At 38.8% G+C, this 288,358-nt stretch overlaps 1 protein-coding gene and 3 long non-coding RNA genes across 5 annotated transcripts; 2 read left to right on the plus strand and 2 right to left on the minus strand.

Annotated features, from left to right (window-relative positions):
* Positions 1-9,773: 9,773 nt before the first annotated feature.
* On the plus strand, positions 9,774-155,328 carry LY86 (lymphocyte antigen 86). Of its 2 annotated transcripts, none has more exons than XM_056823391.1 (5): positions 9,774-10,001; positions 98,992-99,078; positions 104,093-104,221; positions 145,638-145,690; positions 151,468-155,328. In XM_056823391.1, the coding sequence occupies exons 1-5, from the start codon at positions 9,881-9,883 to the stop codon at positions 151,549-151,551; spliced, it is 474 nt and encodes a 157-aa protein (XP_056679369.1). In that variant the 5' UTR covers positions 9,774-9,880; the 3' UTR covers positions 151,552-155,328. The 2 variants fall into 2 exon arrangements, with proteins under 2 accessions (XP_056679369.1, XP_056679368.1); XM_056823390.1 differs by lacking the exon at positions 9,774-10,001 and adding an exon at positions 79,720-79,914.
* Positions 67,357-197,238, minus strand: LOC103105363 (uncharacterized). The gene is made up of 4 exons (XR_008917600.1): positions 196,967-197,238; positions 185,702-193,519; positions 68,828-68,937; positions 67,357-68,518 (listed from the first exon to the last, which is right to left on the minus strand). It is a non-coding gene; the product is annotated as an uncharacterized LOC103105363 (long non-coding RNA).
* A 17,111-nt stretch (positions 197,239-214,349) lies between these two features.
* On the minus strand, positions 214,350-234,082 carry LOC107651851 (uncharacterized). Its single transcript, XR_001629019.2, has 3 exons — positions 233,857-234,082; positions 220,152-220,236; positions 214,350-214,514 (listed from the first exon to the last, which is right to left on the minus strand). It is a non-coding gene; the product is annotated as an uncharacterized LOC107651851 (long non-coding RNA).
* Positions 233,936-238,130, plus strand: LOC103104611 (uncharacterized). Its single transcript, XR_465106.3, has 3 exons — positions 233,936-234,128; positions 235,073-235,239; positions 237,671-238,130. It is a non-coding gene; the product is annotated as an uncharacterized LOC103104611 (long non-coding RNA).
* The last annotated feature ends 50,228 nt before the right edge of the window (positions 238,131-288,358 follow it).

Consider the following 288,358-nt stretch of genomic DNA (forward strand, 5'->3'; position numbering starts at 1 on the left):
GAAAACTAATGAAATCTTAAGATTCTCTAAGAAAAGTATAAAATCAAAGATTAGGAAGATGATGATACCCACTGTATTCTGCCCCTGTCAAACCACATCTGAATTAATATGTTCGATTTAAGGTGTCATGTTTTAGGAATGACATTAATAGTGTAGAGTGCATCCTGAGGAGATCAACCAGGATGATAAAGGTCTCAAATTCAAGACTGCACAAAGGGACTAGAGAGGTTTAGCTTGGAAAAGAATATACGATGGGTATATTCTTTTATATATATATATATATATATATATATATATATATATATATGTCTAAAATCTTTCCCTTCCCAAAGGTCTGACATATATACTATTCTGTGTTCGCCGAATTTTCTTATAGATTCCTTCTTTATGTTCAAGTCAATCACCCATTCTGATTTTATCTTGGTGTAGGGTGTGAGGTGTTGATCTAAACCTAATCTTTCCCACACTGTCCTCCAATTTTTCCAGCAGTTTTTATGAAATAGTGTATTTTTATCCCAAAAGCTGGGTTCTCTGGGTGTGCCATATACTGTCCTGCTGAGGTCACTTACCCCAAGTCTATTCCACTGATCCTCCTTTTTGTCTCTTAGCCAGTACCAAATTGTTTTGATGACCACTGCTTTATAATATAGTCTGAGATCTGGGACTGCAAGGCCCCCTTCCTTTGTATTTTTTTTCATTGTTTCCCTGGATATCCTTGATCTTTTGTTCTTCCAAATGAACTTTGTTATGGTTTTTTCTAAATCAGTAAAAAAAAATTTTGGAAGTTCAATGGGTATGGCATTAAATAGATAAATGAGTTTGGGTAGAATGGTCATTTTTATTAAATTGCCTCGTCCTACCCATGAACAGTTAATGTTCTTCCAATTGTTCAAGTCTAGTTTTAGTTGTGTGGAGAGTGTTTTGTAGTTGTGTTCATATAGTTCCTGTGTTTGTTTCGGGAGATAGATTCCTAAGTATTTTATTTTGTCTAGGGTAATTTTGAATGGGATTTCTCTTTCTAGTTCTTGCTGCTGAGCTGTGTTGGAAATATATAGAAATGCTGATGACTTATGTGGGTTTATTTTGTATCCTGCAACTTTGTTAAAGTTGTTGATTATTTCGATTAGCTTTTTGGTTGAATCTCTAGGATTCTTTAAGTAGACCATCATGTCATCTGCAAAGAGTGATAACTTGGTCTCCTCCTTGCCTATTTTGATGCCTTCAATTTCTTTTTCTTCTCTAATTGCTACTGCTAGTGTTTCTAGTACAATGTCAAATAATAGAGGTGATAATGGGCATCCTTGTTTCACTCCTGATCTTATTGGGAATGCATCTAGTTTATCCCCATTGCAGATGATATTAGTTGGTGGTTTTAGATATATACTGTTTATTATTTTTAGGAACGACTGTTCTACTCCTATGCTTTCTAGTGTTTTTAATAGGAATGGGTGTTGTATTTTATCAAAGGCTTTTCCTGTGTCTATTAAAATAATCATGTGATTTTTGTTGGTTTGCTTGTTGATGTGGTCAATTATGTGGATGGTTTTCCTAATATTGAACCAGCCCTGCATCCCTGTTATAAATCCTACTTGATCATGGTGAATGACTCTTCTGATCACTTCCTGGAGTCTTTTTGCTAGCATTCTATTTAAGATTTTTGCATCTATATTCATTAGGGAGATTGGTCTATAGTTTTCTTTCTCTGTTTTTGGCCTGCCTGGCTTTGGGATCAGAACCATGTTTGTGTCATAAAAGGAATTTGGTAGAACTCCCTCTTTGCTTATTATGTCAAATAGTTTGTATAGTATTGGGGTTAGCTGTTCTTTGAATGTTTGATAGAATTCACTGGTGAATCCGGGGTGTATGGGGTGCTCAGGGAGGGGTAGTATCTCTGGTATGGAGGGCTTGTCGTGCCCTCTTAGGGCAGCTCTCCAGCCTCTGACCCTCACTTGACACCGAGCTCTCACTTGTGGCTCCCAGTAGCTGCTAGCATGCAGCAGTGGCCACACCCTGGGCAAAGGCTTTGACAGGCCAGCTAAACCTTGTGAGGGTAGCCATTGGGTCATTGACCCCTGGTGAACCAGGGCTTTGCTCACCCAACATGTGAAGACTGCTTCGGCTGAACAGATGGAAGAAACCAATAAGAAGGTTCAACGGCTGAGATGGCGACGCAGCAAAGCACTGTGGCGTGCTTAGGGCATGTTGGAGCACAAAGGACAACATGGCCATCCAATGCAGCTGAGGAAGTCTCCAGGTGTAATGATTTTTCATGCCACTGGACCTAGGCTTCCAAAGCTGAGAGAGTGGGACTGTCTCTGCACAACAACTTTTCCACTTAAATCTCCATGTACAAGTGTCTTTGTGCACACACATCTATACACCATAGATGAAAACGCACAAAGACAATCTTCATCCTCCGTTACCGAGAGACTACTACTAACTAACTGGTGAATCCATCAGGCCCTGGGGATTTTTTCTTAGGAAATTTTTGATGGCCTGTTGGATTTCTTTTTCTGATATAGGATTATTTAAGAAATCTATTTCTTCTTCTGTTAGTCTAGGCAATTTATATTTTTTTAAATATTCAATCATATCACCTTGGTTGGTATATTTATTGCCATATAGTTGGGCAAAGTAGTTTTTAATGATTGCCTTAATTTCCTCTTCATTGGAGGTGAGGTCATTTTTTTTCATCCTTGATGCTGTTAATTTGCCTTTCTTCTTTCCTTTTTTTAATTAGATTGATCAGTACTTTGTCTATTTTGTCTGTTTTTTCAAAGTACGAGCTTCTAGTCTTGTTTATTAGTGCAATAGTTCTATCACTTTTGATTTTATTAATTTCTCCCTTAATTTTTAGGAACTCTAGTTTGGTTTTCTTCTGGGGGGTTTTAATTTGTTCTTCTCAAGTTTTTTAATTTGCATTTCTAATTCATTGATCTCTGCCCTCCCTAATTTGTTAATATATGCATTCAGGGATATGAATTTTCCTCTAAGTACTGCTTTGGCTGCATCCCATAAGGTTTGAAAGGATGTCTTACCATTGTCATTTTCCTCAATGAAATTATTAATTGTTTCTATAATTTCTTCTTTAACTAACCAATTTTGGAGTATCATATTATTTAATTTCCAATTAATTTTTGATTTGGCTCTCCATGTACCCATACTGATCAATATTTTTATTGCTTTATGATCTGAAAAGGTTGCATTTATTATTTCTGCTTTTCTGCATTTGAGTGCTATGTTTCTGTGACCTAGTGTATGATCTATTTTTGTGAATGTGCCATGTGGTGCTGAGAAGAAGGTGTATTCCTTTTTGTCCCTATTTATTTTCTCCATATGTCTATTAACTCTATTTTTTCTAAGATTTCATTTACCTCTTTTACCTCTTTCTTATTTATTTTTTGGTTTGATTTATCTAAATTTGATAGTGGTTGGTTCAAGTCTCCCACTAATATGATTTTTCTATTTCCTCCTTCAATTCTCCTAGTTTCTACATTAGAAATTTGGATGCTATTCTGTTTGGTGCATACATGTTGATTAGTGATATTTCCTCATTGTCTATATTCCCTTTTAACAGAATATATTTACCTTCCCTATCCCTTTTGATCAGGTCTATTTGTGCTTTGGCTTTGTCAGATATCATGATTGCAACTCCTGCCTTCTTTCTATCAGTTGAGGCCCAAAAGGTCTTACTCCAACCTTTAATTCTAACCTTGTGAGTGTCAACCCGCCTCATATGTGTTTCTTGAAGACAACAAATGGTAGGGTTTGGGGTTCTAATCCAATCTGCTATTTGTCTACGTTTTATGGGTGAGTTCATCCCATTCACGTTCAAAGTTATGATTGTCATTTGTGGATTCGCTTGCATTTTGATATCTTCTCCTAGTTCTGACCTTTCTTTCCTAGCTATATCCTTTTGAACCAGTGATTTACTTTAAGTCAGTCCCCCTAGTCCCCTCCCTTGATATGCTTCCCTTTCTAGCCCTTCCATTTTTATGCTCCCTTCCCCTCCGCCCTCTCCTTCCCTCCCTTTTTATACTCCCTCCCCCCTCCCCCTCCTTAATTTTCCTTTCTTTCTTGCCCCAATGGATAAGATAGAATTCAGGATCCCACTGGATCTAGATGTTCTTCCCTCTCAGAGTTGATTTCACTGAGAGTAAGGTTTAAGTAATACCACTTCACACTCTCTTCCTCTCCTTCTCATATGAGAGGTCTTCCCCTCCCCTTCCCATGTGTATCTTTGTATGGGAAAGGTTATTCTATTTAGTCCCCCCCCCATTTCTTGAAGTAAGTCTTAGTATTGTCAACGCTTCCCCCCCCTTTTCCTTTCTTTGCCCCCCCTTTCACCAAATCGTCTTGATGCCCCAATCTTTCCCTATACATGATTCTTCTAACTACTCTTATGGTGCATACAATTTTTGAGAGTTACACAATACATTTTCCCCACATATTAATATATATAATTTGATGTAAAAGTAGTCCTTATAGAAGAGAATTTGACTTAAAGAAAAAGATAAGATTTATCTCCTTTTTCCTTTCTTTCATATTTACCTTTTCATGTTTCTCTTGCTTTCTGTGATTGGATATCAAATTTTCCACTAAGTTCTGGTCTTTTCTTAGCAAATGCTGGAAATATTCTATTTTGTTGAATGCCCATACTTTCCCCTGGAAGTATATAGTCAGTTTTTCTGGGTAGTTGATTCTTGGTTGGAGACTCAGCTCTCTTGTCTTTCTAAATATCGTGTTCCATGATTTGCAGTCTCTTAGTATGTTAGCCGCTAAGTCATGTGTGATCCTTATGGGAGCCCCCCCTTTATCTGAAGCTCCTCTTCTTGGCTTCTTGTAGGATTTTCTCCTTTTCTTGGAAGCTCTTGAATTTGGCGATTACATTCCTGGGGGTTGTCTTTTGGGGATTTAGTATAGAGGGTGTTCTATGAACCCTTTCTATTTCTATTTTGCCCCCTTGCTCCAGAACATGTGGGCAATTTTCTTCTATAATCTCCTGTAGTATAGCATCGATGATTTTGTTTATCTCTGGTTTTTCGGGCAGACCAATAATTCTCATGTTGTCTCTTCTTCCCATCTTTTCCAGGTCTGTGACCTTTTCAGTGAGATATTTTGTGTTTTCTTCTAACTCATTAATTTTTTGGTTTTGCTTTATTAATTCTTGCTGTTTTGAATGCTCACTGTCTTCCAGTTGCTTAATTCTGGTCATTAGGGACTGGTTTTGCTTTTCAGCTTTGTCTGCCCTTCTATTAGATGATTCCAGCTCTTTCTCCAATTGTGAAGTCTTTTCTATCAGACTGCTGATCTCTTTCTCCCATTTTTCTTTCCAGAAGGTTTCCATCTTTAGAGTAAACTCCAATTTGAGTTCTTCCAGAGCTTGTGGATAATTTCCATTTTGTGAGGCATGTTTTGATTTTGTTTGGGTTTCATCCTCTTTCTCTTCTTTTCCTTGGGTACTCCCGCCATAAAAGTTTTCAATAGTCACCTTTTTTCCCTTTCTTCCTGGAGGCTTGATTTTGGGCCATGTGAGCCATCCCTTTGGTGGTTTTATTCCCCTTTCCTTTTTGATCTGGGATCTGGGTGATATGGGCGGGTTTTCTGTGAATTTAGGTTGTCTCAGACTAGTTCGTCCCAGCCTCCTAGGTTTCTTAGAGCGCAGGCCCCTTTGCTTAGCACGGCCGTCCCTTTGCTTAGCACAGCCGCCCCTTTGCTCAGCGCAGCCTCTCAGCACAGCCACCCCTTTGCTCAGCGCAGCCTCTCAGCATGGCCTCCCCTTTGATCAGCACAGGATTTTCCTGTGAAACCGCCCTGAGAGGTTGTTTCCTTGCAGTCGTTAGATCCCAAGGACCCTGGTGTGCTCCCCCAGACAGAGACTCTCCTCACTCAATCGCTGTCCCAGTGAGCGCTCTGATACCTTACTCTGGTTTGGTGGGGGATGGGGGGAGAGGGGTGGCTCAGTTCACATTTTTGTGCAAGCTTTTCCTCCTCCTTATAGTGTGGAAATGTTCCAGCCCCACATACCTTCATTTCTGTGGGGTACTGGAGAGTCCCTCTGTTCTTCCAAAGGTGATTTTTATGCTCTTTTGAGGTAGTCTATTTCGTTTGGTGCTGGGGAGAGGAAGCGATTCACATCTAGATTGCAGCCATGTTAACCTGGAAGTCCTCTGGAGGATCAGGGTTTTGTTTTTTTTTTTTTAAGAGAGAGAGAGAGAGAGAGAGAGAGAGAGAGAGAGAGAGAGAGAGAGAGAGAGAGAGTAAAAGAGAAAGAGAGATAATGATGATGATATGAAAACTTAAACCAAAGTGGTAGATGTTTAAGTAGAGAGAATGGGATATATGCCAGAGATCTTGAGGAGATAGAAATGACATTCATTCACAACTGATTAGATATGTAGGAAAAGGAAATAAGAGGAATGGAGTTTGTGAACCTTGGTGACTAGAAGGATGGTTGTGACCTTAATAGTAATAAGGAAATTTGGAAGGAAATTGGGTTTGGGAGGAAAGCTAACAAATTTTGTTTTGGACATGTTTACCTCCATCACATCATTTGAAATTGTTCAATTAGCAGTTCATTATATGGAATTGTAGCTGTGAGAAATAAGGCATAGATAGATAGATAGATAGATAAATAGATAGATAGATAGATAGATAGATTTGGGGATCATCAATATAGAGAAGAACAATTGAATCTTTAGGATTAGATGAAGTCACAAAGGGAAAATTGTAGGAAAGGGAGGGAAATGGGATTCTATTGTTCTCAGCCCTAGTAGGAAAAACAAGCTTCTAAGAACAGAGGTTAAGAAGAGGCTTATTTAGGATTGATGTCATGAAACAATTATGTTTACAGTTATTTGAAAGGGTAACTGGATGTATTCAGAGATAATGTGTTCCCCTTGACTTGAGGTCCTCAAGTAAAAGCTAGATGATCACTCATCAGGTATATGGTAGAGGTGTTTTTTTTGTTTTTTTTTTTTCAGGAATAGATTGGCTTGTGAGTTCTCCTCCAAGTCCAGAGAATTCTTCAAAGAGTTCCTCTTGGTTCACAGCCTCAGAGGATTAGCTCTTTAACAGACCCCTGGGTCTAGCCCCCACTACAGGAAGTACAGAAGCAAGGGAGTTCACAAGGACCAGCTTTAATGAATGAGTGAACTATTTTAAATCCACTTCAAACAAGCCAGGACTCTAGCAGAGTCTACATGTTCATTTCAAGTAGAAGATGACATTCATCCCTGGGTGGAGAATTCAAGATCAGAACCAACAAACTAGGTTCCACCTTCTCACTTTGTATAAAAATTGTTTCAGTTCTTTGCTACCACACACTCCTAAATTGAACTCCTCAAGATCTTTCTTTCAGCCTATTACTGCTTCACTGAGAGAGAATCTCCATAATTTGTTTTTCTTCTATAGAGGAGGATCAAAGGGTGAAGCATAACCATTTGTGTTTCTATTCCTGTCATTTCACTGTAGGAAATTTATTGTCAATATATTCCAGTCCTCTCAAACCAGACATGCCCTTCCATTCCTCAAGAAATGTCTTTTACTTTAATCTAATAATTCTAGTATCTTGACTTTAAAGGGAAATTAGAAGCAGCCTTAATGATCTTTACAGTGCCAAGAATAATTCAACCAGCAGAGATGAAAAGGGCCACACACACCTGGACCATTCTGCTAAAATCAAACTAAGGATTGGAGCTCACCCAGGACACTACAGTTGGTTGTTCATATTGTCACTGGGAAATTGATCAGATAGATTCATAGCCCCCACTTTTTTCCTTTACTTGGTATATATTTCATATTTCATAGCCAAGTGTAACCATCTTTCTCTTTTTCTGTACCTGTATTCAGTAAAACTGAAGCAGAAAACTGCCCTGTTAAGATTCAGGCCAGATATTATAGACCTGGGTTAAATTATTAAGTGATGATAGTTATTAGACAGCAGCAATCAAATCCAAAGAAGCAAATTCATACTTCTAGTGGACATTAGTTTGTCTACTGATGCAAAACTTGGAGGACTCCTTTGTAAGCTGGTGGTTCTGCTGAAAATTAAAACAAAAATTCTTGAAGACCATATGCCCATAATTTGATTTAATGGTTGGATGCAAGCATGTCCCAAAGATCACCCAGCCAAACTGCAAAGCAGGATGGACAGAAATCAGGTTTAGAGGTGGAAGAAAAAATAAAGTCTGAGCATTCCCAACTGACTATGGGATGCCATCAATTATTGCCAGCTCTGCCCTATGTCCTAGAATTTTTTTTTAATTTTAAACATTATTTTATTTGGTCATTTCCAAACATTATTCACTGGAAACAAAGATCATTTTCTTTTCCTCCCTTCCCCCCCTCCCACCACCTTTCCCTCTCCCATAGCCGACGCACGATTCCACTGGTTATCACATGTGTTCTTGACTCAAACCCATTTTCCTGTTGTTGGTATTTGCATTAGAGTGTTCATTTAGAGTCTCTCCTCAGTCATATCCCCTCCAACCCTGAAGTCAAGCAGTTGCTTTTCATCGGTGTTTTTACTCCCACAGTTTATCCTCTGCTTGTGGATAGTATTTTTTAGATCCCTGCAGATTGTTCAGGGACACTGCATTGATACTAATGGAGAAGTCCATCACCTTCGATTCTACCACAGTGTATCAGTCTCTGTGTATAATGTTTTCCTGGTTCTGGTCCTTTCGCTCTGCATCACTTCCTGGAGGTTGTTCCAGTCTCCATGGAATTCCTCCACTTTATTATTCCTTTTTGCACAATAATATTCCATCACCAACATATACCACAATTTGTTCAGCCATTCCCCAATTGATGGGCATCCTATGTCCTAGAAATTTCTACATGGAAACTTGGACTGGAGAAGCCCAAATCATCTTTTAAAAGATAAAATATTTTCATTTTTCTATTGCCTTCATTATAAGATATGTGACTATATTTCTCTTCTGTGCTGGAGAAAACATTTAGGTACTGAGTAAATGAATCACATTCCAGGGTTATGCATTTTTATAGGTTTGTGGATAGAAGAAAAGATTTTAGTATCTTGGCTTTGAAGAGAAATTAGAAGTAGCCTTAATGATCTTTATAGAGCCAAGAATAATTCAACCAGTAGGGTTGAGGATGGCCACACACACCTGGACCATTCTACTAAAGCCAAAATAAGTGATGGAACTCACCCAGGACTCTATCTAGGTTCAGCCACCCAGGGACCAAAGCACAAGGCTCTATTCTTGCAGCCAGACTATTCACTGCTGAAATAATAATACTAAGTGGGAAACTGAAACCCTAAGGAGAGCAACATGCTAACAGAGCCACAGTCTGACTCCAGATCCCAAATGCCAGTCTGCCGCCAGGGGATGCAGTGCCAAGGGGCAGTATGCCAAATTATAACCAGATCTTAGCCCTATGGTCCAAGTATTAAAGATGCCCTGAGATTTGGATGAACCTAACTAATGGAAAACATATGGCAAGTTTTGAGGGTTTTTTTTTTCTTTTTACTCCAGAGTTTCCATTTTTACTTCAGTCAGAGAAGGAGCTCCTGGAGTACAGGATATGAGGCTGCCTGAGGCATGAGATCATGTAGCACTGAATGATGCTTCAAATGTGAACCAAAAAGTAATATTCCAGCTTCTCTAGGTCCAAATGAGGCATCGTCCTGTTGTCTTAAACTGCAAAGTCTGCTCTAGGGTTCAATATTTAAATTCTCTAGCTAACTGATCTGCTTCTTCCTGCTGCCTCTGTGAGCTTAAAATTTGAGAAGTGAAACCTAACATTTCACCTCTGCAGGGAAGGGAAGGAAAGAACAGTTCTCTTTTTGTCTGGTTTGTAGGAGGGTGTTGGAGGGTCTCTGAGACACACACATACCTAGCCTACCATCGCCATCATGAAGATTTTTATGGCTGCTTTCTTTGCTTCGGTACTGTTATGCCCTGGCTGCAGCAGCAAATGGACCACACACACTGCTTGCAAGAATGACAAATTGGAATTGCTTTATCAGAGTTGTGGTGAGGACTTTAAAATCATTCATTTGTGTTTATGGTAAAATTAAGGCTGCTGATAGAGAAGAGAAAATTCTTAGTGGGAGGAGGGGGCAAATATTACCACCGAAACTTCTTTTCCTACTGTCTTATATGGGCCTGGAAAGATGGGAAGGAGAGGAAAAATGAGAGAGAAGGAGGGTTAGGGTTAATGAGAAGGGATGGGGATTTGAACAAAATGAGAGTAGAGGAATAAAAGAAAAGGGAAGAGGAGAGCCAAAGAGCATATAAAGGAAGAATGGAGAGAAAGGAAAAAAAAAACAGAAAGAGAAGAAGAAAAGAGATCCATTTCTTCTTCCAAAGAGGGTAAAAACAGGAGCCTGTAAATTCCTTCCCTATTCACTAACAATTCAAGGACTTAAGTTAGGGCAAGATCTTACCAGATATCAGATCTGGTACTTTCCCCCTGCCTTTGTTGGGAACTCTGAAAAGGTGGAAGGAAATCTCCTCCAGCTTGGCCAGGGTAGAAGGTAGATGAAGAGCCTTTCATTAAATCATTGAAACTTGGTCCTGCCTAAGATGAGAGAATGTATACACAGAGAGCAGGCTGTGAAGGTTTTCTTGGCTCCCTTTAAATTCCTGGTGGAATTTGATTCAAGTAATAAAATTCTAGTGATTCCACCATCCAAAAGACCATGAAGTTGAATCATTTGCAGGATACACAAGACATAGTTAAATCTACCTGGATTTCTTTTCTTTTCTTCTCCTTTTACTCCTCCTCCAAAGAAAAGTAACATTCGGTTGGCTCCAACTCAAGAAAGAAACTATACATGTTAGAATGCTGAAATAATGCTTTCTTTGCTGTCCAACTTCATTGTGGTGTTGTTACTTTGGACTCTTTCACTAGGAAGACAGATGAAACAGGCCCCTGGGTATTTCTTTCTTCTCGTGTACATGAAGGGACAACAAGGCTGAAAACAAATGAGCAAGCCAGAGATTCTTTCTCTAATTTATCCTCATAAAAGAGGTTCTTCTCAGCTTCCTCATCTATAAAATTATATTTTACATATAATTATAGCACCTACCTCGTAAAGTTGTTCTGGGGCCTAAATGAGATAGACAGACACACACAAACAGATAGGTGGAGAGAGAGAGAGAGAGAGAGAGAGAGAGAGAGAGAGAGAGAGAGAGAGAGAGAGAGAGAGAGAGAGAGAGAGAGAGAGAGAGAGAGAAAGAGAGAGAGAGAGAGAGAGAGAGAGAGAGAGAGAGACATAGATAGATAGATGGATAGAAAATATTATCTTAATGTTAACTATCATGATTATTAATCCCGTGATTGTCCTCTCTCCTAGTCTTTGCCTTTTTACTCTCCCCTATGGATTCCAATAAATGCCTTGAAGTATTAGTGGAGAAAGCAATGCCAGCTTCAAACCTCCAACCATAGACAACTACACTTACCAGAATAAATACTTCCTGGCCAACAACAAGATGCAATTGGGAAGCTTCCCCTTGTGTCAGTCAGGATCTTGGCCAGAATATGAGAGCTAAGAGAAAGGAATTCCTTTGGAAAGATGCTTCTTAAGAAACAGGAGGTTTTGCCCAAGTTAATAGATCTGATTTAGTCAGATTTGGCATTGAGGCACAAATTATACTACCCTAATTGACTAGAGTTCCTATAAAGCAAGTAGGGCAAAAGCAAAGAGGATTTGATCATCAAGGCAGATGCCTTGGATTAGGAAGCAAAGGGATTAGGTTTGTTTCCCAGCTTGACTAAATGATACTGTGCTGATTCGTGACCATTTTATCTGGGCTTTTCCATCTTTCTGGTGCTAGAGGCAGTGGCATGGTGAATAGAGCATTGGTGTCAGAATCAGGAAGGTCTGTGTTCCAGACCTCCTCTGATACTGGCTGTGTGACTATTGGTAAGAACCTCTCCGAGAGCCATTTTTCTAAGGCTATAGATTAAAGAATGATTGCAGAGATTGTAATTCCAGTGGTTTTACCACATGATTTGAATGCTGAGGCATGCTTACCCAAAAGACTATTTTATGGAGAACTTTAAAAAGGCAAGCTTTCCCATAATGATCAGAAGAAGCAGTGTAAGGACACTATCAAAGAATATCTCTAAAGAACTTTAGTATTGACTGTGAGACATGGGAAACATCGGCACAGGACTGCCCAGCATGGCATTGTCCACATCAAAGAAGTCACTTTTCTCCATGAGCAAAGCAGAATTGTTGAAGCACAAAGGAAACATAAGCTGCTCAAGTCTAGAGCCACTTCTACTCTAAATGTTCAAAAGGATCATTTGTGCCTGATATGTGGTACTGTCTTCCATTCTCACATTGGTCTGATCAGCTACAGCCGAACACATCCTACCCTGACTCCAAACATTGGAATGTCATTGATTTTCATCAAAAAACAAATGACTACCAACACCACCAAACTGAAGAAAGGATGCTGACTCATATTGATAGAGAGATGTGCAACTCTTCATGACCCATATTTGGGGTTTTCTTGGCAAAAAAGTGGAGTGGCTTGCTATTTCCTTCTCCAGTACATTTTCAGTTGAGGAAATTGGAACAAATAGGTGACTTGGCCAGGGTCACACACAGCTAGTGTCTGAGGCTGGATTTGAATTTAGATCTTCTGACTCCAGGCTTGGAATTTTATCCACTGTGCCTTAGAAAGATACTGTTAAAGTTCACAAAGGTAAGGCAACCAATATTCATTAAGTGCTTGTTATGTGCTGAGGACTAAGGACACTAACACAAGCAGAAATAAAAGCCTTCCCTACCCTAAAGAAGTTTATATTCTAATTGAGGAATAAATCAATAAAAGAGGGCTAAAAGAAGGGGAGGGAAGAGAAGGGACCCAAGAAGGGACTAGGGACAAAGTCTAGAGAAGAAATACACATCAGAGAAGGTATGAATTGTGACCAGTCTGGGCCCATTTCCAAAATGAAGTCCTCAAAGGAACTTACCAATGGTAGAAGAGGATCCTCATTGGTGGATAGATGTTCCAGGATAAAAAGTACCCAGGCACCAAGGGAAGACCCTAGATCTTTTTTTTTTTTTTGGATAAAAAACTTTATAGGTAATACTTCCTCAATCTTATGCTTGCCAAACAAAAATTTTAAAACACCAATATAAGAATTATATTTATGAAGATTAAATTTCATCTTATTAGCTTCTAGAAGCAGTTTGGTATGTTGAATAAGAGTTAGCCTCAGAGTCAGGAAGATGGGTTCAAGCCTCACTTCTTGTGTATTCTGGAAAAGTTGTTTAACCCTGGTGTCAGAGAGATACCATACTGCCTACAACATTTCCTAGTGAAACCTGAACCAGATTAAAATGTAATTGGGAAATATTTAACAAAATTAATAAAAATCCAATAAAACATAGTACATTTTAAAATTAGTCAATATGGAGTCAGCAGGAATCCTTATGTATGGATTAGTGGTCCCTGTTTTAATTTGACTTTGACACCATTGCTCTAGCAACTCTCTAAGATTTTAAGTTACAGAGAGGGTGTTCATTCTGTATTAATAAAAGAAATTTCCTCACCTTGTCTAGGTCCCTATACCACTGAATCACTGGTCTGGTTCTTATTTCTTTTTTATTTTAAATCTTATTTTTCTCTAATTACATATAACAACTATTTTTAACATTCATTTTAAATTTTTTTAGTCCAAATTCTCTTCTTCCTGCTCTTCCTTCTCCATCCCTGACCAGTTCCTCTTTTTTTTTTTAACCCCTACCTTCTGTCTTAGAATAGAAGACAGAAGAGAGGTAAGGGCTAGGCAATAGAAGTTAAGTGGCTTGCCCAGGGTCACACAGCTATTAGGTAGTGTCTGTGATCAGATTTGAACCCAGATTCTACTTCTAATAAATCCTGCAGGGTGTCAGAGTCCTGCTCAGCTATTCTCAACAAACTATCTCAGGATATCTGAATTAAAAGGTTAACTTGAAGGTTTTATTTCCCAGTATTTAGCAAAAAACAAACAAAAAAAAACAATCATAAGTATAGAATCCTAGGTTTAAGGATTGTAACACCACTCCTGAAGAAACTGTTTTGGAGCTGTGACTGTGATTGTGTTTCTCAAAGTTTAGATGATGGCATGCTCTGGCAGCTGGGGCCAGCTGAATGGACTCAGGAAAACTGATTGCTAAATGTTGGTATGAGTATTTATACCTTAGAGGTTAATAAATGCTATAAATCAGCACTTAATTTATTGTTTTGTCGAGTTCTAAATTTAAGGAAGTGATAGGAAAATGTCCAAATAATGCAGATTTAAACTCTACCTAGGTAACAATGTTATAAAATCATAGTTTTAGAACTGGAAAGAACCTCACAGCCAATCCAGTCCAATCCTCTCATTTTACAAATGAGATAGAAACCAAATGAGGTTAAGTGAGTTGCTGGAAGCCACACAGGTTGTGTCTGAGGCAGATTTTTGAACCCAGGTCTTCTGACTCTCAAGCTATTGCAGCATGTTCCACTACAGATATCAGAATCTACTTACAGGTTCCGCATAGATTCCCCAATTCTACCTTCTCCAATTCAGCTCTGTCACTGACTGACTCACTGCATAACCTTGAGAAAGGGATTTCACTTCTCACAGCTCATTTCTTCATTATTAAAAAGGTCCTTTTTTAAGCTTGTTAATCCATAATGAATGTTATGGTGGTTAATGCTACGATGTCATAAAGATCCAGCATGGGAGATAGTCCCCAATAATAGAATTTCCAGGGACAAGAGGAAAAGGTTGTGAGAAATATCAAGACAAAATGGAAATAGGGGCCCAAATCGATTTGGGCTAGACAACAAAGTTATATTAATCTAAGAAGCTTCTAGAAGAAAGGAAGAATCACAGTGTATATTTATATATCACTTTGTGATTACAAAACACATTGAAAACTATAATCTCATTTGATTTGCCTAATTATTCTAGGAGAATAGGAATTGCTACTATTATTGTCACCATTTTACCTCCCTAAGAACCAAAACCCCACAGAGGACAGGACTTTCTGGAACTACTAAAAGAGCTTGTTGCAGAGACAGTTAGGTGGCTCAGTGAATAGAGAGTCAGACTTGGAGATAGAAGGTTCTAGGTTGAAATCTGGACTCAAACACTTCCTAGCTCTGTGACCGTAGGCAAGTGACCCACCCCCCATTGCCTAATCTTTACCATGCATTGGAATTGGCATCTATTCTAAGACAGAAGTAAGAATCTTACAATTTTCTTCATAAAAAGAGAGAGCTTCTAAAAAAATGGCAATAATTATCAGGGATGTATTTGGGGAGTGAAAGTGGGGAGAGGGAGAGTAAAACAGTGACCATGGTTGTTGATAAGGCTAATATGATTGGTAGAGCCATAGTATGGGGCATGGAGTCAGAGAATAAGTCATGAGTAATCAATAAAGGGCAGGAAGAATTTGACAAACTTCCTGATCATGTGTGTATAGCTAATTAACGACTAAGAGCAAAGCATGATTACAGTATTTTTATCTGATCAAAATGTAGGATAGGATAGCATGGGAAAGGGTTTTGTGAAGTTTTAGTGGAAAGTATGGATTTTGAATGCCGTTCACTTCTGTTCCCAAGAGATAAGAAACAAAGGTGAGTGTAAGGTGCCTGCTCTGTATCCCAGGTACTGCTCACAGGGGAAGTTTCCCAACCAATGCAATAGGAAAGAGACCATAACAAGAGTTTTCTGAGGCATCAGACATCTTCTGGTCTGGTTAAAACATTTCCTCTTAAAACCTTAGTTACAACCTACAAAGGGGTTTCACCTTGCAAGAACCTACCATGTGTTACTAGAGTGGGCATCTCCAAGAACACTCACCATAAGTACATGTTGATACAGGGTGAACACTCGAACATTCAGATGAGTCTGTGATCTCTTCAACTGAGGAATTCTCTCCAACTATGCAGACTATAACCATTCATGCTTGCCAATACTGTGCCGTTCTTGTCAGTGGTCTCAAACATTCCCCACTTCGAATCCACCCAATATGTAAATGGTTTTCTTCACTTTCTTCTGATGTTAGGAGGCTATCCATGGAGCTTCCAGGCTATTCTCTTGTCATAGGATCACCTCATCTTCTCTTCCAATTACATAATTCCTTGATGATATCTTTTACTCCTATTCTGTTATTTATATGCTGTAGCCTGCCCACACCTACCATGTACCTTCCATTTTCCTCTGGGTGATATTCATTGTTACTTTTGCAAAAACAATTATATTCAATTTGTCAGAGTAATTTTAGTATTGAAATGTCTTTTTTTTTCTTTCATGGGATGCTCAAGATAACTGAAAAGGCTTTGCAATTTACCTAAAGCAACCCATAATTCTTCCTCCTGTCCAAGTCTGGAACTAACTAACTGTCCTTCTATACTATTTGTCCCAGATGCAGAGACTGATGAGCAAGTTCTATTTTGTAAATGGGTCTGTATCCAAATTCATATCAAAATGTGGGCGAAGGACATTCTTCCTTTACTTGCTCTTTCCTGTGCAGATGGACAGGCCAAACTCCTTTGAATGTTTACAGATACCTCTCAGTTTGCAATGAGTGTTCTGTGACTAGATGAAATCACCACAAAGTCATTCACTAACAAGAACATGTAAAATGCCATCCCATACACAGGGAATTTCTCCTCAACGAGATTTTGGGCTGAATCTCCCCCATCACAATTGCATGTATGCATGATGCATATATATGCATGATGTGATGAATATATATGTATACATATGTGCACATATTGTCTGTCTTTATTTTATGTCTGACCTGATGTTCATTATCAGTGTCATTGAACAGGTTATTTCTATTATATCTATTATATCTTTTAAGAAATCTTTAATGATTTGTTGTGGAAATGGAAACTCCTTGTAGACACACACACACACTACTTTAAGGGTAATACTTGTTCTACTGAATAAATGTGTTTTAATATAATTAAGAAATAATAATCTTTTATTCTCTATAGATTTCAATTAATTATGAAATGGCAAAGATGTGATTCATTGTCAAATATCACCTATAAAGTCTGGCTTCTCCCTTGCTAATACCTTCATTGAATATACACTCGATTCCAGTATAAATGACTTATAAATAGAAGAGTAGGCATATAAGAAGGTATTTTGGCACTGTCTTGGTTTTTGTCATTATTAATAAGATCTGAGATTTCCCCCCCCCCATGCTTTTGGTCTCTTCTACTTCTAATACATTGATTATTGGTCCCTAAATACACTAGTAATTGTACTACCTCAGATTTTCTCCATATATCTTTGGTTTTATACAGCTGCTTTTCCCCAAAGCATTTCTATATCCTCTAAAAGTATATCTGGGACTATGATGTTAGAGAACAAGTGTGGTGATTCCAGCACTCCTAATGTAGAAGGAATTTTAAGATAGCTTTTGCAGATCTTTTTCATTTTTCTTCTATTTGTAATCCTCTTTCTGTGTTTATCCTTGAATTACTTTGGGATGACTTTGCCTTGTTGGATATCTTGCTATGTAATTTTTCTTTAAACTCATTTTACTCTCCACTGCTCCTCTCTGCTTTAGGAGAGAATAGTACTCCTAATCATTTATCAATATTTTTGCATGAGTTTACATTCTAACTCAGTATTGCTTTGGCAATATCTCACTCCATCTACCAAGAGTCAGATATTTATTAATATAAGATGCTTTCTCGGCTATTTAAGTCTCCTTGCTGTGGCTATTAATTTCTATTGAATTTATAAAACCCCAGACAAAATTATTCTAATTCATATGAGTATCATTTCTGTTCACTGTTTCTTTTTCAAAACATTTTAAATTATTTGTTTAAATAGTCCAGGGTTAAGTTGTTTCAATTATATGCTACATATTTTTCTAATTATTCTGGTTTTACTAATTCTGATCTGTATTACAGGGTTGGTTTGGGTATAATGGAGAAAGAGTAGATGATCCCAGAAAGTAGAAGGAGGGTGAGATGGATTCCCTCCTTCACTCTTCTTCAAATATGTCTCTCCACTAACCCTGCCTTTACTCTCCTCTAATAACTGATTAATGGGTGAACCTTTTCCCTTGGGGAAAGAGAGAGAAATCTGCTCTCTCCCCCTTCAATATGACAAGGAAGTCAGTTTAAGAGAACTGACACTTTATTCTAAAAAATGGTGGTTAAGATAAACAAGATGTCTGCCAGTTGGAGTTTATAGGAAAGAGGGTAAGGAAAGTCCCTGTCTGTCTAAAAATATCTTTCTTGTCAGCCTGGTCTCTAAGAGGCTCAGGATTTGGTGACCCCTGGCTATAGCACAGCAGACCCAATGTCCAGTCTCAGGGTATCGCAGGAGCTGTGTGAGATCTTCGGATGCTGTTCTTCTTCTCAGGGTTTGCCACAACTCTTGGTGTCTTGGGGGGGGGGGGGGATGATGGTTAGTATCAACGAGGGATTTTGTATGGCTCAGGAGAGAAATCTCTGATCAGCCCATCTCCCTTGCTGTCTCAAGAAAGATCAACTGTCTCCCCTGGAATCTCCTCTTCCCTCAAGAGTCCAAACCTCCTCCACCATCCTCTGCTGTGGATGCAAACCTTGGCATATCCTCCAGGCTCTGCCCCTCAAAGTCTCTGGATCAGTCCTCTATCACAGATCATGGCTTTGATGAGTTGCTGGCCTGATTCTATGCAAAAAGCTATATAGTTGATTCAGGGATGTCTCACACATAAAGAGCAAGTCTTTTCCTGCCTGTTAAAATGTAACCTACTTCATTCTTTACTGTGTCATTTAGTTTTCTTAATGTCCAGAGCCTACCATTTTTTCCCAGAGAAACCCTCAAATTTTAGAGGCCCCAGGCTTCTTTGTAATCTACAAAGTCTCAGTCTCTCACTTTCCTTCCTCCTGAACCACAGTTTCTCATATGTTTCTCTCCACCCCATGTTTTCCTACCTTCACATTGAAACAACCAAGTATCAGAATATAAATTGATTCATTTTGTTTTGGTAATTCGTAGAATTACCTACTTCTTTGTCCTCAGCAACAACTATTTATATGTAAGCTAAAATTATTTTCACAGAGGAATTTTGAAGATACTTTGCAATGCCAGGTGACTAAATATCCCATGAAATAATGTTTCTGGTTGCCTCTGAGCATAGAGTAAAACCCACTCTACCAACTCCTTTATTTGCCTTTCTAAGAGGTACTTGCTAGCCATCCAACTATTCAGCTTCAACCTTCTTTCTAATTTAATAAAAAACAAATTGACATGATTGATGATAATTTATTTTCTCCAACAATATGTCCTCTCATTTGTTATTGGACAAAGATTTCATTTAAAATTTTTTTTAAACCTTTACCTTCTGTCTTAGAATCAACACTGGATATTGGGTCCAAGACAGAAGAGCAGTAAGGGCTAGGCAATGAGGGTTATATGACTTGCCCAGGGTCACACAGCTAGGAAGTGTCTGAAGTCAAATTTGAACCAAGGACCTCCAGTCTCCAGGCCTAGCTTTTAAGCTCCCGAACCACCTAGCTGCCCCTCATTTTTAAAGCACTGACAGTCAAATTATTGTTTTTGACAATCTAGAAATTTTGTGATTCTTAGCATCCTTTTCCCCTTATTTTTCCACCCTGCCACCATCACTACAGAAAAGAAAGCAGCCTCATAGAACTGAGGGTCATTTATTCTTATTAAATTTCATCTTATAAGTCAGCTCAACATTATAGTCTGACATCAGAGATGTTCCTAGCTTTTTGTCTTCTGAAAATACGATAAGCATGCCATCTATCCCTTCATCCAGATCATTGATAAAAATGATAAAGCAACAGATGGTCAAGGGCATCTTTCTCTATGGGGGATTCTACTAGGGAGCTCCTTCCAAGCCAACATAAAGACAGTTTGGCATCGTACATAGACAGTGGACTCAGAGTAAGGAAAAATTTGTGTGGTTGTAAATAAATCAACTCTGTCAAAAAAAAAAGGAAATGAAATTAGTTTGATGTGATTTGCTCCTGATAAAGATATATATACTGATTCTTGCCTCTTCTCTAAAATGGGGACAACAAAATGGGATCTGCTGTAGTCAACTTTCTGGTCTTAGTGAAGTTCAGATAAGATCACAATGATATAACAAATGTTAAGGTGCTTTATACAAGTACCAATCATTATTTCTCAGTGGAACATAGGCTCTTTAAAGGCACAGTTTGGTATTTTTATTTTTATATCCCCATCATCCAGCACAATGTCTTGTAATTTATTTGGAGGCAGGGAGAAAAGGTTAGGATGTGGTTTGAACCAAGGAACTCATCAGTGTGGGGAACTCTCAGTCTGAAAAGCTCCTCCAGTGATGCATATCTCAATTTGTCTATAATTTGCAGTCTTGGAGAGTGTCTTTGGTCACAAAGAGGTGATTTCCCCAGTCATATGGCTAGTATATATTAGAGGCAGGACTTCTATTTCTTCCCAATTCAAAAACCTGTCCTCTTTCCATCATGCTATGCTATCACCTGCCTTGCACATAAGAGCTGTTTAATATATACATGCTGTACAAAACTCAACCCAAATATTAGGAAATGTTTGTTGGGTTTGAACCTTTCAAATACTTCTGAATCCATCTCATTGTACTATCACCTAATCTAATAATTCTCAAATGGTTTCACAAGTGGTAGAGCCCTTCAGTTTATGTGGTTTTTACTTAAAAGGATATTTTATTTTTACCTATTACATACAATAACAAATTTCCACATAAGTTTTCTGAAGTTCTACAATCCAAATTATCTCCCTCCTTCTGTTCCCTCCCCCATCTCAGAGCTGGCAAGCAATTCGATCTGGGTTACACATGCATTATCACAAAGTCCTTTAATTTAATTTGGTAGAATGCTTATAGTAAAATCTTATAAAATTATTTTTATATATCTATTAACAAACAATATAAATTCCACTTAGCAGCAAACTAATTAATTTGTAGTGTTTTAGGATTCCTTTGTAATGTTTGAGAAACATTGAACTAGATCATTTTGTCCACAAGAAAAGCACGAGAGGGCAAGAAATTCACCAGCCTCAGCCTCCCTTAGGAGAAGGGGTTACTGGCATGCCCTAGTGCACTTGGCTGCAAAAATTCTCTTTAACTTTGGAGAATCATTACCCCAAGTCATCTTTCCCATTTTCCCTCTTCTCACTCTCTCCCCTTTCCAGGAGAGTGTTTCATTTAATTCAATTCTCCAACCAGAGGCAGCACAGAACCCTACCCACTCTTTCTTTCCTTCATTATTGAATTCAGATCTACTCCCATGATGTTCTCTGCCAATAATTACCACAAAATTAATTGCAAAGGAAACTGGTACCTTGTGGAACTTTGTGCTTATGTAAGGGCATTCCTATGTAAGGTATTCAATCTCTCAGGGACCATCTATATTTCAATAGAAATTCCCAGGTGGTAGGATCTGTCAGGGAGAAAAAGAATGAGTGTTTTTTGTTGGCACTCTATCACTGGATTTTTTTTTCCTCTCATCCATTTTTTTTTCCATCTTACTGTGCTAATTTTTGGACCAGAATCTGTCTTGAATTATCCAAAAGGTATTTTGGAGAATGAAACAGCCCTCTATCTAGTATCAACTCATCTAGATGTCTAAAAAGAACACCCCAAACCTAGTCTGACTCCCTTGTCAGTTGTAGGAGGGCCTAACATACTTCTTAATTTCTGGTGAATAACAGGTAGAGACAAAAGATGTGATACTGTACAGAACAGAGATAAGACCTAGCCCCACCCACAGCATCTCTCTAACCATCCCCTCCTCTTCATTCATACATCTACAATTCTAGATCAGGCTTTCATGTCTTGCACAGATGGTTGGGCAAAAATGCCTCGGTTTTGCTCTCCCTTTCTTTAGTCTCTCCTGGGAAAGTCACTCAACCCCATTTGCCTAGCCCTAGACCTTCTGTCTTAGAGTTGTTACTAAGAGAGAAAGCAAAGGTTTAAAAAAACTGGATGGGTAAATTTCAGTTTGTAGAAATATATAACACATGATCCCAGAAATATTGGGTGGGAGTAGAGGAAGAAGAAATCCTGGGGATAGCTTAGATGGCTCAGTGAATTGAAGGCCAGACTTAAAGATAGGATGTCCTGGATTCAAATTTGACCTCAGACACTTCCTAGCTGTGTGACTCTGAGCAAGTCACTTAACCCGTATGGTCTAGTCACTGCTCTTCTGCCTTGGAACCAATACACACTATTAATTCCAGGATGGAAGGTAAGGGTTTAAAAAAGAGAGAATAAATCCTACACTTTTATTAGTCTTCTTTGTGCTTTTAATATAAAATTCTAAAGATTTCTGAAATTCTAAAGAATTTGGAACTAAACAGAGTAGCAGAATGACCAAATCTCTTACTATTTAGTAAAAAAATTGTTTTCTCTTTTTTTCCCAGAGAGATCCTTTGCACCTGTGCCTTGGATCTCTATAATTCAGAGTTCTTCCTCTCTCTCAGCATACACTTAACACTGGGACAGTCCTGATCTTTTCAGAAAGGCAAGGGAGAAAAGATGCCCTGCCTACATATCTCTTTGGTTTTAAGGATATTGGAATGGTTACATCCCAAGTTAAGGAGGCAAAGTGGGAAAATGAGAGAGGAAAGCCCATCATATGGCGAGCCCTCCCATTGAGGTCCTTACTGAGAGTTGAGTTCAGGTGGTGGGTGAAGGGAAGGGAAGACAGTATGCTACCTAGGGAAATGGGGATTACGGGTATTGTTACTCAGAACTGCCCACTTTTGCCAACACAATGGGGTTCTGTGAGTGGATTAATGATATATCTTTGCCTTCCCTTAAAGGTCTAGTTCTAGAAAGGCCCCACACATTAGAAATTCAGTTCAGTACCTGGCATGAATCCCTCCACAATGAACACTTCCTAACAGAAGCCCATTCTCTCCTTTAGTGAAGACAACTAGTTACATGATTTTCTATGTCTCCCTTGTTTTTGACTCAATGGTCAGAGCCATATTTTAACCACAGGTGATATACAGACTAAACCAGGTCAAATTGTCCAGAACAATAGTAAAGTATGAGAATCAAGACAGGTTCCCAAAATGCAAAGCAATGTTGCCAACTGTCTTCTTCAACCCAAAATAGAGAATGAGTCACAAATGACAGAGCAACATAGCACATTGAATGAGTTATGATCAAACATTTATAGCAACATAAAAAAATGATAGGGGGAGGGGAGGAGAAGGGAGGGGAAATGTCTTTCCCTATACCCTACTAATTCTAAAGTAAATGGAGCAAGAAAACCTAAGCCAAGAAGCCCCGTGATAATCATTTCAAACATTGTGTACACAAAGCTTTTTCCCTCTTAGTCCATGTTCCAAATCCACAGTGATATAAATACCAAACAGAGAACAGTGCCACAAATACCTAGGGATGAGGCAATGCAGTTCCACAATGATATAATTATGTGTGTGGAGCTAAATGACCCTCCCAAAGACAGCCAAGCAGTCTTCCTTCTCTATAGATCTCAAAGTAGAGAACTGAGCAAAGAATACTATATTGTAGCCATTAAAATCTGAACATTTGTCTACATTTCAAAAAGGGCAAATTGAGGATAGCATAAGAAGCTACTTTAGATCTACTCAAACCACCAAACCACTGGGATTTCTCCCAGTTTCCCTCTGATTATGCAAAATACAATTTTATAGTCCTTGTCCATTGTGATTTTCCCATAGACTTTTAACTCTCAGGAAGGCCTTTTAAACAGGGCCATTAAGGGGCTTAGTTAAACAAGAGCTGGGAAGGGAGGTGAGTGGGACACTGAAGGAGGCTTCTCCAAACTAGTTATAGGAATGTCTTCTCAAATATTATTCCCATCTTCTTTTGCATCCTGAAGAGAAGTCACGAAGCTCTCATTTGTTCATGTTTATTCATTTTCCCAACCAGGCAGTGGAAGGAGAGTCTACTGAGGGTTTGGGGGTGGTGGAGGGCCGTCTTCCAGCCCAGCAGTTATTTTTGCAGAAACTTCAGAACAGACAAGACATCCCCCATTTCCCTCCCACCCTCAAGGCAGCCAAGCAAGTCTGCTCCTCACACCCAAGTTAAGCAAATAGTGGGTGAGAGTTCAGACTCGGAGGCTAGATGCACCAGCCTCTCAAGGGAGGTGGGAGAACAGAAATAGTAGCTCCTGCCCTCAGTGTCTAAGAAATCCCAGATGAGAAGAAAACCCTTTTTCCCAGAAGGTAGTCATGTCTTGCTGGAGGAACCTGGGCCCTAGAGAAACCAAGGCAGCTGGGAGCCAATATTAAATGGAGGGTTTGGAAGCCAAAGGAGAAGGAGAAAGTCTGATGAAAACAGGGGGAATCATGTGTTTCTCATTTAGAATCATAGACAAGTGGGCCAGCATATGCTCCTGGGAGAGAGTGGGTACTTCTTTGAAATTGAGGCCAATCTTAGTCTTTGTTCAGGGATATCTTTTTTTTAAACCCTTACCTTCTGTCTTAGAATCAATACTAAGTATTCCAGGTTCCAAGGCAGAAGAGCAGTAAAGTCTAGGCAATGGGGGTTAAGGGACTTGCCCAGGGTCCCATAACTAGGAAGTGTCTGTGGCCATATTTAATCCCAGGACCTCCCATCTCCAGACCTGGTTCTCATTCAGTGAGCCACCTAGCTGCCCAACCAAAGATATATATTATGGTGATGACATTATAGGTTATTTCTAGACTTTGTTACAGTTAAAAGAGTGATTGCCTTAAACTGTGACCGCAAAAATATGGGTTCAAGACTTTGAATTGCCAAAACTTTAAAGATAATTTTTTGTGTCTTGATTTTATATCAAAAATAAAGTGGTCGCCATGGGAAAATTCCCAAATATTAAATATACCCAAGTCAGCTGGGTTTTATAGAGATTTTAATTAATACAAATTAAGGAATTAATGAAAGGGAGAGAGAGAGTAAGAGGAAATAATGAGAAAAAGGCTAGGCCAGCCTAGGCTTAAGCCTTAAGAGAGAGATCAGTCAGTTTTTAATCCACTCACCACAAGATTTGTCCCAAGCAAGATTCTAGTGTTCAGAGAGACCCACCAGTTCAGCTCAGGAAGCTCCACTTCAGCTTCCAAGGCTGCATTCTCTCCCCTTCAGAGGCCTTTCTGACCTCCTTTTAAAGAGAATTTTCTCCTATGTCACCTCCCTTAAGTTTTCACATCTACCAATCACAGTAGACATTTTCCAAAGGACTGACCATTCTTAATTCACACCTTCTTTAGTTCTCAACTTCTCTGGGTAGACTAAAACTTCACACCTCTTTTGTTAAGCTTGTCCCTTGCAAGTTTGTAAGTTGCCTGACCTTTTAGTGATTAATTTGACCTTCATAGGTACTTAGCACCTTTTTGTATTAGATCTAAAAATAGACTTAGCTTAAGGGCTTTCGTCTCACTATAAGTATGGGTTAAGTACTTTTCATTGTTCAGAAAGGAGTTTACAACTTTATCTTCCCCTAAAGTATGCTTAAGTATGGGTGGAGTAATGTTAGAGTTCTCACATTCCTGATCAAGTACCTTCATTGTTTTAAATGGAGAATGGTCTTAACCAAATGTTCTAAGGTAGAGTCTGAGAATTTTTAACATTCACAAGTCTGAGAATTTTTAAGATTCACAATCCCCCCTGATGATCCTTGGGAGACTAGTCTCCCCATTGATCATTTAACATAATCATCTTGTAGTCCTAAACATACTTCTAACTACACATGCATACAATATTCAATTTTCTAAGAGGAAATTAGAGCAGTGAGGGAGGAATAGAAAAGAAAGAAAGCAAAACCAATGTTTTGCTAGGTGCATTGACAGAAAGCCAAATTAGGGGCTGTCCCTTTTGGCATAAAAGTGTACATTTACAATAAATGTTCAATCAAACTTCAGTTCAATCAACCATATCCAAAGTTCATTCTTGATCTTCTTGATGTAGTGTGGATTTCTGGCATCTTTCTGCAATCCTTCATTCTCTGGATTTAGGAGTTAGCAAGCTTCTTCCTTGAAGATCTTTCTCGAACAAAAAATCAAAATCTTGGATTTTTTATAAAAATATAATCTCAAACAAAAAATCAAAAATCTTGGATTTTAAATTAAAATATAACTTTTAGGGGAAAAAAAGATTGGTATATAGGAGGGTTCTTTGAATGCATTCAATCCTGGTCCTACTATATGTAATCACAATCATAATGATAACTAACATTTATATAGTGCTTACTGTGTGCCAGGCACTGTGCTAAGTGTTTTACAATTACTGTCTCATTTGATCTTCAAAATTCTCCTGGGAAGTAGATGATATTATTATCCACTATTAGCCAATAAGGAAACTGAGGCCAAGAGCAGTTAAATGACTTGCCCAGTATCTCACACATAGTTAGTGCCTGAGGCCAGATTTTTATTCAGGTGTTCTTAATTCCAGTCCCAATGCTCTATTTATTGTTATTTACTTGTTTTTATAGGTGATGTATTGGTTTTAGTTCTGAACCTCACAGTTTAGGAAGAACATCAATAAGCTGGAGAATGTCCAGCCAAATAGTCAACGAATATATATTGGGAACACCTAGGTGGCTCAGTGGATAGAGAGCCAGGTCTGGGTTCAAATGTGGCCTCAGATACTTCCTAGCTATGTGACCCTGGCCAAGTCACTTAACCCCCATTGCCTAGCCCTAACCATACTTCTGCCTTGAAACGCACACTTAGTATTAAATCTAAGCCAGTAGGTAAGGGTTTTTAAATTAAACATTTAAATTAAAACATTATATACAACTACTATATGCCAACCACTGGACCAAGCACTAACAAAAGGATATTTAGGATGGTGAAGGGTCTCAAGTTCATGCCATATAAAAAACTTGTTGGAGAAATTTAGTATTCTTAGCCAGGAAATGAGAATATTCTGACAGAACATGAGAGCAGGCTAAAAATATTTGAACAACTATCCTGAGGAAGAGGGATTAAACTTATCCTAGGAGGAATGATTGCAAGGAATCAAATTTAGCCTTAAAGTAAGGAAATACTTTCTAATAACTAGAGTAATCCAGAAATATAATGAGCTACCTTGGGAAATAGTGGATCTCCCCTCCCACTCTTCCCTCCAGTCTTGGAAACATAACAGTGCTCTTCAGACAGAGGTAGGATGACCATGTCTCAGGTTTGTTGTCATGGGGGACGGGGGTCTTGTTCGGGCCCAGGTGAGACTAGGGAGCCTCTGAGGCTCCTTCTAGCTTGGAGATTTGGTGGTTTTAATATTCTCTGTCTCCCATGTTGAGGGGAAAGGGTTTCTGTTTGAATGTTGTCTAGTTAAGGCTGATGGGTAGCTCAAGTAGTTTATGTTGAGTCACTCCAATGTGTAAATAAACAGCTGTCACCATTCTGTGGTGGCTGTGTATTTAAAGAAGGCAGCATTGGGCTCCTCTTTAAGCCTCATTGGTATCTTCCTCTAGTGTTTCTCCCCATTTGAAAGAGAAGATGCTGGAGGCTGGGGGTGAGGAATGTGTAGAGAAGTGGGAAAACGATAGGTGGAAGTAAGGAACCCAGGGTAAATATATCAGTGGCTCAGAACCTCCTCTTACCCTCTTACAACACAGTTTGCTCTTGGAGATTCACACAGTTGGCTAGCTCAGTTAAATATCACTCAATGAGCTCCTTTATTTGAAAGACTAACATAAATAACCCCATCTTTTGGCTAGTTAAAAATAATAACAACCAAATATAGATTTATGATAACTAAATATATATAACATAGTGCCAGACACTGTTAATAATTTTAGAATTTTTAAAAACCCCAATCTTCTGTCTTAGAATCAACACTGTATATTGGTTTTAACAGGTGGCCAACAGATGAAAGAAATAAGACAAATAGAGGTTAAGTGACTCACCCGAAGTTTAAAAAGCTAGTAAGTGTCTGAAGCTATATTTGAACTCAGGTGTTCTGGAGTCCAGACCCAGTTCTCTACCCACTGTGACACTCAGCTGGAAAGTTTAGTCTGGGGCATCGAGAATAGGAATCACCATAACTCCTTTTGCCCGCCTTAATTGTGAGGATGTTCTCCAAGCCTGCCAGTGAAAGGGACACACTGGAGGGAGAACATGATAGAGACAAGCTCATAATCTGATCTCCGATGGCCAAGGATGAGACTAGCAGCTGCAGAATTCCTGGCTCATGGCTGGGATATGACCCAGTTTCCTTTTTGCTCTTGGTAAACCTGCATCACCCAGACACCCTCCTGAAGTCACTCTTTAAAGCGAATTCACCCGAGACAAGGAACAGGCTCTTAAGAAAGAGCTCTGGGCTTCAGCTGCTGCCAGCCAGGCATGCTTGGAATCCTTAATGCCATTCTCCCCGCCTCACAGAAGAGGGCCAGCAGTAATTGGCAGGCTTCCCCTGCCCTCACAGCCCACCCTTCTCCCTTCCCAAAGAGATGAAAATAACAGACTACTCCAAAGAGTGGCCAACTCTCTCTGAGCTATTCAGGAACAAAAGCCTTTGGTCTCCTCAATTAGGGCACACAAAGGCCCCACACACTAGAGAAGGAGAAGGGGAAGGAGAGAGGGAGGGGAAGGGGAAAGGAGCAGGCAGCGGGAGGCTCTGGTTAAGTGCCCCTGAGCTACTCAAGTATCCCCTTTGTATTCTGTGAGTGCCGGCTCTCAGGGCTGAAGGAGCCCGCTCCCTGACACTTTGCCTAACTGTTGCCTGCAAAATGTTTATATGCCTGTAATTGTGTCGATTTCTGTTAATTAGCACTGAAACTGAGCTGGCAAGCTAGAGCAGTCACAATAGTCCCGTTATTCAGAAAGCTTGCCTGGGTGTCGTGCTCCAGAATTGCAGGCAGGAGACTTGCAGGGGAGCTCAGCGAGCTTCTGCCCAACAGGCGTTGCTGGCATGGAGCAAAGAGCAGAGGGGGCCATGCTGTTCGTTTGCCCTTTGAATGCTGGAGGTCATCCACTCATGACGCTAGGTGAGCTCTATGTAGAGAAAGAGCGGTTCTGGGCAGAATGAGGAAGGCAACAGTATCCCTGCACTCCCCACGGATCAGGCTATGGATACAGTAATAGTCTACTCTGTCACAATGGAAGAAGAACCATAAGAGTGTCCAAAGGGTGCACCCACGAGACTGTTATGGAAGCCAGGTCTTATAAGGAAGAATAGAAGGACCTAACCCTAACCCTAACTCAGCGAAATGAAGGATTTAAGTGAGATGAGATCATTCTCTTCAAAATATTTGCAGGAAGTCACTTGACCCCCATTGCCTAGCCCTTCCCACTCTTCTGCCCTGGAACCAATACATAGTATTGATTCTAAGACTGAAGGTAATCGTGTAATCCCAGAGGACAGAAGAAGGGCCAGTGGAGAGAAGCTATAAATGGCAGAATTTTGTCTAATAGAAGGAAAAGGTTTTTTATTAGAGATGTTCGAATATGAAGCAGGCCATCTTGTGAGGCAAAAAGTTTCCTTTTTTTAAAAAAGGAAACATATTGATTTTATTTTCTAAAATAGTTTTCCATGTTTACATGATTCATTTTCTTTCCCTCCCCACTCCCAGAACCAATAAGCAATTCCGCTGGGTTGTACAAATGTTATCACTTGATACCTATTTCCATATTATTCATTTTTACCATAGAACTGAAACCCCAAATCATATATCCATATAAACAAGTGATAAGTCATAAGTTTTTCTTTTACATTTCTACCCCCAAGTTCTCAGAAAGTTTCCTTTTGATAGACATGTTTCAGCTGTAGAGAATATTGTATAGAGGAATTCTGTACTGGATGGGAAGTTGGAACAGATGACCTCTAATGTCCATTCTGATGCCAAGATGCTATGATTCTATCATTCTAGTGCAACAGTCTCATTTGACAGATGAGGAAACTGTTGTTCCTTCTTCTGGAAATGCATAAAAAGCCCAGGTTATGCATGGCACAAACTACTAGGCAGATGCCCAAATGCACTGTAGGGTAATGTCACTCTCGCTTGGAATAGCTCTGAGGGGAGCTTTGTCCAATAGGAGAGCAATAAGGGAATATCAAACCTCAGGGTAGTCTCCAGGTTTAGCCTGACCTATACCTAGCTCTATGGAGTCTAACTTGTTGAAGGTCTGGGAAGGAAAGCAGTTTTTCTTGGGGGGGAAACAGATTTTACACCTCATACTTAGCTTCGATGGGATTAAGAGCCAAGTTTTATTTGTGTTTCCAAAAAATGTCTGAAGAAAAAATTGCTAACTGCTCTCAGGTTTATTTTAATTGGTGGTTGAGCACATATTCCAGATCTGCTCACAGGGATTGAGTTTCATGAGAGAAATTCATCTGAGGTTTTAAGAGTCAGTAACCAGAATATGAGAGTAGATGACTCCTAGTATATGTCGCCAGTCATTTTCTGTTCTACTCAACTCTTGGTGACTCTATTTGGGGTTTTCTTGGCAAAGATACTAGAGAGATTTGCCATTTCCTTCTCCAGCTCTTTTTTTCAGATGAGGAAACTGAAGCCAGCAGGGTTAAGTGACTTGCCTAGGGTCACATAGCTAGTAATTTTCTGAAGCCAAATTTGAACTCAGCAAGATGAGACTTTCTGACTCCAGGCTACATGCCCCTAGTATATATACTACTTGAGTGACCATGCAAACATTAACATACTGTAGTAACACCATCAAGCTCAAAGATAGAGATACCCTAAGTTCACAAGGGAAGAAGGAAAGAGAGATGTGACCACTGTTCCCTTTCTCCAGAACTTCCAAAAAAAACCTCTCTCTCTCTCTCTCTCTCTCTCTCTCTCTCTCTCTCTCTCTCTCTCTCTCTCTCTCTCTCTCTCTCTCTCTCTTTTCCTCTCTCTCTTTCTTTCTCTCTCAGCAATAAATACTCTCTCTACTTGCTAACTTCATATATTTACTAGAAGTTGCAGAATTTCCTCCCAATATGCCTGTATTTCATTAGTTTACTTATGACAAGAACATGCTTGAGTCAACTCATACCAACCAGAGAGCCAGTTGTTAAATTTTCAACACAAATGTTTATACCTTGGAAACTGTCTGCAAATCAGGGCTTGATTCTTTTTCTGTTGATTGTCTAAATTTAAGAAAGAAATGAAAAAATACTAATTATGCAACCTAATTAGAAAAGTGTTATGGATTTTTTTCCATAAAACTAGTCATTCAATATTTACTAGAATACCACTGGATAAACACTACTTAAGAAAAAAGCTAGTGGAGGCAGCTAGGTATTGTGGAGGAGGCATGCATCCTCCGCAGTATCTCAATAGATAGAGAACCAGGCCTAGAGATGGGAGGTCCTGGGTTCAAATGTGATCTCAGGCACCTCCTATCTGTGTGACTCTGGGCATGTCACTTAATGCCAAATGCCTAGCCCTTATAGAACTAATACTTAGTATTGATTTTAAGATGGAAGGCAAGGATTTAAGAAATGAGAAAAAGGATAAAGCAACTAAATAAATAAATAAAGCAACTGTGGCTACTGTAGTCTTTGACAGGTTTATATTCAGTCAAAAACCCACTTACTATCTTGAACTTGGTTTTACAAAATGGTGACTTGGTGAAACAACATTTCTGGAAACAGTTCCACAGCAACAATCAATCAAATGGCAAGAATTTATTAAGTGCCTGCTATATGCTAAGTAAGCATTGTGTTAGGTACTAGGGAGCAACATAGTTAAAATTAGGCTTTAGAAATATCCCTTTGCTAGCTGTGTGGAGTATAGATTGGAGAGGGAAGAGATTTAAGCTAAGTAGACCAATTAAAACTCCATCATGATAGTATAAGGTGTTGTCCATGTAAATGAGGAAAAAATAAAACAGATGTGAGATGGTGTGGAAATATAATCAGCAAGATATGGCACCTGATTGGATAGAGGAGTATGGTAGGCTTGCCCTGATTTGGTTCACTGGTAGTGTAAGTCTGATTGGGACAAAATATGACACTTGAAAATCATAGTGCCCTTAAGAAAGAAGCTTCATCTCATTTTAGCCATAGAATAGAAAGGATATTGAACAAGGGTGCATTTAGCCCCACTCCTCATCCCAGCCTCCACACATCTGGTCAGTAAGGGAGGGTATAGTGGCTTCATCCTTAGAACAACTACCAAAACTGAAGAGCCCTTACTACACAAGGATGGCACTTTTTATGCCCTTATCTAAATAGAAAGCAATATCCACGTGGCCTAAATTCCTAGGGAAAAAAAAACACTTATGGTGTTTGAATCCTATCTTACAATCTGATCAATTCTTTAAGAGTTTTCTTGGAAGTTTTGGGAAGTGTTTTTTTTTTTCCTGGAGAACTACATGGTGGGCACAAAAAAAAGGGGAATGTGTTACCTATCACAAAGGATGATGGAGATTGAGGAATCAATGATGATTTCAGTGTAGTGTAAATCTTGAAATTTCTCAGACTTGTGAATGTTAAAAATTTCCACATTGAGGAATCCTCCATTGGAACAAATTCCCTACTGGAAACATTCCCCATTTTGATGTGAGAACTCGCCAGGATCAGAAATGGGAGGACCTCTACTCCACCCGTGCTTAAGACTGCTTTAGAGGAGAAAACTCCTTGCTAAACAATGAAAGTACTTGGACCCATGCTTATAATAAGACAAGGAGTTCTTTGAGCCATGCCTGTTTTTTAGAATTGATACAAAGGGATGCTAGGAACCTAAAAGGGTCGGGCAAGTTTTCTCTTAATGAGATTAGTCGACTCAGCTGTGTTTTCTCTGGTTCAGACTTACTGAGGAGGTTAGTCAACTTAGCAGGAATTCAAATGGGCTGTATTTTAGAAAACATCTACGGTGATTGGTAGATGTAAGAACTTAGGGGAGGTGACATAGGAAAAAAACCTCCTATATAAGAAAAGGAATCTCTTGAGCAAGGGATCCTTGGAGGCTTGGAGAGGCTTGGAGATCCTTGGATCCTTGGAGATAGATCCTTGGAAGATCTCTTGAGAAGAAGCCCCTTGGGAAGCTGACTCTGGCTGGAACTCCCTCTGGGGAGATTCTGTTCCCCAGACATCCTTGCTTAAGACAAATCTTATGGTGAGTGATAACTGACTGGTTTCTCTCTTAAGGCTTAGGCCTGGGTTGGCCAGGCCTGCCCTGGCCAACCTATTTTTTCTCATTAATTCCTTTTCTCTCTCCTTCTCCTTTTCTTTAATTCCTCATTGTATTATTAATTAAATTTTCTAAAAAACCCAGTTGACTTGGGCATATTCATAATTTGGGAATATATTCCCTGGCGACCACCTTATATTTGATTTAAAAACCAAGACACTGTAGTGAAACATATTTTCTGCGGTCACAATTTACTCACCCTCTCTTATATATATCACAATTTATATCTTCCACCATTTTAACTCTTTTAATCACCACATTTTATGACCATAACTATTTTAATTATTACAGTTTAAGCCAGACAACTACTTTTAATTGCTACAGTAGCAAACCTGAATGACAAAAAGATGGTGGTGCTCTCAAAAAGAAAAATGGGAAAATTCACAAGAGCAAAAGTTTAGAGGAAAGAAGTAATAAGTTCTATTGCAGATATGTTGCTTTGAGATGTCTATAAACATTCAGTTAAGCATGTCCAATATATAGTTAGTGATGTAGTAGTGAATCAAGAGAATATATAGGACTAGATACTTGGGAGTGATTAGCAGGGCAATGATAAATAAATCTATAGAAATTGATAAGGGCATCTGGACAGTGTAAAAAGGGTCCAGAACAGAGCATTGGGGTAGACTCACATTTGTTGTTGTTGTTATTCAGTCATTTCAATCACGTCCAACTCTTCATGACCCCATTTTGGGGTTTTCTTGCCAAAAAAAGATACAGAAGTGCTTTGCCATTTCCTTCTCCAGCTCATTTTTATAGATGAAGAAGTGAGGCAAACAGGGTTAAGTGACATACTCAAGGTCACACAGCTAATAAGTGTCTAGGGGAAGATTTGAACTCAGGAAGATGACCCTGAATTCAGCACTGTACCACCTAGTTAGGGATTGTGATATGAACCATATTCCAGTAAAGGCGACTGATGAAGAATGGTCAGAAAGGTAGGGAAAGAACCCAGAGAGTGATGGTACAAACCAGAGTTACCAGAGTATCTGAGGGTTAGGGTGGTTTTCAACAGAGTCCAATACTACCAAGAGGTCAAAAAGGATGAACATTAAGGAGGACCATTGAACTTGGAATTTAAAAGGTCATTGATAACTGAGGAATTTCAGTTGATTAGTAAGACTGGAAGCTAGATTTCTATACATGTAATCCAAAGGGGCCAAAATCTAGGCTCTAATTGCTTCATATCCATCTGTACAGACATATGAGATTCTAAGATGGCAAGACTGGACTGCCTAAATAATAAAATCCCCCCAATCATTGTATGTAAGAAGCATGGAGGGGGACGTATTGGTAGGGAAGTAGATGGCTGAAGAGCAAAAAACAAGAACCCTGTAATATAGCTGAGGAGTAAACAGGAACAAAGGTTAATGCTTACTTCTCAGGAAACCTAGTACTTAACTAATCTTATGAATTAATTAGCAAGCATTTATTAAACACCTAGTATAGATCAAGGGCTACAAAAGAGAGAAAAAAAGTCCCTGTACTCAAAAAGCTTACAATCTACAAGGGAGAGGGCAGTAGGGAAGGGGAGATAACTAACGTGCAAATATTGCAAATATTACACACATATATTTTTACAATAAGATAAATACAAAATAATTTTCTAGGGGTAGACATTAGTTTGGTGGGGAAGGGGGAAAAGATCAAGAAAGGGTTAGTTTAAGGCCTAGCTAGAGATAACTATCTTCAGGTGATTTTTTTTAAAAACCCTTCCCTTCCATCTTAGAATCAATATTGTGTGTTGGTTCTAAGACTGAAGAGCAGTAAGGCTTTGGCAATGGGGGTTAAATGACTTGCCCATGGTCACACATCTAGGAAGAGTCTGAGGCCAGATTTGATAAATTTCCACATAAGTTTTCCAAAGTTATCTGATCCATATTATCTCCCTGCTTTCTTCCCTCCCCTCTCCCAGAGCTGACAAGCAATTCAGCCTGGGTTATAAATGTGTTATCATGCAAAATACATCTCCATATTATGCATTTTTGTAAGTGAATAATCTTATAGAACCAAAACCCCAAAACATATGCCCAAATAAACAAGTGATAAATCATATGTTTTCACTGCATTTCTACACCAACAGTTCTTTCTCTGGAGGTGGATGACATTCTTTTTCATAAATCTTTTTCATAAGTCTGAGGTAAGATTTGATTCCAGGACCTCCTATCTCTAGGTCTGGCTCACTATCCACTGAGCCACCTAGCTGTCTCCCTCAGATGATTTTTAAACATTGCATCTACAAAAAAACGGTATTTGTTGTTCACATCTAGGGATTGTACAATTAGTCTCTCCAGAAAAACTGGGAAATATAAAAACACTGGGCTATATATAGTTCAACATGTTAGAAAGGGGAAGGAGGATTTATTAGAGATGAAACCATAAGGATCAGAATCCAAATCTCTCTGATTCCCTTCTTCAAGAAGCTGGACGAATAGGACAATTAATAGGAAAGGCACTTTTAACTAGCAGAAATGGAACTTCAAAGTCTTTACTTCCCTCCCCCCCCCCCATTTTTATCTTCTCTACATTCTAGAAGCATCTGCCTCCTTGTAGTAAATATGGTTGCAAAGGATAAGAGAGACAGTGCCCTGACTCTATAGTCAGAATTTGAGGTCTAATCATACCTCTGATTCCCACTGCCTACATGATCTCAGATAAGTCACTTAATAAAACCTACATCTAAGTTTCTTGATCCAAGTGTTGGGGCAGTTAGATGGCTTAGAATCAGGAAGACTTGTCTTCATGAGTTTGAATCCTGCCTCAGACACTTCCTAGGTGTGTGACCCTGAGTAAGTCACATAACCCTGTTTCCCTCAATTTCCTCACCTATAAAATGAGCTGGAGAAGGTAATGGAAAACCACACTGGTATCTTTGCCATGAAAACCCCAAATGGGGTCATGAAGAGTCTACAGATACTGAACAAGAACAAAATGAGAGGTTTGGAAGAGATAGCCTCTGAGATCTCTTCCAATCCTAGACCTGTAATTCTATAAAATGTTCAACATCTCTGTGAGATTTAATAATCCAAAAATAAAGTTTCAAATGTTCTGAGAAGCCAGCTTCAAGTTCTAATGTTTTAATGGCATCATGAACTAAGTCATAGATCAATGGAAATGAGCTTTAAGGATCTTTTAAATGGCCTTCATTGGATCCTTTAGGGATCATGTAAATGAATCCTTTTGTTTTACCAAGGAGGAAATTGAGACCCCAGAAGGTAAAATAAATTGCTTCAGGTTATGCATTTGGAAAATGGCAGAACCAGAACTCAAAACAGGGACCTCTGACAAGGAAGTTCAGCACTCCTTCCATTACAGCTTATTGATTCAGGTTAGGGTAATTTTATGGAGACAGTCATCATTTATTCATTCACTTAATAATGATTTATCAATCACTTGCTATTTAATTAGCACAACCATCTGCTCTACCCACTGCTATTATCTCTAGTGGACTTCGCAACAGTGGGAACACTGTAGTCGGCCCGGTGTCAGGTTCCCCCCCCCCAAGAAAAGGAATGATGTCCTTTTTTTTTTGCAATTACATGTAATAATAAATTTCCATATAAGTTTTCCAAAGCTCTATGATCCAAATTATCTCCCTCCCTCTTCTCCCCACTCATGGAACTGGCAAGCAATTCAATTTGGGTGATACATGTATTATAGCATGTAAAACATATTGCTATAGTGTTCATTTTTATAAGCGAATAATCTTACTCCAAAGCATATACCCCCCAAAAAGTGAAAGATCTTATGCTTTCATTTGCATCCCTACTTCAAGGTTCTTTCTCTGGAGGTGCACAGCATTCTTTGTCAGAAGTCCCTCAGAATTGCCCCAGATCATTGTATTGCTGAGAGTACCTATAGTGTACTTTCTTCAAAACTTAAGACTACCCTCCCTTCTTCATGATCTTACCCAAATTTCTCTCCCCACTTCTCTGATGGCTCCTGGCAAGAATACACTTACCTAGGGAAATGGGGAAAGGTGTCAACTTTGAATAGCTCTTGTGCCCTTCCAATTCAGCAATTGTGTTAGTGGTACCTTCCATATATGAATGAAATCCTCCACAACAAATAGAATGGAAGGTACAGCTAATTAAATACTATTATGAACCAGGTCCTCCTCCTCCTCTTCTCCCACAGGGTGGTTGCCATGTAATGGCTGCACAATGACTATTTGTTGATTGATTGAAAGTAGCATCACCTTTTCCTAAAGGAGTTTAACCTATATGAATTAGTCATCATAATGATATGACCAAAAGTATCTAGAAACAAGTTTCAGCCAACAAGCACTTGATTTCTTGGCCAAAGGAAGACATGGCAGCTCACAGCAACACAGGTTTGTAAAATCTTACAAAGAGTGTTGGAACAATAGAACAGTATCATATTATAAAATGATGAGAAATGGTGGATAGAAATATAGGTTTACAGGAAGCTTGATTAGAGAGATCCAACTAGACAAATTCATCCTGAGTGCATAAAAGGAGGAAATTGAAAGGGGGAAAAAGAGGGGAAAAAAATAAAGAGGATCCATAAAAAGCTTTTTTTCACCATCCATGATAATAGAACTACCACACTTGGATTCAAATATCACAGACTCAGAAGTGGATATGTCCCTGAAGAAAACAAAGATGGAAAAAGGAATTGAACTAGACTAAGTATACACAGAGGACTGTGCTAAAAGTGACATCATTTTGAGAGCATGGAAGGGTCAATTTTCACAACCTCTGAAAAGGGGGAAGGTACTTGGTATCCTTGGTAAAGGAGAGAGGGTAATCTTGGACTTTATCATTGCCCAAAAAAGCAATTAAGAGATTATCAATAACTGTTCATCCATATACCTACTTCCTTGAAGATACTTTTAAGTCTTCAAGATCCTTATGAGAATAATCTACAGATGCTTACACAAAATCCTTTCTGATGGAATGGTTTAGAAATGCTATTCTATAGCAGATTGCAACTGTGCAGTAACAAACACAATTGATAGAAGCACAGAAAATACATGATCCCACTGCTTATTATTTATTGACTACAAAAAATTATTAGATTTGGTTGAGCAAAATATTATCATAAAGGTTCTTTCCAACAAACTGTCTCCTATGCATATATCAAAAATCATACAAGATTCCTTGAAAGATATAGCAGCAGAGATATCAAGTGATATATAAAATGGGAAAGATATACACTTAACAAATCTGCTCACTTGTCATGAAGAATATCCAATACAAAGGCCAAATCAAAGAGAGTTTTCTAGAAATTATGGCATTATATTGGTTTTATCAAGTCTTGAAATATTGTAGAGCCTCTTTAACAAAATTTATAGCTGTTCAAAAGATTTCATCTGAAGGAAAAACCAAGTTCATGAAGAATATATTTGCTCAAGCTAGATGACTCAGTGAATAAAGCCTAGAGAGGAGTTTCTGGGTTCAAATCTGCTTTAGACACTTCCTAGCTATGTGACCCTGGGTAAGTCACTTAACCTCCTTTGCCTAGACCTTACAGTTTATCTGCCTTAGAACCAATACTTAGTATCAGTACTAAGACAAGGTAAGAGTTTAAAAATATATATATATTACTCAGACTGTGATATGCAGTTGGATGAATAATGTATAAAATTTGCACACCAATTTATGTGTGTATATATATGTGTGTATGTGTGAGTGTGTGTGTGTGTGTGTGTGTGTGTGTGTGTATACACAGATACCTCTATATATACACAGGCATGGTAAATGAACAATGAGCTCTAGACAGAAAAGGGAGAACAGAGTGGCTTTTCTTTAGTAAACTAAATGTTTTTAATAGCCATAGGTGAGGGAAGTGGTGGGGAAGGTCTATATTTTCAAAAGCAACATCTTTCTAGTGATGCTGTGACATTGAATCATAGAATACTTCACTATCCAAAGAATTGCATTTAAGAAGCATTCCAAGGGCCATGGAGAGGCTTTTGGTCAACATGAGCAAGCTGTAAAAGGTTAAGCAAAGCATTGTACAGGAGAAGTGGCATAAAGGATGTCATCCAAAAAATATATGACTAGAAAAAATACCAACAGCAGGATAGCCACAGAACAAGAGAAAGATAGAAAACACGGACAGTTTCATGCGTTCTACTGATGACCAATGACAATTAATCTAAAGGAAAGTTTTCAATACTTTGGATGGAACCACTGTGGAGGATACCTGGGTGAATTTGGACAGAGGTCACATAAGATGGAGCAGGAATGAATAGTTTGGGATCTGCATTATAGAATGGAGTACTAATATTAATACATTCATAGATTCAAGGTTTTGAGGTAGTAAGAGCTGAACATTGTTGGAATAGTAGATTTGAAAGCCCATTTTGCTGAATAAATTGTGGGTTTTAAAAATTATCTTACTTTTGTTGATATTTCTTTGTCTCTAAACATAACTTTTCCTGCTACTCTATCCTAAAATCTATTCTTTGTAGCAAAGATTTTAAAATAAAGCAGAAAAAACAATTCAAAAAACCTAATTGATACATTCTGAAACTTTGCAATATTCCACATCCATAGTAACTTGTCACTGCAGAAGAGAGAGAGTGGTTTGTTTTCTCAATTCTTTTTCAAGGTCAAGTTTGACCATTCTAATTAGAGAATTCTGAGTTTTATGGGATTTTGCTGCTCTTCTTAATACTTAAATGGTTCTAGTTATTATATCAACTGCTTTCCCATTTCTACCTACTTCACTCATTGTTATTGTTCAGTTATGCCCAAATCTTCATGACCCCATTTGGGGTTTCCTTGACAAGATGCTGGAGTGATTTGCCATTTCATTCTCCAGTTCATTTTACAGGTGAGGAAACTGAGGGCAATTTGCCAAGGGTAAGTGACATGCCTATGACCACACAGCTAGTAAGTGTCTGAGGCAAATTTGGATTCTGGTATTCCTAACTCCAGGTCAGTCTGTCACTCTTAACTACTGTACCAGCAATCTGCCCTCACTCTACATCTGTTCATATAAACATTCTCATGCATCTCTAAGTTTTCCATATCCATTATTTCTTCCTATGAAATAATAAGCCTTTACATTCATAAAACAAAACATGTTTAGCAATTCAATAATTTGGGAGCATCTCAATGTTCCCAGTTCTATCCTGCCACACATAGTGCTTTTATGAACATTTTTGGGTATATAGGGACCTTCCTTTCTGCCTTTGACTTCCTTGGAGAAAATGCCTGGCAGAGGGCTCCAGTTTAAAGGGTATAGACTCTTTTCTTAGCATAATTCCAAATTGCCTTTTAGAATTTTCTGAATACACAGTTCCTCCACTGGTGTGTTGGTGTGCCTAGATTCTGCAGATTCTCCAACATTGATTATTTCCATCTTTTTTTCATCTTTGCAAATTTTCTGGATGCAAAATGAAATTTCAGCTTATGGCAGTATGTCAAGTAAAAAGCCTAAGAGATGAAATTCCTAAAAGAGGTGTGGAGACAAACTTTAAAATTGGCCTTTTATTTGTACTCTATTCTTGACCTGATGGAAAAATAGAAAGCAATTAGCAGGAAAATATCTAAATATTTGTAAAGTATTTTTATTTTTAAAGCAAAAATCACTATGCAAACATAAAATACTGTCACCCAACACAATATGGTGCACCCTTCCGGTATAACATTTACTAATATATAAATACTTACTAAATGCTTGTTGGATTGGATCAGATTCAACTGAAATTGGAAATCGTAAGTAATAGCTGGAGTTCCAATTTTTGCTCTTCCTATAATGTTTTTAAAATATTATATTCTGGAATCACATCAATGTATCATAAGGAAAAACTAAACACTATTTGAAGGCTTACTAAATATTCTCTTAGAATTAGCCAGAGGAAAAATGATCTAAGTTTTCCCTTGAGTTTAGGCTAATATAGCAGGGATTATATTCACACAAATGCATGTATGTATAGCACATATATGTCACCTTTGAATAGCTTGTGTGTATTATATGTTATATATATTATAACATGTATATATATCGTAACATGTATATGGACATTCTATAGATATCTCTATATAATATATGGGTCTTATATAGATGAATGTAGTTAGAAAGAGAGAAGGCTCTAATTTATATAATCTATATGTTTTCTATATATATGTGAGCACTATAGAGAGGGTTCATATACAAATATATGTTATATTTATATGCATCATATATAAATATATAAAATGGGGGAGAGATAGAAATAGAGATGGATATTATATATATATATATAAAAAGATCTATGATACTACCAACATGGGTATTCCTTCCACCAAAGTAGATTATGACCCCTCCAGACCTTAGCAGACAGTTTTATGAGCTGCTGAGACCAAAAAATTTATCACGTTGTGAACAAACTCCTAGTTATGAGTCTCTCTGACCTTAGCTGGACAGGTGCTCAGATGACACACATATTCTCTCACCGGATTTAAACTTGAACTTTCTAACTTAGAAATACCTGGTACAGCTTGTCCTCTGCTGCCTTAGCCTTCAAGAACAAAGAGTAAGCCCTTGCCCCCATGAGACATCAAGGTAGGACTTGAACAGATAATGTACCCTTATATAAGTCTTTGAATGTCTGTACAGATATGAAAGTATACCAATTCATCATTAAACAATCACTAATCACCTACTGCGATGTGCCAGGCATTGAGGATATAGGCATATACATGCTGTATGAATGAATGTATGTATCTGTATAAATGCATACATGTCTTTGGAGGGTTGGATTAGAGCCCATTTGTGGATGGGTCTGCAGGGTGCCAACCAGTGGAGCACCCATAGTGCCACACCTGCGTCCTCATGGCTCCTAATGAGACATATGCTTTCGCCTCTTGTGAAACCAGACCCTTCTGGTAGGTCACCACGTGCCTTTTCTCTTTCCCTCTCACCTCCACCATCACAGGAGGCTGTACTGAAGAGGTCTGGCCACTGATCTGTAAGAGCTGTCCACACCATAGTCTTTAAAGGTAAAAGGAATTTCCACTCTTGATTTCTTCCTGTCTACTGAGCTTGAGAGTTTTCAAGCCTCTTCTTAAACTTCTGACACAGAAGAGGAAATTCCAGCTATGTCACTGTAGGAGTCAGGAACAATGACATCTGCCCAGTGAGTAAATAGGCTGGCTTAGATGAGCCTCAGACTGGACCTCATTCTGAGAAATATGCATCATGAACCCAACTCCAAGTCCATTTCTCATAACTGCTACTCAGCCACCTATATTCAGGAAAGAAAAACATAACAGAAGGGATAAGTAGAGATTGGCAATCCAGTCACTGGTTTCTCTAGGCCAGCACACACAACTACTGCCATGAGCGAGGTCTCCTTTCCCAGGAAGTCCCAAGAGAGAAATCTGAGGGTTTCCAAAATGCTCAGCAGACAGAAAAAGTGTCTCTCCCTTTAAAGAATGGGCAGGTCTTGCTGATCATTGGCCACCCCCTCCCCTTTGACATGGCTTCTCATCATGGTGGAAAAGAGCAGAGATGACTCTAGAGCACTCAGAAGTTCTCAGAGAAAAAGGCAGACTAGGCAATGATGACAAAAGCAACAGACTTTTATTCAGTACATTTTAACTGACAAAAAAAGAAGACTTGTTGTTTAACTTGAGGCACTTTGGAGAGTGAGGTTGGGGGCAATGGCAGAAGGGACCAGATCTCCAAAAAGGAACTCATAATCCAACGAGCAGTCAGGGACCCAGACCTTGGGATTCATTTCAGGCTATGGCAAGATGGGTAAGGGGATATTCTGAGAATCAGATCTCCTGACTTGGCACTCAGGCTCAGAGAGCCAGTTCAGTGAGGAAATAGCTAGGTCAGCCCAAGCAATGAAGCTATTCTGAACATGGACAAAATCTAGGGATTTTAATGGAAGGGGATGGAGTCTTATTGAGTTATATCTAATTGATTTGTCATCTCTGATATCAGAGACTCAGAAGCATCAATTATTGAAGTTGTATAGACCAGATATAGGAGAGGGAAGTGCCTCAAAAAGAACTGAAGAGGGGTGTCAGGCAGGAAGAAACTGTGTTAAAAACAGAGAGGGGGCAGCTGGGTAGCTCAGTGAATTGAGAGCCAGGACTAGAGGCAGGAGGTCCTAGGTTCAAATTTGGCCTCAGACACTCCCTAGCTATGTGTCCCTGGGCAAGTCACTTAACCCCCATTGCCTAACCCTTACCACTCTTCTGCCTTGGAACCAATACACAGATTCTAAGACGGAAGGAAAGGGTTTAAAAAATAACAATAAAATAAATAAAACAAAGAGAGACAGTCACAAGAAAGGCCAGGCTCAGAAACCCAGAGGTTTTTGGACTACAAATGAATATATACATACACACACACACACACACACACACACACACACACACACACACACACACACACGCACACACACATATATATATATACATACATACATACATACAAATGGTAAATATATGGAAAGGGATGAACTTTAGCAGGACCAACATAACTACATCTACATATCTATTTTCTATCAGTATATATACCCATATGTATTTCTGGGTGAGGCATGGTTAGACAGCAGTTGTTCTGGAAAATATCTAAGGATTTTAGTAGATTGCAAGCTCAATATAAGTCTGCAGTGTAATGTAGAAGCCAAGAAAAGCTAATTCGATCTTGGGCTGTGTTAAAGAGGCAGAGCTTCCAGGAATAGGGATGTGATACTTTGTACTCAGCCTTCATCAGATCTCATTGGAAGATTGTGCTCAGTTCTGAGCACCATGGTTTAAGCAAGGCATTGGGAACATCGAGACTATGCAAAGGAAAACAACCAAGATGATGAAGGACTTTGAGTCCATGAGGACCAGTTGAAGAAACTCACAATTTTATCCCAGAAGAGAGAAGATCTAGGGGGATGCAATATTAAATATTTGAAAGGCTGCCATATGAAAGAATGATTGAATCTCATTTATTTGGCCCCAGAGAATAGAACCAAGAACAGTAGATGGAAGATGAAAAAATTTAGGCTTCATGTCAAGAAAACTTTACCAAAACTCTAAGCTGTATGTAAAATGGGCCACATCAGAAGGTAGTGGCTTCCACCTCCTTGGGAGACTTCAAGTAGAGACTGGAAAATCACTTATCACCATCCTAAAGTGAGAATAACTTTCATGTGTTTATTTTACTAGGTAATCACTGAGGTCCTTTTCAATTCTAAAACTCTGTGATTATATATGGATTGATATGGACACTAATGAGGTATGGATTTATATAGAGATATATTTATAGCCATAATTATTATTTTGAATATAGATATAGATTCATTTTATAGATACTCCTGCTACATTTCCTTATTAATTCTGTATCCAGGATTTAAGGCAATTAAGGAAGACACTCTGATACTTCCTTGTAAATTAACATAAATGCAAAATTTCTCTTATTAATTAACCAATCAGCTCTAAGCCCTCCCAATTTTTATAAGTAAGCTAGAGGAAAATCTTTCTCATAAGCTTTCACTGAACTCTCTCAATAGCAAATTCTCATCTCAAAGTCTTGAATAAACATCTCGCAGTTATTGCCTGTATAACTTATTATCATGTAACAAACAATACAAAAATCATCTTTAAATATTTTAACAATGATTCTGCCGTGCAAAAGACCATAGCCAAAGTCAACTCTTACTATCAAATGCAATTATTGACTTTTCTTCAGAACCAGAGTCCCTCCATTCAATTCTCTCAGGATGGCAAAGTCTCTCAAGAATTGTCTTCAATACATATTATCTATACAGCATATCTTCCCTCCAGGCTAAGAATCAGTCTCACTTCTCACTTTTTCAAAAATAAAATTTCATTTTTCCCAATTGCATATAAAAACAATTTTAACATTCATTTTGTTTAAATTTTGAGTTTTAAATTCTCTTCCTCCCTTCAACCCCTTCCCCCTCCCCGAGAGAGTAAGGAATTGATATAGGTTATATATATGCAATCATGCAAAACACATTTCCATATTTAGACTCAGTTCTCTCAAAACATCGCTTCAGCTTTTCTCAAAGATGACAATTAATTCATTCAGTCTCTCAGGAAATAAATTTTCTTAGTCTTTTCTTCCTATGACTCAAATAACTTCTATCTGCCATAACAATGAACTTTCTTCAGAAGGACAGTTAAACCTATTTATCCCAAGAGTGCATTTCTTCTTAAACAGAGCATAGATACTGTAACAGTTATCTATAGTCTCTATGGAGGGAAACTATTGAAGCTAGTGTGACAAATAGATATGAATATAGATTTGGATAGATGTATCCTACTCAGTTTCATCCCTTTCCCCTCTCTTGAGAGCCCTTTTCACATCTACAAAACTGCATTGAAAAATATAAACAAAATATGTGTTCATCTCTTCCTTCCGACCCACTCTACATTGCAATGTGTACAACAGTGGGCATCTTGAATCAGTATAATATATTAAAACAATGTCAAAATCAAATAGAAACAGGAGCCACTAACACAAATGTCCCTGCAAGCCACATATTGACTTAATTTTAAAATACAAGAATAACAACAACAATAATAAGAGATGACATGTAGTACCTATGTGCCAGGTACTGTGCTAAATGCTTCACAAATATTCTCTCAACTGATTCTCACAGCCACCTTGGGAGATAGGCTCTATTATTATATCCATTTTACAGATGAGGATAATTTGATTTCCCTCATACATGTTCAGTGCTTTCCCACCTCCATGCTTTTGTTTATATTCTGCATTGAATCTATCTAATCATAGGCAATTTGTTTAACCTGTCTGCTTCAGTTTCCTCTACCACTGTAATAAAGAAATCTACTATAATAAAGCCTACCTGTCAGAATAGTTTTGAGGCTCAAATGACGAAGGATCATAGAAGTAGAGCTGAAAGAGACCTTAGAGGTAGCTTCTTCAATTCCCTTAATTTACAGAGGTCCAAGATGATGCCTAGAGAATTTTAATAATTTTCCCAAGTTTATATATGGTAGTAAGTGGCAAAACTAGGGCCTGACCCTAGATCCTCTGGCTCCAAATCCCTTTCTTTCTCCAATATTGCATATTATATGTCAGTGGTTATGATGATGATGATGATGATGATGATGATTTTATGTAGGAGGATGAGGACTACTCATTTAACTTTGATTACTCTTCCTATTATCCTTACCAAGACTTTAAATACTTTGTTATGTATAATACTTCCAAGCTACTTATACTGAGTTAAGTTAGATTTGTCCTATAATTGACCTAAATCAGCTAAATTGACTTCTAGAATCTCTAGGCATCAAACCTATTTCAGATGTTCCATGGATGCTACAAGAAGACCATGGATACATTATTATGTATTCTTTACTTTAAAAATTAATTCCCATACCATGATTCAGAGAATGTTCAACAGAAAAGATACAGGTAAATGAGATGCTGAAGGAAACTCAATTTTCCAGGTCTTTACTCTCAAGGGATACTCTTTGGAGTAGTAAAATACTACTGAAAATTATAGGATTCTAAAATTTTTAGGGTACTTTTGGAGAACTTTGGTAAAAAAATGACTTTGTGCCTCTTTATGGCATCATTTCATAAGAAAGAGACAAAGAATATGAAGCTGAACTTAGTGAGTTCTCCATCACAAGAAGTGTTTAAGCAAAGGATTAGGGAGAACATGTGGAAGGAGCATAGAATTTGGAATCAGGTTCCCAGGCTGATTTGGTTCTGCCATATGTATAAGGTGTGACTTTGGACAAGATAGTTCATCTTGTGACCTCAGTTTCCTTATCAATAAAATTAGGACAGAGTTGGACTAGATATCTAGATGTCCAAGGTCATTTTCAGTTACATTTTTTCCTTCTAGATGACCACCTCAGAGATGCTGCAGAGACATTTCCTCCATCGAGGTTGGAGGTTAGGCTGGGAGACCTGTAGAGTTCTTGTCAACTCTAAGATTTTGCATGAGCATCTCCTTTCTATGATTCTTTTAAACATAATTCTTGAGAGAAATGTTTAAAAAGTAACTGCTATACTCCCAGTTTGGCCTTGCAATGTTTCTATATATACCAACAAAATTTCAATATGAGACTGTGAAACTACATCAAAGAAAGTCTCAACATCCAAAGGTTTACTGTGATGATGTTTATGGGTAAGATGGTGGAGTGATTCTCTTTCAGCTTCTGAAAGCTGAGGACAGGATTTTTAAATGTCATTTAACTCCCTGCTTTGCTAGCCTTATCTCATGATATTCTCCTCCAGCCAAGTAGATTACTTCATTTCCCTCATCCATATTTTCACTGCCTTTGTTTCAGCCTTGCTTCAAATACTCCCCTGCAGCTCTTTCTTCACCTCAACATGTTGAAATCCTACTGATCCTTCAAGACCCAGATCAATGTCCCCTCCTCCAAGAAGCTTTCCCCTGTTCTTTCTAAGGTAGAAGGTTCTTTTATTTCTCCAATCTCATCTAGGATTAATTCTTTTATATCAGGTTTTGTTTCCTACATTATGGAGAGTTGTTGTAGTTTGGAGAATCTTGGAGTCGAGAGATCTGAATTCTAATCCTACTCCAACACTGCTGTTGACTACTACAGCAAATGACTTTATATCTTTCTGAAACTCAGTTTTCTCATCTTTAAAATGGGGATTACAATGCTTGCTTTGACTACTCACAAGAATGTTGTAAAGAAAGCACTAAACTTTCATGTGTTAGATAGATGTGTTATTACTGTATTCTATTATAGAATATTTCTTTTGTATGTGCAAATGTTACTTCTTCCCTGCTATTATGCAAAATCCATGTATGCAGGGACTGTGTTTTAACTGTTTTTCTAACCAGAATAGGGTTTTGTATGCAGCATAAAATTTAATTCATAATACATTAAATATATGCACATAAGTATAGTAAATATGTGTCTCTAATACATGACTGTTGACTAGCAGAAAGAAATTATTCAGTGTAGTCAAGAATAGGGTTATTGGTCACTTTACCCTTCCTGGTAAGAAGTCTGAGTCCACTTTCTCTCATTAACACTGATTTCACATCATATTTCCATTTTCCCTAAAGCAAAGATGCTTAATGTAGAATCCCTGGACTCAGTCAGTGAAGATATTTCAGATAGTCTCTGAACACAAATGGCAAAAATTTTCACTCATCTCTAACTGAAATTTAGCATTTCCCTCAGGTATTTAAAAACATGATTCTGAGAGAGGATCTGTAGGCTTCTCTGGACGGTCCATGGGTCCATTACGCACAAAAAGGTTAAGGACCTCTGCTCGAAAGCTAATTTTTGGTTATGTTTTTGTTTTAAATGGGCTAAAAAGCCCCGCCTTCCAGCCAAGAGGAAAAAGATTGGGCTTCTCAGATTCAGGATTTGCTCAGTCGAGGAGGGCATTTCCTTAGAAGATAGTTATTTTGTTGGCAGCTAGACTCTGCCAGATGCTCCTGGTTCTTTCCCCCTCTGGCATTCTCTAGCAATTGCTCTTAGTCCTAAATTATTCAAGCCCACATGACCCCACTCCCTAATGATCTTATGTTGCACAAATTCCAGCAGCATAAACAAGAGTGAGAGAGTTTCCCATGGAAACATTTTCCTTCCTCTTTCCTTCAGGGAGAGCTTCATTACAGAGTTGGAACAGCTACCTCATCCATTCTGGCTTCATCTCATGTGAGAGGAAAAAGAAGTAGGGGGTGGAGGAGTGGGGACAGTAGGGGACAGGAATAAGAGGGGGAAACGGCCTGTTTGGGGGACAAAGCTCTAGGTCCTCATTTTCCACAGCAAACAAAATGTCCAGCAAGAGTTATTTAGAACTATTTAGCTGTATGAAGGAAGCTTCCTCAGTTTTCTCCATGTAGAGTTTGTCCACGGTCCTAAAAACGATTCTGTCTCACACTGCACCCTGAAGGGCAATTCCTTCTCATCATCATGATCATTCTCAAATATTTATGCTTCCTCCAAGTGCTCCTGCGTGGAGGCACCACTCCTACTCATTTTGTAGCTTTGTTGGCCAAGTTTCAGAAACAGCACAACTGTCTGGTCCCACTGCTGAGAGGCTAACAGGAAAGATGGGGCCTCTTTTCTTGTCAGCTCTTTCAACAGGATTTCTCCCTGTGAAATGTGTAAATTGAATGCTTTTTTTTTTCATCTGATTTTGGCAAAGGAAAGGAGATGATGGGCTATAATTCATTACCACTCTACATGTCTGTCTAAACAGCCATGTTGGGACAGACAGCACTATTTAGGGCATTTTCACCTCAATGGAATTTGTATTTGGTTGATCTTGGAGCAGAGAACATCTGTAGAACAATCTTAGGAAGAAAGAATTGTCCTTTAGACCACTCTGACTCTGGTAATGAGTGCACAACCCAATCAAGCGACCAGCATTTATTAAGCTCTTAATATGTGCCAGACACTGGGACACCAAAGTGGCTCAATGGAACCACACTAGGGAAAATTTTTCTTCATCTTCGTTTTCACTAACTTCTAACTGAAATTTAACGTTTCCTTCAAATATTGAAAAACATTATTCCAAGAGGGGAACTATAAGCATCCCTTGACTACCAAGGGGCCCATTACATATAAAAAGGGTAACAACCTCAGCCCTAGAACTATTTTTGGTTTGGGTTTTGGTTTAAATTGAGTAAAAAGCCCCACCTTTAACTGGCATAAAAAAAAATAAAGTTAGACCTAGAAATGGGAGGTCTTGGGTTCAAATATGGCCTCAGACACTTCCTAGCTGTGGGACCCTGGGCACATCACTTAACCCCCATTGTCTAACTGTTTCTGTTCTTCTGCTTTGGAACAGATAATTAGTATGGATTCTAAGACAAGAGAAAATTTTAAAATATGTGTCTATGTATGTGTGAATACATATATGTGTATATATGCATACATATTTGTGTGTGAATATATGTATGATTATACATACACATTTAGGTATTGATGTGTGTGTAAATATACATGTATGACTATATACACATTTGTGTGGGTATGTGTGTGAATATAAACATGTATATGTGTGAATATATGTATATACACATTAATATATACACCTATATGTGTGTGAATATATGTGTATGCCTATATACATGTGTGAAAATATGCATGTGTATACATATGTTTGTGTGTGAGCATAGGTATACACATGTATGCGGATATATGTGAACATGTTTGGGAATGTGTATATATATGAGTGTGATTATATATACACATATTTATATGTGACTATGTGTGTATGAATATATATGTGTGTGAATATCGGTTTATATATGCACATATTTGTGTATTGTGTGAACATATGCATATATACATATTTTGGGTGTGAATGTGTGAATGTATGTATATGTATATAAATACATATCTATTTGGAGGGGGAATATGTGTGTATAAATGTGTAAATATGTGTGTATATCTACACATGTTTCTGTGTGAATATGTATGTGTGTCTATGTGCACATGTGCCCGGCACTGTGCTATTCACTTGGGATAGAAAGAAAAGCCAAAAACTGTCTTTCCTCTCAAGGAACTCCCATTTCGATGAGGGAGACAACATGCAAACAACTAGGTATGTACAAGGTATACAGAGTCAGTTAGAAGGAGTTTCCCCGGGAAGACACTAGAATTAAGAGCTACCAGAAGAAGCTTCTTCTGGAAAGTAGGATTTTAGCTGACACTTGGAGGTAGCCAACAAGCCAAACCAAGAGACACTATATTATTGGCATGAGAGAAAGCTAGTATTAAAAAAAATAGAAAGCTAGTACAGAGTCGGGAAATTTGGCATATTGTATGAGAAAGAACAAAGTGGTCAATATCACTGGCTGACAGAATATGTGGAGATAAATAAAGTAGAAGGAGGGGCAGATGGGTGGTTCAGTGGATTGAGAGCCACAGGAGGTCCTGGGTTCAAATCTGGCCTCAGACACTTCCTAGCTGTGTGACCCTGGGCAAGTCACTTAACCCCCATTACCTAGCCCTTACCACTCTTCTACCTTGGAACCAATACATAGTATTGATTCCAAGACAGAAGGTAAGAGAAAGAAAGAAAGAAAGAAAGAAAGAAAGAAAGAAAGAAAGAAAGAAAGAAAGAAAGAAAGAAAGAAAGAAAGAAAGAAAGAAAGAAAGAAAGAAAGAAAGAAAGAAAGAAAGAAAGAAAGAAAGAAAGAAAGAAAGAAAGAAAGAAAGAAAGAAAGAAAGAAAGAAAGAAAGAAAGAAAGAAAGAAAGAAAGAAAGAAAGGAAGAAAGGAAGGAAGGAAGGAAGGAAGGAAGGAAGGAAGGAAGGAAGGAAGGAAGGAAGGAAGGAAGGAAGGAAGGAAGGAAGGAAGGAAGGAAGGAAGGAAGGAAGGAAGGAAGGAAGGAAGGAAGGAAGGAAGGAAGGAAGGAAGGAAGGAAGGAAGGAAGGGAGGAAGGGAGGAAGGAAGGGAGGAAGGGAGGAAGGAAGGAAAGGAGGAAGGAAAGGAGGAAGGAAAGGAGGAAGGGAGGAAGGGAGGAAGGAAAGGAGGAAGGGAGGAAGGAAAGGAGGAAGGGAGGAAGGGAGGAAGGGAGGAAGGGAGGAAGGGAGGAAGGGAGGAAGGAAGGGAGGGAGGGAGGGAGGGAGGAAGGAAGGAAGGAAGGAAGGAAGGAAGGAAGGAAGGAAGGAAGGAAGGAAGGGAGGGAGGGAGGGAGGAAGGAAGGAAGGAACGAAGGAAGGAAGGAAGGAAGGAAGGAAGGAAGGAAGGAAGGAAGGAAGGAAGGAAGGAAGGAAGGAAGGAAGGAAGGAAGGAAGGAAGGAAGGAAGGAAGGAAGGAAGGAAGGAAGGAAGGAAGGAAGGAAGGAAGGAAGGAAGGAAAAAAGGAAGGAAGGAAGGGAGGAAGGAAGGAAGGAAGGAAGGGAGGGAGGGAGGGAGGGAGGAAGGAAAGATCCTTGATGTCTAGGAACATATATGCTATTAGGGAAGATTTACATATATTGAAATTCCTTTCTCTACATATAGGAACTGAGGAGGAGAGAAAGACTATGAGCTTAGTGGCTATTAAAGTCATTGAAAAAGGAAGAGTATCCTGGAAATTGGTAGATTGCAGTCATCAGAATCTTGATTGGATGATAACTATAAAATGAATGAACCTCACAACAGGAGGAGTTAGTGAGTTATGATGGTTGAAAGTGGAAATGGTGCCAATATAATTAAAGTGGCAATCCTACCTAAACTAATCTATTTGATGCTATCCCAATTAAATTACAAAAAAAAAATTATTGAGCTAGAAAAAATAATAACAAAATTCATTTGGAAGAACAAATTATCAAGACTATCCAAAGAAGTAATGAAAAAACTAAAAAGGAAAGAAGTCTAACTGTACCAGATTTTAAATTGTATTATTAAGCAGTAATTACTATTTTGTATTGGCTAAGAAAAAGAAAGATAGATCAGTGGAGAAGGATCGACATAAGACAAGAAGCTGTAAATAATTATAGCAAACTTATATTCGACAAACATAGACCCAAGTTTGGGGGAAAGAGATCACAACTTGGTAAAAAAATGTTGGGACAAATGGAAACTAGTTTGATAGAAACAAGGTATAGACCAATAACATAAAATATTCACTAAGATAAGTTCAAAATGGATACATATTCTAGACATAAAAGGAGGTATCATAAGAAAATTAGAAGAATACAAAACATTACCTTTCAGATTTATGGACAGTTGAAGAATTTATGAGTCAATAAAAGATGGAAAGGATTGTGAAGTGTAAAATGGATAATACTGAATGCATTAAATTGAACATTTTTGTACAAATACAACAAATATTGCCAGTATTAGAAGAAAAATAGAAAATGGGGAGTAGGGTGGGGAGTGGCTATAGACAGTTTTATTTAATTTTTTTAATTTATTTATTTAGTCAATTTAGAACATTATTCCTTGGTTACAAGAATCATACCTGCCTCTCCTCCCCCCACCCCTCCCATAGCTGACTACTGATGGGCAATTTCACTGGGTATTACATGTGTCCTTGATCAGAACCTATTTCCATGCTGTTGTTGTTTGCACTAGGATGTTCATTTAGAGTCTACATCCCCAACCATATCCCCTTGACCCATGTATTGAAGCAGTTGTTTTTCTACTTTGTTTCTACTCCCACAGTTTTCCTCTGAATGTGGATAGTGTTTTTTCTCATAGATCCCTCCAAGTTGATCAGAATCACTGCATTGATACTAATGGAGGAGTCCATTACATTCAATTGTACCACAGTGTATCAGTCTCTGTGTACAATGTTCTTCTGGTTCTGCCCCATTCGCTCTGCATCAATTCCTGGAGGTCATTCCAGTTCCCATGGAATTCCTCCACCTTATTATTCCTTTGAGCACAATAGTATTCCATCACCAACATATGCCACAATTTGTTCAGCCATTCCCCAATTGAAGGGCATCCCCTCATTTTCCAATTTTTTGCCACCACAAAGAGCGCAGCTGTGAATATTCTTGTACAAGTCTTTTTCCTTATTATCTCTTTGGGGTACAAACCCAGCAGTGCTGTGGCTGGATCAAAGGGCAGACAGTCTTTTATCATCCTTTGGGCATAGTTCCAAATTGCCCTCCAGAATGGTTAGATCAATTCACAACTCCACCAGCAATGCATTAATGTCCCTACTTTGCCACATCGCCTCCAGCATTCATTACTTTCCATTGCTATCATGTTAGCCAATCTGCTAGGTGTGAGGTGATACCTCAGAGTTGTTTTGATTTACATGTCTCTGATTATCAGAGATATAGAACACTTTTTCATGTGCTTATTAATAGTTTTGATTTCTTTGGCTGAAAATTGCCTATTCATGTTCCTTGCCCATTTATCAATTGGAGAATGGCTTGATTTTTGGTACAATTGATTGAACTCTTTAAAAATTTGAGTAATTTGACCTTTGTCAGAGGTTTTGGTTATGAAGATTGTTTCCCAATTTGTTACTTCCCTTCTAATTTTGGTTGCATTGGTTTTGTTTGTATAAAAACTTTTAATTTGATGTAATCCAAATTATTTATTTTACATTTAGTAATTTTTTTCTAGCTCTTGCTTGGTGTTAAAGTCTTTCCTTTCCCAAAGATCTGACATGTATGCTATTCTGTGTTCACTTAATTTGCTTATAGTTTCCTTCTTTATATTCAAGTCATTCACCTATTCTGAGTTTATCTTGGTGTAGGGTGTGAGATGTTGATGCAAACCTAATCTCTCCCATACTGTCTTCCAATTTTCCCAACAGTTTTTATCAAATAGTGGGTTTTGGTCAAAAGCTGGGGCTTATCATAGAGTATCTTAATGAGGTCACTTACCCCAAGTCTATTTCACTGATCCGCCTTTCTGTATCTTAGCCAGTACCAAATTGTTTTGATGACCACTGCTTTATAGTAAAGTTTGAGATCTGGGACTGCAAGGTCTCATTGATTTCTCTGGATATTCTTGTTCTTTTGTTTTTCCAAATGAACTTTGTTATGGTTTCTTCTAATTCAGTAAAAAAGTTTTTTTGGTAGTTCAATGGTAGTTCAATATGACACTAAATAGTAAATTAATTTGGGTAGGATTGTCATTTTTATTATGTTAGCTCGTCCTACCCAAGAGCAATAGATGTTTTTTTTTCCCATTGTTTAGATCTAGTTTTAATTGTGTGGAAAGTGTTTTGTAGTTGTGTTCATATAGTTCCTGTGTTTGTCTAGGCAGAAAGATTCCTAAGTATTTTATATTGTCTAGGTTGGTTTTAAATGGAATTTCTCTTTCTAATTCTTGCTGCTGAAATGGATTGGAGATATATAGAAATGCTGATGACTTATGCAGTTTATTTTGTATCCTACAACTTTGCTAAAGTTGATTATTTTGACTAGCTTTTTGGTTGATTCTCTAGGATTCTTTAAGTGGACCATCATATCATCCACAAAGTATGATAGCTTGGTCTCCTTATTGCCTATTTTAATACATTCAATTTCTTTTTCTTCTCTAATTGCTACTGCTAGTGTTTCTAGTACAATGTCAAATAGTAGAGGTGATAATGGGCATCCTTGTTTCACTCCTGATCTTATTGGGAATGCATCTAGTTTATCCCCATTGCAGATGATATTAGCTGATGGTTTTAGATATATACTGTTTATTATTTTTAGGAACGACCCTTCTATACCTATGCTTTCTGGTGTCTTCAATAGGAATGAGTGTTGTATTTTGTCAAAGGCTTTTTCTGCATCTATTGAGATAATCATGTGATTTTTGTCAGTTTGCTTGTTAATATGGTCAATTATGTAGATGGTTTTCTTAATATTGAACCATCCTTGCATTCCTTGTATGAATCCTACCTGGTCATAGTGAAAAACCCTCATGATCACTTGATGAAGTCTTTTTGCTAGTATCCTGTGCATCTATATTCATTAAGGAAATTGGTCTATAGTTTTCTTTCTCTGTTTTTGACCTGCCTGGCTTTGGAATCAATACCATATTTGTGTCATAAAAGGAGTTCAGTAGAACTCCTTCTTTGCTTATTCTGTCAAATAGTTTGTATAATATTGGGATTAGTTGTTCTTTGAATGTTTGATAGAATTTATTTGTGAATCCATCTGGACATGGGGATTTTTTCTTAAGGAGTTCTTTGATGGCTTGTTCAATTTCTTTTTCTGATATGGGGTTGTTTAGGTAGTCTATTTCTTCCTCTCTTAGTCTAGGCAATTTATATTTTTGTAAATATTCATTCATATCACCTAATTGCCATATTTATTGCCATATAATTGAGCATAATAGGTTTTAATGATTGCCTTAATTTCCTCTTTAGAGGTGAGGTCTCCCTTTTCACCTTGGATACTGTCAATTTGGTTTTCTTCTTTCCTTTTTTAAACTAGATTGACCAGTACTTTGTCTATTTGATTTGTTTTTTCAAAGTACCAGCTTCTAGTCTTATTTATTAAATCAATAGTTCTTTGGCTTTTGATTTTATTAATTTCTCCTTTGATTTTTAGGATCTCTAATTTAGTCTTCATCTGAGGGTTTTTAATTTGTGCACTTTCTAGTTTTTTAATTTGCATGCCCAATTCATTGACCTCTGCCCTCTCTAATTTGTTAATATATGAACTCAAGGATATAAATTTCCCCCTGAGTACTGCTTTGGCTGCATCCCATAGATTTTGAAAGGATGTTTCATCATTGTCATTTTCTTCAATGAAATTATTGTTTATATGATTTGTTCTTTAACTAACCAGTTCTGGAGAATTGTATTGTTTAATTTCCAATTAATTTTTGATTTGCCTCTCCATGTGCCCTTACTAATCATTATTTTCATTGCATTGTGATCTGAGAAGGTTGCATTTATTATCTCTGCTCTTTTGCACTTGTTTGCAATGTTTTTATGCCCTAGTACATGGTCAATCTTTGTGAATGTACCATGTGCTGCTGAAACAAAGGTGTATTCCTTTTTGTCCCTATTTATTTTTCTCCACATATTTACTAATTCTAATTTTCCTAATATTTCATTCACTTCTCTTACCTCTTTCTTATTTATTTTTTGGTTTGATTTATCTAGTTCTGATGGAGGAAGGTTCAGGTCTCCCACTAGTATAGTTTTTCTATCCATTTCATCCTTGAGCCCCACTAATTTCTCCTTTAGAAATTTGGATGCTATGCCATTTGGTGCATACATGTTGAGTACTGATATTTCCTCATTGTCTATACTGCCTTTTATCAGGTTGTAATTACCTTCCCTATTTCTTTTAACTAGATTTATTTTTACTTTGACTTTGTCAGATATCATGATTGTGACTCCTACCTTTTTTAATCAGTTGATGCCCAATAGATTTGGCTCCATCCTCTTACTTTTACCCTATGCATATCTACCTTCCTCATGTGTGTTTCTTGTAGACAGCATATGGTAGGTTTTTGGATTCTAATCCATTCTGCTATTCACTTGCGCTTTATGGGTGAGTTCATTCCATTCACATTCAGAATTATGATTACCAGCTGTGTATTTCCCAGCATTTTGATTTCCACTCCTAGTCCTGCCTTTTCTTCTTTCACTATTTCCTTCTACACCAATGTTTTGTTTTTAATCAGTCCCCCTAATTCCCACACTTATTTTATTTCCCTTTCTTCCCCCCTCCCTTCTTACTCCCCTCTTATTTTCTTTACAGCCTTTTAAAACTACCCCCTCACCCTCTCCCTCTGTTGTAGTTTTTCCCTCCCCACCAATCCATTTGTTACCCTTCTACTTCCCAATGAGGCACAAATCAATTCTCTGCCCCAATGTATTTGATTGTTCTTCCCTCTTTGAGTCAATTTTAATGCACATAAGAGTTGAGTATTTCCTATCTCCAACCTCTTTACCCTTCCACTGTATTGATGTTCTCCTTCCTCCCTCCTTGTGCTTCTTTATGACATATAAATTTATCCCCTTTTGTTTCTTTTCCCACTTCTTTTAGCATTAACCTCCTTTTTAGCTCTAGTTATATATATATACATATATATATATGTATTTATGCATACATATTTATATATATTCTATATACATATTTATGTCTTGGCATTTCATCCTATACAGTTTGTCACTGTTCCCTCTAGGTGTAATTCTTCTAGCTGCCCAGGTGATAATAACAATTTTTAAGAGTTACCAGTGTCCTCTTTTCTTATAGGGATACATATCATTTTAACTTCTTGGATCTCTTTTAAAAAGTGTTTTGGTTTTTTTTTTTTGTTTTGTTTATCTTTTTACCCTCTTTCTTAATTAAATTTTGATGATTCTCTTGAATTCTGTGCTTGGGCATCAAATTTTCTGTTCAGGTCTGGTCTTTTCTTTACAAATGCTTGGAATTCATCTATTTTGCTAAATGACCATAGTTTCCACTGTAAGAATATAGTCAGTTTTGCTGGGTAGTTGATTCTTGGTTGTAGACCTAGTTCCCTTACTTTCTAGAATATCATATTCCATGCCTTTTGGTCCTTCAGTATAGATGCAGCCAGATCCTGTGTTATCCTCACTGTGGTTCCATGGTATCTGAGTGACTTCTTCTTAGCAGCTTGTAATATTTTTTCCTTGGTCTAATAATTCTTGAATTTGGCTATAACATTCCTGGGTATTGTCAGTTGGGGATTAAGTATGGGAGGTGATCTGTGAATTCTTTCAATCTTCACTTTTCCCTCTTGTTCTAGAATATCGGGGCACCTTTCTTGGATAATTTCCTGTAGTATGACGTTCTTTTGTCATGGTCTTCTGATAGACCAAGGATTCTTAAATGGTCTCTCCTCAAACGATTTTCTAAATCTTCCATTTTGTGAATGAGGTGCTTTATATTTTCCTCAACTTTTTCATTCTTTTGATTTTGTTTTATAGTGTCCTGCTGCCTTCTGAAGTTGCTTGATTTTAATTGTTGTATTCTGGTTTTTAAAGACTGGATTTCATCCCTGGCTTTTTGGTCATCCTTCTCCTTCTGATCTTTCATCTTCTTTGTCTCATTTTCAAGCTGATTAATTTTGGCTTTCAAGACACCATTTTCTTGTTTTAGTTTAAGTGCCTCTCTTTCCAAATGACTTATCTTGCTTTATAAGTTTTTCCCAGTTGTCTTCAGTCTCTCTTAATTGTGTTTTGAATTGTATTTTGAGTTCTTCCAGAGGCTGTATCTGGTTTGCTGGGTTTTTTGTTTTTTTGCTTGGTGTTCCCTCATCCTTCTCTGTTCTGTTTGCTCTTTGTTCATTGCCTATAGACAGTCTAGAAGCTGTCGATTTTAATTTATTTTTCCTTTTTCTGTTGTTTGCTCATATTTACCCTCTTCTTTATTCCCTGCAGTTGCCTGCACTCTTGCTCCTCTCATTTTTTTGTTTGGTCTGGGGTTTGGGGCTTTTCTGTCAGCCTTCACCCTTGTAGCTTTGTCAGCAAATCTCTCAGCGCAGTCTTTGGGGGTGGGGTGTTGGAGCTTGAGCTTCCCTGCCCTCTGAAGGCTTTGATGGGATTAAGTCCAGCTGGGCTGATCTGGATGTGCCTTGAGGCCAAAACCTCAGGAAGGGGGGGCGGCAATATTGAGTGTCTCCGCTGCTGCAACTAGGCTGCCTGCTCTGAGCTCTGAACTTCTTCTCCAACTGCTTCCCTACCACCTGTGTTCGATGCTCTGAGCCTGGCACAGCTTTACCTGCAAGGTACTGCCTCCAGACCAGCACCCTTGTTTACCCAGAGGTTCCAGCTGCCTCTGGAGGCTTAGAGCTCTAGGTGGGAGAGGGGCCTGGGACCTTCCTGCTTCCTTCCCCCTTAAACCCGAGTGTTCTTGAATTCAGGCTTTTGGTGGGGGGGAGGCGTACCTTTTCACTTGAATCCAGTAGGAGGTTCCTTGACTCTGTCTTGTTGTTAGATTTGATTTTCAGTCCCCAAGGAGCATTTAGTTTGTAATCGGTAAGGAAGGGTTTTCAGAGGTCTGAACTTCCGCTGCCTCTACATCATCATCTTGACTCTGCCTCTATCAATAGTTTTTTTTTTTAAGTGGCAATGGCAGTGATGAAAATCATCCACGGCAAGGGCAGCCTGCCAAGATGGGAGATGGGAAATGGGAGGTCCTGGGTTCAATGGCCTTGCCCTTTCCATTCTTCTGCCTTGGAACCAATATTTAGTATTGATTCTAAGATGGAGGTAAGGGTTGTTTTCTTTTTTAATCACCAGTGACACCCTGAATATAGCTTAGGGTAGAAGAGTTTGTTGGCTAAAAGTGGCATCTAGCTGTCAATTATATCATACACACACACACACACACACACACACACACACACACACACACACACACACATACACACACTCTCTCACCACCACCACCGTCATCACTACCCTGATCTTGGAATTTAAAAAATAGTAGTAAATGAAAACAATCCTAAAATCATAGAAAATTAATATTGTGAAATTAAACAAGATTATGCATTTATACAATTATATAAGTTTCTTCACAAAGAAGAGATATAAAAAGATAACACCATCCCACCTCTTCTTCTGAGGTTGGAATGTTTCCAGGTATAGATATGAGGGCTTTTTTTTAATGTATTCATCTAGTTTGCTGAATTTTTTTTCTTCCTTTCTGCCCCTTTCTCTTGTTCCTTTTTGTCAAAAGGAATAGTTCTCTGGAAGAAGATTATTGGGGAGAATCTGGATAATACAAAAAAATTTAAATATCAATAGTATCTATTTTTTACAAGCAGAGGTATCGGTTATAACCTCCATGCATCTTACAGGCATAATTTCACAAATCATTCCCTACCAAAATATCCCTTTGCATTCTGTGACCCTTTTAGCATTGCAAAGACCAAAGGTTGAACCAGTAAAAGAAAAACACCACCATTCACCTTGAATTTTACCCCATCAGGAGTCTAGCCTACCATTTCACTATGTGTCTATTCAGATTTCTCCACAGGGAATAAGTTTCATTGACAAAGGGATATATTGTGTAAGCCCAAAGTCAAACGGTCAGAAGAGTTAGGCCATAGCTTCCTGAATAGAGCTTCATGGAATCCAGCTGGGATTCCGTGTGGCCAAAACCTTCCCTCTGGGGAAGACTGCCCAGTGCCCAACATGTGTTCACTGAGGCTGGTGTGTTTTATTACAGATCCAATACTAAATGAGCATATGCTTTTCTGGGCACCTCTAGAAAGAGGAAACTAGAGTAATTAGATTGTGGGGAACTAAAAAAAAAAAGACAGGATGATTTAATGCTGGAAAACAAACAAAAAGACATTTAAAAATTTCTACCTCCTTCTTAGAATACTGTGTACTGGTTCTAAGGAAGAAGAGCACTAAAGGCTAGGCAATTCGGGTTAAATGATTTGTCCAGGGTCACACAGCTAAGAAATATTGGAGGCCAGATTTGAACCCAGGGCATCCTGCCTGGCTCTCAATCCACTGAGCCAACTACTTGCCCTCTAAGACTTTCTTTAATGCTTAAAACTGGATGGCTAATTTCATGGAAGAGACAAGTCACCAAATTTCAGATTTGTTTTTATGAACAAGACAAGAAGAAATAGGCTTGAATGGCCACAGGGGATTTTTATTAGACAGCAAGTTTTCCCCATATGTAAGAGTTAGTTATGAGCACAGGTATCTGTAGATCAAAAAAAATTTGCTGTGCATCCTTCTTTAGAAATACTTTTTTAAAATGCAGAAAATTACTTTTCCAGGCTACTTTTAAGTACAGTGCTAGTCAGGGAAACTGGTTAATACAAACACTCTTTAATTAAGTTCAAACCAACAAACATTTATTAGGAATCTATTAAATGCAAAGCATTAATGCTAGACAGCAGAAATACAAAGACAATAAGACAATGCTCCCACCCTACCTTTGACTCAGAGAATAAAACATAAAGCTGATACAGTAAAGAAGTAATTTGAAATAAAAGAATACTAATGCCTGGGGCAATCAGGGAAGATTTCATAGAAGAAGAAGCACCTGACCTCAACTTTGAAGGAATATAAGTATCCTCAGATTGCAGGAGAAAGTGTATCACAAGCATGTGAATGAATGGTTTCTACAAACATTCAAAGGATGCTGGGTTTGGAGAACTAGGGAACAATTTGGCTAGAACCAATAGTGTTGGTGAAAAAAAGCAATATGAAATAAGGCCCAAGTATACTTTAAGGACCCTTCCATGCCTATGATTCTATGGATTTGTATTCTGATGCCCAGGGGTAAAAAAGCACTTGCATGCACATACACTGCTAGCTCCAGATGACTTGACCATTTATCTTGCAGTTTTAATGATGAGCAACTGAGTTTGTAAGTCATGCCATCTCTATTAGGAGAGTGAATCTTTCAGACCCTTCCCTCTGTATCCAGCAATAATAATAAGGCATCATATGCATGATCCAATTTGATATCTTCTTTGATATCAAGAGAAACTTCCAAATAGCATGTAATCAGAGGGAGAAAAAATAGATGCCATGTTCTGAGGACTGAGAGTAGCACCAAGACTTTGCTTTGCCTTCAGCCTTTCTAGGACAAACAGGAGAAAATAGGCATAGAATCCGCAAGGCTTGATACCTAGATGGTTAGTATTTTCCCCTTCACTGATGCTACTGGAGAAGAACTTCTTGAGGGGAGGAGTATGACTTCCATTACCAAATCCAGTTTAATTATTACTGCTAACTCACATTAATTTACTTTAATTATCGTGTTCGTGCATTCCTAACAATTATTCTATAATGTGGGCATTATTGTACTCATTTTACAGTTGAAAAAACTTAGGTTCAGATCAGTACAGGAATTTACTAAGGATCATACAGCTAGTTAGCATCAAATAGCACTCTAATTCAATTTTCTCATCTCCAAATGCAGTGCCTTTTCATTCTCTACCCAAGCTTTTATTCCTTCCTTCCTTCCTTCCTTCCCTCTTTCCTTCCTTTCATTCTTCCTTCATTCCTTCCTTATTTCCTTCCTTCCCTCCTTCATCCCCTCCCTCACTCCTTCCTCTCCTTTCTTTCCTTCCTTATCTTTCTTTTTTCCTTCCTTCTTTCCTTCCTCCCACAATTACTTGTTATGACAGCTATATGGCACAGTAGATAGAGATTTGGATCTGGAGTCAGAAAGAACTGTGTTCAAATCCTACCTTAGAACAAGCTATATAACTCTAGGAAAATTCCTTAATCCCTGTCTGCTTCAGTTTCCTCAACTATAAAGTACAGATAATAATAGCACGTACTTCCCAGGGTTGTTGTGAAAATCAAACAGAATAATACTTGTAAAATGCTTAGCACAATGACTGTCCTATGGTGAGCATTAATAAGTACTTCCTTCATTCCATTTTATTTTTTAAAAGTATAAACTAATATGAATCTAATCTAATTAGATCCTACATCAAAGGAAAAATATTATGAGGAAAATAATTTGCATTACAGTATATAAAAGTTAGTTATCATAACTACGTTCAAGCTATTTTACTAGAGATTATCTTAGTGGTAAATTCAATAAGCATTTATTAAATGGCTACTATATACAAATTTCTAGATTATGTACCAGATTCAGAAAAATATAGGAGGAGAGACTAGGGCAGGTACAGGGAAAGAGGCATCGTAGAGGCAAATAATAAGATCTGATAAATGATTTGATATGAGGGGATATGAAGGTTGAGAGAAAAGCAGAGAAAGGGGATCTTTTGTCCTCTCCCAAATTCTCACAGATTTTGCTGATTATTGACAACTCAGAACCTTTCTCCTTCCCATCTTGAAAAAACAAACTTTATATCTGGCCTATATATCTGCCTGTGATCTAGTAACAACCATAATCTCTCTCCAATAAACAATACTCAGGGTCCCAGACAAGTGGGTTACATGTCAAAGAGAAAAAAGAAAACCTTAATCAGTCAATATATTGTTGACAGACAGCTAGGTTTATAGTTTGACATCAAATTTTCTTCAATAGAACTATTACCACAAAAAAAAACAATACCAAGAAAGCCCTAAAGTGTGACCCTGTCTCCTTTAAAAATGAATCCAAGAACAGCTAGGTGGCTCAGTGGACCAGGAGTCAGGTCTAAGATGAGAGACCCTGGGTTCAATTCTAGTCTAAGATATTTCCTAGCTGAGTGATGCAAGTCATTTGATCCCAACTGTCTACCCTTACCACTCTTCTGCCTTGGAACCAATATTTAGTATAAATTCTAAAACAAAAAGATAAGTATTTTTAAAATAAAGATAAACAAATCTAAGAACCACACAAAAGGAAAAATAATTTTTCCCCACGGGGAAATGATAGAGCCTCAAGATGAGAACTCCTCTGATGTACTATAGGAGCCAGTCTGCATCCTGACAAAATTCAGCACAATGTGTTTTGGGACCTTCCTCACTTTCTCATGCCTGAGAATGTACTTGTGAAGACATCTCCTGGTTATTCCTCACTCTTCACTCATGGCCAATCCCTATTCTTCACTCCTATATTTGCTTGATAACATCTTTTACTTTCTTTCTTCTTTGCCATTCCTTGGATAATCTATAGCATAAAACAAGTGAATTTCATTTTTATTCTCCATCTGTTTTGGATAAAAAGTAGAGTTTCTTCAAAATCCACCTAGATTCTGTGGTTCTCTGAGTTATGACATGACATCACTGTATCCAACCAAATGGTATTTGCCACATTTCTTAAAATAAGGTTTTATTTTTCTAAATTTAACTGCCCTGAGAATAGTGAGTGTGACCTGTTAATGAAAGTGAGTCACCTTTTGTCTCTATCTCCCCCCCCCCCTTTTATAGGAAATTTTCTGGCTTCAATAAACATCCAGTCTTTGTTCAAAATACAAATGACCATTAAGCTTAAATTAACTTGTAAAGAGTACAGTATTTGACACTTCCTAGCTGTGTGACCCTACACAAGTCATTTACTTCCTATTGCCTAGCTCTTATTGCCCTTCTGCCTTGGAACCAATACATGGTATTGATTCTAAGACAGAAGGAAAGTGCTAAAAATAGTACTGTTTGTCTTTGAGGCTTCAAGTTTTTCTTTCTTATCCATCTATCTCCATTTATTAATTCTACAAGTAGTCAATAAGTAACTACCTTGTTCCCAGTACTGTGTTGGGCACGAAGGACACAAAGGTAGAAAAGACAAACTTTCTGCACTTAAGAAATATCTCTTCTATCATAGGGTATAGGGGTCCATCCAGCAGCCCCTCTGAGAGTCCAAGGTCTCTCTGCCCAGATATGATGTCACGGTCGGAATAAGGAGGAGATGAGACACACTGTGTATTCAACCCACGTAGGCAGGCATCACACACAGTGCTCTGCCGTAGTACCATGGTTTATTTATTATATAGGTTTTTTGGTACATGCTTCTTTGACAAACAATCAATCTTCTATTTATGTGAAATTCTACAATTTGATTGGATATTATCAAATCACCTAAACAACACTCTTGTGATGTTACTACAACAAAGAATTCTGTGATCATTTACTAGGTTTATACAACACTCTGTGATATATATGATTAATATGAATAACGCCATTTGTAGGTTGGTACCCCTTGACCTGCTGAGAGGACCATTGTGCTTTTGGTCAGCTTTCACTATCAATCATAATTGCTTGTGAGATGAACAACAAAACATTTTCATATCTAGTTGTGAGGACTTAAAGCAGACCAATTTGGGGGTTTTCCTCAATTTACAAGTTCTGTTTTTCTAGTGTTACTTTGAAGTGCCTAGCAATGCTACTTGGCTTCTGTTTCAACAAATTCATTGGAGTGTGGTAACTGTAGGAAAAGATTCATTATAGTACTCAAGCTTTTGGTCAGTGTTTATTGTAGGGCCTTCGAGTGTGTCTTGTGCTTGAGAAAGGAGGGGTCATGAGCAGTAATCTTTGGGCTTTAATTCTGTAATTGCAATCTTTTCAGGGTACTAATCTAGGGGGCTTAAAATAGGGTACATATTTATTGATCCTATAAGTATTTGCTCTCATATTATTTCTCCTATATTGGGGAGAAATAATAATCATAACAAGTCCATTAATGGGGAAAATTTGGGGAGAAAAGTCACAGAGGGGGATGGGAGGGGCTCATTCTGGGGTGTGCTTTGCAGACCTCCTTTCCTCAGACCATGATCTTGTCAGCCAGTTGGGGTATGATGGCCTCCGGCATCGAGGAAACAAATAATTCACAGATAAGAAAATTTTAAATGTATATAAAATAAATAAAAGTATCCAGAAGAGAGTTCACTAAAAGCTGGTATGGATTAGGAAAAACTATCAGAAGCAGAGGTGAGATAGTATATTTAAGATAATAAGGAAGCTAGGTTGCACAGTGGTTAGAGTACTAAGTCTGGAGACAGGAAGACTCATCTTCCTGTGTTCAAATCTGACCTCAGATACTTACTAGATGTGTTACCCTGGGCAAGCCACTTAATCCTGTTTGTTTCCATTTCCTCATCTGCAAATTGAGCTGAAGAAGGAAAGAACAAACCAACCTGTTCAGTATCTTGGCTGAGAAAAACCCCAAAATCAGACACTACTGAAATGAATAAATGACAAAATTAAGGCATTGGTGACAGCATGTTCAAAAGCATGAAGATAAGTGACAGAGTAACATTTACCAGGAATAGTAGGGAGTGGTTTGACAGAATCAGAGGGCATGTGGGGGTGATTAATATACCATAGGCCTGCAAAGGTAGGCTAAAAGCAGCTTCTGAAGCACCTTAAATGCCAAACAGATGAATTTGCATTTTATCCTAGAGGCAGAAGGGAGCTACACAAGATTGTTGATCAAAGTAGTGGTTTGGATTGACCTATACTTTAGGAACATCAAATTGACATTAGTATGAAGGATGGATTGGAGAGGAGAGAGAATAGAGGCAGAGAGACAGACAAGAAGTAATTAAAACCCAAATAGAATAGTGACCATTTGAGTAGAGAGAATAGGACCAAAAAGGGGGTGTTACAGAAAGAATTAATAAGACTTGCACTAATTGGATAGGATGCTATAAGAAAGGTGAGGGGGAAAAAAGAAATGGCAAGCCAAGAATGACTCTAAAGTTGATTCTAAGTACATTCCATAATCAGAACACTGAGTATTTTTTTCATCCACTTGATTTTCCCTTTATGGATTGCTAGCAAGATATCTTTTGAATGATGTAATACTATGCTGGAGTGTGGTGAGATCAGCTACCATGTTATCAGCCTTTACTACTTATATGACCTTCAGCAAATCATTTACTTTCTCTGGATTTCAGTTTCTTCCTCTGTAATGAGGGGATTGAACTAGATGACCTCTAAGATCCCTCTCAGCTCTAAATCTATGTTTCAATGATCTGCAAGCAGAAACATTTGGAGAAACTTGATATCTCTAAGGAATACTTCCATTTTGGGGTCCCAAGTAAAGCATATAGAATTCCACTTCAATGCCTCCTGGCATTATTTGAGTGTTTGAGTGAATCTATGGCTCTTATTTTATGCCTTGTTTAATCTGGATAATGGGCAGTTCCTTTAACAAAGTTTTTGTTGTTGTTGTTGTTGTTATATCTATCAAGGAATCTCATACATATGACAGACACCTTGTTGGAAGAGAGCCTTTCAGAAAAAGTTCTGTTCTCCTGGGTTAACTATGGTTTTGTAACCAAAAACAAGCAAACGAGCAATAAACAAAACAAGTCTTCTATTCCCCTAACCAGCCAGTCATTTATTTCTTTGACCATAAATAGTTGTTGCAGAAAATCATCTTCCAAAGCTAGTTATTTCTCTTCTTATAGTTTAATCAAGGACACTCTCAAAACAGAAATGGACTATTTTCATAAAAATTTTAGAACTAGAAGATTATGAGTTATATACTATATAAGAAAGAAAAAAGTGACTGAGGAGATATCAGCAACTTGCTGATATCTCCTCAGTCACTTTTTTCTTTCTTCTTTTTTTTTTTGGTAATATGCCATCTGTGATCTTTTCCTTTAAAAAAATAATTTCCCTCTTTGAGATAGTTTGGAAAATGATCACTTTAAAATTAAGTCACCTTTAGTATGGATTTCTCCTGTACATATCTGATGAGGTATCGCCACTCTTCTTGACTTCATCTTCTTCCATACATTTTCTAATTCTTCACTTAACACTTCAAGTATTGTAGTGTTACAATCTATATAGGACATTTCCTCTGTCAAAAACCAACCAGTCCATTAGCCAAGCATTTATTATGTGCCCACTATGTACCTGACACTGTGCTAAGCACAAAGATACAAAGTCAAAAAATAAAAGTGCCCCCCCTCAAGAAGTTTTCATTCTTTTAGTTAATTTGTTTATTACGTTAAAATTCCCAGATAACTCCCTCTCTCCTCTTCCCTACACTAGAAAAGTCATCATTTGACAAAAATATACATGTATATATAAAACTATGTATTGCTTATTTCTGTTTATCAATTCTTTCTCTGGAGGTGGTCAAACACAAGTCATTCTTCAAACAATATTTCTGTTGCTGTATATAAAGTTCTCTTGGTTCTTTAACTCTTTTTACTCTTCATAATTTCATGTGGGTCTTTCCATGTCTTTTTTTTAATTACGCTGCTTGCCAATTCTAAAGGCATGGTAGAAGTTCATCATAATCATATGCCACAACTTGTGTAGCCATTACCTAATTGATGGGCATCTCCTCAATTTCCAGTTCTTTGTGTTACTAAAAACATTAATCTGAAGACTTATTACCTGATTTATAAGCATGTATAAGTAAAGAGAGAGGAATAGATAGGGGGGAGAGAGAGATCTCAGCCTTTCTAACTTTATGGGTAAATCTGATTCCCCATTTAGCTAAATGGCTGAGGGCCCCAATTGCCAGAAATGGCCAGTTTAGATAAGAAAAAGCTCAGAGAGAAATGCCAGCCTAGAGAGACAGGTACTGAAGCCAAGAGAGCCACTTGCCTTCCCACCCTTGATTTTCAAACCTCCCTTTCCTTGGCTGATGGCTCTCAAATGTCATGCTGTCTGCCCTTCTGGATGATGTTATGCTGACTCTAGTACACTGACGCCGGGGACGTTCATGCCAATGCTAGCTGCTCTGGGATACAGGGTCAGAGCATCAGACGTGATTCTGTGACACCTATGATGGGTCAAAAGGTATACACAGTTTTATAACTCTTCAGACATAATTACAAAGAAGAAACTTACATTCTAATGGGGGAAGATGACAAATCTGTTCCACTTAACTTAGAATTGTCTCCTTCCACTTTTATCTATAAATGCTCTCGGGGTGATATTGCTTAGCTGAACCATGTGCTAAGTTTCCTACCAGCTCATTTTCTCTCGGCACTGCTATTCATGCTTTGTGAAACAACCCTGTTGATAATGTTTTTGGTTATTCTCCTCTATAATGTATTGCAAATGAGTTCGTATTCCAAATTAATCTTACCTTTGCCATCTTTTCCTGCTTGGCAAACAGCATTAATGTTTGCTGGCTGAGGCAGTTTTCAGATTCTTGGTCTCTTCATGGGGCCCACAGTTTCATATTAATTAAATATCCTTATGAAAGAATAGAGTAATCAAAGTCATTATCTTTACAGCACTTTTGTCCATTTCCCATTTTTCAGAGTCAATAACTTGTTTAAATAAATCAGGCTGCAACTATTATAATTTCACACAGTATCTTCTTTTATTTGTTCTTTAGCCTATCTTCTAATTTAGAATGGATTTTGACCTTTTATTTCAGCACTTGATGATTTGACAGAATATAGACAACTGGTTCTAAAATGACTGCCAAGTCAATATACCATCATTTCCAATCAATTTAGATGAATTCAATTTCATATCTGGGGTATTACTTGCTGCCTTCCAACTATCTCTTTGAAGAATTTATTTAGGATACATGTAAAAAAGTTTCTGAGTGTAGTGAATCCCCTCTGGACTCACTCTCCCAACTGGTACTTGGACTAGCAGGTCAGGTTACTAGAAAATGGCTTCTACTTCTCTCCTTAGGGCTCTTCTAGGAATAACTCTGAGTATAACTTCTATTACCTTGGTTAATGAGCCCCCACCAATGTGCTCCCAATATCACTTCTCCAGTTGATATCTCTGCAATTGAAACTAACCAAAGCATATCAATTAGCTTTTACATATAAAGGGATATTTACTGAGAAAGTATAGTAAAGAAGTGCAACTCCTCCTGACAAAAAAAAAATTTTTTTAGAACATTGACCACTCTGTACCGATGTAGTCTAGAAAGAGTGGGCTCAAACCTAAAATGATTGGTGTACAACATATCCCATTCTTCTACTCACCTGCCCCCATATTAGGATATATTTTCTTTTTTGTTTGTTTTTATTAATTTTTATCTTTTTTCTTAATGTATAAACACTTTTTGAAAGTTGTTTTTTGTTTTTTTAAAATTCAGATTTTTCTCCCTTCCTCCCTTCTCCAAAGCAGTGAATAGTCAGATATAGGTTATACTCATACTTTCATGTAATACACATTTCTATATTACCCATCTCATGATAGAAGATACCTATCATATATACAATAGGAAGAGAAATCTCATGAAGGGAAGATAGTGGAAGATGTCATGCTTTGATTAGGACTTGTATACCAACAGTTCCATCTTTAGCTGCAGATAGCATTTTCCTCATGAATCCCTTGTGGTTTTCTTAGAGTCTTGCTTTGCTGACAATGGTTTAGTCCTTCACAGTTGATTATTGTATAATATTTCTGTTACTGTATACATTGTTCTCTTGCTTCTGCTCATTTCACTTTGCATCAGTTCATGTAAGATCTTTCTAGCTTTTACTGCACTCATCCTGTTCATCATTTCTTATGGTACAGAACACATTTTCTTTCCTGCACATACTTAAGGTCTCTAGGGAAATAATCATGATCAAAGGACAGGCAGTAGTTTCTGGCCACAGGAATATTTTTCTCCTTTTTTTCAGAACCCCAACCAAGTTCCCTTCTAAATATGCAAACATATGTGTGTGTGTGTGTGTGTCTGTGTGTGTGTGTGTGTAACTAGCTATACAAAAAATAAATAAGAAATGATCAACAGAGGAAAGGCACTAAAATTCAGGGATTAAGGAAGGCTTCCTATAGGAGGTGGAGTTTTATTTGGGACTTAAAGTCAGAAAGTTCAGTAGACAGAGATGAAGGAGAGCATGGGGGACAGATACAGAAAATACCAGGACTCAGAGATGAAGTGTCTTGTTCATGGAATAGATAGGAGACCAGCATCACTGATACAAAGTATATATATTAGGGAATAAGGTGGAAGAAGATTGGAAGATTCTATATTAGAAAGGGATATGAATACCAAATAGAGACTTTTGCATTTGATCCTGGAGGCAATAGAGAGCCACTGAACATATCTAGCTAAAATGGGACCTATTTTCTTTGGAAGTTTCAAAAAAATCAAATTGACTTGGGGATTCAAAATGTGACAGAGAGAAGGAGATTGAGGAATTTAATACCATTATTATTTAATATTAATCATATCAACACTATTCTTGGCAATTGTTTTGACCCTTGTACCATCTGTGTTATTTCTGATTTCTTTTTATAGTAAATGTAATTCATTTGTAACATACATGTTTTGTTTTATTTAAAGTCTCCTTGTTTTCAAACAAAAAAAATTGGGGGTGGGGGGTGAAGAGAGGGCAGTGACTGAACTGTGCTCTAGGAAGAACATTTTAGTGACCGAATGGATTAGAATGAGAAGCAACTTGAGGCAGGCAAGAGAAAGGAATAATCCAGGTTTGAGGAGATGAGCACCTACACCAGAGTGGTAGTAGTATCAGAAGAGAGAAGAGGGTGTATTTTAGAGATATTGCAAAGGTAAAATTGACAAGTCTTGGCAAGAACTTGAATATGGGAAGTGAGAGACAGTGAGGATGACTCCTAGTTTTGAACCAGAGACACTAGGAAGATAGTCATGCCCTCTACAAAGATAGGGAAGGTAGATGGGTGAGAAGGTCTAGGGGAAAGGATAATGAGTTCAGTCTGGGAACTATTGTGTTTAAGATGTCTATTGGACATCCAGTTCTAGAAGTCTGAAAGGCAGTTGTAGATGTGAGATTGAAGATCAACAGAGAAATTGGGGCAAGATCAGTAGATGTGAGAATCATTAGCATATAAATAGTAATGAAATCCAGAGGAACTGAAGAGAGATCACTAAATGAAATAGTAATAGAGAGACAGGAGGACCTGCAACAGAAGGTTTTGGGACCCAGAGGATTAGAGAGTAAGATCTGGAAGAGAATTCAGCAAAGATAGAGGAGAGATTAGGTAGGACAAAAACCAGAAGAGAAAATTATCAATGAGGTGGGAGGTCAGTATCAAAGACTGCAGAGAGGTCAAATAGATTGAAGATCCATAAAAGACAATTGGATTTAATAACAAGAGATCATTAGTAACTTTGGAGAGAGCAATTTTGCTGGAATGATAATGTTGGAAGCTAGATTGTAAGGGGTCAAAAAGAAAATGGAGGCACTTATTGACCCTTCTCAAGGAGTTTAGCCACAAAGGCCTGTAAAGGACAAGAGTTAACAGGAATGAAAGGACCAATTGATGGTTTTTAGAGGATGGTGAAGACATGGATATTTTTTTTAAACCCTTACCATCCATCTTGGAGTCAATACTGTGTATTGGCTTCAAGGCAGAAGAGTGGTAAGGGCTAGGCAATGGGGGTTAAGTGACTTGCCCAGGGTCACACAGCTAGGAAGTGTCTGAGGCCAGATTTGAACCTAGGACCTCCTGTCTCTAGGCCTGCCTCTCAATCCACTGAGCCACCCAGATGCCCCTGTGGACATATTTTTAAGCAGAAGAAAACGTGCTGTTACACAGGGAAAGATTGAAATTAAGTCAAAGAATGGGTATGACAGAGGAAATAATCTGTTCAAAGAGACCCAATGGAATAAGAAAACATGAACAAGTTGAGCAGTTAGCCTTAATAAGGCCATTTCACCCTTTACTCTATTTAACCCAGGGTAAAGGAGTAGAAAATGGAAGGAGATATCTAATATAAGAAAGAGAAAAAAGGGAGTTCATGATGAATGGCCTCAATTTTCTCTGTAAATATTAGACAAGGTTCTCAGATGAGAGAGCAGGGAGAGGGGAGCCATGGGATATTTGAAGAAAGATGGGAAGGTTTGGAAAAGTCTCTGTGGAGAGTGAGATAATGAAATTATAAGAGAGGTAAAGTGGGATTGCCTAGCAGCAGTGAGGGTTCAGTTAAAGTTGTTTAACAAAACTGTAGTGGATTCAGTCAAAATGATTACATGATTTTCTCTACTTTTGTTCAATAGTACATGCTTAGGGACAAAGATAATGAATATTGGTAGGGATCCAAGACAAGTTTGGCTAGGCATAATCTAGAATACAATAATAAGGAGGCTAGACATTCAAGAAGAATATAATATATAGTTGAATTAGTTCACCAAGGGATCAAAAGAAGAAAGAGTGGTTTGTATAGGAGAGATGGCCTGGGGTCAGGAGATTGGAGGTTATAATGTGGACAAAGTCAAGTTTGGAAGGGAAGACAGAAAAGTTGGCCATCTTTGTGTCTGGCTAAGGCAAAATAGAGGAGTAGTTAATGGAAAATGAACAGTCTGAGGGACTGAGTAACTAGGATATTAAGGGAGTTGATGTCACATAGTGTAAAGGCAGGAGTTGGAGAGAAAAAGTGTGAGCCAGATAAACTAAGTCAGATTTTTAAGACCTTCCACAATCTGGCTTTATTCTCCCAATAAACTGTAAGATGAAGGCAGGAACTATTTTAACTTTGTCTTTGTATTCCCAACACTTAATATAGTCCCTGGCATATAGTGGGAGTTCAATAAATTCCTCTAAAGTTGAATTGAATTGTGATCATTCACACATCCTCTAGTCTCTCTTTTACCACCCTGCAGCCATCACAGTAGAAACAGCAATGGAGCTACACAGGACTTAGAAACTGTATTTTTATCTCTTTCATGAGTTGCCCAGCCAAAGGAATCCATTGACCATTCTGCTGGTTTTGAGCCTTTCCATACTTAGCTAAGCTAGTATTAAATCATTCTGAATGCTTACTATGTACCAAGCACTGTGCTAAGCTCTGGTTGACATGAAGAAATGCAAAAACACTCTTTAGACTCAATTTCATTCTAATGAAGTAGATAACATAAAATCCACTGTGTAGACATAAAATACATATGGTGTAAATGGAGGTGATCCCAGAAGCAGAGTATGGAGGGGAGGTAGATGAAAAAAGATTTCTTACAAGTGAACTGAGTCTTGAGAGAAGGCAGGAAAGCCAAGAGGTGAGTGTGAAACAGGAGAGGATTCCAAGCATGGGAGTGAGGAGATGAGAGTGCTACATGTGGGGACACAAAAGGCCAGTGTCACTTGCTGGCCACAAAGACAGTCTTGTAGAAGGTAGTCCATAAACATATGTGCAGCTCTAAAAGTTGTTACCACTGGTGATCACAGTGTTCATTGGTGTCCCTGAATTTTGTAAGGCAATAGCTATAGCCATGATGAGACTGATGACCAGAGAAGGAGAAGACCTGTCCAATGTCTTACTACAGTTAGCCAACACAGTTCACCACTTGAATAAAGTTTTCAGTCTTTCCAGCTTAGCAACAGCAGATGAGTGTGAATTCCATTAGTATAGACTGCCTGAAACCAAGATATCCTATATGCCATAAGGAATTGCCAAGTAGGACCTTGGTGGAGATTTTTAAGACCAAGAAGTAAATTTGGTCTCAAGATTTGACTGGGGGCTGGGAGGCATCTAGATGGCTCAGTGGATTGAGAATCAGTCCTAGAGATGGTAGGTCCTAGGTTCAAATTGAGCTGCATGTATTTCCTAGGTGTTTAACCCTGGGTAAATTACCTAACCCCCACTGCCTAGCCCCGGATGCTCCTTTACCTTGAAACCATTACGCAGTATTGGTTCCAAGTCAGAAGATAAGGGTTTTAAAAAATAGATCTGAAGGGATGATACACTCTACAAATTGAAGATGCCAGCACAAAGAATTCTTCAGTCTTGGAGTCACCTGGAGAGTTTTTTCCTCCCATTTACCTATTCAGTATTCAGTTATTTCAACTTCACCCACAGAGTAAGTATCATACAGCCACAGTAGGAGAAGCACTGACATTAAAGTTCTGTGCACCATGACAAGTTGAACTTTTTACGTAGCACTCCCTAAAATATACAAAGAAGCTATTGAAGCTCTTTCTAGTCACTTTCAATAAGCTTTCTTCTAAACAAAAATTATTTAAGGAAGCTTTTACATTGTTTGCCATTACTTAAGAGTTGTAAAAGGAGTTGGAAGATGGAACTAGAACACACAAGCATATTTCAGTGACTCCCAAGAATTTTGGTTCAAGTCCAGTTAAAAAAATTCCCAGCAAAGACCAGGCTGATTTCAGATGTTCTCTAAGCTAGTCTGACAACCTTGCTCATCCTTCATTTTCCTCAACACTCACTGTGCCCAGACTGATGCCAAGAACAAACGTCTCTTCTAAGTCTTGTAAATCATCCCCTTGCACGCAAGCAGCCTAACCACCGCTGTTGTTTTTCATACGCAGAAGCAATCTCATCCAAAGAAATGGCCTCCTCATCAGCTTTCATCTTCACATACTGCACAGACAAGCAAGCCAGTCACCCTATGACATCCCTGTCCCTGTGCCTTGCTATGCATGGCATTCTCCTGTCAGAAGCTGTGTGGATTTGAGGAAAACAGAGAAATGCAATCTGACAGATGTATGCTGGTTGTACCTCAGTGTCACTGATCACTGTCGTTGCTCCATCTGTTCTTAAGTCAGGGAATAGTCAGGGGAATAGCTTAAGTTCCCTTTCACCAGAAGAAACCTCCTATGAGAAAGGGACAGAATACAAGCAGTCGCAAAGTCACTTATTTCCCTCAAACTAAAGTGGAAAAGCACATTTAGCAACATGTGGTCCCATTTTTTTTAGGAAGAACGAACCCTACCAAGCTTTTCCATCTCAAATTCTGGCTCTAGAACAGGAGTTCTTAACCTTTTTTGTATCATGGATCCTTTTGGCAGTCTGGTGAAACATAATGGACCCTTTACAGAATGATGTTTTTTAAATGCATAAAATAAAATGTCGGGGGTTACAAAAGAAAGCAATTAGTAGAGTTTCTGAAATTCAAGTCCATTATAAAATCATATTTTAAATTATTATTAAATCATTGTTATATTGAGTTATATTAGAATATTATATTTTATATTAAATTATTATGTTATATTATATAATAATATAAATCATAAAATAGTTGTATAAAAATAAGATCATGGACACCAATTTAAAAACCTCTGCATTTAGACAGTGACAGAGAATTAGAAAATCTTCACCAAATAGAACAACTAAGAAGAACCTGTTATCAGGAAGACATCAGGCAGAGCTTCTAAGAAAAGGCTCCACTTGCCAATAGATTCACAAGATGGAGAAGACTTCATAAACACCACAACCAAGTAATTCCATCCCTAGGGTCATTTTCTAATATAAATAGAGCACCCTGACTAATTAGTTACTCAAAAATTCAGTGAAATTTGAGGAGGAAGGAAATAACTCCCCAAATCATAGCTCAAGCCCCCATTCTATGTCTCACTCAATTGCTATATATACCAAAGACATAAATACAACTGCAAAAGAATCTGAGTAAAACATGAAATCATACAGATAATGAGGTCAGTTAAGTAGGAAAGCATTCTCTATATCTACACACAAAGGGGTTCTTGGCTTCAAGTGAATTATAGTCTCATAGATAGAGAGCAGAAAGAAGCTAAGAGGTTCTTTATCAAAATACCTCATTTGTCATTAGGAAACTGAAGCCAAAGAGATCAAGTGACTTGCCCAAAGTCAACAAGTAATAGGTAGCAAAACCAGGATTCGAGGTCCTGGGACTCTTAACTTCAACCCTCTTTCCAATGTACCAAGAAACCTTAAATCTATCCTATGAGGGGGAGCTAAAATCTAATTATCTTTTCATCTCTCTAACTCCTCAACATAGTTGAAGGACATAATCATTTATTCATAGTCATTTTGTACACTGCCTAAGGGAGGCTAAGAGAGGATTTAGCACATAGTGAAGTCTCCTCTCTCCTCAGTTCTACTGTCATCAAGGTCATAGTCCAGATGGAACACCAGGATTCAGAATGCCAGACCACCAACCCAGGTGATCATCCTTTCTCCTTCTTTCCCAGTCATAGTTCTACATCTTGCCACTGCCATTTGCTTGAACCTTTGAACCTCTTTCTAATTAGGTCTCCCACTTTCTAGAATTTCTGTACCAGAAAAAAAAAAAAGTCTATAGGAAAGATACATCAAATGCAATGTGCCATAAGATGAAAGAGAAAACTAGATTTGCCTTACTGCAAATCTCATGGGTGAAATGCTTTGCTTATAGGAAAAGTTCAATAAACTTTTACTGAAGGATGGGAAGGAAGGAAAAAGGAAGAGTCATAGGAAAGAAATGGGAGGGGGAAGGGAAAAAAAAGAAAGTAAGAAAGAAGGGAGGAATGAAAGGCTACCAGCATTCATTAAGTGAGGACAAATGCCAAACTACTTTACAAATATCATCTCAAGATCCTCAGAACAACCCCAGAAAGAAGTACTATTATTATCTCCATTTTAGAGTTGAAGACACTCAGACAAACTTAGGTTCTGTGACTTGCCCAGGGTCACACAGCTGATAAGAATCTGAAGCTGCATTTGAACTCAAGTCTTCCTGAACCCAGGCCCAATACCCTGACTACAGACTCACTTAGCATCTATAAGGAATAAAGAAATGAACAAATAAAGGAAAGAAGGAAAGGAAGGAAAAGAAAGAAAATGAAGGAGAAAATAAAAGGAGAGAAATTTGAACTTAAACCTAAGGAAGCCTGTATTACAATCTTTCCCAAAATTGAGTGATGAGTGAGGATTGGAATCATCAGTTCTTCTTTTTACTCTTTTTTCATACTTTCTGGTCACCAAGGCCAGCCTTTATAATTCTATGATTTTTGTTGGTGAACCTATTGCACATGAGCCAGAGGGGGCTGCTCTCTTCCCCCTCTCTCCCTCGCCAGAGGACATTTTTTTCACATCACCAACCCCTCTGCCCAGTAGCCTGAAGGGAGTGCTTCTTCCTCTCTTCTCTGCCTGAGGTAAGGAGGTAGCTCATATGTGGCATGAGGGTACAATTTGGGCACTGTCTCCAAAAGGTTTGCCATCACTCTTCTTTGATGTCATGACATAAAACTCAGCTCTCGTTTTTAATCTCTTCCTAAGAGAGTATATATAAAAGATCAAGAAACTAAAAAATAGTTTTGAACAATCCGTTTTTCTGAGCTCTGGAAGAATTGTTTGCAAGTTCTCTTAAAAGTGCTACAAAATATCTAAGTTCGTTGCCATCCACATCTTTATGGCTTCCTTTTTTTAAAATATGTAAGATAAAAAGCACATCACCTCCACAGTTGATTAAATGCATATTCAGGTTACTTCCAGAGGATTCTGAATCCAAAGGGGCTTTATGGATCAAATTCCATTCCAATGAACTTTGAAGATTTCAAAAATTTCACTGGTAATTTTTTTTTGCAGCCTGGAGCTGACAGCTGGGGATCCATTCTTCTGGTTTGCAGCCAAAGCTTATCTTAACTCAGCCCCCCAAAATATACCTACCAAGACCATTTCGCAGTCTGCAAAAACCTCCTAGCCACAGTACAGAATGTATTTCCTTCTGACATCACCGGTTCAATTCTTTTTAAATGAGAGCAAACACATTTAGGCATTTTCATTAACTGCTAAATCTTGTGGACTTTATCCAGTCCCCATTCTCCCACTCCTCAATTTTTCTAAAGTTTTTGAAACTATTAACCATGTCCTCCCTTTGTATATCATATATATAAAGTTAGTCATTGCTAGTGGGCTCAAACTGGAGTCAAGAAAACATTAGACTGAATCCAGCCTTGGACATTTACTGGCTATGTGACCCTTGACAAATCACTTAATTGCTATCTCCCTCAGTTTCCTTATCTATAAAATGAGGATAATAATAACATCTACTTCCCAGAGGTGTTATAAGGATAAAAGGAGATAGCATTTTTAGAGCACTTTGGGTTTTTGTTTGGTTTTTACATTTCATTTTCACTTTATCTTTCTTCTCGATTACATGCAAATAAAATTTTTATATTGATTTTTTTTAATTTATGATTCCAAGTTTTCTCCATTCTTCCTTTTTCTTTCTCAAGGAGGCAAGTCTTTTGATATGGATTATACATGTACAACCATGCAAAAAAAAATTCCATGTTTGCCATGTTGCAAAAAAAACACAGACCTAAAATAATAAAGTAAAAAAATGTAAAACATTTTATAAACCTTAAAGTGCTCTACAAATTCTAATTCTTCTTATCATCATCATCATCATCATCATCATCGTTATTATCCAGAAGAGTTACCCTTGTCTTTTATGACAGTGCTTTCTCCTAGTTCTCCCTCTACATGTCTGATCACTCTTGCTCATTGTCCTTTGCTGGTTCCTGATCCCTTCTTTCCCTCTAACTTTACCAAATCTCTGTCCTGGACCTTCTTTTTTTCTCTACATAGTTCCATGAATTCAAAGATCTTCCATTTGCAGATGATTTAAAATTCTAGATATTGACCTCAATCTCTCCCCTAAATTCTAGTCTACATCACCAATTCCTGTTGGACACCTTTACCTAGATGCATTATAGTCATCTATAACTCAACAAGTCTGAAACTGGACTCATAGTCTTCCCTATTAACATGCTCACCCCATAATCCCCCCAAAAAAACCTGATTCCCTTGCTGGGGGGTGGGGTTCCATGACACTGTCAATGACCCAAGTTTACAACTTCTGTCATCCTTGACTCTTCCTTCTTCATCATGCCCCATATGTAAGTAGTTTCTTTCTCCACAACAAATCTCACATCCCTGCCCTTCTCTCCATTAATATGACCACTAACCAAAAGCAAGAGAAAAAAAAAAAGCATGAAAGTAGCCCTGAAAACAAGTTGGCAAGCCCTCTATCAGAAGAACCCCTGCCACTCAGCTCCAAGAAGCCGTCGCACACAAAGTGGCCACATCCCCAAGAAAACCTCAAATGAGGTCACAGAGTCAGACAAAATTGAAACAACTGAACAGCAGTTTGACCCTGTCACTTCCCTGATCAGAAACCTTTAGTAGCTTTATGGTTGCTGAGCAGAAAAGTCAGTCTTTAGTTTAATATTTAGCCCTTTCCACAATCTGATTCCCATGTGTTTTCTTTTGTTTTAGTCCCCTTCAGAAGCTCTATTTCCATCCAATAAGGACTAATAACTAGACTCAACATTCCATTCCTGTTTCCATGGAGTCTCGTAAGCCATTGTCCTATGCAGAGAATATAATACTCTCCTCATCTCTGTATCCCAGAATCCTTACCTTCAGTCAAGGTCATCTCACTTGCCATCTTCTCTGTGAAGTCTTCCAGGCTCCCCCAACTATTAGTCTTCTCTCTCTCCTCAAATTACTTGGTATTTTTTATCAGTACATTCTAATTCCTACCCTCACCCCTGCTTTAAGGTAGTACAAGAGGTTGTTTCTTTTTTGTGTTTGTGTCCCCAGGGCCTTCCCAGTATGGTGTCCTAGCAGATATTAAGTACTTAAGTGTTTGTTGAATCAAATTTAATGTACATAAACAAAGAATTTGAGAAACACTAAGCCAGGCCACAAACCCAGCTCTGAATTCATGTGAAAATGACCCATCCTCCTTGCATTCTTTTGTTGTAGGGGAATCTGGTTGTAGCAGAATTTGTTTATACTGTCACTTGAAACAAGCAGGCTGTAGGCTGGCACTTGGATATATTTTTGCTACCAAAGAACTTTGTGCCATCACAGGTTTTGTTGTGGGATACGATCTGCACATGGAAGGTAAAATAGTGAAAAATCATGAGGACAGAATTGGAATATGCTTACATTATTCTCCATCCAAGTCTGAGTGTAAGGGTAGAGAATTACAACAGAAATAAAGAGGACAAAAATTAAAACTGGATTGATGAGAGACAGGTAGCTCATGGATAGAGAGCCAGGTCTAGAGATAGGAGGTCCTGGATTCAAATCTGGCCTCATATACTTTGTAGATATGATCCCTTGAGAAAGTCATTTAACCCCAATTGCTTAGCCCTTACCACTCTTCTGCCTTGAAACCTACATTTAGTATCACTTCTAAGACAGAAGGTAAGGGTTTTTAAAAAATGAATTTATGAATGACCACTGGTAACCTCTATGTACCTCAGTTTCCTCAACTGTAAAATGGGGATAATAATAGTACCTACCTCCCATGGTTATTGTGAGGATATAATGAAATAACATTTTTAAAGCACTTGGGACAGTGTCTGACACTTAATAGGTATAATATATGTACTAGTGGCTATTATTATTATTTCCATAAAAGAGCATTTTCTCTTGCCCCTCAGCTATCACCATTATAATTCAGTTAATATCTCCACTAAACTACAACATCGCGAAATCACAAATTCTCAGAGTTCCGGGATTCTTTCATAAGTTCTTTATGAGTATGTGCTGGTAAATGTTTAACTACCAACTCTGGCATGGCAGAGAAAAGTGGGAGAGGGAAACCTATTTATACAATCTCTTTAAGAAAAAAAAAATTCTTACCTTCTCTCTTAAGATCAATATTGATTTTAAGGGAGAAGAGTGGTAAGGGCTATGCAATGGGGATTAAGTGACTTGCCCAGGGTCACACAGCAAGGAAGCGTCTGATGCCAGTTCAGGTCTTCCTGACTCCAGGATCAGTACTCTATCCACTGAGTCATCTAGCAGCTCCATTAATAGTTTAAAGTCTTCCAAAGAAGACCTTCAAGAGAGTGGAAAGATAAAGATCACTAATTTCATCACTGGGCAATCACTCACAAGACTGGGAATAAGACTTTAGAGTAATAGCATTTTCCGATGGAAGTGACTGTAGAGATGCCCTTACTTTGTAGATGAGGAGCCTGGGGGAAACTGAGGAAGATGAAATGATTCCTAGAAATACACAACAGGTCCTAAATTTTCTTGCCTCCTAAACAGTGTTGAAATGAAGGGTTTATTTTTAATTCAGACTTTCCAGCCATTGATCAGTCAATTAAATGATTATCGAGCATCTAATGTGTTCAATATATTGCATTAAGTATAATAGAGGTTGCAAAGAAGTGTAAGACATGGACTCCTGCCTTCAAGGAGATTATAATCTGTGTGGAAAATTAGGAAATACCCATATAGTGAGATACCAAACAAGAAATTAGGAAGTAAATAATGCTATGGGGTGGCTAGGTGGTACAGCTCATAGAGTGATCTTAGATACTTACTAGCTGCATGGCCCTGAGCAAGTCACTTTACTCTGTTTGGCTCAGTTTCCTCCTGTGTAAAATGGACTGGAGAAGGAAATGGCAAACCACTTTAGTATCTTTGCCAAGAAAACCCCTAATGAGGTCATGAAGAGTCAGACACAACTGAAATGGCTGGACACAAACAACAAATAATGCCACATTCACTCTATGAACAAATGCCAAGAAACAAACAAAAACAAAACAGATCACTTTGGGACATTGAGATTCAAATCAGGCATTTATGACCATGGGAGTATTGTAGTGGAAAGAGCATTGGACTTGAAGCTCCAGAGTTCTAATCTTGATTCTCTCATTTCCTGTCCAAGTGACCTTGGGCAAATTATTCCTTCACACTGGATCTCAGTTTTCTCAGCCTTAAAGTTAGGGATTTAGACTAGATGACTTCTTATGTCTGTTCCAGCTCTCAAGCTGGGATCTGACAAGGGCTTTGGAAAGGATATTGCAGTTGAACTAACCCTGGAAGGGTGGGTAAGATTTGGACAAGCTGTGATAGTAAGCAAAGACCAAAGAGAGGCAAATTACAGCATGCTAAGAGATAGTGAACAGAACAATATGATTTAGAGCAGAGGAGCCATAATGGGAGATGTGGAGAGGCGAGGAAGGGAGGCTGATCCAGCCAAATACCTGGGTTTATCTAAGGGTTCTAGATTGATTGCTGGAAAGAAAACCATTGAGTTCATTCCCCTCATTTAACAGAGGAGAAAACTGAGTCACAAGAAATGAAGTGACTTGACCAGGGTACAGAGCTAATATGAATCTGAGGCAAAATTTGAACCCTGGTCATCTAAGTCCAGTGACCTACCCACTTCTACCATGAAGCACGATACAACTCAAAACTCCTCTGAAAAGCAACTACTTTTAGCTAAGTATGGGATAACCCAAGAGAAAATATAACTTGGAGCCTGATACCCGCTGATGTCTATTAGAGTAAGAAGGAAAAAGAAAACACAGACCTAGATGGAAGGACAGGGGCTCCTGCACTCAGTGGATTTGAATAAGATTTCACAAAGTTCCCCTTTTACAAAAGGGCAAAGAATGAGGCCTCTTAAGCTTGTGTTAACAAGTAAAAGACCAACTTTCAACACTCTGGTTTTCTCCTGTGGCACCCCTTCCCTCCACAAGCTGAGGCTAGCCAGAGCCTCCCCCTCCCCCCTTGTTTCAACTGATAAAGCCTTCTTTGCCTGCCTGCCTGCCTGCCTGCCTGCCTGCCTTTCCCCATCCCACTCCCACCCCCATCCCTTCGTGGAGTTCCTTTTATAATCACTCAACATTCTACCAGAATCAACTTGTGTTATGCCAACAGCAGGCAGCTTACAGGGGGAGGAGGGAGCCTTTGAGTGCTAGCAATGTCAGGAGAGGAATGCTTGTATTCTGCAACTCGTGACTCTGCCAGATGCTAAATACAGAAGTGAGAAAGAGAAGTAATGCCTTGCTGTCTGTCTAGTGTGCCAAAAAAGATATGGGCCACTGAATGTGTGTGTGTGTGTGTGTGTGTGTGTGTGTGAGAGAGAGAGAGACAGAGAGAGACAGAGACAGAGACAGAGACAGAGACAGAGACAGAGAGACAGAGAGAGAGACAGAGACAGAGAGACAGAGAGAGAGACAGAGACAGAGACAGAGAGACAGAGACAGAGACAGAGACAGAGACAGAGACAGAGACAGAGACAGAGACAGAGACAGGGACAGACAGACAGACGGAGACGGACAGAGACAGAGAGAAAGACAGAGACGGAGACAGAGACAGAGAAGACAGAGAGACAGAGAGAGACAGAGAGACAGACAGAGATGGAGACAGAGACAGAGAGATACAGAGACAGAGAAAAAGAGAGAGAGAGAGACAGAGACAGAGAGAGACAGAGAGAGAGAAAGAGGAGAGAGGGCAAGAGAGAGAGAGAGAGAGAGAGAGAGAGAGAGAGAGAGAGAGAGAGAGAGAGAGAGAGAGAGAGAGGAGGGAGGGGGAAAGAGAAAAATGGGGGGAGACAGAGACAAAGAGAGACAGAGGGAGGGAGGGAAAGAAGGAGGGAGAAGAAGAAGAAGAGGGAGAGAGAGAGAGAGAGAGGGAGAGGGAGAGAGGATGGAAGCATAGAAAATATGTTCATGGGGGAAAAGACATTGCTTTCTAACAAAGAAATAACAAATATAACCCTACCACAAGAGTAGGAGCCCTACATTTTTACTTAGTTGGAAATAGTTTTGAAAACTGAAATTAGATTAGAATATATAATATATAGGGGGCAGCTAGGTAGCTCAGTGGATTGAGAGCCAGGACTAAAAATGGGAGGTCCTGGGTTCAAATTTGTACTCGGACACTTCCCAACTATGTAACCCAGGGCAAGTCACTTAACCCCCATTGCTCTTACTATTTTTCTGCCTTGGAACCAATACATAGTATCAATTCTAAGAAGATAGGGGTTAAAAAAAAAATACAAAATGTATAAAACTAAGCATCTACTCATAGCTGTTAACCATACTACCCAAAACATGATAGGGATAATCTTTCTGTCTAGGTTAAAGTAGGCACCAGAAGACTTTGGGTTTAAATTGTGGCTCTGCTACTTTCTCCCCATGTAAGATTGGTCAGGCCAGCTTAATCTTTCTGAGCCTTAATTTCCTAATCTACAAAATGGGAAGCATAGGGAGTGTGGGCTAGATGATCTTCAGGGTATCTTCCAACTCTTAAGTTATGAATCTATGATCCTGTGGACCAAGAAAATCAGGCTCAGGAAACCCAGGACTTCTCAGAAGCAAGCTTATATCCTGATGGCACCTTAGGGTTCATCAGACCTTGATTTACTTTTCACTTTGTTTTCAATCGAGTTACAGTTTCAGGGACTGTTCTACAGCTTCAGGATAGTGAAAATAAAGAGACAAAACACAGATTTCTACTCTAGATCTCTTACTTACCTTGGACAAATCACCAAATTCTCCGTGTTTCCATTTTTCTCCTCCATAAAATGAGGGTAATAATATTTGCACTACCTATTTCTCAAGGTAAATTGGGAGTTAAACACTATAAACCTAAAAGTACTTCCTAAATGTAAACTATTATTATAATTGATTTTCTTTTCCTGGCTCCTGCTGGATGTCTGAATAGAAGAGAAAATATCTGAACACCGAGTAACAATCCTGAATAGAAAATACCAAGACTAATGTCAATTCAGTTGGGGCCTCCTTCTCTCCTCTCTCAGTTAAAAGTCCAGCTGCAACCTCTTCCAGAGGTATAGGTTCCTGTTTCAGCCAAACAGGATGCAAGAACATTACTAGGTGCTGCTTGTGTTGTCTACCACAGACCTACTAAGTATAATGGAAACACAATTCTATAATCTAGTCATATATTGTTTTCTTTTGTATTCAAAGCGGATGCTGCTAGCATTTCCAGTAGCATTTTTCTCACTGTCAGCAGAATTTTCATTGTTTATGGTGTGGACCATATTACAGATGCATATAAAATCCCTGGGTGGCAGGAGCAGAGGGCCAGCAGATTAAGAATTCAATCTGAATTCACAGATGATAACTACCATCCCATTCTTAAGAGGAAGCATTAAGGCTTGAGAAGACTTGAAGAAGTAAAGAGGTCACCAAAATGGAGATGGGAATTAAATTATTAATTATAATAAAAATTTAAATTTAATTTAAATTTAATTTGTTAGCTTTAATTAAATTATTATAATAATTCATTTAAAATATTAAATTAGTATTGTTTAAAATAGATTTCTTATTAGTATGCTCAAAAAGCCAAAAGTTAATGGACTTAAAGCTGGAAGGAATCTCAGAAGTTAAAGTCAAATCAAGTCAACAATCATTAAGTGCCTACTATGTGCCCTTGTGCTAAGTGATGGAATACAAAGAAATGAAAAATAGTCCTTTCCCCTAGAATCTCATGATTTTGATCAGGGAAAAAAAAACAGGCAAACAACGATGTATAAACAAAATATACACATGTATATAATGAACTGGAAATAATCATAGAAGGGAAGGCTCTAGTATTGAAGGGAATGAGAAAGGCTAGCTGTAGAGGATAGGGTTTTTGTTAAGAGTTGAAAGAAGCCAGGGAAGCCCAGAGGAAGAGATGAAGGAGGAGAGAATTCCAGGCATAGGAGACAACCAGTGAAAATGCTCTGAGTTGGAGCTGGGGCATCTTGTTCAGGAGGAGCCAATGTAACTAGATAGTAGAGTCCTTGGAGGAGGGGAATAAGGTATAAAAAGACTGAAAAGCCATGAAGGAGCCAAGTTATGAAGAACATTAAAAGTGACTCATTCGTAAATAAAGTATCTCATCTACAGCTTCCCTTAATAGATGGTTACTCTCTCTGCTTAAAGACATCCATTTGGTGAGGAATGCATTATACCCAAAGGTTTGCCATTAGGAGTTGGCTCTAACTTTTGGCAAATATTCCTTGATGTTGAGCCAAAAATGCTTCCCTAGAACTTCTATCAGTTGGTCCTCTTTCTGGCCTCCAGGGCCTCAGTTCTTCTCTCAAGACTAAACCTGCAGGGCAGCTAGGTAGAACAGTGAATAAAGCACAAAGCCTGGAACAAGAAGTCCTAGGTTCAAATTTGACCTGAGGCACATCCTAGCTCTGTGATCCTGGGGAAGTCACTTAACTCCAACAGCCCAGCCCTTGTTGCTCTTAGAACTGATAATAAGCCAAAAGGTACAGGTTTAAAAAAATTTTTAAAAAGACTAAATCTTCTTGGTTCCTTCATCAGATCTTGATATGACAATGTTGCAAGTCTCTTCTCTATCCAGGTTACCCTCCTCCAGATAGATTCCATGTTGTTAATGTACCTTTAAAATAGAACTCCCGGGACTAATTGTAAATATAATATAAATATAAAGTACAGAGAAACCAGCATTCCCTCACTTTGGCTACCATACTTAGAACCTAAGAATTCCAGTATTCTAATCTGTAATCTCATTAACATGGATGTACCTAACACTGTATAGAGAGCAACCAATCCCATACAATTCCTGCCCATACTCTACCATAAATTCATTACAAGGTACCCATCCAAAGAGCTAAACGTCTTCCTTGAGTTCTTTTGATTTCTCTTGGATACTAGCAAACACACAGAATATCCACTAATTATCCCTTGCTCTTGCCACATGTCCAGCTTCTTTCTTTTTAATCATACATTTCTTTGATGACAGCCTTTACATCACTTCTCCATTATAATTACACTTCATTCCCCTCCATATACTCTATGTTTCAGTGGCACTGGCCTTCTTGCTGTTCTTCTAACATAATACTCCATCTCCTGAGTCCATGCTTTTTCACTCCCTGTCCTTCATCCCTTCTTATCTCTACCTCCTAGCTTCCCAGATTTTCTTTAAGACTCAGTTAAAATCCAACCTTCTATAAGAAACCATGTCCTTCTCCACCCTGCCTCTACTGCTAGTGCCTTCCCCCTGGGATTACCTCCCATTTATGCTAACTAAATCTTGTAGGCATGTAGTAATTTGCATGTTATCCCACCAGACCTATTTTCTCCTAGCTTCTCTAGTGCTATAGAGGGCACTACCCTCTCCCAAGGCCTTCAGTCTCATAACTTAGGAGCCATCTTTGCCTTCTCCTTCTTTCTTACCCTTCCTCCTCATATCCAAGGTGTTTGTCAAGGCTTGTCAATTTTACCTTTGCAAAATCTCTGAACACCCCCCCTTTCTTTCCCCTGACACTGCCACCACTTTGATATAGAACATCAACACGTCACATCTAGACAACCCACCACATCCTGCTTCAAGTCTCTTCCCCACTCCAATCTATCTTCCATTCAGCCACTAAAGATGTCCAACTACGTCAGCCAGTGGTTCCCTATTACCTTCAAGATCAAATACAAAAATCCTTTGTTTGGCATTCAAAGTTTTTCATAATCTAGTCTTCTCCTATCTTTCTGGTCTTTTCATACCCTACTCCTCACCATGGAGCCTTTAATAGCCTTTTGGCTATTCTGTGAATAAGACACTCCATTTCTCATTTGGGGGCATTTTCTCTGACTATCAACCATGTCTGGAATGCTCTCCTTCCTCATCTTCATCCAATTATCTTCCTGGCTTCCTTTAAGTTCTAACCAAACTCCCAAGTTCTACAGGAAGCTTTATCCAACCTCTCTTAATTCTAGTGCCTTCCCTCTATTAATTATTTCCCATTTATCCTGTATATAGCTTGTTTGTATATATTTATTTATTTATTTATTTATTTATTTATTTATTTATTTTCTCCCCCATTAGATTATTAGCTCCTTCAGGGCAAGGACTGCCTCTTCTCTCTTTGTATTCCCAGAGTTTAGTAGAGTACCTGGCACATGGTAAGGTCTTAATAAATGTTTACTGATTCATTGATTCATGTTTTTTATGTAAATTAAGTTAAATCATTTTGAATAATTATGGATCTCATTTAGGAGACTCAGCAATGCTTCCAAGATTATTATTAGTTTTTATTGTTGTTTATTTTTTAGCTGACACAAACCCAATATTGTAGTTCATTAACACCTCCCCAAGCCTTTTTCAAATTAACCCCTTTCAAGCCACATCTTCCATATCTTCTCCTTGCATGGTTCCTTTTTTAAGTTAAGCTACAAGACTTTTCATGTTTCTCCATTAAAGTTCATTTTATTAGCTTAAGTCTATCATTCTGGCTTCTAAGGATATTTTTTGGATCTCAATTCTATCATCCAATGTAACAACTCTCCTTGTTTTGTGTTAACTGAAATTTTATAAGTACGTCAATAATATCTTCTCTCAAATGATTAACTGCTAACCAGACAGGGATAAAAGTAGAATCTGTCAACATTCCACTGCAGGGTGGGAGGAGAGGGAAGGAAGGAAGGAAGGAAGGAAGGAAGGAAGGAAGGAAGGAAGGAAGGAAGGAAGGAAGGAAGGAAGGAAGGAAGGAAGGAAGGAAGGAAGGAAGGAAGGAAGGAAAGATCCTTGATGTCTAGGAACATATATGCTATTAGGGAAGATTTACATATATGAATTTATATATGTATTTATGTATGTATCTGAAATAAATATTATATAAATAGTAATTAAATATAAGGTAGTTGAAAGTGGGGTTACTGGCAATTGGGGGATCAAAAAAAAGCTTCATGGACAAGATAGTACTTTAGCTATATTTTGAAGGAAGTGAGAGATTCTATAAAGTAGAGATGAATAGGAAGTGCATTCCAGGCATGGGAGATGGCCTCTACAAAGGCTTGGAGTCAGGAAATAGAATGCTAAGTGTGAAAATTGTTATAGTGGGATTTGTTAGGGGAAAGAACAAGAAGGGAACATAAAAAATCAGGTTTATTTTTGGGAAGGTTAAGATGGAAAGAGGGTAAAAGGGTAAGGGAAAATTATAATAATTAATCCCAAAATCTAATTCCTATAAATCTATTTTAAACCTAACTTATCTAAGCTAAATACATTAAGTTCCCCAACACAAATATCACAAATGCAGTCCAGTATATGAGCCAAGATCTTCAGAAGAAACTGTCCAAAGCAGGTCCAGTAGAGAAGTGGTTCTTTAGTCCTCTATCTAGCTGCCAGCAGCCAGTCCAAGCAGGATCCCTCTCACTTAAGCTGGTAACTCCAAAAGGCCAGAAACCTGATAGACAGATGGAAAAACCTCCAACTTCTCCAAAACCTTCTTCAGGAGAGAGTTTTTCTTCAATTGGAAACTTGGGATCTTCACCCAGATCTTGACCCAGGCTCCCATGTCACATGTCCCTGTTAATCACTTGGAAGTTCACATTGCAAAGCTCTTTTGCAATCTTTTCTCATTCCCCCCTTTTGCATGAAGCAAAAATCCTGTTGGAAACACAAGTTTTGCATTTGTACACAATCTAAAATACTTACCAATTACCTAAGCTAAGATATCTACCCAAAATAACAAACAACCTACACTCAACTATCTTACTCTAACTAATACTAACCTATTCTAGGGAATTTAACAAGGAAAAAGAAAAAGGAATTAAATAATGAACAAGTACAAATGTCAAACAGAAGCAAAAGTAAAACAGCAAATAACATCAAACAAAAGTTGAACATAACTTCCATGCAAACATCAAACTCAAAATATTCTTATCAGCTAATACAGAACATTGTAGTACTACTATTGCAGTACATTAACATTAAACTTAGAGAAAAAAATTTGAAAATTACAATAAACACAACATTCCATAAGTCTTACACCGAAAAATCAAACCAAATATTAAACTCACTTATGCAAATACATGTAACAATAAATATAAGTGATTTATGTACATAATTTACATGTACACATATAGTATATACATACAATATATACATGTATGCTATAAACATGCACACATATACACTTATGTACACTTCGTGTTTATATATGTTACATATATACATACACTATAATACAATTAATTTACAATCCTATTATACACACTATTTACATACATTTATATATTTATTTGTAAGTTTGTTTGATATGTGATGTCATATGTTATTTATGTTATGGGAATATATACCATATGGTATATTTGTAAGTTTCCCAAACTTTTGTCACCTTGTATTTGAATTGGAATGTATAAAATTTGTGATGGATATTAAGTTAATTGATGTAATGGCCTATGTTCCCATTACTGTAATCTGTGGGTTTGTGTTGTACAAGTTTCATGCTTCTTGTGTGTTTTTGGAAATCAGCTAATGGTACTAATTGCTTGGTTTAAAAAGGATTCTGAATTGAAGATTATGGTAATACACATGAAACAACAACTTGATACAATGGAACACTTTATGAACAACATAATTGTAAACCTGGGATATGGAAACATTGCTGATAATGATAACAGCAATGTTAGCAATAATGGTAAAAGGCTAAATAGGTTGGAACAGGAAGAAGCAACTGGAATAGTGAATCTATGTCCCCTTAGAGATTTGCTGGTGGTAACAAAGAATGAGGTACATAAAATGAGAACTCATAAAAGATTTTCCCCAGAGGACCTTGAATCTATTAAAAGGAGAACCCCAAATTTTAGTGATGAACCCAATAAAGTTATCAAGGAGATTCAAAGGGCAATTGAATTGTATGACAGAGATTTTAATGATTCTGCTCTCCTGATGAAAGACATCCTAAGAGAGAAAGAAATAAGTTCATAATCTTTCTCTTCCTATTACAGAACCTAGAAAAGTAACAAGGGATGGCTTACTAGATTGGGGAGGGGGCAGAGAGTAAAGGTATCTATTTAAAAACAAAGGAAAAGCAAAGCTAAAATTTATAAATAAAAAATAAAATTTTAAGAAAACATCAAGTTTTGCAGGTTCACAGGTCATTGAACTGCTCTTTTTAAAAAATTTTATATCTATTTTTTTAATATCACCTTCAGTTCCAAATAAATTGTTTCTCTCTTCTCTACCCGGAGAGCCAGACCTTATAACACAGTGTTAAAATGAAAAAGGGGCAAACAAAGCAGCTTGTTGAAACTAATGAACACATCAGAGAAATCTGACCATGTATGCAATGTTCCCAACCCCAGCCCCCCCACCTCTCCTAAGAGAAAGATTTGCATTCTCTCATCTCTCTCTTTGCAGACAAGTTCAGCAGGTCATTCTTAAAATTCATTACAGAAATTATAAGAGACAAAGACCCTTTCAGGGAAATTCTTTTGACTGCTCCACCATTCAGACCGAGGAAAATATTTTCTAGCAATCTATCGCATGTGTTTGTTTGTTTGATTTGGTTTTTGGTTTTCTTTTTCTGGAAACTATCCAATGTTTCCTTTATGATACTGCTCTCAAATTTACCATTTGCCTGATATCAAAATAGATGCTTTTCTTTCATTTCTTCCCTACCTGTTCTTAATATTTTATTCCTTTCTTCTTTTCTAAACCTTTTAAATATTTATCAACATGAAGAATCACGCTGTAACTATCATTTAACCAAGCAATATATACTTAGTTTCTTTTATCTTTCTTCAAAAGTGAATTTACATTCACCTAAGTTTTTAAGTTGCTCTTCCATCAAGGCCTCCTCATCAGGTTGTTGTTGTTGTTGTTGTTGTTGTTGTTGTTGTTGTTGTTGTTGTTGTTGTTGTTGTTGTTGTTTGTGGCCTTGTTTCATTCATTCATTAAAACTCCATCCACCAATGCAAATCAGTAACTTTTTTACAGGTTTTAGTCCTAGCTGCTAAGAGTGCTTCTGAGTTAAGGGATTTGTTCAGGGTTATATGAAGAGTATGTGCTAGAAAAAGGACTTGAACACCCAGGTCTTCCTGACTTCATGGCTGACTTTCTGTGAACTATACCACATTGTTATTATAGGTCTATGTCTTTTTTTTTTAAATATTGTGTTACCTAATTTGTAGCCAATATGGTACAGAATAAAAAGATACCAAAGTAGATAATATTCTACCAGGGAAATCTTGCAAGTCAAAGCAGCAGTAACACTATGGCAATTCCCTTAACATTTCCCCTACTGTTGCTGCTGCTGCTGTTTTCCAGGGTGTGAAACTGGATTCAGAGAAGTCTGGAAAGTGATATGTGAAGGAATAAAACTAGAATATTCAGAATTTAAATGGTATACCCAATGAAAATTAATGTGGAGTCACATGAGATCTAAGATCACTGTGAAATCTCAGACTTATAAGTGGAAGGGAGCTGAAAGGTTACCTAGACTAACACCTCATCTTACAGGTGAGAGAACTGAGGCCCAGAGAGGTTAAATGATTTCCTGCATGGTTAGACTCAATACCAAGTATTGGTTCCAAGGCAGAATTGCAGTAAGGACTAGGAAATCGGGGTTAAGTTGCCCAGGATCACACAATCAGGACGTCTGAGGTCACATTTGAACCCAGGTTCTCCTACCTTTAGGCCTAGCTCTTTAAACACTATGACACCTAGCTGCCCTACATCCACATGACTTTGTTTTGTTTTGTTTTTTTAATGAAGTTTTGTGTGGTATTGCCACTTAGGAGAGTCAAAATTACAGGATAATTTTCCAAAAGCAAATCATACTTTCTCTTTTTCTTTTCTTTTTTCTTTTTTTTTTTTACTTAAACCCTTACCTTCCATCTTGGAATCAATACTGTGTAGTGGTTCCAAGGCAGAAGAGTGGTAAGGGCTAGGCAATGGGGGTTAAGTGACTTGCCCAGGGCCACACAGCTAGGAGGTGCCTGAGACCACATTTGAACCTAGGACCTCCTGTCTCTAGGCCTGGCTCTCAATCCACTGAGCTACCCAAATACCCCCCATACTTTCTCTTTTTCAATACTGAACCCAGCTCATCAATTAATTTTGTACATGCATTGTCTGTCTCATATAGATACAGATACAAATAAAGATTTAAAAAAATAAGAATAGAGAGATATAGAAGACATCCAGAAAATATACACTTATATACTCATTCAATAGACTGGCCACTCATGTGCATATCATAATATGGACATGGCATTTTTCTTCCATTCAGTTTTTCTAATATAGAACAATTTCTTTTGAGTTATCATCAGTCTTACCAAAGAGGCCCTAAAATATTCTGAAGATTGGCAACCTTAACACAAGGGCATATGCAAACAGGGAAAGAAAGAAGCATTTATTAAGCACCCACCATGTGTCAAGTGTGGGTACAATTGTTGGTAGTGCAACAAATCACTGACAGAACCAAAACCAAAGCCATAACCAAACACGATATCATAAATTTTGGAAAAAAAGAAGGGTTTATTGAGTTTGCCAGTAAGGGATCTCCACCTGCACCATCAAACTTCCCAAGAATCAAAAGGAAAAAGCTTTTCTAGGCTTCAATTTAGGCAGGAGGTGAATGGGGTATGGGGTGCCTTGGGACTGAACAGGGCTGTTGCTGGGGGCTTAAAGGGTAGGAATAAGGAATGTAGTATCCTGTAATTGGACAGGTCTGTTGCTGGGCACTAGTAATGGGAAAATCTCTTCTTCAGTTTAGTAATCTCTTGCAACCCTTCCCTAATAGGACAATCCTTGCTGTTTCAGCAGTAAAGAAGGTCTCAGACAAGGGAAGCAGGGAAAAGAGATGATTGCAATACAAATGTACAGCGACAAGATAGAGAAACAGAAGACTGGATTTCTGTTCCCCACTCAGGTGCTGTACTAAGCACATAAATATTTTTCAGGAGCATTTGAGGGATTTACCTGCCATAAGTAATTCCAATTCCAACAAAACCTTGCACAACATCTCCTCTATAACAATAGTGATCACCTTTATTGAGTACATGTCTTCCTGTTTTAGACCTTCAAGTCTCAACTCAGGTGCTACTTCCTTTAAGAAGCCTCTTCTATTTCTCTAATCTTTAGTGGCCTTCCATCACTTCCATTGCTTCCATCATCCATATTTGATGGGGTGCAAGGGTGGCAGGGGTGGAGGGAGGGGATATATATTCTATAGTTCATTATCTGTGAATGTCATCTCACGTTGGTATAATAAAGGTTCCTTGGGGACAAGAACTATCTCATTTTTCCACTTTTACTTCTAGAACCTGGAATGATGCATAGTGCATAGTTGACATTTCACTTCACAGGCAGGTAGTTGGTGAAATGGATAGAGTGCCAAGCCTAGAGTCAGAAAGACCTGAATTCAAATTTGGACTCAGAAACTTATTAGCTATGTGACTCTGGAAAAGTCATTTAATCTTTACCTTTCTCTGCTACCTACACTGTTCACCTCAATTACCTCAGTTGGAAAAAAGCAGCACCTGTCTCACAGGATTGTTGTAAGAATCAAATGAGATCCTATTTCTAAAGCAGTTGGTAGTAGACCCTAGTGTTCTTCAGTCATGTCCAACTCTTTGTGACCCCATTTGGGGTCTCTTTGGAAAAGATACTGGAGTGGTTTGCCGTTTCCTTCTCCAGTTCATTTTACAGATGAAGCAAGTGAGGCAAATAGGGTAAAGTAGCTTGCCAAGGGACACAAAGCTAATAAGCATCTCAAGCTAGATTTGAACTCATGAAGATGAGTCTTCCTGACTCAAGACCCAGAGCTCTGTCCACTGCACCACTTAGCATGTTTAATACTTCACTTGATGTTAACTGAACAGTTACCTGGGTTGCATTTATCAAGAAATCTATTATGATCTTAACATATAAATGAGATAGTCTTCATTTTAGAAGATTAAAGAAGCTTTTTGTTGTACCAAGCCAAATATTTGGAAGTGGATTGTTTTGGGAAATCAACAAACTATTAAACAAATTGGAATACTGTATTCCCTGCATCTTTCAGTGCAACCATAAGGATATGATATAGCATAGAAAGTCATTGGTGAAAGGCTATCTGTATGATTTTTCATCTCTCTTTTGTCCTTTCCATTTTATCTTCCAATTCATTTGATAGTGTATGTCTGTTGGATCCTATGCCAGTCTTTCCATAGAATTGTTTTCACTTTCATTGCTTTGGTTTTTATGAGGTGATTTTGTTTGTAACTTTACAATAGTTTCCTCTATCGTGTTGTACAAATGAGTTTATATTCTAAGCCAGCCCTTGACTGCTCTCTCTCTCTCTCCATCTGGCAGAGATATCAAGTATTGGCTGGCTGAGGCAATTTCTGGTCTATTTTGGCCTTTTAAAAAATTGTGATGGCTCTTTCATACAAGTTAACCTTTTGTTTTTCATTCTAATGGTAAAAATAAAATCAAAGCATGCAAAAAAATTAAATAGTAATTCAAAACATGCTCCAAACAAGAAGTCTATAATGGAAATTCTATAAGGATTCAAAAAAGGAAGAATATACTCATAAGTAGTCTAAGAAGAAAGAGTGTGGAAGCATTTACTCTTTACTTAAGTAGTCCAAAAAGGCTTCAGTAAAGAGTGTATCCTTCCTTCTTTTACTTAAGCAATCCAAGAAGATAGGAGTGGATGGATGTTCAAGGAAGCCTAAAACCTCTGCTGTGAGGGCTTGCTGAGTCCTTCTCAGGGCTATTCATCTTTCTTTACTATCCAGCTACATTCAGCTCTCATCTGTGGCTCCAAAAAGCCATATGCACAATGGCCACACCCGGGTGAAACCATCTCAACAGATGAGCTAAACCAGGTTGAAAGGAACTGATGAACCAGAAACCCATCAGTGAGTTGGGAGTGGAAATGGGGGAAGAGTCTGCTTAAGCATGTGAAGACTTCTCCCTGGCTGAATGAACAGATAAGAATTATTTGTCACAATGACCATGAAGATGACTGAAGCAGGCACTAAAGAGTGCTTAGAGTTTGGTCAGATACTAAAGAACCCAAGATTATCCTCTGCATCCTGGGCCATTGCTAGTCATTCTGACATGTCTTGCCAAGGATTTTAATGACTCTGGAAGAAAGAGTAAGTGAAGCTGACAAATTAATGCAACTCTGCCTCACTGAAACCCAATTCATGAACAAATTGAACAAATCAAGATAGCATCTCATGATATCATTGGTCTTCTTCAAAAACAAAAGACAGGAGATGGTTAGGTAGCTTAGTGGATTGAGAGCTAAACCTAGAGACAGGAGGTCCTGGGTTCAAATCTAGCCTCAGATACTTCTTGGATGTGTGGCCCTGGACAAGTCACTTAACCTCCATTGCCTAACCCATACCATTCTTCTGCCTTATAAGCAATACTCAGTATTAATCCTAAGGTAAGGTGTTTTTGTTTTTTTTAAAGGGACAAAGAATAGCCAAAAGGATCATAGAGAAAATTATACTGAAGCTAAGCTTTTAAAAATCAGGATTCTGAAATACAGGGATGAGAAAGAATGCATATATTCCAGGCACAAGGAAGAGACTGAGTAAATTCCTAGAGGTGAAAGATATTTGCAAAATGGTTTAGGACAATCTGCCTTATGAGAACTAGTTTACAAACTCAGAATCTAAAATAATGTAGGCAAGGAAGAAGTTTAATAATAAAATTACAATAACAACCCACAATACTGATACAATATTTCTTTCAAAGCAAGAGTGAGTGCAAGAACCTTGGTTTGAGAGACACAATTTTGCCATCCAATCATTATGGGATCTTGGGGTATTTATTTAAATTAGTCATTTAAATAGATTCTCTGAGCCTCAGTTTCTTAATCTACAAAATGGAGATAATACCTATCCCTTTCCACTAAGACCCTATTTACCATGTTGTGTCTCATCCTGGCATAGAACTGACCTTGGGTTTTTAAGGGGCATGGCAATAGAATATATGTTCTGGAAGGTTCTACCTAGAAGGCTTCTAGTACTGACCTATCAGTGTGCACTGTATCTATTATCTGTACACTGCCCTGGTTAAGTTTTGGATAAGCAGATCATCAGAAGGTGGAACACGAGGCATGTTAATTTAGGGTCCACAACAACTCATGAAACCATCAATGAAGGCTTGGAGAAGCTGTGATCTATATCAATGAGTGAAGGAGGCATCTTCATTCCTCTCCAAGATATACTCCTGACTGAATTTTCCTTGCAGACCCTTTACCTCCCTCTCCAATCCTCTACTATTCAGCCTCCATTTTATATATTGGCTGTCTCCATTAGAATGTTAGCTCTTTGAGGGCAGGAACTCTTTTTTCTTTATGACTATATTTGTATTTCTAGCACTTAGCTTACTACCTAACATAGTAAGCTTTAGTAATTACTTGTTGACTTTACTAATTGTCAAGACCTTTTGAACTACAATCATTTCTGCTCTAAGGAGAAGTACACATTCCTAACATTCACCACTATAATAATCTAGCAGTAGAAAACATTAAAAAGGTACTTAATAAAAAGAGTGAGATGGTTTAGAGTGAAATGTTTTTTATTTGTTAGATGGTTAAGAAATATACAAATACTACAACAAATAGAGGTGTGTCCTTGGCTTCAGCCCACTGCTTAGGCTGTGTCCTCTCACCCATAGCCTTGGGCTAGCAAAATTGAAGGTTACAGGAGAGAGGGTGGCCTCCACAGGCTGCAATTCCAGGACTCGTTCAACTTGGAATGTTGAAAGAATGCTTTTTAATATAAAAAAGTTCTCAAATTGGAAAGAATAGCAAAATACAGCTTTGGAAGATAATATTCTCAGGGAGCTGAGGTAAGCTAGCAGGTTTTTGAGGCAGGTGTATATTTGTGTTTTGTTTATTCCTTTGGGACTGTTCAACTGAGGGTCGTTTTCTGCATTCTTAACTGTTTCTCTCAAGTGAAACTATGGATAAACAAATTAGAATTCATGCTATACTCAAATTGTTTCTTTATACAGCATCATATTGGAATAAACCTGAGTTTCAAAACAAGCATTAGCAGCACTGATTGTACAAAAGTAATATTTACCCTGCCTATGTCGCAGAGTTTGGGAGAGTATCTAATGAGGCATAATGTATATGAAAGTGCTTAGTAAATTCAATAGATCCATAAGCACTTATTAAGTGCCTATTATATATGAAGAACTGGCTCCCCAATCTAATGCTAGAGATACAAAACCAGAAATGAAACTATTGCCTGCCTTAAGCAAATGTCAATAAATAATCAGTATGTATATGAAACAGAAAAATATTTAAAGAGTTGTAATAATGTCATGGGACAATAAAAGAAATGGAATGTGGACTGATTTTTTTTTAAGATGGAGATTTAGGAAAGGGAAGGTTAATCAAAGATAAAAGCATATTTATGGTGTCTACTATGTACCAGGTATTAACCTTAACCTCTCTTAAGTTTCTTCATCTATAAAAAGGGGTTAAAACTAACATCTACCTCAAAGAATTATTGTACTAAATGCACTTTACATTTTTCTCATTTGAGCCTCACAATAACCCTGTGAAGTAGGTGATGTTATTATACCCATTTTAAGTTCAGGAAACTGAGGCAAACAGATTAAGGAGTTTGCCCAAAGTCACATAGCTATTAAGAATCTGAGTTTGAATTGCACTTGGGTCTTCTTGATTCCCAGCCCACCTTGTGCCAAAACAAACAAACAAAACCCTATGAGCAAGAATTATGGGCATTGCTCATTAATAATTATAATAATAATAATGGATATACAATACTTTAAGGTTTGCAAATCACTTGATCTTTGTAACAACTCTTTGGGGCCTGTGCTAGTTTTTGCGCCTTTTTATGGATAAGGAAACTGAGAAAGGTTAAGTGGGTTGCCCAGAGTCAAATCAGCTGAGTAAATGTCTAAAGCTGAGCTTTCTAATTCTAAATCCAAAGTCTTACCTATTACATCACCTAGCTATATAATATAGGATTTAGTCCACTGTACTATGTAATGGAAATAAAGCCAATCTATTGTTTTTCTATCAACAGATCCATTGCAAGACCTTGGCTTCTCCATGGACCACTGTAACAATCCCATAAGTAAAAATCTCAAAATTCGATTTGGAGTTATTCTAAGTAAGTAAAAAATTGTTCTAAGTAAAAATTACCAGCTTAGACATTAAAAGTAAGCACTTATATAGCTTCCAGTTGCCAGAAAGACTTGTATTCACCATAGAGGCTGTCTATCCCTGGGTTCTCCACAATGCACTATATTTCCTTCCCATCTCTTATTTGTCTATTTAAATGATAAACTCTTTGAGAAGAAATCACATTTAATAATCTGTTCAGATACCATAAGCTTTAGCTACTCATTTATAAATGTAATAATAGAAATAACTAGAATCAGTAGACAACAATAAGTTGAGTATTTAGAGCTTACTGCATCTGGTAAATTATGAGTGTCAATCTTCAATAATTTGGTGTGAGCAATTATTTCAGCAACATGTAAATCCTCCACCATCAGCATGTTTTGCACCTCTCCCTTACAAGGAAAGTCTTAAATGTTGGCATGACCCCTCATGAGGAGTGACCCCTAGATGGTGTGGGTGGAATTAGATTTCTGCTTTTTTAACTTCTTTGTAATCATGTCTCTGAAATTAGTCTGACCCTATGATTGCTTTAATTAATCAAATGTTTTCCTTGAAACATTTTCATCAAACTTCAAGTGGAAGGATTCTTGCACATGAGATCATTCTATGTATCAAACAATAATTTAACAAGCATTTATTAATCAGTTACCATGTGCTAAGTGAGAGGAAGCAGGAGTCAGTAAGGAAGACCTGAATCTAATTCATGCCTCCAACATACACACAAAATACCTGTATGATCCTGGCAAGTCAATCTCTTAGAGCTCCCAGGCAATTCGCTAAGACTATGATACATATACACATATATAGGCAGATGGATAGGTGGGCAGGTAGACAAACAAATAGGTAGGTGGATAGTATGTGAAAACTGAAATTTTGAAAGAGTATTAAATTAATTTCTTAACTTACAGGGCAAGAAATATTAATTTGTTCAAATGGTTCTCTTGGTAAAGACTCCAAAGTCCTTTTGCCACGGTTCATAAATGTGATTTGGGGAGGTCGTTATTCAACCCCTCACTTGGACATCCCAAGACATCTCTAATTAGTAAATAGTTAATTAGAAGGTAGTCCATACAAATTCTCATCCCCATAGGTTATGTTGAGTAGTCACACATTTTCCAGGAAAGCTTCATTATCTCCCTTATCTATTAATGAGGTTTTACAGGGAAAACATTCTTTAGAGTTCCTAAGAACAAAGGAAATGTATACATAGGTCAACAAACTGATTGGATCCTCTAATTCAAAACCCATATTATACTGATAATTCAGTGTATATTAAAAATAAATTATCTTAGATTGATAGATCTAGACAGAGAAAGATATAGACACAGAGAGATAGATGGATATAAATGGATAGATAGATGGATGGATGGGTAGATGAATGAATGGATGGTTGGTTGGTTGGATAGATAGGTAGATAGATGGATATAGATGGATAGATGATGAATGGATGGATGGATGGAGAGAGAGAGGGAGAGGGAGATGGATAGATGGATGGATAGATAGATAGATACAACATTTGTTAAATGTTTACTATGTATCAGTTATTGTACTAAATGTTACAGATAACAATACAGACAAAAAAGATAGTCCATGCCTCCAAGGAGCTTATATTATAATATGGGAAGAAAACACACAAAACAGAGCTATAAAAGAGGAGACATGAAATGATAGCTATACATAAGAGCAAGGCTGTTAGTAAGAAAGTAGAAAAGTTCAGAAAACCAGAAGTGGAGCTCGAAGAAAAGTAAATATCAATGTCCTGGGTATTACATAAGCCAATGGTGCTGGCCAACAAGAAGAGAGGACCAGATCAATCAATCAGTATTGATTAAGTGCCTATTGTATTCCAGGTACTGTGTTAGTTAATTGATCAACTAACATCTATTAAACATTTTCTATGCGCCAAACAGCATCCTAAGTGCTGAGGACACAAAGAAGCTAAAAACATAGAGGTTTTGCCCTCAAGGAACTCTCAGTCTCATGAGAGACATGTATAGAACTACCATATACAGCATAAATGGAAGGTAATCTCAGAGGGAAGGCACTAGATGAAGACACAAAAATTAAAATTACAGAGCAGTGACTGATTTACAATATTAGGAAGTTTCTTTATCAAAACAGATTAAATTAGAGCAAATCTAGGTAGCACAGAAGTTAAAGCACCACTGCTGGAAACCAGAGGACCTGGGATCAAATTTGGCTTCAGATACTTCCTAGCAGTGTGACCCTGGGCAAGTCACTGAATCCCCATTGCCCAGCCCTTACCATTCTTCTGCCTCAAAACCAATACACAGTATTGATTCTAAGATGGAAGGTAAGGGTTCAAAAAAAAAAAACTGATGAAAGCACAGGTTCAGGTTTTTTTTTAAACAGCAGGCTGGGTCCTAAGGATACAAAGACAAAAAATGAAGAGTCTGTACCTTCAGGAAGTTTTTGTTTTGTTGGAAAAGACAACATGTACATGTATAAGTACAGACACAATTAGTTAGGGGAGCTACATAGATCACGCTCTCCCTGTTTTCATGATTCTCACTGACATAATCATGACTTTCCTCCCTCCTAAAGCTAACTACAAAATGGCTTCAGTTTTCTTCCTTCCTCTCAATATCTCTATATCTAACTACTCAGAGGTACATGTGTATATATGGTAGTGATGTGTGTAGATAGGTGGGAGGGGAGTTACATAATGGAAAAAGACATGAATTCAAATAACAATTTTGCTACTTAACTACCTATGTAACCTTGGCTAGTCATTTAACCACTGTAGACATAGTTCTCATCATTTACAAATCAAGGGGTTTGACCTATCGAGGGGTCTTAAACTATGTGACTTGAAAAATATTTTGATAATTATATTTTATTTTACACATTTAAAAGCATTGTTCTTAGAAGGGGTCCATAGGTTTCACTGGACTATCAAACAGGTCCATGACACAAACAAGGTCAAGAACTAGACTAGATGTCCTCTAAAGTCTCTTCCAGCTAAGCCATTCTGTGATTCTAGAATTTTCTCCATTGCCTTTTTCTTTTGTTGTTCAGGCATCTATCAGTCTTGACTGATTATTCATGAACCCATTTGGGATTGTCTTAGCAAAGATACTGGAGTGGTTTCATCTCCAGTTCATTTTACAGAGAAGAAAACCAAAGCAAACAGAATTAAGTGACTTGCCCAGGATCACACAACTAGTAAGTGTCTGAGGCCAGATTTGAACTCAGGAAGAATCCTCCTGATTCCAGGCTCAAATAAATGTTAAACATGGCAACTAGAGAAGTTTGAACATACCTTTCTTAAAAGGCTCTCCTGTGACTTTACTAACATTACCAGGATTTCTGGAAGTAGTGACAATAATGCCACACTTCCATCACCATCTGAAGATTCTATAACCATGATATTGGTCAATACATAAAGTATGTATTGTTTGAATGTAAAAACAGGTAGACAAAATAAATGTTGCTTGGAATGTTTGGGTTCATTCCTAATGTCTGGAATTTAACAAATCTCACCAAAAGTTTTGAGGTTTTTCTTTTTCTCTTTTTCACACTCTTGTATGTCTTCATTCTTGAAGGCTTGCAAAAATGTTATCTGCAAGTTTCTTGATTTATGACCTCATCTTATAGGTATGATGTAGTAAGAGACTCATAAAATTCTAGACCTTACTACCCTTCTACCTTGAAACCAATACTTGGTATTGATATTTTTTTAAAACCTTACCTTCTCTACCTTCTGTTTTGAATAAGACTAGGCAATGCAGGTTGAATGACTTGCCCATGGTCACACTGCTAGAAAGTATCTGAGGCCAGATTTGAACCTAGCACCTCCCATCTCTTGGCCTGGCTCTAAATCCACTGAGCCACCCAACTGCCCCCTTGGTATTGATTCTAAGACAGAAGGTAAGGGTTAAAAAAAAAACAGTTGGAAGACTGTACTGCCAAGTTACAGAAATCTAGGGGATTGGGCAAAAATTCAAAGCCATCAAGGTCTCTTTTTTATGCCATGAGCTTTTATCAATCTCAATTACTCTACAATGCTACCAAAACTTTGTAGATACATTTTGGTTCTTTTTTTTTTTATTTTAACTAAAAAATAATGCTTTTAAATTGGGACACTAATACACTGCTGGTGGAGTTGTGAACTGATCCAACCATTCTAGAAGGAAATTTGGAATTATGCCCAAAGGGCTTTAATAGAATGTATGCCCTTTGATCCAGCCATACCACTACTAGGTTCAATCCTCAAAGAGATAATAAAGAAAAATACTTGTTCAAAAATATCCGTAGCCATGCCCTATTTGTGATGGCAAAAAATTGGAAAATGAAGGGGTGTCCCTTAATTGGGGAATGGCTGAACAAATTGTGATATGTAATGATGATAAAATACTATAGTGTTAAAAGAAATGATAAACTGCTTGATTTCCAGACGATCTGGAAAGGCCTCCACAAACTGATGTGGAATGAAATGAGCAAAACCAGGAGAACATTGCACAAAGAGACTGAAACATTGGGGGATGATCTTATGTAATCGACTTTGCTACTGATAGCAATGCAATAATCAAGGACAATCCTGAGGGACTTATGAGAAAGAATACTATCCACATCCAGAGAAAGAACTGTGGGAGTAGAAACCAGAAGAAAACACATGATTTATCACTTATTTATATAGGTATTGGATGTGGGGTTTTAGTTCTTAAAAAGATTATTACAAAAATGATTAATATGGAAATGGGCATTGAGTGATAATATATGTATAACCCAATGGAACTGCATGTTGGCTCAGGGTAGGGGGAGGGAAAAAGAGGAGGGAAATAACATGATTCATGGAACCATGGAAAAATACTTAAATAAAAATTTAAAATTAAATAAAAATTAAAAATAAAAGACTTGGAAAGAAAAAAGAAAACTAATACTTTTCTGGTTCATATTTAGATTTTTAGATAACATAAAATTAGATCTTCTTTTGCCTCTATAAATTTGGTAAAACTATTCTTCTCTTTGCTATTTAGGACATGACATCCAAGAGCTATTTCTTGACATCAATCTCTTCTCAATGGGAAAGTCCATCTTGTCCTATTCATACCCAGTATGTGAAGTAGACTTTCCAAAGTTTTCATTCTGTGGAAAAAAGAAAGGAGGTAAGTTCCTTATGCCGACTACCTAATGGAGTGTATTGGTGTTCAAGAAAGACTAGCACTTCTGTTGTTAGGACTTGCTGAGCCCGTTTCGGGGCTGCTCATTCATCATCTTGTTGACCACCTTTCACTCAACACTTACCTGGCACTCACTAGTGAAACTACAGAAAGCTAAGGGGCCACACCCTGGTAAAACTGTCTCAGCAGTCCAGATATGTCAAGATAACCAACAAGCCTCAAACCCATTGGTGAGTTAGGAGAATGTCTACCCCAAACATGTGAAAACTGCCTTGGTGGAATGAGCAAATGAGAATAATTTGTTCCAATAGTCATGAAAGTAGCTGAAGCAGGCATTGTGGAGTGCTTAGAGCTTGGTCAGACTTCTAAGATGCCTGGATCATCTTACTAATTCTCAGACCATTACCAGTCCTGACTTTTGCCTTGCCACTGGACCTCAATGGCTCTGGAAGGGAGAGTGAGGTTGATGGCTTTGTAAATACAACTCTGTCTCAAATTCAAATGCAAATGCAAGTCAAGATATCATCCTCATGATGTCATTGCACCTCTTCAAAGAATGAAGAAATGCACAACTGCCTAGTAAGTGATGCTGAAAAAGGCAGTAAATGGAAGCTAGCAGCAATACCACGATGAGACATAAAGTTGGGTTTGTCCAAGAAGAAAGAGTAGTATGAGAGATTCATGTAGAACAGAGTGAACTAATAGGAACCTTGTGGACTGAGGTAAGCAGTTATGCTAGGATAAGAAAAGTAACTAAACTGGCAAATGAATTTGTTAAACTAGAGAACTGTGTGCTTTACCTATAATTTCTCCAGCTTCCTTTGAGCTTCTGCTATGGAAATAATCTTTGTTTCTATTATTCAGAACAACTTTTCAACAATCAATCATGTTTTCTACCTACATAACAATGAGTTGTTAATATTTAAAATTCTAATTCTTACTCAAAAGCTCTGCCTGGCTCGTCACAATACTTATTTCAAAGTGAGCTGGTTTCTCTTAATCCCTCGTTCTAACATTACTTTCCTCATTGAGATGAGCTCTGGTTATTCTCCAAAGGCTAACCAAGAAGTATTTTCTAAAATATCATTTTTTATCCCTAAGTTCCTATTAGTTAGTAAATGGGCTCTTACCTACTTTCTTTTCTCAATTTATCTCACTGAAGTCCAGGTAATCTTGTTTTTATTGCTTTCTGCCCATGCTAGTTGCTATTGTCCAAGGACCAGCAGGATATCTCCCAACATTCTCCAATGACTCATCCCTATCCTGCATTATGTTAATGACCCATCTAACAACCAAATTGACAGTGTTATTCTTCAACTTCCTCAAATCCAAAAACTTTCTTCTCTGCCCTATTTTAGCCAAAACAGTGACTGAGTAGCACCTCAGAAATTATCATACCAAGAGTAATAGAAAGATGGTAAGAATACAAAGTTATCCTTAATAAATATGTCACTGAGCCCAGATAAACTGTATCCTAGACTACTGAAAGTATTTTGTTCCTTTGTTTTTCATTCCTGTTTGATTCTTTGGGACTCCATTTGAAGTTTTCTTGGCAAAGATACTGGAGTAATCTGCCATTTTCTTCTCCAGTTCATTTTATAGATGAGGGACTGAAGCAAACAAAGTGAAGTGACTTGCCCAAGGTCATACAGCTAAAAAGTGTTTGACACTGGATTTGAACTCAGGAAACTAAATCTTCCTGTTTCCAGGCTAGGCATTCTATTTAATGCACTATCTACCTTCTCTGCTAAAAGAATTTCTGAAAAAATACTCTTTGAAAGATTATTAAGACGACCACAGGACTAGGAAAAAATATCCCAATTTTCTTAAAAAAAATGAAAGAAAAAGGACTCTGCAAACTATAGGCTATTGTGTTTGACTTGAGTTCCAAGAAAAATTCTAGAAATGTATTATTAAAGGGTGAAGAAATTTTCAAAAGGAAGCAGTGGCCCCACTGAGACAACATGGCCTCATCAAAAACAGGTCATCCCTGTACTTTTTTTTTTTAAACCCTTACCTTCCATCTTGGAGTCCTTACTGTGTATTGGCTCCAAGGCAGAAGAGTGGTAAGGGCTAGCCAATGGGGGTCAAGTGACTTGCCCAGGGTCACACAGCCAGGAAGTGTCTGAGGCCATATTTGAACCCAGGACCTCCCATCTCTAGGCCTGGCTCTCAATCCACTGAGCTACCCAGCTGTCCCCCATCCCTGTACTTTTATGATATAATGAGAGCAAAGAAAATTGAAGCCAAAAGAATGTACATACTGCCTACAACAATGTAAATAAAGTCAACTAAGAAAAGAGTAAAACTTTAGTCAAATACAATGGTCAAGTTTTACAATCCATAGAAAGTTAAAATAGTCAGTTAGTATATTTCCAGAATTAAAGATTATAACTTCCTATTCTGTTAATAATTGATATTAAAATTGTTTTCTTGAGGATCCTATGCTGTAAAAGTGTTTGCTGGATTTAGTGGGGGGTATGGAGGAGGAAGGGGCAAGAGAGAATAAAATAAAGGTTACAAGGTCCACAGTTCATGGAAGATCAGCAGCTTTATTAACTCCACCCAGTTCCTCCCAGTCTTGTTCTCAAAGTGATTTACAAGGACCCAGGCTGGTCCCCAGTGATATGATGAAAATTCAAAGGAATTTCCTGATCGTATTTCAAATAAGAGTTCAGAATGACAAAGATTGAGGGGCAACAGAAAAACTCGGTTCAAAAGATAAGATATAAAAACTAAGGATTCAGTCTTTCAATGACCTGGCTGTGGATCACAAACCAAAAAAATAAAACAAAATACTAAAATAGCCCTAGGCTACCCTTTCTTCAATGGAAGAAGAGGCTTCCAGGCTACGGAAGACCAGCAGAACAACCGTAAATAGTTCCAGGCCGATACCAGCAGAGAGCAGCACATCAAAGAGGATAGAGCAACAGGAGATTTCCTTCTACACTCACACCCCACCCCCAACTCAGAAGAAAAAGCATCTTGCAGCCTAGAAGCATAACCAGAGGAAATCTACAGCTCTCTGAAGGAAACGAAAGCTGTGCATTCCGTGTGTGCAGACACTATGACCTAAGAGTTAATAAAGAGCAATATGTCCAGTAGTAGAAAAGCTGAAGAAAGGCTCCATGTAGGTAGAAATTAGAAACAGGAATTGCTGAGTATGCGTTTTCTGACCATGTGACCCTACCTGTGTACCCCACCCCCACCCCCACCCCCTCCCACACACACACACACACACACACACACACACACACACACACACACACACACACACACGTTTCCTGGGACGGGCGTGTTCCTTGATTTTCTTTGAGCGTCGTTATGATCTTGTCACTTCCCTTTTCCATCAAGTCTGTGGACTTACTGTTGTCTCTAGGATCAATTATAAACTCAAGCCCTTTCGCAACCTTGTTCAATTTCTCTTTCCGAGGTCCTGCTCAGTGATCTAGCCTTACTGGCTCTCTGGGTTCCTCAAGCATAAAACGGCATCTCCCATTTCCATTTCTTTGTCATTGTCTTCTCCCATACCCAGAATGCACTTTTTCCTCTTCTCTGCCACCTTGAATCCCTCTCTTCCTTTGAGATATACCTGTAATGCTACCTTGAAGCTTTCCTAATCATTTCAGATACTAGTGCCTTCCCTCTCAAATTACCTTGTATTTAACTTACTTTGCATTGATTTGTCTTTATTCTTTTTATATTTATTCCCTATGTATTTCAATAGAAAATATATTATACATATATATCATAGATAGCATGTTAAGCATATTATATTTAAGAAGAAATCTATTATATACATAATATATGCATACATAATAGCATGCTAGGTGTACTATACTTAATATCAAATATTATACATGTATGTATATATAACATATAGCATGCAAAGTATATTCTACTTAATATAAAATGTACCATACACATATATGCATATATAATACCACATTTAGTATATTATACTTATTATAAAATCCATTATTCATATATATGTATATACAATCGCATGTTAAATATATATAAAATATACACATAATATATGTAATACATAGCATGTTATGTGTATTATATTTAATATTAAGTATATTATACACATGTTAATCTAAATTATATTATACATATATGCATATATAATAGCATATTGGGTATATTATACTTACTATAAAATACATTATTCACATATATGTATATACAATAGCATGTTGAGTATATTATACTTAATATTAAGTATATTATACACATATTAATCTAAAATATACATATATGCCTATATAATAGCATATTGGATATATTATACTTAATATAAAATATATTGTACACATAATATATGTATATGTAATATGCAACATATGTATATTATTGTTAAATATAAAATACACATATAATACATAGCATGTTAAGTACATTATACTTAATATTAAATATATTATATACATAAATGATGTATATGTAATATATAGCATAGTATGTGATCTACTTAATATAAAATATAGTATACATATATAACATATTGTATATACTACATTTAAATATTAAATGTACACATGTAATATATGTATATAGCATGATTACATATTTTATATTTAAATATATGTTTTATTTTACACATATATGTATATAAAACATAGGAGGCATATTATATATGACATGTTACATTTAAGTATATATAGAATAAATGTAAAAATGAATAAACATGAATTATGTATATCTATATACATAGAGATAGAGATACCTTTGGTGTCTCACTTGCAATTAGGAATTATTTCATTTGTTGTATTTGTATCCCTAGAGTCTAGTACAGGACTAGCACATAGGTTTTTAATCAATGCTTATTGATTGATTAGGCCTCAGTTTCCTCATTTGTAAAATGAAGGTATTAGACTTTCTCTAAGGCCTCTTTTAACTCTAAGAGTGTGATTCTATCTATTTTTCAAATGATGCCTTCACTAGTGTGGGGAGGGGAGGTGGGAAGAGGAGTGTGGGAGTTACCTAGGGATTTTAATGTAACAAAAAGGCGAATTCACTTTTTTTTTAATAACTTAGATGCTCTCATCATCCCCATTTTACAGGAGTTAAGTTGTCAGTGGGCTTTCAAAGTTATGCTGTTTAAACGCATTATAGTATAGTCAATAGAACTGGGCTTAGAATCAGAAAGACATGGGTTCAAATGCAGCTACAGGAACTTATTAGTGATCTTGGGCAAATCATTCAGACAGCCCCACCTTGTTCTAAGGCCCAGATCACTCACTGGTCTCTGACCTCTTTTTTGTATGCTAGAAACTTTGTTGCATTGTAAGCTTCCCTAGTAATGTGTTTTTTTTTTCATTTGATATAATATATTGTGGTTGAATCCAAAACACCCTGAGCCTGGGACAAGAGATGAGGGAGTCTTGGGAAATATGTGTTCAAAGGCACTGGTGACATTCCTAAGGCTATTGTTTATCTCCAGCTTCTCAGGTCCCATCCTCTGGTCCTAAGCCTCTCTTCCTGTCTACCCCCACCCCTAGGAAACATCCTGACTCTTAGATTTGCAAATAAAAAGAACTGAAAGCACTACCAGATCAACAGAATAGAGGGGGCTTTCCTCTGTGCATAGAAATAGAAACCGTCTGATTATGGGCCATTCATTCAACAAGTATTTATTGAGTATCTGCTCTGCAAAAGGCACAGTTCCAGGAACTCTGGAGGACACAAAGATGAGTCAAATTTGGACCTAATCTTCATGGAATTTATAATCTAGTGCAGAAGTTATAGCAAGTTACCATAACAAGGTGGATTGTATTCTGTGGTTTTATATAGTCAATGATACCATTTCCTCAATAATATGTGCAATATGGACTTACACCAAAGTGGGTATCCACTGGCACAAATGAAAAAAGCAGGAAGTCTTGTCCTGGCTATCCCAAACACTGGCCTTGACTTGACTTTCTCAATAATGAATGAGTATTTATTAACTAGGTAGGTAGCTGGAATCAAGAATACTCCTCTTCCTGAGTTCATATTTGGTCTCAAACACTTCCTAGCTGTGCAAACCTGGGCACCTCACTTAATCCTGTTTGCCTCAGTTTCCTCATCTGTCACATGAGCTGGAGAAGGAAATGGCAAACCATTTTCTGCCAAGAAAACTCCAAATGGGGTCATGAAGAATAAGACACAACAGAAACAACCAAAGTATTCATTAAATAAATACTATAGGAGGCAACTAGGTGGCTCAGTGGATTGAGAGCCCAGGCTGGGTTCAAATCTGGTTTCAGACACTTCCTAGCTGTGTGAACCAGGGCAAGACACTAAACTCCAATTGCCTAAACCTTTCTGCTCTTCTGCCTTAGAACCAATATACAATATTAATTCTATGAGGGTAGGTAAATGGTTTTTTGTTGTTGTTCAATGAATACTACATGCCAGGCACTGTATTGGACTCTGAGGAATACAAATACAAGGTAGCTTGAGAGGAAGGGTTACTCACAGCATTTGAGGGATGGAGAAAGGCTTCATGTAGTGAGAGATTCTTGAGCAAAGTCTTAAAGAAAGTGAGGGATTCTACCAAGCAGACGCGAGGAGGGAATATATCCCAGATGTAGGTGGCAGCCAGCTTAAAGGCATAGAGATGAGAGATAGACAGTTATGGCCCCTTTGTCTGAATCACAGAGTGAGGGGGAGATAATAATTAACATGGGGCTCCTGATTGCAAATATTTGGAATCATTTTTTAAAATTGGGAAAAACACAGTACCAGAAAAAAAAGAAAAGCTTAAGGAGAGGTGAAAAGATTTGGACTAGAAAAACAAGATCGTCCTTGTTCTCATTACAATTGGGAAAGAATATTAATTAGAGGGTGTATCTAAACTGATGAGATCCTTTGGCATATTTAAATTGAGCCCAATAAAATATACTCACATCCATAATCCTAAGTAGAGTCTCACAATGAGAAATAAGGTGACATTGAATTTTTCTCTAGTGTAAACAGTATGTCTTCTTTCACAACAAGGCAGAAACTGATATATGTATTATGAGATAACTCATGTACAATCTATATCATATTAGCTGTCAGCTTGGGGAGGGAGAAAGGGAAAGTGACAACATGGATCTCAAAATGTCAGAAAACAATTATTAAAAATTGTATCAACATGTAATTTGGAATTTTTTTTAGTTTATAAAATAAATAATGTGGCATTAAAAAAAAAACCCACAGGGCTCCTGAACTCTAAATATGAGTTCTATTCAATTTGTGATAACAGGGTAGGTAGGTCTAGTCCTGATCATTTGGGCTGGAAAGCTCAGCACTCTGGATTTTGCCTTGTGTGAATGGCTGGGCATCTGCATTTATTGCTAGTGGTGTTCCTTCATCTGCTCTATTGCTCAGGGGTGGGGGGTCAGGATAACTGCAGGCAGTCCTGCTGATAAGATGGCACCCAAGGAATTGCCAGCAAATTTCCTGTAGCATAGAGTTATCAGAAAAGTGATATACAAATGCTGCACGAGCAAACAATTATGTAAATTTTGTAAGCAGGGAAATAGAAATCTTCAATTCAGAGGCTTCTTAGGGGATTTAAAAAAAGAGCCCACCCACCAGCATCCTGAAGGTCTGACTCAATTCCAAAGAAGTGATTAATAAGAAGACCCTGGGAAGAAAAAACATGACACCAAAGAGAATGAAAGTCAATCCCAAACCAGGCACAAGCTGCTGTTTACATATTAAGCCACAAATCCAGAGCCTCTGGGGTTTGCAGGTCCTGAGGCTTAGAGCAGTCAAAAGATTTTGTTTTCACTGAATGTGGTACATTATGATGTCAATTGCAGATGATTTGTTTGGATATTTTTTTCAGAGCATTAGTATGCATGTCATTTCAGCCAGAGTACCACTTAGTGTTTCCCAAGCTGCATAAAACTGGGAAATTACTTAGAGCTACAAAGCATGTAGAGTTAAAATTTATTTTCCTTTTGCTCTCATTTTAGCCCATTTGTGATAAGGCAATAAACAAATCAGACCGAATGTACCCACCTGATGAATCGTATCTATGTGACCTTGGGCAAGTCAATTAAATTCCCTGGGCCTCAGATTCCCATCAATCAATTAATTAACAAGTATTTGATTAGTACCTAGACTGTGCCAGGCAATATCTTAAGTGGTAGGGATATAAAGACAATGAATGAAACAATCTTTGTTCTTTTTGTTGTCATTACCATTTCTTTTCATTTTCTTTAGATTTTACTTTTTTCCTATTTTACCACTTATTTATATTTTTACCATTTATTTTATTTACTATATGACAACCACTATTCTTAAAGAACTTACATTCTAATAAGAAGACATTCATATAGAATATTTCCTTCTTAAAAAAAAAAAAACTTTTTTAACCCTAACTTTCTGTTTTAGTATGAATTCAAAGTGGCAAGAGGTAGGCAGTTAAGGTTAAGTGACTTGTCCAGGGACACACAGCTAAGAAGGATCTCAGGTAATATTTGAACTCAGGATAACACCCCTCCCCCCAAGCCTGGCTCTCAATCTAGCTGCCTCTCCCCCTCCCCTCACTCCCTTCCCCCGATAAACTGCATCTTGAAGAAAAGAAGGATTCTATGAGATAGGGGGGAAGAGAGATATTTCAGGCATGGAGAATAGCCATTGCAAAAGCATGGAGAGAAGTGATAGAGGTTCAGGAGCAGAGAAAAAGACCAACTAGGCTGAATTGCTTCTGAAAAGGGGGTTTGGATTAGACAGCAGCTAAAATCCCTTCTGGCTCTAAAACTCTGATCAAGGCAGAGGTATCCTTCAAAGACCCATCCTATGACCAGATGATGCCGTTTGAGCATTGCTCCATAATCATGGAATGTTCGATTCAGAAGAGAGACTTCAATTTGATCTAGTTCAAGACATTTCAAGTATGGGCCCCTCTCAGCCCGTTCCCCCAAATAGCACTGCCACTGAGAGGTTGGATCCCTGGAGGGGCAGCTATACTCCAGGGGTAACCCTATCAGTGACCATCTTTATAACATTTTTATACTTTTATTTATATTCATAATTTATAGCATTAGCTCGCAAACCCAGCTACTTTAGGAAGCAAACTTTACGTTTTTAAAACTTGAATAAATGGCATGCAAATGATTTTTATGAATTAGAATAACAATTCAATGTTGAGGTTCTGCACACTAAATAAAATGAGAAAAAAAATAATTTTATACAAAAAGGAAAACTCTTCCTAAGATGGCTCACAGTAGTAAACCCTTTGAGCACAAATGTTGCACGAACACTACTTTGTTATAAGAAACCTACCTGATTAGCCCTATTAACATTGTTATCTACTTTGTGTTTAAAAATCAACTGGTGGTTATGAAATGTTGTAGAATGGAGAAAAATTATTTTGTGGTCATATCTCTGTTGAACTAGAGGATGTTCACCTCATTCCTTGTCATGGCTAAAATTTAAAACTAAAGGCAGCAGAACACTAGCTTGTAAAAGTTATCCAAGAAGAGAGCAGGTATGACTGTCTTGGGGAAATAAATATTAATTTTTTTTAATTGTGGGCAAGAACAAGTCACTTATCCTCTAACTGCCTCCATTTCCTCAACTTCAAATGGAAATTATTATAGCGCTTACTTTGTTGTTAGCATCAAATGACCTTAATATTTGTAAAGCACTTAGTGGTTTAGCACAAAGTGGTATAGCACAAAGTAGGAGCTTAATAAATATCTTAATAAATATCTCCCCACCTTCCCCAACCCTTTCTCAGCTTCATTTTACTCATCTGTAAAATGGGGATATTAATAGCACTTCCCATAAGGTTTGTTGTCAGGATCAAATGAAATAAATAATACATGTAACTATATGAAAGCAGATGACAACTACTATTATTCCCATTATTATTATTCATTGATTCTCTTTCTTTTATGAAGCAATACTACTCATAATCTCTTGCTATCCTTTTCAGTCAAGTTTTACTAATGAGTTAATTTTCTAAATTGGTGCTGCCCCTGGCTGCCATATCTCTCAGCTTAGCAAGTAATCAAGTGTTTGCTTAGGTGCTATCTCAGCTCTTTCATCAGAGCAACTGAGATATATTATTTGAACTTCAGTTCAGTGAAATTATTATCATCTGTATCTATAGAATTTCTTCTAGCCATAGCTCATTTTTCATCATCAAGAACTCATTTAAATAGGTCAAGTTACAGTTGTTTTTATTAGACACTATATATTTTTCTAAGTTTTATTAATTTTTTTCTAACTTTCTCCTGATTTTGATCTTTGCTCAAAAATATTAGTAACAATCTAAACACAAGATATATGATTCAGGAATGATTCCTATAGAAATAATTCATTAACATATAATTGATATCCTTTTTATGATTTTATTTGGTGCCCATCATGTCTACCATCTTTTGATTTTTTTCTTGAAGATAATACTCATGTTGCTGAATTTCTGATAGGCTATGGTATAATCTATAAGTCTTTGAGCTTTATCTATTGACATGTTGGTCAGTGTTTAATAGTCAACTCTGGAAAAAAGTTCTCAGGATATAATATATTATTATATAATAAACATATATTAATAAATAATAAATTAAACCCTAATGTGTAACCTTTATCAATTTCCAAGGTATTAATGCTCACAGTGAAAATTTAAAAATTTCCCCTTATGAGCTGACTAGCCCAAAAGAACATAACAGTAGTTAATATTACCGCTTCTTGAGTTTTTCTGTCAATATGCACGAGTGAGAGGCTTTTGTGCTAAGTACTTTTTATTTTTTGCATAAAGGAAATAAACACCTGTCCTATCCCTGGTTTCTGTTGTTTATCAACTACCTTTCTGCTCCCTGCTTTGAGGAGACCCTAGACAAGTGACAACCCTCAGTTTTAAGTAAATAGTCCCTAGAGCCTGGGTTGAGGGCTTAATGTGGCAAAATTCAAGAAAAGGAGTCAGATACTTCTTTTAAGTAATCAGCTCCATGAAGACTGAATCTGGTCACCATATGCATGGGTCCAGAGCAGATGGACCCCTTCAGGAAGAAAAGGATATTTTGTCTCAGTCCCTTAATCCCAGCAGTAGTTTCTAATGATCGGTAAATAATAAATTAATGACTAATACATCTCCATTACCTTTCCCTGGGATAGTCAAAGGCTCATTCTTAAAGGAGTGGGATCATTCTGAAAAGATTGACATGGGCCATCTCTGACTCATTCTTTTTTCATGATGGCCTCATCACTTTTAATTCTTGTGTTGGCATCATATCAAATGGATTAAATTGTCTTAGGCTTCATCAAATTTCTGTCATGTTTTCAAATGCCTGTCATCTCAAATAGTGCTGCCTCATCAGTTTCACTGTCATTTTTAATTTAGTTTAATTTTTAAACAACTTTAAGCCATAGAGAAAAAGAGCTTTACTTGGTACTGAGCCTATAAACAAAAGAAAGTATAGATGTTAGAATGTGAATAAATTCAATATGATCCTTGTATGGACTAGTTAATGTTGATCTACTCTCTAGATACCCCTAGTCCAAGAATTCTTGGTTATTGAGGACTCCAAACTGGAGCACATACATGACTTCGTGCAAACCATCACCACTATTCAAAAAGTAATTTTTTTAAAAAATGGTACACGCTGCTGACCATGAATCAGTACACTGATCTTCATACTCAATGGGAAACCCATTATTATATGATATTTTTACACATCATTTTATTTTTATTGCATGGAATTTGAAATGTAGCTTTTTAGAATCTTTGAGCATCTATACTCCATGGGTATCACTATAATAAATTACCCGTATTTCAAACTAGTGAATAGAGCACTAAAATAGAAGCCAGAAAGACATGGGCTCAAATCCTGCCTCAGATTAAGTACTCTTGAGTGCAAGTGTACTTGCAAGTGATTTAACCTCCCTGTTGACTCATTGGAAACATCCCTGGTACAATTCTAGTAACATCCAGGGCAACAGACATGATATACACCTTTTTTCTGTTTCCACATGGTTTTTATTTCCCATGATAGGTTTTTATATTTTAAATATTTTTCATATGATACAACTTGGAGATAATGAGTATTTACATTGGAGATATCTATTTAACATATTTCTCTTAAGATTTTATAGATCAATGTTATGTCTAAGAAATTATGTTCAACAGTTTAGTCTGTGACGATATTCTAGTTATAATACAGCTTGTAGATTGAGTTCTCCAATGTTGTTTGAAAACTGTATTTGTGGCATGAGGAGTCGTTTTCTTTCAGTTGGTGAAAAAAGTTCAAGTTTTTGATGCATAAGTCTAGCCATTCAGTCATATCTTACTAGATATTCAGTGGGGGTTAAATTGTTATAGCCTTCAGCGATATTCTATACAGTTTCTACCATTTTATAATTTGTGTTGACCACTAATAAGGACTTCTGAAAATTAATCCTTCTGTAATTTCTGGTTGCAATGACCTGATCCTAAATTACCATCCTAAAAACCTTTCTATTTCCAAAAACTTCATTACTCAACCATTTGTTCAATGCTTCTTTGCTGATTTGTTTATTGACTGAATTCATGCAGATGTCACCTAAAGGTGGTCTTTTGATTCCATTCTTGGTTTTTGCCATTTCAAAAGTTCCCTGTGGAAGCAAAATCCCTTTCAATTGCTTTTTAACAAATCCAATTGCATCTGTCTATTAATAACCTTTCCTTTTGCTCAGGGATGTGATATGTCTGTTTCTTTCAAAAGTATTTCCATAGGTCACTGGTCTTTTTTTTCTCATATTCTCTAAGGAAGTTTATCAATCCTCTTCTTTTTTTTATGAGAAAGTGTTAATGTTTTTATCACTACTTTAAAGTGATAGAACCAATTGATTCTAAAGATTTTTGTTAGGATACTTTCCAAATCTGCTATGGTTTTTTAAACACATCTTCTGCCTTAAAATCAATCATAAGTATAGGTCACAAGGCAGAAGAACAATAAGGGCTAGGCAATTGGGATTAAGAGGCTTGCCCAGGGTCACACAGCTAGAAAGCATTTGAAGTCACATTTGAACCCAGGATCTCTTATCTCTATGTCTGGCCCTCTATTCATTGAGCCACCTATTTGCCCCTATGGTCCATTTTTATTGTTCCAAAAGTGTAAATTATGACTGGTATTATATAGTTATTCATTATATAATACTTCCTCCAGGAACATGCCTAACTTGCACTTATAGCTTGGGTTATCCAAAGGACACAAGGTTCAAGGTACTCTGTGAGGCCACACTCCTAAAACTATAGCTCACAAGCCCCCACTGGTGGCTTACTTATTGGACAGGTCAGCCAAAGGATAAAATGACTTCAAAGTAAAGGCATTTAGTGAGATGGCATCATAAGAACAGTAGTTAAAAAAACATTCTCCCCAAAATCCTGTCCCAAATCTTCTTCCCTAACTTTATGAAATATCAGTGCATGGAATAGGAATACACAGAGTACCCCAGTAAAGAGAACAATATGGGCACACATATAGGAAACACTAGTGACTGAGGCAATTTATACAGTAATACCACTAGTAAGTCTGCCTCCCAAAGAACTCAGAGGTAAGGGGACCTGTCTGTACCAAAATATTTTTAGCAGTTTGGGGGAGGGGTTTTTTTTGTGGTGGCAAAGAAATGGAAACTGAGGGGTTGTCCATCTCTTGGAGAATGGATGAATAAGTTGTGATATATGGTTGTAATGGAGTACTATTGTACCATAAGAAATGATGAACAGGATGAGTTCAGAAAAACTTGAAAAGATTTGTACAAACTGATGCAAAATGAAATGAGCAAACTAGGAGAATACATAACAAAAATACTATGTGGTGATTAATTGTGAAGGACTGAACTGTTATCAGCAAAGCAAATCTTTAAGATAACCACAAAGGACTAATGATGAAAATGCTATCCATGGCCAAAGAAGGAGCTTTTAGATTCTGAGCACAGTATGCCATCTTCCTCTGTATTTCCTTTATGAGATTTCTATTGTATGTGTGATATGTGACTTCTACCATGACATGAGCAATAAGGAAATATGTGTTACATGAAAATAAGGATATAACCTATAATAGACTATTCAATTGCCTTGGGGAATAGGGGAGGAGAAAAAGGGAACAAATTGAATTTTAAGACATCAAAAAGCAATTGTCAAAAATTATTTTTCTATGTAACTGAAAAATAAAAAAATTAAAATTTATTTTTTAAAAAAGAATGCAGCATCTCTGATGGGAAGGAATCTGCATTTGTATTTTAGAAGCCTTTTTTTTTTCTAGGCAGCATCAATTCCTGAGCATGTCATTCTGCAGCATAACTCTGGTTGCCACTGTTACTGCTTCTGTCAGAGGTAGAAGATAAGAGAAAAATATCTTTGATTTCAATTTTCGAGTTTCAACTAATTTCAATTCAGGTTTCAATTAACAAGCATTTTTTTTTCTTTTCTTCCTTTCCTACCCCCCTGGAAAAAGGAAAATAAAACCTTTTTAACAAAAATGTACAGTCAAACAAAATAAACCCCCCATTTTGGCTAGGTCCAATATCGAATATCTCATTCTGCATTTTGAGTCTAACATATCTCTATCAGAAAGTGGAGATCATTATATTTGGTTGTTTCAGTAATCAAAGTTCATAAGTCTTTCCAAGTTATTTGCCCTTTACAGTGTTGTTGTTGTTATTGTAGAAATTGTTTTCCTTTTCTGCTCACTTCACTTTGCATCACTTCATCCTGTTTTGATTTTATAATGTGTGTAAATTTCTTAACATATTCCTCCTCTGCCTTCTCTTTGTTAACTTTATGCTCAATATATTTTGTTTTAAGACCAAAGTATTCATGGGTATTATTGACTTCCTCCATAAGTTAATATAAACAGATTCAAGCTGGAAGCCATTAGTTTCTTTCCTTGGCATAGATGAAGACTTATTCAATCCAAATTACATTCAGATAGCTTAATATTGTCTCTATACATAAAGTGATTAACAAAGCATCTTGGGGACAGCTAGGTGGCTCAGTATATTAAAAGTAAGGTCTAGAGACAGTAAATCCTGGGTTCAAATTTAGTCTCAGACACTTCCTAGCTCTTTGATCCTGGGCAAGTGATTTAACCTACTTTGCCTACCCCTTACTGCTCTTCTGACTTGGAATCATTACATTGACTATAAGATAGAAGGTAGGACTTGGGTTTGTCTTTTTCTTAATAAAATAAAACGAAAAACCAAAATGCCTGGATACAATTCTCTTTTAGAAGCCATATTTAGTTCTAGTTCAATGAGATGATAATGCACTTAAGGATGGGTGGAGCCATAATGGGCTTAAACCATCTCCTTGAAAATATGCTATAGTATATAGAATTGTTCTTGACATTAATGTTTTAGCGGCACATTTGAACTAGAAAAGATTTTCCATGTGGGCCAAAATACGTTAGCATTTTTGTTATAGTTGAGCCTATTCTATATATTTGCAAAACACAAATAAGCCATGAGTGTGGAACTGAATCACAGGCTTTAAAATCATTGAAAAGGCAATATAAATGTTAAGTCACTTCTGGGTCACTGGTTCAATAATCTTTTTTTTAAAAAACCTTTACTTTCTATCTTACAATCAATACTAAGTACCAGGTCCAAAGCAGAAGAGTAATACGAGCTAGGCAATGGGGCTTAAGTGACTTGTCCAGGGTCACACAGCTAGGAAATGTCTGAGACCAGAATTGAACCCAGGACTTCCCATCTCCAGACCTGGCTCAATGTCCAATGAACCACTTATCTGCCCCTCAATAACTATTTAATCAATGATAAATAACTCTCCAGGACCCCCTAACACTTTTTGGCACATCCTTTTTGCTCCTCAGATGATACACTATTTTTAGGTGCTTATAGATTGTTTTAAGTGATACAAGCTATAAATACTTTGTATAAAGTACATAAACATATAAGTGGTCCATATTTGGTGATACCACTGGTGTTCTCACCATTTGGCAATAAATATATGCCTCCTTTTGTCAAGAAAGGTGTAGGGGGCAGCTAGGTGGCTCAACAGAGAAAGAACCAGGTCTAGAGAGGTCCTAGATTCAAATATGACCTTGGGTACTAGCTGTGTGATCCTGAGCAAAGTCTCATAAGCCCCATTGCCTAGCCTTACCACTCTTCTGCCTTGGGACCCATATATAGTACCATGACAGAAGGTAAGAGTTTAAAAAATAAAGGAAAAGGAAAAGTAGAATCAGGACAGTATCCAATAAGCAGCTGTTAAAATGTTTTTTAAACGAATCATATGCCATAATTACACATCTAGACCAATAATTATTGATTTTATCAAGCCCACAGCTTTCCAGTTTTACATGGAAGCTAGAGTTCTAGTCACTTCCTTTGATATAACTATTCTATCACTTATTGTAATGAAGATAAATTTTCTATTTCTTAGGTGATTGGACTTGCATTTTCCCAGTTATGTACAGTATTTATATAGATGACCACAAGGATGACTAGAACTTTCCCAATTCCTTCTTCCCTCAGGGTTTTGTCCCATTACCAATTTCCTTACTGCTCAAGCCTTTATACAAAAAGTTTTGATTGGTATCAAACTAGCTATTTTGTTCTTTGCCTATTATTTCCTTAAACTTTTAGCTTTTGCTTTCGATAACTAATTAATGGAATCTAGAATTTCGGATATATTTTTGTTTCCAGATGCCTTTCTTCATGATTCTTTTGTTGTTGTTGCTTTTAATTTGTACAAAATGACACCTGAATTTTCCACTTCCGATACTTGCGAGATAATGATGCAGATCTTGCAGTGATTTTGTGTAGATTTTCTCTAGTTCTATCAAGTTCCTTTCACAGTGGTCATTTTTGATGCCTGCTCTTTGGGGTATCTCTTAATAGATGCATTTTCCCTCGGTGATCATTATTGTAAGGGCAGAAGCTGCATACTCTGCTCTGTGCTGATCCCAAAGTAGGTTTATATTGCCTTTTAGTCATTTCAATCATGTCTGACTCTTTGCATCCTCATTTGGGGTTTTTTGGCAAAGGTATGGGAGTGGTTTACTATTTCCCTCTCCAGCTCATTTTACTGATGAGAAAACTAAAGCAAACAGGGTGAAGTGACTTGCCCATGGTCACACAGCTAGTGTCCAAGGCCTGTGCTGGAAAAATAGCTCCTTTTTAGAGAAAACCCTATTTTTCTCCATGTGGTGAGGAAGAGAGAAAAAGGAAGCAGAAGGGAAAATGGGAAATGAAAAGAACAATGGACTTTAATTCAGAAGACATTGGTTCTGCCACTACCAAGTAAGTCATTCTCAGCTTCAGTGTCTTCATCTGTAAAATCAGGTACCAAGAATTTATAAATTTAGAGGTGGAAGGGACCTTAGAGGCCATTAAGTCCAACCCACTCCCCTCCCCTTATTTTGAAGATAAAGAAACTAAGGCACAGAGAAATTTAGTGACTGTCTTGAAATTGTACAAATAGTTACTGTTGGAATGAGTTCTTGAACATATTGACAGGATTGTATGAAGATCAAATGAGGAAACGTATGTAAGAAGCTTTGCATATCTTAAAATACTATATAAATGTCAAGAGTATGGGTTGGGGTATAGGGAGAAGATCATTTCTAGCTCTAGAGACCATAAATTCTATCAGCTCAAAGAATCCTTAGACAAACTCTTCTTATCATTCTCATTGTGCCATTCAGCTTATCTAACTGTTCAGAGACAAAACATCAAGTAAAAAGTGCTCCATGTCATAGAGAGGACATTCTTTCTTGCCACTTGGAATGTCTAGACTTTAGTCTGACAAAAAAAAAAAAAACGGGCAATTTTGGCCAGATGGTAATTCTGCTGGGTGTGTACGAATAATACCACCAGCACTCCTTGGCCCTGACTCTTCTGAGTTAAGATACTTCTTGGAGGTCTGGTTCCTTATTATAAAAGAATCTGGATGTTTCCTAAACTATCCCATCTGAGAAAGATAAGAATTTAGAGAAGAATTTGCCAAAGGCACCAATTAATTGGCCTTCTGTCTAGCAGGAATGAAATTAGATAGATGATGCCTAACTGGAGAACTAGGTAAGAAGTTGGATAAAAATGAAATGAAGTATAAATTAAGGTAATGAGGTGAAAATGAAGTAAAAATGAAATGGTCAGTGTTTGGAACTGGAATGAATATCATTGAAAGAGATTGCAGAGATGGAGCAAAATTTCTAATTAGGAATGAACTCAGAGAAGATTTGAACAGAGACTCTGATTGAGGCCAGAGAATAAACAGGATACAAGATCCACACCACAGGTCCTAGAGAGAAATATTTATCTTGGACATTCAACCTGCCAAAATGGTTCCGGTTATGTCACCATTTGCATTATTCCAAGCAGAGCTTCCAAGGTAAAGGGAAACTGGTTTTTCATTTTGGGCCACCTAAGGTCTCAAAAAATCCTTGTTGATTGATTGGTAATAGTGTAGACATTCACACCCAACTTGGTGTCAGAACCGTATGAAAATTAAATGAAAACTATGGCACTAATTCTCCTGCATTCCAAGCTCTAAAAACCTGGAAGACCTATAAAATGGTTTATCAGCTGTCATTGATATGTTGCCTCAAAAAGTAAGCTGAATGGGGTTAGCTAGGTGGCCTAGGGATGAGAACTCATGGATTCAAATCTCATGTCCTACTTGTGTAACCCTGAACAAGTCACTTAACCCCATTGCCCAACCCTAATCACTCTTCTGCCTTGGAAGCATATATACAAATCAAGATAATACACAGTATTGATTCTAAGAAGGAATGGAAGGGTTTTTTTAAAAAGTAAGCTGAGGGTCCTTGTTTATTGCCCCTAAAGCTTATGTGAGTTTCTTAAAAGGAACAGGATGCAAATACTCTCATATTTAAAAATAAGACATAAAAACAAAATTAGCCATGAGATTAGAGGACTTACAGCATAGTCCATGTATAAAAATATGATATAATTCCCTTCCAAAAAGGTCAGGAAGAGGTTGAATGACCGTGGTCAAGAATATAGAAATTCAGAATAATACAAATCCACTTCTTTTGTTTTATAGATGAAGAAACTGAGACCAAGAGATATGATATGTCTTGCTTAAGGGAGACCAAATTGACCTCTCTCATTTTACAGATGAGGAAACTGAAATCAAGAGATGGTCAAATGAGACCAAATTCATCTACTCATTTTTTAGATGGAGAGACTGAGGCCAAGTGGGAGAAATTACTTGATCAAGGGCATAGTGAGAGTAGATAAAGGCAGTGCGGTATAATAGGAAGTGCATTAAGGCTAGAGGCAGAGTGCCTGACTCTAAATTTGCTCTGTAGAATAAGAAATCTGAGGTCCCTTTTATTTCCAATATGATCTTTTGTATGATCTCTAAGTTGGTTTTGCTGTTCATTTGTGTCCAACTCTTTGGGGCCCCATTTGGGATTTTTTTTATTAAAGATAATAGAATGGTGTGCCATTTCCTTCTTCAGTTCTTTTTATAGATAAGGAGACTGAGGAAAACAGGGTTAAGTGACATACCTAGGATCATACAGCTAAGTACAGGTCTGAGGCCAGATTTGAACTCAGGAAGATGAGTTTTCCTGACATTATGTGCCACCTAGCTGCCCATAAAGGAAGGCAATGGGACGAATTTGGTACTTTACCCCCCAGCCTGCCAATCAGAGGGAAGAGGAAGCCAAGGGAGATAGTGTCTATAAGATTTGAGTTAACAAAACAGATGATAAGATTAGAAATGATGAGTATGACCTGGGAAGGGCATCTTGCTCCTTCAAGTAGTCTAGCAGAGCAGCAAATTTAGAGAGGAATGTTGCTGTTCAGTCCTGTCGAATGCTCTGTGACCTCATTTGGAGTTTTCTTGGCAAAGATCCTAGAATGCTTTGCAATTGAGGAAACTGAAGCCCGGCTTCAGTGATTTGCCCAAGGTCATACAGCTAGGAAGGGTCTAGAACCAGATTTGAACTCAGGAAGATGAGTCTTGCTGACTCTAGACCTAGTACTTTATCCACTGTACCATCTAGCTGCCGCTAAAATAGACATTTTTGTTGTTGCTCAGTTGTTTTCAAGCAGGGCTGAACCTTCATGACACCATTTGGGTTATTCTTGACAAAGATACTGGAGGAGTTTGCCATTTCCTTCTCCAGATCATTTGACTGATGAGGAAACTGAAAAAGGAAGAGGAAATTCACTGATCTACGTTAAGACCAATCCAAAAAGTGTTAAAGTAAATGATGCTCACCAGAATATAACCTTGTATTTCCCCTGACAACTATGGTTCAGTGTTCACTAATTCACTATGACTACATAAAACATAGTAACTGTGAATGATGAGAATCAACTGCATATAAAGTTCTAAAAGGCTTAATGCCATGTTAAGATATTAAGCCTTTAATATCTTAAAATGACTTAATATTAAATCTATTTAATATTAATGTTAACTAATATATATCTTAATATTAAAGCTTTAATATCTTAAAATACCATTAAGACTTTTGGAACATACTTTATATATCCTTTACGTCTCTCCTCCTTTCAATCCATTTTTCACACTACTATCAAAGTAATCTTTCTAATGTATCTGCTTTGTTGCTCAAAAAGTATTAATGATTCTCTACTACCTATCTACTAGATAAAATATAAATTACTTAGTGTAGCATCCAAGGCCTTCCACAATCTAGTACCTCAGTTCTTTTCTATTCTCATTTCCTAAACCCTATTTCCCAGGAATCCCTTCATATACTCTACATGCCAACCAAACTGTAATGAACTGTTTCCATAGATCACTGCATCATCTCTCAATTATATGTGTTTGCTTAAAATATTTCCCTTGCCTGGAACAAATTCCCTTGGTCCTCTAACTTAGCATTTTTAAAAATTTTCAAGGGTCAACTCACTATCAAAACTTTTCCTTATTGCCCCAATCATAGGAGATCCCTCAAATGCCACCACTCTGAATTTATTTATCACATTTTAATATTATGATTAGAGACAGTTGGATTGCTCAGGAGATCTCTGGGTCTGGAGTCAAGAAAACCTGAGTTCAAATCTGGTCTTGGGCACTTCCTGGCTATGTAACCCTGGACAAGTCACTTAATCTCTCTTTGCCTTAATCCACTGAAGAAGGAAATGACAAATCACCCCAGTAGCTTTACCAAGAAGACCGCAAGAACAGCATTGGTGTGTCTACTTGGTGTGGTCCACCAAGTCACAAGAACTGGACACAACCGAACAACAAATATTATGGCTATTTGTCCCCCTTCACTCCCCATACATGCACCATATTGTAAGTTTCTCAGGTATAAGGACTGCATGATTTTTCGTTTTGGAATCTCTAGGTTCACCACTTAATACATTTTTGTTGAATTGAAGTGCAGATGTAACATTCTCTCCAGGTTCATTCCCTCAATTCACACTGACATTGACTAGTTGAGCTCTCAGAGGAGCAATTGGTACCTGGGGTCCCGGGGATACACCTGAGGGTGTCTATCCCCCTAATATCATAGTTAATAAGAATAATAAGAAAAACTAGCTAGTACCTGGGGCGGGGGGAAGAAGAAGAGGAAGAAGGAGGAGGAGGAGGAAGAGGAGAAAAGCTAGCTAGTAACACTGGACTTAGCACTTTACTTATTCCTATTTTACAACTGAGGAAACTAAGGTCACACAGTTATGAAGTATCTAAGGCAAGATTTGAACTCAGGTCTTTCCATCTCAAGACCTAGTATGCCATCCACTGTACCTCCTACTTACTTCATGAGCCCTCATTGGTGTGCTTCCCTCTAACAGTCTGCTGATAGACTCAATTCATGTTTTTTTTGGTTTTTTTTTTAGTATTTACTCAAATAACAAGAACAGCAATTACAAAGCATCTCCCTTCATAACCTAGAGGGAATTCACTGGAAGAGAGTCAGCACAAGCTCAGTTTATAATGACAGTGAAGCAGAATTATGGGAACACATGGGCCAAGACAGCCAACTATTCAATAACATCAATGCCCTTTATGTTTTTATCCAGAGAGTCTTCCAGAGGTTCATGGAGAGACAGGGCATCAGTGTTCATGATGAATGAATTATTCTGTTGAAAGGATAAACTGGCTCCTCACAGGACACAGCATCTCTTCCAGACAGGTGGCTCAGCTGGTCCTGCTCCTCATGGGTGTAGCATTTTAACTGAAGGAGTTGATCTGCTACTGGGCTGAGCTAAGCAGATTAGGTAGTGATTGGGCTGGCTCCTCATTGGGTTCAGGGGCTTCTAAACTGACCTAGGCAGGTTGCTTAACCACTCTTCTCTTCATAGGGTGAAGCATCTCTGCTGGACAGGTTGATCTGGGGATGTGCTGGAGTCAATTCTAACTAGTTCAGGACAGCCAATTTTTATTAAATTCCACTGTGAGAATTTACAACTTAAAAACTGGGCTGTTTTTAATTTTTTATGATTTTCTAAACCAGAGGTATCCAACATATGCCTAAAGTCCTACCCAGATAAAAATATAATTGGGAAATGTTTAACAAAATAAAAATACAATATAGAATATTAATTTGTGGTTTTCTAGGTCAATATGTTGTCCTCAGGAATATTTCTATTTGAGTCAGACACCACTGGTTATCTGCCCTTCACTTAAAGATATCTAGGGAGATACCTGCTGACTCAGTGGATAGAGAGCCAGTGGTTTGGGAGGTCCTGGGTTCAAAATAGGCTTCGGACACTTCCTAGCTGTGTGACCCTGGGCAAATCACCTAACCTCCATTGCCTAGCCCTTGCTGCTCTTCTGCCTTAGAACCAATACTTTGTCTTCAGTCTAAGACAGAAGATAAGGGTTTAAAAAAAAATAGATCTCTAAGGAGGGGAGCCTATATCTCTTACATTAACAAGTCTTTCTTTACATCAAGCCTGTATTTGCCTCTTTATAACTTTAAAGCAGTGTTCCTGGTGCTGTTCTGGCTTTAACCTACAGCTCCATCTTGGAACATCACTAATTTGTGCAATTTCCTGGATCCTGAATCACTTTCTTGTCTTAATCCTATATTTCCTTCTCAATCCCCCACTTCGACTCATTTGGTTCTGGTTTCTAGACTTATACCAAGCATTCCACAGCATTAATCATTACCCAAAACTTAATCTACAGCTTTGGTTTCAGTAATATCACAAACTGAGTGGGTTTACCAACCAATCCAATAGGACAAGGGAAAAACAGATTGATTAGTTTAAGAGGTTTATTTAATTTGATTCAATCAAAACATTTATTAAGCATCTATTATGTGCCTCGCACTGTGCTAGGACTAGAGGATTGAAATATTCTTCTTTCCTATCTTCATCTACAGAGTTATTATTGTTTACTTGTTAATTATTATTACACTTCTGATTTCATTAACAGAGGAATTACTAATGAGGAACTTCTTGATCAGTGGAGATTGGTACCTTATTTTTAAGTAACAGTATTAATTGCCTACATACTGAAATGTTAAGTGACTTGCCCAGGGACAGATAGCCATTATGTGTCAAAGGCAGGACTTAAACTCAGATTTTTCTTATTCTGTGGACAGGTAGCTTTCTACTCACTATGGCATATTGCTTCTTTGAATTCTTAACCAAACTCTAAAGCTCAAATGTCACAAAGTCTTTTCTGTTCCTTATTTTACGTACCTTTTTTATGTACCTTATTTTACAAATCTCTAATGCATTTAGCATATATTATTCTTTATTACAAGGAGCTGTTTGTCATCCTGTGAGGTTTTAAGCTACATGAGGGTGGGGAACACATCTTTTCAAATCTTTTTCTCTTTTCTAGGACATGGGACAGGGCTCTACTTTCCCTGTGCTGGGCATCTCCAATTTATCCTGTACTTATCTTGTTTGTACCTGATTTTTTTTTTAAGCCTGAGCTAAAGAGACTGTCTTTCATCTTTCTTTGTATTCTCAATACTAAGCATAATTCCTAATAGAGGAAGTGATTAATAAATGTTTATTGACTAATGGGATACAAAGAGAAGGAACTTAATAAAGGCTTGGTGAATGGAATTAAATAAAAAGATGAAAACACTCACGGTTCTAATAGCAACATGGCATAAAATTAAACTATCTCCTAATTGAAAGGAACCTTGGAAATACTCTGGTGCCACCCCCTTTCTGTACGTTGGCTCCTTTCTGTTCCAAGACCAAGACACTTGATCTCTTGGCTCAGGGTATTTTCTCTAGCCTTCTCCCATCCCTGAAATGTTCTCTGTCCTTATATTTACCTCCTGGCTTTCTTGAAGGCCCAGCTAAAGTCCTATCTTCTACAGGGAGCCATTCAGAACTCCTTTTAATTCTATGCCTTCTTTCTTTTAATTATTTTCTACTTATCCGGTCATAGCTTGTTTGTACATATATTCATTTGTTCGTTGTTTCCCCCAGGAGATTGTGAATGTGAAGGCAGGTATTGTCTTTTGAATCCTAGGTGGGTGCTTAATAAATACTTATTAACCGACTGACCTATTGAACCACTCTCAGCCTCAGTTTCTTCATCTGTAAAATGAGGATAGTAATAGCACCGATCTTACAGGGTTGCTCAACTGTGAAAACATATATACGGCACTTTACAAATCTAAAAGTACTACAGAAATACTGACTTAAACACCCCTAGTTCCTTTAATCAGTTCTTATATGTCATGAACCTGAAGTCCTTCATCATTCTGCTTGCTCTCCTTCATATAATGCCCTTCCTAAAATGTGCCCAGAACTTGCCAAAGAATCTGAGGTGTAATTTGAACAACAAGGGGATGATCCCCTCCTTATCAATGGAAACTATTCCTTCTGTATGTAGCCCAGGAGTGAATTAACCCTTTTTGGCTACAGTATCACAATGTTGTTTCTTATTGAGCTTATATTTTATTAATACTCCAGATCTTTGATTTTTCTAATTCCTACTAAATTTCATCTTCTTAGAGTTGGTCTAATGTTCTAATACTTCATTGGTAAACAAGCTTTAAAGAAAAAAATCATGGAAGCAGGGAAAATCCTTGGGATACTCCCCCTGGAGATCTTCTTACAAATAGAGATTGACATTGAACCATTAATGACCACTCTGAGAATCTATCCATTCAATCTGTACTAAATCCAACTACCTGTACTGTTTTCTAGACTACATTCCTCCATCTTTTCCAAAAGACTAGCACAAGTTACTTTATCAATGTTGTGCAAAAGTCTAGGTAAATTATATAATGACATTTCCATGATCTATCAGTTTGATAATCCTGTTTAAAAAAGAATTAGTCTGTCATAACCTCTTCTTGATAAATCAGTTTGACTTTATAATTACTTCATTTCTTTCTTTTCCTGGCATTTACTAGTCATCCCTTTAATGATAGGCTCCAGAATTTTGTCATCAAGCTCACAGCATAGAGTGCATAGAATCCATACTCTGCATTTCATTCTGGTTTGTTGTTGTTGTTTGCCTGTGTGTTTAAAATCCTTGCCTCCTGTCTTAGAATCAATACTGTGTATTGATTCCAGGGTAGAAGAGTAGTAAGGGCCAGGTGATAGAGGGGAAGTGACTTACCCAGGATCACACAGATAGGAAGTATCTGAGGCCAGATTTAAACCCAGGACCTGCCATCTTTGGGCCCGGCTCTCAATCCACTGAGTCACCTAACTGTCCTTGCTTTTTTTTTTAATCAGAACATTTGCTATTCTTCAGTTCAGTGTTATTTCTCTTCTTCTCTAGAGTCTTTCAAAAATTATTAACAGTAACTAGTCATATCAGCTAGTTCTTGCAGTGCCCTAGAATATCCATTCTTTGGGGTCAGATAAGCTGACCACATAAAGAGAAACCATCTCTTACTTTGTCCCTCATTACATATTTTTGTTCCATTCTTTCCAGTTCAAAGAATATTCTCTGTAGAAAAAAAAATTTAAAAATATAGGAAGAGCTGAGTAGTTCTACCTTCTCTCCACCATTGGTTATTATTGTTCCTTCTACCCTGAGCAGTGGTCTTGCTCCATCTTTAATTTTCCTATTTCTTGTGGTTATTTAAGGATTTTCAATCTGTTAATTCTTTATCTTTTTCTACCATGTATTCTGTAGGGGATGCTGTATTATGCCATGATAATAGCATTCTCTCCAAGTTCCTTAGAGTTTTTGTACTTTTAGAGGTTCCAAGATTGTTGCTGTAGTTATTTCCATGGCAGCTCTCCATTTATAAAGTTCAGGTAGGTTTTCCTCCTATTTACTTCCTCTTTTTCAAATTTTCTTATCACCACCCTCTCCTGTTTTTCCTACACCCTATCTTATTGATTATTTCCCATTCACCTTTTCTGGTTCTTCATCTGGGTCAAGACGACTAAATATGGGTGTCCCCGGTGTTGTACTAGTAAATATTTAACAATGAGCTTCCTCACAAAAAAAATGCACAAAAAAATGTATAGACAACACAACTTTAAGTTTAATTTGTTAATATTTCTTCCATAACCTTATTAGGTCTAAACAATCAACAAAACAACAAATTAAACCTCAAGTTTAGGGGGCAGCTAGGTGGCACAGTAGATTGAGAGCCAGGCCCAGAGACAAGGAGGTCCAGGGTTCAAATCTGGCCTCAGGCATTTCCTAGCTATGTGACCCTGGGCAAGTCACTTGACCCCCATTGCCTAGCCCTTACCACTCTTCTGCCTATTGCTTCCAAGATGGAAGGTAAGGATTTAAAAAGAAACAACCCTCAAGTTTTCTGATTTCTGAGGTTGAGATGCTCACGTTAAAAATATACCAATAAGCATGAAAGCACTGACATAACCTACTAACAAAACATTAACACCTCAGGGAAGGAAAGAACGGAAGGAAGGAGAGAATCTTAATAAAAAAAATGTCAGATAAAGTGAATGGAAATGGGAGGTATATATGTATCTCTCCTAGTTATCTCCCCACTAAGAGAGAGTCAGCTATTTTTCAAGGGCTTAGTCCCCTAAGATTGATTGGTTAGTGTCTATGAAGCACTTGCATGTTGCCATCATCTATCACATCTCACAACTTCTGCAAAACAGAAGAATTTCCACCCCATGCTGCTCTTCATGAGCAACTGATGGATGGTATACTCTCAAAATAAAATATCACAAACAAACAAAGCTATTAGAAAACAATTGAAAAAAAATTCTACATGTAATCGAAAAATAAAGTTTTTAAAAACTTATAATGAATGTTTAAAAAAAGAAAGAAAATTCAACAATAAACCCTCAGCAGAACCAGGAGAACATTATACACAGAGACTGATATACTGTGATACAATTGAATGCAATGGACTTCTCTACTAGTAGCAATGCAATGATCCAGGACAATTCTGAAGGACTTATGAGAAAGAACACTATCCACATCCAGAGAAAGAACTGTGGGAGTAGAAACGCAGAAAAAAAAACAACTGCCCGATCACATGGGTCAATGGGGATATGATTGGGGATATAGACTCTAAATGATCAATCACCCTGGTGCAACTACTAATAATATGGAAATGGGTCTTGACCAAAGACACAAGTAAAACCCAGTGGAATTGTGCATTGGCCATAGGAAGGGTGGGGGGGAGGGGAGGGAAAGAACATGATTCTTGTAACCAAAGAAAAATATTCTAAATTGACTAATTAAATAAAATTTTCAAAAAATAAATAAATAAACCCTCAGGAGTCTGGACTGAATTGGCTCTACCACACAATTGGGTGTCCTCCAAAGCTCTATCCTGTGCTTTCTTCTCCCTCTATACTATTTCATTGGGTGATCTCATCTGCATTCATGGGTTTAATGATCATTTTTATATAATATAATTTTTATATATGATTACCAGTCATAGTCTCTCTCCTGCTTTCTAATACCACATCACCAAATGTCTTTTGGATATTCCAAACTAGATATCTCATAGGCTTCTTCAACTTAATATGTACAGAAACAAACTCATTATCTTTCACCAAAAAATGCTTCCCTCTTAAAAAATTCCCCATTATTGTCAGAGACTCCCAATCATCCAGGCTTGAAACATTGCTGTCTTCTTTGACTCCTCACCTATGTTCTTTCCACAGATCAAATCCATCGCCAAATCTTATGGTTTCTTTCTACTTGTAAAATTATCATAAATTCCAAAGTTTAAGATCTTTTAAAGCAATTTTAGGAAAAGAAAATAACCAACACCAGAATCAGGAAAGTGGATCTTTTGGAGAAGGTGCCATAAGAATGCCTACAGAAACCATACATTACATCAAAAGATCCAAAGTAATCTTTGGGATATGATGAACTGAACTGAAGGAGGTTGAACATATTTATTCTGAATGTATTTGACAAAGGGTAGTGCCCCCTAATTGACTTTTTGTCAATGTATCTATCAATAATTTTTTGTTTTCTTTCTCTTTTTTCTTTTCTTTCCTTCTTATCCCCAAATTATTGTTATTCCTTCTATGTAAAGTACAATATTTTTATACACCACCAGTAAGAGAATCTTTAGATGTATAAGCGTGATGTGTGGAATGATTCTCTAGGGAGACTTGGCATGTTAATCTCGCAGAAACCTAAAGTGGGGGGGGGTGATTTTAACACACTTGTCTCCTAATAGAATCACAGGGGGGCATTGTTGGAAGCAAATTTCTCTCCAGTGTCATCTCTCAATGACCTGGAGGTCAAAGACCACTGAGTAAATTCAGGTATAGACAAGCCCTCAGAGAAAGGAAGTTAAAGAACCAAGGAACCAACAAGATGGGAAACTGATTCCACAGGCACTTCCCCTGGGCAGCCCAGGCAAATTTAGAAACTATGATTGGTTCCTGAGATATGACAGGTGAGAGTTAGTGGGTGGAGCTTATAAAGAGAAACCCAGCAGGGAGTTGAGGTCTTTGGTATGAGCCTGGAGAGAAGAATGGACCCTTGTCAGAGTTTAACTAGAGGCCCATAAATGAACACCATATATTAAAAAGTTAATTATCTCTCTATCTCTCTCCTACTTTACCCTCTCTACTACTACTACTACTACTACTTTTATTTAATAAAGTTATTAATCTGCAACCAGCCTCATAATTTTAGATATTACATACTCCCATAACATTCCTCATATACACCCCTTTTCTCCATTCATACAACCACCATCTTGGTACAGACCCTCATCACCACTCTTAGAGGACTGCATTAACCTTCTAACTAGCCTCCCTGCCTCATCTCTCCCTTCTTCAATCCATCGCTCCAATCCACATCACAGTGATTTTCCTTTTAAGATAGATCTGATCTTCCTCCTACAAGCACACACTCAGTAAATGTCAGTAGCACTTTATTACTTCCAACATCTAGGATAGGGATGACTTCAGACTGACAGTTTCCTTGACAATTTCTAAATGAAGAGTTCCCTTAGACTTAGATGATCATCTCATTGGTGGTTCAAATCTGTCAATGTTCAGAGACCCATAAACACTTCCCAGCACCACTCTCAACAGTAAAAAAAAAGCTCTACTCTAAAGTTCTCTGCTTGGTATTTGAAACTCATCCTATCCTCATCCTACTTTTTCAGTCTTTTGACACCTTTCTCCCCTCTAAGTCAGCTTATATAAGGTTAGCTTACTTAAACTTCCTTGAACATATCACTCAATCTCCATTCTCCATCCCTGTCCCACAAATGTCCCTTATATCTCTAGTCTTTCACTTTTATGTCTCAGCTTGCCTGACTTCCTTTAAGACAGCTCAAATCTCATCTTCTGCAGGAGGCTTTTCTTGGTCTTCCCATCTGCTAATGGCTTCCCCTCTCAGATTATCTGCATCTTCTCTGTTTGGGAAGGGAAAAGGAATAAGTATTTGTACAGCATCTATTATGTGGAAGGCATTGTACTAAACACTTTACATATATTATCTCATTTGAACCTTATAATCCTGGGAGGTAGGTACTATTCTTATTCCCATTTTACAGTTGAAGAAACTGAAGTAGGCAGTGGTTAAGTGATTTGCCCAGGGTCACAAAACTACTAAGTGTCTGAGGCTACATTTGAACTCACTCCAGACCCAGAGTTTTATCCACTGAACCATTTAGCCATATGTATCTAGTTATTTACCTATCATCTACCATTGTAATATAAACTCTTAGATGGAAGGGGTTATTTTCATTTTATTTTGTCTTTTGTAGTATCCTCAGCAATTATCCAAGTACCTGGAATATAGGAAATCCTTATTAAATGCTTTTTTACTAGATCAGTTAGTTCAGTGAATAGACTCTCAAGCCTGGAGACAGGAGGTCCTAGGTTCAAATCTGGCCTCAATCACTTTGTAGTTGCAAGACCATAGGCAAGACACTTAACCCCCAGGTGCCCAGCCCTTACCACTCTTCTGCCTTGGATACTCAGCATAGACTCTAAGACAGAAAGTAGAGTTGTTATTTTTTAAATGCTTATTGATCAACTAACTAGTAAGGGTATATGCCATGCCACCATAATCATTCATAATATTATTTGGTAGCTATGGGAGACATGCTCAGGGAGGAAAAAAATAACACTACCTAACAGTTCTCCCTTATAATTCTTATCACAGCTGTGGTGCTTCCATTACTCTCCAGCTTACGCCTATGAAGTTTACACTGCCTACACTCAACCTGGTAAATAAAGCTGATTAGGGATTTTTCAAAAATGAACTCCAAGCTCCCAGAGTGATCCATCTCAGAAACATAAGCCTATATTAACAAGGTCCCTGGGGCAGTGCTAAAGCATTGGCAGATTTAGAAGGTCATGATATTTCATTTCTTACACTGCTGGGAGAATGACCTGAGCCCCAACCACTCTGTTTCTAACAGTAGACAATGGCAGCCTTCTTCTTGGCATTCCTTCAGGAGAGAGAGCCTTGTTATCATTCCTAATAGCGACAAAGATTCAGGTACCCAAATGACAAGCTCCATTTCCCTAGGACTTCTGCCCCTTCGTTTCCTTTATGTTTTATTCTTTGACATATGAGTTTCAATCCCCTGTGTATACATAGCTTAGGAACTACTTTAAAATTCACTCAGAACCAGTTAGTGGTGATGTAATCATTGTAGTAGTAGAATTCTCTTGCATCTTCCTTAAAATTGTTTGGAGTCCAAGAAATAGGATGGGACTGCAGAAGGAGATAAGAATGGCCATTCTCTTAAGGGAAAGCTTTTCCTTCAAAAGCAAAATCAAAAGAAACCAAGTTAATTGATAAGCATTTATAAAAGCATCTACTATGTGACAGTCACAGGGCTAGGCACTTCTGGAGAAGCAAAGACCAAAAAAAAATGGTCTCTCAAGAGGCTTACTAGTCAGGATCTATAGACTTGGTCACTTTACACTTAGATCTGTTGATGGATGGGTGATCTCCTCCTGAGCCTTCCCACTCCCAAGATGATGTACAATCTCTCCTTGCCTTCTCATTTTGTGAGGCTATCTACCTGTCTTTCCATAAATCTGCCAGAGGGTCTATCCTGTCTGTCCTCTTAAAGCCCTTGAGTTTCTATTATCGCTCATTCTTATTAAATAACAAGGTGGCCCTCTTTCCAGTCACTTATGGTCTGAATGATGTCTTTTATGCTACTTATCACATTTAAATCATCCTTGATGATATTTTAGAGTCTTGTGGTACCCACCATAAAGCATTACTTTGACCTTCAAAGTATCTGAAATTTGGGATCCTGCTTTGACCTCCTTTTGATTATTATTCTTCCATATTGGACAACTACATAGCATTGCTAAAGACAGACAAACAGATAGATGGATGGATGAATGGATGGATGGATAGATAGATAGATCTATATTTAGATAGAAAACATAGATCTATATTTAGACAGAAAAAATAGATCTCTAGCTAGATAGAAAGACAAAAAGATAGAAAATAGACAGACAGACAGACAGACAGATAGATAGATAGATAGATAGATAGATAGATAGATAGATAAATGGATGAATGGATGAATGGATGGATGGATGGATAGATGGATGGATGGATGGATGGATGGAAAAAGAGAAAGAGAGATAAACAGACACAGAAACATAACATGAATATATAAAGAGAGATCTATTTAGAGAGAGGGAAATAGTATAGTATGTTGCATAGAGCACTGAACAAGGTATTAGGAGGTCTGGATTTAAAATTCCATTTCAGGCTTAATAGTTACATGATCATGGACAACCTCTCAGCCTCAGTTTCCTCCATGTAAAATAGAGATACTAATAGTACCTCCTCTACAGTGTTGTTGTGAAGATCAAATGCAATAGCGAAAGCAGGGGCAGTTGGGTGGCTCAGTAGATTGAGAGTCAGGCCCAGAGACAGGAGGTCCTAGGTTCAAATCTGGCCTCAGACACTTCCCAACTGTGTGACCCTAGGCAAGTCACTTAACCCCCATTGCCTAGCCCTTACCACTCTTCTGCCTTGGAACCAATACAAACCAAAAAAACAAAAAAAAAGAATGTATGACAATTTGCAAAATTTAAATTTACTCTCTAATTGTGGGAGATTGTAATTGTGATTATATACCTTCCCAAATGTAGATCCATTTATGTATATGTTAAAAGTGTATCAAAATGAGCAGTTAGCATTGTTTTGCCCTTTGGGCTGAGGCCCAAATTTCTCTTCTTCCTTCTCTAAGGAATAAGAAGTACCCAGAGAGCATGAAAACAGAACACTTCCCAAGCAGCTGTAAAATTGTTCTGCTTCCTTCTTTGAGCTAGGTCAAGGCCAGATTAATACTGCCCTTACATAGTATTAAAGTAATTAATGGAGGTCAACTCAACCTTCAACTTACACATTTATAGACTACCTGCTCTGTATGTGTGTATGTGTATATTTATACCTACATAATGTAATGTAATGTAACGTGTGTGTGTGTGTGTGTGTGTGGCCACCTCAGTTTGGGATTTCAGGTGTAGTAAACTCCTGATGTGAAAACTACCTTCACTGATACAGATGGACCAGCGGTAAGTGACTTTTAGTCTTAGAGATAGCCTTTTTTTTTTTATGGAAAGTGTGCTGAATTTGGAGTTAGAGCACCTTGACTCAAATCTTGTTTTTTGCTGCTTACAGCCTGTGTAACCTTGGAAAAGTCACTTAATTTCTTTTAAAAACCTGAGTTTCCTTATCTATAAAATGAGGAAATTGGACTAAATGACCTCCAGGACCCCTTGCAGCTCTTAACCTATATTCCTCAATAATTAACAATAGTTATATCAGTTAGTATTTATATGACACTTTAAGGTTTACAAAGCACTTACCATGTTATTTCAGTTTACCTTCACAACAACAACCCTGGTGGCAAGTGCTATTATTATCCCCAATTTGCAGATGAGAAAACTGAATGCAGAACTCTGGATATAAGCTAAAGTCTCAACAGGGCAAAGGAGAAATTCAAACAAAGCACTGTTAAGGAAATTGGGTGGGCAGGGGGGTCTTACTTTCAGCTGAAGGGATTGGGGACTCAAAGAAGAAGTGTTGGGGGCAGCTGGGTAGCTCAGTGGATTGAGAGCCAGGCCTAGAGACGGGAGGTCCTAGGTTCAAATCTGGCCTCAGACACTTCCCAGCTGTGTGACCCTGGGCAAGTCACTTGACCCCCATTGCCTAGCCCTTACCACTCTTCTGCCTTGGAGCCAATACACAGTATGGACTCCAAGATGGAAGGTAAGGGTTTAAAAAAAAAAAAGAAGAAGAAATGGTACCTGGAATGGGGATAGAGGGATAGAGGGAATTCAGGGGGTGGCAAGGAAAAGGGAGTGCCTTCTAGGAATTGCCATGACAGAGAGGTGAGAGAGAACAGAAGGAGGTGGGTGGTTGGAGTACAGAATGGTAAAAGAGAACAGGGTGAGATCAGACTGGCAAGGTTAGCTTCAGCCAGAATGTGGTGAGGTTCAAATGCCAGCCTGAGGAGTTGGCATTTTATCTTCACGGCAATGGGCAGCCACTGGAAGAATCTGTTGGAATTGTTGACTTTGGGAATCACACAAATAAAGGCTCTCAACAGACAGACCTTTCCTTTCTATATAAGTCCTGGACTATGTGTATGGGTCCAATATTTGTGGTTGTTCAGTCATTTTCAGCAGGGTCTGCCTCTTCGTGATCCATTTGGGGAGTTTTTCTTGTCGCAGATACTGGATTGGTTTGCCATTTCCTACTCTGACTCATTTTACCGATGAGGGAACTAAGGCAAAACAAGGTTATTGATTTGTACAGGGTCCCACAGTTTACTTGTATGTGAGGCTAGATTTGAACTCTAGAAGTTGAGTCTTCCTGATTCCAGGCTGGGTATTCCAGTTGCTGTGCCACCTAACTGCCGCATAGTACAATTTAGAAAAACAAAATATTACAACTAAAAACCTTAGGGTTCACCAAGTCTACCTTCCTCATTTTAGAATCAAGAAAACTATATCTGAGAAAGTTTCAGTGACTTGCCCAAGGTAAAACAGACAACTTCAGAGGCAAGATAAAAAGTCCACCCTCCTCCTAGGCCAATGGTCTTTCCCCAAACCAAAATCTTCTAGAGACATAAAACTAATTAATGAAAGATCTGGTACTAAAATCCAGGTCTCCTGTCTTCTTCTCTTTCACTTTCCACTGGATCTCCCCTGTAGGGAGGGGAAACCTACAGGAATAAGAATTTAAGAGGAATTGTACTAAACTCAAGAATTTCTTTTGCTCAGATTACAAAGATTCTTCTCTTCTGTTGAGCATTACATATTAAGAGCAGATTTTCTCCCAATACCCTTAAATAGAAAAGGAATTTTCTTTGCCAGGCACGCCTAAATAGAAAAGGACCATTCTTTGCCTCATCTTCTAAATATAACTCAAATATAAATTGTGCAGATTTTAATGTCATGTAATGAAAACTCAAACACCATAAACATGTTTTTTTGTTTGTTTTTTACTGAAATGGCTTTAAAGGAGTCAAATCTCTGAGAAATTCTCTCATTTTATTACATTCTATAATATGTCATAGGTGGAATGTAAGTGGACATTGGTTTATAAAACTGATTAGATCAATACTATGATTTTATTTTTTCACCCCGCCCCTCATGCTAAAAATTAGGATCTCCTCAGATGAGCAAATGTATTGGGCAGTTGTTCAGTTGTATTGAATCTTTGTGACCCCTTTTAGGTTTTTCTTGGCAAAGATACTAGAGTGGTTTGCCATTTCATTCTCCAGTTAGTTTCACAGATGAGAAAATAGAGGCAAACAGGGTTAAGTGACTTGCTCAGGGTCACACAACTATTATGTGTCTAAAGGCCAACAAGACTCATCTTCCTGACTCCAGGCTAAGTGCTCTATCCCCTGTGTTACCCAGCTGCCCATATTTGGTCGCACTGGTGTCATTGTGTACATTTTAGAACCAGGCTCAACAGAGAAAGTGGATACAGGGCCATTGGAATTCATGGAAACTACCTTAGAAGTCATTGAGTAGAGGCAGCCTAGGTCTTACCACTCTTCTCCCTTGGAACCAATACTCTACATCAATTCTAAGACAAAAGGTAAGAGAAGAAGTTAGAAGAAGTCATTGAGACCATTCTTTTTTTTTTTAAACCCTCACCTTCCATCTTGGAGTCCATACTGTGTATTGGCTCCAAGGCAGAAGAGTGGTAAGGGCTAGGCAATGGGGGTCAAGTGACTTGTCCAGGGTCACATAGCAGGGAAGTGTCTGAGGCCAGATTTAAACCCAGGGCCTCCCATCTCTAGGTCTGGCTCTCAATCCACTGAGCCACCCAGTTGCCCCCTGAGACCAATCTTTTAATTTTTTTCAGATGATTAAAAAACGGCAGTCAAAAGAGATTTAAGCAACAGAGGAAGTGAAGGATTGAGTTAGTATCTGGAACACAAATTCTCTCATTTATATCTACTATTATTTCCATTATACCAACTATAGATACAACTCACTGGGGAGGAATTGTTTTCTTATAGATCCAACTTAGTTTAAACAAAGAGTGTAAACAAATGGGCACGTGGATGGATAGAGAAAAGTAAACAGGCATTTGTCTTCATATCAGGTTTATCTAATAATTTTATTAACAATCTGAAAGAGTGAATAGTGAATTCTCCAGATCTGTTTTACTGCCCCCAAGTAGTAAAATATCAAGGCAAAAGGGAGATGAAGATCTTAAGTATCTGCATAAGGGGATGGAAAAAAAGGCCAATACAAGTCAGCGGGAGTATAAAGTAATACATAAAGGGAGAAATAAACCAGACTACACTTATAAGATTAAAGGCTCTGAGATATAGTTATGATTCAAGAAACAGATCTTAGAGTCAACATAGACTAACTCTTCCCAGAAGACAACATCCCAAGAAACAAGAATGGGCCAACAAACTGATGAGCATCTAAGGAAAGGTTTTAGAAACAAAAAATAAATTATGACCCTTTGTTGTTGAGTTGTTTCAGTCATGGAGTTTTCTTGGCAAAGATACTGGAATGGTTGGCCATTTCCTTCTCTGGCTTATTTTGTGGATGAGGAAACTGAGGCCAACCAGGGTTAAGTGACTTCCCCAGCTTTACACAGCTAGTAAATTTCAGAAGCCAGATTTAAACTCTGGAAGATAAGGCTTATGAAACATATTATATGCACTATCTTATTTGTTGCTCACAATAACACAATGGGGGTAGGGGGGACAGCTAGGTGGCTCAGTAGATAGAGCAACAGACCTAAAATCAGGAGTTTCTGGGCCCAAATCTGGCCTCTGATACTTCCTAGCTATGTGACCTTGGACACGTGTTAAGCAGTGGGTATATAAAAAGAAACAAAAGATAGTCTTTGCTTTCCAGTAGCTAACAATCTAAAATTGAAAGTTGCAAAGCAAGTGCTTCTCTGAATCAGGGAGAGTTTAAAATGTAGAGAAAAACATGGATCTGAACCACCAACTTCTCCCCAAAAAAGGAAAATCTCTGAGGCTATCCTAGGGTCAATTATGGTGCAATACTAAGAAATACTAGGAAGTTTTTTAAAAATATCCCCTAATGTAATCATATTGCTCTGAGATGAAAAGCTTCTGGAACTCCTAATTCAGCCATTTCCCTTTAAGATGAGGTTATGCCTTACCCCAGTGAAGTCTCCAAGGAAAAAAAATCAAGCCACAAGAAACTTATTTATGTTTTCATGACTAGGGTAAAAAAAAAAGAATGGAAGGAAATTAAACGTCACCACCAAAAACCCAAAATCCAACAAAACATCATATCCAATTAAAAATTAATAAAGGTTTCCAATGAAGAAAACAAAGAAGTGGGTGCAGATGTACGGGGGGGGAGGGGGGGCCAGGGGGGACTCTTTTTATAGTAATAGAGTGTGAGAATGTTAATTAAAAGAATCTCACCAGGAGAGAAGATCTGAGAAGGGAAGGAGCGAAAAGTTTATTTTTGGTGTTGCTTCATGGGGGAGGATGGGACTCAGGAAGGAGGCGAGGAAGCTTCATAAGTTACTTGTAGCGATTCTCAGGCTCCCCCAAAAAAACTTGATTTAAAATTGGAAACTGCCAGAGACCTACTTAATGAAAATCTCTCACCTCAGTTAAGAACCTGTTAATAGTGAGGAGCACAGACTAGCTGATGTGGGGGGCCCTAAGTGAGCATCCAAGGATAGTTAGCTGACATGTTAGCTGTCAGGGTATTCTTCAGAGCTGGATCCTGCTGAACTGGAGTGAGCAAGCAATGAATGGTGCACATTGCAAGGGAGCAGTAGCCCAGAGGATACTCACAAAAGAAAGATGGAATCAATGATCAGAACTCTGTATTGACCAAATGGCGTGTGGCTTTAGGCTAGTTGAGATTCTATCCACAACACCCAGAGGAGACAAGAAATCTCTTATAGCACAGAAAATGAAAGCATAGTTAGATTGTGGAACTCTTCTAAGAGCACACAGACAGCCAGGACCTAGAATCCAATTCTCCATAGGTCTTTCAGATCAGTTTCTACACCACTCTGACTCCCACACCCAGCTTTTAGGCGCCTGCCAGACTTGTGTTTATCTCAAAGGAATCTGTCAGACCTGTAGATGAACCTACTTCCTAAGTGCCAATCAAACACTGCAGCAAATGAATTAGCAATAAATTGGGTCTTTCATCCAATATCAAGGTCTACTCAAATTCCACCCCTTCTGTGCAGCCTTCTGAACCACTATCATTCACTCTCCCTTTTCTAACCTTAGACATTATCCAATCCAATTCACCAGTTTTCTAGATGAAAAAACAGAGGTTTGGAGTTGAAGGAGAGTGGCATGAAATGATTTGCCCTAGAACACTCAGCAGGGTCAGGAATAGCATTATTTTCTATACTAGAAACATAAGACAACAGATTTAGGGCAGGAAAGGATCTTAAAGGTTCTCTAGTCTAACCCCCCCCCCCCCCCATTGTGCAAATGAAGGACTGAAGCCTGTCAAGGGAAAGAAAGGGAGCAAGAAAGGGAGCAAGGAAGGAAGAAAGAAAGGAGGAGAAAGAAAAGAAAGGAGGAGAAAGAAAGAGAGAGAGAGAGAAAGAGAGAGAAAGAGAGAGAAAGAGAGAGAGAGGAGAGAGAAAGAGAGAGAAAGAGAGAGAAAGAGAGAGAAAGAGAGAGAAAGAGAGAGAAAGAGAGAGAAAGAGAGAGAAAGAGAGAAAGAGAGAAGAAGAGAGAAAGAGAGAAAGAGAGAAAGAGAGAAAGAGAGAAAGAGAGAAAGAGAGAAAGAGAGAAAGAGAGAAAGAGAGAAAGAGAGAAAGAAAGAAGAGAGAGAAAGAAAGAAAGAAAGAAAGGAAAGAAAGAAAGAAAGAAAGAAAGAAAGAAAGAAAGAAAGAAAGAAAGAAAGAAAGAAAGAAAGAAAGAAAGAAAGAAAGAAAGAAAGAAAGAAAGAAAGAAAGAAAGAAAGAAAGAAAGAAAGAAAGAAAGAAAGAAAGAAAGAAAGAAAGAAAGAAAGGAGAAGGAGGGGAAGGAAGGACACTAGAGACTTCACACACAGTCATCAGACAAGGAAAAAAAAACCTGTGGCTTTTCTTCCAGTAAAGAGTGGGTTGAGTAGTAAGTCCTGTCTGTCTTTCTGAACCCTGACTAAAATGGGCATTTCCTCTCTAGAAGCTCATTCTTCTCCCTAAAGGCCAAGGTTTTTCAGAATATAGAATTGTTTCAACTAACTAATGCCTCCAGGCTTACAGGGGCAGTTACAGTTATTTTTCACCCTTGCCTTCCTGGCCCTTAAGGACATCATCTTTGACAGAGGCCGCACTCTAACTTAAATTGTGAAAATCCCAAATGGTTCCCTGCTTAATTCCAACTGCTAAACCACATCCAGTAAGTCTCAGAGAGGTTGCCCTGCCAACAAACTGCCAAGGGCTTCTTTGGGCTCAGGGTGCCTTAGTTTCTCCTGTACCTTAGGTGTGTCTATACCAGAAGACAGGAATGTTCTTCTGCATTGGCTCAGCCCTAGACAAAATAGTAAAGGAAATCAGTCTTGTCTTTAACAGCTCAGGTTCCCCTTGTTGCCTGGAGGCATCATGTGAAATGGGAAAAGATGCTTATCAGGAAAGAGAGAACCTAGAGTCCTGTCTCTAACACTATCCTTGACTTGCTGAGTGATCTAGAGCAAATCATTTCATGACACCCCTTTCCCCCCTCCCCCCCCAAAAAACCCATCTGTTTCCTCATCTATAAAACTGGTGAATTGGATTGAATAATCTCTAAAATCCTTTCAAAATCAGACATTCTATGGCATTTTTCCCTTGCAAGCATTCTTCTTCACAATAATCTCACAACCTTCCTCCCCTTTCCTTCTATCAAAACCAAACTGAAAGAAAGGATTTGATGATCTTTCACACAAAAGTTTAAAACTGACACTAATGCTTACCCTGATATCCTTTAAACAAAGAGTCTTACATGAAGAAAGGACTGGCACTTTAAGCATCAGCAAGGCAGTGGGGAAAGTGATTTTAGGGAGAATGCGCCCCTGAAACCAGATCATGGTGTCAATTATCTGCTCAAAAAGCAATTCCAACTTATTCTTGACACAGAAAGATATTTTAGCAGCTTGAATCTAATCAGTCAATAAATATTAAGTGTCTACCATGTGCCAGGCATTGTATATACTAGGGGCACTATAAATACTTGGTCCTGGGAATACTTGCTCCAAGGGACTTCTATCCCATCAGACAATCCTTTATTTAATCAATAGATACACAAGGTGTCCACTGCAGGTTTTTTTTTTTCATTTTTACCTTTTTTTATTTATTTTTAAAATTTTGAGTTCTAAATTCTCTTCCCAAAAAGGTAAGCAGTCTGATATAGATTTTGTATGTGTAATTGTGAAAAACATTTTTCCCTATTTGTTATTTTGTGGAAGAGATCTCAAGACAAAAAAAAGGAAGAAAAAAAGTGAGGTTTTTTTTCTGCATTCTCTCTATGGAGGCAGTTGGAATTTTTAATCATGAGTCTCTGGGATTATCTTAGATCACTGTATTGCTGAGAATAACTAGGTCACTCACAGTGGTTCATCAAAAAGTATTGCTATTACTGTATACAGTGTTTTTCTCATTCTGCTCACTTCACTCTGCGTCAGTTTCTGAAAGTTTTCCCAGTTTTTTCTGAAATCAATCTGCTTATTCTTATTGCACAATAGTGTTCCATCATAATCACATACCACAACTTGTTCAGCCATTTCCCCAACTGCTAGAAAAACCTCTCAATTTCCAATTCTTTGCTACCACAAAAAGAAGAGTAAATATTTTTGCACAAATAGGCCCTTTCTCCTTTTTTAAAATCTCTTTGATACCAATCTAGTAGTGATATCTAATGCACTTTTAAGTTTTGATACTTTGGATTATAAATGTCACAAACATAAAAAGAACAGTTGAAAGTTTAAATATTTATATTTTTAAATTATTTATTTCTTATAAAAATTTAACACAGCTAGCATCCTATGCTATATATCATGGCTTTAGTCAATTTTGAACTTTGTAAAAACTTTCATTACCTGCTACTTATTCCCTAAATAAATAATTGTAATACTAGTCTTGGGTTCAACCAGAGAATGAGGTTTTGATCAAATATGATAAAATTTGTAAAGAATGCTTAGCATGGTACCTGGAACATAGTAGACACTATATAAAAAGTGCTTATTCTGGGGGCAACTAGGTGGCTCAGTGGATTGAGAGATGGTCCTCATTTCTGCTTATATATTCTTTCATATCACCATTCTTAACTCGTACCCTGCTGTAAGCAGGAGCAGCTTCGGGAGCTCCAGACCATTCTACCTCACCACTATACATACACACAAAATACCATTCCTTGAATATTTCAGTCTCTGGCTTTTGGCCCATGAGATATACACAAAAGGTATTAATGGAAAGAACAAAGGCAGGTCACTATGGCATTCGTATCCTGGCCCTGCTCAGCTCTCATATTGCACCTCATAGCCACTGCTACCATTATTCTAATACAGAAAGAAAATTGGCACACTGTGACTCTAATAGATTCAAATGACTAATTTTTTCTTTCATTATATTGAATAATGCCTCTCTGTCTTTTACCTATTTTTTCAGAAAAGATCTACTATGCTGGAGACATCAATAACCAAGCCTTTCCAATTGGCAAGGTAAGTTAATTTATTTCCTAGTAGCTTAGAGTTCCCCCAAGTACTCAAATGCTTACCTTGAGTCAGCTCTGCCTTCATCTATATCCTTCAATGCTGTTCAATATTTCATGTTTCTCTCATGCCTGCATTCCCTTCTTCTCTAGAAGTCCTCCAATTCTTCTTTGTGAAATGGAGATAAATTTGGATTCTTAAAGGCTATAACAATGAGCCCATAGCTTTGGAGAATAAGCCAGAAGGGGCTAGGATCGAGGGAAAAAGAACAACCATTTATTTTGTTATTGCCGTTCAGTTGTTTCAGTCTGACTTTTTGTGACCCTTCTGGGAGGTCTTCTTGGCAAAGTTACTGGAGTGGTTTGCCATTTCCTTCTCTACCTCGTTTTTAAAGATGAGGAAACTAAGGCAGGCAGAGGTTCCATGACTCGCACAGGTCACACAGGTTGTGTCTGAGGCCAGATTTAAATTGATTTAATTGATTTAAATTGATTTAAGATGAGTCTCCTTCATTCTATCTTACCAACTTCCTCAGTCTATCCACTGTGCCACCTAGCTCCTTGAACTAATTAATACGCACTTATAATATGCCAGGCATTATGCTAAACACTTATAAGAATAATTTCATTTCATTTCAAGTATCATCATTCACAACATTCTGAATTTAGCCCCATTTCATAGTTGAGGAAACTGAGGTGGACAGAGGTTCATAAAGCTAGGATGTGAGGAAGTTGGATTCGAACTCAGGTCAGTTCATCTTTACTCTCAGGAGCATATTTTAAAGATGATGCTCTTTAGAAAAGGACTGAATATCATTTTGTGTTTTATCTGTTTCATGTGTCACCATGGATACTAGGGTATCCCTTCCTCATTGGTTTGGGTGCAAGTACTCCTTAGAGGAACAAGAAACAAAAATATACATATTGTTATCTAAAACAAACAACAACTATTTTTAACTTGCAATTTCGATAAATCACAGGTTGGCAAAAGAAATTAAATGGAAATTTGGGGGGAGTTTTATGGAAGCTGTAGACAGCATGCAAAGGCTGGCAGACAACAGAAGAAAGTTTAGAAACTTAAAAATGCATACTTAACCCAAAATTTACAAGGTACTATAAACACCCCATAAAAGAAAAAAAGAAAAAAGTCAGATTTCTTCTCTGGTACAAAAAGGGGACCAAAAAATTGTACTTGAGTTTTCCAGATCACAGGAGCTTAGAGCCCCTACCCCCACCTCACAGTGTAGAAGGGACACCTGTATATTGTTAGAAACATGACAATCTCAAGAGATTAAGAAATGCTAGTGGTCCAGAGGACTACAAACCTACTCATAGTGAGTCTAAGCGACTTGTTCCTAATGATAATTTCTGTGTTCAACGTGCAATAAAAGACATAATTTGGGACCTGTATGACTTAAAAATATGGGCTGGGTCAAGCTGGGCTGGGTTGGACTTAGAGTGAGAGCAGAGAATGAGAGGAGCAAGTCTAGTGCTTTCTTGGTATACACAAAAATCAGGAGGACCAGAGGAAGACCTCTAGTGTGTTGGATAAATCCATCAGGGAATGGATAACAATTGCCCAAGTCGAGAAACCATGGTTTGGGCACAAGTACTCCTTAGAGGAACAAGCAACAAAAATATACACATTGTTACCTAAAACAAACAACGACTATTTTTAACTTCATTCACCCTTTCATCCCTCTCAAACCTGTCCCAGACTCTAGGGAAGCATCTCTTATAAAAACGTCTATCCTTTGTTCAGTCTCAATTTTTTCTTTTATATATCTTCTTTTCATTTTCTATCTCTGAGTTTCTTTTCCTTAGAGAATCATCTCACTGAAGGCCCCTGGCTTTCATTTTCCTTCTTTCTTGGGTAGCAATTTCCAATTTCTCCCCTTCTAGGTCTTCTCACCAGCTTTTTCTTCTCTCTCTTTTCATCTAATCTGATAGAACCATAAAACAAAGAAAACACTGAGTCTCTTCACCCCTGGGAATCTATAAGCCTATAGAAAACTTTCCCTGATCACAAGGGAGTTTTCTACTTAACAGCACCTTTGCCAGTTTCCCTAATAAAAACTCTGAGGCAGAGAGCTATTTTTAAATATATATATAAATCCTCAAAACAGAAAATTAATAAATTTTAAATATTCTAATCCAATATTTATATAGGCAGATCATTGTGCCATTCCTTTAATCAATAAAGACATATTTTGAAAGATTTTGACCAAGATTAAGTTCAAGAAGGTGGTAAATATTTCATGATAGCAGCCCAGGAGATTTTATGTTCCTAAAGCTCCTCCCTTAATCCCCAAATTTCCCCCATTCCCAGAAACTCAGATAATATCCTGAATTATCAGAAAGAAACCCAAGACCCATGACCCAGCCAGAGATTTCTTCATCTCTGGTTGAAGAGGCTTACTGAGAAAGAAAACACAGCCAAAGCCTCCCTCCAGGCCTCTTTGTTTGAATCAGTTCTTGATGTCCCTTTAAAGTTCCATATTGCTTCTGGAGGGCAATTTGGGACTATGCCCAAAGAGTGCTAAAAGACTGTCTGCCCTTTGACCCAGCCATAGCACTGCTGGGTTTGTATCCCAAAGAGATAATAAGGGAAAAGACTTGTACAATAGCTGCGCTCTTTGTGGTGGCAAAAAATTGGAAAATGAGGGGATGCCCATCAATTGGGGAATGGCTGAGCAAATTGTGGTATATGTTGGTGATGGAATACTATTGCGCTCAAAGGAATAATAAAGTGGAGGAGTTCCATGGAGACTGGAATGACCTCCAGGAATTGATGCAGACTGAGAGGAGCTGAACCAGGAGAACATTGTACACAGAGACTGATACACTGTGGTACAATCGAATGTAATGGACTTCTCTAGTATTAGCAATGCAATGATCCAAGACAATTCCGGGGGAATTATGAGAAAGAATACTATCCATATTCAGAGAAAGAACTGTGGGAGCAGAAACACAGAAGAACAACTGCTTGATCACATGGTTTGAGGGGGATATGATTGGGGATGTAAACTCTAAATGATCACCCTAGTGCAAATATCAATAATATGGAAATAGGTCTTGATCAATGACACATGTAAAACCCAATGGAATTGTGTTTCAGCTACAGGGGGTGGGGGGTGGGGAAGGGGAGGGAAGGAAAGAATATGATTCTTGTAACCAGGGGAAAATGTTCTAAATTGACTAAATAAAAATTAAAAAAAAATAATAGACATTGCTACTAAAAGCAATGCAAGGGGGGGGGGGCAGCTAGGTAGCTCAGTGGATTGAGAGTGAGGCCCAGAGATGGAAGGTCCTGGGTTCAAATCTGGCCTCAGGCACTTCCCAGCTGTGTGACCCTGAGCAAGTCACTTGACCCCCATTGCTTAGCCCTTACCACTCTTCTGCCTTGGAGCCAATACACGGTATGGACTCCAAGATGGAAGGTAAGGGTTTAAAAAAAAACTAAATAATAAAAACAATGCAATGATCCAGGACAACTGAGGGACTTATGAGAAAGAATGCTAAAGAAAGAACTGTGGGAATAGAAATCTAGAAGAAAATATATGATTTATCACTTTGTTTGAATGGATATATAATTTGGGGTTTTAGTTTTTAAAGATTACTCTTTTAGAAAAATGAATAATATGGAAATAGGATGAATGATTATATATGTATAACCCAGTGAAATTGCTTGTCAACTTCAGGAGAGGAGGAAGGGAAGAGTAGAGACAAGAAGAATCATATAACCATGGAAAAAAATTTTTAAATAAAAAAAATTTTAAACCCTTACCTTCCATCTTGGAATCAATACTATGTATTGGTTCCAAGGCAGAAGAGTGGTAAGAGCTAGGCAATGAGGGTCAAGTAACTTGCCCAGGGTCACACAGCTGGGAAGTGTCTCCGGTCAAATTTGAACCCAGGACCTCCCATTTCTGGGACTGGCTCTCAATCCACTGAGCTACCCTGCTGCCCCCTAAATAAAATTTTTTTAAAATTAAAAAGAAAATAAAGGTCCATATTGCACAAAATCTACAACAAAAACAATACTGTCATCATCATCATCATCATCATCATCATCACTACAACAGTGATAGCAAGGCAGCTAGATGGCATAGGGAACAGAACACTGGACCTTAAGCCAAGAAGAGCAGAGTTCAAATGTGACCTCAGATATCTACTAGCTATGTGACCCCAGGAAAGCCACTTAACCTCTGTTTGCCTCAGTTTCCTCAAATGTAAAATAGAAGTCATAAAATACCCTATCTTTAAAGAATTATGATCAAATGGGATGATATTTATAAATTGCCTAACATATACTAGGTGCTTAATAAATGCTTATTTCTCCTTAATTATCTCTTGAAGGTTTCTGGTTACATATATCATCTCATTTGAGTTTGATCATGAGACGATTTTAATTTTATTTTGATGATGAGGAAACTGAGGCTAAGAGTAATTAACTAAAGCAAAATTTATACTCAAGGACTTCTTGACTCCAAATCCAACATTCTGCCCAGTGTAACTTGTAAATAAAGACCTAAGTCATGCAATTGCCAAGAAAGAAACCAGATTTCCAGTACTCTGTTCAGCAGAATGGAGGTTAACTCTCACCCATCCCCACCATCTTGTGGCATTTCAAGCACCAAGAAACTAGAGCTTCCCAACATGGATCCAATGGGCCCCATCACCTCCATTGTTCACATATCCTCCAATAGACTTTCCCTAAACTGACACATATACTTCTGAACTATAAACTTCACCCTCATCCTTCTATTATTTCAACGTTTCTTGTTTCCACCATGGTGAAGTGACCCAGATTGTGCCCCAAAGCACCATATTTTCAGGGTGCCAAATTCAGAGGGGCCTGATAGTACTCATCATTCAAAATTCATACAATATCTTGTTAGCAAAAGTGTCACAGTGGATAGAGCAGCAGGCCTGGAGTTAGGGTCATCTGGGTTCAAATTTGTCCTCAGATACTTCCCAGCTGTGTGACCCTGTGCAAGTCACTTAACTCCATTTGCCTAGCCCTTGCTCTTTTGTTTTAGAGTTGTGACTAAGACAGAAAGGGTTTTAAAAAATTGGTTTGCAAGAATTAGTTAATCTAGGAAACTAAGAGGTTACACACTAATTCAGACATCTCTCCACTCCTTCCCCCTTCTAGTGTGTTAACAAAGTAGCCCTCAATCTCAATCCTCCCCACATCAAGGTGGTTTTGCTACCTCTCAAAGAGAAAGGTGAATTGCATGCCATTTATCTAATGTGCTATTTAGTTATTGTCCCTGTTTCAAATAAACATATTCCTAGCTAATGGTTTCACCACAAAGAAATATGTTTTGCATAAGTCTTTCTTGGGTACTTTCTATAGAGCTCACCCTGTGCTGTCACTAAATAAAGTAGAATTTTCAAAAAATTTAAACAAAGACCAGTCCAGTTTAAAGTAGACATTTGCTCATAATTAACACACTCTCTTTTCCGTTGGTTTTGTTAAAATCACAAAACCTTACCTAAAACTACAGCAGTTCAATACTTGAACAACTAGACATCTGGGAGATGAGATGCCCATCAGCTAGGTTCTTTCTCATATTGATTAAACTCTAGCTCCAAGAGCAGACGGGAGGCAGGAGTGCACACTTGGAGGCAGAAATGTTTCTGAAAGAGCAGCAGTGAGATAGGAATCCTGAGACACCAGCATCATTCTTCTGATAAATCATTTTCCTTATGGTCCTTTGCAACTCAATTTTGTTTATGCCATGGGACATTAGCCTAATATTTTGTTTTTGTTTCTTATAGGGGGAATATCACATTTTACTGAGACTATTCAATGAAAAGAGATTCACTATTATTTGTGCCAACATCACTGCCATCAGTTCCTGACCAGCTACCCTCCTCTCAAGCTTGAGATCATGACCAAATGAGGCTGTAAAAAAAGCTCAAGTCCCTGCAATTAGGCAAGCTAACAGAGAAACCCCAGTATTAGTGCTGTAAGAAGCAATTTTCCCCAGAAGCCTCAGGTACTGATTTAAGCCCCAGGAGCAGATGTCCCCAGAACCCTCAGGTGTAATTAATCCTATAAAATTATCTATCTGTTTCTAATGAGCCTAGTATTAGCAGTTAAGCACTCCCTGGTCCTCATTTGCTGTTTCCTAATTGATCATCAAAGACCAAATGCTCATCCTTTTGGATTCCTTGGGGATCTACCCAAGGAGTGAAATAGAATGAGGAAATCTAGCCCACAGTGTTAACCTGTAGTTCATTCATGGAATTTTAGTACCATATCAGATTTGAAATTTAATTTGATCTCCCTAATGCCTGGTGTTAGAGCAATGCAACCAGATCTCAGACTAAACCTGGGGCTCTATGGCGATACCTATCATCGTTGCAAATGAAATCATACCAGTAGCTCAGCTCCCACAAAAAATGACGATGAATCTGATATCATAGAGGTAACGAGAGCTAAGTCTGAGATGGCACCACAGCCTGTAGAATTTGGGAAGCGTGGCAATAGAGGTCATGCAGTCCAACTCCATTTCGGATGCAGGGATTTTCCAGCCACCCCATCCCCCAGGGGAGGAAACTCACTCCCTACCTCATAGAGAGCCTGTTCCATTTCAAGACCACTCTAGTTGTTAATTAGGACAATCCTAACACTGAGCTCAAATCTGCTGACCTGTTCTTCCCACCCTTTTTTTCTAATTCTTTCCTCAGAAGCCAAGCAGAGAGGAGAAACCTCTCAGCATCCCTGAGCTTCCTCGAAAGTACAAGTTCTCTAATCCTTAAATGTTCAAAAGTCCTGTCCTAGTAGGGCATGCATCTATTTACTCACCCTTGCAAACAGTACTCCTAGACCCAGAAACAAATGATGCAGTTCCCTTCCTCCCTCTTTCTTGATGCTGATTGCTCTCATTTTTACAAAGGTTTTCTTTACAAGCTTTACAATTTTACAATTCTTTACAAAATTTAAGAATACTTCAAAAAGACCAAGATATATCCATGGGCAGTGTACTTTTTATGAAAGAGGAAACATCGACAGTGTTATACTTCTCATTGGCAAAGATTATTAGTATTATAAAATTAACATTAAGAAAGGAAAAAAAAAGTATCCTCTTCCAGAAATGCGACTGAATAGCATCCGTGTGTTGGCTCCCAGAGTTGAAAGAAACCCTCTGGGAATCAAGTCACCCCCAGTGAAGCCTCTGAGACTGAGAGGCAACAGAGCATGGGTTGATTCTCTGCTGCTTGGGCCAATTGTAGCCTGATGGTTAACACGCAGATAACAGGTTCTCCACCAGCTCCACACCATCCATATGTGGAACCATGTGTTTCAGCAAATAGAGACCTTTTGAATGCTGAGGATAAGTTCACTTACCTTGGCAGTATCCTTTCTAGGGGCATCCACATAGATAATGAATTCGATGTACAAATTGCCAGAGCCAGCTCAGTGTTTGGGTGATTCTGAAGGAAAGTTTAGGAGAAAAGAGGTATTGGGCTAAAGGTCTGCAGAACCGTTGTCCTGGCCTCATTAAACCTGAACAGTCTACCCATGCCATGCCAGAAAATTGTACCACTTCCATTTCAATTGTCTCTGGAAGATTCTGAAGATCACCTGGCAAGATAAGGTACCAGACACTGAGGTCCTTTCTCAAGCTCTCACCTGTCAAGAATTCAGACTCTACTAGAGAGTGCAGTAGACTTGTTGCCAGGTTGTTTAAATACCAGACATGTGTTTGCTTATAAGACTATTTTACAGAGAATTCACACTGAGCAAGACTTAATGGAGATCAGAAGAAGTGATACAAAGATACCCTCCAGGTCCCTTCGAAGAACTTTGGTAACAACTGTAAGACACAGGAGACACTGGCACAGAGCTGTCCTTTAGGGTGTGCCCACCTGAAAGAAGGCACTGTTCTCTGGGAGCAAAGCAGAACTGCAGTAGCTCAAAAGAAACATGAGCGAGACCCAGCTCAAATGTTCATATGGGTTATTTGTGCCCAACCTATGGGAGACAGAGACTTCTGAGTTCACATTGGTCTCATCAGCCACAGTAGACCACAACACAGCAATGTCATTTTGGTCTTCTTTAAGTATGAAAGACAACCAACCAATCTTCTTTCTTTCTTTCTTTCTTTCTTTCTTTCTTTCTTTCTTTCTTTCTTTCTTTCTTTCTTTCTTTTTTCTCTTTCTTTCTTTCTTCCTTTCTTTTTTCTTTCTTTACTTCTCTTTCTTTTTTCTTTCTTTTTCTCTTCCCTTTTCTTTCTTTACTTTTTTCTTTCCTTCTCTTTCTTTCTTTCTTTCTTTCTTTCTTAGTAGATCCATCCTCAAGGTTCTTGGGAAATATCAAAATCTCCCTATTAAGCTGTAATTTTTTTCTGTGTTAGTGCACAGGCAAAGGAACACATACACACACACACAGAGGCCAATGTGTAGGGGCGAATGTTAAAAAATATGATCCCTTCCTTCTCTTCATAATTTACATTTACCACATGTTTTCTCCTTCATTCGTCAATGGAATTTTGAAAATAAGAACCTCCCTACAGCAAATTTTTCACCCCACAAGCTCCCACTCCTCAAAACCCTAAAAGAAAGAAGAGATAGAGGATTTTTTGTCTTTTTTTTTCTTTTAATTTTCTCCATCCTGATAGTTTTTAAATTTGATTAAATTGCCTTAAGCCTTGGATATATGGGAATTGTAAAAAATAGACTCGAATATAGGACTACAATCCCCATGAGACTTTGCTCCACTTCTCCAGAATGCCTTGTAATCTCACCTGGGCCGAGATCGAGAAGATATTTAAGGAAAGGCTTTTGAAGGGCTCAGCCCTTTTTTGGACTTCCGTTTTTGGAGCAGAGAGGTCTCTTCCATGATGTGAGGTTATTTTGTCTAGGCCTCTGGCCTAGGCACATGTTTCTTACTTGTATATTCTTAATCTTTAACCTTTAATAAACCTCTAAAAAATATAATACTCCTTGCAGAGAGAAACTAATTTCTACCTGCCTCAGTCTCCCCCTCTCCCCTAAATTTTAATCTTTACAGTTGGCGAGCCAGCCTGCTCCAAGTGGTGGAAATAAAGAAAGAGAAGCCTTGTATCTTCTCTCTCCTATTGTACCAAGTCACTCTGTCTTTAAACTAACTTTGACTTCAGTATATGATAGACAAATTCATACTCCCCCTTCTATGTTTACATCTTGCTCATTTCTAATTCCCATGCTATGTTAGTCATAGAATCATAGACTTGGAATTTGATGGGACCTTAGAGACCACCAAATCCAATTCCCTCTTTTTTCCAAAGAAGGGCCTTGAGACCAAGAGAGGTTAAATGACTTGTCCAGAATCATACAGCTAGTTAAATATCTAAGGATCTAAACTCAGGATGGCCTGACTCCAAAGCCAACTATCTACTGCAACACCTTAGCACAACAAAATTGCCTTGCCTTGATTCTCCCTGAAACAAGATTAGTAAACCTCTGGCTAGCCTTCAAAACCTAGACTGGTTTCCCTCTATTCTTCCTGTTTCCTACATGATATTTATTGGTAGGAGATTGTTTGTATTGAGAGTTCACTTGGCTGAAAGAGGAAAGCTGTGAATGAGCTAATCTCTCCCTGCTGTGTCTTGTAATAACAATAAAGCTTCTCCACATGATCTATACCCTAAATGTGTATTCTCTTGTCCTTTTAATATGGTACAATGGTTTCCAATCTTTTAAAGTATAAATGCCTTGTTTCAATATCTAGAAGTTTTTCAGACTCCAACAACAAATAGTTGTACCCAGATATATGCTAAAGCCAGATCAAACTGGATTGTGAGAGATAATTGTTACATTTTCTATGTGAGAATTTATACTCAGAAATCAATAAATGCTACAGATTTGGGTTGATTTATTGTTCTGTTGATTTTTAGACTTAGAAAAGTGATGGAGAAAATCATCAGATTTTTCAGCTTAAAATCAAAAGGGTGTCATGGATATTTTTTTTCTTTTTTTTTTTTTGGAGAGCCACTTGTTAAATATTTGCTAATGTATCCCTGGTTGTTCCAGTAGTGTTCACTGATTCAGAAAATATATGACAAAAAGCTCTGACAAATTTTTAGAATTAGAAGGTCCTCAGGGCCATTTTCCCTAACTCATATGTGAAAAAAAAAAGAAATCTTTTACAACTTATGCCCAATAAATGAACATAAAACCTTTGCATAAAGACTTCAAGTAAAAGAGGACCCACAACCTCCTGTATCACTTTGAAATTGTTCTATTTATTACATTGTTTTTACATGTGATTGTTCTAATTATTACAAAGTTTTTCTTAACAAGAACCAAAATTTAAGAACACCTCATGGGGCCAAGATTTGTCCATTGGCACAGGGTCCTTTTTTATCATAAGGCAAAAGAAGGGCAGTTGGGTGGCACAGCGGATATAACACTGGGCTTGGAATTGGGAAGATTCATCTTTCTGGGTTCAAATCTGGCATCAAGCACTTCCTAGTTGTGGGAGCTTGGGCAAGTCATTTAATCTTGTTTTCTAGCCCTTGCCATTCTGTTGTCTTAGAATTTATTCTAAGGGGGCAGCTGGGTAGCTGAGTGGATTGAGAGCCAGGCCTAGAGATGGAAGGTCCTAGGTTCCAATTTGGCTTCAGATACTTCCTAGCTGTGTAGCCCTGGGCAAGTCACTTAATTCCTATTGCCTAGCCCTTACCACTCTTCTGCCTTGAAACAAATACATAATATTGATTGTATGACAGAGGGGAAGAGTTTTTAAAAAAAAAGAATTGATACTAAGGCAGAAAGATTTTTTTAAGTAGCATTTTGCTTAGAAACCACTTTATAAGTTAAGAATTTAAATACTTAAATGCTTCAAAGGTGCTAGCCTTAAAGACAGTTTTCCTCTTTCCCTCTGATTTTAACTATAACCTTAAGACCATACTCATATTTTAGAATCTCTTGGTCTTACTCCCACTGTGAAAGGAAAAGTCCAGCATCTATGTAGCCACAAAAGTAAAGGAGATTGCTATTTCAGAGAAAGATCTTAAGTTCAGAAGAATTCAATTTAGAAGGGAACTTTAGTTCTTCTGTACCTTAAAGGTGAATAAAGAGGCTCAGCCAACCTCCTTCATGGCCTAGAAAAATTAAAACAAAAAACAAGTTTTTGCTCTCTGGGACTTTTTTTTAACCCCTGAACATTTCCCCATAGCATATCAAGGAGAAAAAGATTTAGTGTTTCTCCCTTCTCCTTACCCTGCCTCATTTGTGGCATTAAAGCAGAAACACATGGTTACAGGTAACATGTGCTTACCTGTGATCCAAAAAGGAAATGCGAAATGACTATTCCTGAACCTGAATATTCTTTGTAGAAAAGAGAGGGATTTAGACATCCAAAGGCTGTGTGATCACAGGATCTAGCCTTCTAGTCAGAGAAGAGACATTTGGGGGGTAGCCTGAGCTTTGGGAATTAACTCATAAATCCAACCCTAAGTTCAAGAGTACTTGGTTCAAAAGTTCAAATGCGAGACCTTCAAGGAAAAGAAGGAAATTTTTCAAAAGAGAAAAGAAAGTTTACCAATACAGTAAGCTTCTAGGAAAAAGAAAAGAACACTCGGTTCTTTGTTTATCTGGACAAAATAGTCCCTGAACCATTGTTTACCTCAGTTTCCTCATCTGTAAGATGGAGATGATAATAGCATCCAGGGTTATTAAAAAGATCAAATGAGACTTTATTTGTAAAGTGCCTGGCACATAGTAAGTGCTATATAAATGTTAGTTATTATCATGATTATTTTCATAGCCATCTCTTCCATCTTTGGCTGGGATACCATGAGAATACAGAAATTAATAAGTATATAATTAAGTGTCAAAGATATTGTTGACATCAATGATCTTATAAGGAATCCCACAATCTCCATAAAGAATTCATGTGGGGCAAATAGGTGATTCATTAGATTGAGAACCAGGTCTAGAAATGGGAGCTCCTAGGTTCAGATCTAACCTCAGATACTTCCTAGATGTGTGACCCTGGGTGAGTCACTTAAGCCCCCTTGTCTAACCCTTAACTGCTCTTCTGTCTTGTAACCAATAGACAGTATTGAATCTAAGATGGAAGGGAAGGGTTTAAGAAAAAAAGAATATTGTAGATATTACTATAGACAATAGAAAGATACAATGAGCTCAAATGGACCAATGAGGAATTGTATTGGAAAAAGTCATGTAAAGAATGTCACCAGAGAGATACATGATCAAGAAGGAAGGTAGATTGGTTATGCATCAAGAACAAGAGAAAACCAATGGACAGCCCCAATGCTCCATTGGTATACCCATAGTGTCAAGAGATCTTAGTCTCTAGCACATTGGGTTGGGCCCTACTAATTGAGAAGAGGCACACAAAATGAATGAGTAGGTGTAGATCTACTATTGGAGGAAATAACCACATTGATGAGCTCACAAGCATATCAAAGCATAAGTACTGTCTTGTGACAGAGACAACAAAACTTTAACTGTCACAATGCATTCCATGTTGTCTAGGTCACTGTAGTTCTCTTTCTCTCTCTCTCTCTCTCTCTCTCTCTCTCTCTCTCTCTCTCTCTCTCTCTCTCTCTCTCTCTCCTTCTGTCTCTCTCTCTCCCACTCTGCTGTCTCTCTGTCTCTCTGTCTCTCTGTCACTCTCTCTCTCCCTCTTCCCCCTTCTCTCTGTCCCTCCCTACCTCCCCTCTCTCTCTGTCTCTGTCCCTCCTTCCCTCCCTCCCTCCCTCCCTCTTTCTCTATTTGTCTCTGTCTTTGTCTGCCTATCTGTCTGTCTCTCCTCCTTTCTCTCTCTGTCGTCTCTGTCTCTCTAAATGTCTGTATCTGTATGAACATACACGTACAGAAATATATGTTAAAATGACTTTGCTTCTTTGAATTTTGTAACTATAAGTGCTGTCTTTCCTCACTTAGCTGAATGAAAATAAACTATTTCTTTCTGTATAGAATGTATACATATTCACATACATTTCCACATAGCAATAGTAATAAGTAAAGCCCCTGTACTATTTATGTATACTGAGAGTTTATTCCCTCTCTCCTATGGAATCTGAGATAAGGTTTCACATTTAGAATGCCAAGCAGAGAAAAACAAACAAACAAACATCACTAAAAAACACATCAGCACCTCTACGCCTTTGATTCCTCTCTTGAGAGAATAACTCAAGGCCATTTTCCTGGCAGATATTGACAAGTATGCCATAAATGTTCATTGTCTCTTGCATTTCGCTTTACCCCTAAAAGCAAGCAAGAAGTTCTCTCCCTCTTTTCATAACAAGAGAAGAGAATAAACATTTATTGGGCTCCTACAATGTGCCAGGCACTATGAAACTTTAGAAATGTTATCTCATTTAGACCTCACAACAACCTTGTGAGATAGGTGCTATTTTATCCCCATTTTATAGATGAAGAATCCAAGGCAGACAGATAAATGATTTGTCTGTCCAGGGTTACTTAGCTAGAGTCTAAGGCCAAATTTGAACTCAGGTCTTTCTGACACCAAGCCTATCACTTTATCTGCTACACCACCTCACTGCCTAATAACCTCATAGATAAAAATATTGACCTGGGACCAAATGTTTCCCAAGAATCTGGAATCATAGAAAGGATCCTTCACATTCCTCTTATTAGCTAACCCGGGTTAAATCCATTTCATGCTCTCATTCCCCTCAACCAATCATTATGATCAAAATCCCCAAATAGCAGAGGTAGCAAATAACCTCCTGCTCCCCAAGAGTTCAGTCCTGGAAACCCCCCTCCAAAAGGAGTGAACATTTCTAATACATATGAGAAATGTACCTTTTCCTATATAAAATGGATAATCTTTAGAGCTGCCAAGACACCTTGGTATAGAGAACTGCTGTGTTGTAGCCCCTGTCTGAACAGAGGTTTGGAGACCTATAACATCCCACTCCCATCTCCATTTGTTAAAAGTAATAATAAATTTTAATAAATCTCCTTTGGACTTAGAAGTGTTGTGTGTGGGTTTCCTTCTCCTTCTCTAGTGCAGGCTCTTGGGTACCATTTGGAAAAGTATTTACTTCCAGATAGAGGAATTGAAATAGGTAGGAGAAATTGATCAAGTCTCCTTAATCATTTCTAAATTCTTTGAACTCTCAGAGTCCTCATTCCAGTTACTGTAGTCGATGGCTCTAATTTATGTCTATAATAGTTCTTATTAAATTATAAGTTCTGCAAATGCACAATATTATGATGATGATGATCATTATATGCCCAGATGCTATTATTGCCATCCTAAGTCAACCTCTATTTTCTAAGGAACAGGGTGAACAATAAAAATCTTCAAGTATTTTTAAGATCTATAATGAGAGAAAAGAATTAGACATAAAAATTCATAGATTTAGAGTAGGAAGAGATCTTCCAGGTCAACTAGTCCAATCCCAACATTTTACATCCAAAGAAACTAAGGCCTAGTCAGTAAGTGACCAAGTTGAACTTCAAACCAAGAGCTTTGAATATAGATTCAATATTCTATTGGTATATCCTATTGAAATATTCTCAAAATAGTAATATTAATAGGGAAAAGTAGGTATCATAAAGAGAAAGGTAAAAAGGTTGGAAGGAGGTAAAGGAATGTGAAAGGATATTATAATGAGTCTGGACATTTTGAAAATGACAGATGTAAGGCTAATACTGACTAGAAGTATTAAGTAAGGAGGTTTGGATATGAACTTCTTTTCATATTGAGCTAGAAGAAATCAGGGACAACTCCATAAAAGATGAGCTAATTGGTCTCCCCAATAACCAGAAACTCCCAACTGATTTCCTATCAATGAAGTTACAAAATTGCTGATGAAGAATTGGAGAAGCCACACTTACTAAATGTGCTCACAGGGCTTTAATTATATTTATGCTAGGCTCTATGAATCAGGATTCTCAGTCCTGTTCTCAATCAAATTCAAAATAAGAAACATACTGGGGAAATAGAACATGATAAATGGGTATCTCTTTCAAAGACTTCACTGAAAATAAAACTGTTGGTTGACAAGAAACAGAATCACGAGTCTTACTAATTTATTTGACTGTTCTTATAAGCATTTAAGGGCTTTATGATGCTAAAATGTTTTTAAGTATTTAATAATGTTTCTTATGAAAAGTAAATTAATTTATTTTATTGTGTATGTGCCCTTGCATGGTAAACTTCAGAATTTACTTGCTTTCATATTGGATAGTGAATCAATGAAGGTTTACTGAAACCCAAGGATAAAAGCTAAAAACTATCTCTCTAGAACTAGGAACCAAAAGTTTAAAAAAGGCAAATTTAAGCTTGAGGTGAGAAATTAAAAAAAAAAAAAAACCTTAACAATTAGAACAATCTAAAAATGGAAAATGTTGCTTGAGAAAGGAGTAGTTTCCCCATCTTTGAAGTTCTTCAAACAGAGAGGATGGACGACCACAAATGGGATACATATTGTAGTGGGAACTCTTTTAAAGGTCAGGGTTGAAGGCAGTATGGCACATAGGAGAGAACAAGGAATATGGAGTCAACCTGGATTCAAATCCTACTTCTACTGCTTCTTCCCTTCCAAGTGGGGCATTGGGTAAATAAGTTGTTTAACCAATGAAGTTCCTCATCTGTGAAATGAGGGGATTTTACTAGAAAGACAAAGAGGTCCTATCTAACTCAAAGATTCTGAGAGCTTTCTATTTAATGGATCTAAACAGTTCTTTTGGTGTTTTCTTCATCCCCAAGTCGCCTCCCCTCTTTTTATGTTTGGTCTATTGTCCAGATTTGACTGGTGAGTTTTCATGTAGTATGTTTTAAAAGTGCCAAATTTAAAAGTTGCCAAGACAAACAGAGGAATTATATGAACACAATTTCAAACTCTTTTCACCCAAAGTCAGATCTAAACAACTGGAAAAATATTAATTGCTCATGGATAGACCAAGTTAATATGATAAAAATCACAATTTAACTTAAATTAATTTACTTATTCAGTGTCATACCAATCAAACTGCCCAAAAAGCATTTTATAGAACTAGAAAAAATAATAACAAAATTCATCTGAAAGAACAAAAGGCCAAGAATATCAAGAGAATTAATGGGGAAAAAAAGTCAAGGAAGGTGACCTACCAGTACCAGATCTCAATATAAAGCAGTAATCATCAAAACAGTCTGGTACTGGCCAAGAAAGAGAATGGAATAGATTAGATACTGGAAGAGAAGAGAAGAGAAGAGAAGAGAAGAGAAGAGAAGAGAAGAGAAGAGAAGAGAAGAGAAGAGAAGAGAAGAGAAGAGAAGAGAAGAGAAGAGAAGAGAAGAGAAGAGAAGAGAAGAGAAGAGAAGAGAAGAGAAGAGAAGAGAAGAGAAGAGAAGAGAAGAGAAGAGAAGAGAAGAGAAGAGAAGAGAAGAGAAGAGAAGAGAGATTTTTACATGGACAAGAGATCATCTCTTGGAGGGAGCTGCTGAAAGAAGATCAGGGAAGGGAAAGAAGAAGTTGAGTTACAAGGAAGGAACAAAGGCTTGGAGATCCAACTGACGAGTCACTTCTGGCTTAGGAGAAGGAGAGGAGAGAAGTGGATCCCCAGAAGCTCAGGAGAGACCCATTTCTTTGAAGATCTACTGTCCTTTCTGAGCCCCTGAATACCTCCAACCAAACTCTTCATGACAAAGACTAAAGTCCTCAGTGGGGCTGTGGATTGGGACTTTTTGAAGAGAAGCATCCACAAATCCTTTCCAGTGATTTCTTTCTCTGTCTCTCTCTCTCTCTTACCTGTCCCTAGACTCCTATATTCAAGCATAGTCAGCTTAAGAGTAGGGACTGAAAGGCAGTTGGCAAGAAAAAGAGATCAAGGCTGAGAAACCTTGAACCCCTAGACTTTGGAGGGTCAGTCTGCTAGAGGGGGTAACTGTAGACCTTCCATGCTTACCCACTTTCCTACCTGATATCCTTGCCACCCCTTCCCTGCTTGAACCCCAATAAATCACCTTGTCATTCAAGATTTAGGTCTGGGCCAATTTCTAACCAACTTAGTGGAGGGGATTGAAGATTTGGGGAGGGTCACACCTCTCCCCAAAAGGGGATTCACTTCTAAATCTCAGGGATTCAAGATTGCCTGACCCAAGGAATTGCCATCTTTCCTTGACATTTGGGTAACCCTAAGATCCTGAAAAAGACTGACAGTTGACGTCCCTGGAGGAAATAGAGGCATAAGAATTCACCTTGCCTCTCAAGGATAGATAGACCTCAGTGGGGAATCTTGTTATCTCACTAAGGCCTCCCTCTCTATCCCCTGTCATCCATCTCCCAGAAAACATTCTCTGGGGAGACATGCTTCCCTTTCAAGGAGACAGGACTTGTCCATCTCCCCCCAGAAGGAAGGAAGGAGAAGAAGGATCTCTTCACTCTCTCAACCCCATTCCCTCTTTCTCTCCATCATCCTTATCCCTTCTCCTAATCTCTGCATTATAATACACAATATATATAGGCAAATAACTTTAGCAAACTAGTGTTTGATAGACCTAAAGACCCCAAATTTGGGGATAATAACTCACTATTTGACAAAAACTGTTGGGAAAATTGGAAACATATTTGGCAGAAACTACGTATAAACCATTATCTTAGACCCCATGCCAAAATATGGTCAAAATAGGTATAGGATTTGTAAACCTCAAAATTCCTTAGACTTATAAATGTTGGAAATTTCACCATTGGGATATTTCATACTTGGAAAATTTCTTACTGATAGTCTATTGGAATGGGAACCCCATTGGCATGGGAGGTTCCTTCTCTTCCCTTTTTCAGATTACTTTAGGACAGAAACCTTTTGCTGAACAATGGAAAGGACTTTGACCTATGCTTAAGCATAGAACAGGAATTTCTTTGAATCATGATTGATTTTAGAATTGATACAATGGAGATACTTGGAATAAATCTCCACCCTATTCAGTCCTAACAGGATTGAGTAAGGGCTGCAGCCTAGATCAAAGATTTAATCATTTGAAAATATGACCTTCAACAGACATGTGCAAAAGCCAGAAACCTCTGGGCGGTCCTGGGTTAAGCTAGAGCCTCCATTGGCACAGGGAAATTGATGAACAGTGATTGGTAGATGGGAGAACTGAGAGGAAGAACTTGGATGGTTTCCTAAAAGATAGGAGGGTCTGGAGACTTGAGGAGGGTTGAGGAGTTTGGTCGGGGTGATTGCGGTGGACTTGGAGGAGCTTGCGCTGAAGGAAGCTGAAGGTGGGGGCCTCTGAGACTGTTTCTCCATTTTGGTCACGTGAGTGATAGGGACTGATCTCTTTTCTTTGCCCCAGCTATCTAAGGGCTTGGGCCTTTTGGCCCAGCCTAAACAGAAGGGGTATTTAAGCCCTATTCCCTTCTCTCCCTTTATCTCTCTCTCTATCTCTAATTCCTTTCTTGCTCCTATTGTAATTAAACTCCAAAAAAGGCTGATGGCTGACTTGAGTTTTTCATTTAGGAATTACATAGCTGAATTCCTTGGCAACCTTAAATTAATATATATCAGTCTTTTAAAGTGATTCCCTTGTCACATTGTGGCTGACCACACGGGAGTCTAAAGAATCCTCTCAAATAACTTTTGAAATTCCTTGCCTTTTTTACTATACCGTCTCACCACTTAGTCCCTCTTTTTTTTTAACAAAAAACTTGGCTTAAAGACACAGCTGCTAGAACACGTGAGTATAAAAAAAACTTTTTCTCTTTTCTCCTTAAGTTAAATTGGAATCAGCAGTTTTTTCTTTTTCTTCCCTTTAATCTTAAGGGACAGCTGGGTAGCTCAGCGGATTGAGAGCCAGCCCTAGAGGCAGAAGGTCCTGGGTTCAAATCGGACCTCAGATACTTCCCAGCTGTGTGACTCTGATAGACAGAAAACAGCTGTTTTAAATCTCAGCAACAGGACTCTAAACTCCTGGCTGGAAGAGCTGTTTCTAAATATCCTTTCCCTTAAGGAACAACTTCCTGGATTAAAAAAAAAAAACCTGTGGAAAGTTTGTTGCTTTGCCCTGCTCCCCACGTGTTTTGTGAAATTACAAAATATACATATAAAAATGAGTACTACATTCTTTGACAATTATATGGCAGCTGAAGAAGTAGGGGCATTGAGGAATGAAGGATACCTCCAAATTTTTATATTAATAGGTACTGTCATTTTTGTAATCCTCAATACTATATTTAGAGATGATAAAATAAGAAAAATTGAGGATAAAATGCAAGCCCAATTAGAAGATCTAAAAAGTTTCTTACAGGATCAATTGACAACCACTCTACCAGAAACAGACCTGTTTCTGAACCTTTGAATGAGGAAATTTCCTTCCCTGAAATAGAGATGGAAAACACCTTCCCTATAGCCCAGTTAACAGACTGCTTCTCTCGTGTAGTGCAAATCTTGTCTGAATTTAATCCCCAAAACCCTTCCCCTGCAATCCCAGCTTCTCATGTTCCTTCTCCTACAGAAAACCAAATTCCAATGCAAGGGAGATCTTGTCCTCCTAGAGAAACCTGTCCTTGTCAAACTGACCCACAGGTACAAAATTCAACTAGAGGCCTGTTTCCTCTAAGAGAAGTACCTGAAATAGGACGGAATGGGGATGTGGTGACTTTAAGACATAGGATACCGTTTACTCCCCAAGAAATAAATGAATTTACACGAAATATCCCCACATATGAACAAGATCCTTTTCTAGTAACAAAAAAGATGTGAGACATATTTTTTCAGTATAATCCGTCTTACAAGGACGTTGAGAGCTTACTCCAGGCTTTTTTAAGTGAATGTGAAAAAAATAAAATAATTGCTCATGTCAACAAAACCCGGGGGCGTAATGCAGCACATTGGCCATCTCAGGATCCCGAATGGGACTATAACAATCCTGAGGATTATCTACAACTATACCGTTGTAGAGAGGCCATCCTCACGGCTATGAAGGAATGTGCAGACAGTACAGATAAGTGGATGGAACTGGAAAAATTAAGCAAAAGGACGAAGAAACACCCTCCAGATTTATGGACAGAATTATCGAGTTTGGGGACAGATACTTAGATTGGGACTTAACTAAAGAGAGTAGTTTAAGACAAGTTAGGAGAATCTTTGTAAACAATTCTTGCAAAGCAATTAAAAATTATTTTAAAACACAATGCCCAAGATGGTCAGATATGGACCTTGAAGAATTGCGAAAAACAGCTATATGTGTTTTAAAGGGAAACGAAGAAAAGGAGAAAGAAAATAATGATGACATGGAGGAAATGAAGAAAAAAATGAGATGTGTAATAGATAGGATAACTAAATTAGAAAGTGGGCATGATAATGAACCAACGACAATTGTCCCTCTCCAGAAATCCAATTATCAATCCATTACTTGCCACTTCTGTGGGAAGAAGGGCCACAATATGATGGATTGTAGAACCTTTCTTAAGATGTTTGGAAGGAATACACAGTTTAATAATAGTTTTAGAAATAATAACTATAGAAATGATGATAATGGTTATAGAAACCAGAATTCTAGAAATTATAATAATGACTATGGAAATAACTATAATGAATATAGAAATAAGAACTTTAGAAACCAGAATTATAGAAATAGGAATTGGGAAATTAATGACAATGTTCCAATTAAAGAAAATTATAATGATAATGAACAACAACAATATATGAGAAATGGAGCTCGCCCAAAAAATACTCGAGGTGCTGATGATCCTCAGAGAGGTGCCCTTCAGGAGGGTGCCCAGGGAACTTCCCAGTATAATAAAGATGATTCTTCTTAGATTGTATTGATTTTGTTGATATTAATTAACCTTTTTCAGTTTTTTTTTCTCCTCTCCAAATAGTAGGAAAGATGAATAAAGAACTTAAGACTATGATTGGCAAATTATGCACTGAGACCCATTTAAAATGGCCTGAAATTCTCCCTCTGGCCCTATTTTATCTTAGAAGCAGGCCTAGAGGAGACTTACATATTTCACCATTTGAGATGCTTTTTGGACATCCGCCTATACAGGCTAAGCCTTTCTCCCCGGCTTATACATCACTAATAGGGGGAGATATTACTATTGCTTCCTATATACAGGAGTTACAGCACAAACTACGTGAACTTCATGAATCCGGAGCTGCAGTACAAGCTGGACCATTAGACTTTTCTCTGCATGACCTGAACCCAGGAGATAAAGTTTATATCAAGAATTTCAAGCGAACTGGAGCAACTCAACCTTCATGGGAAGGACCATTCCAAATATTATTAACTACTCCAACATCTATAAAGATTGGAGAAAGAGACTCTTGGATTCACTGCTCACATGTGAAGAAAGCATCTTCTGCTGAGACTGATTGACTCTATCCTATCATATGAATTGTGACTCTATCTTTTCATAAGAATTGGAGATAATAATCCATAGACAAATGGATGCTGGCTTTTTTTTTCTCAAGAATATATTGAATTACTGATTTTTTTTCTTATTTTTCTTATTTCTTTTCTTTTCTTTTTTTTCTCATTTTTTGTCCTGAAGGTACACATAATTAATACTAATATTATTTTTCCCTGCAGTAATACAAGTTAATATATATACTCTTGCTATAATATCAATATATGCCTAAAAGCTTTAAACTATGGGAACCTGCCATTTATTGATAAAATATTATAGGTCTGTGATTAATGTTTGTGTCTGATTCCAGGAAAAGGGATAAAAACAAGGAGCACAGACTAAACCTGAATAGTGCCAATAGAGCACACAAGAAATATTAAAGTGAGACTCGAGGTTGCGATGCTTAACTTATGTTTAAGTCGTAGGACTTCCTTGTATCTACACTCTTTTCGAAGTACTCAAACAAGTACAAAGCTTGACTATCATGCTGGCTCCCTATATCTCTGAAGGAAAAAAAATCAGACAAGGGAATGACATTTCCCCATCAAAATAGAATTCTAATTCTTTTCTTCTTATATTATGGCAACTTCCTGTAGTCTTGGCTACAAATGGCTAAGTGAAATATTACTGCATTCTGTCCTACATACTTGTGGGATAGAAATTACTTTAAACTGGACCTATACAAGGTCTATTTTGAATTTTTCTTATGTTTTTGATTATTTTTCTATTCTTTTGATAATTGACACATACACCCCCATAACTGAACATTGCATTCTGAGCTAAACTTGATATTTTTTTTTTAATACTTACTTCAGGGGGGATTGTTTTTTAATTTAAAATCTAAGAATTTTTGAATTTTTTTTTTGTTTGAGATTGTATTTTTGAAAAAATCCAAGAATTTTGTTTAAGATTTTACTGTTATAAAAAAATTCAAAGATTTTGATTTTGTTCGAGAAAAGATCTTCAAGAAAGAAGCTTAAAACTTTTATATCCAGAGAATGAACTGTTGCAGAAAGATGCCGAAAACCTACACTTCATCAAGAAGATCAAGAATGAACTTTGGATGTGATTGATTGGACTGAACTTTTGATTGAACATTTATTGTAACTGTACACATTTATGCCAAAAGGGACTGCCCCTAATTTGGCTTTCTGTCAATGCGCCTAGCAAACATTGGTTTTGCTTTCTTTTCTTTTCTATTTCCTCTCTCACTATTCTAATTTCTCTTAGAAAATTGAATATTGTGTATATCTTTAGTTAGAAGTGAATTTAGAACTACAAAATGATTATGTTAAATGATCAATGGGGAGACTAGTCTCCCAATGATCATCAGGGGGGATTGTAAACCTCAAAATTCCTTAGACTTATAAATGTTGGAAATTTCACCATTGGGATATTTCATACTTGGAAAATTTCTTACTGATAGTCTATTGGAATGGGAACCCCATTGGCATGGGAGGTTCCTTCTCTTCCCTTTTTCAGATTACTTTAGGACAGAAACCTTTTGCTGAACAATGGAAAGGACTTTGACCTATGCTTAAGCATAGAACAGGAATTTCTTTGAATCATGATTGATTTTAGAATTGATACAATGGAGATACTTGGAATAAATCTCCACCCTATTCAGTCCTAACAGGATTGAGTAAGGGCTGCAGCCTAGATCAAAGATTTAATCATTTGAAAATATGACCTTCAACAGACATGTGCAAAAGCCAGAAACCTCTGGGCGGTCCTGGGTTAAGCTAGAGCCTCCATTGGCACAGGGAAATTGATGAACAGTGATTGGTAGATGGGAGAACTGAGAGGAGGAACTTGGATGGTTTCCTAAAAGATAGGAGGGTCTGGAGACTTGAGGAGGGTTGAGGAGTTTGGTCGGGGTGATTGCGGTGGACTTGGAGGAGCTTGCGCTGAAGGAAGCTGAAGGTGGGGGCCTCTGAGACTGTTTCTCCATTTTGGTCACGTGAGTGATAGGGACTGATCTCTTTTCTTTGCCCCAGCTATCTAAGGGCTTGGGCCTTTTGGCCCAGCCTAAACAGAAGGGGTATTTAAGCCCTATTCCCTTCTCTCCCTTTATCTCTCTCTCTATCTCTAATTCCTTTCTTGCTCCTATTGTAATTAAACTCCAAAAAAGGCTGATGGCTGACTTGAGTTTTTCATTTAGGAATTACATAGCTGAATTCCTTGGCGACCTTAAATTAATATATATCAGTCTTTTAAAGTGATTCCCTTGTCACAGATTTAAAGATAAAGAATGATACTAAAAGTAAATTAGAAGAATATAGAATAGTTAGCCTGGCAGATCTATGGAGAAGTAAAGAATTTATGATCAAATAAGAGATTGAGAGCATTATAAGATGTAAAATGAATAATTTTGATCATACTAAATTAAAACACTTTGATATGGGGCAGCTGGGTAGCTTAGTAGGTTGGGAGTCAAGCCTAGAGACAAGAACTCCTAGGTTCAAATCTGACCTCAGACACTTCATAGCCATGTGACCCTAGGCAAGTCACTTAACCCCTATGGCCTAGTCCTTACTGCTCTTCTGCCTTGGAACCAATACACAGTATTGATTCTAAGACAGAATGTAAGATTAAAAAAAAAAAGCTTTTGTACAAACAAAATCAATGTAACCAAGATTAGAAGAGAAACAACAAACTAGGGGAAAATTTTGATAACAAAATTTTGTAATAAAGGTTAACTTCTAAAATGTATAGAGAACTAGGTCAAATGTATAAGAATATGTCATTCCTCAACTAACAAGTAGTTAAAGGATATGAACAAGCAATTTTCAGATGAAGGAATCAAAGCTATCAATAATCATATAAAACAAGTTCTAAATCACTCGGTTAGAAAAATGCAAATTAAAACAATTTTAAGGTAACACCTCATGCCTATGAGATTGGCCAATATGACAATTAAGGAAAGTGATAAATATATGGAGGGGATGTGGCAAAATTGGGACACTAATGAATTGTTGGTAGAGTTGTGAACTGATCCAACCATTCTGGAGGGCAATTTGGAACTATGCCCAAAGGGCTAAAAAAATGTGCATATACTTTGATCCTGTACTACTACTACTAGGTCTGTATATCAAAGAAATCATAAAAAATAGGGAGAAAGGGCCTACTTGTACAAAAACTATTTCTAGAAGCAGCTCTTTTCCTGGTGGCAAAGAATTAGAAACTAGAAGGATGTCTATCCATTAAGGAACAACTGAACAAATTATGGTGCATGTTGGTGATGGAATACTATTGTGCTATAAGAAACAATGAGCAGGATGACTTCAGAAAAAACTGGAAGGATCTACATGAACTGATGCAAAGTAAAAAATAAGCAGAACTGGAAGAACATTGTACATAGTAACAGCAGTATTGTACAATGACCAACTGTGAAAATGTGGCTACTCTCTGCAATACAATGATCCAGGACAATTCGGAAAGACTTATGACAAAGAATGCTATCCCCCTACAGAGGGGGAAAAAAAAACTGTTGGATTAAGAATACAGATGAAAACATTATTTTTTCACATTAGTTTATTTATGGTTTTATCTTGGGGGTTTGGTTTTATATGAATATTCTCTTACAGCAATGACCAATATAGAAATATGTTTTGCATAATAATACATATATGACCCAGATCAAATTGCTTACCATCTCTGAGAGGGGAGAGGGAAGGGAGGGAGGGAGGATGACAATTTGGATCTTATAACTTCAGAAAATATATTTTTAAACTGTTATTACATGTAATTAGAAAAATAAAATATCTTTGACAAGAAAAAAAAGTACTATGGAAGGGCAACTAGGTAGCATAGTAAATAGAGTATCAAGTCTGGAGTTAAGAGGACTTGGTTCAATAGTCTCACCCACTTCTAGCTGTGTGACCCTGGGCAAGTCACTTAACTCTGATTGCCTTAGCCCTTGTCACTCTTCTGCCTTGGAACTGATACTAAGACAGAAAGTAGGGATTTAAAAAAAAAATTTTAAATGCTATGGGCCGATAGCAAGAAACAATCATCAATAACATTTCTCTGGACACACAAGAATTTGCTCACTGCCTACTTTTCCTTCCTTTTCTTATGATTTCTGCCTTAGCAGATGAAAACAACATGGTACAATATTCTGGGAAGGAAAAAGAATGAAAGCATGAAGAACCTCACAGAATATATATTCAAAGACATATGTATGCACAAATGTATGTGTACCCAATTATATGTATACATACACACCTATATAGGGTTATATGTGCATTCATGCATGTATGCATCTCTCTATAAATGCATGAATGTGCACAAGTACACAAAACATACCCATAATCCCCTTTTTAGGGGACATTGATTGTAATAGTGTTTTCACTGGAAATCCAAACCTCAATCAAGCATCAATCAAGCATTTTTTCAACTGTAATAAAGAATTATTTCTTTCCCTAAAAACAAACCAAAATAAACCACCAGAGTTCTTTCCTTCAGTCCCGGATTTGGAGTAGCAACTTATGCTGGCACCAATTAAGACTCTAGTCCTTTCTACCTCTGGAAGACTTACTTGGCTATAAATTTTCATTTTCATCCTGGACTTATTCATTATTCCTTCCTATGGAATCATACGTGTATGTAAACACACATATATATTTGTATGTTTCTATATAACTGTGTGTGTTCTATCCATTAAATATTTACTAACAGAAGGTCACAGCATGGCATAGTAGAAAAAGATATTGGCTCTGGAGTCAGAGAAACACTGTTCAGATCCTATTTCAGATTCTTAATAGCTGTGTGACCTTGAACAAATGACTTAACCTCTCTCCATCACAGTTTCTCTTCTGCAAATTGAGATATTTGGACGTGATGACCTCTAAGATCCTTCGCAGCTCTAAGTCTGTGATGATCCCATGATCCATCCCCTACCCTTAGTCCTGTATAATAGTAACTGGCACCCAGCAGGCAGGCAAGCAATAAACATCTGTTAAGTGCTTACAGTGTGCAAAGGGGATAGAAATCCAAACAAGAAGAATCTCTGCCCTGGAGGAGCTTATGGTCTAATGAGGAAGAAAACAAACAAAAGGGTGCTAATGGTGGCAAAGTCCCTAAAGAAGCTCTGTCCAAAAGAGAAGGAAGCATGGGTCCATCCCCTAAAAGGAAACCCAGAAAGGAATTCAGCAATTAGAGAAAGGGGTGGGTATGTCTCCTTCTCAGGATATTTTATGATGGGAAAAAACTCTTCTATCTGCATTGGCTTAGTAAGTCACAAAAATCAGGCATTCAGACTTAAAGAAATTAGTTTGGGTCTTCCCTTGTTGGACCCTGCTTCCCCATGCTTCTGTTTTGTTTGAAATTCTGCACTCCTCTTTGGGTGGGTTAAAAAGGACCATTGTAAAAGGTATTATCTTATGAATTAAAGGAGTTTCATTTTGAAATCTCTCTAAGTCTTATTATTGCTATTAGTGACTAGGACACTGGTTTTTGTTTTTTTTTTCCTTTTTATGTTTGGTTTTTCCTTGTTTGCTTATTTGTTTTAGTATAGGGAATGAAGGTGCAAGAGAGGAGATGGGATAAATGGAGAAACGTCACAGAGTATATAGAAGAAAATGAAATAGATGGGAGAGGTGGAATGAATGATGAGCTTTGTCAAGAATTTTTGTTGTTATTCAGTTGTTTTTAGTTCTTTTTTTTTTTTTAAGCCCTTCCCTTCTGTCTTGGAGTCAATACTGTGTATTGGTTCCAAGGCAGAAGAGTGGTAAGGGCTAGGCAATGGGGGTGAAGTGACTTGTCCAGGGTCACACAGCTAGGAAGTGTCTGAGGCCATATTTGAACCCAGGATCTCCCATCTCTAGGCCTGACTCTCAAATCCATTGAACTACCCAGCTGCCCCCTTGTTTTTAGTTCTTGATGACTCCATTCATGATAAAGATACCAGAGTAATTTGACATTTCCTTCTCCAGTTCATTTTACAGGTGAGGAACTAAGGGAAATAGAAGTAAGTGTCTTGTCCAGGATTTCATAGTAGTAAGTGACTGATATAAAATTTGAGCTCAGGAAGATGAGTCTTCCTGAGTCTGGGCCCAATACTGAATCTACTACTACACTACTTAATTGCCCTTGTCAAGGATGAGAGAGCTTCCTTTTCTGACTGAGACAGGAAGATGGAGAAGAGGGGAGAAAGCAGAAGCTTTGGGGTGAGGAAGAGGGAAGTTGAGGAGGTTCAAATTGCTCTTCTCAGAAAAGTGGAAAATGAGCTGTTCTGAAGAGAGCTGCCCAGGTTCTAGAACTAAAAGGAAGGATGGAGAGGTTTGGAATAAGCACCTTCAAGAATTCATGAAGTCAGTTTCTCCTGATTCCTGACAGCAAGAAAACCTGGATTCTAATCTTATTTGTGATACTTAACAGCCATGTGACCTTGTTATTTAAATTAGGTTCACAGTTTCTTCCATGCTTTTGGTATCTTTCTCCCTCAGACACCTTGTATGTCAATCTTTCAAAATTGGATCTCCCCCAGCACAGACTTCCTCTATATGCACATGATATAATACAGCTACTTTTTCCATCTTTTTTCTCTTTAGAGCTATTTCTACCTCCCCTAAATGCATATCTGAGATTTTTAGGGTTCAAATGTGGTAGTTGAACTGGCCTTGATAGTGAGAATAATTTCTAATAATCAGCATTATGGATCTTTTCCATGTTTCCAGATATATGTGATCCTTCTATTTTCATCCTCAAATGCCCTTTGGATAACTTTGTTTAACTGGACCTCTAGCCAAATTTTCTTTAAACTGCTTTTACCTTGTGCTGCTTCTTTATACTTTATGGGACAATTGGGTTCATCATGACTCATCGCCTCCAGAAGATTTTCCAAATGAATTTATAGTCTAAACTAGTATTGTCTTTGGCCTCCATCTTTCTCTGCTTTAGCAAGAATGTCAAATGTTTATTAAAGGGCTTTCTAGGCATGCTTTGTTGTTTTTGTTGTAGCAATAAGTCTACAGTGTTTAAACTTTTGTACAAAGGCATTGTAATCAGTGTCTAAGCCAAGTGTGCAAAGTTAGTGATGTGGTTTAGTGAGAAAATAAGGGTGTTAGATAAAGTTTGTGCTGGAAAGTCTGCAGCCTCTGTCTGCCTGAAGACCCTGAGGGATCTCAAACCACAATGAAGTGGACTTCCAATTATTTCAAGCTGGTGCATCTGCCACAATTTCCAATGCCATCCACCAACCAGGAAGGATACTAGAGGTAATGTTGAGATCTCACCAGTCTCATTGTCTTCCAACAGCAGAGACTAAAGACCCAGCTAATCCTCCCTTGGTTTTCATAGGGCAGCCAAGGAAGAGATTTACACCAGTATAGTATGCTATAGAAGGCTCTTACACCGCTATCTGATACAGTGCAAGGTAAGATTCTGTTTTTAAAATATTTTAGTTTTGAGTACAGCTAGGTGGCTCAGTGAATTGGGAGTCTGTCCTAGAGGGGGAGGTCCTTGGTTCCAACCAAGCTTCAGATACTTTCTAGCTGTATGACCCTGGGCAAGTCACTCAACACTCATTGCCTAGCCCTTACAGCTCTTCTATTAAAAGCATTGATTTGAAGATGAAAGGTACAGGGTTGGGTTTTTTGTTTGTTTGTTTTAGTTCTAAGAATTTTATTTGCTGTTTAGTATTTATGGGTATATATATATATCATGTATTATGAAAAGAGAATATTGTCTGAAATAAATTCCTTTTAATTGAGATATTAACACTAAAAATCACAAAATCCTAGGGACAAAAAAATGTTTTGCATGTTACCAATTTTATTTTGTGAACTACATTTTGGAGGGTTATTTTATGATTGCTGTGTTAGGAAAAGTACATCTTAACCAGAATTAATGTTTTGTTACAAAGAATTGTTTGCAGAAAAATGTATTTTAAGCAATCTCTAGTGAAAGATTTCACCTTTTGGTACTTGATGGAACCTAACATCCTATTTCCCATAGGCTCAATGTAATTAGCACTGACATTATTTTTTACTTTCTTGTTGTTTTCTAGGAATATCCATCTCTCCTCCCACCCCAAGTTAAGGATCCACTATACTTTTAATGTGTGAATTCCTAGCTAGAGTGAGCTTCTGAGCTGAGTAGGTTTCTGGGGCATAGTAGAAAACATCCAGAGCACAGCCTATAGAGGAATAACTCATCAAACTTCAGTTGTCTTCTTAGCCTAGAAGATCCTTCCAGCCCTGCAACCATTTTGAGGAAGTACTCAAAACTGTGATCCTCCTTTCTTGCCCCACCCCCCATCTTGACTCTTCCAGTTTCACTACCCAAATCCATCAACACTTTTCTGCTCCTTTTAATTGTCTTCCCCATTTATATTATAAATTCCTTAAGGAGGGGGTCTCTTTCTTTCTTTGTTTCTTTCTTTCTTTCTTTCTTTCCTGTACCTAGCTTTGTATCTGGCAGCTTCACTCCCTATCATCCAGATTTTCTCTTTCATGCAACAGTAGTCTTCTTGTCCTGGAAGTTCACTTCACCCCTGGACTTTTCTCACTGAAAATACTCTCCACTTCTGAAAGCCCCTTCTCCTAATGGCCTTGTTCCTCCAAGAAACTCCATTTTGAGGAAAATATTCAGACCACTCATGTCTATTCCTCTCCAATCTTCACTTCTGAATCTCTTAACTATTGTATTGTTGTTGTTCAATTGTGTCCAATCCTATGAAACTCCCATGGACTTTTGTCAATGGAGTTTTCTTAACAGAATTAATAGATTGCTTTTCCATTTCTTTCTCCAGACCATTTTATAGATGAAGAACTAAGGCAAACAGGGTTAAGTGGCTTATCCAGGGTCACACAGAAAGTAAGCATCAAGGTCAGATTTGAACTCAGGAAGATGTCTCCCTGATTCCAAGCCCATTGTTTTATCTACTGTGCCACCTGGTTGCCTGTACTTGGCACACAGGAAATGTTTAAAAAATACTTGCTTAGACTTAAATTTGCTTAATGAAATGCTTGTTGACTTTAATGATCCCAAGCTTCCTGTAGAAACAAAGATCCACCTTCTTCATAACATTTTGTAAACCCTTACCCTCCATCTTAGAATCAATAGTAAATTTTGGTTCCAAGGCAGAAAAGCAGCAAAGGCTAGGCAATAGGAATGCCTTTCTCATGGTCCCAAACCTAGAAAGTGTCTGAGGTCAGATTTGAACTTGGGACCTCCTATCTCCAGGCCTGACTCTATCCACTACCCCATTATAACATCAACATTTTACCAATGTTTCAATGTGGCAAAAAGACAACAGCCTCCAAAGAATTTAAATGAATATTGCACAGGGTCTGTGGAGAGGTGTATGGTAGATGTAAGCAGACCACAATATATAACCAAGGAACATTTAAATACAGGTAAATAAGGAGTGTTAAAATGCAGAATGAGTTTTGGTTGGCTAGGAAAGTTTAGGACAATCAGATGGATTTGGGGAGTTTTTATAAGCAATGTTAGGGAAAAGAAGATCAAATAAGCAAGAAGACTGCAGCTCAGAGTGGGTGGGAGGCAACACAGAGAGGTAAGATTGCTGGGTTTTTATTTTGCTTCTATTTTCTCTGCCAAGGGCAATGACCTTTGGACTAACGGCTTCCCAGCATATTAGGAGACAGTAATAGAGTACTAACTGTCCTTGATGATTTAAGTAACTTGGACCAGATTCACGACATCCTCAAGTACTGAAAGAATTAGAAGAAATAATTGCTTAGTCACTATCAGGGATATTTGGAAGACAGCGGAGAAAGAAAGAAATGCCCCAGGCCCAGAGAAGGGTGAGTACCCTTATTTTCAAAAACAAAGGGAAGAAACAGAGACTGCAAAATATAGGCCAGTAAACTTGGCTTTGATTCCTGGCATATTTATGGAAGAGATTATTAAAGAGGTGGTTAGTGAATGTTCTATTTCTCTAGAAAAGGCAGTTCATGATCTCAGAGATCCAGCAGCAAGTTGGCATACCAGAGGGAGAGAGCTGGTCTTAGAGCCAGGGAGCCAGGCTCAGGTGTCATCTTTGATGCAGACTGACTGTGTGAGCAAAGATGAAGCACTAAACCTCTCTCTCAATACTCTGGGCAAGTCTCTAAGACTTTTAAGTTGCAAAGCAGACCCAAATTCATAGGGATTTTAACATATTAATGAAAAAATAAGTCAGATACTTAAGAAAAAGAATAAGAAGGGGGAAAGAGCAAATTATAGTAGACCAACCTATGTTTTTCCTTTTTATTTGACAGTTACAAAATTTTAAATCAGGAGGATCAATCAGCAAGTATTTATTAAGCTATTTCTATGTTCTAAGGTGTAAAGATTAAAATTTAGGGGAGAGTGAGGCAGGTAGAAATTAGTTTCTTTCTGCAAGGAGAGGTTATTATTATTTTATGAGGTTTATTAAAGGTTGAGAATCTAAGAATATACAAGTAAGAAAAAACACGTGCCTAGGCCAGAGGCCTAGACAAGACCTCACCTACATTATGGAAAGAGCAACGTCTGCCCCAAAACGGAAGTCCAAATGAGAGCTCAAAAGCCTTTGCAATCAGGTTAAATCCCTTCTCGATCTCGGCTCAGGTGAGATTACAAGGTGTTCTGGGGAAGTGGAGCAAAGGCTTGTGGGGATTGAAGTCATGGATTCCAATCCATTTTTACAAAGGATTGTGTTAAGTTCTAGAGATACAAAGAAAAACCCAAGTCATCCCTGCCCTTGAGGAGCTCACATTCTAATGAAATGAAATCATAAGTATAATATTCTATTTCTATACATCCTAGTTTAGGAAGGAAAAAGCATTTATTAAGTGCCTACTATATCCTTAGGAAATAGTAATAGCTTATGCCTGCTGAATGATTGATCCTCCTGATTTAAAGTTTGGTAACTTTGTCAAAGAAAAAGGTGGGGAAGGGAGAAAAGTAAGTCTGGCATGAATTGTTCTTTTTCCCTTTTTATTCTTTTTCCTAAGGATCTGACTTATTTTTTCATCGTACTAAGTGCTTTGCAAATATTATCTAAGTAACTTCATTATTACAATCAGGGGAGAGTCAAATCCAATCTTTACAGATATTAACCCTGAAAAAGATAAGAATGGGATGGAAGCAGGTTGGACATGATAGTGGGAAATGTCTTCAAGTATCCAAAGGACTGTCAGATTGGATTTGTTTTGCTTGTCCTCAGAAAGTAGAATGAGTTCAATGAGTAGAAATTGCAAAGGAACAGATTTTAGGTTTGATGGAAGGAAAAACTTCCTAACAATTAAAGCTGTCTAAAAATAGAATGAACTTCCTTGGGAGATCCAATTCTTGAAGCAAAGAGTGGTTGATCACTTATGATGTAGCAATAATTCCTAAGGGGACATGAGTTGTTCCAAATCCCTTCTAACTCTAAAATTCCTCAATTCTCTTGATTTTATGTGGGTACCAATGGTGCACATGAGTTGTCCATCCATTATCCCTTATTCTTGACATATGCCTAACTCATCTACTTCTTCAGTCATCTTTCCAATGACATCCTTTACAATATTTCTCTTGTACTTCATGTAAATGTGAGATCATTATTTTTTCCTTTAGTATTCTTACTCATCATTGTCAAATAATTAACTCTTCATTACAATCTGTACACTATGCCATGGAAAATTTGTCCTAGGTGGTTAAGGTCACTTGATGGTCAGGTCCATTTTCTCTGGAGGATCACCTAACACTGAATTAATCCATTAGCATCAGGGATGGATTAACAACCCTAATAAAAGTTTCTTAACTTCTCACCCTGAATTTGCCCTTAGGACTTCATAGATTAGCAATTATTAACCAGGGGCCCATTTTGTAGAGTTTCACTTTCAACTCTCTCTCTCTCTTTTCATCTTCAAACCCCATTCGGTACAAACACATTTATTTCTGGCCATCCATCCAGTGTTACACCCTCGGGAATATTTTCAGCCTTAAACAGATGAGACCAAAGTCATGCAACAAAGAACCAGACCAGCAAACTAGGATTAGCATACTTAAACCAATCAGATGGGAATATGCAAATGAGCTGGCTGTGACATCAAGAGACTTTGTCACCATTCTAGGATGCAACATGATAATATGTGCTCCTTGTGCAGTATTCCCCTGGTGTCCACTTGGCTTGGTTTCAAAGAATGTGAACTCTGCTGAAATGAAACCAGGACCCAATGTGCCAGTGCTTGGGATTCCTCTCCTGCCACATTCCATCTGCCAAGGGTAAGGAGAGCTATGCAAAGGACACTTACCATGTTTAGGATATTCCCCAGCCTGAGTGAGCCTTTTTCCTGGCAAAATGCCTAATATGACAGCGCCACAGCTGAGAGTCTGTCTGAAAGCAGCCTCGAGGGGAAAGCATATGTAGCAGTTCTCTTGGCCAGAAGCCACCCAGCTCCTAGTTTGTCATTATCCACATCCACTAAGAAATGGACCATCTTGTAAACTTAATAAGGCTCTCACTTTAACTTCCTTATTCCCTGAGATGATCCCTGTTTTTACCCATGATGTTATTTATTCCCCATTTCCTGAACTGACTTCCTTCCTTGTTCTTCTTTTGAACCAGATTCATCAAGGTAACCAACTGTTTCTAAGAAACATTAGTTAGAGGGGAATCAGAATCCAATTAAAGATGAGCCAGACAGTGAGAGATTTGGTCTTTTCTATCCAGCTTGATAGAAAAGGCTTTTCTCACAAACCCTGGCCACACTGTTCTCCTGTCCATCCATTCATTCACTAGGGAACCATCTGTTGCCTTTTCAATCTCCCTGTGCCTCAAGATGATCCTGTGATATGGCCAAATACATTTAAGAGCAGATTGCCCCCCATTGGTATATCCCTCTTCCTTTCACAATGATGTGAGCATTTTAATGCCATGAGTTTCACAGAGTAAGCCTTTTCTTCTGCTGGTGAAATCGTAGCTCCACTCCCACAAGATTAGAGTAAGAAACAGAGTCAAGAGGAAACACTGAGCATGTCTACAACGATTTAACTTGCTTGTTTATCCAAACTAAAATTAACTTTCTCCTGGGGGGAAAAAAGGCAAGTAAGGGGAGTTGTAACCTGGAATCATTAAAAGTAACTGGCATTTATTTGCCAAAGAAATATATAGGCATATATTCATTTACATAAGCACACATACAACACTATAGATAGATCGATGATAGATAGATGTATGGATGAATGGATGGATGATGGATAGATGGATAGACGGATGGATGGATAGATGGATGGATGATGAATGGATGGATAGATGGATGGATGGATGGATGGATAGATGGATGGATGATGAATGGATGGATAGATGGATAGATGGATGATGGATGGATGGATGGATAGATGGATGGATGGATGGATGGATAGATGGATGGATGGATAGATGGATGGATATGGTTAGATACATATAAATATACATAGATAGAAAGATAGATACCTAGATACAGAAGCAATTATACAGATACATATATCTATATAGACCTATGTTTATACCACATAAATATACATGTGTATAATATATATACATAGCACTATAGATATATGTACTTAGATAGATATAGGTACAATAATATAGATAAAAGTGTCTATGTGTCTATATATCAGTGTGTTTATATCATGTTCCTATACATGTGTGTGAATAGACACAAAACTAGCTAGATAGGATGATACCCAAACTAGACCAAACAGAGAGACCCTTAAAGTTCTCCTGAGAAGAACAATGTAAATTTCTAGCAACACTTAAGAGTCAGAACCTTCTTGTTATATAATTAAAATCCTTCCTATTTTTTAACTTTTTGCTTTAGGTAAACCAAACTAATTGTGATTACTTCATTAAAATAAGGACATAAAATCTATAAAAGAAATTTAGAATCCTCATCAAATGTAAGCAAAAAAAGAAATTACATTGATTTTCCAATCATGTTAAAGATGTGTGCCTGGAAAATGGCCCAAAATCTGACTTTTTGAACTGACTTATTTTTTAAGTATGGCTATTTAATATTTTGGCTTGTTCTTCCCAGTATTCTGATGAAATCAATTCAGACTTCTTTCACTGAATTGGAAGCAGCTTGACAGAGTAAAGAATGCTGGATTTGGAATTGGAGGACCTGTGTTTGAATCTTGCCTCTGATATTTACTAGCCACTTGACTTTCAGGTAAGTCACTTCTCTCCTTTAGACCTCACATTGTTCATCAATAAAATGAACGGGAAGGAAGAAATGACACATAAGACCTTTTTTTTCAGATTTCAGTCTATTTTCCGTCCCATGCTTCCAAAGTCTTAGAAATATTTCCTTTAATGGAACTAAGCCAAAGTTAAGAATACCCATCTCAGGATCAGGTAAAGAAACACATGGAAGAATCACAGAATTTGTGAGACTTGGAAAGGGTCCTCAATTGCCATCTAATCCAGCTCATATAGCCCCACTTAATACACTTGATCTCAATTTAGAGCTTACCTGAACAATCACATCAGCGTTGATGAAGATGTGGCACATGTGCAGAGCCAGCACTGGGGAGCTGCTCAGTCTCCCTCTTCCCAGAGCCTGAGGACACTTTTTGCATTGCCCATCCCTCTGTCCAGCTGCCCAAAGCCAGCACTTTCTCCCTTCACTCTCCCGGATAATTCTAGGGGCTCACATACAGCTTGAATTTGCCCTTTGGGCACTCGAACTCAGAAAAGGTTCACCAAGGAGGCTCAATTCTTCCAGGATGAGGGAGGGCTCACCTATCCCTTGCAGGACTTTCTAGAGAGAGTTTCAAGCCACACATTGAGAAGGATAGAAGAGAAAAGAGAGAAGAGTAGCAGTTGTTTCTTCTTTTAAATATATAATACTGAGGAACTCTTCCTGCTCAGTAGCCAATAAAATTTCTTCAGCACTGAGCCAATACCAGGACCCCAGAAGTGGCCTACATCCCTGTAATTCAGCTACATAGGATGGCCCACACATCATCATCATCACATCATCATATCTGACATTTATGTAGCACTTGATCTCATTTGACTCCCATGAAGTAGGTATTGCAGAGCTATGATACTGGCAACTAGTTGGTACAGTGGATAGAATACTTGGCAGGGAGTCAGGAATACCTGGGTTCAAATTGGGATTTACTAGCTGTGTGATCCTGGGAAAGTCTTCTAAACTCTGTCTTCTGAGTTTTAGAGTTTAAGTGACTTTCCCAAGATCACACAGCTAGTAAGACCCAATCTGAAATCACTTAAACTCTTTCTCCTTAGTTTCCTAACCTATAAAATGGTAATAATAATATACCAATCTCCCAAAGATTTTGTGAGGATAAAATAAAATATTAGTAAAGAATTGTATACACTTTAAATCACTATGTAAATGCCAGCTATTGTTATTATTATCAGAGGCAAAATTCAAATCTAGATCTTCTAGATCCCTGCTTTAAGACTTTTTGTACCATATCATCCTTCCTTTCCAACACAAATAAGCATCCTAGGATGCCTTTTCTTTCTCCAAACAGTCTGAAAGCTGAGGCAAAAACAAACAAAAAGTAAATAAAAATAAATAAATAGAAGCTAAAGCAAAACTACCATGGCAGGATTTTGAGCACAATCTAAAATCCAGGGAGAATTCCTAAAGGAAAAGCCAAAAATAAATGCGTAAAATTGTCCCCTAAATTGCTCTAAAATACCACTTTTTTTTTTGCTGAGCAGATAAATGTTGCTTAAATATGGTTATTTTAATAACTGTTTATTCACAAGGAATTTCTCACCCAACAGGTCATCCATTGCCTTGTGGTCTGATAAATCTGATTTTGTTTTCTTTATTTCTCCATAGATTCTTATCTGTTGCTACAGATTTTCTCAATATTAAATTGCTTTCTCTTCCCAATCTTCCCTGAACAGTAGGAGGCTATCTATCTACCATTCAGTCCTGTGAAGACATGGCCATGACTCTCCAAGTCTTTGCAGTTTAGACAATGAATTCAAATCAGTTGCACGCTGTTCTCTGTGTTATTTCTGTGCCTCCAGAAGATTAAATTTCTTTTAAATATTTCCAATTTTTGAATCACTGGCTTTCTTCAAGAATACAGGCCATTGGGAATCAACAAATAGCAACAGAGACTGTGAAACCAAAGATTAAGGTATGTCTCAGAGGAGAATGAGCTTGACAGGATTGAAGACATTTAGAGATTTTAAAACTATAATTGCTTATTAAAATAAATTGGGATATTGGGGGGCAGGGCCTATATGTTATCCTGTAGGACTGTGCCTAAGACAGAAAAAGCCCTCTGAACAGTTTAATATAATAAAAACTATAATACCAATAAACTTTTCAGATGTTTTTATTGTAAAATCAGATAAGAGGCAAGATGGTGGAGTAGCTGAAAAGAAGGTAAAGACCTGAGTTCTAGTCCTGATTTGATTGTGTGACTTGGGGCAAATCCACTTAATCTCACTTACTGTCTTCCATCTTCTAGGGCCAAGGGGGTCAAACCCTCAAATAACTTTACTCCAGTAAAGCCAATCCAGATAAAAGTGAAATTGGGAAACACTTAACAAAATAAATTAAAATATGATAAAACATAGACAACATCACAGATCCTTATGTATGAATTTGTGAACCTCTGTTTCTATCTGAGTCTCCATCTGTTCACCTCTAGGCAATTCTCTAAGACTAAAAGTTGCAGAAAAGATTCTGATTTCCATTAGTAGAGGGAGTTTCCACACCTAGATGTTCCCTATATTCATGAAATCACAAGTTCAGTTCCTATCCCATCCTATAAAATCAGATATATTTATAAAAACACCACCAAAGTGCTTATGAAACAAAAGGGCCTCAGGCAACTGGGACTTTAATTATGCCTTAATTTGGAGAAGACGTGATAGAAGAGTTCCTCCACAAAGCTTTTCTTGGTGTTTTGGTCCAGAAATGGATAAGTGGTCTGAACTTCCAGGCAATTTTTAAAACTCTTACCTTCTGTCTTAGAATTGATACTAATATCAGTCCCAAGGCAGAAGAGCAGTAAGGGCTAGGCAATTGGAGTTAAGTGACCTGCCAGGGTCACATAGCAAGGAAGTGTCTGGGGCCATATTTGAACCTAAGTCTTCTGGACTCCAGTCCTGGCTATCTATCCCCTGAGTCATCTAGCTATCCTCAAGGCAGTTCTTATATTCTTGATAGAACCAAACTGAACATGCTTAGGAAAAAAAAAAAACCCTTGCAAACAATTGAAATAAAACTATTTCATTTCTTTACCTCCAAATTCAGGAAACCCAACTTATTCTGGAACTCACTTCCCTGTCCTTATATACATGGGGTATCTCAACTGTTTTCAGGTTACAGGCTATTCTGGTGAAGTTTTTAAAGACTTTCATGAACAACAGTTGTGATTCCCTTTGCTAGCCTACCTGTTCCACATCCAAAACATATCTTGAAGCAACAGTAGATGTCACAGGATCTTTGTTTCCAGTCCTTTAATTTTCTGGATAAGGAAACCAAGTCACACAGGGGTTAAAGGAATTATCCAAGGTCACACAACTAGTTAGCATCTGAGGTAGAAATTTGAATCCAGATCTACCTACTCTTAACTCCCTAACCATTTTGCATACTGACTCAAAAACAATAAACTCTTTTTTCTTCTTTTGGTGTTGTTCCTTGTCTTATTTTGAGTGAGAACCTAATATAGGTGACCCTTGGTTTAACAAAATTCCAAGCACATCTAATTCCTATTCAATAAACCCTTATCTCCCATTTCTTCATTTCCTGATTTCAATTACAAAGTTAGGCATATTATGCTATTATTTTTTAAGTTGTCCCTTGGTTGTAATAAATCACACTTAACATGCAACAAATCAGATGATAAAAATTAATTAAGCACCTACTATGTGCCAGGCACTACCTTAGAAGGCAGCCAATTTCATTTGGGATATATTTTAAAACTTATATTTAATGGAAAATTTAGACTCTACTTGTATTGACACTACTCAAAATATTATCAAGGTGACTAGGAGATCCAGTGGATTAAGGGTGCCAGGCCTGGAGGCAGAGAGTTGTTCAGTCATTTGAGTGAGGGCCAACTCTTCATGACACCTTTTAGGGTTTCCTTGGAAATGATACTGGAGTGGTTTGCCATTTCCTCCTCCGGCTTATTTTGTGGATGAGGAAACTGAGGCAAACAGGGTTAAGTGGCTTACCCAGGGTCAACCAGCTAGTAAGAATTCAAGGCTGCATATGAACTCAAGAAGCTGAGGCATTGAAGAACTCAAGAAGCTGAGGCTTGGCATTCCATCCACTGCACTACCTACCTGACAAAAAAAGACCATTCAAATCCAACCTCAGACACTCACTAGCTGTATGATCCTGGGCAAGGCACTTAACCTTTGTTTGCCTCCATTTCTTCATCTGTAAAATGGGGATAAAAATAGCACCCACCTCCCAGAGTTGTCTAAGGATATGAGATAATAATTACAGAGCATTTATCCCAGTGCCTGGCACGTAGAAAGCTTTGTTGTTGTTGTTTTTTATTATTGTTAGCAGCAGCATCAATATTCAAAATATTCACAGTGACATTACTGTGCTATTCAGTCACAATATAATAAACATTTTGCTAACATGGTCCCCATGCTACATTATTCATAGGATCACATCTTAGAAAAGGACCTTAAAGGTTGTGGATGTTCCAACATGGTGCTCCCATCTTACAGATAAGGAAACATGAAGAGAAGTTAAATGACCTACCCAAGGTTGTAGAAGTAGCCAATATTAAAAGTCAGCATTCAAATCCAGGTCCTCTGAATCCAAATCCAGTGTACTTTCCATTGCACCAGGCTATAACAGAGTCCCTTTTCCTAAAGGATTAGCAATATCATTATTTTGTACCCTGGAAATTGACTTTGTCTCCCCAAATCCCCTGATTTGGCATCTCCCACCAGCTCTCTCAATGCACACTATTCCCTGCAGGCTTGCTGGGACCCACTCCTGATCAGCACTCAAAGCTTCTACAAATCCCCTCCATTCGCCATCCGTCATCCCATGGAGGTCTCAAAGTAGCCCATACATGTTATAGTATAAACAGGTGACTGGTTTTGTCACCCACATGACCCAACTGGCTTTGACCTTTACATACAAATCCAGTTTGCTTACAGTTCATTGCTGATATTTTTTTAGTTTTGTGGTTTTGCCATCATTTAAACATAATGGCAAATTTTTTTAATATGTTACAAAAACTTTGGCCAGGAAGGTTGCGAACAGTATAAAGCCAAAAATTGAGATGTCTAATTGTGGCTTGACAATGAAGCCTCACTCCAGGTATTTGCTGGTGGCTTCGCTACCTGGGAATACCCAGCAATGATTTGCCAATTAGTAGCTTGTTCTTATGGCAGACATTTCTTTCCCAATTCAATGGTTTCTTTTGACTGAGTTAGTATCCTCAGAGGGGCTTTGGAACCAGGAATCTGGAACCTGGTAATTACTTGCTGATATTTGCCGTATCTTTGCCAGCTGCTTGTGTCCAGGCACATTTAATGGGAGGGAGTCAAGCTAAGCAGTCCTGCTGGCAACAGCAGAGCACAGAATGGCAAACACTAGAGGAAATCTTTAGCTATACACACACACACACACACACACACACACATACATGCCCACATATGTAAAAACACATATTTATACATATACATGTATCAATATATATGTCATGCCCATAATATATATGGGATTTCATCAATTTCATTAAGTTCAGAATGTTGTTAAACAAGAAATACCTTCTTCAAATTTTATATTTAAAGACAATCATTGAGATTAACAATAGATGGTTGGTAATATCTTGATTCTCTCTATTGATCACTTCCTGACTATCTACAAATCACTCATCCTTTAAAAAAAAAAAAAAGACCCTCACTTGATCCATCTATCTCCCCTAGCTATTGTCCCATATCTTTTCTCCCTTTTATAACTAAACTTGAGAAGGATGACTCTATTTCCTCTCCTCTCACTCTCTTTGCAATCTGGTTTCTGACCTTATCATTTAACTGACACTGATTTCTCTCTCTCTCTCTCTCTCTCTCTCTCTCTCTCTCTCTCTCTCTCTCTCAAACCTTTAAACTTTCATCTTAGAATGTCCAACGCAAAAGAACAGTAAGGGCGAGGCAATGGAGATTCATTGACTTGCCAGGGTCATACAACTAAGAAATGCCTGAGTTTGGATTTGAACCCAAGACCTCAAGTGTAAGGATAATTTTAGGGTTGTGCCCTAATCTAAGTTAATTTGGTGGCCAGAGAAAATCCCAAATAAAATACCCAAGTCAGTTTGGAAATTCATGGTGATTTTAAATAACATAGAGGGAAGAAATTAAGGAGAAGAGAGAGAAAGAGGGTATAGGATTTCTCCCAGCTGGCCTGTGCCAGAGGGAGTTCAAAGACCTCCCCACAAGGTCTTTGAAGAAGATTAAAGGCTTTTCTAAGAGGATAGTGTGTTTACAATACTCCAATAGGTGGAATAATATAAAGTTCACACAAGTCTCTAGAACTGGATCTCAATCCCCTGAACTACCTAACTATCCCCACATTGATCTCTTACTTGCCCAATCCTGCCTTTTCTCAATCCTCATCTTTCTTGACCTCCCTTCAGCCTTTAACACTACCACTCTCATATCCTTGATATTCTCTTCCCCTAAGTTTTTGGTCTACCCTGGTTCTCTTCCTACCTGTCTGACCTCTTCTCATTCTCCTTTGCTAGATCTCCATCCAGGTCATGCCTGGATAAATTGTAAACATTCTAAATTTGACTTGTCTAATATCTAACTCATTTTCTTAGTGTAATTTGAACTCATCTTTTCCCAAAAATTCTCCCCTCTTCCTAGCTTCTCTCTTACTATAGAATGTACCATCATTCTGCCAGTTATGTAGGCTTATAACCTCACCATCATCCTTGACTCCTCCAACTCTCACTCCCTATTTCCATCTGTTGTCAAGTCTAATTGATTTTACCTTTGTAACATGTCTTACAAACACTTACCTTTTCTCTTCTGACACTGCCACCACTCTTGGTACAGGCCCTTATCACATCATACCTAGACTACTGCAACAATTTGCCAGATGGCCTCCCTGCTATAAACCTCTACCCACTCCAGTCCATTCTCCCCTCAGCTGTCAAAGTAGACTTTCTAAAATACTAGTCTAACCATTTCACCCACCCCCCATTCAATAAATGCCAGTGTTCCCCATTGCCTCTAGGATCTAATATAAAATCCTTTGTTTGGCTTACAAAGCCCTCCATAATCCAACACCTTCCAAGCTTTCTAGTATTCTTACCCCTGATGCCATCTTGTTCCACATACTCTATGATCTAATGACAATGGCCTCCTGGTTGTCCCTTGCTGAGGACACTCTACTGCCTGACTGGGCATTTTTTCTGCTCTTTTCTATGTCTGGAACTCTTTCCTCATCTCTGCCTCCCAGTTTCCTTGGTAGCTTTGGGTATCTACTTAAATCCCCCTTCTGCAAAAAGCCTTTCCCAATTCTACTTTAATCCTAGTGCCTTCTCTCTCTTTATCATCTCCAATTTGTCAATGATCTCCTATTTAACAAGATGGTTTGTACATGGTTATTTGCATGTTCTTTCTCCCATTAGTCTGGTCCTTGAGAGCAAGGACTATCTTTTGCCTTTCTTTGTATCCTCAGGGCTTAGCACAGTGCCTGGTACATAGTAGATACTTATTGACTTACTGGTAGTAATGCAAAGTAGTTGACTCATCATATTTCATAACTTAACTGTAGGATTTACGTGAATGATATCTGAATCATAGATCTACCCACAGCCTATTTCCATCATAGGTAGCATATAATAACCCTATTCCCAGAATGCCATTCTTGATTCAGAAAGTGCACAATAAAAGAATATATGTATATACGACTATCAATCAATCAATCAACAAGCATTTATTAAACTTTACTGTGTGCCAGGCAAACTAGAAAAGCTGGGGATACACAGACAAAGACAACAGTCCCTGCCTTCAAAGGAGTTTACATTCTAGTAGAGAAGACAACATATATGCTCTAATAGAGGGGTAAAATGAGAAATTTATGATAAGGGGAGAAAGGTGATAAAGGGAATGGAGTCTTCCCCCTCTTACAATGCCACCCCATCCCCTCCTTATCACATGCTTGATTGCCATTCTTGGGGATGGCATAAAAGCTTAGGAAAATTTCTTCTTCTGGTTGTACATAATTTAAAGACTTTCCATGGGAAAACGATGAAGATCTCCCTAACTGGCTACTGACCCCAAATTCAGCAGATAAACAAAATAAGTGACTGAGCTCTCTGTCACTCTCTCTTGCCTTCCTGCTATGAGGGCAGTTGCCCTGACTCTCCCCTCCTACTTTTTATGTTTGTTCTTTTTTTTCATCTTGGTCGAGCTCATCTCCCACGGGACATATGTTTAAGAGAGGCAACAACCTTATAAGTTTAAAAAGTTTGTGGATTTTTGATGGTGGTGGTAGCAACCAAAGGCATTCTAGGAGATGATAGCAATGGGGAGTATATACATTGGGAACAGAGAGACTTACAAAGGAAGGATGGAATCAGAAAATCAGCCTCCTAAGAAAGGAAGCAGCTTTAAGAAGCATGAAATAGTATGTGGAGAAAAAGGTTGTCCTCACTACCTGAAAGAATATCAAGCTTAATTCTTTAACTGGACGGGGCCTATGTTGAGATGGAATGTACAATAGTTAATTAGCAGTCTTTCAAATTATTTTATGTCTTAGTGAGTTTACCAGACTCCCATAGAAATAAATTAAGCTCCTGGATCCTTTTTAAATTGTTCTATTTAATGCATGTTGTTATTTTTCTCGACTTAGTGTTTGCTTTCTCTGTAGGGATAAATTACCTGTTCCATACTGGAATCTTATTATGCATTAGGTATCCTTTCTATTTTCCCCTTTGGGGAAACCCAGACATGAGCCATAACTCAAACCATAATTAACCTTGGGATATTAAGGAGAAGGAGGAGTTGTTAGTCAAACAGGGTGAGAATGGAACCTAATCCCCCTAATTAGAAGCCAGGCTTCTCCAGATCTAAACCCACAAAAACCTCAGTGGTTACAGAATGGATACAGGATCAGGCGGTCTGAACCAACTTATCTGAGCCAATAAGAGTCTCTGTGGTAGATAGCAATAGCATTAGCAATATGAAAGACAAATACAAATTTAATTCAAGGTAATCTTGGAGGAAAAAGTACTCACAACTTTGGAAAATGTTAGAAAGCTCTTCATTTTTTTCCCATAGAAAGTCTTTAAATTATGTACAACCAGAAGAAGGATCTTCCTAAGCTTTTATGGCATCTCCAAGAATGGCAACCAGGCATGAAAGGCCTCAGGCAGAAAGTGGGACTACTCACAAAGAAACAACACAAACTAAATTAAATAAGGATGATAAAATCAAATGGAGATATTCTAAAATAATAATAGAATAAAATAAATAAAAACAAAATTGATAGCATAATAGAATACTGACCAAGGTGATTATCATACCACATAATTCATTAGATCATAGATTTAGATTTGGAAGGATCCTTAGCACACTCTCATTTTATAGATGAGGAAACAGAAGCTTAGGAAAGTCAAATGATCTCCCCAAGATCACAGAGTCACTAAATGTCAAATCCAAGATTCAAACTCAGGTCCTCTGACTCCAAATTCAGGATGTGGCCCACTATACCAAGTTATAACAGAGTGAACAATTACTGAAGCCTTGGCAATACTACACTTCCTATGCCACTAGCCCAGGAAAATCAATAATTCTTACATGACATCAGCATACTTAATGTTTCCTACTCAAAGGCATAGATATTTTATATCTAACCATGTTTGCACATTTAGCTAAACCCTTGCTGGCAAAGGCTTTCTTTCCACCAGTGTCAATGAAAACTCTCACTTTCTCATCATCATCATAAACTAAACAGATTTAGAATCAGAGAGTCTGGGTTCAAATCCTGTCTCTGCCACTTGTATTTTCCTGAACAGGTCACTAACATCTCTGCATTTCACTTTCTCCTTCTGTGAATTAAGGAGACTTTCTAAGATCCCTTCCAACTTGAATGCCCCCAATTCTTGGAGATCCTCTGATCTTGTTTAGTTCTTGTCTAAGTCTTGTTATCAAACTTCCTTAAGGTCTTCTCACACCTCTGCAGCCATCTTCTGATTTCTTTTATATTTCAGGGTAATAATGCAGCATTTTCTCTGTTCCTATCTTAGGCCTATATACCCTTGCTATATACCAGAATCACATCCTTTTCTGGAAATAGTCATCCTCTAAAATGTACTTTATTTCTCCCCTAAAAGTCACTAACAGGAACATGCTACAGACTTATTTATTCATCTGTCCATTGTCTTTGATATCAACTACAAGTCATTTCTTCTGGGATTTGGTTGGTGTCCAAGCAAATGCTGAAATGATAGCAGGGGGGCAGCAGGGGGGCTCAGTGGATTGAGAGCCAGGCCTAGAGAGGGGAGGTCCTAGGTTCAAATCTGGCCTCAGATACTTCCTAGCTGTGTGATCCTGGACAAGTCACTTAACCCCCATTGCCTAGCCCTTACCACTCTTCTGCCTTGGAATCAATACACAGTATCCAGTATCCATCATCTAAGATGGAAAGGAAGGGTTAAAAAAAAAATCTGGCCTCAGACACTTCCTAGCTCTGTGACCCTGGGCAAGTCACTTAACCCTCATTGCCTAGCCCTTACCACTGTTCTGCCTTGGAACCAATATCTAGTATTGATTCTAAGACAGAAGTCAAGGGTCTTTTAAAAAAAAAAAAAGACCACTTAGAAGTCTCTAATTATCTGGGATGAAGACAGTTCCTAATGATCACATTATTGAGAATTCATGATCTACTTTGTTTTGTTGGTGTTAAAGTAAGACAAATAATATTCTGCCTAGCTTATTGATATCATTCATCTTCTTTAAAAAAAATCTTCAGTAGCTCCCTATTCCTCCACAAACTTAGAATTAAAGAATCACAGAATCTCAGAATGGGAAAGAATCTTTGAAACCACCTAAAACCAATCCATACTTGAAGAAGAATTCCTTCTATAATATAACTGACATGTAAACAGGTTCCGAGTTCACTCTCTCAACCCCAACCAAACTGGCAGGTTGGATGGCTATTAAAGCTGGCTCCTGCTCCCCTAGAGTTAACCCTGAGGAATTGAGGCGGTCCTTGAGCCCCATCAGTACACCACTCCTCTGTCACTTATCAGTTGACGTCTGTGAGCCACACTGACAACCAACATTTAGAAATTGGTATTTCCTGAAGTCATATAATAGGAAGAGCTGTTATAAACATAACCCCAAACTGGAAGCACAAGGGGAAAGTAGACCCAAATTTTGAATGCAAATGTATCAAAGGGTTTAACGTGTAGCTCCTAGTTGCTGGAAGTTCTTTTCTCTCCTTATAGGGTTTTCATTACGTTCCCCCTTAAGCATGGTATAGAGTTCTGTTGTCTTCTAATGGAATCCTGAAACTGTCTTTCTTCAGAGTATTTAATTCAGGGTCAGCAAACTTGTTTTGGCCCACGGTCAACTATGGCCTGCCACCTGTTCTTGTATAGCCCACAAGCTAAAAGTGGTTTTTACATTTGTAATTTGCTACTTCCTAGACTAGTTTATCCTCACCTCCCAGCGCAGATGTTGCCTTCAGCCACAGCTGTGTCCAGGATAGTAGTAGGACACCCATGGGAAGTCCCAAATCTCCCAACCCTTTGAAGTTCATAAGATCATCCTCAGGTTGGGGGTACAGAGCAGGAAACAAAAGCTCTCTCTCCTTCTTTCTCCCCAAGGGACTGCATCTCAAAGGCGAAGCTGGAATTCCTTTCTATGCTTGCTGGCTGTTAGAAATATCCAATTCCAAGCTAGCTTTTTGTTTTTATACAAGTCCCCCATGGAATGACTGAATCTCCCTAGCCAATCCCAATATACTTGCTGAGTAGAATCATTTCATTCCATTCAATAGTTTTTGCTACTTCCAAATTGATTAAGGACTTGTTTGATGCCTTCGATTGAGTGAGCAGTTCTATGGAGGTGTCCTCAATTGATAAAGGTATCAGAGCCAGAGCATTTCATCAGGTTTTTCAAAGAGGAATGGAATAATTGATTGATTGATTCAAATGACACTCCCCACCCTTATAGACAAATGGTCATCCAGTCTCTCTATAAAGATTTCTAGTAAAAGGGGATCCACTATCTCTTGAGGCATACTATTTCACTTTTGAAATAGCTCTAATTATTAGGACATTTTGCTTATTTCTTTGAAACTCCTACCCATTGTTCTTGGTTCTCTCTTCTGAGGCCAAGCTGAACAAGACTCATCCTTCTTCTAAGGGGCAGTCCTTCAAACATTTAAAGTCAACTATCATGTGGTTCTTTCCTCTCTCCCCTAGGTCTTCTCTTCTCAGGACAAGTAAGCAAACTCCTTTTCTTTCATCAATTTCTGCTCTGAATCAATTCCTGGGGGTCTTTCCAATTCACATAGAAATCCTCCAGTTCATCATTTCTTTCAGCTCTGTAAGGGTTTAAAAAAAAAAAAAGATTATAGATTATATCCCAACCATCTCCCTCTCCCCTCTTCTCCCCCAGATTTTCCATTTTTTCCCCTGTCTTTTTATGCTCAGCATCTAGCACAATTTGCCTCTGTGACTTTAGACAAGTTATTTATTTACATATTTTAAATTAAATATTTAATTGATTGACTTATTATAATTTTATTTATAATTATATGTTAAATTATAAAATTTATTAAAATAGACTTATTAAATTTAAATATTTACTTAAATAGAACATTAACCTTTCTGAGTCTTAGTTTCCTCATTCCAGGGGATTGAAAGTGTCACCCATCTCTAAATCAACCATCCTCAGTCTATTTTTAATATTCTCTTGGAAAAGCATGGAAAAGTAGGCTAAAATGTCAATCTTCTTCCATTGCCTCACCTGGAGCTCACAGTAGGCAGTTTAGCAAAAGATGAATGAATTGAATTGAAGTGAATTTGCAACACACTCTGCAGTTCAGATAATGTCCAGTAGGTGGCAGGAGTAACCCAAAGACCAAGTCTCCCTGTTGTGAAGCCATCAATTTTTCATTGTGTGTGTGTGTGTGTGTGTGTGTGTGTGTGTGTGTGTGATGTTTCCTGGATCTCTAATCTGATGATTGTGAAAGCACTTTTCATCTTTCAAAAACAGCGGAGCCAAATAAACAGAGAAACTAACTCCATCCTGCAGCTATAGAAAAGCTGGGACTTAAAGTCCTTGAACTTCACTATCCTTGGGACATCCTCCATGTTGGTTTTTTTGCTTGTTGGTTGTTTTTTTTTTTTTGCCAGGAAGCCAAAAACTGGGCTTCCCAGTTGAAAATGTAAGATGGTTTCCTGGGCAGAGACCCATCATCCCTCATCACTAGCTCAGGCTCTGGCTAGAGAGAAGAGATGGATGTTCTCATTAAAAGTGAACCAAAGAATCCCCCCATCCTGTTTGTGTTGATGTCGATGGTTTTGACAGATCTGGTAAGAGAGATTAAGGATCTAACATGCCACCCCTCCCCCAGCACCTCCCCTGCCGCAGGGCGACTCCTGAGTCATTGAATCCAAACTCATTTCCAAGCTGTCACTCCCATCCAAGTATCAGAGCTCTGTGAGGCAACTGTCACTAACTGGACCGGGCCAGATTGAACCAGCTCTCTGCCAAAGGTTCTCAGCATTCAATTGCATCTATTTTTGTTTTATTTTTGCCCTGATGATGTTGTAAAAAGAGAACTAGAGGGGGCCGAGACACTTTTTGCTAACATTATATTGTTCCATTCCCTGCCCCAGCCATCAGATTCAGACTGGATGTTTCTGGATGAACTCACTGGAGTAGTTGGGATAAGGGTCAGAGTCCTGCTGTCCTAGCCAGGGAGCTACATTTAAGAAGTACTGGATAAAGCTAGAGAGCATTCAAAAGGGGACAGTGAGGATGCGGTGAGAACCTGGGGAAGTCATTTAAACTCAGTTTCCTCATCTAGAAAATTATCACAATAGTAGCACCCACCTCAGAGACTCAAAGAAGAGGAATGTATGGAAAGTACTTTGCCAACCCTCAAGTGTTTCATAAATGATGATGATGATGATGATGAAGATGTAGGAGTGATGAATGAATATGCTGATCAAGTCATCTGAAAATTGGCTAAAGGAATTAGGAGAGGTTTAACTTGGAGAAGATTCAATGGGAAGAGGGGAGGCGTTGCACATGAGAGCAAACTTCAGATATCTGAAAAGACTGGGGTATAAGAGGGATTTGATTTGTTCTGGATAGACTCAGAGAGAAGAACTAGGAAGGAAATCATGAAAATGGCAAAAAAGCAGAAGTTAGTTTGACAAAGGGATAACTTTCCTAAATTCTAGAGTTGTCTAAATGTAGCTTTGTATTTGGAGGTTCACAGGATCACAGATTTCCAGCTGGAAGAGACCTTAAAGAGGATCTAGTCCAACCCGTTCATCATACAAGTGAGAAAATGGAAATCTACAGGGGTTATTTGATTTGTCTTAAAGTCATACAGCTACTAAGTGAGAGTACCAGAATTTGCACTCATATTCTCTGACTAAATCCAGAACACTTAGATACTGGGTTTTCCTTCACCTGAGGTTTTTAAACAAAAGCTGGATTATCACCTGTTTGTTGTCATTTAGTCATTTTTCACTCATGTCAGACTCTGACCCCATTTGGGATTTTCTAGGTAAAGATGCTAGAGTAGTTGGCCATTTTCTTCTCCAGCTTATTTTACAGAGGAGGAAACTGAAACAAAAAGGGATAAGTGACTTGCCCAAGATCATACAGCCAATAAGTGTCTGAAACCAGATTTGAACTCATAAAGATGAGTCTTTCTGATTCCAAGCCCAATGCTCTATCCACTTCACCAGACAGCTGCTTCTAAAGAGAGAGAAAGGCAGGGCAATCCTGAGGGACTTATGAAAAAGAATACTATCTACCTCCAGAGAAAGAACTATTGAAATAGAAATGCAGGTGAAAACATAACGATTTTTCACTTGTTTATTTGGGTATATGCTTTGAGGTTTAGGTTTTATATGATCATCACCTACAAAAATGAATAATATGGAAGTATGTTTTGCATGCTAATAATACATGTATAATGGGGAGGTGGTGGTGGAGAAGATTTCACAAAAATTAATTAATTTTTAAAAGAGAGGAAAAGAAGGAAAAGGTGCTGGAGAAGACAGTGGCTAGATGGTCTTCCCTCCTTCCCTCCCTTTCCTGTTGGGCATGGTCCAAATGGTGTTCTCGTTCAGGGAGAGGTCTCGAATTCTGAGCTTCTGGTATTTTGTGAAGTAGGCTATGGCTTCAAGCCTGGTACTTCTGTAGGGTGACCAAGGAAGGGCACATCCTGCTAGCCAGTGAGGCCGGAAGATAGCAGGTCTGGGAAGAAGGATGTATGTAGGTAACTCTAGACAACTAGTGTTAAAAAAAAAAAAATCACCTGAGGCTTATTATGTGCAATCAACCCTAAGACCTCCCCACCCTCACCCCACCCTCCAATCTTCGAAGCACAGCACCCTCCCTATTCCACATACACTCCCTTCAGGCTCTCCTATTGTGTGACTTTCTTACCCAGACCTGGCTCCAACTTGATTTCACCTGTAGAACATTGTTTGGGCTGGCTCGGCGCGGGGTGTGATTTGCCCCAGACCCAGCACCCCCTGGTTCCATTTCTTGCCTTATCTGAACTCAGTGCGTTCTCCTGTGGCCAGATGAAAATCTCCATGAAATGACTGTCCTCAGCAGTCAAACTCATCCCAGAAAATGTCTCCTCCCGCGAGCTCCAGAAACCCCTAACCTAAGCCCGGAATCTGACGCTGAAACCCACTTTCATTCTGTTCCTCATTGGGGCGGAAGTAGACGGAGCCGGACCGAAGCTGTAGAGGCAAAATCTGGCCCCAGAAAAGATTCGTTTCTCCCCTCTTACCCTCCTGAATCAGCTCGCCAGCAGGACCAGGTGTTCTTTATAAATGAACTAGCTAGGTGTGCCGTTGGGCCATTGTGTGCAGTCATGGAAATGGGTTGTGTTGACCTTGTTCTCCAGGCACTCTCCTGAGAACTTGGAGCCCCGAGCCAGCGGCATCAGCTTGTGCCTGAACCCCTTCCAAATGACTTCACATCCAAATAAGTCAAGTGAGGAATAGAATGATTCAACCTTCCTTCCATGTGGGAACTTCCAAAGCTGTCAAAGGGGCCCTACAAAAATAAGAGGCTTAGCTGCCAAGCAGTCCAATTAATTGAATGGAACTGACTTCATTTCAGTTCGTGTCAATAGGGACTGAGCCTGGGTTTCTATTGCCATCGGGAACTCTCAGAAGAGGAAACTCCCTCTACCAATACAGAGCAGCACCTTCAGCAATTTACAGTCTTTGAGAGCCATTTGGCCCATTCAGATTTTAAAGGACTTGCCCAGGCTAAATGAGGCCAATGTATGTCACAAATGAGATATGCCCAGGTTTTCCCGACTCAGAGACCCGTTCCTCTATTCATATTGCCCCCTCTCAATTCTGCAAACATTTGTCAAATGCCAACTATAGGAGGCAACTGTGGATTGAGAGCCAGGACTAGAGATGGGAGGTCCTAGGTTCAAATCTGGCCTCAGACACTTCCTAGCTGTGTGACCCTGGTCAAGTCACTTGACCCCGATTGCCTAGCCCTTACCACTCTTCTGCCATGGAGCCAATACACAGTATTGACTCCAAGATGGAAGGTAAGGGTTTAAAAATAATAATAATAATAAACAAATAAATAAATAGATAGATAGATAAATAAATGAATGAGTGAATAAATAAATAAATGCCTACTATATACCAGACCTGATTCACTTACCAAGGCCTACCAAGGTAGTTACAAATTTACAAACTGGGTTTCAGAAGTTCATTTGTGAGATGATTGTTTTCTCATATAAATAACATTATAAATGGTGGTTAGGGACTTAAAAGAAAGAACACTATCTACATCCAGAGGAAGAACTGTGGGAGTAGAAACACAGAAGAAAAACAACTGCTTGATCACATGGTTTGATGGGGATATGATTGGGGATGTAGATTCTAAATGATCATCACCCTAGTTCAAATAATAATAATATGGAAATAGGTCCTGATCAATGACACATGTAAAGCCCAGTGGATTTGTGTGTCAGCTAAGGGAGGGGAGGCAGGAAGAGGGGAGGGAAAGAACATGAATCCTGTAACCATGGAAACATTTTCTTAATTAATCAATTAAATAAAATTTAAAAGTGAAAATTAAATGGTGATTAGGTTCCCAGAAGAGTGATGAGGAACTCACAAGTCTATTTAATCGACAATATCACTGAACAGGATTATTATAAGTACTATATAAAAGCTTAAACTTCGTTTATAGCATTGTTTCAACAAGAAAACATTCCTATTTCTCAATTCTTGATACTAGACTTTTCTTTTTTGCTCTGCCACTACATCTCCCCCATCCTTCTCTGTTTAAGTTCTAGAGGTGGAAGCAAAATCTCCCCCTAACACAAGCCTGTACCAGACCACAGTAGTGGAAGTGGGGCTCCCAAAACTAGAGGAGTATCAGAGAGGGAATGGAAAGCTGGGAGGATCCCAAGCATCTCCAGTAGCAATCAGGAGAATGATCCCAAGAATATTCTGCCCTATTAGGAAGGCTATAGATGTTAGGCTTCTGTGCATGGGTGCATAGGAGGAAGATTTCCAACAGCTACCATGAAAAGTAGGGTTCAGTCAATGGATGGAACATTTCTAAGTCATCTATATATATTTGGCATACTCACTTTCCTGGGTGAGGATTAGACAAGACTGGATGGTGATTAGAAGAGACAGAGAAGGAAGTGACATATAGCAGCCAAAGGGAATGTGTTGTGGGGGAGTTTCAAGGTCAGGGATGGGAGAAGTATAACTGACAGCTGAAGGAGCAGTCCCTGGTGCCAGGACCTGCCTTTGAATTCACTCCCCCTGCTCCATGAGCAATAAACTAGCTGAGAAATAATCAAGGATCCCTGCCAGCTGCAGGACATCAAATGGAAAAATACCAGCTACACAAACTCCCAAGATCTAGATTGTGCCCAGGTAGGCTATAGTAGAGGGGCAGAGTTTTGGTGGCAATACTGGGGATAAATGCTCATTTCTGCATTGGAAAAGTTTTAATGACTATTAAATTTGAGATTCCTGGGAGTTTCCAAGGCTGGACCTGGATTGTTGTTCAGTCATTTCAGAAGAGTCTTACTCTTCCTGACACCAACTGGGATTTTCTTGACAAAGGGATAGGAGTGGTCTGCCATTTCATTCTCCAGATTATTTTATAGATGAGGAAATTGAGGCAAAAAGGATTAAGTGACTTCCCCAGGATCATATTTGAACTTGGGAGAATGAGTCTTCTTAACTCTGGACTGGGCATTCTATCTCCACTGTGCCAACTAGCTGCCTCTGAATGTGTTTATCTTAAACTTATCCTAAAACTCCTATGTTTTCAATCAGTCTCTATGTGAGCTTGGGACAAGTTCCAGAAAGGGAAACTATATGCTAGAAGTTCTATTGAATATTGTTTTACAAAAGAACAACAACAACAAAAAAAGAGTAAGTCAGAAAGAAGGAAACAAAGAAATAAAGAAGAAAACAAAGAAACAAAGGTGAAAAAACACTATAGACAGTAAGCATGTCTTTTTCCATAGATGCTAACTCCATAATACCATGAAAGCAAGTAACTAATTTCCAGATTAAGGAAGGAAGCAGTTTCTTATAGATAAAGGCTCAAGATGAATTATAATTGGGTAAATCCATGCTAATCACATCCCTTAGACTAATAAGAAAAATATAGTGACCCAAAGAGAGATGAAGTTGGGAATATTAAGGTTACCTAATCTCTGAGAACCATAAAGAGTTCAGAACAAAGGCAGCTAGATAGCACAATGGATAGAGCACCAAGCCTGGAGTCAGGAGGACCTAGGTTTGAATCTGATCTCAGATACTTCCTAGTTGGATGACCCTGGGCAAGTCACTTAACCCCAATTGCACAGCCCTGTCAGCACTGATACTACGTTACATATTAATTTATACATTTATATGTGTGTGTGTGTGTGTATTTACTAGCTTTTCATTAGTGCTAAGCTTCCATAAAGTCCTATTCTGATGTTTTATCCTCCATGACCTAAAACACTGGTGAAACATTAAAAATAAGCTAAAGCAGGATTCCCTGTAAATAGTTTTCCAAATGTATCTGCATGAAGCTAACAAAAAGCTGGTTGCATCAAGCCCTCTGTCATTGAAGGGCCTCCTGGAAGAGACTGATGATAATTCAAAAGAAAGACTAAAAAATCTGTACACACTTTGGAAAAGCAAAGTGGATGAAGAATGCCAGTTGCCCAGGTTTCATTTATCTTGGGCTGATACTCTAACTGAACAGGAGGAGAAGAGCAAGCTAGATTGTCTTTTAGAAATTGCAAGGCTTCCTTTAATGATCCCAAACTTCTCCCTAAAATGAAAGCCTATCTTGATTGTCAATATTAACCTACTTCCAATAGTGTTATATATCTATGACAGAGAGACTACAATAGTCTCCAAAGAATCAAAAATGCTTATTATATGTGAAGGTTAGCAACTTATAACACATGATAAATAAGGATCTTTAAAAAGGAACAGGAGTAGGAGAGATCATTAAGAAAATTGATGACTAAAAAAAGAGAGAGAATGGACTTGTACATACAGTAAGACAGGCTTAGTACTCCCCTGGTATCCTCATGATTTTAGGAAAAAGTGAGGAAGGTTCTCAGTACACTGAGTGAACTCATTTTAGAACATTTGTTGAAGGGCACAGGCAAGAATCTCACAGAGAGGGCAGGGAGGAAATAATGGATAGTCAGCCCTAAAGATGGAGGTCCTGGGTTTGAATCTGGCCTGAGATACTTCCTGGCTATGTGACCCTGGGCAGGTCATCTGACCCACATTTCTTGACCCTTACCACTCTTCTGCCCTTGGAATCAATACTTACTATTGATTCTAAGTTGGAAGGGAAAGAAAAAGAAAGAGAGAAAAGGAAGGAAGGAAGGAAGGAAGGAAGGAAGGAAGGAAGGAAGAAGGAAGGAGGAAGGAAGGAAGGAAGGAAGGAAGGAAGGAAGGAAGGAAGGAAGGAAGGAAGGAAGGAAGGAAGGAAGGAAGGAAGGAAGAAAAGAAAGAAAGAAAGAAAGAAAGAAAGAAAGAAAAGAAAGGAAAGAAAGAGAAAAGAAAGATAAGAAAAGAAAGAAAGAAAGAAGAAAGAAAGAAAGAAAGAAAGAAAGAGAAGGAAGGAAGGAAGGAAGGAAGGAAAGGAAGGAAGGAAGGAAGGGAAGGAAGGAAGGAAGAAAGAAAGAAAGAAAGAAAGAAAGAAAGAAAGAAAGAAAGAAAGAAAGAAAGGAAAGAAAGAAAGAAAGAAAGAAAGAAAGAAAGAAAGAAAGAAAGAAAGGAAGGAAGAAGGAAGGAAGGAAGGAAGGAAGGAAGGAAGGAAGGAAGGAAGGAAGGAAGGAAGGAAGGAAGAAAAGAAAGAAAGAAAGAGAAAGAAAGAAAGAAAGAAAGAAAGAAAGAAAGAAAGAAAGAAGAAGAAAGAAAGAAAGAAAGAAAGAAAGAAGAAAGAAAGAAAGAAAGAAAGAAAGAAAGAAAGGAGGAAAGAAAAGGAGTGAAAGAAAGAAAGAAAAGGAGGAAAGGAGGAAAAGAGGGAGGGAGAGAGGAAAAATCACAAAGAATGGACTATCAGGTTGTGTTATACCTTGATAAGTTCCTGGGTTCATCTGACTATTTGAGAGTTTTGAACATGTCAATATGTGAGAGCTGCCACTTAACCCTAAGGATTCTGCCTAAGTGGAAGAGTGAGATTCTAGCCTTAGACCACTGTAAGTACTAGATTTGGAAGCTTCCTCACCTAGGAAACTACTGCTGCCTTTGCAAACACTACCTACTCTCAAGAATATTTGTAAAGCCCTTAGCACAGTGCCTGCCACATGATAGGTGACTAATAAACACTTGTTCTGTTCTCCCTTCCTTCCTTCCAGCTTCAACACACATCTGAAATAAGCACCAACCTTTCAGTCAAACCATCAGACTCCAGTTCTCTTACAACCACGATAGCATCCAGGAGCAGGGCCTCAGACCCTAGGAGTAACTACTTGGTAGAGAATTCTAAACTTGAAGTCAGGGAGATCAGAGATCAAATCCTGCCCCTGATATTTACTAGTTTGTGATCTTGGCTTTATTTTTCTAATTAGTAAAATGGGACTAATAACAGTACCAACCTCACAGGCTGTTGTCAGGATCAAATGTGATAAAAATATATAAATAACTGTGCAAACCTTAAAGGGCTATATAAATGCTAGCTGTTATTTTTTTAATGTTTTATTTTTCCCTCAATTACATAAAAAATATTTTAACCTTTATTTTCTTTTGTGTTTGAGTCAGATATTATTATTTTTGTCTGTTATTATTATTATTGTCATCCCACCAGGAGTCACATGCAAGATATCCTCTGGTTGAGTATGCCTAGTCTTGGGAAAAGACAAAGAATTATAGCCAGATAGGAGCTCAGTTGGGTCCTTGAAGGGACTCAATCTCATGGTAATTTCTGATACAAACATTCAACCTGATCTCCTTCTTTGTTCAATCTTTTCTTCCTTTGTGTTGGAGACTCTAGCTTGATGCCACCCTTGGCCACTATAGGATTCTGGAAGATCAGTACCCTAGTTACTTGGCAAATAGCACATCCTATGGCTATCAATAAAGCCATCACCTTCTCTTTCCTTAATCTCAGTGATTCAGTTTCAATTTACTAAAGCAAAAAGCTTCATTCCTAACCACAGATCCCTGATCTCCCATCCCTATCCACTTTAACCCTCCTCCTCCCCATTCTCTGTCCATACTTTGTCCATACTGTGCTCTCTAGAACCCTGTGCTATTGATAACAAAACCCATCAATTCCTAGGCATGTACTCAGGAAAATCTGGACCCCTCAGGATGATACTATAGCCCTGACCAATTTCTCTGGTACTTGATGCTCTTATTCTTAGGATTCCAACACATAGATGGCTTTTTGCTCCTTGTTGCCACTTTTAGATTGTCTGTCTACTGCCATTACTCAGTAACATGGGGAATAGTGAGGGTGTGCTAAAGCCCAGTTCATACCACCTCAGGAGATCTGGTGGTTAAATTTTCAGTGTGAGCATTTTTTGGTGGTGGTAGTGTTCAGTAATTTCAGTCAGGTCTAATTCTTTGTGACCCTGTTGCATTTTTCTTGGCAAAGGTACTAGAGTAGTTTGCTATTTCCTTCTCCAGCTCATTTTACAGTTTAGAAAATTGAGGCAAAAAAAAAAAAAAGTTGAGTGACTTGCCCAGGGTTACACAGCTAACACACATCTGAGGTCATATTTGACCTGAGGAAGATGAGTCTTCTTGACTCCAAATCCAGTGTTCTATCTACTACACTACCTAATTGCCACTTTGGAAATCAGCAAGTTCTACAAATCAGGACCTAATTTGTTGTTTTGCTGTTTAGATTTATGAAAGAAAGTGATGGAGAAAATGTTAAACTAAAAAGTTTAATTAACATTTGAAAGTTTGGAAGATTGGAAGAATTTAAAAGATTAAATCTAAAAGTTTGTTCTGTACCTTTTTTTTTTTTTCATCAAAGCGCTGGTTGTTAAATATTTACCAGCACATCCCTGAGCCCAATAGAAAGTGTCCTGAAATAGGTAGGAATGACAGAAGAGCTCTGCTACATAAAAGTTAGATAATTAATTTAATTTCCCTGCACCTTAATTTACTTATCTGTAAAATGAGATAGTTGGGCCAGATGACCTCTAAAGTCCTCCAGATCATCCCTCCAATCATCAGTATCACTTGTTGTATATATTCTTGTCCCTGGCATCTCCAGGACCCTCAGTCATTCTTCCTCCTTTCTCAAGAAGTCTAGACCCTGACTGGCAGTCTTACTCTTCCTTTCAGTCTCTGCTTTCCTACTGATAAACTTCTCTCCTCACCTTGAATTTTCTTCCAGCACCCTGGCCTCTCTTCATTGACCCAGTATACCAACCTCTAACTTGTTGCACTTTCTCTCCAACTCAATGACCCTCAAAGCTATTCATATCTTTGCTTTTCTCATCACATAAATCTGTATTACATCCATGAATCTTCGAATTCTGAATCTCCTTTCTTTAATTTCACTTTATATTCTTCCATCTCTCCTTTTTCCTCACTTCTCATAAACCTATTCTTCACTCTCATTACAACCTCAGTCCTTCATCCCCTCCGCCTGGACCAATATCAGTCCTCATTTTCCTTCTTTCATAGCCTTGCCTGATAGGTGATCTGTTTAATCTTTTACTACTTTCTACCTTTAAAACACTTGCACCTTTATCATATCATCACCCACATCTTATAAATCCTTTGCAAGAAAAACCCTTAGATAATCCCCATCATCTTCCTACTCTCACTGAATTTGTTGTCATTCAACCATGTTAGACTGTTTATGACCCTTTTGGGGGTTTTCTTGGCAAAGAAAGTGGTTTGCCATTTCCTCCTCTGATTCATTTTATAGAGAAGGAAACTGAGGCAAACAGGGTTAAGTGACTTGCCCAAATTCACATAGTTAGTAAGTGTCTGAGGCCAGATTTGAACACCAAATATAGTCTTCCTGATTCCAGGTCTAGCACTCTATCCACTACACTGTCTAGTTGCCCTTGTTTTTGTACCAACCGTCCCCAATGCCTGGAAAGATCTGCTTCTTCACTATCTTGCCTCTGAACTCCCAGCTTCTTTCAGGACTCAGTCAAAAAGACTCTGCAAGAGTCTTTTCCCAGTCTCCAAATATACAGTTCTTTCCCCTTTGAAACATTCTTTTACTCTGTTTATTCTTCAATATCTAGACATTTATGCCATATTCTCCATTAGAATTGTGGATGCCCAGCCCAGCTCCTGGCACATCATAAACTTTTTTTTTTAATTCTTACCTTCTGTCAGGAGTAAGTATTGGTTCCAAGATAGAAGAGCAGAATGGACTAGGCAATTGAAAGTGACCTGCCCAGGGTCATATAGCTAGTATTTGAGGTCAGATTTGAACCCACAACCTCCCCTCTCCAAGCCTAGCTCTCTATCCATTGAGCTACCTACCTGCCTCTATATAATAAACACTTAATAAGTGGTTGTTGATTTGACTTATGGCAAAATGACTTGTCAATGATCTATAGTTATAAATGTTCATTCTGAGCCCCTGTGGGAGCCACCAATCCTTCCTCTCCCCACACAAGTTCATACTTTTCCCTGTCAACTGGAGAACTTTATTCCTATTCCTGGGCAGTGCAGTGTAGTTTTTAAATAATAATAATAATAATCTTTAAAAACTGGTATCAAAAGACCTGGGTTAGGACAATTCTGAGAGACTTAGGACAAAGAATGTGGTCCACCTCCAAATAAAGAACTTTTAGAGTCAGAATGTAGATGAAAACATATGATTTTTCACTTGATTATTTGGGTTTATGTTTGGGGGTTTTGTTTTATAAGATTACTCACTTTCAAAAATGAACAATTTGAAAATATATGTTGTGTGATAATACATGTATAACCTAAATTGAATCACCTGCCAGTACCTAGAGGAGGAAGGGAAGGGAGAGAGGGAGATAAGTTCAATCATAAAACTTGGGAAAATTTATGTGGAAATTTATTACATGTAATTGCTAACAAAATTTAAAAAATATTTTTTTAAAGATCTGGCTTCAAATCCTATTTCTGATGCTTATTGGTATGGTCTTGGGCAAGTCATTCAAATTTCTGATGCTTCTGTTTCCTAATCTATAAAATGAAGATTGTCCCCAAGTTTCCTCCCAAACCAATAACTCTAACTTCAATTCCTTCCCCACTTCCAATTCCATCCTGATGGTAACACTTTTTTTTTGTCTTCATCTCCTTCAGAAATCCTTATCCAACCTTCTCCACAAGTAAACTTCTGTTGCTACAGTTGAGTGAGTTCCCACCTGTATTTTTGGGTTAGAAAGATATGTGTTAGGGGCATACCAAGTTACAACTTGGAAAGCATTTACACATAGGAACTAGGTTATAAAATATTGTTAGATCTGTGAATTTTAGTATTACTCCACCCTGCTTAATCTTTAGAATTCTAGCAACCAGGAATGTATACACCCCCACTTAAGGATTAACTGTGAGGAGAATGGCCTGTGACCGACATGTGCTAGCAGGTGACAAATTAGAAATAACTGACAGATCTCCTGGGCTGTCCTAAGCCAAGTTTAAGCTACCATTGGTACGTGTGAGACACAGGAAGTGATGTAAAGAACTGTCTATATATTTCACATCACTTCCTCTCTCTGCTCTCTCTCAGAGACAATGGGCTTACTTGGCAATGTTGGGCTCCCTCATTTTGGCATTGGGAGCTCCTGGAGGCGGTTTGGCCTTTGCAGCTTGGTGGCAAGGTTACTGGGAGAAGGTTTGTAGTGTGGTTAGGTGAGGCATCTTCCCTGAGCAACCTGGGTGAGTGATTAGGCTGATTCCTCCTTTCCTTGACCTCCTAAAGCAGTATCCTCTGAGGAAGCCCCTCATCTCGGAAGAGACCTTGGGGCTGGAAGCCAAGCTAGATTTAATCTTCTGAGGAGGCCTCATGGCTGAGGCCTCTGACCTTCTCTTGGCTTAGGCTAGGCTGGAGAAATCTTATACCCTTTTTCTCTCTCTTCTTCTTCTTAATTTCTTCCTACTATTGTAATTATACCACCATAAAAATCCCAAACTGACTTGAGTATTTTATTGGGATTGAATTTAAATCCTTGGTGACCACTAAAATAATATATTCAGTCAACAACCCTAATTTTACCCTTAAGAGATCCTATAGTAGTACTACACCTTACATATATTATGGGCTAAGTAGGCATTTGTGGGCTAGCTAAGGAACCTAACCACAACAGAGAACATTATTTCTCTGGGAAAAATTATTCCAAGTTCCAAATAACTGGCTTGAAAACCTTTGGACTAGGGGCAGCTAGGTGGCTCAGTGGATAAAGAATTAGACTTGAAGTCATGGAGACCCAGGCTCAAATCTGACCTCAGATACTTCCTAGCAATGTTACCCTGGGCAAATCACTTAATCCCAATTTGCCTAGCTCTTACCACTCTTCTGCCTTAAAATCAATACTTAGTATCAATTCTTAGACAGAAAGTAAGGGCTAAAAAAAAAAAAACCTTTGGACCATAACCCATTGGTAAGGCCAGAGGGGTAGAAAAGGTACATGTTTCTTGTTTCTTCAGCAATTGTCTCTGTGCGTGCATCACTGCCCAAAACCTGGGATGAATTTGACAGAATATGGGTATAAATAGTCACTAAATTAAAAGAAGGAAGCAAAGTAAAGTTAATGGATCCATCTCACCTAAGGCATTTGATATTTCTGATAGTCACAAAATCAAATTCTAAGTCCTTTAAGACTCAGTACTTTATCTCAAAGTAAACCACAGGCATTAGAAGAACGGTGCCAATGAGAAGTCACTTGAAGGTCAAATAATTTTTATGGTAAAATAGTGGTTGTTTTGATTCTGTTGGAAGCACTGCAAATAATTTCATTCTAATATGAAGGAATATAAACATTTTTATTAAATTTTAAAATTAAAACAAATGTGAAAATATAATAAACAGACCATAGAGGCCCAAATTGAGGAGGACAATATCTACTGAACCCCAATTATAATTTGCCTGTATAAATCAAAGAGTTCTTTTTGGTACAGATCATTTTTTGAAAGGTAATATCACCTTTATGAACAATTCTGCCAAATGAAATTCTGTCTGCCAAGTTAGGTAAGTAATAGCTCAGTGGTTCCATGGATAGAGCACTGGCCATGAATTTTTTGCTATTTTTGTTCATTTGTTTTAATGGCATCCAACCCTTTGTGACTGTTTTTCTTAGCAAAGATACTAAAGTGGTTTGCCATTTCCTTCCTTCTCCAGTTCATTTGACTGATGAGGAAATTGAGACAAAAAGAGTGAAATGATTTGCCCAGGATCACATAGCTAGTAAGTATCTGAAGCCAGATTTGAACTCAGGAATATGAGCTTTCCTGACTCTGGCCCAGGACTCTATCCACTGAACCAACTAGCAGCCCTGGAGTTAGGAAGACCTAAGCTTAAATCCAGCCTCAGACATTTACTAAATGAATGGCCATGAGCAAGTCACTCCACCTGTTTCCCAATTATCTCAACTGTAAAATGGGGGAAATAACAGCATATAGCTTCCAGAGTAGTTATGAGGATTAAATGAGATAATATTTGCAAAGTGCTTTATAAACCTGAAAACACTATTTATACATAAAAAATACAAGCTATTATTACTACTTATTCTTCTAGGCCTATCTCAAATACTACTTCTCCCAAATATCCTTCCCTAATCTTACCAATGCTAAATGACTTGTCCCCCATATGATCTTATCTTTGTAGTCTTTTCTGTGAATTATAATGTAGTTGTATTACATTTGTTTTTATACATAGCCCATCATCCCTAGGAAAGTATAAATTCCTTGTGTACTAAGTCTGTATCTTTATCCTTGTATATCCTCTAGTGTCTAGAATAATGACTTGCATATAGAAGGTGCTCTATAAATGGTGAATGAGTGAATGGATGAATGGTATTTTCAGCTTGTACATTGCATAGTACATAAAACATTTTTGTCACTTGACTATCATTTTATGGTTTTTTCATTTGCTCAGAAAAAGTCAAAATTAACAAAAAATTCACCAAAAATATACCCAGAACTCAACCTTGACAAGCTCAAAACTCTCCCTTCTCAAAAACCAAGTCTTTCTTAGCTAGGCTACAAAGATGTTGGCAGGCTTCCATAGGAATTCAGAAATAGTATTTTCATAGCAAGATGGTTCACACATTTTCCCATGAATATATTAGGAACAGGCTTAGAAAGATTAAAACATTAATAGAGAGAAATCAACTCAAATGTATATAAGCTCATGATGATTTATCCACAAAGTGGTTGGGGGTTTTTCCCTCATTAAACACTGTCTAAATATTTGAGTTTAATGATGATGACTTTGAATAATAGAGATAAATACAGTCCATATGACATTCAAAATAAAAGGGATGAAAATGGTTCCATGAAAGTAAGGCTAGCTCATAATTTTGGAGTAGCAAAACAATCAATCCATCAGAGAGTCATCAGCTCCATAACTCTAATCATGTAGCAATGTAAAAGTTAAAATTAAATCTCAATAATAAAAATATTATATTTTAAGGGGTTTATTAATGATCATTAGAAATCAAGTAATAAAGAAGATACAAAATAAAGACCATGTGCCCATGGCTGATCAGCCTGTTCAAACACCTGCCTTACCACCACCAAGCTTAGGGCAGGAAGTAAAGAGGTAGGACCCTTCATGTCCCTGCCTAATATCCCCTGTCTACAGGAAGTACATAATGACAGGAAGTCAATGAGCTCCTGGGAAATGTAGTTCTTTTTTTTAGGGTAACAGATTTTCAGCAAGGAGGTAATAAGAGTAACAATTCACATTTGTAGAGTGCTTTAAGGGATGTACATTCTTCATGACACCATTATAAAACAGTAAAAATATTATTGTCCCCATTTTACAGGTAAGTAAATGGAGTCTTGGAAAAGTTAAGTGATTTCCCTTGAGCTCCATAGATAGTAAGCAGTATAGTTTATATGCAAACCCAAGACTTTCTTATTTTTCTCAGTAACACACTGGAGTCCAATTTGGTTCAACAAATATTTGAGGGTGCACTATAGAAGATACCTAGATGAATAACAGATGCATCATTACCACAATATTAATAATGCCCCCTAAGGAGTTAGCAATCTAATAAGAGACAGAGATCCCAATCATAGTAGTCCAAAAGACATTTGATAGCATAGAGGAGGTACAAAGAAAGGGCTCTGAGAGACATAACTCATTTGAGCCTTCCTGGAAGGAGAAGATGAAAAACAGCAGAGATTTCAGAAGGATGTGGCTATGAACAGTAGATCGAATAAAAGGGGTAGTAGGGAAGTTATTTTAGGCCTGGGAAAATGGTATGAGAAAGAGTGAGACAAGAAAAGGAAGGGAAACATTAGTTTGAAAAATGGGGAGTAGTCCCTTGGCAGAAACCCAGTACATGAAGGAAAGTAATGAGCGATAAGACTGGAAAAGTAGATTGGAGTCTGATTGAATGCCAGTGTAAGAAGGTTGAACTTTACTCAGTGGGTAAAGGGGAACCACTGCAAGCTTTTGAGCAGGGAAGTAATATGATCAGAGTTGTTCATAAGGAAGATTTCCCTGTTAGTGATGTGATATGTAGGATGAATTAGAGAAAGGAAAGTCTATTTGGAGAAACCAATTAGGAGGTTATACCAATAACTCAGGGCACCTGGATGGAACAGTTGCTAAAGCATCAAGCCTAGAGTAAGAAAACTTCAACTCCTCAAGTTCAAATCTGGCCTCAGATACTTCCTAGCTGGGCAAGTCACTTTTTCCTATTTGCCTTAGCTTCCTCATCTGGAAAACAAACTGAAGAAGTAAATGGCAAAAAAACTTCAGTATCTTTGTCAAGAAAACTCCAAATGAAGTCACAGACATGACTGAAACTACTGAATGACTTCAATAACTCACATGATGGGTAATGAGGTCTTAAAATAGCTTGAAGCAGAGAAAAAAGACAATATGAATGTTGGATATTAGAGAGTGAAAATCCATTGTAATGTCATATTTTATTTTAATACAGATCCTAGGGGGCAGCTGGGTGGCTCAGTGGATTGAGAGCCAGGCCTAGAGATGGGAGGTCCTAGGTTCAAATTTGGCCTCAGACACTTCCCAGCTGTGTGACCCTGAGCAAGTCACTGCCTAGCCCTTACCACTCTTCTACCTTGGAAGCAATACACAGTATTGATTCCAAGATGGAAGGTAAGAGTTAAAAAAAAAAATTTTTTTTTAATACAGATCCTAGGCAGAAAGGAATATACCAATGGAAATGTAGAAATTGAAAAGATGAGAGGGGATGATCAATGGAGCAATGTCCCAAAGGAGGTAATGGGAGATGAGGTAAAAAACACAGGAAGCCAGATTGCCTAGAGCCATTTCTTCAGTAGCTGGATGGGGGAGAAAGAAGTAGGAGAGGAAGAATAGTCATTTTAAATATCATGAGATTTTAAATATCATTTAAAAATTTTTAAATATCATGGAGATTCTAAATTATCAAAGGGAATACCAAATTCAGTTGAAAATGCAGTCATAGAGATCAAGGGAAAAGTCGGGTTTTGAGAAAGGAATCTGGGAGTCAATGATCACTGAAACATTCAGAGTAGCTGAGATCACCATTGGAGAGAATGAAGAAAGAAGAGGAAGCTACCAGTGTCTCAAGGGATCTCATATTTATGAAACAAAGAAGGGTAAGAGAAGGAGCTGTAAAAGAGGTAGGAGGAGAACTAGAAAAGTGTTCCCACTTAGGAATCCAAGAAAGGAGATAGACTAAAAAAGGAGAGTGTGGCACTAAAGTTGAATGCTACAGAAAAGTTCAAGAAAAGGTAGATTAAGGAGAGTCCTTAGCATTTAGTAGCTGTGAGGTCATTGCTGACCTTTGATAGAATCATTTCAATAGAATGGTGCAGATGGAAGCTAGAAGATAAGTGAGTGAGCCCTGGGAATATGAAGATAGAAGGTAGAATGTTTGCTAAGAATTTGGCAAAGAACAAATTTAAGAGTTTGGTAACTTAAAAGGGTGGGAGGTAAAGGCAATGTCTTATTTCATTCCTTTTTTTTTTTTAACTCTTACCTTCTGTCTTAGTATCAGCTCTAAGACATGAAGGTAAGGGCTAGACAAATGGGGTTTAAGTGACTTACCCAAGATCACACACATCCAGGAAGGGTCCAAGGCCAGATTTTAACCCAGGTTCTCTCAATCTTAAGCCAGGAACTCTATCCACTGTGCTACCTCGATGCCCCCTTTATTTTGTTCCATTTTAATAGAGCATACCCCAGTATATTTCTAGGCAGAAGGAAAGACACCTATGGACATGGAAAGACTGAATATAGGAGAAGAGATGATGGAAGGAAGAAAGTGCCAACAGAAATGGAAGTTAAGGCAAGAACACAGGAAGCCAGATTGGCCTCACCAATGAGCAGAGCCACCTCATCTGCTAAGAGAGGAGAGAAAGAAGAAGAGATTTGTGATGAACTAGAAAGTGCAATAGGGGGCTGAGGAGTCCAAATGCTGACTTCTAATGACCTGATCTCAGTAAAATAACACACTAGATCACCCTCTGGGAGCATAGATTTGAGTACAAAGATGGAAGACAGAAGAGAATTTTTTTTTTAATTGGAGAAGAGTTGTGGATCTGGTATTATTCTGGAGTGGCTCTAGATTGGCATTATCCATATATCATTTAAAAATGAACAAATGGATTATGGTGCAGAGTTTCAATAGTATCTATTTGGAGTAATACCATCTGAACAATTTCCCACCTTTCTCCATCAGCCCTGAGATGTTCAAGAGTAGGAAGGGGAAGAAGATATTCAAAAGTGTAATAATTATCCTGGACAGGATGGCAGAAAGTTGGATATAATGGGTTTAAGAACCCTAATAATTGATCACCAATCACCCCAGGCCTTACCTCTGCTATTTAAAATGAAACATATCTTCCCAGATAAAAAGAAAGGCACTGGAATGAAACATGTCCTTTTGCCCTAATTCTCCCCATTTCTGTGTACAGGCAAAATTTCATGCACATCAAATATTTTCACATAGCATTGGTTTCACATGCTCAAACAGTGAAAACCAGACTCGGGTTATTTTTGGCTAAGTTATCCTATTTTCTACTTTTTAAAAAAAATAGCAATTTTTAAAAAGCATTTTTAAAGGAATAGGAACTTCAAGTGGTTGGAATGGGTGCAGAAATGAATGGGATCCGCCCTTTGGATGTGGATGGACTCTGAGTAGCTCAGGGGCTTCCCTGGCAAGTTCAGTCAAGGAGAGGCCGCTACAGATGACACAGCTCTGATCCTTGGTGTTGCATCTTCCTGGGAGTCATTCCTCTCCTTGGCCCTTGAAACATATGCTGCAACAGCTTCCTGCCTTTGCCCATGAGAGATGGCCTTCCCCATCACTAGAGAAGCACAGGTCCTGCACACCAGGAAGGTGAGCAAACAGGAACATGCCAGCACCGCCTTCTCCCCTGGGGTTCTTTCCAGTAAGGGGAAGGGCTTAGTCCATGAAAGCAGGAAGTGCAGAATTCAGTTCCCAACATAGTTGGGAATATCCAATCTATGGCCTCAGGGAGAGCATGTAATAAGTAACTACTATGTGCCAGGGACTGTGCTGAGACCTTTACACATTTTATCACATTTGAGACTCACAACAGCCCTGGGAAGTAGATACTGTTATTATTCCCATTTTTCAGATGAGGAAACTGGGGCAGATAGAGGTTAAGTGACTTGCCCTGGGTCCTAGTAAATATCTGATGCTGGATTTGAATCAAGATCTTCCCAGCTCCAGGTTGCTTTTTACTCCATTCAGTGAACCACTTGTTGTTCAGTTGTTTTTCAGTCCTATCTGACTCCTCCTGACCTCATTTGGAGTTCTCTTGGCAAAGACACTGGAATGGCTTATCATTTCCAAGATGAGGAAACTGAGGCAATCAGGTCAGGCCAGATTTGTCTCAGTAAGAGGAATCTTCCTGACTCCAGGCCTGACACTCTGTCCACCTAGCTACCTACTTTGGTTTTCCCAGCAGTGTAATAGGATTAATAAACTCCCTGCCCAGTAGATATAGGAAAAAAGATTTGGAGGAGGCATCTAGGTAGATCAATGGATTGAGAGGCAGTCCAAAAAATGGGAGGTCCTAGGTTCTGTGCGTTTTGAAATTAATATACAATAACTAAAGTATTATATTTTATAGTTTTATTAATAATAATAAAGGTAAAAGAACTGCCTGAACTCAGTCTGGTCGCAGGTCAAAAAAAAAAAGGAAGAGGGAGGAGTTACAGCCACTTCTAAAACAATAATGTGATCACACAAACAAAAAAAAAAGTGAAGACAGAAGGAGAGATTAAAGGGAATTTTGGGAAATACTAGGGGACTTCTGGGGGATGGCGTCCAAAGGTTCAAAAGCTCCATTTATACAGTTCAAATGTGGACTCAGATACTTCGTAGAGGTGTGACCCTGGGCAAGTCACTTAACTCTCACTGTCTAGCCCTTATACTCTTCTGCCTTGTAACCACTACACACAATTAATTCTGAGATGGAATGTAAGGGTTTTTAAAAAGAAAAAGAATTAAAAGGAAAAAAGAAATTGTTTTTATTTGTTTGTCTTTTTGTTTAAATATTGGGTGCTGATGCTAAGTACTGTTCTCTGGTGGATGAACTCTCACTTTGTAGATGCTTCTGGTTGCCTGGCTTCTCCTTCTCCACCATCTCCCTGAAGACTGTCCAAGCAGCCCCAAGGGAAATCATATAAGGAAGATCCTCCATCATCTAAAGATCAGATTGATTTGTAATTAACAGCCAGTAAAGGGGTCATTTCTAATTTATCTATTTCTGTCCTGGAAGTGAATAAGCATTCACTGAGATGGAGAGAGAGAGGATAAGAGACTTGGCATCTGGAGCCCCAAGCTTCCCCTTTGCTCCTAAACATAAAGCCCAGCATTTGCTCTCCTCCAAACACACCCAAAACTGGATCCAGATTTAAACTTCCATCACATAAAACCTTTATGGGGGGTTGGAGGAAAGGAATGAATTGAAAACACCCTGGGAAAAGTAGAAACAATCCAGACTTTTTCTGTAAGAAAAATCGACTTTCCCCAATGAGGGCATCAGATGCCACTATCACCTTGTCAACCTTTTGAGTTCTTTATATTGAGGCATCCACAATGCCTCAATGGTGAGCATTAGGATGAAAAGGGACTCGGATTTATAGGGGAAATTGTGAAATTCCATTTCCTGGAGTTTCCATGCACACATACACACCCTAATAACACCAAAAGACCATTTCATGCCACATCAAGAACAATGGAGGAGAATTCCTTGAGAAGGTGAGGTCTTTAAAGTTGGGTATGCAGATAGATATTCCTTTAGGAAATGCAATACTTCTGTGGGTTTTGTAAGAGAGGAGAAATCCAATTTGTGCAAGGAGCAATTTCTGACAGCAATCAGATGCAGAGAGAGAGAGAGTGGAGGAGGTGCAAGCAGAAAAAAGCCTGAAGGTTCCAGGAGGGAATCTGAAGGAGAGAACTCCAACTGATCACACCTCACTTCCAGCTGGGGGGCCAGAAAGAGAAGAGGCAGGTCTCTCAGCCTAGGAAGAAGCTTGGGTTTCTCTGGAAATGTTTCTCTGTGAACCCCTGGATAGCTCTCATTCAGTGCTCAACAATAGCACGGAGTCATCAGTGAATATTGTAGACAGGGACTTGACAAAAGCCATCCACTGAGAGCCTCTTTTCAAGGATCTCATTCTCCATCTCTCTCCCTAAATTGTTCCTGGACTCCAGTACTCAAGCTAGTTCAGCTCAGGAGTAGGGACCAAGTCCGCAGCTGGACGGAAGAGTCAAGGCCGAGAGCTTTGAACCTCAAGACCTTGGGGGGGGGTCAGTCTGCCAGAGGAGACAAGTCAATAGAGCTGCCTGTTCACCCATTTCCCTTACCTGACCCCTTACCTCTCCTTCCCTGTGTGAAAACCCAAATAAATTGTCTACTACTGAGAATTAGGTCTGACTAGTTTCTGATACTAGGAAAGGGGGCTGACAATTTGGGGAGAACCATACCTTTCCCCCAAAAGAAGGGTTACCCCCAGGATCCCAGTGATCCAAACAACCAGACCCAAGGAGAAACCATCTCTCCTGGGCTGTGGAGTAATCCAAGGTTTGGGGGGGAAGTAGTAGTTTGTGTAACTAAAGGATCCAGAGGCAGAAAAGTCCATCCTGCCTCTCAAGAAGAGCTGGGACTAAAAGAGGGGCAGTGTGTCATCTTACCAAAGCTCTTCCCTCTAATTCTTATCCCCCATCTCTCAGAACCATTCTCTGAGGAGACATACCCCTTTCCTCAGGGAGACAAGACTGGGTTACCTTCCCCCAAAAGGAAGAGAGGGGAGGGTCAATCTCTTCCCCAACTCCATTCTCTCATCTCTTTCTCTCTCTCTCTCCATTTCCCCTGTGTGTTCCCTTTTGGCCCATACATTACAGTTCCTGAGAAATTAGCTGCTCTTGAGTACGCCCAATGCGCTGGACACATGTACAGGGCCAAGCTCAGCTACTCTCCCTCCCTGCAGCACATACATAGACATGCTACCTTTCTCTAACAGAAACAAAGCCAGAAACAGGAGAATCATAGGATCTTATGTAAATTTTAGATTTACTCCACCCTGCTTAGTCTAATAAAAGAGGAATGTCTACACCCCTACTTAAGGATTAAGTATTGAGAAGGATGGCCTATGACAGACATGTGCTAGCAAATGACAAATCAGAAACAACTGACAGACCCTTGGGCTGTCTTAAGTCAAGCTTAAGCTACCATTGGTACATGTGAGACACAGGAAAGTGATGTAAAAATGGTCTATATATTTGGTGTCACTTCCTCTCTCAGCTCTCTCTTTGCCCAGAGAGGTGATCGGCGGCATCGTGCTGAGGTCTTGGTGTCTTGGCGTGGCGGCAGCTGTTCTCCAGGTTTGGCAGTGAGTTTCCTTGAAACAATACTGGGAGAAGCTTAGTAGCCTAGTTCAGGTGAGGCATCTTCACTGAACTCTCTCGGAGTTTAGGCTGATTCTTTTTCTCCTTTACCTTCCAGACACTATCCTCTTAGGAAAGCCTCTAATCTTCTGATAAAAATTTGTGGAGGAGATCTTTGAACTCCCCCTGGCACAGGCCAGGCAGGAGAAATCCTATACCCTTCCCTCTCTCTTCTCCTTAATTCTTTCCCTCTATATTAATTAAACCACCATAAAAATTTCCAAACTGACTTGGGTATTTTATTTGGGATATTCCCTGGCGACCAAATTAATTTAGATTAAGTCACAACCCTAAAATTACCCTTACACTTACTGTTAAAAACAATTTTAGATTTTTTAATTTTGTTTTGATTTGTTTGTTTGTTGGGGGGGGTAGCTTTGGTTCAGATCCTAGTTATGGCATGTACTAACTGTGTAACATGTAACAAGTCACACAGGAATTTTGCTGAAAATCACTTTTTCCCCCTGTGAAATGCAGGTGGCAATGTTTGGAGCAATTTTAATCTAACCTCATTATACAAATGATGTAGCTGAGACCCAGAGAAGTGAGTTCGACTTGGACAAGGACATCTTAGTAATGTTCTGACCATGTCATTTCTCTATTCAGTAAACTCCAATGGCTTACTATTGCCTCCAGGATCAAATATAAAATCCTCTGTTTGTCTTTTAAAGTCCATCACATTTACACCTTCCTATTCTTCTAGTCTTTCTTTTTCTTCAAATCCTTATTTTCTCTTTTTTTTTAATGAATTGAAAATTATTATTCAATTAATTTAGAATATTTTTCCATGGTTACATGATTCATGTTCTTTCACTCCCCTCCTCCTCCTCCCCCCACCTCCTTAGCCAACATGCAATTCCACTGGGTTTTACATGTGTCATTGATCAAGACCTATTTCCATATTACTTATTTTCCCTTAATAACAATTCTAAGACAGAAGGACAAGATCTAGACAAATGGGGTTAAGTGACTTGCCCAGGCTGACATAGAGAAGAAGTATTTAAATCCAAATTTGAACCCAGTACCTCCAGTCTCCAGCCCTAGCACTCTATCCACTGTGCCGACTAGCTCCCCTCTTCCAGGCCTTTTCTACTTCACTCGCTTCCATGTACTCTGTGATGCAGTGACATTGGCCTCCTTGCTGCTCCTTAAACAAGACACTCCATCTCTCAACTCAATGCATCTTCATTGATCATTCTCCATACCTGGAATTCTCTTCTTCTTCATCTCCTCCTCCAAGCTCCTTTGAGTTCTGTCCAGTCCCATCTCCAGTCCTACCTTCCAAAAGAAGCCTTTCTTTTAACTGATCCAACCATTCTGGAGGGCAATTGGGAGCTATGCCCAAAGGGCTATCAAACTGTTCATACCTTTTGGTCCTGTAATAACACTACTGGGTCTATTTCCCAATGAAATCATTAAAAAAGAGAAAGGATCCACTTGTACAAAATATATATATCAGCTCTTTTTGTGGTGGCAAAGAATTGGAAAGTAGGGGGATGTGCACCAACTGGGGAATGGCTGAATAAATTGTGGTACATGTTGGTGATGGAATACTATTGTGCTATAAGAAATGATAAGCAGAATGATTTCAGAAAAAGCTGGAAAGATCTGCAGAAATGATGCTGAGTGAAATAAGCACAACCAGGAGAACACTGCACACAGTAACAGCAATATTATAGGATGACCAACTGTGAAAACTTGGCTGCTCACAGCAATGCCATGATCTGGGACAATCTTGAAAGATATGACAGAGAATACTATCCATATCCAGAGAAAGAACTATTGGAGTTGGATGGGTGCATATCAAAACATACTGTCTTTCACATCAGTGAATTTATGGTTTTATTTTGGATTTGGATTTTGCATGAATGTACTCTTACAACAATGACCAATATGAAAGTGTGTTTTGTATGATAATAAAAAAGAAGCCTTTCCTTTGGGAGTAGCTAGGTGGCTCTATGGATAGAGCACCAGGCCTGGACCTGAGTTCAAATCCAACCTCAGATACTTCCTAGCTGTGGGATCCTTGGCAAATAACTTAACCCCATTTGCCTAGCCCTTGTCCTTCTGTCTTAGAGTTATTACTAAGATAGAAAATAAGGGTTTAAAACAAACAAAAAAAGAAGCCTATCTTTCCCAGTCCTCCTTAATATTAGTGTCTTCTTTCTGAGATTATCCTCAATTCATCCTGTATATATGTAGCTCATTAGAGTATATTGTTTGCATGTTGTCTTCCCCATTAAATTGTGGGGGGTCCTGAAAGATTTATGCCTTTTCTTGTGCCCTCAGAGTTTAGTTCAAATCCTGGCACAGAGTAAGTGCTTAATCAATTCTTGTTGACCAGACTATTGTCATGGCAAGATGTAGGCAGCCAATCCAGCAGCCTGCCATCATCAGCAAAGGGAAAAGGCAGGTATGCCAATTTATCAGCTATTCATATCTCGACATATGTAAACATCTTGGCAGAAATTTGTGTAAATTCCCCAGGAGATTTCCTTTAATGGGACTCTTGTGGGATTTGTAACTGAATCCCTTCTCTACTTTTCTAATTATATTACAACAAATTTCCACGGGGAGAACTTTTGCGTAATCAATTACACCTGACACATTTTCAAACCTGTTCACAAATTGTTGGGCAAATTCCTCAGCTGTGTATGCCATCCAAAGAAGTTTTGTTCTGTAACAAGCTACAAACTTGGTTCTTGTGTCAGCCCAAATCATCCCAGGGACAATGAAAAGAACATCACCAACGTATACTCTCTTAAAACAAATCTTGAGTGCATGACCCTGATTTTATTACAGACAAAATGTTTTACTGCTAAGAAGGAACTTTAGAGGTTTGTTTTTTTAAGCCCTTACCTTCTGCCCCAGAATCAATATTGTGTATTGGTTCCAAAGCAAAAGAGCAGTAAAAGCTAGGCAATGGGGGTTAAGTGACTTGCCCAGGGTCATATAGCTAGGAAGTGTCTGAAACCAGATCTCAACCACGACCTCCTGTCTCTGGGCCTGACTCTCAATCCACTGAGTCACCCAGCTGCCTCTGGCCCCAAGGTATTTCTTTTAAGGAACCAAGAACTAATTAGTGGGGAGAAAACAATGGGAGAGCAGACATGATAGAGTAAAGAAAAATTCCCTCTCTTTTCTTAATATTGCTTGCAATGTAGTGGCTATTTAGGACATATTTACACCAATGACCTTGTGGAATGGAAAAAGGCAGACATCTAGAAATATAAACTGCTAAAATACCAACATGGTGGTTAACCAACAGTGCAGTCATTCACTTGAGCCTCACAAAGTTCATCATGTCTACAGCCTGCCCATTTAGTCTCCCATATACAAAAGCATTTATTCATTTATTCAACAAACATTCAAAAACATGGGTTATACTGACCACTCACAGATATTCTGTGCTTGGCCCATTCAACCTCAAGGAAGTTTTTGGGCTGCTCACAGCCATGTTATGACCCACTGCATTGCTGAAAGGATATGGCATTTTAGTATGACATTGCAGACCTTGAGTGATCCCTCTATAGTCTCCTTGACTGATGACAGCAGTCCTACCTCTTCTGTTTCCTTTCCTTGAATAGGCAACCTTGTGAAACTAAAACATCTGAAGGTATCCAAGTGGTATGATAGCACTTTGTTTTAGTGGCAAGAATGAACTATTGTCAGAGAAGAATGACCAGTATCTTCTCCAGCCTCAACTTCAGAAAGAGTAGCTACCAGAGAGATTGATTCAATCTTGACTGTTTGATGAGAAAGGAAAGAAGGAAGGAGGGAAGAAGAAAGAAGGAAGGAGGGAAGAAGGGAAGGGAAGGGAAGGGAAGGGAAGGGAAGGGAAGAGAAGAAGGGAAGGGAAGGGAAGGGAAGGGAAGGGAAGGGAAGGGAAGGGAAGGGAAGGGAAGGGAAGGGAAGGGAAGGGAAGGGAAGGGAAGGGAAGGGAAGGGAAGGGAAGGGAAGGGAAGGGAAGGGAAGGGAAGGGAAGGGAAGGGAAGGGAAGGGAAGGGAAGGGAAGGGAAGGGAAGGGAAGGGAAGGGAAGGGAAGGGAAGGGAAGGGAAGGGAAAGATTAAATAAAGACTTAAATATGTGCCAGACAGTGTGCTAAGAGCTATCTCAGCTTAATAGTAAGTCACAATTGTAAGATTTTAAGCTCCTTGACTGCTGAGACTGCTTTTGCCTCTTTTTTGTATCCCTGGCACTTGGCACAAAGCCTGGCACATAGTAGACATTTAATAAATGTTTATTGATTGATTGATGTAAAATAGATCATTAGAAGCCTTCCAAATTATTTTATACCCTTATAAGATTTAACTAATAGCCTCTCCATAGGTTGTTAACAGAAGTGATGAATTATTAAATGTTATTTAAATCATTCTGGAGATGGACACTATAATTCTTTCTATGGTTAGCATTTCTTTTTGCATATAAATAGATTACTTGTCCTACTGTAACAGTTAAAATTTAGGGGGAAGCTGGGGCAAGTAGAAATTAGTTTCTCTCTGCAAGGAATATTATATTTTTAGAGGTTTATTTAAGATTAAGAACTTAAGAATAAACAAGTAAGAAAAGCACGTGTCTAGGCCAGAGAGAGGCCTAAACAACCTCACCTACATCATGAAAAGAGACATGTATGCTTGGAAGGGGACAAGGGAAAAAGAAAAGAGAGAGGCCCAGAAGCTTTTCCAATCAGGTTAAATACCCCATCTCCATCTCGGCCCAGGTGAGAATTCAGTGATATTACAAAGCATTCTGGGGAAGTGGAGCAAGGACTTCTGGGGATTGAAGTCCTGGATCCAAGTCTCCATTTTTACACTACATCTGATTGCTATTGTGTGTGTGTGTATATATATATATATATATATATCATATCATATCTTTATACTGTCCCCTCATTTAAAGTCATAAATCAAACCACAAGTAACTCAATAATTTGAAGAGTATAATAGGTAACCTAATTAGAGGTCATATTTCCCCAAAACTGAACCTGGCCCACAAACTGTGGTAGCTGAATTTAGAACAGAAAATGAAGCTGGGCTTTAGCCCTTGTGAGTCCAGCCAAGTAGTTTCTAAATACTAGAATATATTGAAACTATTAGGTGGTACAGTGGATAGAGAACTGGGCCTAGAGTTAGGAAGACCTGAGTTCAAATTTGACTTCAAATACTTATTAGTCCTGGGCAAATCAATTGATCTCTATCAGCTTCAATTTCCTCAAATATAAAATGGAGATAATAGTAGTATCTACCTCCCAAGGCTGTTGTGAGAATAAACAAATGCTTGTAAAGTACTTAGCACAGTGCCTAGCACATAGATGCTATATAAATGCTAAAATTTATTATTGTTAATATTATTAAGAGCCTTCTATATGCTAGGAAGCACCAATACAAAATATGTTTTGTGATAATTAGCCCTACAAAGTTTTATCTGTATCTCCAAAGTTTGTGGCAGACTAAAAACTGAAGTAATCTTTAAGATATGAAGCCCAGGAGGACCCTAGAAATGCTCATTGACAATTGTCTATAAACAATCAGAGCAGGGAGTCCGATTATTAATTTCAACTGATGACATACTCTATGAATATGGCATCCCAGACACATGTTATGGCATCTTCTAGTAACTATCTGTGTCATTTAATTTCACAGGTCATCTTTAACCCCTTCATGATCATCCCCAAGACTTGGAACACACACAGCCCATGGAATAGTCCATGTTAATCTTCCTAGGCCAGGAATACACACTGAGTTCATGGCTGCCTAGTGCTGCTACCCCTCTCTGACAGGTGACAACCAGCTTAACATTTGTGATAACATGTCAGAGCATTGTTGTCCATCCATATACAGAATCAAGCTTCAGATACATAGTCTTGGAGCTTGTCATTGACAGCTTTATCCAAGACTAAGAATTCCTGATTTGAAAATGAGATAGTCTTGCTGAGGGTGAATTCCCTATTGACAAATTCAATGAATTTCTACTAACCACTGTTATCTTATTCTCTTATTTAACGTCTAATAGTGCATATGCATCATATTTTTTCTAGCCTTGTCCATATCTATATTGTGGGTATGAGCTAAGAACTAATGGCCTGGATACCATTAGCTTTTTCATATGGTTCCTAAGATCTCATACCTGAAAGAAAGGGATCTTCTGAGACTTTCTTTTAAAATGTCAGGGGTCATTGAAATGGAGGGCATTCATCTCTCCTTGGTACAACTCACATCCCATTTTTGCAATGAGAACACAATAGCTTTTATACTGAACTTCTTTCTCAGATAATTATTCCATGACTTCTTTGCTAAAGAATCTATAAAATAAAATTTCTCTGGATGTACCCCGGAGCTTAAGAATTGAGTGTTTCTTTGATGTGTTCTACTTGTTTTTAGCTTTATCTTCCACACTAGAGTAATAGACTTTCAGAATGTTTATAAACTGAGCCAAATACTTTGAATGGGCTGGAACAGGACCCAAATAATGTTAAAAACCCAAAAATGTTTGCTGGGTGGGGACATACCAGAACCATGGCATACACCTTACTGGCACCTACTGCTTCTCTAAGGAATGCCAATCTCTATGGCATAATCCAAATATGGGTAATATTCAGTCTACAGATTCCTTTGCAAGTCATTATCATAAAATGTTGTTCAGTCCAGTCATTTCAGTCATGTTCAACTTTTTGTGATTCTAATTTTGGCCTTTAGGAAGAGCACTTTGGAAATTGTGTGCAAGATGGATTAGAATGAGAAGAGACTTCAGTCATGGAGACCAACCAAAAGCCTATTGCAATAGTCCAGTTATGAGATGATAAGGATGCATATATATGCTATATGTGATTATATACTAAAGTAGTGGCTGTGTGAGTCGAGAGAAGAAAATATATATGAGATATCATGAAAGTAGAATCAACAATAGCAACAGATTGGATGTATGGGGTGAGGGAGAGTGGGGAGTAGACGGTACTGATATTTCAAGCCTATGTAACTGGAAGATGATGGTACCTTTGATGGTGTTCCATTTTGGATTTGTTGAGTTTGAGATGTCTACAAGACAGGACCTGTGTGCCTCAGGGACTGATATACGATAAAACACTCTGGTTACATCTAGTGCTTTTTGGGGCAATACGAAATAAATACCTCATCATATTTTCAGATTTGCTTCAGGAGTTCAGGGAGAAGAAGACAAAATGGAAGGACAGAGAATATTTAGAATTAGTACAAGTTGCCTCCATTTGACTTCAGGAAATCTCTTCCATCACTGGAGTTTGTCATGGACTACTAAGACCAAAATAGAATGAGAATGAAGCTCTACATATGGAGATGTGGAAGCTTGACCCAAACATGCAAGAAGCCAGACTTCTGTGCAATCAGGCCTTCCAATGTGATAAGGAGATGTGAGATCTGAGTAAGGTTGGGGCTTTCTGAGACATCTCCAAAGGCTCACACTCAACAAGACCTAGTTATATTGTGCTACAGTTTATGGACAAGATGGGCACATCTAAGCTGGGTGTTCTTTCTTAAGAGAAGCATTTGGGATTGGTTGGTCAGTAGCTGAATTCTGTTGGATTAGCATCAGTATGTCATTACAATAGGGAGAGATACTGTGGTCCTTGAAGATCTTGACTCTTGCTTTACCAATCTTTCCTGTGCCCTTCACCTATGGGTTTATAGAAGCCCGTGCAGCAAAGATAATAAGGACTGAATATATCATGTACTACTCTATGTGCAGTTGATCCATATGACAATTAGGCTCCAGTGATTTTATGACTTATGCACTGGGCTTGGAATCGGGAAGACTCATCGTCATGATTCATTCATATTTGACCTTAGATACTTACTAGTTGAGTGATCTTGAACAAGTTACTTAATCCTGTTTGCCTCTGTTTCCTCATCTGTAAAATGAGCTGAAGAAGGAAATGACAAACCACTCCAGTATCTTTGCCAAGAAAATTCCAAAAGGGGTCAAGAGGAATCAGACACAATTGAAAACAACTAAACAAAACTTCCTGATTCCAAATCCAGCTATATGAACCTGGGTAAGTCTCTTCTCTCAGCCTCCGTTTCCTCATCCATGTATGTAAGTGATATGGTTAGAATTTTGTTAGGAATAGACTCAAAATAATTGGTAAATAGTTCATATGCTCCATTCCCTTTCTTTTAAAAAAAAAAGGGGGGTGGGGTAGGGGTGCAACTAGGTGGCTCAGTGGATAGAAGAGGTGGGATGTCCTGATTTTAAATCTAGCCTCAGACACTTCCTAGCTATGTGACCCTGAGCGTGTCACTTAACTCCAATTGCCTAACCCTTCCCATTCTTCTGTCTTGGAACCAATACTAAATATTGATTCCAAGAGGAAAGATAAAGATTTTTCAAAATTAGAAATTATCTTAAATTTTTACAAGGGAGGAAGGGAACAATATTACCCTTCTCCAGGCCTGTAGAATTTCTCTCATTGTCCACAATTTTTCAACCATCATTGAGAATGGATTGGCAATGAGGTCTCCCAGTTCTTTCAGCATCCTAGAATGTAGTTCACCTGAGCCTCATGACTAAATTCATAATGTTCTTTTCAAACTTCTTTCTCATGTCAGGCACCAATTATTTCTTATGTTGTCTGAGAATGAGAAAAGGATTTCTGGATTATGGCTTCAAATATAGGAATTCTGGACTCCTTATCTATAAAGGAATATATCTAACAAGGTCAGCTGATAATACAGTATATTCTCTACTTCCTTACCAGCAGCCTTCTTACTCTGGGGATGCCTCAGTCCTGCAGCCCCATTTTCTCACTGGTGACACCTTGGTCCATATCACCATTTCAAGGACTGTGGCATAATGCTGCTTAAAGTTTAGGAACTCAAAGTCAAGGTTTGTGTGAAAGCTAGAAGTATCATAATATCACTTTTGTTTTTCTATGTCACTATTTTGCTAAGAATAAAAAAATGAATTGTTTTCTAAAATAATCCATAATTTAAAATATAACTTGAGAATGGTTAGAGGCAATAGTTTTAAATCTTTAGTAGTGAGAATTATCTTAATTTTTTATTTTCTAATTTTTATGTGAAATAATCTTTTCCTGCACAACTAATCTAAGGAGATAATTGACACAATTGAAACTAGTTAGTGATATAATAAATACAGTTTAAGTAGTAGAAATACATAAATATGTTAAAAGTCCAAATCCAGGAAATATAGTAATATACCCACATACTAATCATTTGGATTCATAGCTTATTTCAAATCGAATTATGGGATCTAGAGCTAGAAGAGATTTTCTAGCCTGCTTTTTTAATTTTACAGATGAGGAAACAGGCCTACATAAAGTGACTTTTCAAGGTCACATAGATAGTAAAGAGCAGAACTCAAATTTAAACCCAGTCCTTTGACTCCAAATCCAGAGTTCTGTGCACTATATCACACTATCTCAGGGCATTTTTTTTTAATCCTTAACTTTCATTTTAAAATTGATACATTGTATTGCTTCCAAGGCAGAAGAGTGATAAGGACAAGGCAATGTAGGTTAAGTGACTTGGCCAGAGTCACACAGCTAAGAATTGTCTGAGAACACATTTGAATCCAGGACCTCCTGTCTCCAGTCCTCCCTCTCAATCTATCAAACCACCTAGCTGCCCCAGTTCCTTGATTTTCATCTTGACCTTTCCAGGCTACACTCAATTCTAATTCTTTTCGCTTTTTGTTTTTTCCCACCTGATATTTCATGTCTTATTCAAAATACCTTGGTCCTTTTCCTGATGATTCTTTAAACTGTCACAAGCATATACCCATCTGGGTTGGGTAACAGTTCATCTTGTGGGGGGGAGGGGAACAGGAAAATGACCCCCCTAAATGACCTCTGAGAATACAAGAGAATCCAAGGATCTTCTAGCTGAGTGGACAGGGAGGTGAGGGAAAGAGTATTGTCTTTAGAGTCAAAGGATCTGGATTTAAATCACAATCACAGTTCTGTTATTTACTATCTGCTGGTTTGGTGTGTAATTTAACCTCCTTACACTTCAGCTTCCCTACCTATAAAATGAGGGGTGGTAGGGAGGGCATGAACTAGATGACCTCTGAGACCCAGCCCAGTTCTGGATCAATGATCATATGGAAACAATCTCAAAGTTAATTTTCCTTAATTCCCACCTGAATAAACATCACTTCTACACCGTCCCCAAGTAATCATTCAGCCTCAGCTTGTAAACATCCAGTAAGAGGGAACCGATTTCCACCCAAAGCAGCCTATCCCTCTATTTGATCATTCTAAATGTTAGGTAGTTTTTATTGATACCAAGCCCACCCCTGCCAATATGCAACTTCCACTCTCTTCTTCTTTTGCTAATATGGGTCTGTAACAAAAGGAGATAGTCTAGAGTCCTCCACTAAACTAAATTTTTGCATCCTGTGCCAGCAAAGCACAAGTCTGGTACAACCTACCAAGGAGGAAAGGCTTGACATACAAATCCAGGAATGGACTATGTGTCCATCAATGTTTAAAGAGATTTATCACCAGGTTGGTAGCAAGGAGATTAAATTTCGAAATGTTCTTGAAGATCATCTATTAACCTGTGGAAAGGTTTCAGTCTGCACCAGTGAAGGAGGTTCCTACATTCACAAAATCACAATACTTTGAGGTATTGAAAAAAGTAACAACAGGAGCACATATATAACATGATGGGTTATATCAAAGCTTCTTGAAGCATGAAGAAAAAATAAATCTATTTTTGGACATGCTACTAAAAAAAATCAACAGGTGAGCTAGAGCAAACACAACTCTGTAAGCATTTTAAAAAAATAAAAGAAGGAAGAAAGAAAGAAAGAAAGAAAGAAAGAAAGAAAGAAAGAAAGAAAGAAAGAAAGAAAGAAAGAAAGAAAGAAAGAAAGAAAGAAAGAAAGAAAGAAAGAAAGAAAGAAAGAAAGAAAGAAAGAAAGAAGAAAGAAAGGAAGGAAGGAAGGAAGGAAGGAAGGAAGGAAGGAAGAAGGAAGGAAGGAAGGAAGGAAGGAAGGAAGGAAGGAAGGAAGGAAGGAAGGAAGGAAGGAAGGAAGGAAAGGAAGAAAGAAAGAAAGAAAGAAAGAAAGAAAGAAAGAAAGAAAGAAAGAAAGAAAGAAAGAAAGAAAGAAAGAAAGAAAGAAGAAAGAAAGAAAGAAAGAAAGAAAGAAAGAAAGAAAGAAAGAAAGAAAGAAAGAAAGAAAGAAAGAAGAAAGAAACCATGAATATGTGCAGGGCCCAGTTTGGGTCTTATTTGAAACCTAGAATGTGTTTTTCCTATAGAACTGGTGGTATAAATGGTAGGTAGACTTCCAGGCCATCCCACAAAAGTCTCTTTAATAAAGTGGAGCTGAATTCTAGGACTGTATATAGAAACATAACTAATATGAACAGTAGGGCCTCATTTTACATGAACTCAACACATATGAATTCAAGGTATACATGATTGGCAACCCAAAGAAAATAAAGACAGAAAAATATGTACAATAAAAATGCTGAACTCTTTGCTAAATGCATGCCATTTTTCCAAGTGGGCTTAAGGTCATTCTCACTCAGAGAAGTTTTAGAATGAGTCATTTCATTGTTTTGTCCCCAGCCTTCACTCCTGCATCAGCCTTTATCCTGAATTCTGGCTTGAAACAAGTCATGTTCCAGGGCAATGTTTCCCTCTGTTTCATGAATGCTATTTAGTAACTAATAATGGCCCCAAAGAACAAGAGAAGTGATGCTGGTAGCTCTGATAAGCCTAAGAAAGGTCATAAAGTATTTGTGTGTTCATATAAGAAAAATAGTGGGGTTCACTATTATGTATGATTTTCAACTTACACAAAGGGTATTGGAATGTAGTGGTTATGTAAAATGAGGCCCAACATATAGTAAAATTTCCATAAGAAAATATACTGAAAGGTTCTAACCTGGGCCACCAAGAACACACGCCAGAAGAAAGTTGAGGGAAGGGAATTCCTGTGGCCATTGGACCAAGCTAGGGCACTGTTCCAAGCTGGCTGCTAGCATATGGGAGTCAATGTATGAGTCAGTTGTGTGAATGAAGAGGACAGTCGGTGTTTATAAACACAAAACCTAGACGTTTATACACCTCCAGTCATGAAATGCATTTTGTGAAATCTGCTGGCATAAAGATACATCTTCATCCCTGGACCAACCTAAACCCAGTGAGACTCTCTGCTTTAAGATGTTAATGACATTTGTGATGGCCTTCTACAAGAGCCTGTACCACCTACGCAGAGAGGGATATTCCTTTGATTTAATTTTAGGCCTTACCCTCTAACTCTGGGGAGTCACAGGCTTCTAGAATGTATTAATATCTGACTTGCATAGTGGGAAATCACTAATTGAGCCTCTTTTTACACCTCCTCTGATCCTCCTCTACTATATACCACTCTCTTTTCAAGGCAGAGCAACTTAGGAATGTGAGAGAAGGAAAGAGAAATCAATATTTTGGTTGATTTAAAATGCAAGTTGCTGACATCAAGGGATCATAGCAGAAAAGAGAATAAGGAGACTCCTGACATGCTATTTTAAAGTTCAATAAACAGAAATCATAAAAAGAATATAGTGGTCAATGGTGAGCTATACTGTCATAACATCTATAACAGGGGTCGCTGGGTGGCTCAGTAGATTGAGAGCCAGGCCTAGAGACGGGAGGTCCTACGTTCAAACTGGCCTCAGACACTTCTTAGCTGTGTGACCTCGGACAAAGTTACTTAACTGCAACTGCTTGGCCCATTCCACTCTTCAGCCTTGGAATCAATCCACAGTATTAATTCTAAGATAAAAGGTTAGAGTTTTAAAAAAATAATATCACCTATAACATTAAATTCTCTGATCAAGATGTTAAGTCAAGAATAATAAGTGTGGGATTAGTCCTATTCTTTAGGCATCTGAGAATATATAGGTTCTCATGATCAGAATGCATGAAACAAGCAATTTGACTGAAAGCAATAACCTCAGGAATCCCTTTCCCAATCAATAAAGGGTTAAAGTGGAAAACTGCACAGGACTATGGGAAACAGGGGTGGGGATGGGCGACATGGAGGCAAAGGAGCTATTAGAATCATTTCCTCTTTTTCCCCTCAAAAAAAAAAACAACAATGTGAGATGTTGTCACTGTCAGACAATTTAAATACATGACAGGGTAGAGAGCTATTAATATACCACATTGGCTGGAGAGATTTATTGTCCATGGAAATATTTCCAATCTCCTCACACCACAACTAACATGAACAGCTGCTGGAAAAGCTTGTGACCACTTTGTGTGAGACACATCAGAGACCAAAGCAGGCTGCTATGAGGAGAATCTAACTCCATTCCATCTGGACCTACCCTCTACGTCCCTAATTTAGTAGTTTAGGATTTAGAGATAGGACGGAGATGGAGGGGCAGAGGAAAGGGAAAGATGACAGAGCAGAGGCCAAAAGCATTTTCCTAGTCCCAGTCTCCATCCTCCTCTTGTTGATTAGTTGAGGAGAGTATTTCCCAACCTGTATGAGTGTGGGAAAGGATCTGTGCGCTTTCTGAGATGTGTTAGAAAGTGAAAGCCCTGTCTCTTTTTGTAGTTCAATTATGCCTGACTCTCTGTGATTCCATTTCTGGGATTTTCTTGGGAAAGATACTGGAGTGATTTGCCATTTCTTCCTCTAGCTCATTTAACAAATGAGGAAACTGAGGCAAGTGGGTTAAGTGACTTGCCCAGAGCCACACAGCTAGCATTAGACTGGATTTGAACTGATAAAGATGTCTTCCTAATTCCATGCCACATGTTCTATCCACTGAGCCACCTAGCTGCCCCAAGTCCTATCCCTACCTCATCTAAATCAAAAAGCTACTCCTCCTGTTATCTATATATCCATCCCCAATGTACATCAACAGTCCCCTTTTGTTTTTGTAGGCACACATACAATTTCCATCTTTCTCCCTTCACTTATATAACTATCATGTCCTCTTCCCTTCACTTATTTCACCACACTCTAGTCAGAAAATAATGACTCAAGAAAATTGTGAGGTTCAACTACCGACCAAGCAGCCCCTATAGTCCTTGTAGATCTAAAGAGGAAGTTTCCCTTGCACAATGAAAGTGATTCTTGGGAGGATTGACCTGATGAAGATTTCTCTTCTAACGTTTTTGGAACCTCTAACTGAAAAGTGCAGTTAGGTGGCACAATGGATATACTAAATACCTGGAGCCCAGAGTCATGAAGACTTGAGTTCAAATGTGGCCTCAGAACCTTATTAGATGTGTGACTCTGGGCAAGTCACTTAAACCTGCTTGCCTCTGTTCCTCATCTGTAAAATGAACTGAAGAAGAAAATGGTAAACTGCTCTAACATTTTTGCCCTGAAAACTCCAAATGGAATCATGAGGAATTGGATACAATTAAAGTGACTAAACAACAGCACCTGAAATGTGAGCCCTTGAACCCAGAATTTAAATTTATAAGCAACAACAAATGATTAATAAGCACAGACTTCCTTTAAGGTACCCATGCTAAGGACTGATGATGAAGTTCCTATCCTCAAGGATTTCTGTCAGAGCATGGGAAATCTTGTAGTGGAGAGGACCAAGAATCAATAATTCAAAGTCTAGTGGCAAGACAAAAGTCAGGACAATTGGCAATAGCAGGAGGTTCAGTGGATGATGTTGGCTTCTTCAGTGTCTGACCAGGCTCTAGGCTTTCCACAGTATCTGCTTCCACCACCTTCATGGACTCTAGAACCAATTATTCTCATCTTCCCATTGCATCAGGGGAAGTCTTCACATGCCCAGGGTAAACAACACCCCCCCCCAACTCATTGACAGGTTTCATGTGGCCCATTGGTTGTCTTCAACCTGGCTTAACCCATTTGCCAAGATGATTTACCAAAAAGGTAGGTGGGACCAAGTTGTGAAGAGCTGAGTCCTCCAGAAAGAGAAGGATCTTGATTTGAAGGGCTTCTAGTAGCCACATACCCAACTCTAAAATTTACTAAGAGATCAACTATTGGATTCTCTCCCTGTCTAGGCTAGTGACACAAAGAGTAAACTCTGTTTTTTCAATTATTCTTTTAAATCTGGGTCTCTTTAAGTTTATTTCATTTCCTCTTGCCCCCTTCTTGTTTTACAAACACGTACTATCTGAAGGAATGGGACCATGCAAGCAAGCTATAGGGCATGCCCATCCAGTTTCCTTTGCAGTCACCAAACTGAAGCAATAGCAAAGACTTGACTGTCTCTACCCTTCAGGATTTATCTCATTTCCAGGGTTTTCACTGCCCTGTTCCTGGCAGACAGACCCTTCTAAGGACCTCCCAGAATGAGTCACAGTTTTACCTTCATACTAGAATTTCAGGATAAGGTGAAAGAAGCCCAAATGGGGGTGGGGAAAGAGGCAACTATTTAGTACCAAGAATGTCATTCTTTATTTCCTGGTCTAAATCAGCTTAGATCTGCCTCAATAACAGGTTATATGGCATTTAATACTCAAGTCACCTTTTAGATTGATTGTAGCCACACTGCTATCAGGGTGGTAGATGTAGTTAGAAGTAAAATAATCAGACTGAATCACGTGGTTCCCAATTGGACAGTGGAGTATGATCTAGATCCTCTCTGGCTATTGCTGGCTTTTTCCTTTGCAACTTGAAATGCTGCCCAAACCAAGAAGCTCTAACCTCAACAACAGATGATTGACGGAGCTAGGATGACCGTGTAGGGAGAACATACAATGCTCTCTGGGACACTGTAGAGTAGCCACGGTCCCCTCTTCCATCAAGCATCTTTTTACTTTTTCAGACACAGGCAGAACTGTTTTGTAGATGGGACACTGGGAAACAAGGAGGGGAAAGCCTTGCAGACAAAAAGACAAAGTCCACATAGTCTAAACAGGAAGCTGGGAATTGGAGGTCTTTGGCTTCCTGTCGTTTTTTAACCCTTGCCTTCTGTCTTGCAATCAATATTGTATATTAATTCCAAGGGAGAACAGTAGGAAGAGCTAGGCAATGGGAAGTAACTGACTTTCCCAGGGTCACATAGCTAGGATTTTGAATCCTAGAATTTTTGAATCTGAGGTCAGATTCAAACAGAAACAAAAGAATTTTAGAACTAGAACTTCTGAGCCAGTTCAATCCTTTCATCCTACCAGTAAAGAAACTGAGGCCAAGAGAAATTATATCTATATTGGCCAAGATTACACAAGTAGTTAGCAGCAGAGATACAATGAGGACCCACTTCTCTCCAGATAACAAACATCCCAAGAGTATTCTAATTAGTAATATGGGAAGTTTATGGGCTTTGTATCCTTGCTCCAACAGTGCTAGTACACATATAGACATACATAATATATATATATATGTATATATATACACATTGATATATGTGTATATGTGATAGAATGTATACAACATATACACATAAAGAAAGGGGGAGGAAGGAAAGGTGAGGGAGAGAGATGATGAGAAAAGAGACAGAGAGAAAAGAATTTGAGAAGAGAATAGGGGAAGAGGGAGAGAAAAAATTAAAGGACAGAGAGAAAATGTGTGAGAGAGAAGGAGAAAGAGAGAGAAGGGAAGGAGATCAAGTTAGAGAAGAGAGAGAATGTATGAGAAAAAAATGAAAGAAAAGAGAACACATGAGAAAAGAGAATCCAGACCTATGATTTTATTGATGTAGGGAACTCCCTACAAGGAAAATCCCTTTACCAATATGAATCATCCCTGTTCTGCAACTTAAATACCTGAAGATTTGTCTGGGTCAACGAGAGTTTAAACGTCTTGCCCAGAAACCCAGAGATGGTGTATGTCAACGGGCAGATTTGACCTCAGGTCTTCTGATCCAAGTTCAGTTCTCTGTAAACTAGGTTCTATGGTCAGATGCTCTTAATAGATTCTCAATAAGTACTTATCAAATTGAATTAAACTGAACTGAACTCAACAAGATAATGGGTTCAGTACAGCCACGATGTCACTAAAATCCAATACACCTGCTCAGTAAAGGAACAGGTAGAGCATCCTGGTGGAGAAACAAAACTGAATATTTTCTGAACCTCCTCAGGCTGACCTAGAGGGGTTAAAGGATGCTTTATGTTGCATCGTAGCAATAACACTGTAATTAAGGACAGGGAAGTTTCACCTTTTCTTCTTTCTTAGCCCTGATGCTAGAGCCAGGTGGAGCCATGTTTTCTCCTGCTGAGCTCACTTCTCAGGGAATCCAGCCTGTTGCTATGGCAATGAGCCTCACCCTAGCATACCAACACCTCAGTGTTTGCAGACCCTTGGCTGGCATCCAGGCAGATGCAGAGCTGAAACCTGAAGGAAAAAAAAAAGAAGAAGGAAGAATTCAACTTTAAAAGCTGGTCCCAGGCTGTTTCGTTGAGTTCATCTTCCCTGGGAAATGCCTGTTAGGTTTGGTCTTGCTCATTTGGCTCTCTGACAGGAAACTAGTAGCTACTGTTAATTCCTTTCCCTTGTAGTAGTTTCTCTGGAATGAAACATTAAGGAAGGGTTGGACACAAAATTCAGGCAGGACCTTAGTTGTTTTCTAAACCCTGGAAAGGTTAGCAATTCTTCCCCAACCAACATCTATGATCTCTTAACAAGAAGGGTGAGAATTATTGTCCAAAAGGAGATGTGTTTTTCCTGCCAAAAGTTTCTGCAATATTTCCCCCCAAGAAACCCACTTCCTCTGTTTAGAGGTAAAATGGCTAAGGTAAGAAATCAGGGAGAAGGACAAGAGAAAGAAAAGAGAGAGAATCAATGGTAGGTAGAGAGTTAGAAAAGGAGTATTGAAAATAATCTGCTAAAGGTGTGTCATTTCTAAAATATATATGAATTGCATATTATATTAATTTTCACATACATAAAACATATGGTTGCATATATTCGTAAATATGTACACCTTTGCCAAGATTCCCCAGTGTCTCTCAGAATGAATCAGAACTCCCTGAGCCTCAAGTCTAATAAAGTAACCAAAAGAGAACTCTGATGCTAAAGGGAAATGGCCAGTGGTCCTGGGATCATATGACTTGTTGGTGGCATTGTGTAATGGAGAGCCTTGCTCTCAGAACATGCAGAAGTATGTGTTGGCTGTTTCCTGGCCATTTATTATGAAATGAAGAAAGTATTTTCAAATGGCTCATGACTTCAAACTGAGGTGGCTTACAAAAGACTCCCGCAAAATCATTTTCATTCCTTCCTTAATAGAGAGAAGGAAGGACAAACTGCTTGCTGTGGGACTCTGGGGAAGGGATGAGTGTCCAGTCTTTTCTCACCTGGAGCCACCATGAAGCCATTCCATGGTGCCATTGCTGTGTTCTGTCTCTATGGTGTCTGTTCTGTCTTGTTCTTAGGTGGATTTTGCAAAAGGTGGGGAAAGCAACCAGAGAGAGAGAGTCATTGCCAGCAGCCAAGTTAAAAGAAGCATCAGCACCACCCTGCCTGACCTGGCCCAACAGATAGATACTAAGATGCCATGTTCTACTGTGACAAGGGAGCCATGCTATCTGGAGTTAACTTAGTAAGGAGAATACTTTAAGATTAAGCATTTAGGGGGAGCACAGTAGACAGAAAGCTGGGCAAGGAGTGAGGATAACTGAAATTCAAATCTGGCTTTAGATAATTCCTAGCTGTGTGACCCTGGGCAAGTCACTTGATCCCAATCTCCCAGCCCTTGCTGCTCTTTTATCTTAAAATTAATACTAAGAAGGTGAAGATTAAACATATATATAATTATTAAATTTAAAAATATAATATGTATATGTGTGTATTATGCCCTTTTTCTACAGGGACCAAAGTGGTATGGTGCAAGTATATCCCTACTTCAGGAGAGAATAATCCACAAAGACCCATATAGGAGGGGGGAATCCCTATCCAAACTCACTTGCACTGGTGAGTTGGTTCCCCAGAGCAAGGTTACCTGTACTTAGAGTTCTAGGAATACACCTGAGAGGAACTGTGGTATTTTTTAAAGCTATTAGATCTATGTCCCTTTCTGATGTGTTCTCCCTAATATATCAATCACCAGCTATAGTTAGCATCTCTCCTATGTCAGTGTTTGATCCAGTGATTAGCAGCCCAGTATGATTTAACCAATTAATATTAATTAGCTTTCACAAAGCTCAATTTTTTAAACCATTTTGGTCTTGGGGAAAGTAAATTAAAGTTAAAGTAGTTTCGTTTAGTCCTCACCCCCCCCCCCTGCCCCCGCCAAGTTCACTTCCAAATGTGACACAGCCAAAGGATGAAGGCTCTCCCTTAATTACAGAAACCAGCGTCTTGCTGCCTAGTCTAATTCATTGTTGGGCTGAATGCCACAAGGAGTTTCTTATGGAGCTCAGTTCTCAAGGAATCTCTCATATAGAGTGAGGGTTTTGGTTTTTTTGTTTGTTTGTTTTTTTGAGATTTTGAGATTTTTTTTACTTTTTTCTTTTGAGATTTTAAAATTTGAGATTTGAGATCTTTTGAGATTTTGCAAGGTCATAGCCTTGTATGTTCTGTCTCCAAAGCACAGACACCTAAGATCAAGAAGAAGAAACACCAAGAAGAAAAGAAATACCCCACACTGGCTCCGGTAGGGAGATAGATGGCAGCAGGAGAGCACAGTCACAGCCACTACTAATATTACCAGTCTCCTTGCATCAAAGCTTCGCGGTCCTTTCCTCAATCACTGCCAAGAAAGAGAGGTTGATTTATTCACTTGTGTGCACACACAATTTTGTCTCATCAGCCAATCAAAAAAGCCTTTTCTTCTCCATGCAGTAAATGAACAGGAAACTAAATTCTTGTGGACTTTGCCATCAGGCAGAACGCACATGCTCATAAGGACTGGGCTCTCGTGGGCCAGCCACTCCATACACAGATGTGTGGACTTTGACTCTTGCTATATCTTTCCTAAAGCTTTGTCAAAGCTAATTGATGTTTATTGGTTAAATTATAGTGGAGGGCTAATCAATGACTCTGGCTGAAGATATTGAGGACATCCTAATGGTGACTGATATTTGATATTGAGGAAAGCAGAGGGAAATGGAAGCTCAGGCCAAGACCATTGGAGAGACATTGCAACCCTTTGGGGTACCTCTAGAATCTTGATAGGGAGATGTAGCCAGCCTCAATCTATGGAATCAAGTGGAATTTAAGATGAGGATGTCAGAGATTATATAAACTACACTAGAAATCACCCAGAAGCTATATTTCAAGCTAGAACTTGAAAATTGTTAAGGGACATGTATTTTTGCCCACAAATATCAGAGTTTCAGAGAGATATGAGGAGCCCTGACCTTCCTTTTATCACATTTGTGTATGACAGGAAGCTGAGTGGGAAGGCAAATACATAAATGACTTGGCTCACCCAGAAGGATCTTGACAGACTGGAATGATGGCTGAATGACTATGAAACTTAATAAGTAGTTCTAAGAAAGTGACTAAAATGTCTGTATCTTTTGATTCAGAGATCTCACTGCCCAAAATATAACCCAAGGAAATCAAAGAGAAAAAGAAAGGTCCAGTATACACTAAAGTTCCTATAGAAGCACCTTTTATAGTAGGAAAGACCTGGAAGCAAAGCAGATGCCTCTTGTTTAGAGAATGGCTAAACAAGTTATAGTACATGAAGATAACAGAATATTATTGTCCCATAAGAAATGAAGATGAAGAATACCTAGAAACATGGGAAAACACCTTGAACTGATGCAAAGAGAAGTGAGCAGAGCTGAGAAAAGATATTCAGTGACTATAACAATGTATGGGAAGAAAAAAAACTGAAATTAAATATTAGGTCATCAGAATGACCAGGTTTGGTTTGAAGAAGAGCTACTAGGTTGACCTCTTTCCCTTCTTTGCAGAGGTAGAAGATAATGATGTGAAGCAATGAATATAAAGCTCGTCTTGGCTGATATGTTAGTTTTGCTGAACTGCTTTCTTTCTCTTTTCTTTTTATTCTTTCTTGACAGGGAGGAAAAAGGCTCTTCTAGGAAATGAGGGTAATATAAAACAAAAGACATCAATAAAAACAACTTTAAAAGAAAAAAGGCCCATCGTTTAAACACAACCATTCTTTCTTTGATACCTTAAAATAATGAGGAGAAACCTCTGAAGATTTAAAGTTGTGGGTATCCCAACATGGAAAGACACATGGAGGGCATGAATAGACTGTGGCAAACAGGGAAGATTTGCACAGAAGTGGCATGAAGAATATTCATAGGAAGATATATGAGCAAAAGAAGAGTTTTGTAGGCATGTACTCCCCTGTAATCAACACAAGAAGGGATGTTCCAGGATGACCTCTAGGAGGTCACTTTGGGGTTCTATTTGTCCAAGGGTTTTTCCAGATTGGATTTATTGTTAATAACGAAAAATGACCTCAAGATTTATAAAAAATACCTTACAGACATTATGTACCCTGTGAATTGGTGGAATAGATATAATAACCCATATTTTATAGATAAGAAAACTGAAGCTCAATAAGGTTATTGACTTCCCTTTGATCATGTAACCAATATGTGTCAGAGGGAGGTTTAAATTTAAGTTATTCTGAACTCCCAGTCTAATCACTCTATTGACCATATCATGTCTGCAATAATTTTTAAAATTATTGTTGTTCAATTTTTTTCTAGTTGTGTCCAACTCTTCATTTTTTTATTTTCTTGGCTAAGATACTGGAGTGGTTTGCCATTTCTTTCTATAGCTCATTTTCCAAATAAAGAATCTGAGGCAAACAGGGTTAAGTAACTTGTCCAGGATCTTATAGCTAGTTAAGGGTTTGAGGCTGGATTTGAATTCAGAAAGATGAGTTTTCCTGATTCCAGGTCTGACCTTCTATCTACTGTGCCACCTAGCTGCCTTTGTAATAGTTATGGTTCTTTGTAGTATTTAATATTCCAATGCTAATTTTATTAGTTATTACTTGCATTTTCCCTGAATACAGTTTGGTACTTCACTTTAAGCTCTACAAAGGCAGGTATTATTACTTTTCTCAATTTTCTATCTTGTCCAGGCCTTAGTAAAGTGTCTTCTACACCCTGGAGGTGTTTTTCAATTTTGGCCAAGCTATTCCCCTCAATGGAGCTCAGTTTTCCTCATCTGAAATGGCAGAACCATATGATATTTAAAGTCAGTTGTGGCTTTAAATCATATGATCTTATGAACAGTACAATTGTCCTAGTCATGAAGCTCATTTAAATTTCTGTTAAAAAATGTGTATCCTAGCTGGGCCCTGAGGCACAGTTCCCTGGACTACTGGGAAGAATGTGACTGTCTACTGACCCATGGCTCACAAACTCTCTCTTCCTCCTTTCTCCACCCAAGTGATTCAGTATCAAAAGGAGCCTTGATAAAAATTCTCATTTCCTCATCTTCATCTACGTCAGCCTTAGCTCTCTTACTCTGCCCTCTCTTCCTATTGGGCACTCCAGAGAAAAGTCCAGTCAATTGTTAAGGAACTGCCCTTCATATTAGAACTCCTTATCTCATACTCCTTCCATTAATGGGCCATTATGGAAACATAGCTCCCCACTACCATCACCCAGAAGACACTGCATCCCTTGCCACACTGTCCGATACTGGACATGCCTGCTTTCATACCCTCCCATTCACTAAGTCAAGAGAAAGAATAGACCTTTCTTAACCCTTCTCTGCTACTTCTGGACCCTTCTTCCCCATCACTCAGAAGTATTTCCATCCAAATCCTGGTGGCACTTATCTCTCCTATCCCTAAGTCAGTCTTGTCCTTTCTCAAGTGTTCAGAGACCCTGGCTCAGACTTCCTCTCTTTCTCCAACCCTGTACTTATATTAGGTATTTAAAAAACAAAACTTATAAATAATAGTACCAATGACTTCACTCTCACTCCATCTGCTACATCTAGGGTTTGGAGGAAAGAGAAGTTCATGTCCTACACCTCATCACTCACTGTCTGTAAGTATCTCACATTTGCCATCCAGATTTCTGAATTTCTTCTGATTATAGCCTTCTATTCATCTCTCCTTGTGAGCCCCACCCTTCCAAACCCTCTTCTTGGTCCTCACAGAAACCACCAATCACCTTGTCCTTCCATGCTCTTATAATCCAGCGCCATTACTCAGGCCTGTAAGGACCTGAAGAGATTCCCCACCCACTAAAGGAAGAAGCCAGGGAAACTCAAAAACCCTGAGTCACCAGGCCAAAGAAAGGCCTGCAGCAACAACCAAAAGTCCCTTTTCTTGCCTGTAGTGGGAGCTGAATATCGGTTTTTCTCCCAGTTACCCAGGTCTCAGCAGGTATCAGCATCAGCCTTTGACCTGCATACTCTGACTAGACTCCCCAACTCCCTCCCCCCAGGATCTGGTCCTGCTTGACCCAGATAAAAAACCCTAAAAAAAATTTACCAGACTATGGTGGTTTGAGTACCTTGTTCCACCAGGAACCAGAGCAAACCAACCTGTTCCCAATCTCCCTGAATGCTGCATGTGTTATAGCTCTCTCTATATAAGATAGTTATATTCTTCTTGCTAGTTCTTTTCTTATTTTGTATTCTGTCTTGTGCTCTGCCTCTTAGCCAGAGAATTTGATATTTTAGAAGCATCACCCCTGTCCAGGACTGAGACTAACTTGTTCTTGGCAGTCACCTCTATTTCCCTAGCAGGGCTGAACTAGAAACCCAACAGTAGAATTTCTCCCCTTCTCCTTCCCAGGAGGACTATGACCAGGAGCCTCCCATGTGCCCCTTGGGCTTTTCCTTCTAGCAATATAGAAGGTTAATGAGAGATTGACTTTCTTCCTAGTACTATCTGAAAATTCATTCAAGCTACATTAAGGCAAGAAAGTTTCCTTTTTTTCTTTCATGGAATTTTGGTCAAATAGTTAAGCATTTTATTATTTTTTTTCTTAACTATTTTAATTTTATGTTATCCTCTACCAAAGAATACCTTACCCCATGGCCTATTACTATTCATCCTTTTCTAGGCTCAAAGCTAGGATTCCTTCTGCCTCCTGCTTTCTCTATTCCACCCTTGCATTCTTCTGAAAAGCATTGACCTGGGAGAGAGAGGGACTTGTGACTTCATTGGTATAGGTCTTCTGATCTTGGCTGATGAAGTAGTTCTTCTCTTTGCCAAGGTCAGATTCTCTGTTTGTGCTCTTTATCCCATTCCCAACATCTCTTCATTTAGTTTTCATCTCTATCTTTCTTCTCTTTGATTTCTATTTATCAGTTTTGTTGTTGTTCATTCATGTTTGACTCTTCAGAGTCCTCCTATTAGGGTTTTCTTGGTAAAGATACTGGAGTGATTTGTCATTTCCTTCTCCAGTTCATCTCACAGTTGAGAAAACCAAGACAAACAAGGTTAAGTGACTTGCCCAGGGTCACACAGTTAGTGTCTGAGGCTAGATTTGAACTCGAGAAGATGAATCTTCCTGACTCCAAACCTAGCATTCTATCTATCATATCACCTAGTTGTCCCTGCTATCTAGGCTTCACCACCATGATTCAACTGCTTTCTCACCCTAGAACATTCCTCCATCCCTCCCATTTGGTGAATTATTTCTGAGTCCTCTATTTTGAGGACAGACTCAGACCAGCTATGTTCATTCCCTTTCAAGCTGTCCTTCTGAATCTCCAAATGGCATCGTCATATCTGCACACAAGTACCTTCTCTCTGCTCCCCCTTTTTTCAGCTCCCTTTTGTATATTGCTTCCCTACACTAGAATGGTAAGCCTCATAAAGGCAGGGAGTATTTTTTTCTCATGTATTTTTATCCCCAGTACTTAGCATAATACCTGGTACATACTAAGTACTTAATAAATACTGATTACCTATATGTTATCTACATCTTTCCTACTATCTATGAAGATGCCCCAATTTCTCCCATCATTAAGAAAAAAAATTTTTTTCAAATGATCAATGATCTCTGCTGTCCCCCCAAACTATCATCCTATATCACACTCTTTCCTTTTATTGTCAAACTACCAGAAAAGTTCATCTACACTCATTGTCTCCACTTCCTCACATCCTACTCACTTCTATAAAAAGGGAGATTTTGAACACTACACTTCAATCCCCAGAAGTCCTTGGTATTTCCCAGAATTCCCTATAATCTCACCTGAGTCTCCATGTAGGTGAGATCACAATTGGTATTTAACTGGCAGTAACGCCTACCATGCTCTCTTCTCTTCCATTGCAATGATGTATCAAGTAAGCTAAGTGCGGGGATTTTGAATGGGCTAATCAGCCATGGGCACATGATTTTTATTTTGTATCCTTGATGTCCTTAATAAACCTCATAAAATATTTTTATTAGTTGAGATATTATTTAAATTTTACACTTTGTAAAGTAATATATAATGGCTTCTGACTCAACCTCTCAAAGAAAACTGCTCTTTCCAACTTTACTAACAATATCATACTGCACAATTCAATTACCTTTTCTCAGTCCTCATCCTTCTTAGTCTCTCTATAATTTGACACTATTGACCACACCTTCCTCCTGGATACTCTCTTCCTAGGGTTTTGGGGCCACTCCTCCATTATTATCATTATTATTATCCTCCAACTTGCCTGATTATTCCTCTTCAATGTCCCTTGCTAAATAATTATCCATATGCCACTCCATTTGAGCAGGTGAACCCCAGGGATCTGTCCTAGGCCCTCTTATTTTTATATACTTTCTCTCAAGATATTCTAATATTATCTCATGAATACCCTACTGGACATTTCTATCCAGATATCCTCCAGACATCACAAACAAAATATATCCAAAACACAACTCATCTTCCCCCCTGATCTCTCCATCTTCCTGCCCTGTTTGTCAAGGGTACCATCATTCTTCCCATCATCCAGATTCACAACCTCAGAGTTATCTCTAAATCTATTATCTTCCTAACTCTCCAAAAACAATCATCTACCAAATTCCATCAATTCTGCCTCTATAGTATTTCACATCGATCCTCATCTCTCTACTTACACATTCTCAATCATACTTCAAGCTCTCATTACCTCTTGTCTGGACTATTGCAATAGCCTCTTACTTGGTTTCTGCTTTTAATCTACAGCTTTAACACAGCTAAACATGTGATTCCTCAACTCAAGAAACTTTAGTAGCTCTCTATTGCTTCTAGAATAAAATATGTTTTTTGCCATTTAAGGTCCTTTGTAGTATGCCACCAGATTACCTTTCTTTTTCTATTTTTTTAAAGAAATGCTTTATTGACAGATTTAAAACAAAGAACACAAAACTGGCAACCCCTTCCCTCACCAATAGAACCTTTCCTTGAAGGAAAGTAATAGTTAAGTAAAACAAAGAAACCTTATTTTCTGTATGTGACAATTGATGCCTCACCCACCATTTATAGAAGACATGCTTCAACAAAAAAAGCTTCTGAAATCTCTATTCTAACCTATTTTCCTAGAATGATTTCACATTATTCCACCTCACATATTCTGACTTCCATACAAATTGATCTACTTGGCTGTCCCTTTATATAAGAGCTTCTTTTTTGACCCCCTTTGACTTTTCACAAATATTGTTGCTGCCTGAAGATACTCTTCATCTTCCCCTACATCTCTGGGAAGCAACATTTTTCTTCAAGATTCTTTTCTTTTCTTTTTTTTTTTACACTCTTACCTTCCATCCTTGAATCAATACTATGTATTGGTTTTAAGGCAAAAAGAGTTATAAAGGCTACACAATTGGGATTAAGAGACTTGCCCACGGTCACACAGCTAGGAATGTCTGAGGCCAGAATTAAGCCCAGGACCACCAGTCTCCAGACTTGGCTCTCAATCCACTGATCCAACTAACTGCCCCTTTAAGATTCTTTTCAAGTTCATCCTCCTTCACAAGTCCTTTCTTGATTTCTTCCTCCACACATTGTTGTTAGGACTTAATCCCCTTCCCCAGAATTACTCTGTATGGTATTCAGTTATATATACTTTATGTATTTCTCCACAGTAGAATGAATTCAAGCTCCCTGAGAGCAGAGGTTGTATCATTTCTGTATCCTGTCCCTAGCACCTAGCATGATGACTGGGGCATAGTAGGCCCTTACTAAATGTTTATTGAGTTAGATTTAATTGAATTTATTTAAATTTGTTGTTTAAAAATGTTTATATATAGGGATAGAGCTCCAGGACTGGAGTCTGGAAGGAACTGGTTTCAAATCTGCCATTCATGTTTTAGCTATATGACCCTGGGCAAGTCATATATATAATCCCAATTGCCTAGCCCTTACCATTCTTCTGCCTTGGAATCAGTTCTAAGACAAAAGGTAAGGGTTAACAAGGGTTAAAGTTCTATAGGAAGTTTGCTTAGTTCGTTTAAGTACTCTTGCACTGAGGCAGTTTTAAAAAGTTGTAGATTGCCAGGTTGTTTCCAGGGAGTTGCTAAGGAATGCATTATGTGCAAATTTGCTTCAAGAGCTCTCAGTTTTACAGCAGATGAAAGCGATGCTTTTACTCGTCTTTAAGAGTAAAACAGAAAATTACCTCCTAATTGGAGAGCAAGTTTTCTACTCTCCATGTCCATAATATGAAGTTTCAGATGTGTGTAGGAGACAAAACAGAGCTCGGAACAGGAGGGAGCTGAAACCTCGGAGGAATAAAGCTGCCTGGAAGTTCTCTCCCCCAAGTATAGTTTATTCAAAGTGGCAACACAGGGGAGCCCTCGGGGACACGCTTTTTGAGACAGCTTTGATTAGCTAACCTGAAGCCACGCTTCCTTCTCTACTTCCTCTTAAGCAATATGACCAACTAAAATCGCCCGTTCCACCGTTCACAGCCAAAGACCACCAAGAGACCTCCCTGGCAGGGCTTTCCGTTTTCTGTGGAGCAGAAAAACCCCCACTTCCGGGGACTGTGTTTTCTGAAAGGATATGGATTCAGACAGCAGCAGGTAACAACGAATGGAGAGAAATTTCTCTTAGGAGCATAAACTTTGCGCATCCTTTTATCTACATATTTGCAAAGCTTCCTGCAAGAGTGACTGAACCTAGCAATGATGCTTCATAGAAAAGGCAGGTTCAAGATCTATGTTGGATCACCAGCAGCAACACGTTGCTGCAAAATATCTTTGAGAGGCAAACTGCTATCAAAGCATTAGTTGAGTAATGGATGCCCCATCTACATCAATACAAGTGGTTGTTGTTATTTTATTTTAAACCTTTACCTTCTATCTTAAAGTCGATCTTTATTGGTTCTAAGGCAGAAGAGTGGGAATAGACGTTAAGTGACTTGCCCAGGGTCACAGAGCTAGGAAGTGTCAGAGGTCAAATTTGAACCCAGGTCATCCCACCTCTGAGCCTACTTCTCAATCCACTGAGCCACTCAGCTACCCACTGGATACAAGTTTTAACTTCTCTTCCACTTCCATATCCAACTATATGCTATGTTCCAGCATCCTTTGCAATTGCCTTTACCATGTATCCTTTGATGGCAAGCAAGTGTGGCTTTTGTTTCAAGCCTATAATTTTATAATCTGCTAACAGAGCAAATGTCTATGCCTTTGGCATTTCTTGAGTTGGGTGTGACTTTCTCTGCCTAGATCTGCACAGTCTATATATCTGAAAAGGGAGAGGATTTTCCTTCCTCTCAACCTGATGCAGGCTATGAGAGGGCAACCAAAGGAATGATATTCATGCTATGTACTATGCTGCCCTACCTCACAGGACTGTAATCAATCAATATTTATTAAGCACTATGTACCAAGCACTGGACTAAGCTCCAGAGATACAAAGAGGCAAAAGACAGTCCCTGACCTCAAGGAGCCTGCAATTTAATGATGAAGATAACACACAAGAAAGCTATATAAAGGGTAAATAGGGAATAATTAACAAAAGGAAGGCCCTAGAATTAAGAGGGGTTGGGGAAGGTTTCCAGTAAAAGATGAGAGTTGAAACTTAAAGGAACTCAGAGAAGTTAGTAAAGATCCAATGAAATCCTGTATGTGAAAGCAATAGAGTCCTCTATTACAGAGTACTATGTAAATGCAAGCTATTAATAATGATGATTAAAATAATCATTAATAACTAATATCCAATATGGCCTCAGACACTTCTTAGCTATTTGACCCTGGGAAAGTCACATAACCCCTACTGCCTAGCCCTTACCACTCTTCTACTTTAGAACTAACACATAGTATTAATACCAATATGAAAGGCAATTTAAGTGCTTGCTTCAGCCTCACATATACTAAAAAGTAAAAATAATTAATATCTTGTGATAAAAGAAGCCACAGTGACTTGTAATGCTAAGATACTGAAGATAAAACTGATAAGAAGTACTTTTGACTCCAAGATAAGAATTCAGGGTAGGTTAGAAAATTACATTCTAGTCCAGATCTATGAATAAATCTAGAAAATAGAATTATATTAATCTATAGTAAACAACTGTTACATTGTTTCAAAATAGAACTCAGCATTCAGGGGACTGGGTCTAGTAAGAGCCTTCTATCTCCCTTGACACCTTTTTTCCTCAGATCTCTGCTTTGCAGCCATTAGCAGCACCTGGTTGCCTATGGCTATTAACCACTCCTTAGATGGGTTCTAGCTGCTACTACCTTCCTTTTATTTTCTAGGTTTCTCATTCATAATTATTTACATGTAACTTCTTTTCCTTTGCTCCCTAATAAAAGCATCAACCATTAAAATGTTTTCAAAAAGCTTTTTGAGGTCAATCAGCTTGGGATTTTGCCATTATAACCCTAGCCACTTGCACATGGTAGGCTCTTAGTAACTATCTATTGAATTGAAGTACTACATGGAAAGTATCTTGGAGGGGGGTATAAGAGAGGGAAGGGTAATGGGTTTTGTACGTTATAAAAATTCAATCTTGTTGCTAAGTCTGAACTCCAGGAACAGAGACAATTTACCTGAAATTTCTTTCCACTTATTTTATACCCATGGTTCTCCTTGAGTCTGGTGACCATCATCTCCCTCCATACTTAATTAGGCTGTTCCTCAGGAAGTAAATACTTGGGAGATGTTGCTAGAACCAAATATATGCAAAGCCTGTCTAGTTTTGCAGAATTTTCCAGAGTGAATACCTCCACTTGTATAGTATTTAAGTATCTAGTCACATTGGTCCCACAACTAAACCCTGGAAGGACTTTGAGGGTTGTGAAGTGCTCTACATGTATTATCTTATTCAATCCTCACAACAACTAAGTGAAATTAGGTGCTATTATTACCTCCATTTAAAGATGAGGAAACTGAAAGCAAGAGAAGTTGGGTAATCTGGGGGAAAGATTCAAACTAAGATCTTCCTGATTACCAGTCCAGCACTGTATCCACTGTGCCATCTTAACAGAGGATGGTTTCCAATCTTTGACCTCTGGGGTTATGAACCCAGCATGTACCCACTATGTACTCAGATGCCCAAGGCATCATGGTCTTGATAGTAATTTCATTTTAATTCTAGCCTTGTAGAATGGACATTCTTTGACTGAGGTCTACATATTCCCAAGAGGCCAATGAATAAATTTCAAGGGTAAGAACTTAGTTGGGAACAAAATTTACATGTTTACTTTCAAAGACTCCTAACTGAAATTTAGCATTTCCTTCAATTATTTTAAAACATTCTGAGAAGGGGTTCAACAATTTCACTAGACTGACAATAAGGACCATCCATGAAATACAATAAGTTTATGAACTACTGCTCTGGAATCTTTTTTCTATCCAATTCTCACTTAAGATTGTGGAATTTGACTCATAAGCAACTATATTGCTCTTATTACTGCTAAACTCGACCATTTTTGATAAACCTCAACTGCTTATCAGCTATTGTCTGGAAAGACCCTTCCTTAGAGGAGCTGGGCAACCAGGTAGCAAAGTGGATAAAGTGCCAGGCCTGAAGTCAGAAAGATTCAACTTCCTGAGTTCAAATCTGGCCTTAAATACTGACTGACTTTGTGACCCTAGGCAAGTTATTTAACCTTACTGCCTCAATTTTCTCATCTGTAAAATGAGCTGGAGAAGGAAATGGCAAACCACTCCAGTATTTTTGCCAAGAAAACCCCAAATGGGGTTACACAGTCAGGTACATCTGAAATTACTGAACAACAAATGGGAGCCAGGTGCTTAGTGGATAGGCACTGAACTTGAAGTCAAAAAGATCTGAGTTCTAATCAACCCTCAAATATTTACTAGCTATGAGACTTAACCTCTTTAGGTTCAGTTTCCTTATTTGTAAAATGAGGATAATAACAACACCTACCTCACAGCATTGTTGTGACAAATGAGGTGATATATGCAAAGAGACCAAAGTTATCACTCACTTTGAGGTTTCAGCTAATTCAGTCCTGGGCTGAATGAAGATAAGTATAGTGTTCAAAACTAGGGAAATGCTTGTCTTATGTACTCTCTTTCTTGGACAGGCAAGAATAATACTATTACTGTACATCTATTTTTGGAAAAAAACATTTCAGAAAACATCTGTAAACTGGAGAACCTCCATAAGATGTCAAGTAAGATGGCGAGGGTCCTTAGTTCATGAGATAATTTGGAGAGCTCATTGTATAGAGTGTTGGACCCGAGTCAAGAAAACGTGAGTACAACTCCATCTCCAGATAATTACCAACTTTGTGACCCTAAGCAAGTCCTTATCTACAAAATGGAGATAACAGTACCAACTTCTTAGGATTGTTGTATAGATCAAGTGAAGTAATATTTGCAAATCTTAAAGCACTAGATATATACTACTTATTAGTTTTGTAAGGGATTACTTCAGGGTCTAATTGTGGGCTGGAAGTGACTAGGGGCTCAAATACTATGCAAGCTCTGGTAAAGTCTACCCAGCTAGAAAGGTATTGCATGCATATGGTCCTAGCAAGATCTCTCAGTATTTACTTCCTGAGGACCAGCCTAATTAAGTATAAAGAAGGTCATCCCCGGCAGACTGGTTACCACCTATCTATCTAGCTAGCTGGAGTTTGGTGGTGGTAGTAGTAGTAATACTAATAGTAAGAGGAGAAGGAGGAAGAGGAAGAATAATAGTAGGAATAGTAATAGGAGGAGTAATAATAGTAGGAATAGGAGTAATAGTAGTAGTAGGATAAGGGCAGGAGGAGTAGAAATAGCTATAGTAATAATAATAGCAGCAGCAGCATCATATGGAAAAAGAAAGAAGGGGGCAAATTAATATGATTTTATTTTTAATCTGCTATGTAGTAGTATTAGTAGTAGTAGTAGCAGCAGTAGCAGTAGCAGTAATAGCAGCAGCATATGGAAAAAAAAACTTAGGGAGCAAATCAATCAATATGAATTAATTTAAAATCTGCTATGTATCAGGTACTGTACCAAGTCCTGGGGAAATAGTGAAAAAAAATTAAATACTCCCTAACTTTAAGGCGCTCCTAGCCAATTTAGTGAAAATAATATGTATACATTTAAGTATATAATATATATATACACATATATACATTATATACATATATACATGAAATAAATTCAAAGTAACTTTTGAGAGGAAATACCAGTATATGGAAGATCAGGAAAGGCTTCATGGTACCAGGTAGAGTTTGAACTGAGCTTCTGCATTGTCTTCAGTACTGAAAGCACTGACATGAGGAAGAAGGATTAGACTTATTCTGCTTGGCCCCAGAGGACAGAACTTGGAGTAATGAATGGAAATTGCAGAGGAGATTTAGGCTTGTGACAACAGCCAGGCCTATCTGGCAGGGGGCACATTGTGGGGAACTAATATAATTTCAAGAGGAAAGTCCTTAGCCTGTAGAACAGATGTGATTACACACCACTGGGAGTTGGAGGATGCTCGTGGTTAGTAATCTCTGCCACTTAGACAGGTAGACCATAATGATTTCTTTCTTTTGTGTACAATGGAAGGCTTTGCACTGGTGACATGGTCTCTTGCATCTTCCTGACCCTATTAAAAGGCCCTAAAGGGGCATATGAAGCCTACTCCACATAGGTCCATTCCAACCACCATTGTGAGCATTATCTCCATTAGAGAAAGGAAGAGAATGGGATTAACTAACATCAGCTCCAGCTTATAAACTAAAAACATTTCTTTGCTTGGCATTCGATAACTGAATCCTTATAAGGTAAGTAAATCTATTCTTTTATATGTCTTGCTTATTCCATGATATTAATTTGCACCATCCTGATACCTGTGCTTAGGACAACCTTCCAAGCTTCCTAACAGAGCTTAAAAAAAAAGTTTTTCCTAAAAATAAATAAATAAATAAATGAAATTAGGAAAAACTTCCTAACAATTAAAATTATCAAAAAGTAAAAAATTACCTTGGGAGGTCGTTGGCCCACCCTTATTTGAGTTCTTCCAGGGAAAGCTGGATAGCTATCTGCCAAGCATATGGTAAAGTATAATCTTATTCAGATCCAGTTGTACTAATGGCCTTAGAGCTCCCTTCTAAATGGACCATCCTGCTGGGTTGCCTTGGTGGCGTATACCTGAGGCCCCTCTTGTTGGGGCAGCTGAGGCTGGTGGATTATGGGTTCACTGAGCTGTAGGAGGGTTAAAGCCATTTTAGTATCTACACTGGGTCTGGCACTAATATGGAAAATCCCCAGTAGAAGAGGTCCATTGGGCTGCCTAAAATGGGGCCAACCAGAAAATGATTTTTGTATACAATGAGTAATGTTTGAAATTGACCAAATAAAAATTATGTTTTAAATAAATAAATAAAATAAAATGGGGCCAACCAGTCCAACTGAAAAAGAAAATGGAACAGGTTATAGTTTCCTGGTTGGTCAGTATTGGAATCTTGTTGGACCTTTGGTGGCTGTACTTCCAATCCCAGTAAGATAGGGAGATCCAATCTCAAACAAATGGAAACAAAACTCACAAATGTACCATCCAATAATTCTATGTGATTCTCCTATTCTGTCTGCTCCCCCTGAAATATTTTCTGATAGAAATTTTTCACTGGCACCACAATTGGTCCTCTCTTCTACTTGTGGTCTGGCCAAAGCCTCAGAGCCTGAGCTGCTCAAGATGTGTCCTCTCCTCTCCTTCCCACCTACATTTGCTTTCTAGTTCTAACCCTCCTCCTGCATCCCTGCCCTAGTTTCCATTCATCATTCAAGATAAGCTCTGAAGGAACTCTGGAGCTAATAGATACAATCCACCTCTTTTGTATTTCAGCCAAAGATCCAACCACGCCCTCAACTCATCATGAGTCACTGGCCCTTGCCTGAGCCCTTCCCTCACTAAGCCCTGAAGACTACATGCTTTTCTATCACATGTGGTAATGTAAACAGGGCTACATGAAGACCACATCCTTTTTTTACATCTGTAAATGAAAATGGCAGCAATGTCCCTATGAACCTTTACTCCCAGAATTAATCCATCAGTGTTAATCTGCCCTAGGCACCAAATCATAACATAAGTTTTTAAAGGATTTCTATAAGTCTAAAATACTCCAAAAAATGTTTAAGTGTTAAAAGTTTTAGAGTTTTAAAAATGTGTTCTATAAATATTTTTTTTGTAGTTAATGTAAAAAAAAAACTATTTCTGTTTATTTTGGCCCAAACCTATGATTTCATCAGTGTTAAGAGGGGAACTCCCTGTGTGAAAATTCCCTCCAAGAAGGCAAAGTAGAAACTCCTTTATAATTTTTTTGTTTGTTTTTGTTTTAAACCTTTACCTTCCGTCTTAGAATCAGTCCTGTGTATGGGTTCTACAGCAGAAGAGCAGTAAGAGCCTTAGGGGTTAAGTGACTTGCCCAGGGTCCGGTCACACAGCGAGGAAGTATCTGAGGCTAGATTTGAACCTAGAACTTCCCATCTCTAGGCCTGGCTCTCAATCCACTGAGGTACCCAGCTTCCCCCTACTTTATAATTTTTAATAGAATTTATTCCCAGATATCTCAGCCCCTTTTTTTCTCTCCCTGTATCATAATAGAAAGTATCCCTTGAGGAAAAAAGTATATATAACCTATGTCTTTCATATTTCTTTTTATCAATTTATTCTCTGGCATCATGTGTAATTTAGGGTTGCCTAGAGGTTAACTGAGGGGTTAAGTGAGTGCCCACACAGCTGGCACTTGCCTGAGGTAGCTCTTCCTTACTCCAAGGCCAATCATCAAATCATACCAAATCTCTTAGTATATAATAATATAAGAATTGTTAATAACAAACTCTCATTATATGATAATGTCATATCATAGGATCATTCTATATAATTATTATACATATATAAATATTTATTATATAATTATATAAAATAAGAATTATTATTTTATGAGTATTAACTCATGATATTACAAAAATATTATAGTTTCTCAATCAATTTTGAGGAATGGAGAAGAGTGAAAAAGAAGCATGACTTTCTTTGTCTTGGGCAAACTATGCCCACTGCTTAAGCTTTACTATTCAGCCTTTAAGACTGGGACCACAGCACCACCATTACCTGATGGCAACATGCTCTCACTTCAGGAGGAAAAAGCACAATGATTAAAACCAAAGCACAGAAACTACAAACCCAAAGGAGCCATCCCAGCCCCCTTCTAAGTCCCAGACTACCAGAAGTCCTCGGAAAGTTAAGCGATTGTCTAAAATCAGCAGCAGATCCTGCAGAAACCCAGCTGCACCCTTCCTCACTCCAGTTTAACCCTAATGTCTACTGAATTTCCTGAAGGCGGTTTTGAGGCCCAAACCAGCAGCCAAGACCACCTCGGAGACACATACAGAGACTTCCTGAGAGCCTAACAGGATGGGAAAGGCAATCCCTGAGGCTACGATGGAGCCAATCAATGAAAGGAACTGAAAGGCAGACACAAGCTGCTGAAGTCTCTCTCTCTCTCTCTCTCTCTCTCTCTCTCTCTCTCTCTCTCTCTCTCTCTCTCTCTCTCTGTCTCTGTCTCTCTCTGTCTCTCTGTCTCTGTCTCTGTCTCTGTCTCTGTCTCTGTCTCTGTCTCTCTCTCTCTGTCTCTGTCTCTGTCTCTGTCTCTGTCTCTGTCTCTGTCTCTCTCTCTCTCTCTCTCTCTCTCTCTCTCTCTCTCTCTCTCTCTCTCTCCCTCCCTCCCTCCCTTCCTCCCTTCATCCCTCTTTCTCTCTCTGTCTCTCTCTCTCTTCCTCCCTGCATCCTGTGGCAGCATCATGCCATATGGAACCTTGGAACTGTGGGAATCTCCTGGCAACACAGGCAGCCCTCTGCTACTGCCCTACCTCCCCCAGCTGTAGGCTCCTTCTTATCTCTGTATCTCCACTCCCTCCTAAGCAGAACCTTCCTCTGGCCTCACCCACATCCCCCAAGGACAGCTGCTGGGGATCCACCCTCCAGCTAAACAACTAGAGGAGCAGCCTTCCCTCCCCCATCCCCACCCCAGGGAAATTCAGAGAGATTTGTGCTGAAGATGAATTGGGAGAGTCTTCCCAGGGAGGAAGATCAGGGTCACAAGGAAATGGAGTTGAAGATGGATCTCTCTAGAGATGCATGGGACGGGACCGAGGTGGCTGTCAGCCACACCGGCTAGATAAGGGAACACTCAGGACTGGTCCCCCTCCTGCCCCCCCAGTGGGAAGGGTGGGGAGAGTCTTTGGAATGCTGGCATGCCAGGGTGCTGCTTGATCCTTTTCAGGCTGGGACAATCAAATGAATACAGAGATTCTTGGCCAACTGCTGATTTCCTGGCCTTAAACAAGTACCCCAGAGCATGACTTGCTGGCTCCAGGAGGTGGCAGGCAGGAACTCAACAACCCTTCAGACCAGTCCCAAAATAGCTTCCTAAAAGTCATCTCTGGAAAGCTGTGCCTGATGGTATAATAGCCTGGACTCTGGTCCTGGCTCTCCTACTGTTTCCTTGAGTAAGTGACTGAAATTCCCTTGGCTTTGGCTTTCTCACCTATTTAGAGGTGAGAGTACCTCAGTCCAATTCGCTCATTTTATAGATGAGGAAACTGAGGTTCAGAAAGGCAAGTGATTTAAGTATGATATGTGTGAAGCCAGTAGATAGCTCTTCTTAAAAAGGAATGGAAGGGGCAGCTAGGTGGTAGGTAGAGAGCCAAACCTGGAGATAGGAGGTCCTGAGTTCAAATGTGACCTCAGATACTCCCCAGCTGGATGACCCTGGGCAAGTCACTTAACCCCCCAATGCCTATTTTAGAGCCCAAACTTGGAACCAAGATACAGTACTGTTCTAAGATCGAAGTTAAGGAAGGGTTTAAGGAAGGGGAAAAGAGGGAGTGAAGATAGAAAAGAAGGAGCCTACAGCCCCGGGAAGTAAGTCAGTATCAGAGGACTATAGAAGAACATGTTTTGTCTGAATATTCCCACATTCCCAGGATTCCAAATGGCATGATAATGCTACCGGATGCAGCAATTTATGCCTTCCTTTCAGTTCCTCTCAATGATTGGCTCCATCTTAATCTCAGGAATTACTTTCTCCAAACTGAGGAGTCATTTGAACCCAACTTCATCCTATCTTCTATGCATTATTAGACAAAATATTTTCTAAGGACCTTACAACTGTCTAAGTCTTCCCAGGATGAAAGCCCTTTGTTTGTCACTCAAAGCTCTTCATAATCAACCCTCTTCCTACTTTTCCAGTCTTCTTACACCTTACTTCCCATTAGGTACTTAAAAAAAAAAAAAACCCTTACCTTCTATCTTAATATCAATTCTAAGACAGAAGAACATTAAGGGCTAGACAATCAGGATTAAGTGACTTGCCCAGGGTCACACAGCTAGGAAGTATCTGAGGCCAGATGTGAATACAACTCCTCCCAAGTCCCACCTGGTTCTCTATCTGTTGTGCTACCTATCTGCCCCTATCATGTACCCTTTAATCCAGTGACACTGATCCTATGACTGTTCCATGAACAAAACCCTCCATCTGTTGGCTCCAGACATTTTCACCTGCCTGGAATGCTCTCACTCCTCATTTCTGTCTCCTTTCCCTGGCTTTCTATATGTCTCAACTAAAATTGTACTTTCTATAGGAAGCCTTTCCCAACACCTCTAAATTCTAGTGCCTTCCCTTTCTTAATTATTTCCCATTTTCCCCCCATCTATAGCTTGTTTGTACATAATTGTTTGTATATTGTCTATTCCATTAGATAGTGAACTCCTCAAGGGTAGAGACTCTCTTTTGCCCTTCTTTGAATGGGCACATGGTAGGAGCCTAGTAGGCATGTTTAAAGACTGACTTCAGTGCATTTTGACCCAGACCTAAATAAGGCTGCTGACTTATGTACTACAAAAGGATTTAACCCTTCATTTCTTTTACCTCAGAACTGCCATCAAGTTAAAACAGAGAAAACAACTTTGACCAACATCTGAGAAAATAGAGACATGGAAAGAAAGAGCATTATACTCTAATTGTACTATTAACACTGGTTCTAGGATAATTCAGGGGGATAAAAGGAACAGGACCTGACATCAGTTATTATTCAGTAATTTTTCAGTTGTGTCCAACTCTTCATGACCCCACTGGGGGTTTTCTTGAAAAGATTCTGTAGTGGTTTGGCATTTCCTTCTCCAGGTCATTTTATAGATGAGGAAACTTAGGCAAACAGGGATAAGGGACTTGACCATGGTCTCACAGTTAGTAAGTGTCTAAGGCTGGATTTAAACTCAGAAAGATGAGTCTCATTGACTCCAGGACAGGTGTTCTATCCACTGTACCTCCTAGTTGCCCCTAGAATAATAACATTTATTTAGCATTTATATATTGGAGGGTTTGCAAAGTGCTTTACAAATATCAGCTCATTTGGTAATATGGTGCAGCCTACTTCCATATATCAAGTAAATAGAACCACGATGCTGGAGAAAAAGACCTCTTCCTGGCATCCATCCTTGGGAATGGTCTGACAACCCATTTACTGAAAGGCTTCTTCTGCTACCTACCATTAAGGTTCTCTTTGTACTAACAAAGCAATTAACAAATAAGTTGATATTTTCCTTGGCCCTGCAAATAAGGCCAAGAAAAATATTATAAGCTGGTAGAATTTGTGAAAAAAACATTAACTGTAAGTTAAAATAAAATGAAATAAAAATTAGCTCTTTGTTGCTTTAATACATCAAATTGTTTTTAAAATTACATCTTGAATGGTGCTAAAGTTATCCTACAGTCAGCATAGCAAAGATCATTAGGTTAACCTTTAATGTCTTAAATAACAAATCTTCAGCAAGTGGGTCACTTGGGTAAGTTTAGAGGAGTTATATCCAATACCTACTTTAAGTAAAGTAGGTATTGGATATAAACACGTGTTTTCATGGAGGCTTAAATGTCCCTGATAAACACTCTATGCTTTTGTTTTGAATTATTTCCTTCTAGTCCAGGTTGTGGTATCTAGAAAATCTGATGATTATGCCCATAGTTTTGAGTTGAGTGTTTTACAGAACTTCTTCATAAACCTTAAAGCTCTGATAAATGGCAGCTGTTATTTATCCATGGCCTACTGAAGAAAAAAAATCCACCAGAGCTAGAGTAAGGGGACCTGATTTCAAATTCCAACTCTGACACTTGTTAGCCATATGATCATAAACAACTCACTCCATTTTTATGTCTCAATTTTCTCATCCTTAAAATGGGCTAATACAACTTTCATCATCTACCATATGGGAAGATTGGGAGAAAAGTGCTTTCTAAAACTTAAAGTCAAGAATGTAGACCCCTAATGCTGAACAAATTGTGGCATATGATGGCATTGGAATACTATTGTACTATAAGGAATGATGAATTGATGAATTTCTATAAGAAATGGAAAGAACTCCAAGAACTGATGCAGAGTGAAATGAGTAGAACCAGGAGAATATTGTACACAGTAACCAAAACATTGTGGGATGATCAAATGTAATGGACTTTACTACTGTGAATTTCAAAACTATTCCACCCTAATCAGACCATTCTTTAGAAGATCTGATTTAACTATTTCCTGATCAATAACAATAGAGATACTTGGAATAACAGAATCAGGTCATAGAAACTACATTTTTCCTCCCTTCTTAGTTTAACAAGATTAGGAAGGTCTGCATCAAACTCAAGATTTAATTATCTAAGAAAATGGCCTTCAACAGACATGTGCAAAAAAAGGACAGACCTCTGGGCTATCCTAAGTCAAGCTTGAGCCACCATTGGCACATGTGAGATGCAGGAAGTGAGGTAGAGAACAGCCTCTGGAGTTCTCATGACTTCCTGTGGAGAGGGCTAGAGTCCAGTTTGATCCTGGAGCTTGAGCTTGGAGGAGCCCCTCAGAGAGCTTTCCTTCAGACTGGACACATGAGTGATAAGGACTGACCCCTTTCTTTGCCTTGGCTTTCCAAGGCCCTAATGCCCACTTTGGCTCAACCTGAGCCAGAGTGGTTCTGAATTAAACTCCTTTCCTACTCTCCCTCTTTTGTTCTCTCCCTCTCGCTCTCTCCCTCTAATATTTTCTTCCTCCTGTGATAATTAAATCACCATAAAAATTTGGCAGCTGACTTGGGCATTTTATTATTTGGGATTTCCTTTGGCGACCATTTAAATTTAGATTTTTTTCAGTCTCAACCATAATATTCACCCTTTACACTACTAATAGCAATGCAGTGATCCAGGACAATCCTGAGGAACTTAAAAGAAAGAACACCATCCACATCTAGAGAAAGAACTGTGGGAGTAGAAATCCAGAAGAAAGCATATGACATCAGTTGTTCATATGTGTATATGATTTGGGGTTTTGGTTTTAAAAGATTACTCTATTACCAAAATGAATAATATGGAAATAGTATGGAGTGATATTACATGTATAACCCAATGGAATTGCATGTCAGCTCCAGGAACATGGAGGGAAGAGAGGAGGGAGACAACATGAATCATGTAACCATGGGGAAAATTTTTTTTAATATAAATAATTTTTTAAAAAAAGAATGTAGACCCCTTTCCACTACACCTAGATTCATTGAACTATTGAGGTTATTGTCTATGCAATTTTACAAAAATGAGCTCCCATTGATGTAAGTCTTAATATCAAAGCAAGCAAAGGTGTTTATTTAATAAAGGAGAATAGCAGGATGACAAGAGGGAATTGAGCCAGGTATTAAATAATCTTGGTCCTCATTTCAAATGTTTGTCAACCCTAGCATGTCTCCAGTGTTGTCTCCTAATTAATTTTTCTTCCTCCCTAACCTAGTTGAAGTGAAAGTTCATCCACAGAAAGGATATAGGGAATCTTGCTGCCATAATTATCTCGGGACAGCATATAAATTGTGTTGTACAGATTTCTATCAACTTCTTTCATCGCATCAATAGAAGCACAGGGTGTGCTGACCTCTTGTCAGTACAGAACAGACACCTCTTCCTCCCATACTAGCCCTGGAATGGTCTTGATGTAACTGCCATTTTCCCTCTTCTCATGTCAGCCCACCTTATTAAAGTCTTCAGGCTTTAAAACTGCACACCTACCCCAGTAGAATTTGTGAAAAAATGATTTCATTATACCGTGAAGTCAATATCCAGATGGGCCAAAGATAAACTCTTCAATCGCTGAAGCTCTCTTGGCCCCAAACATATTTGGAACATGGTATCTATGAATGGACCACTCCTCCCAACCCCGAAATATAAGTTATTATTATTTTTGAAGCCCTCTTTAGCCTCTGGGATTTCTTCTGTCCTTCTAGCTACTTTGTTCATATGGGGGAAATATAATCAGGGGAAATAAGGAGGAAACATCTATGTATAACTGGATAATCGTGCTTTGAGGACAATGTTCTCTCTTCTGCACCTAGAACTGTTTCCTAGATATCAGGTATCACAGGGGCAGAAGAGTATCTACTCCCAGAGCCAACCTATCTTAGCCTTGGCCCAGAAAAGGAAAATCAATTTTGTTCTTTGCTCTTTAGCCCTATTTCTCTATAATACAGATAGTAGAAACATAAATGATCTTCTGAGAAAGCTGATCATTAACTCTGCATTTACAAACAGCCTCCTGTCATGATGGCCGGACTATTTTTCAAAGAAACCGAAAGAGATCCCAGGTAAAAAGCCTTGTTTTCCTGACTTTATCAGGTCTCTTGTTTTTATTTATAAATCCAAGAAGAAGCACTTTTAACTCTTTAAGTTGTACATAATAAGTCATTTTGCTCTAGAAGCTCCACCGAGAAAAAATATCCTACTGAAAACTATGCCATTTTGACTATCAATGGTCATTCTGTCCTCCCTTCCTAAATCTAAAAGAGCATTAAGCCTTCTTAACCGGGCTACTTTGCTAGTGTAAGGGGGATTCTAGCCAATAAGGGCCCTGGGGAGGCATTCACAGGGGAAGACCTACAGTGTGGTGATGCAAAATGGGAGGACCTTCCCCTGATTCAGCACATACACTGGTGGTCTGTAACTGTTTCCTCTCCGTTTCCTAAGTGGTAAAGAAACAATGTTATCAGGGACTGCTGAGCCAGACAGAGTTCACGCTCCATACAAAATGCTCCAACTAAGGAACTCGCACAGTCGAATCCTTAGGAGTTAGGGGGCTGCTCGTCCATCAGCTCTGCTAAGCCTGGAAAGAATTGGGTGGCAGAAATCTGTCTGTGGTGGTCACTTTAAGTCTGAGAAGTGAGTGGCTGCCAGGATGATAGATTTGGGGACTGGGTCAAGCAGGTCATTCCTCAGGACTGACTTCTTCCCTGGCTCAGCTCTTGATGGCTCTTCCTCAGAATCTTCAGAGGGTTTGCACTAAACCAAAAAAGGCACAAACAAGAGTCAACCCCATCCCAGACACTGGAGGCCACTGCACCAGGGGCCAAACTGTTGTGGGAGAAGGGTGCCCTCCCCACTGCCCCCCTGGGGCCCAGAGAATCGTACATCCTTGCCCCAGAGGTCAGCAAGAAGGCTGAGGTCAAGTTTCATCTGTTGCACACAGTTTGGGCCCAGTAGCCAATTAAGAAAAGTTGCAGAATACTTACACATGTTCTGAATTGGGGCAAGGCCCCTTATTCCACATGATCATGAACTTCCAGGAACTGGTTTATTGACTCCTTCCTCCTTGTCTTTTTTTTTTAACCCCTTACTTTCCATCTTAGATTTCATACTGTAATTTAATTTTTTTTTAATAACCCTTACCTTCTGTTGTAGAATCAATACAACGTATTGGTTCTAAGGCTAGGTAAGGTAAGGGCTAGGCAATGGGGGGTTAAGTGACTTGCCCAGGGTTACACAAGTAAGAAGTATCAGAAGTTAGACTTGAACCCAAGACCTCCCATCTGTAGCTGCCTCCCTCCCACCCATCCCTTTCATTTTGGCAACACAAAGATTCTCCTGTGAATGCATTCAGGACTGAGCCTTCAGTGGCTATGATGATATATCACACTAAAGCAATGAATCTCAAAATTTTTAGGCCACAAATTAACTAGGTAAGGCCCAAGGATCAAGTCTTTACTTGCCCCCACAGCAAAAATAAGAAGGTCACTAGAAACAAGGAAGAATAGCTTTGGATTGATAGGGGTTTTTTGCCTCTAGAAAATCTTCCTCCAAATGCTGTGGTTCATGACCCTAGATTCTTAGAGGTTTTACTGACAGAGCAAAAGTTCTCTCAGTTTGTAAGACAGGAGTTATTCATCTAGAATCAGCAAATTTGTTTCTGCCTTTATTTTTTAAACCATATTAATATCATGGCTAATGTCATTGCTTTCCTTTGTATTCCTATGGATTTTATTTATGTAGTTTAAAACATTATTTTAAGAAGGGGTCCACAGGCTTCACCAGACTTCCCAAGAGGGTCCTTTGCACAAATAAGGCTAAGAATTCCTGTCCTAAACCAAATTGGAAAAGCTTCGAGTATGTACCCGGTGATGTACTGCATGTCTGTCATCGAAGACGCAGCCCAGCTAAATTTAGAGAGGCTGGTCACCAGCTTGGCCACAGGCTGATGAGTTTTTCAGCCACAACAGCTCTTGAAAACAATCTCCCATCTGACAGGTTTGTTATCTGTGACCCATACCAATGAAATCACAGATCCCTGGAATCTCCACGTAACCTCTGATTTTAAAGAAATCCCAACGAAGGATCCAACAAAGGAGTTTAATTGCTTCTAGAAACAAAAGCAAAGAGCTCTGTCCTGTCCAAAACATTAATACCACGAGAGGCTTGCCTGCTGTGCACTTGGAGCACCCTGGGAGACGACCAGCTATCCCCAGGCCACACTTGGAGAGCAATTTCCTCAGAGCACATCCCTCTAGTCCCCTCCTCACATAACTAATCGCCAAACAACCATCTGTTCATGCTCGACAACCGTTCTCCCCTTGTTTGCCTGCCTGCTTCCTTAGTTACTGGTTTCCAGATCAGACAGGAAAGAGGAAGTAACCCACATGGAGAACACATGCTAGGGATGATTTTAGAGTTTCCTACAATGGAGAGGTAAATGACCCAAAGCTGTAAGAGGTCCCCATTTCCTATCCTGAGATTTTCTGCCACTCACTCTTCTCCCTTTTTTCTTTTTTTAAACCCTTATCTTCCATCCCAGAATCAATCCAGTGTCTTGGTTCCAAGGCAGAAAAGAAGAAGAGAAGAGAAGAGAAGAAGGGCTAGGCAATAGGGGTTAAGTGGCTTGCCCAGGATCACACAGTTAGAAAGTATCTGAGGTCAAATTTGAACCCAGGTCCTCCCATCTCCAGCTTGGTTGCTGCCCCCTCTCCCTTCTTTTTCTGGTGGGCAGCTTTCTGTCTGGTTTATCCATAGGATCCTACTAGAATCAATGAATCTTAATCTTTTTGAAGCTAAACTTCCTCATTTTACAGATGAGGAAATTTAGGCTTAGCAACTTGCACAAGGTTATGTGATTAGTCATATGTCAGAACCATGACTAGAACTCAGGTCTCTGACACCCAGTTCAGGGTTATTTCCATGACAATATTCTGCTTCAACAATTACATTTTACATATTCCAAAACATCACCTCACCTCCCAAAGTATCATAGCACTTTCTTTATTTGCCAAATCAACTTAACACTTGCTTACCCTTAGAGAGTTATTGTTATCATTTTTAAACTCTTATTTTTTGTCTTAGTAACAACTCTAAGACAGAAGGGCGAAAGTTAGACAAACAGGGTTAAGTGACTTGCCTAAAGTCCCATAGCTAGGAAGTGTCTGAAGTCAAATTTGAACCCAGGTCCTCCTGAATCCAGGGTTGGTGTTCTATCTATTGAATCACTTAGCTGCCTGCCTTGCAGATTTGTTGTAAGAAACAAATAAGACAATGCATGTAAATTGTTTCATAAACCTCATCTTCCAGAGTTCAAATTTGGTGCAATCCTGTTTGCCTCAGTTTCCTCATCTGTAAAATGAACTGGTAAACCACTCCAGTATCTCTGCCAAGAAAACCTCAAATAGGGTCATGAAAAGTTGGGCACAACTGAAACAAATGACCAATAATAACAAAAAGCCTTAAAATGCAATACGTTGATTTGGGGATGAGGGATCTAGGTGTGATTTCAGCAGGTAGAAGGAAAGCCCAGTCCATCCACTTCCATGGAACTTCCATTCACTGAGTCACTAACTTGTCTTTAGTTTGTTCTAGAAAGTCACTGGAAACACTGAAAGGTCAAGTGATTTGCTCAGCTTTACCCATCTAGCATCTGTAAAGTATGGACCCAAGTCTTCTTGACTTTAAGTTGGCTTCAGTCTTCTCTGCTGGATCTTCACGCAGGCAGGCCACTCGTACTAACCATGGGTATCCCTACTGGTCTGTCCAGAAGCCCTTTCTCTTTTTCTACACTAGCTCACTTGATTCCATTGGCTCTCGTGGATTCAGTCACCGTCTCTAAATAGATGATTCCCAGATATACATTTTCAGGCCTAACTTCTCTTGTAACCTCACATCACCATGTGCCTCTTAAGACATCTCCAACTGAGTGTTTGATAGACATCTCAAACTCATTATCTTTTCTCCAAAACCTGCATCTCTTCCTAATTTTCTTATTAGAGTCCAGTGCATCACCATCCTGCTGGTAGCCCAAGTTTGATGACACCCAGGCCCAGCATCTCCCTTGCCCCTCACTGGCACTCTTCCCACACATCCAGCCTTATGCCAACTCTTGTCATTTCTAGCATCGTCCTATTTCTTTTATACATCCCCTTCTCTCTGTTCACAGAGCCACCACCCTGGGGTAGGTCCTCATCATCTTACTGCCAAACCGGTGTAGTAGCTTTCTGGTTGATCTCCCTGTCTCAAAGTTTCTCCCCTTTCTAATCCATCCTTCACTCAGCCTGCAAAGTGCTTTCCCTAAAGGATGCATCTGAACATGTCACCTTACTCCACAACCCCAGTAGCTCTCTATTTCAGTATCAAATGTAAAATTCACCATTTGGCACTTAAATCCCTTCACCACCTGCCCCCTTCCTACCTTTCCAGTCTTCTTACTTTGAACTCCCTTCTATGCTTTCAGCAATCAAACAACATAGACCTGCCACTACATCTCCTTATTCCCAAGACTTCATACTTGCCATCCTCCATAACTGATATGCTTTCTTTCCTTATTTCCTTCAAGATTCAGTTAAATTCCCACCTTTTGCAGAAGACTTTCCCTAATTTTCCATACCCTAAAATCTCTCCCTCAATCCCTAATGCCTTCCCTCCAAGACTAGTCAATAGTTACATGGGCTACATCTTATATGAACAATTTTTTGCATGTTGCAATTCCTTTAGAATGTGAATTCTTTGAGGGCAGAAATTGTATTGTTTCTCTTTGTCTCCCTAATAATAACAGCTAACATTCTAGGCACTGAGCTAAGCCCTTTGCAGTTATTATCTCATTTAAGGCTCACAAAAGCCCTGCAGGGTAGGTACTATTGTCATCCTCTTTTTACTGATGAGCAAACTGAGCCAAACAGAAGTAAGTCCCCGGTAGCACAGATAGTAAGTGCCTGAGGCTGGATTTAAACTCGCATCTTCCTACATGCAGGCCTGGTGCTTTATCCACTGTGCCACATGGCTACCTAGAACAGTGCTTGTGCTTGGTACATAGAAAGCACTTAGTTAGTTCTTGTTAACATTTGATTGACTGCCTTTCCTCTGGTTTGATAGATAACCATTATTACCCCAAATGTTAATAAAGACAAGAATCCATGAGAAAAATGTAAGAACTGCCATATTGGGTTGGAGCTGGAAACTATCCAGCCCTGTGTCTTGTCTGATTGTGGTGCCAAAGGATAAGTTGTAGAAGAGCGTTGTCTTACACCTTCAACTCAAAGGTTAGGAATAGAGATATTACAGAGATCTGTCAATAGATACAATAGAGATCTGTCATTCGTCTACTTTGTCCAAATCCCATTTGGGAATCTCTCTGTCTCACTCAATCTCTCTCTCTCTCTCTCTCTCTCTCTCTCTCTCTCTCTCTCTCTCTCTCTCTCTCTCTCTCTCCTCCCCCCCCTTTCTCTCTCTCTCTCTCTCTCTCTCTCTCTCTCTCTCTCTCTCTCTCTCTCTCTCTCTCTCTCTCTCTCTCTCTCTCTCTCCCCCCTTTCTCTCTCTGTCTCTGTCTCTCTGTCTCTCCCTCATTCTCTCTCTGTCTCTCCACTTCTGTCTCTGTTTCTCCCTGTGTGTGTATGTGTCTCTGTCTCTCTGTCCCTCTCTCTCTCTGTCTCTCCCTCCCTCTCTCTGTCTGCCTATCTGTCTCTCTGTCTGTGTGTGTGTCTGTCTCTCTATCTCCTTCTGTCTCTCTCTGTCTCCCCTCTCTCTCTGTCTGTGTGTGTGTCTCTCTCTTCCTTTCTCTCTCTGTCTCTCACTCTTTCTCTCTCTCTCTCTGTCTCTGCTTCTGTCTCTGTCTCTCCTCTGTGTTTGTGTATGTGTCTCTCTGACTCTCTCTGTCCCTCCCTCTCTCTCTCTCTCTCCCTCTTTCTCTCTCTGTCTCTCTTTCTGTCTCTCCCTCCCTGTCTCTCTCTGTCTCTCTTTCTCTCTACATACACATACACACACACACACACACACACACACACACACATACACATACACATATTTAAACCCTTACTTTCTGGCTTAGTAACAACTCTAAGATAGAATGGCAAGAGCTAGTCAAATGGGGTTAAGTGACTTGCCTAGGGTCACCCAACTAGGCAGCATCTGAGGTCCTCCCAACTCCTAGACTGCCACTCTATCCTCTGAGCGGTGGCTACCCCAGTCTCTTTATATTTTTTATTTTTATATATATTTTATATTTATATTTTATATATATTTTAATATATTTTATATTTTTTCAGCAGTTGCTGTGGCTAAATAGTTGACCTCAGAGTCCAGAAGACCTGGGTTCAAATCCAGCCACTTGCTACCTGTGTGACCCTGAACAAATCACGTATTCTCTTGGTGTGTCCTAGACAACTCTCTCTAAGATAAATTACAGGGAAGGTACCAATATGCATGGGTAGAGTGTTTCTTCATGGGAGTTCCCTATCCTGATGAAATCATAGGTTGAGTTCTATTCCTACTACCTTGAAAGCAGAATGAATGAATGATCATTTATTAAGAGCTTATGGGGCAGCTAGGTCCCTCAGTGGATAGAAAGCCAGGTCTGGAGACAAAAAGACCTGGGTTTAAAATCTAAACTCAGATTCTTCCTAGCTGTGTGATCCTGGGCAAGTCACTTAACCCTATTTGTCCAGCCCTTGCTGCTCTTTTGCCTTGGAACCGATGCTTAGTATAGATTCTAAGACAGAAGGTAAGGGTTTTATTAAAAGGGGGGGGGGGGGGGGGAAGAGCTTACTATGTGCCAACAGCTAGGCATACAGATAGGAGATTGAAGATGGCTCTGCTCTCAAAAGGTTTACATTCTAATAAAGGAAATAAAGGCCATAAGGGAGTGGTGTTCAGGGTTTTGGAAAGTTACAAGATAGCCAGTGGAGTCTGTGGAGAATAAACTAGCACAGTCTTTCCAGTATCCATGGGATCCATCCAGTTCAGAAACCGGAAGCTGCAAAGGGGGAGGCGGGGAAGCAAATAATGAATTGGGACTATTCACTGTTTAAAGTAGTTTTGCCTTTTATTTGTCCTAATTAGGTAACAGCAACAGGGTGGTCCAACTGATCAGGTTTTGTGTGTAAATGTTGAAAGGAAAAGGACAAACATAACAAACCATTGTGTAAGAACCTTGTCCTTTACTCTAAGGACAGCTGAAGTCACAATTCCCAGCTCTTTGCCTTCATATCTCAAAAAGAAAGGAAATAGCTTTGAGATAGTCAGGGCCCCCCAACCTCGCTGGGGGAAAGAGTCTGTTTTTATTTCCCTAAAGGTTTGGAGAGAGAGGAAAGGGGGTTGGGATTGAGGGGCTCAAGAGAGTCTGGTTGTTGGGGGCAGGACTACTAGACTTGGATGTGCTTGAGAAGGCTTAGGTCTGAATCCCACCTATTCTACTTATTACAATTTCTTAATGCAACTTATTTTCCCTCTCCGGGTCTCAGTTTCCCCATATGTCAAATGACTAAATTGTACTGGATAATCTCTAAATAAATCCTACAGTGCCGCAGAGAAGATGCTAACAATAACATCCCCAGCAGATGGGGCTTGCAGCTACTAGTTTCACATCTACCAGGTCAAGTTCTGAGAACTGAGTAGATTCCTGATTCCTGGCCACTGCCTTGAGGGGGAGGGGGAGAAAATGGGGAGCAGGGATCCCTTTTTTTAGCCCATGACACAGGCAAATTGGGGCTTCTGAAGAGCTGAACATTTCAGACCTCTTCCATAATCCGTGGGTAAATGAGAGGACTTCAGAAAAAGCCAGAATGGTGGGGATGGAGAAAAACCATGGAGGGACACCCCTGACATTCCCAGCCTCAGAAATAAGCAGCGACAGGGACTCCCCACCACCTCCTCCTTCAGATGTGCGAGCTCGCTCTCTCTCTCTCTCTCTCTCTCTCTCTCTCTCTCTCTCTCTCTCTCTCTCTCTCTCTCTCTCTCTGTCTCTCTCTCTCTCTCTGTCTCTCTCTCCCTGTCTCAATTTCTCCACCTGTCTCTGTGTGTCTCTCTGTCTGTGTGTGTGTATCTCTCTCTCCTCTCTCTCTGTTTCTGTGTCTCCTCTCTGTCTCTGTCTGTGTGTGTGTCTCCCCCCCCCACCCCCATCTCCTCTCTCTCTGTCTCTTTCTTTCTCTGTCTCTCTATCTCTCTCTGTCTCTGTCTCTCTCAATTTCTCCATCTCTCTGTCTTTCTTTTTCTGTCTCTCTCTCCCTATCTGTCTCTAGCTGTCTCTGTCCCTGTCTCTCTCAGTTCTCTGCATCACGCTTCCTGCTTCAACAATTGATGCCCAACTTGGCGCTAGGGGTGGGGCCAGGAGGAGCCAAATGGAGACCTGGAAGTTTCAGCCAAAGGAGATAAAGGCCAGGCTCAGTGTTGACCTGTTTTCTTTTCAGGGAGTGCTGAGAGGGGTGGAATGGGGAACAGTAAAGGCCCCAGTCACCTCTCCCAGTGCCAGATTTCAACTCATACGATTGCAAAGTGCCATTCCTGAACACTACAGGGTACTGGAGGGTTGCTGAGACAGATGGCAACGTGACTGCTGCATGCAAGCCTGTTTTTATAGTTTTCCCCCAAAGAAAGGCGTGCCAAGGAATGGGTGGTTTGAAGATTCATTTGTGTGTCATAAAAACAAATTCCCTTTTTCCTTTCTGAATTTTTAAAGTTTTCACAAAGTACAGTTAGTTGCAAGGGCTGAGAGAAAAGTGGGCAGAGAGATAGCCTCTAGGTACTCCTGTCTCTCCTTGCAAAATGACTTCCTGGTCCTTATCTTCCATCAAAACTTTACTTATAATCAATTTTTGGAAGATAATCATAGCCTTGGCCCAGCTAACAGCTGTCGTAAAATCTAGCATTTATTTTATTACCACCTCATCCCCACCCCCAAACTGTATACTTTCCAGGTTATAAATTCACTCCTTTCACACACAGTAAAAAGTAGACGGGTACATGAGAATTTAAACAGTGAATAGAGTTTAGGGTGTGAAATCAGGAAGACTTAACTTCCTGGGTTCAAATCTGACCTCAGACACTTTGTAGCTGTGTGACCCTGAGCAAGTCACTTAGCCCTGTTTGCCTCAGTTTCTTTCTCTGTAAATGAACTGGAGAAGGAAATGGCAAACCACTCCAGTCTCTTTGCCAAGAAAATTCCAAATGGAGACATAAAGACTCAGATGTGTCCAAAAGCACTGAAAAACAACAACAAACATGAGAATTTGGTTTGATGAAGATATTCAAAGCCTTTCAGACCAGGCAGGAGGGAAAGCACCCAGGATCCTCAGTTCTCTATCATGATTTTTCATTGCTGTTTTTGTCCCAGATAGGGCCAAGGGATGTATTATCAATAGAGGCAGTGGGTGGTTGGAAAACCAGCACTAGATTTGAAGTCTAAGAGCAGAGTTCAAATCCCAACTCTGCCATTTGCAATGTTGGACAAATTACTTCCCCTCTCCCTGGTCCTCCTCGATGATCTGATTTTTAAAACGAAGAGGGTCATCCATCCAATCTCTAAGGTCTTTTCCATCTTTCAAACTAGATTCCTATGCACTGGGTCAACAAATGTGAATTTTGAACAGGTATTTGAACCCCAAATAAGCACTTTCTCTGGTTAATTATAGTCTTTGCCTTACATGGTTTAGACTGCTCTTAGCATTTGTTTGCAACACAAGGCCATGTTGCATAATAGCCTGCAACATGATCCAGAGGCAGGAGGGGCTGCTTGGTGTCAGCTCAAGTCAAAAGAGAATAGAAGTCTTTGGTTCACAGACAGGGGCCCAGCAGAAGGGAAGCATCATCTGTCTCCCACTCCTTGCTCCTGCAGAGTTGCCATGCAGATGATGAGGGGGGCAAGGGATCGGTCCCTCCCACCACACACATAGTTTGTGTACAGCTAATTAGAGCCAGGGGCCGGGAGAGATGAAACAGAGTTTTCTCGAGTGATCTGGAAAAAGCCACACTGCCTCAACCGTAACCCAGTGCTTTGGTCCCCATTGTTTAAAGGGAGGCCGTTTGGAAAATCTGAAAGGATAGACAAGATGGCCAGAGAGAAGGGTCTCCCATCACCTTTCTTTGGGCTCTGATGAGGAGGTGGAGAGAAAGGCTCGGCTTCAGGAAGGGCTGAATCTGTACTTGATCAGGAAGCCAAATAGTTCCTGTTTGGCCAAAAGCCCCTTTACTGGGGGGAGGGTGGGGTACCAACCACATGTGCAGACAGCCCAGCCACACCAGGGCCCTGGGGGCTTAAGAGGCCCTTGATGCCAGGACTCACAGAAACAGAGAAGAAGCAAGACTCACTCCCATTTTATGATTTACAAATCACTTTCTTTACAGCAACCCCTCGAGACAGGGAGTTGGCTTTTTAAAAACTCCATTTTAGGACCAGAATTTAAATGATGATGGGAGCTAGAAGGTGCCTCAATGGATCACCCCGTTCAAGCCCTTTCATTTTACAGATGAGGAGGTTGAGGCCCAGAGCCGGAAAGTGACTTTTCTTAGGTTACTCAGCTAGCGAGTGGCAGAGTTCATTTTGGTCAAGCTCTCTCTGGGTGGTTTGGCTTCATTACCGATGACAACCCAAGCAATCCCAGTGAGTCCCTGCTTGCCTAAGGATCTAAAAGTCCATGAAACTTACTGTTCAATTCCAAAGCACTTAACATCTCTTTAGAGGCAAACCACCGAAGTCTGCTGAAGAATGTGGGAGACAAAAGGCAGCAGATTCCAGGTATTTAGGGCTGCCCTTAAAAAGGCTAGAGTAGAGAGATGGCCGCACAACTGCTCATTTAGCTAGAATGTAGTCACCTGGGGGAGAATGTAAGCAAACTGGAAAGGGAGGAAGAAAACGGGTTGTAAAAGGCTTTAAATCTCAAACAACGGACTCTCTATTGGATTCTGGAGGCAACAGGGAGTCACTGGAGTTTATTGAGTAGCAGGATGATGGGTTCAGACAAGACAAGTAGGTGTCACAGTGGAGAGAGCACTGGACCCAGAGTTAGGAAGATTCATCTTCACGAGTTCAAATCTAGCCTCAGACACTTACTAGCTGCGTGGTCCTAGGCAAGTCATTTAACTCTGTCTGTAAAGTGAGCTGGAGGAGGAAAAGGAAAACCACTCCAGCATCTTTGCCAAGAACACCCCAAACAGGGTCACAAAGAGTCTGACACAACTCAACAGCAGCCAGGTGGTGAAGAAATGGACATGACTAAAACCACTGAATAACACGTTCAGACCGGCGCTTTAGGAAAACAGATGGGTGATGAATGGGAGTGGGGAAAGACTTGAGGTGAGCAGACCTGCAATAGTCTAGGTGAGAGGTGATAAGCACCTATCCTGAGAGATGGTTGCATAAAAGAAAGTGTGTGTGTGAAGAGAGAAATCACAAAATTTGAGAGCAGATATTCCTTCTGCCAGTGCGAATCAGCATCTCCTTTAAGTTTTAGAGATAATGTCAGGGGATAAGTCACTTGTCCCAGGCCCCACTGCTAGTAAAGATCAGGAATAGGACTCGAATCTGGGTCTTCTTGACTGGCCATCCATGTGTTATGCCATGCTCTCCCTCATAAGAATCCAGTGGCGTTTGTCAGAATTTCTAACCCTTTTCTTTTGTCTTAATCCCTCCGTGCTTCGTATCAGCTACATTTGATGACACTGGCAAAATTTGAAGACTTGCTGATTCTTTGAAGGAATGGGTATGCCAGAAGACTGTGTCTAGGACTACCATATTGGACAACAGTCATCCACTATTTGTTCTCTTGGTTCCCGGAGAGGCACATGGGGTATTGCAAAGGGATGGTAGGCAAGGGACTTTGCTGACTCAAACCTGGAAATCTGGAAAGAATTATTGGCTAAGAGGAGTGATGGAGGCTAATAAGGTGACTGGGTGGAATGAGAGCCAAGCCTGGAGACTAGATGGAGGCCCTGGGCTCATATATGACCTCAGATGCTTCCTAGCTGTGTGATCCTGGGCAAGTCTCTTAACCACAACTGCATAGCCATTACTGCTCTTCTAACTTGGGACCAATATTTAGTATTGATGCTAAGACAGAAGGTAAGGGTTTTCAGTGGTATTGTGTCGGCTACAGGAGGGCAGTGGAGGGAGGGAAGGGAAAGAACATGAATCTTGTAATTATGGAAAAATATTAACTAATTAATTAAATAAAAATTTCCAAATTAAAAAAAAAGGTAAGGGTTTAAAAAAAGAAGAGGAAGAGGAAGAAGGAGGAGGAGGAAGAGAAGAGGAAGAAGAGGGGGAAGAGGAAGAAGAGAAAAAAAAAGTATAAAGCATCCACAGATTGCCACCTGACCATTTTTTGTAATAACTGAAACCAACATTCCAGCCACCCCTCCCCCCTGCCTGAGAGGAAAGTGTAAACCCTTAGGCTAGAATGGCATGTGGCAGAGACTGTATCTGGCCAAGCAGGATGCAGTGGAGCAGGAACCATTAGTGTTGGGCAGAAACTTTAACACCAACAGGTAGAGACCTAGTCACAGACACACAACCACATCCCTAGAAAATATCAGCTACCCTTCAGGGCTGGAAAAATGTATTGTTGCTCTACAAGTATTCTTTGGCCTCTCCCATCAGCTAGGTGTCATGGTGGATAGAGCACCGAATCTGGTGTTCAAGACCTGAGTTCAAATCCAGTCTCAGACACTTACTGACTGTGAAACCCTAAGCAAGTCATTTAACCTCTGCCAGTCTCAGTTTACTCAATTATAAAAAGGGGATATTATCTCAAGAGCACCTACCTCCCAGGGTTGCTTTGAGAATCAGATGAGATATTTGTAAAGCACTTAGCAAGGTTAAATGTTTGTTTCCTTCCTTTCTCCATGTCCTCCAGCTATATCTTTTCATATGTACACCCTGGTCATCCATGTTGCTTGGTGTGTGCCCCTCTGTTCATGTCCCCTCTGTGGGATAACGTCCACCAGATTTATTGGCCTCGTGTCTAGTTGCTACTTTTCTTAACTATGCTCTTTCATTAAGTGCCCTCTAGATGAATAATGTTTGAAATTGACCAAATAAAAATAATGTTTAAATTTTTTTTTAAATTAAGTGCCTTCTAGCTACTAGAGGAACACACGTGGGACTCAACAGTAATGATGTGTAGGAGATATGAACTTACAGAATACCTTGGATTTGGGGTAGCCATTTTCTGGAGAACCCACCCTGCAAGTTAGTGGATACCAAAGGGCACATCAAATCCAAATGGAGGCCAGGAAGATAGAGGTAATCGAAGTCCAAATATTTTTTCCTAGCTCTCACTTTAGCCAAGAATCTAAACCTTCCCTACTCAATCTTTAATAAGAGCTATTCACACAGTCAAAATTGCTGTATTCAACCATTTTTCAGTCGTGTCCAACTTTTTGTGACCCCATTTGGGGTTTTCTTAGCAAAAATGCTGTAGTGGCTTGCCATTTCCTTCTCCAGCTCATTTTACAGATGAGGAAATTGAGACAGAGTGAAATGACTTGCCCAAAGTCACAAAGCTAGAAAGGGTCTGGGGCCAGATTTGAACCCATGAAATGAGTCTTCCTGGCTCCAGGAAGAGAATGCTATCCATTGTACCAACTAACTCCCCTATAGTCAAAATTAACTACTTTAAATTTTGCCTCCTCTTTCCTTCCTGAGTCATGTTCCAGTTTAGATATTAAGAAGCCATGAAATTATCACAACCAAACAGAAAATGGGAGCAGAATAAACAAAGAACCTGGGTATCACATCAACTGGGGAGGTACTGTCTAAAAAATTCAAAGTTTGTGGTGAAGTATTTAATTTTTTCATTAAGCATCACAAAGTCAGTTGGCAAACCAAGTAATAATGGGATACAATTCAATGAACTTTGGATGGAAGACAAGAGATCTGGGATCCGGTACTGGTCCCATCACTACTTGTAGAACTTGAACAACTTGAGAACTTCTTTGGGTCTTGGTTTTCTCCTGTGTAAAAATGAAAGGACTCAGTAGTTTAGGTGAAATACTGTAAAGAATTATGGTTCTTACATCAGAAAACCCAAGTTCAAATTCTTCCTCAATAACTATCTGTTTGAACTTGCCCAGATTACTTATCCTCTCTGAGATTCAGTTTCCCCATCTATAAAATATAGAACTTGGAAGGGAGAACTTCTAAATTCTCATCCAAATCTAGATCTACTATCCCATGGCCCTATGATAGAAAAGAGAGATAAGGATGCCTAATGAAATGAGAAAAATCTGGTCTCAGACACTTCCCAGCTGTGTGACCCTGGGCAAGTCACTTAACTCCCATTGCCTAGCCCTTACCACTCTTCTGCCTTACTTGATTATAAAGTGGAAGGTAAGGGTTTCAAAAAATAAAATATAATTAGGAAATCTTTAACAAAATAGATTAAAAGACAACAGAACATAGATAGAATTGCATTTTATGGGGAAGCTAGTGTGAAGATGGGATTAATTCTCCCCAGCTCATTTTTAGATTTAATCACCAGAAGCGTATACACCCCACTTTTCCTTAAGGGGGGGAGGTTTGTGACCCACATGTGTGAAAGTGGGAAATAAATCAGAACTGCCCCGGGCAGTCCTAAGAAAATTTATAGATTATAATTGGTCCATATAAAGTGGAAGGAAGGCACAGGAAGTAACAAAAGGAAGGGTCTTTAAAAGTGGCAAGAACTTCCTGTGACCAGGTCTTGCACCTTCAACTTGACCCTGGAGGAGCTCAGGCTAAGGACCTTGGACCGCTTCTATTTTCTATTAGAACTACCATGTGGGTGAGTGAAAAAGTTTGATGCCTTTCCCTGGCCTGTTCTGGAGGTACTAGCCTCTGGAGCCTCATCTTGGAGGAGGCCTCGTGGCTAAAACCCTTGTTTAATTTACCTCTGGCCCCCCTTTGCTGGGCCTCTTGGCCCTGCCTGGTTCAGACAGGGCTGGAATAAATATCTACTTTCTCTGATTTTCTTATTTTCACTCTTTCTCCTTTTGTAAATAAATTACCATAAAAAATCATTTGGAATTGAGTAATAATTCCTGATGACCACTCTTAAATATCATATCCAACCCTTTCATTTTAACCCCCCTATAATTTTCCCCCTTACACTATGTGATATAATAGATAAAATGTCAGGCTTAGAATCAAGAAGCCATGGATTCAAATCTAGCTTGGATATTTACTAGCTGTGTGTGACCCTGGGCAAGTCACTTAACCTTGTTGGTCTCAGTTTCCTCATCTGCCAAATGATTTGAAGGAAATAGCTAACCACTCCAGAATCTTTGCCAGAACCTCCAGTAGGGTTACCAAGGATTGGTTTTAATAATACAAGCATTTACATTTTAAAACTAAGTCAATACTAGGCCTATAAATATCCTTATATATCCTTTAGTGCCTCCCATTTCCTATTTCAGTTTGATACCATTGCTCTAGATAACTTTCTGACTCTGAATTACAAAGGAGAGAAGTACCTGTTATCAGTTAGTTCCCCAAGAGTTTTCTTCATTGATGAAATCTCAAAACCCTCTGCATATACCCCCAAATGGGTCAAGTTTCACAAGTTAATTTCCTATATTGGTCCAAATATAGACTCTATATTTCCTCACAATTTGCATTGGGTAAGATCTAGGATCAGCATTATTTTTCAGTATTTACTTAATTTTTCCAACTTTCAGAGATTTAGTTTCAGGCTACAGCCTCTATTTTTAGGGCAGCTAAGTGGTGCAGTAGACAGAATGACAGGTCAAGAGTCAGGAATACCCAAGTTCAAATCTAGCCTCAGACTAACTGTGTGACCCTAGACAAGTCACTTAACCCTGTTTGCATCAGTTTCCTTACCTATAAAATGAGCTGCAGAAGAAGATGGAAAACCACTCCTGCAACTTTGCCAAGAAAACCCTAAATGGGGTCACAAAGAATCAGATACAACTCAACAACAACTGTCATCAGACTATATTGGCACCAATATTTTATATCTTAACCTGGAAATCAAACTTGGACTTTCCACCTGGTAGACAAGGACTCTATGAATAAACTGTCCTGCCTGTAGCATATCTGAGAGAAGTAGCATAATGGAGTGGACAGAGAGCTGACCTTGAAGCCAGGAAGACCTACATTAAATTCCTATTGCTGCCACATACTGATTGTGCCACCCAGCACAAGTCACTTAAAACTTTCCGTACCCTCAAGAAGTCCTCCAAAACTTCAGTTGCAAAGAAGGTGCCAACTTGCCTTGGTAGAGTTTCCTTACCCAGATGTTCCTTATACCAGTGAAAGCACAGATCCAGGCCCTGTCTCTGTGGCATCTCTTTATGGAGATTTCTGTAGATGTCTTGAAAGACAAAGGAACCAAGGAAACCAAGGAAGAGATAAGTGCTAGCCATTGCCCTCCCACGAGGTCCTGGCTATCCACTGAAAAGTGATTGGGGTGATACAGGAATAAAAGAAACATTTCAGCTGAACAAAGACAAGTATCTATGCATTAATCTCTTGCAATTGAAGAAACATAATTTTATTAGATGTTCCCCACCCCTCTCTGAAACCATCATGCCAACCTGATCAGGTTCTTCTGTTCTTGTTAGAACTGGTTTTTCCTATGTCTACACCAGATTGATATCAAAAGAGTCTTGCAATTCTGTCAAATGTGTGATTTGTTTTTTACTTCTGGACTTTTCCCAAAATACAAAAAGCAACTCTTGTTCTTTGGAAGTTTGTGGAAAGATTATTTTCCTGGCTGTGGCTCCTATGCTGTCACATTAACTGATCAGCACAGGAGAGAGAGTAAGAGACAGACAGACAGAGACAAAGAGAAAGAGGGAGAGACAGAGAGGGAGAGATAGACAGAGAGACAAAGAGATAGAGATAGAGAGACAGAGAGAGGAGAGAGAGACAGAGAGAGGAGAGAGAGAGAGAGAGAGAGAGAGAGAGAGAGAGAGAGAGAGAGAGAGAGAGAGAGAGAGAGAGAGAGAGAGGGGAGAGAGAGAGAGAGAGAGGGGAGAGAGAGAGAGAGAGAGAGAGAGACTGAGGCAGAGTGTGATTTGTTTTTTACTTCTGGACTTTTCCCAAAATACAAAAAGCAGAGTCAGAGACAGACGGAGAGATTGAGATCAAGAATACTGGAAAATCAAATCCAGCTTCAGACACTTCCCAGCTGTGTGACCCTGGGCAAGTCACTTCACCCCCATTGCCTAGTCCTTACCACCCTTCTGCCTTGGAACCAATACACAGTGTTGATTCTAAGAAAGGTCATGAAGAGTTAAACCCAACTGAAAAATGACTAACATGCCTCTTTTAATGAAATCCAAGATGCTATTAGCTCATTTTGGCTGTCACATCAATCTGCTGACTCATATTAAGCTTGCAATCCACTAAAATTCTCAGATCTTTTTCAGAACAACTGATGTCTAAAACCATACCTCCCCAATCTTACACTTGTGAAGTTGATTTTTTGTACCCAAGTTTAAGACTTTACATTTATCTCTATTGAATGTCACTTCATTCATATAATGGTCTAGTTTGTCAATATCTTTTTGTATCTTGATTCAGTCATCCAATATGTTGGCAACTCCTCCTAACATTGCCTCATTTGCAAAGATGATGATCATCCCATCTATGCCTTTAATCAAGTCACTGAAAAAAATGCCGAGCAGCACAAGCTAGATTTCCAAGGTATTCCAGCGTTGGCCTTCTACTAAATTGACATTTGTCATTAACTACTACTCTTTCAGTCCAGCCATCCTGCCATGATGAATTATCATCTAATTATTCATCCAGAAAAAATATCATACAATCTATCTCTTAACCTTAGAGTATGCACAGTGCCTGGCACATAGTAGGAATTTAATAAAAGTTCATTGAATTGAATTGATATGTATTATCAAAAGGATTGCTAAATCTATAAAATTATATCCACATTTTCCTCATCTTTCATTTTGATAGGAAAGGAAGAAACATTAGTCAATCATGAATTGTTTTTGATGAAACCAGGAGGGCTCTCTGTAATTACCACTTCACTTTTGAGATGTTCAACAATGATCTCTGTTATAATTAGTTCTAGACTTTTCTAAAGAATTGACATAAAGGGGGCAGCTGGGTGGCTCAGTGGATTGAGAGTCAGGTCTAGAGATGGGAGGTCCTGGGTTCAAACCTGGCCTCAGACACTTCAGCTGTGTGACTCTGAGCAAGTCACTTAACCCCCATGGCCTAGCCATTACTGCTCTTCTGCCTCAGAACCAATATACAATAATGATTCTAAGATGGAAGGTGAGGCTTCCAAAAAAAAAAAAGGATTGACATAAAGCTCACTGGCTTATCATTCCTAGAATCTGTTCTCTGTCTCTTGAAAATCATAATGATTGTTCTGTAATTTTGTGGCATCTCTCCCATTTCCTTTGATCTTTCAGATCAGTCAAGTATTTATTAAGCCATTTATTAAGCCCATTATTAGGGAAAACCTTACCATCCTACAAGATCCCATCAGTTTTGGTACTCATGACTATTCTGATTATAGGGTGGAGCCATGAACCCTAAAACGTCCATTAAAGATCAAACATGTCATTTCTCAATTGGCTGTCCCACTTTGAGACAACTTTTCCATTATATCCCAATAAGTTCATTATTAGGAAGACCTTATCACCCTATTCTGGCAGCAAGGTAAGTACAGTAGCTAGGGTGCCAGAACTGGAGTCAGGAATATTCAGCTTCCTAAATTCAAATCTGGCCTTAGACACTTAAATCACTTCACTGTTTGCCTCAGTTTCCTCATTCTGTAAAAAGAGCTGGAGAAGGAAATGGCAAACCATTCCAATATATTTTGCCAAGAAAATCCCAAATGGGGTCATGAAGAACAAAAAGAATGGAGTCACTGAAAACAAAACAAAACCAAACAAAAAAAGGACTGAATAACAATAATATCCCATCAGTCTTGGTATTCCGTCTCATCACCACCCTCTGTCCTTCTGATTAGAAGGTAGAACCATAAATCCCAAAACTTGCATTTAAAGAAAGAGTTCAGCTCCTCATTTCCTACCTGACTGTGCTACTTGGGGATTTTTTCTGGCTTTTCTCTCATGTTCCCACATTAAGGACCTCCTGCCAACTCTTCAGCTTCTTTCTGTGTGCTGCTGTCTTCTCCCCGAGACTGTAAGCTCCTTGAGAGCAGAGTCGCTCTTTTTTTGTGTCTGTATCTCTAACACTCCCAGTGGCTCCTACAAAGTACGTGATAAATGCTTATTGGCTAAGCCCTATGAGGTGCTAGGTGCTTAGGGTCTAGGACAAAGAATGCAACAATCTCTGCTCGCTATGAGCTTACATGCCAATAGGGCTAACAATAAGTATGTATCTATAATATTATATTATAATATAATATATATGCATACACATATATGACAGTGAATCCATATGGTCATTCAGGACAATGTACCTTGGGAGGGAGGACATGCCAGGCCTGAGGAATGGATGGTTCAAAGCCAAGGAGAGAGGAGATGGAGTACATTCAATGAGGAATGAAGAGAAAACCAGTTGGGCCAGATTACAGAGTGCAAGTAGGGAAGTAATGTCCAATGAGTGGAAAAATAGGTTGGGCACAGTTTGTATGGGGCTTTCAAAAAAACAGAGAAGTTTGCATTTTACTCTAGAGACAAATGGAAGCCACTGGAATTGGGGAGTCCTCTGATCTGGATTGAAGTAAAATTACCTTGGTGACACTGTACAGAATGGAATGGAACGGGGAGAGATTTGAGGCAGGAACACTACTTTAGGAGACCGTTGCAGTAACAGGAGGTATGAGGGCCCAAGGGTATAAAGTTCATCTGGGCCTGGTGGCTGCAATTCATCAAGGGCAACTTGCTGTTTTCTTACTGTCTCCTTATCTTGGATATCAATTCACTGTTAGACATTTTTGTCCAATAATCCTTTTTTTAGAGTAAAAAAAAAAAGGAATTAGAGTTGAGTGGCAACAGTCCTGGCCCAGCTGTGACCCTCCTTTTTCTCCCAAAATAGTTATTTAAAAAATACTTCTTACAGTCCTCAGATTTCCTCAGTAGCCACCAGTCTTTGAGTCTCAACATCCTTACAAAACACCATACTACACCTGGATACTCATCTCCTACTACCTGGCCTTACTGCCATTTTCCTATACAAATCTAAGTTGATTGGTGAATTCCCTGTCCATCTCCATTGGTTCCTTCAGAAAAATCCCACTCTTTTTCCTCCCTGGAATTACAGTTCCACATCACAGGAGTTAGGGGTATGGCACTCCATGATCTAGAAAATTTGAGTACAATTTTTCCCCTCCCTTCATAGACTGAATTTTTTCTTTTTTCTTTCATGAGGTGTTTACCATACCTTATCATAAATTTTGAGTTAAGTCTGCGTTTCTGAGTTTCTAAACTTTCTCTGTATTATTTGCTGGCCTTTGTATGTCCTCTACAACCTCCACAAAACTCTCCCAAAATTTCCATTTAATTTCTTATGCCAACCCACAATATGTGGAAACCAGGATGGGGGAAGTCACAATATGGAAGGAATAACTATGTTTTCCTTTATGTCTTCATATTTCATTCTTGAAAATCTCCCTTCCTCTTGGGCCAGCTTTGCCTGTAGCATTTTAGCCTGTGGGATTCTACCTGTATTTTTTCTGAACCTTTGAAATTTGTTCTCCCCTAATCTACACTGTCTGTCAGATTATCCCCAGATTTCCTTTCCTCTATCACAAACTTAAGGCTAGAGGAACCCTGATCCTCCTAACAAAGGAAATCGTGGAAATTGTCAACATCCTGCAGTAAGTGCAGCAATGAAACAAATCCAGGACAGACCCCTGTCCCTAAGATTCCCATCATTTCCACCCCAGAAACCAGTTCCTCCCTGTTAGTGAGATTCAGTCCCAGCAAAGAATTTCTCTTTGTTGGTCCTTCCACCATTCCAAGATGGAAATTATCACTAAAGCAAATCAAGAAGTTATTGGCTGCTCTTCTTTTGGCAGAGAAAGAGTTCCAGCATATGTCTAAATAATTGAAATTCTCCATCACTCTTCTATCAGACCTCTGTGCCAGGCTTGTGATCTGTTTCCCAAATGTCTGATTTTCATGTGGGAAGTAGCAATGGGTAGCAGAAAGAGAGCTGCATCTGAAGTTTAAAGATTTGGGCGCCGGTCCTAGTCACACATAATACTCTGGTCCCACAAGTCCTGGACAAGTAGTTTCTCAGGCATCCATTTCCTCCTTTGGGAAAAATGAAAGGTTTGGCAGCTTGACCCACTGACTCTGGAGTCAGACTTGAATTCAAATCCAGACTCTGTCAATATCCAGACAAATCATTCCACATCACTAGACTTGATTTTCCTTATTCTGTAAAATGAGAGGATTGTACTTCATGACCTCTACAGTCCTTTCTACATTTAAACCTACAAACATATAACACTATGACTAAGCAGAGAGCAGCTAAGTGGGGCAGTGGATAAAACACTGGGCCTGGGATTAGGAAGATATTCAAGAAGTTCAATCCAGCCTCAGACACTTACTGTGTAACCCTGGACAAGTCACTTAACCTTGTTTTTCTCACTTTCCTCATCTCTAAAATGAGCTAGAGAAGAAAATAGCAAACCTCTCCAATATCTTAGCTAAGAAAACTTCATGAAGAGTTGGATACAAATGAAATGACTAAATCACAAATGACTATGTAGATTGTCACAAAAGGCTTAGTATATTTTAATTTTTTTTAGCCTTTACTTGGTACTCTTGGTACAACTGTAAGAAAGAAGTGCAAGAGTTAGTCAAACAGGATTAAATAGCTTGCCCAGGGTCACACAGCTAAGAAGTGTCTGAGGTCAGATTTGAACCCACATCCTCCAGACTCCAAACCCAGGGCTCTAACTACTGTGCTACCTTAGTGCATTTTTAATCTTCAGTGGCTTACAACTTCACTAAAACATTTGGAACACCCTATAGAATCTCTAGGATGCCTCTTTGCTTTAAAAAATAAAGAGGGGGGGGAGGTGGAAAGATCTATGATTCTACAATATCAATATCTTCCCTTTTACCATATACAAATCATTTTCTCATACTGAGTTCTCAGACTTATATTAGCCCAGACTCCTGAGATACCAGTGGTGGCTCTGAGGATAGCAGACAGCCTGTACCATTCCCTTCAAGCTGTGTTTAGAAGTCACCACTTCATCAGAGGTAAATTGAGCAGAAGTTCCTGTTTGAGTTTTCAGTGGGAAAGCCCTGCTTCTCCCTACAAAGGAAATTGTGGAAACTGTCAACATCCTGCTATAAGTTCAGTGATGAAACAGATCCAGGACAGACCCCAAACAGAAGTTGGTCTTTTGCCACTGGGTAACTTTCCACTCCTTCAAAAGGAGGACCATTCCATGGAAGAATAAGACAGAAAAGGGGCCTCAAAGGACATCTAGTCCAACTCCCTAATTTTACAGATGAAAGAAGAAAGTCCTAGAGAGACTGAGCCAAGATCTGTCTTTAGGAAGTGTCTAAGGTAGGGGTCTGAACCCAGGTTATGACTCTAGATCAAAGATCCTGCCCGTGTTATTGCCACTCTACAACCCAGGTCTCTATTTCTTTCTATTTCTCAGTTCCCTCCAAAATCATCTAATAGACCTTTCCCTCATTAATCAGTCTTCCCTTCCCTAGTTCCCATCTTGAATGAGAAGCATTTGTTGTTGTTGGGTCATGTCTAAGTCTTCGTGATCCCATGGGCAATACTGTCTATGGGATTTTCTTGGCAAAGATACCAGAGTGGTTTGCCATTTCCTTCTCCAGTGGATTAAGGCAAACAGAAATAACTTGCCCAGAGTCACACAGCTAGTAAGTGTCTGAGGTCAGTGTGAACTCAGGTCTTTCTGACTCCAGGCCTAGCATTCTAGCCACTGAGCCAGCTAGCTGTCTTTGAATGAGAAGCTCCAAGGACACATATTCTGCTAGGGAGCTCCTGCCCTGACCATCTTTTTCAGTACAAATAGTAACATTTTTCAGACCCAATTTGCATTTGATTATAGATAAAGAGCTACAGCCATTTTCTTCCCAGTAGTGATTAACCTTCTGGGTGGATGATGGCAGCAAAGACATATTTCATCTATCATATAGCTCTTAATCTAGGCTATAGCCCATTTATGTATATATATTATATATGTGTATACATATATATGTGCATGTTTATATGTATACATAGTAAAATATACTGATTATTGGAAGCATCCATTATTACCTTAACTTGAAGGACTCCTTCCATCAAAATAGATGGAAGATTTGGGATATAAGTATCAGGATAACATAAAGGTTCAATAATTGCCCAGGGTGAAGTAGCTAGTGTCAGAGACAGAATTTTAATTCAGATCTTCCTGCCTTCAAGCCTTATATTCTATTTACTACTCTATGACATCCCATATATCAAAAAAGAATTCTATGAAATTCCTGAAAAAACTTCTAAAATTACTTATTTCTATTCTTTCAAAAGGTCAGCAATTTTTTTTTAAGTTTAATTAATTAGTTAATTTTGAATATTTTTCCATGGTTACATGATTCATGTTCTTTCCCTCCCCTCCTCACTCCCTCCTCCTGTAGCCAATATGCATTTCCCCTGGATTTTACATGTGTCATTGATCAAGGACTATTTCCAAATTATTGATATTTGTACTAGAGTGATCATTTAGTCTACATCTCCAACCATATCCCCATCGAACCATGTGATCAAGGAGGTGTTTTTTTCCCTGTGTTTCTACTCCCACAGTTCTTCCTCTGGATGTGAATAGCATTCTTTCTCACAAGTCCCTCTGAGTTGTCCTAGATCATTGCATTGCTGCTAGTAGAGAAGTCCATTACATTTGATTGTGCCACAGTGTATCAGTGTGTACAATGTTCTCCTGGTTCTGCTCCTCTCACTCTGCATCACTTCCTGGAGGTCTTTCCAGTTCACATGGAATTCCTCCAGTTAGCATTTTTTATTAGTGTGAGCATCCCCTACAAGTGTAGCTCATAAGCCCTCTACCTTAGCAAAAGGTCTTCATAAGTTGATGCAATCAAAAACCTTTCATGTCCTGGTGATGGCCAGTCCTCTGACTGAGTCTCTCTTAGCTTAGCTAAATTGGTCCTCAGACAATAGATACATACTTTAGTGCAAGGCTCAGAATGGCCATTCTGGTAAGAATCGCCAAAACCTGGGCTCTAGTGGCATAGCTTTGAAGAACCCAGTGTCACCTCCATACCCAAATTAAGGCATCATTGTTGGGTAGTTGTTTTCAGGTTGTGTCCATCTCTTCACCACCCCATTTGGAGTTTTCTTGGCAAACATAGCGGAGGGGTTTGCAATTTATTTCACCAGCTTATTTTACAGATGAGGAAAAAGAGGCAGAGTTAACTAGTTTGCCCAGGGTTACACAGCTAGTAAATATCTATGATTGGATTTGAACACAGCTCTTCTTGAGTCATCACAGGATGACTAACAAGAGATTTTACATATTTTTTCATGTTACATTTCATATATATATATGTATGTGTGTGTGTGTGTGTGTGTGTGTGTGTGTGTACTGATGTCTAGTAAAGGTGCCCAGATCACACCTACTATTTCTCCCTTCTTTGAAGAACCAGGGGATAACTTGGGGAGCGGATCTAGTACTGTTGTTCATCACTCCACATCCAATGTGTTCCTCCCAAAGAAGGGGTTTAAACCAGATGATGCCCAATATTCCTTCCACTTCCAATCTATTCTTCTATGAGTTTTTAAGCTGTGAGTCTGTGAGAAAGGTGTGGCCAGAAAACAAATCTAACAATTGAAAGAAAAAAGTTACGTCAACGTCAACTGTGCTTACTCTAGTAAGCTGTTTTCAAAATTGACTGGCATCTTCTTCCTGAACTGTATTCCAACTGGCAAGTGCAATGCAGATGGCTTCCTGTTAGACTGCAATGGGATGTGTGCAAAATTTGTATCTTTAGAAGGTCATTTCATCTGCTGTCGGGTTGTATAAGCGCAGTGAGGCATTGAGAGAAAACATGGGCAAGGGTTTGAGATCACTTCTGTCTAGCATGCACATTCTTCGGAATTTCGCCCAAAGTTTTCATAAAATGAAGCTGCACTTTTTATGCTCATAAAAGGAAAAATCAGAGGACTTTTGTTCTCTAAAAGTTGAAGAGGGGGAGGTGGGGGTTTTTTCCACTCTGATGAAAGACTTTTTTCCCCCCCTACTACAACTCTGCATTTATGTATCATGGAAATCAGTCTCATCACTAGTATTCCTGAATTCTTTTATTGTACCTGTGCCCCTACACACCATTCCTCCATCAATTGATTAAAAAAAAATACTGACTCCCACAAACTGCTATGTAGGCATGTGTCAGCTTAATCTGAACTCTCTCCCATCATTCCCTTTGGGTACCAACCCCCCAATTTAAGAAACACATGAAATTCCCATAGTACCTTCTTCCAGACAGCTGCACTTATGAAACTATTATAAATAAGCAGAATAATAATAGCTAGCATTTATATAGCACTTACTACATGCTAAACACTGTCCTAAGAACTTTGAAATTATCTCCTTTGATCCTTATAACTATGAGGGGCGGGGGAAGACAGGCCTTAGTATTCCCATTTTGAAGATGAGGGGATTGAGACAAACAGAGGTTAAGTGATTTGCTCAGGATCGCATAGCTAACAAATTTCTGAGACCAGAATCGGAGCTCAGTTCTTTCTACATCCAGGCCTGGCACTCTGTCCACTGTGCTATGGGCTGCTTTGTTTTTTTGTCAGGCAGCAGAGATGATAGCATTTATGTTTGCCTTTGATTCAATTTTGGCATTACTGAGAAAAGGCAAACAAAACACTTTCTCCTTTTTATCACCTTATAATTCCCAAGACAGATTTGCCAGTTACCAAAAGAAACTGTTTCCCTGCTTTCCCACCCCTGGGCCTGTGAACTTTGGTCCTTGGGGAGACGCTGAGCTCTCCTCTAAGCAAAAATGAGCTAAGTCCAAGAGGTTTCTTCAGGTTCTACCAATCATTAACTCAGCAGATGTTATTTCAGTTTGTTCTTACCCTCTGACCACCACTCACCCCACTACCACCAACACCTCCTCCTTTTGGCTTTTGAGTTTTAGTCAGTGACTCAATCAGAGATGCCTCTCAACATTGGGGGGGGGGTCCCCTTGGCTCACTGAGAGGAAAGACAAAGAGACAAAGAGAGTAAACACATCTCTGTCCATGAAACTTCCTTTTGCTTGTAGAAATATCCTTTGGCATGGAATTCACTGTACTTCCCTCCTAATTGCAGTAATGAACTGACAGATCTCTGCTGGAATGAGGAATAAGTCCTTTCAAAGTGAAGGAGTTGGATTAACCCAAAAAGCATTCTTAGGAGAGCAAAGTCTCCTTCATTGTACACTTCTGACTGAGGGAATCTGGAGCACTTTCTCTGAGCCTTCTATTCTGGTATCCTGACTCCTCTCCTTCCCCTCTTTCCACCCCGGCCCCCACCCCCAAAAATGCCTGGCAGTTGAGTTAACTAGGACAAAGGAACCAGTTTACCAGGAAGGCCAAGTTCCCTCTGATCCTCCTCACCAGTCTAGAGTTCCTGTTCCAAGAAGTCTCTAAAAATGAAAAATCCCAAGCCATTAGAGGGCAGCATGTGTCTAGCACATAGGATTGAGCACATTCACAGTCGTTGGGGGGGGGTTTCCCTAATTACAGGATGTTCCATAAAGAAGCAGGAATACCAAAGCTCGAGTCAGCACAAAAACAAGTGAGAGAGAGAGAAAGAGGGAGAGGGGCAAAGATGGAACAGGGAGAGAGACAGAGAAGGAGATGGGGGGTGCTTAAGGGGAAAGGGAAAGAGGAAGGAGGAGGAGGGGGGAGAAGAGAAAAAGAAGGAGGAGGGGCAGGAGCAAAGACAGGGACAGAGAGGGAGGGGCAGAGAAGAGGGGAAGGGGTGGAGGAGGGAGGGAGGAGAGGAAGGGAAGGGGAGGAGAAGGGAAGAGGGAGGATAAAAGGGGACAGAGAATAGCTGAGATGAGAGAAAAAAGGGAAAAAAGAGGCAAGGAGGACAAGTAAGGGGGATAGAACTAAGAGAATAGGAGAGAAGAGAAGGGGAGAGGGAAGCTCTCTGTGGGGGGACAGGCATCCTCCATATCCCCAACACATGGATTCCTCAAACCATGTATCTACCCAATGCCTGGCCAGAATTCAGAGGACACTGTGCCCCTCTGATCCAACAATTCCAGTGTACCAGCTTTAAAACCATTGGACGGGGGACATTAGGGAAGCCTTCGCTGCGATGCCCTTCACAAGCCTCAATATTCAGCCTCTTGCAGAGAAAGTACAAAGGAGCCCCTTCATGGCTGGCAAAAGCTGGGGCACTGCTGGGTTTTACAAGGAAGAGCGAAACTCGATCCCAGCAATCTAGATATAATATCTTTGTCGGCCTATGGGGTGACCCAATTCTGAAACCAGCCATTTGGCTGTGAAGAGATATGTATCACACTCCCAGCTCTCAAAGGAGGTGGGGGTCTTGCCAACGAGGTACGCAATATGGCACCCTTCCTAGGGACGAAACCAACTCGGGCTTTAGTTTCCTCCCCTCAGCAAAAGCACTACTGCATATAAAAGGACTCCCCTCCAGCCTATAGACTTCAGGGTCTTCCTCCCCTTCCTACAAGCCTTTTTTTTTTCATTCGCCTAGGTGGCCTACGCAAAAGAGGCAGGCCAGTCTGACTGAAAACAAACAAACTAACTAACTAACAAAAAACGGGACCGACACAGCTCTGGGGCTAAATTTTTCAAGCTCAGGTCACCAGAGAAAGCCAAATTATCATTTTTGGTGCAATCCAGAGCTATAACAAAGACCCAGGAAAAGCAAGGGGGTGGGGATGCAGAGGATCTGAGGAGGCAGAGGTGCCCCAAGTACTAACATGTGGAGGGAGGAAGGATACCTTCCTCCTGGGAAAGTACACTTCAGCTTCACAGTAACTGCAGTCCCAGGACTTCATAGTTTTCTACAGTTCTCCTGGTTATTACCCCACCTAAAAAAACCTCAATCTCACTCCCCCTCTCCCCTTTGCCTTACTTTTCTCTGTCTCTGTCTCTGTCTCTGTCTCTGCCTCTGTCTCTGCCTCTGTCTCTGTCTCTGTCTCTCTGTCTCTCTGTCTCTCTGTCTCTCTGTCTCTGTCTCTGTCTCTCTCTCTGTCTCTCTCTCTCTCTCTCTCTCTCTCTCTCTCTCTCTCTCTCTCTGTCTCTGTCTCTGTCTCTCTCTCTGTCTCTCTCTCTCTCTCTCCCTCCTCTCCCTCCTCTCCAATCACTTTGTTTTAAAATATGCTCTTTTGTATTATAGTCATCAAATGCTGAAATCACAGAATTTGGAGTGGAAAGGACCTCAGGGATCCTTGTCAAACCCCGTCATTTTTAGGGTGAGGAAACTGAAGCCTTGAACAGGTAAATGACTTGCTCTCAAGGTTACAAGGGTTATTATAAGTAGCAGAAGTGCTTTTTGTTTATCTGCCTGGGTTCCCCTCCCAGATAAAACTTCAAGCTCCCAGAGGGTAGGACTGGTTAATTTATCTTTGCATTCCCAGCCCTCCAAAGAATACCTGGCTCTTTGTGAATACAAATTTTGTTGCATCACAAATTTGAGGGACTTTGGATCCTAACATAAATCCAAATACAGAGCATCCAAGAAAGTTCTTTACAGATCAGCCTTCTAATTGCTTAGATAACTTGAGCTTTCATAACCCAAATTTAATATTCTACAAGATTCTCCTTTTTGTTTTTTTTTCCTTTAAAAGGATCTTACATCCCTGAGAAAACAATATAGTTCAGCCAGTTGGTGCCTTAGGCTGTTAAAAAATCTGTCACCATCTCCCAGACCATAACCACACTGGAGCATTTGGGAAAATTGCCCCATTTGGAGACCCTGAGGCCCCAACTTTACCTAGCCCTATTACTTATATTTCCCTATGGCCCTTCTCTATTTGTGGAGCCACATAAGTAAGAAATTGCAACATACTTCCCTACTGTTTCCCAATATTTCTCTGTGAAAGTGTGAAATGTTTACTGAGCATCTGTACCCACCATCCATATATAAGACTACCATTAAAGTGATTTTCCCCCCCAAAAAGCAGGTCTGATCATGTCATTGCCCACCTCTACTCAGTAAACTCCAATGGTTTCCCATTGCTTCTAGGAGCAAATATAAAACATTCTGTTTGGCATTCAAAGTCCTTCAAAACCTAGCCCCAGTGATGGTGAATATTTTAGAGACCAACTGCCCAAACTGCACCCTCACATGGCATGTTAGTCACCCCCTTATCCCAGACAGGGGAGGGAGGAAGCACTCCCAGTGGACTACTGGGCAGAGGGGTGGGTGATGGGAAAAATGACTTCAGGTACACATAGAGAAGGGGAGGGGAACAGCCCCCCATTACAACCATAGGTTCCCCAGCATGAAACCCTCTTCCTATCTTTCCCATCTTCTTATACTTTACTCCCCAACAGTCTTTATACTGACATCCTGGTTGTTCTACAAATAAGATACTCCATCTCTACGGTCCTGGAATTCTAGCTAGCTATCCCCTCTATAAAGGGAATGTTCTTCCCTCCTCTTTTCTGACTACTGACAGCTGTGGCTTCCTATAAGTCCCAACTAAAATCCCTCCTGGGGTGACTAGGTAGCATAGTGGATGAAGTGCTGAACCTGGAGTCAGGAAGACCTGAGTACAAATCTAGCTTTATTATCTGTAAGACCCTGGGCAAGTCATTTAACCCTTCTTACCTCAGTTCCTCATCTGTAAAGTGAGCTGGAAAAGAAAATGGCAAACCACTCCAGGATCTTTGCCAAG

Source organism: Monodelphis domestica, chromosome 3 (assembly GCF_027887165.1).
Source record: "Monodelphis domestica isolate mMonDom1 chromosome 3, mMonDom1.pri, whole genome shotgun sequence".
NCBI lineage: Eukaryota > Metazoa > Chordata > Mammalia > Didelphimorphia > Didelphidae > Monodelphis > Monodelphis domestica.

What these genes read in the sequence shown, in the direction of transcription:
- LY86 (XM_056823390.1), top strand. Translation starts at nt 79,749, where the DNA reads ATGGAGTCTCGTAAGCCATTGTCCTATGCAGAGAATATAATACTCTCC. An exon ending in CTCTCTCCTCAAATTACTTG is followed by an intron (nt 79,915 to 98,991) that starts GTATTTTTTATC and finishes TTCTATCAACAG; the next exon opens with ATCCATTGCAAGACCTTGGC. An exon ending in TCGATTTGGAGTTATTCTAA is followed by an intron (nt 99,079 to 104,092) that starts GTAAGTAAAAAA and finishes TTTGCTATTTAG; the next exon opens with GACATGACATCCAAGAGCTA.